The sequence below is a fragment of the Diceros bicornis genome, chromosome 8, assembly GCF_020826845.1.
Source record: "Diceros bicornis minor isolate mBicDic1 chromosome 8, mDicBic1.mat.cur, whole genome shotgun sequence".
NCBI lineage: Eukaryota > Metazoa > Chordata > Mammalia > Perissodactyla > Rhinocerotidae > Diceros > Diceros bicornis.
Genome location: NC_080747.1, coordinates 50,555,902 through 50,844,259, shown reverse-complemented (window position 1 = coordinate 50,844,259; position 288,358 = coordinate 50,555,902). Strand labels below are relative to the sequence as shown.

General features: G+C 33.8%; 1 protein-coding gene across 1 annotated transcript; it reads left to right on the top strand.

The window, feature by feature from the left end:
* Window positions 1–152,615: 152,615 nt before the first annotated feature.
* Window positions 152,616–260,851, top strand: TECRL (trans-2,3-enoyl-CoA reductase like). Its single transcript, XM_058546388.1, has 12 exons — window positions 152,616–152,846; window positions 187,711–187,762; window positions 212,302–212,346; window positions 217,371–217,474; window positions 224,946–225,061; window positions 229,460–229,565; window positions 230,856–230,928; window positions 236,466–236,509; window positions 249,045–249,102; window positions 259,210–259,295; window positions 259,835–259,880; window positions 260,724–260,851. Exons 1-12 carry the CDS (start codon window positions 152,616–152,618, stop codon window positions 260,849–260,851), a joined length of 1,089 nt encoding a protein of 362 aa, XP_058402371.1.
* The last annotated feature ends 27,507 nt before the right edge of the window (window positions 260,852–288,358 follow it).

The window sequence follows — 288,358 nt, the reverse complement described above, 5'->3', positions numbered from 1 at the left end:
GGGTGGGTCCTAAATGCCATGTAAATATCCTTATAAAAAACAGAACAAGCACACAGAAATACAGAGAAGAAGGCAATGTGGAGCTAGAGGCGGAGATTGCAGTGATGCATCTATAAGTCAATGGAATCCAAGGACGACCAACAACCACCAGAAGTTAGGAGAGAAGCAGAGACAGGTCCTCTCAGAGCATCCAGAAGGAACCAATCCTGAGGACACTTTGATTTCAGACTTCTGGCCTCCCGAATTGTCATAGAATTAATTTCTTTTGCTTTCAGATGTCCTGCTTGTGGCAATTTGTTATGGAAGCTCTAGGAAGCTAATACGGATGCCTATTGAGGTTTGTGGACACAAATCAGCATAAAAGAAAACAGTATCACTGAGGCTTCTCTTTAATAACAGCAAGTAGTGTTAAGGATGGAGAAAATGCAACAACTGCAGTAACAATAACAGTAATAATAACAAATATTTATTAATTGCCCAGTGAAGGAATTTATTTTTCCTCTAAAACCTCACATACTCAGAGCGTGGAGATAGAGTAGATATTGCTCCCCATTGCTTTTTCCAAAGTGTTTTCCCCTCCACCTTCTTTACCACTTGCGATGTCTCATTGTTGCTCTCATCTACAGGTATCTTAGTCATGTACCTCATTCCTGGATAATTCTAGCAATTTTTCCCTGTCTTTCCACAATCTTCACATTCACATCCTTCACCACTTTTGGTGGCTTTAGCATCTACATTGAATGGTCAGGCATTTAGTTCTAATCGTATTTTCTTAATCTCATCACATCTCATCCTCTTCCATGGTTATATTCTTGGCGGTCATGTCACTGCCAACACTATACCACTATAAAACTCTCACTTCCAGGTGTCTTAATCTCATAATCTCTTAACCTTGCAGCTCAAATATACTAGTACTATCATTCTAGTATTTCTTTGACTTTATTAAACCTTGGACACCCAGACTTATCACTTTTTCTATCATGACGCGTCCACTCCTATGCCTTCATTTCCCTCCTTGATAGATTAAGCTACAATTAATTTCATGGCAAATCATCATTTTCATTCTCTTTATTCTTCCTGCTGCACAGCTTATCATATTTCATTTCCTCTGTTAGACATACACTTTTTGCACTTATCCAACACACCTCCAATATATCATCCAATCACAGCAACAGGCTCAAGCTATAGAATCTCAAGATAATCCCCATAGCAGGCCCACATGAGACTTCGTGATTCAAACAGCTATTAATTAGAAAGACACCTTATCTTTTCCCTCTTTACCAATTACATGATTGTAGAAGAGGAATAGGGTGACCACAATAAATATCGCCATTTATAAGATGAAGAACAGGTGGCGCAGAGCAGTTAGTAATCCACAGCTTATACGAAATTCTGCTCAGCCTCATTTCCCTGGTTCTGCTTCCAAGATATTACCATCTCATTCATTGTCTCCCTAGCTCCTGGTTTTGCTATCTGGGGGCAGAGGACGGGGTGTCTTTTCTTTTCCACTGTTCTACTTAGTCACTTCTAAATAGGAAATTGGAAAATAGCCCCTCCTCCCCACATTTTTGCAGCATAGTGGCTTTTTCAGGTAGTTCCCTGTCCATAGAAATTTGGAGATCCAGAAATCTTTTTATATCTCAAATAATCCCAGTTTCTTATATTCCAAGCTAGAGGTGATTTGCCAATACCAATGTCTCAAACAAATTGTGGATATTCCATGTATTTGATTGTAATTGATTTTATGTACAAATAGTCCCATCCACAATCCATATGAAACACAACTCTCTCTCTAGACCTAACTAAGGTACTGTGAGTGAATCAGGCTTCTGTGGGACCATGATCTTAAGCTTTCTAGGAGCCCTTTATTTCCAATTGAAAAGATTTAATAGACATCGTTTGTATCCTTTCAGAATTCTCTAAAAGTTTAGCTAGGTCTTTACTGGGAGGCCGTGTTTTACTGCAGCACCTTGCATTCAGCCTCTTTCCTAAGTCTGTGTTGTAATGGCTACCCCTTTGATTTGGTGAAAATCAGCTTCTTTTCAATCATGCAAGTTCTGAACTCTATATTCCCCCTAAATTCTGCTGACACAATGGTGCCATGTCTTTCTTGTAGTATTTTATCAAATACAGTCAGTTAGCAACCAATTCAACTTTTAACATTCTGCCACACATTTTTCCCTCCAGCACTAACAGTTTTTAGAGAGATTTTCTCTTCTTCCAGGTTAAGATAGATGACAGTCTTACCAAATATTTTGCCACTACTTAACAGGGAGCATGATTTTCCAAATTTCTATAACAGATGTCTTGCTGCCTTCCGCTGGTTCTTAATGCCACTATCACACATTTTTAATATTTGTTACATTTATGACAACTTCTGTGTAATCAGATATATTCACAATAATGCTGTGTAATAAACCACTCAGAAACCTAGTGGTATGCAACTATAAGCACAGATTTCTTTCTAATGTCTTTCTTATTCAGCTACTTAACACAACGATTTGTTATTTCTCACGAATCTGTGGATTGCCTGGGGTGTTTCTCAGCTGGTTTTGTTTGGGCTCAATTGTATGATTGGATAGACTAGGTGCTGGACTCAGCAGGAGCGGCTAGGACAGCTAGGTCTCTCATTTATCCTGGAGTTCTTCACAACGCGACATATTAGGGTGAGGTTCCATAAGGGAAAAGTGGAAGCTTCAAGATTCCTTATATTCTTTATATTTTCCACCTTGTGTTATTGCTCAAAGGAAGAAATAATGGCTAAATTTAAGAGAAAGGAAAATAGACCCACATATTGAACAACAAAGGGGCAAAGTCACATATCAAGCAAAGATGGAAGGAGCCGATCTGCTTATCTTCGAAAACAATTTACTAGAGTTATCCTTGTCCTGTTGTATTTCCGTGATCTTGTCTATTTCAACACATACACACACCATGTATATGCTCACACTGAGGCTGATGTATTTGTTGGCATTACATTGAATCAATCAATTGGGGGATAATTAAGGATTAGTTGTTCAACTTATGAACATGATATATCTTCTCATATATTTAGGTCATTTTTAAACTTCCTGCGATAATGTTTGAAATGTTCAATACAGAGGTCTAGTAAATACTTTTTTAACGTATTCTTTTTTGGCAAGATTTTCAATGAATAATTAAATTAATTTAATTGCTAGTAGATTTTACTAATTTTTACACTATTTTTTTTGTAAAGTTTGGTAATTTGATTTATTTAAAGTATTTGTCCATATCATCAACATTCCAAAAACATTAGGAGATCATGCAGAATATCCTCTTGTTATAATTTAGATGCTTGTAAATGCCTGTCCCATTTTCACCCTGACAGTTTCTTGTCTCTCTGTCTCTATCTCTGTCTCTCCCCCTTCCTCTCATCCTTCGCTCTTTCTTCAAATCAGATTTGCTAGGTATTTACCTATTGTATCAAACTTCTCAGGAAACCAACTTTGGCCTTGTCAATTTTCTCTATTGCATGATTATTTTCTATTTTATTGATCTCTCCCCATGTCTTTAATATTATTTTCCTCGTCATCTTGTTTTGACCTTTTTTCTCTGTTTTTCAGCTTGTTGAGATAAAAACTTTATAGCCTCTCATCTCTTCTAATAGATGCACTTAATGCTATAAGTATTCTTTTATGGACGACTTTATCTTCATTTCCAAAGTTTTGCTTTAGCATATACTCATTACCTTTCACTTAAAATATTTTCAAACTTTTAATTTTATTTCTTTTTTGACCTATACATTACTTAAAAATGTATTCTATTAGTAGGGATTTGGAGATTGCCCAGTTATAAATTAAAAATTGAGATAAATTTTTAGCTTAATTTCAATCTGTTGAGCACACCCTGAAATATTTCAATCTTCTGAAATTTCTTGAGAAATTTTTATACCGCAGTATGTGGTTTCCTGTGGTAAATGGTCCCATGTTCATTTGAAAACAATGTAAATTCTGTCATTCTTTAGTTTGACATATATCAATTAGGCCAATTGTTTAGTTGTATTCATGAGATTTATTTTACTGTTAGTAATGCTGTGCCTGCTTCTTCAGTCAGCAATTGAGAGTCTTGAAGTCTTCCACTATGATTGTGAATTTGTTTGTTTCTCTTTATAGTTCTTTCAATGGTTTCTTTTCATTACGTGTTAAAGCTAAGTTATTGGTTCCATGAAGAGACATGTAAATCTGTACTCAAAATGAATTTATGGTGTATAAATAATGCTGTGCATTTTCAAAACCCATAGAACTTCACAGCATTAAGAGTGAACCTTAAGATACATAAATTTAAAAAATCAACCAGGAGATCAGGAGGTCCCAGGATGGAACGCTAACTGTGAAAAAAAGAGTCTAACACTGTTAAAACATATATCATCACCTCATTAAAAGGAGTGGGAAAGAAAGTGCTGACCTAAATCACTATGGAAAACTGTGTTTTGACTGGAAACTATGAGTCAAAAAATAAAAGGAACTATAAATAAACACTGTGGTTGGTAAAGTTTTGTATCACAAGAATAGAGGTTAATAACTCTAAAACTGCCGTGTATACTTTGGAATCAAACATATGAGTAAATGGATGGCAAATAGTGGGAACCAGGTTTCTCATTTTCAGAGAAGGAAGTTACAGATAAACAAGAGGGGAATGCAGAGCAAACATGTGGAATTGGATTATGATTAGGGTTAGAATTAGAATGGAATTAGAATTGGATTAGAATCATTGTGAGCTTGTGTACAGCTTAATATAGATATTTAGATACAGATTAATAGATACACAAATAATTCTCTGTGTGTGTGTGTGTGTGGGTGTGTGTATATTTTAGTATACTCCATCCACTGAGGGCCTAGACGCAATAACACTCTAGTTCTAAAAAGCATACCCAGCACCCAGATCTTGGATTCTAATACCATTTTGCTTCCCTGTCCCCCCAAAAAAAGAAGAACCAAAGTTCCTTAGAGAAATAGCTGATTCTAGAGCAGGGGCAGGGAATATACAAGATGAGCCTGGGATATCTTGTACTGACATAAAGTAAGGAAGGGCTCAAAAAAAAAAAAAAAGAATAGGGACGTGTCAAAGGAAAACAAGAGCCCAACTAAAATAGCTCTCAATGACAAAAGTTGGAGCATTTTGAGAAACAAATAAATAAATAGTGTAGAATTGCATTATAACTCAAAGCATAAAATAGATATCCACGAGTTCATACTGATATAAATAAATAATTTATGAAATAAAACATGGAGGATAAGAGACAATTTTTCTGTTCAGAAGAATTTCAAATTTATATATATATTCTCTGCTCAGCGAAGTGGAGCTTAACTCTTTGTTCCTTAAATGTAGGCTGTGTATGGTGACTTGTTTTCAAATAGTAAAGTATGAGGTTTCAGTTCCCTTTAGCAATCAAGATAGCATCCAACTGGTTGAAGATTTATGAGTGATTTTCTACCTTACTTAGTTTTGACTATAGAAATCTGCCTATGAATCATTGCTTTCCACAGGTATGCAATGTTCTTCTCCTCGCCCTAATCCACAAGTCTCTTAGTTTCCCAAGTATTTAGCTACTTCACTCCCACTTCCTCTTCTATACAACTTTCGACTCTGTTCTCAGTTGTTTCTCTCCTTTCCTGCTTTCACGTAGCAGATGCCCTGGTGAACTACCCTGATTTCCCTTTAGAATGGAAGCTACCACTCAGAAGTAGCTGACCTAATGTGATGGTGGAATGGACTATAAAACAGTGGAATGGATGACAGTCACACCACCGGTTCAGAAGAAATCCCACGAAAGTACAGAGTTTTACCTTGAAAGGTAAAGTAGATAACTTTTAATCAGCAACCAATATATGGCACTATCTATTCCATAGCCAGAATACGTGAATCTGAGAGTCAAGGGGTAAAAGGAAGAGTAGATCCTTTCAACCATTACACCACCCATAGAATTATTGCTTCCTGTCCTCAGCACTTTGAGTTCTCATTGGGACATCTTGGTTGCCAAGGGAAGAATGTTTCCATCAAGGACCACAAATAAAATTCCACTGAACTGGTAGTTGAAACTGCCGCTGTGCCATTTTGTTGCTTTTGTTATATTGATCCAACAAACAAAGAGGGAGGCTACTATACTCATTGGAATATTTGATTCTGATTAGCCGGGGGAAGTCTGGTTGCTACTATTAATACAGTCAGGAAGGACCATACGCTTGAATTTCAAAGGATTGTTTGGGCCTCCATTCGTAATTCCATTTTCAATAATAAGTTAAGGGAAAATTACAGCAAAAAGAATAGACAGGACGTGGAGGATTCAGAGACTTCAATCTGGGGTCTGGTGTCTCTCTGACAGGGAAAGCTGACCAAGTGAGTTCCTGCCTGAGAACAAAGGAAACAGAATGGATTGTCATAAAAGGGAGTTAAACTACAGCCTTATTAACTTACAGCAATAAATTCTACAGCAGTGATTTGTACTTTTATAATAGACTACTTTTTGTAAGAGATTTTTATATCAGTGGCCTCCAATGACCCACACCTCCAGTATTCACACCTTTGAGTATTTTCCTTCATATTGTCTCTGAGTTTGGCTCTGTGATTGCCTTTGGCCAAATGAGACACAGCCAGTGGGATGCAAGCAGAGCCTTGATAAAAGCTCTGCTGGGTGGGACTCCTTTTCCTGAAAAGCTTTCTTTTCTTGGTTGCTACAAACACCCTGGATGATCTTATTTAATTTCTCTGTTTTCATTTCCATCTATATGCAGGGTACCACCAAATTAGTTACTCTAACTGGGATCTCTTTCTTGAGTGCTAGGTATGTAATTTTGACTCTGTTGGAAACAATTCTGACATACCAAAACTGAATTCTTTCTTTTATCTTTTTGATAATAGCTATTCTAACAGGTGTGAGGTAATAGTCCATTGTGGTTTTGATTTGCATTTCCCTGATTATTAGAAATGTCGAGCACCTTTTCATATACCTGTTGGTTATTTGTGTGTCTTCTTTGAAAAAAATGTCTATTCATTTCCTTTGCCTATTTTTTAATTGGGTTGTTTATTTTTTTGCTATTGAGTTGCATGAGTTTCTTTAATATTTTGGATAAAACTCTTTATCACATACATGGTATGCAAATATTTTCTCCCAATCTGTAGATTGCTTTTTCATTGGTGGTTATTTTCTTTGCTGTGCAGAAGCTTTTTAGTTTGATGTAGTCCCACTTGTTTATTTTTGCTTTTGTGGCCTCAGCTTTTGGTGTCATATCCAAAAAATCATTGCCAGGGGCATTATGCTAAGTGAAATAAACCAGACACAAAAAGAAAACAAAAACCTGCATGATCTCACTTATCCGTGGAACTTAAAATGTTAAATACATAGAAGCAGAGAGTAGAATCTGTTACCAGGGGCAGGCAGGTGGGGGAAACGGGGAGATGTTGGTCAAAGGGTGCAAAGTTTCAGTTATGTAGGATGAATAAATCTAGAGATCCAATGTACAGCATGATGACTATAGTTAATAATACTGTAGAGAATACTGGAAATTTGCTAAGAGAGTAGATTTCAGGTGCTCTTATCATATACTAAAAAAATGGCAACTGTATGAGGAGATGATATGTTAATTAGCTTGACTACATATATATCAAGTAATCATTCCACTATGTATTTGTATACTAAATCATGTTGTACATCTTAAATATGTATAATTTTTATTTAAAAATTAAATTTAGAAAAACTTCTTTCTCTACCTCTAAAACCTTCTTTTCCTATGTTTCTATCTTCAAATATCCAGTTACTAAAGACAGAAATAAAGTATCTTTTCTTACTTTTACCTCAACAAATTACCTTCAAATATTTTCAATCCCTTTCTTCCTGAGAAAAGAATAATCACAACAAGGTTATTGCAACAGTCTCATAGCTGGTCTTTTCACCTGGTTTTCAACGTTGGTCCCCATCCAATATACTCTCTAATATAGTCAAATAAAATCTTCTGTTGTGTAAATCTGCTATCCTAGTAAAGAATGGGAAACAAATAGCACTGCCAGAATTTTCAAGAAAAGTGTGGACAAGAAAAAAAGTGACTAATGAAACAACCAGGAAATAACAGTTGAGATTTCTAATCACACTAAGCATGCTAAAAATCTGAAGAATTAGCTAGTATTTTTGTTTTGTTTGTTGTGTGTATAACTTAAGCATTTAATGAAAATATGTTTCTCATATATAGAACATTTTAAATAATTGTTACACTTGAAATTTAGATAATATTGCTTTAGGATTATTTACTTTTTCTCAAATCAATGCATTTCTCATTTTTAATAAAAATGACTGTAAGAGTTATTTTCCACAGGTTATCTTTAGTTACTATTATTATTTTTTTTTTTTACAAATTTAGCTGTACCTATACAGCTTATATATAAAGCTATATTTTTTATATATTGTTGAGAATGATATTTATCCTATTTGAATGATGTGTACACAGTATATTCTCATGTGTTAGACTAAATTGTGCAGTTTCTTAAAAGTTATTGGTTTTGACTTGAAAGATTTTAAAACATAAAACTTAGCTATTCTCTACTAGCCAAAGATGTAGTCATAGAACTATTTAATTAAGCAGAATATTATGGAGTCCACAAATCTCAGCAAGAGTTGGATTGTCAGTAAAGAAGCATTTTATCCCAATGAGAATGTGGTTACATGTTTACAATATTCATAAATGGATCCAAAATAGAATGAACTCTATCATAGTAATTAAACCATGTGCAATTCTTCATCTTATTAAAAATCAAAATAAGTATTAAAACAAATATATACGAATAAACTTGTTATTTTGTAAAATCTGACTATGCATAAAATAGCAAGAAAAATATACCATTGAAATATGTTTTATACTTTTGAAATGTATTTATTTCAGTATTTTTGAAGATATTAACAAAGTAGGATATTCTCATGGTTTAAAGAAATAATTTGTGTTGTTGAATCATACACGTAGATTGTGTGTGTTTTTAGTTTTTAGTATGTGTAACAATTGTTCTGATAAAAAGTGTCTATATTGTTAAAATACTTCATGTGCTCATTCTGTTTCATTTAAAAATTCAATGCAAGAATAATTGATGACACAGAGCTGATAAACTGGCTTACAAGTGGGCCGGAAGCCAAATCTGCTGTAGATGCAGCATAGTGAGAACTTCCTAGCTCTATTACTTAATATCACTTAATATCTATTTGGCTTTTTACTTAAACTTTCTCTGCTTTAGTTTCCTCGTTTGAAAAATGGATTAATGCTATCTACTTCAAAGCTCGGTAATGAGAATGAACGTATTCATATACAATACACTTCTTAGAACACTGCCTTGAGCTAGTAGTATTTATTGTGTCAACTATTATTATTGGATTGGGTCAATATATGATGAGGGTTGATTTACAGATATTTCCACAGGAAAAAGTAAATCCTGTGTAAGTATTTTCACTTTAAACCGAGCTTGGAAATAGGTTTAATCTTTTTAGATATGGCCTAAGAAATATACCTTAATCTAGCTCCTGCTATCCTGACATGCTCAAATCATCACAGACTAATGAACACTGATTGAAAAGTTTTGAGTTATTTGTGGTTAAACTGCTTTTTAAACCAGTGTTATTGTTATTATTATTTTAGAGAAACTTTTTCCCTGAAAAGTTTTCAGTTTTTGAAAAGCACCATGATATTAATTGTCCTTATATCTCTATGGAGAAAAGAGGGGAAAGGCACTACCTTGATTTTGAAAATAATAATCATTTTTAAAAATGTCATTTAATTTGTCCACAGTCATTCTATCTGGAAAAGTCATTAAAATTATTTCTCAGATTTTATTAAATATAATAGCAAAAGAAACAATAATAACTCTAATCTATACAACTTTAAAATAAACTTCAATATACACTGTTTATTTAGATAGACTTTTTTTTCAAATTCTGGTATATTACTTGTTATGGTCTGAATGTTTTTGTCCCCCCAAAATGCAGATATTGAAATCCTGACCCATAAAGATCATGGTAACAGAAGGGGGGTCTTTGGAAGGTGCTTACGTCACGCAGATGGAACTCTCATCAATGGGTTAGTGCGTCACAACAGAGACCACATGGAGTTCCCTAGCCACTTAAACTACGTGAAAACACGGTGAAAAGAGCCATCTGTGAACCAGGAAGCCATCTCCAAGCACTGAATCTGCTGATGCCATGACCTTGGACTTCCTAGTCTCCAGAACTGTGAGAAATAAATTTCTGTTTATAAGCTACCCAGTATTTTGGTATTTTTGGTATTTTGTTATAACAGCCCAAAAGGATGAAGACATTACTGAACATCATACTAACTTTGAATCTACAAGAGTGATTACGGTAGATACCTTCTTCCTAAGGCATTAAGAGTGACCCTCATTTCTCAGACTTATGAATTATAATTCAAGGTTTTTGTGTGGCCACATAAAGTGACCTAATATGATTTATTTTGGGAGCAATCTCAATTTTGTACAAGGAGAAGAAGAGGATTGTATCAGCACTGAACTAAATGGTTTGTATGTTTTATGTCATTTAATCCTCATAACAACTCTATAAGATAAATATTATCAACAATATCATAAATGAAAAAAACCAGAAGTTCAATGGTCAAGTAACTTGTCCAAGGACATTTAGTTAGAAAGTAGCAAAATGTGTCTTTACTACCCTAAGTCTCCTATTTCTATATGTTTCATAAATGATTTTCTTCAAAGACATTCCACTTCATACACATGTATTTAATTTATATATATATATATATTTTTTTTTTTTGTTGTTCGTGAGGAATATTGTCCCTGAGCTAACATCTGTGCCAATCTTCCTCTTTCGTATATGGGACGCCACCACAGCATGGTTTGCTGAGCAGTGTGCAGGTCTGTGCTGGGATCTGAACCCGCAAACCCTGGGCCGCCAAAGCAGAGCATACGAACTTAACCACTACACCTCTGGGCCAGTCCCTAAATTACATATTTAAGTCCTGTTGCCTTCTGTTTAAATTGTCAAACTTTGAGGCTTGATTTTTTTTTTAAAACTCACTTAAGGCATATTTATTAAAATGGAAATGTCTCCTTGGTGAAGCAACACACATCAAATCCATTAAAAAATGATTTAGTTATTACCCTCATATCAAATAGCAGTTATGAAAATATGAGATGCAGGTAAATCAATGTTGCTTCATGAAGAGAACTACTATTGATAGTATGTTCCTAACAGAGTAAGCAGAAGTGATTCATAACACGAGGCTTTTGGCAGGTAGAATGGCAAATATGTGGAATACGAGTAAAACTGAGAGAGCAGGTACAACAGAAAAGTGTAAAAATAGATTAAAACTCTCAGATGATCTTTTATTACCTTTATATAAATTACTTTATTCTGTGAAGTAAACATTTATATATGTATGTACATATATGTACTGTTTTAGATATAAAATTAAATAAAAGGAAAAATATTTTATATTTTGTAGAAGTCAAAGAGATTCAACCAAAAACCACATCTTAACTTGAATAGAAAATTACTTTTTCAACTATGAGTAGACAGAAGAAAAAAACCTCTTTATGTCCACCAGAGGGCGGTATTATAACACTGTAGCATTTGAAATGACCCTGCCATCAGAAAAATTCTCAACAGATAGCTGTCTCAACTAATTTTATTTTTCTCTCTGAATATTGGAGAAGAAAATAATCTTAATTTTATATAATTTATACATTTCTCCTCATATTTCATAACTTTTGTAAATGTCTTCCATGATATTACTGATCGAATTGAAAAAAATAAAAATCAGCAAACAAACATAGATATACATGCAAAAAAGATTTACTGTATTATGGAAACTTGCTTCTAGATGTCCTGAATCTCTCTCTCAGGAAAAAAAATTGAAATGCCAAACAGAATGTAAAAAATCTTAAACGTATTGCAAGGCTAATGTCATAGTAAATATTTAACTTTGGCCAAAAATTAAAAGGCAGAATTTGAAAGATATGTAAGTGCAAAACTTCCTTTACCTCTAAAGATTCATTATAAGCTCTGGAAGCCCTAATTTTCACTTTCTTGTCTTGTGGGATTGGGTGACAAGAGATAATGCCTATGGCTCTCCAGAGATAAAGACAACTATGAAACATTCCTTCTTCCCACTGTATAAAGCTATGAGGCCTTACTTCTATATACGCATGGACAAAAATTAATCTGCCCTGCATAAGGGACAACAAAAATACATGATTTAGGACAATATCTATCCTAAAAGTTTGCAATTACAATCCAGCCATGAGATCAGTTTTTGGTATGAATTGATGATACCTGTATATTCCAGAAATCTCATGAAGACAGTTTAGTGTAAAGTGGTTCTGGGATTCAGAAGTCAATTCAAATTCTTTCTGTAGAAACTCAACTTAATCCAGGCCTGAAAGTCTTTTCATATTAAAATTGTGAAAAAGTGAGCTTTCAATTAAAACAAAATAAATACAAAATCCCAAAAGAAAATAGAACACAGAGAGTGAAAGCTTGAAGAAACAGCAGAAAGCAGAACCAGAGCAACTTGCCTTCAAATAATGAAATTATCAGCCATCAGAATATAAGGTATTCATATTTAGTATGTTTATATCCCAGCTCTGCTACGTATCAGATGTGTGATCCTGGTGAAGGCGCACTCAGAACCTCAGCTTTATCATCTATAAGTCACAGACTTGACCCTATCTCCTGAGTGTGCTGTGAGGTTAAATGTTTATTAATATAACACACCTACCACAATACCTGCAGGTGGTAAAGGATGTGTAAGTGTTGCTATTGTTATGTTCACTGAAATAAAAAAAAAAGATTGGCAATATGAGGAAGGCATAGAAACTAGAAAGAACAACAAAGGCAAATTTGAAAAAACAAAGGGAACTTTTTACAAATAAGGAAAATAAAATATCAGTGGATGGATCAAATCACTCAGGAGATCAAATTACTAATTAGAAAAAACTGAATGGAGAATTAATAAATGTGAAGATAGATTTAAAACTTGAAAACGGATTTAAAGAATTTATACAGAATTAAGTACAATGAGGCAGAGCAGTATAAACATAAAGAAACACAAGTCCATGTTCTTAAGGGGATTTTAATCCACTTGGGAAACATACAATAAACAAAATGAATAAATTACGTGGTATATTAGAACACGAAAAATTCTCTAAAGGAAATGAAGCAAAGGAGGATGTGAGGGAAAAATGGACAGGGATGGGTACTGATTTTAAAAATGTGATTAGGAAAGATTTCACTGAAAACGAGACATGTGAGAAAAGATAAGAAACAAAACAAGAATGAGCCATGTGGATATGGGAGTGGGGGGAGGTAGACCATTCCAGGCAGAGGGAAGAGTGGTGCAGACTTTACGTGGCTATGTACAAGGGTCTGGCATGTACGAGGAACCCCGACTAGGTAAGTTGGCCTGGAGCGGAGGGAACAGTGATGAGAGAAGTAAGAGAAGATGTCAGTGACATACGGGGACAATTTAGAAAGGGCCTTGTAAGCCATTGTAAGGACTTCAGTTTTTATTCTGAAGGATATGGGACTGCATTGAAGAGCTTTGAATATGTTGCATATTCAAAATTGCATTTGAAGGGACTATTCTGGCTATTATGTCGAGGCTACCCTGGAGGTAACAAAGATAGAAGTCTGTGACTTGTCTTTTCATTTTCATAATGGTGTCTTTTGAAGCATAGGTTTCTAATTTTGATGAAGTCCAATTTACCAATTTTTACTTTATTGTTCATGCACTGTTGCTATATCTCAGAAATTGTTGCCTACCTCATGATCAGTAAGATTTTATGTATAGATTCTTCCAGTTTTATAGTTTTAATTCTTCCATTTAGATCTATGGCACATTTTGAATTTTTTTTTTATGAATGGTGTGAAGTATGGGTTTAAGTTCATCTTTTTGTATGTGGATATCCAATGTTACAGCACAATTTTTGGAAAACACTATCCTTTCCCCCATTGGTTGCCTTGGTAGCTTTGTAAAAAGTTACTTGCACTAAAGTGTAAAGGTTTATATCTGGATTCTCAATTCAGTTCCATTGATCTATGTATCTATCCTATCTTGACTACTCTAGCTTTAGAATAAGCTTTAAAATCAAGAAGTGAAAGTCCTTCAATTATATTCTCCTTTTTCAAGATCATTTAGGCTGTGCTGAGGCCTTTACACTTCCATATAAATTTCAGGACTGTCTTGCCAAGATATGCGGGAAAAAAAAAAAAAGCCTAATAGGATGTTGATAGAAATTGCTTGCATTGGATCTATAGAATAATTAGGGGAGAATTGCTATCTTTATAATATTGAATCTTCTAATTCATAAACATGGAATATCTCTCCATTTACTTAGAGTATTTTTACTTTCTCTCAGCAGTTTACTTCAGAACAGAAGTTCCCAGTCACAGTTCTTGAACCTATTTTGTGCAATATTTTTTATACCTTAGTATTTTATACATTTGGGGGCTATTGTGAATAAAATTATTTTCTTTTTGTTTTTTTTTGTGAGGAAGATCAGCCCTGAGCTAACAGCGATGCCAATCCTCCTCTTTTTTTGCTGAGGAAGACTGGCCCTGGGCCAACATCTGTGCCCATCTTCCTCCACTTTATATGTGACACCGCCACAGCATGGCCTGACAAGCAGTGCGTCGGTGTGCACCCGGGATCCGAACAGGTGAACCCCAGGCCACCGCAGCGGAGCACGCACATTTAATCGCTATGCCACAGGGCCGGCCCCTGAAGTTATTTTCTGAATTTGATTTTTTTTTTATTGCTGGCATATAGAAATGCCACAGATTTTTGTTTATTAACCTTGTATTCCATGACTTTGCTTAACTTGCTTATTAGTTATTATAGGTGTGTGTGTATGTTCCTAAGGTTTTCTACAATGACATCATAGTGTTTGCACATAAAGGCAATTTTATTTTTTCCTGTTTAATTTTTATATTTATAATTTCTTTTACTTGCCAGTATTGGCTATAAGTTCCATACAATTTTGAATAGAAATTATGAAGCAGATATCTTTGTTTGGTTAGCCATCTTAGAGGGGAGAATTCAGTCTTTCACCATTCAATATGATGTTAATTGTAGGTTTTCCTCACATGTTTTTTACCAAGCTGAGGAAGTTCCTTTCTATTCCTAGTTTGTCGAGAGTTTTTATCATGAATAGATGGTGGATTTTGTCAAATATTTTCTCTGCATCACTGTGTCTATTGGATGATCAAATACCTTTTGTTCTACTAATATGGTGTTTTGTGTTAATGTATTTTCAAAAACCAAACCAACTTTGCGTTACTGGAAAAAATCCCTGTTGGTCATGATGTATAATAATTTTTATGTATTTCTAAATTCAGTTTGCTATTATTTTGTGAACATTTTTTTTGTCTATATTCACAAGGGCTTTTATTCTAGCTTCCTTTCTGTATGATGTTTACCTCTGGTTTTAGTATGAGTGTAATACTGGTCTCATAGAGTAGGTTGGGAAGTATTCTCTACTTTCAGAAAGAGATTTTAAATAATTAACATTTTTTTCTTCTTTAAATGTTTGGTAGGATTCACCAGTGAAGTCATGTGGGCCTGGGAGATCTTTATAAAATAATATTAATTACTAATTCTTTTCTGTATTTGTTAGAAATCTATTCAGATTTTCTATTTCTCTATGAATCAGCTTTGATATTTTGTGACTTTCAATGAATCTGTTCTATCATTTAAGCTGACTAATTTGTTGGAATAAGGTTGTCATGGAATTCTCTTATAATCAGTTTTTTTAGAGTTGTAAGAAACTTCTCTCTTTTCTTTCCTGAATTTATTAATTTATGTTTGTCTCTTTTTTCTTGGTCAACTAGCTAAGGTATTTTTTATCATCATGGTATGTATATGTGTGAACCGGTATTCTGATGGGTCTGAGATTTTATCCTAATTGCAAGCTAAGAAGTTAGCCTGCCAGAATATCCTAGATGTGTTATCAAGGTAGTGCAAAAGACTACCGGGTCAGTGATGAAAATTTTATTATCCATGGCATAAGAGACATTACTTGGTTTATGCTTGCATTAGTTCCTATTACCCTCTAAGTCCTATGGAGACAAAAAAGAGCCAGGTTCAAATGGACCTGCCACGCGCATGGTGGGCTTATGTCACAGCTGAGGTACCCCATGTTTAGGAAATCCCACATCTTATAAGAGATTGTTAGCGAAACTGCCCAATCTCTTCTCAGAGGCAGGTATCATCTTTATTATCCAGAACAGCACAAAATCTTCATTTTGTGCCAGAGACTGAAACTATCTCTGCCTCCCAAGGCTGTCTGCCATGAAAATATTCATGGCAAGATTGTGTAGAACAAAAGCTGATACAAGACATGCAGAAAATCCATGAAGAATAGTCTCCACTTTGCAAAAATAAACAAATGGGGCTACATCAAACTAAAAGGCTTCTGCACGTTGGCTGTCTCATTTCCTATATCTCCTCGTTTAACTTCTGGCTGATCTGATCTATGGCTTGCCCAACCAGTATCAAGACGTCGGACAAGCAGTGATGTTGGCCTTCTCTCACTGTTTACCACTGAAATTGCTATTGTTTTCGACAATGCCTCTGCCTGTAGATCTTTCAGCATAATGTTCCAAATTAAGATAGCTCCCTCCCACCATGTTTAAACTTGGGCGTTTAGACCATTCACATTTAATTGTATTGCTGAGATGGTTAATGTGGTAGGAAGAATTCTAAGATGTCCCCAATATTTCTGTACCTGTTGTACGTGTTCTGTATAAGATCTTCTCCTTGAATGCGAGAGTACTTGTTAATACGGTGGTATATCCTATGATTAGATAATGTTTATGGCACAGTTTACTTTAAAAAAGAGATCTTCCTGGATGATCCTGATCTAATCACTTGTGCCCTTAAAATAAACTGATTACTGAAGAGAAGAATTGAACATGAGGGAGATTCCCCATTGCTGGCTTTGAAGGTGGAGGGAGTTATAAGGCAAAGATCTCTGGGAGCTGACACTGACACCAAGCCAATAACTGTCAAGGAACTGAATTCTGCCACCAACCATATGAGCTTACAATAGGAATCCAACTATGATGACGACATAGCCTTGGCCAATGACATGATTTCAGCATTGTGAGACCCTGAATAGATAACCCAGTCAATCCTTGACTGGAATTCTGACCTAAAGATATTGTGACATAATAAATTGCTATTGGCATAAACCATTAAGTTTATGCTAATTTATTTTACAGGAATAGAAAATATGCACATTTAATTTAAATCTATCATCTGTTCTTTATTTTTCTATTTTCCTCATATGTTGTTTCCTTTTTCCATTTTTCTGTCTTCTTTTGAGTTAGTTAACATCTTATGATTACATTTTCTCTCCCATTTTGGCTCTTTTTCTATAATTATTTGTTTAAGAGAATATAGCATATATCTATGACATCATATTCTGCTTTCAATATACCACCTCATTATTATATAGGACATCTACAGTAACATACTTCTATTTATCACTTCTTTGCCTTTGTACTATTTGTCACGTATTTTATTTTTACTACCTTAGTTGAGCTTCCCATCATTTCTCAGATAGACTATCATGAGAGCGCCTTAGCTTGTCTTTTCATCTTTAGCCTCAAACCATTCTTGCTTATTCTCTGCAAAGTCAACATAGTCAACTTTCTAAGATCTTTCATTCCTGCTTATGTCTCTAATAATTTAAAAATGCTTCAGTTGAATAACATGCAAGCGACTTAGTAAGTTAGACAAAAGTCTTTATGGTCTAGACAACACTTCTTCTCCAGTTTCATCTTCATTCACTTCCAAGATTTATTTTGTATCTATTCCTTTTTCCATGCTATTCTCTTTCTAGACTACTCTCCCCCAATACATATCTTCCTAAATTTCAGTTCCTTAAGCTTTGATTTTTGTTTGCAGAGAGAAAACAACATATGATCCACACTAAACCAAATGAGGAAAACCACATAACAATGAATAAGCTTAGAAAAATTCTAGCTTTGAACTTAGTCTTTCAGTACATTAGCTATAGCCATCATATAATCCATCAAATCTAGACATTCCATCACATCATCTATAAGAAAATCTAATCAAAGAGAAAAATAGAAGTAACATATAAAGGCCAATTCTCAAGACCTATAACCTACTGCACCTGAAAACAACACTGCAAGTCAGGAGAATTCAAGTGAGAATAAAATTGGATAAGAATGGAAAACAAGAGTCTGAAATGGATAGGAAATTTTTAGGAAAAAATATTTGAAAAGAATTGAAACAGGGTGAAACAGGGTTGCTAAGAGGAAACTGAAGACATAGAGGTTAAAAATCATGTAAATTTTGAAATTATGCATTGTCGTAAAAGAAAATAAAACATTTCTAAAATTAGAGTCCTTAATTTGATTGTTTTTATAGAATGCAGAATAATTTTTCTGAACTTTTCTATTGCATCTCTTAGTTTTACTAACCAGCCTCATTTCTTTGACATGAAGCTGCTATTTACGAAAGTCTAGAAGTGATTCAGTTTGTAACAATACAGTAATATCATTGCTGTTAGGTTTGTTTTTCTATGTTTAATATCATTGTTTTAAGAGTTGAAGAATGAATGAAAGAAGTTCTTTATTTTCAGGGAGCTTATAACCTGTCCTAGATCAATGATTTTTACTTTAACAGAAAGCCTGTGAAATGTGTGCAGGCTATGTTCACATATGTCTTGTAGGATCTTATCAAAACAGAATTTGTTTCTGTCTTCCACTTTCCCTTAAATATTTACTGAAAGATTCTTTACATATGTCGCTGTCGTTTTTACTTATATTTAAGTAATGGTTCTAAGGTCACACAAATTACAAACATAGTATCAGGTTTGTAATTACTGAACCCAGTTCTACATAATACTCAATACCCTAAACATGATTTAGAGCAAAATCTTCTTCCTTTCCCAGATTAAGGCTGGTTCCATTGGAGCTATTTGACATTTGGCTCATCCTCCTCAATCTTGAAATTAATGGCTCCTCAAGCCTGGAAAGAAAAAGGAAAGATAAAAGGAACATAGGTACAGAAATTTTTTATTTGATATGTGTTAATCTAACATGGTTTCACATTCTCTCTAGACTTGCCAATTGTTTTATAAAAAAGCTACCATGATTTTGTGGATCAGTGCATTCTGTTCTTTCTTGCTGGGCCCACCTGATGGTGAATCTTGTCACAAGGAGACTGTCTCTCCTTCAACTAGTGTTTTGATTTTCCAGCAGTTCACCCCACACAGTCTCTCTGTTTTGGGGTTCCTACCCACTGTGGCAAGAGCCTTCTTGAGTGAAATCCTTTTAGATGAATTCAGGTTGACTTTTCTAACCCATGCTCTACCTCTGCCCTTTAAATTTTCACTACTTTGATCTGTTGTCTTGGGTCAATACCATAGCTCTCATTTTCAGGTTGCTCAGGCTTATGTATATCCATCAGCACAGCAAACACATATAAATGCTCTCTGAGAGACTCACAGTAAGTTTTCTTCGTTAAATTTTTTTAAGTCTCTTAAATGTCTCCTCAACACTCTTAAACTCTCAAAGTGAATAACACTTATATACTTATTTACTTTTCATTTTAAACTTTCTTCCATAATAATCTCATAAATATGATAAATATGTTATAATCATAATAGGAAATAAAAGATATGTAAGATATGTACATACCTAGCATCATTATTACTTCCAGACCTGTATTAAGATATTCTTAAATTCTCATAGAATGGGTCAGATTTACCTTTGGGTTCCCAATAGTGCCTAGTAATGTGACTTTCATGTTTCTAACATTCAACAAAATTATTGAAGAATAAATTAAATGCTTAGTTATATTTTAAATAATTTATATCATGAAACAATCATGTCCATAAAATTACTTAATTTCTACTACATAGTAAAGAAATTATGCCATTTATTTTCTAACTAAAGTATTCAAATAGTAACTGATGGGGAATTTGAAAATTAACAAAGCAAAATTAAGGGTACTAAATATCCTTAATATCCAAACAGATATGTAGCAATGGTTAAGAACAACATGTTTGTGCCAAATATTTCTAAATATTAGTACAAGTACAGCTGTTTACTCACTATGGACTTGCCAAGTTACTTACGTTTCTAAGCGTTAATTTCTTCATTTGTAATGTATGAATAATATTAACGCCTCCATCATAGTATTTTTTGCCAGAATTCAGTGAAATGCACACAGAGAATAGTTATTATAATGTTTATTGCATTGTAAGAGCTCAGAACATATTAACTAGTGTTATTAATATTATTTGCTTTTTAACAAGATATTTGAAAAAGTGAAGATGATTGCCATAGCAATCTTACCTTCTCCATTTCTTTATTATGAATATAATATTGATTAGGCTACTTTCTGGTGCTGGAATGAAAAATGCAACTCAAATTGGTTTAAGCAAAGAAAAGAGAATCTATTGTCTCACACAACTTAATAGTATAGGGATCTGTTTAGCTTCAAGTACAATATAGGTCTCAAATCATATCACCAGGAATAAAATGATCTGTCTTCACTTCTTTGCTCCACTTCTTCAGCGTTTGGTCAATTCTTGATCCAAATATGGACGTGATAACTTTGAGTCAAATCCCCACATTATCTCTCAATTTAGATCTGGAGGGAAGAAACCAAGGGTATCCTTTCCAGCTTTCACACACAAAATGTATTGCATGGCTCTCACTAGGTCAATTATTTATTTTTATTTATTTATAAATAAATTATTATAAATTATTATTTTACCAATTTGTAAGGTCAGGGGACATTTCATAAACCAATTGGCTCAGAGCAGGACCAAGTAATTTTTTTCCCTGAAGTCAAAGTTCAGGGCCTTACTTAAACTTTCAGTTGCAAGAATAGATACAATGAATGTCCAAATAAGTAAATTTTAACAAAAGTACTGGTAATGCATTCTGAGTACCTCGTCACCTAAAGCATATATACTGAGTATTTAATATTTCAAATTGTTAAGAATACCCAATGTTTAAAATTAAGGAATAATAAGGTTCTCATAGCATTATTCTTTTAATTTTTTTCTTATAACATTAACCAAAACATCAAGCTATGCTTAAATCTGAGTTAAATTTTATTGTTTCATACCTATTTATATCTTACTTTTTCTTTTCTAAATTGAAACATAAAAAAAGATATTACAATTTTTGCATCTTATTGGGATTTAGTCAGAATAAAAACATTGATCTGGAAGAAAAACTTAAATAGAAACATATATCTAAATATAGTATTATTGATGAAAAAGATTCTAAATTTCAGTTCAAATAAATACTCCTTGGCATTAGAGATTGGGTGGACAAAAAGGCAGACAAGTTTTCTACTCTAAATAATCTAACCTACAAATGGGTAGGAGTGTGAGAGAAAATGAAAATGTACACAAAAAAGAGAGGTAATTTAAGAGAAAGTTAAGGTAATAGAGTGTAATAAGAGTATCATTGTAATGAACAATCAAGAAAGTTCAAGGACAATTTTAGGACTTCAATGACCTGATAGAGCTACAGATAAAATTTGGAGGTTGGTGGTGGGTAGTTATGTTGTCCTAAACAGAAGGCACTGTGGATACAAAGCCTTTCTGGTATTATGTTTGCAAAAAAGAAAGCCAAGACATACATTGACTAGAGAATGCCATCTATGATGAAGAGTGGACCATGATTAGTCAATGAGGTGGGGAGGAACCTAATTATAAAAGCACACATTATAAACAAAGTAAAAAGTTTTGATTTTATTTTGGCAATAGGAAACATTTAAACAGAAAATTTAAAACAGAGACTGCTTTGGTACATAAATCACATATGTTTTTCATATTCAACTATCTCCATTGAAAGAGAGTGAAGCAAATTATGTGGGTGGTGATTCTGTCAACTGTTCTACTCCTTGGGCATATAAACCCACATTAGAAGCAATCAAGCTTGAAACTGCCAAGGCTCATTGATTAAAACATATGGAAAGAATGTTTTTAAAGATTTGCAAATTACTGAAAAAATAAATTAAGAGATGTGCTTAGGTAGTCAAGATTGCCGGATGAAGATAGCTTCATTGACATTCTTAAAGAAAAAATTGAAAAATTAATTGAGGTCCATAAAGAAACTTTGATTATAGAAAAATTAGTGTAGCTGATACGGAAGATACTTTGTGGATGATATAACAGTTTTTTAAGTGTAATTTTTACCCTAACGAATTTTCACTCTTTGTGCTGACTTAAGCACCTAATACCCTGTAAAATGCAACCCCAAGGTAATCATTTTATAACACAATATTGAAATGCAACTCTTTATATTTTAATTATGGCTGATTTCCTAATGGCCTGCATAAAACAATACACTCAAGCACCACCATATTCAAAAGTATGAATTACCAAACAGAGTGTGCCAACAGTGGCTGAAGTCCATCTTTAAGCATTAAAATAGTGTAGTTTAAAGAGGTGAGGAAAGAGAATTTCTTTGGAGTTAGTTTATAAGATTCTGTGCTTCTCTTAACATGTCTTGTTTCATGATGAGGTCGTATCTCCTTCAAATCAAACCAAGTGAGAGAATATTAACCTAAGGTGTCTATTGGAAAGCTTTGTATCTGCCCCCATATTTTAAGGGAGCTTAGAGGCTAGTATTAAGAAAGAATCTAAAATGATTAAAAGTGAAAGGCTGAGGCTTAGCTGCCTAGCCTGGCACTCTGAGAGCTATATCTCCACCAAAAATAGGGTGAGAAGGCAGCTCTCTTGAGTTCCTTTCCTTTTTAGAAAAGCAACCTGTCTTGAAAGGCTTCCCATGAGGAGGTCACTGGCACCCAACTATTGGATGTAAAAGCTGAGAGGGATGTTTAAAGAAACCAGCTCAGGGGCAGAATTACCCACATCAAAAAAGCTACCTCTAGAGGACCCAGAGGGGGTTGTTCAGCAGAGCCCATGAAATCACTCTAAAGGGAAGGGAATTCGCCTTCAGACTCTGCCTTACCTGGAAGGCAACGATGCTAGGCAACGTACAAATTGCTAGGCTGCATAGCAATTAAGTTCTTTCCTAGAGATTAGCTTTTCTTCTCCCTACCCCAGAGGAGCCAGAAACAGACTCTGATCTTACAGTAAAGAAGTAGGTACCTGACATGAAAATAAAAATCTGTCCACATCCACATTGACCACTGCTGGTTTTCTGGCCTAAAGCAGGCCACAGCAGGGGGACAAAGAAAGCTTTACACTGGATCAGGGCATGGAATTACGCTACTAGGATGCTTCACTGGACATTTTAATTATTGAAATGAGACTGTTCTTAGCAATCAAAACGATCCTAGGACTTTTATTATCTGAGACGCCAAAGAATTGTGGATCCTGCAAGTGGCAGGGAAAAAATTGGCCCTCAGAGTGCATTTCAAGCAACAATGTATCAAGATTTGAGTTGATTTTTCTAATTTCCTATTTGTGTCTCATTCATTACAATGAAAAAAATATATCTATGTTTGTTTTCTCATTGACTAGTATGTTACATTTTCACAGCCCATGCCAAAATTTGCCTCAGTGCTATGCCTAATGAATTAAGTTTAAGTGAATTGGCATGAGTTAAAAAGTGCATAGAAACATAGTATATGGGTTAGGCAGAGTGATTTAGGCATGATCTTGACAATACCAGGGTGTTATTCCCAGTGATGACAAGTTTAAAGTGGTCTTGACAGTGTGCAGGATAAATTAAATGCAGAGAACCAGCAGGAAAAACAATGTTTAAGAATTTTCTATAGTTTGTGGTAAGTAGTTTAAAATGAGAATGTAGAGAAATATTTTTTTTGTTTGTTTTTGTTTTTTGTGAGGAAGATCAGCACTGAGCTAACATCTGATGCCAATCCTCCTCTTTTTGCTAGGAAGATTGGCCCTGAAATAACATCTGTGTCCATCTTCCTCAGAGAAATATTTTTGAATAATGATGCTGGCCCTGATATCAGTTCCTTTATGTTAAACCCAACACATATGGGGTTAAAACCAAAAGGACTCATCTCCTTTCCCTGCTTCTCTGAGTTACATTCATACCTAAATACCATTTTTTTTAGCCTTTGTATCCCTGAATTTCACAAGGCAAATGAAAGTTACAAACTGTTAAAGCCCAGGTGGCCTCATGCTGGGGCTCACACTGAAGCTTGGCTAGGTATGCATCCTTTGAAGTTTTGTTACAGGGAAACTGATATCCAGAGAATATCAAGAAGACGAGGCTTCCCAGACCCCAACTGCTTGGCTTCCTGGCACCAAAATCCACCATTCATCACAGAGACAGACAACCAAGGACACCCACCTGTGGTTTCCCCTATCTCACCATCCTCCTCCTTGCAAGCAGCCTCACAAAGCCAAATGCAGGCTGATGGAAAGGTGCTGATCTACAAAGCCTATCTAAAACCTTGTACAACATATTCTTTCCCTGGATTTCCTTTTAAAACCTAGCTATTAGCACTTCAGGAGGACAGTGGGTCTTGAGGCACTGGCCTCTCACATCCTCATTTTGCTAGAAAAATTAAAAATTACTTTCTTTTCCTCAATGACACCCTTGTCATTGTGTTTATTGATTTGGCTGTGGTAACAAGGTCTCAGTTTTTTGGCAACAACAATAGCAACATTTCATGAGATGAAATATAGAATGTACAAGAAATAGAAATCAAAAGATGACCCACAACTTTGAGCCCAAGAAATTTGGGAAAAGTTTGGTTCTAATGACAAGAGAAGAACTGGTAAAAGGAGTTGAGATGATGAGATGAATATTAAATAAAAATTGCAATTTAAAATTAAAACCCTGGTTGTTCTGTCATAAGCATTTACTCTTTTTCATTCTGCCCAATGGCTGTACTATGTTAGGTACATAGAGAAACACATGTCTTGAAAGTGATAGAGAAAGACCAGTAGGCTCTTTGTTACTTTTTTATGTAATTTCCCTGTCTTTGTTGTACTCTGCTGGATATTTGCTTTGGCCCATGTAGCGAATGAATTTTCTGCCTATAACATCTGAAATCAAGTTGCATTATCAAATTTTAGCCTGATCTCTGGCCATCAGAGCTGATATTTTAAAATATATTTTATTTTAAAATATATTTAAAACTTCTTTATGATAAATTTCATTCATTTGAAAATTTAGAATCTGATGAGTTTTGACCTAAAGTGTCAAAATCAGAAAATCACATATACAGTCAAGATATAGAATGTCTCCCCCTCTTCCCACAGTTCCCTCATGCCTCTTTATAGTCTGTTCTCTCCCTCCCTCTGTTGGTTCCACTCAATTACTGATCTGCTTTTCATTATTATATATTAGTTTGCATTTTCTTGAATTTTACAGAAATGGAATCATACATTATATAGTCTTTTGTTTCTGGCATCTTTTACTCCACATAGTAATTTAGAGATCAATCCACGTTGTTGCGTGGATCAGTAGTTGTTCCTGCATTATTGTTTCGTTCTTTTTAAATTACCGAGTAGTATTTCATTGCATGGATATAGTACATTTTTTGAATCTTTTCATCATTGTTGGATAATTCAATCATCTTCAGTTTTTGCTGTCATAAAAAAGATATGTTGAACATTTATGTTCAAATTTTTGTAAGGAAATATGCTTTCACTTATTTTGGCTAAATGCACAAGGGTAGAATAATTGGGTTGTATTTTAGGTAAATTTTTAATTTTATAAGAACGTGCCAAATATTTTTCTAAAATAGTGGTATCATTTTACATACTCAACAGGAGTGTATGACGGTCCATTTTTCTACATCTTTGCTGGTGCTTATTATTATGAAACTGTTTTTAATTTTAGCTATTTTAATAGTTCTTTGTTGGTATTTAATAGTCATTTTAATTTTCATTTCTTTGATAGCTAATGATGTTGAGCATATTTTAATGGCTTATAGGCCATTTTTATATATATATTCTCTTGTAAAGTATCTGTTCATTATAGTGTCAACGTTAAAGTTTATTTGTATTATTATTGAGTTTTAAGAGTCCCTTTTGTACTGTAGACAATTTCCTATCAGATATATGATTTGAAAATAATTTTTTCCATGTTGTGGCTTATATTTTTATTCTCTCAACATGTCTTTTAAAGTAAAAATGTTTTTTTCCATTTTGTGGCTTATATTTTTATTTTCTCAACATGTCTTTTGAAGAGAAAATGGTTTTTAAATTTTACAAATGCAATTGATCAGATTTTTACTTTTATTTTTTTTATAATTTTTGCTTCCTATATAACAAAATTTCACCTATGGTGATATCAAGAGATTGCATACTATGCTATCTTCTATGAGTTTATAGTTTTAGCTTTTACATTTATATCTAGGATTCATTTGGGTTAATTTTGTGATTGTTGTAAAGTAAGGGTAAATGTTATGTTTCTAAATATGGAGGAAAAATATTTATTGAAAAACTCCTAAATTGGAATATATCCAGATTTTGAGGCTCTTATTTTTACTCAAGTCTTCCTTCACTGCAAGGAAAACAACATGCAATTCAGTCCACTGAGCTGATTTTTCTTACCTTTTTCAACCAGAGATTTTCCACCAGTTGGTCATAGTGTGGTGGCTTTCCAAACAGCATGCTGCCTGTCTACCTTGGAACTTCCATAGGTAAACCAAGAAAATTTTGGTGTTCAATAGACAGCAGTTCATAGGGTACCACCCATTTGGCAATAAGATCCATGAGCTCCTTGGGTGGTTCCAAAGTCAGTCCTAGAGGAAAACAAGCTACTGCTCTTGAATACGAGTACCTCCTTGCATTCCTCCAGTAGCATGTTTCCATATAAACCATTTCTATTTTATTTTGAAGATTTTCTGGACACTGCCTTCCTTGTTAGAGTGTTTCTTCTTCATTACCCAAGACATTATGGATATTTCAGGTTTCAAGATTGTTTTATGTCCTTCATCATAGCAACAGTTTTAAATAATGCTCAGTAGCAAGCCAGTAATTGTTTTTCATACAGTGTGTACTATAATTCTACATCTGGAAATTTTCCGGTCCAGTATTCCAGAGGTCACATTAGGCTTTTACCTTAAGTCCAGTCTGCATAAGTGCGAGTTGTAGATACTTCCAAAATGATATTTGAGTGAGGATCTTACCAGACTGAAAGGCATTGAATGAGTCACTGCTTTTTCCAACTCAGACGTAGTCTGCTGTTGTTCAGGCCCCATTCAAATATGTCTTTTGGGGAGTTAGTCTTATGAGTAGGAGCTAGCAATTTTCTCAGATGTGGAATATAAATCCTCCAAAATACAAATAACGTGACCGGGGTCTGTACTTTTTGCTCATTCCCAGGGGTTGGCAATGATAGCAATTTACTTGTAGTTGCCTGTGAAAATCATGAGTGGCTTCTGTCTTGGTTATTTTTTAAAATTTTACCATTTAGGCAAGCCCGTGGACTTTTGCTGGATTTATTAACCAGCCTCTGTTAGTCACGTATGTCACCACTGAGTTTAAGTCAGTCTTAGCTTGCTCGTCACTTTTTGATATTATCCTGATATCATCATGGTAGTGCATTATTACACTCAGGATCTGCCCAAGTCCAAAGCCCTCCCAACCAAGTTTTAACAGTAAGCTGATGAAATCAAATAACCCTGTGGCAATGCAATAAGTGTGAATTGGAAAGTTTCCATATGAAAGTACACCAACTGACTCTTTTCCTAGATTAATATTGAGGAAAAGAGCATTTATAAGATCCCTGAAGACTGGTCTCTTTTAGCTTGTTGTATTTTTTGCACTGTTGAAACCATATCAAGGACTGATGATACTATAGGGGGTATGTGCTCAAGAGCTCAGCAGGGCTGGGAGAGAGTCGAGCTGTCATGTGTCTATCACAGTAGCCAATTAAAGCAACAAGCCAAAAGTGAAAGAATTAAACCTTTAATCACTTACTGTGACTGTACAGGTAAGAGTCTAAAACCCAAGGAGGTGCCAACTCCCCGTATTCCATTTTCTCTCATCAATTTGTGCACCATTCAAGGGTCAGGTAGATTGGCACAGATATGGAGGTCATCTCACTATTGAGGGAGCCCTGAATAAAAGGTTCTGACAGTTTTATGGGCTCTGGAGTAGGGGAAGCGAAGGGAAGGGAGAGGAGTGGAAAAGCATTCGGTACTGAGTCAGAGTGGGGAAAATTGTCTTCAAGCACCCCACATCCTTCATAAGGGGCTCTTAGCAGGGGCACCTGAAGAGCCCTCTGCCCAAGACCTCAGATAAAGACACCTAGGAATGAAGTTGCTGTCAGTGCTAGGAATGTAAATATGTGAGGAGCATGTCTGGCCAAGGGGGCCTGAGTCCTTGACTGCTGCTCCCTTCAGAATCTCGGATGCACGGGCTGTGCGTTGTCTGCTGTGGACATGGCAGCTTTCCCCTGTGAGACCTGCAGGTACAGCCTTTGTAATTGCCTATGGGCAGACCTGAAAAATCATATATAGGTTTTTATCTAGGAGCTGGACTGCCTTAGAATGCTTTACTAGTATCTCAATAGTGTACTGTTAGATATCTATGAGCCATTTACCTTTTTTATGTGCCACTTGGGGCTACTGTACAGAGAATTTGTTGTTACTATTACCCCAGCTTCTAATGTCATTAATTAAAATGGCAAACTCCTTTTGTCCAGCAGGTATTCTCTACTATTTCAATTTAACAACCTGTGTGGGTTTGGGCATTTCTATAGGTTCCCATTTAGCATGTCCAATTAATAAAATGCTTGCTGAAGGGCAAACTTACATGCCTTCTTGTTACATTACATTACTTGTTAGGGATGTGTTTCTCAGTCAGGCATAATATCCATCCCACTATTACATTCAGGTAAAGAAGATGCAATCACTTCACATAAAATCTTTTCAAACTTTCCAATTTCCATGGAGACTTTCTCCCTAGTCTCATCAACTGTTACATCCCATATCCTCCCAATCTAATTGTAGCCCCTGTTAGGCCTTCACCAACAGGTTTTAGAATCACAGTGCATTGGGCTCCCATGTCAAGGAGCCCCAAAACAATTTCTTCTCCACCTCCTGGCCATTTTATCCACACACATCCGAATTGCTGGGGTCCAGTCAAGGGACCCTGTCCCCTTCCTCAAGCCTTATCCTGATTGATTTACTGGTCTATTGTCCCCAGCAATTCGAGGTTAAGGTTCTCATTGTCGTCTTTGCCATCAAGCTTTCTAAATTCTTCTAATGTAGGGTAAATACAGTGGACTCTGTTGAGCCATTTCATACTGAGGGACCAACAGAGGATCCCATTCATTCAGAAAACACCTAGCAGGTGTTGCATTAGACCTTTGTTTCAACCCCATCAATATCCTTGTTATTCATATCATTTCTTAACAAGCATTTAAGATTTTCACCCTGATGGGACAAAATCCGTGACTATCCACTTTGTCTTTCCTCATTCACTTGTAAATCACTCTGCTTTTCTTAGCATCTATAATAACCAAAAGGGGAAGTAGAGACAACAAATTTAACGTGGCTTCTCAGATCTTGGCTTAATTTTGAAGTAGTGAGTTTACACGGTGTTATGGATTGAATTGTGTCTCCCCCAAAACTCCTATGCTTAAATCCTAATCTCCAGTAACTCAGAATGTGATCTCATTTGGAGACAGGGTCTTTACAGAGGTAATCAAGTTCAGATATAGAGACACATATAGAGGGAAGAAGATATGAAGACACATAGGTAAATGACAGCCATCTACAAGCCAAGGAGAGAGGCCTGGAACAGAACGTTGCCTCACAGCACTCAGAAGGAACCAACCCTGTCCACACCTTGATTTTAGATTTTAGCCTCTAGAACTGTGAGATAAATTTCTGTTGTTTAAGCCATGTAGTCTGTGGTTCTTTGTTATGGCTTCTCTTGCAAATTAGTACACATAGAGTGCCCATGCAAAAGAGACTCCCCTAATCACAGCATTTACTGTGATCTAGGTAAAGGTCATAATGATTAGTTGAACATCTTGACCATTATAAAGTCATCCCATCATGGCTAGCATATACAGCATGTCAGCTACTTTATCTGAGAATGTCCCCTTGGCTTTTAAACAAGGGAAAGGCTAATTTCTCTTCTCAGGGTAAAAGCCTTTATATAAGCTTTTATCCAGTCTACTAGGCTACTATCCCCTGGGGAACAACCTGCTGTGTGTTTGGATCATGTATAAATATCTGCAATTGTTCAATAGTAATCTGTGGGTTATGCATCAACCCAAACATGTGCCTCCATTTTGCAGCATTCAAAACCAAGGAGACTGCCCTAGGTTAGTCACTTTTATCTTGTTTCAGTGAGGCAGTGATGCTCTTTATTTTTTCTTCAGTCTTTTTCCTTTGTTCTGCATTTGATAATTTGTAATACTATGTCCTCAACATCACTAATCTTTTTTCTAAAAGGTCTAATCTGCAATTAATCTCATTCAGTGTATTTTTCTTCTCAGACTTTAGAGATTTTATCTCTAGAATTTCAATTTGGGTCTTTTTATAGCTTCTCTTTACTAAACACATTCAAAGTTTCATCCAACTTCTTGAGTATTTTGAATAGAATTGTAATAACTGCTTTAGGGTTCTTTTCTAATAATTCTAATGTGTCAGTCATTTCTGGATCTACTTCATTTGATTGATTTTTCTACACATTATGGGTCATATTTTCCTGCTTTATTATGCCTAATACTTTCTTATTTGATGTAAGCAATTGTGGATATTTCTTTGTTGATTGCTAGATATTTTTTGTGTTCACATAAATATTCTTGAACTTTGTACTGGTATGCACTTAAGTCACTTGGAAAATGTCAAGAAAGAATAATGGCTCTTGCCCTCAAATGTCCATGTCCTAATCCCCTAACTTATGAATATGTTACCTTATACGGCAGAAGGGACTTTGCAGGTGTGATTAAGTTAAGGATCTTGAGATGGTGAGGCTATCCTGGTTGATCCTGATGCCTCAATGTAATCCTCAGAGTTTTTACAAAAAGGAAGCAAGAAGATCAAAGTAGAAGAAGAGGATGTATCTAAGGATGCAGAACCACATGTACGTGTATCTTGGCAAAATTTCAAAACCCTTTGTATAAAGACACATTTTAAAATTGCCCTAAACCTAAGCCCTGCTATGCCTCAAAGTTAGTAAAACTTCAATGTTCCAGCAATTGGAATCAGAATGCAGCCTCCCTAAGCTACTTTCACTGGAAAGGTGGTTGCCCCATGAATTTCAAGCCTCCTCTGTCATATAGAGTACATGGAACCCAGGGAAGACTTTTTTTTTTTCTTCTTCTTAGAACAACTAGGCAATCTCTGCTCATAGTTTCTCTCGGTCTTTCCCAGCTCTATACCTTACTACCGATCTTACAGGGTACAGATTTCTGAACTACTGATGTGGTACTGCACCTGATGACTCTAACCTTCTCTACTCCAGCTCATGACAGTAAATCCCCATATCACTCCCAACAACGACCATCTTTCTTGTATACATTAATTGCCAGGAATTTTATTGGAGTTTGCTAATATTTCCGAAACTCGATTATTGGGAATCACTACATTAGACTATTTTTCTGTTTCTTCTTTCTTTTCCACAATTTGATTCTTTATTTTCAGATATTTTGCTGCCTATACTAGAGCACAGTTCAAAAAAATAGCTGACCCTGTTTTTGAGATGGGAAACCAACAGAGTCGTAACGTTATTTTGAGTGGGCTTTCTTTCTAGTGTCACTATTACCATTTTCCCAGTTATTATGTCATCTTGTGGCAGCCATGAACAAGCACTGCTCAGATTGCCTGCCGTGGAGCATCGATGACTGGCAGCTCCAGCTGCTGTCCCTCTAAATCCACAGTGGCATTCACCCTAAGCCTGCTTATTCCCTGGGCTGTTCCCAGCCAATAATTTAGCACAGCCACAGTGCTAGCATCAACTCATTCTGATGGGCCATGAGACTCAAATAATGGGTAACTGATGCTCTAGTCTGCACATTAACCTAACTGAAATTTTCAGAATTGTGCTAAAGTCTGAGGCTCTTTGTATCCAGTTCTCACTTTTTCCTTCTCTCCTGTTACAGATGTCAGAACTGCATTACAGTCTGAAGGCTATCCCTACCTACTCCTTCTCTCTACTCTTTATTCTTCACAGGAGTTTCCTGCAATGAATCTCTTTCAATCCAGTCTCATCTTGGCATCTGTTTCTTAGAGGACCCAAACCAAAGCTCTGACGTGGAAGAAAAGTGTGTGTGTTACCCACCTCTATGTGTGTGTGTGTTAGTGGAAGTTCTATTAAAATTCATACCATACATGGAAAAAACACTCTTCCTCTGACAGGTCTGCCATACAAAATGGCTGCCAAATAAAAATAAGCTTAAACTAACGTAGTTCAATCATTTATAACATTTCAACCTTTTTAAAATTAAAAATAAGGAAGCAGAGAACTTAACAGGGAAGATAAAAATAAATGTCAAAAGAAAATGAAGCCAAAACTCTAATTTAACATTTCATTTCTTTCCAACATTTTACCATGTCCTAAATAAGAGTTATAAAATTGTCATTAATTGGCTGACTCCTGACATTATCTGCACGCTTTTCAAATCTTTAAGTTGGATAAAGATGGTCAACAAATGATCCAAATATCTCCTACATGTGTTGACTACCTGAGGAATGTGTGCAGCTACAATCATACCATGTATTCTAGAGACATACGCCCTTTTTATATGAACTTAAGAAGGCCAATATCATTTCTGCTTCCTTTCCAAGGCCAATTATACTTCCCCAAATTTTCAAATGTTCCACTTTGTTAGCCATTTTGTGTCCTATACTACAGTAAATCCCTACTGTAATTGGATTACTCTATTCTTTACTAAATAGAGATGTTTTATGTTCTCTAATTTTTCCCTTGGGGTTTTCATCAAAATGACATTTTCCTTTTAATAAAATTACATTGTAAAATAAGATAAATTTCATTAAGGATATATTTACTGCTAAAGGAGGTGAGGTTATCACAAAATAGTAATTTATTTTATGAGATTTGCCCATTTTCCTTTATGCTTACATTTGATGTATGGAGTGTTATTAGAAACAATACTGGTACAAAAAATGATTGAAAACATTGAAAAAATATTTGTTGATAAATCCAGTTTCTCCAATACTCCTCTATTCTATGCCTTTGTCCATGCTGATCTATTTGTTTGAAATTTCTTCCCTATCTTCTCTTTCCGAAAAAAACAGCTAACTCTCTGTGACAGATCTTATTTTCAGGATTACTGCAAACCAATTCTCTCATTCCACAGGCTATTCTGAGAATGACATATTATGCTCCTCCTACAGAGAGGTGGGTCTATTGCATTCCATTTGCATCTGAGCAGGCCTGTGCCTACAGCTGAAGTATGTTATGTAACTTCCAAGGTCACATCTTAAAAGGCAACACCATCCACCTGGCTATCTTTGAATGCTCACTCTTGGATCCCAGCCGCCATGCTGAAAGTAGGCAAGAACAACTTGCAAACCATTTAAGAGAATCATCTTCAAGGTGATTTTTCTAGTTCTCAGTTAAGCCAACCCCACTCAGGCCACATACAGCCGAGATGAACCTTCTCTGCTGAGTACTTCCCAAATTGCAGGTTCAAAATCTTAATTGTTGATGATTGTTAATCGTTGTTTTTAGACACTAAGTTTTTTTTTTTTTTTTTTTTTTTTTTTGAGGGAGATCAGCCCTGAGCTAACATCCGTGCTAATCCTCCTCTTTTTGTGGAGGAAGACCAGCTCTGAGCTAACATCTATTGCCAATCCTCCTCCTTTTTTTCCCTTCCCCAAAGCCCCAGTGGATAGTTGTATGTCATAGTTGCACATCCTTCTAGTTGCTGTATGTGGGACGCAGCCTCAGCATGGCCGGAGAAGTGGTGCGTTGGTGCGCGCCCGGATCCGAACCCGGGCCGCCAGTAGCGGAGCATGCGCACTTAACCGCTAAGCCACCGGGCCGGCCCCTAGACACTAAGTTTTGAGGTGGCTTGTTATGCAGCATATTACACGGAACATCACTGTTGTAGTCTGTTCAGGCTACTATAACAAAATACCACAGACTGGATGACATAAACAATTAAAATTTATTTCTCACAGTTCTGGGGGCTGGATGTTTAAGATCAGGGTGCCAGTATGGTGGGGTTCTGGTGAAGGTCCTCTTTTGGGTTGCAGACTACTGGCTTCTTGCTGTGTCCACACGTGGTGGAAGGGCCAGAGATCTCTCTGGGACCTCTTTTATAAAGACACTAATCCCATTCACGAGAGGTCTGTCCTCATAAATTCATCACTATCCAAAGGCCCTACCTCCTAATATAATCACACTGGGCACTACATTTTCAACATACAAATTTAGGGGTGGGCACAAACATTCAGATTCTAGAAATCATTCTTCAATGTCCAATTCAAATTCTTCCTTCTCTGTGAACATTTTTGTCAAATCCTCCAGACCCCAGTAAGTCATTGCTTCTTTGTGTATTAAAAGATTATTTTCACATCTGTATTGAGTATTACAGTATTACACATGAGTATTATAATACTCATTTATTTGCCTAGCTTTCTTACTATACTAGCATGACTTCCAAAGCATATATGATGACTCATAGTTTTCCACTCTGGTGCATATCAGTGCTTGGTGGGTGGGGATTTGTAAGAATGCATGTTAAATGAGTATATCTAAGAGCATATGTCAATGAAGGCATAAATGATTGAAACAATGAATGATTGAATAAATACAGTCATGTGCCACACTATGATGTTTCAGTCAAAGATGGACTGTATATATTTATGGTGGTCCTGTTAGATTAGTACCACATAGCCTAGGTGTGTAGTAGATTATACAACCCAGGTTTGTGTAAGTACACTCTGTGATGTTCACACAACTGTGAAATTCCCTAAGACCCATTTATTAGAACACATCCCCCCCATTAAGTGATGCATGACTGTCTGACTTTGAATATCTTAATATATCTGAACTTTAAGATAATAAAAATATTTTAATTTGTTTGGCTTTCATATTTTTATATTTACCTCTGCTTTACCATGTGGCCTTGGCCACTTTTATGCCTTCATTTCCTGACTTAATATTAGAGTTTTAGAATTTGGAAATAAATTCTAAATGGCCTTAGTCCTTATCAAATTGTTTTCTAATTAAGAAAAAACATACAGAGATAATAATAATTTACCCAGGACTACATGGCTAGTAAGTAGGAAAACTGGACCCATGACTATGCTTCCTTACTCTAGGCCAACATACTTTCTTTTGTAACATTTAATTTCAATTCATATTTTATTGATGAGGAAACCATAACCCAGAGAAGTTTTATAATTTGCCTTAGATCACAAAGATAATTAGTGGCAAAGCAAAACTAACTAGTGTTAGAAATCAGAATCTGGTCTCTAAATCACAAACCAAAATCTTTAATCCACTTTAATCTTTAATGCATTGTATCTGGTTGTGGTTAATAATTTGTTTCAAAACCCAATTGAGAAAGTTTATCAAAACTTGTTAACTCAATATAATCATAAATCTAATTTATTTAGAAAACTACAGTACTGTTCTATTTCCCTAACACCTTTTATTTTACTGGTCATTGAAGCACTAAGTCATATAATTTTTCTTGAGAATGTGGTGCTTCTTTGATTTATGAGACTAAATACGTACATTCTCCTCAGAGTATAAGTAAAAGAAGCCATAAGTTTATCCCCAAAGTTAAATGTAAAATTTCACCTACATAAACTCCTAAGGACTCATTACCACTGTGGTATAAATATTATTCACAGTAATAAATAATAAGGCTTGTTGGCATCAGCAATGTGTTTTAAATATCTTTGTCTCTCTATTTACGTAGCTAACGATATTTGATGAATTTTACAGATCTAGAATTCTTCCCTAAATATTTTTGATAAACTTAACTATCCTTGTATATGTTCTGAATCATCTATTTCCCTGCTATATATTTCACTTTATTGTTCAGCATATGATATATAGAGCAAAATTTGCTCTCCTATTTGGCTTTTATGTTACAAATTACGTCTCGTGACATATAAAATGTCGTGTAACCTTTGCAAGCTTTGCTTGTGTTGAAAATTTATCATTATTCTCCCGAAAGGTATTTTATGCTTACTCTATCAGATTCTTTTAACTGTAGCTCTGTGCACTTTCTATCCTGTTAAATGGGAGTCATGGCCTTCTCTACATGGCGATGATAAAGTAATTTTAAGCTCATACATAACAAACCATGTTTTCCCCATCATCTTGATCTTAAATGAATTTTAAAAGTTTGACAAGCTACTTTTGTGAAAATATTTGTGCAGGCAACCTTTTAACAATATGAAAAAAAATTTATAAAACAAAAAAACTAGCTATATTCTTATTACTCTAACAGGAAAAATGGTTTTAATTTAGAGTCTGCTTTTTTCTAGTTCTTTTCCATATCCAATTGGATTTTATATATTGATCAAACTGTACTCTTTTGAAGAAAGTAAAATACAATATTAAATACTTTAAAATTATATTTTTATGTGATTGTTATACAAAATCTTTTCCATATATTAATTCAGTAGATTTTAATGTGAAATGAAAAGATCTCTGATGAGCTCCGATCTGTGGAATGCCTATAAGAAGCAAAATGAAATTGAAAATAACATTAAATAACACAAGAAAGTCAATATACTTTCCTGAGATACCTATGGTCATGACCATTCTTGAACAAATAACAGACTATTATACATTATCACTGAAAATGAATACATATAATAACCAAAAACCATCCATGCCTATTTAAAGTTATTTTTAAATGAAATAAAATTTAAAATTCAGTTTTTAGTCACACAGACTATGCTTCAAATGCTCAATAGCTTAATATGGCTTGTGACTATCATAATGGGGTTCCACAGATTACATAACACTTCCATCAATGCAAAAAGTTCTATTGGACAGAGCTGCTGTTTAATATAAGATTTGTGCAGGTGCTTACATCTAATAATTAAATAATTAAAGCAATTTCCTAGACTATCAAGATTCTGTATACAGCTCTTTTTAACCTTCTAATTCTTCAGTTGAGCCCACGAGAAAAACTGAGTTGAGTACGATAATCTCCCTACTAATTTAAGAATGGGTCTCTTCAACACCATTGAATACATATCTTTTGCTCAGTGTTTGACTGGTACAGAATAACTTTTAAGTTAACTAGAAAAATAAATTATCCCAGGGGCCGACCCAGTGGCGCAAGTGGTTAAGTGCCCGCGCTCCACTGCGGCGACCCGGGGTTCGCACAGACGCACCGCTTGGCAAGCCATGCTGTGGCGGCGTCCCATATAAGATAGAGGAAGATGGGAACGGATGTTAGCCCAGGGCCAGTCTTCCTCAGCAAAAAAGGAGGAGGATTGGCAGATGTTAGCACAAGGCTGATCTCCTCACAAAAAAAAAAAAAAAAAGAAAAAGAAAAAGAAATTATCCAAATCAAAAATAACAATGACAAAAAAATTGCCATGAGGCAAAACCACTAGGAGATTTTTGAATTACTGAGAGACAGAAAATTCTTTTTCATATCTCTTGGTTTCCAAAAGGAAAGACTTTTTCCCTTAATTCACATTCTTCCGCTCGTTTTACCCCTTTATTCCCTACATCTCTGTAGAAGAGAGCGATTTATATCTTGGTACATTTGGGAAGGTAAGCATGACTCTTTCCTGCCTTAATTCTTCATGGGAATGGGATCTGGAGAGGAGCAGGAGAACCAGTCTTTTCCATTTCCCCTTAACGCCATCTTTCTTTTGGTTTATACAAATCTTTTCTCATCAGTCAATCCCAAGCAATGTAACAGAGTTAGCCAATGACTTACTGCCTTCTGAATATTCTCTCTTCTTGGCCTGCTCCTAAGAGCAACATTTCACTAGCTTTTTGTAAAAGCACTCTGTAAAAAATGACAAGCACATTCTAATATCTATGCAGAAATTCAACAGGCCTAGAATAGCTAAATGATTCTGGAAAAAAAATAAAGTTTGAAGACTTAAACTCCATGCTTTCAAATTATAGTCTAGTATTGACACAAGTATAAAAATACAGATCAATGGAACAGAAGAGAGAGAGACCAGAAATAGACCCATATATATGCATTTAATTTTTTTTTGAAAAAGGTACCAAGTTTATTCAATGATGAAAGGATAGTCTTTTCAATAAATGGTGCAGGAAAAAATGGATATCCACATGGAAAAACAAAAAACCTAGACCAGTGTTTCTCAAACGTTTTTTAATTATTATCTTCCTCCCAAGTAGTCTTTTCAGTTAATTTTTTAAATCATTCTTCTAACTGTGAGAAACAAAGTATTATCTTTTCCCAACCCTGCAACTAAACAGGAAGCTCAGAGATTGGTAAGACCGTACAGGTTTTGATGAACTCTATTCCCACAGAGGAATACTACTGGATTCTATTCAAAAGTCTCCCCAAAAGAAATCTGAATTTAATAGAGTCCTGAACAGAAACTGTAAATGATTTCCAGAAGATTGTGGCTTGGGCTGATTCACTCAGCGTTACAACCTGTTTGCTAAAATAATTTTAAAAGTGTTTAAATCTAGAAGACAAGCCTTTGGTCTAAGACAATCAAATTCTGTTATTTAATGAAGACTGCTGGGGTTTTAGACTCAAAGCTGCCCAATGCAGCTGTTTGACATATACATACCTACTGAAAGAAAATTACTAGCTTGTTATTGAGTGTGGGAAGAGACTGCTATCAAGGAAGGGCATAAAATAATTCTGGGTAATGTCAAAAAAAAAGTTGAGTAAAGACAGAGTAGCTCAGCAGAGCTTATTGACAAATTGGAAATGGCATATTCAAGGGTAATTGATGAGGAATTTCAGGAGAAGCTCATTGCATGTATGCACAGGCTGCCTCACTGCCTGTGTAGTCAATGATAGAGTGTTTCAACGGTCAGCCTACCTCTTTTGCTGTATGGTCTGAACCGCATAATTTTTTTTCAGTCAGGCCAAAGCATGCTACTTGATTCACTGATAGTAGTTCCTAAAATAAAAGTTGGGAATTGTGATGAACCTGCAGATGATAGAACTCTGGTGGAAAAAAATGAGAGTAAATCTATACAATGGGCAGAGCTAAAAGTCGTGATTGTTCTTAGGAGTTAGGTCCTGCCCAAGGGAACATATTTGGTTATTGACATACTATTGGACAGAATCTAATGACCTTATGGGATGTTCAGGCAAATGGGTCCTAGATGACTGGATGATTAAAAAAAAAATCTTCATGTAGGTTACTCACTTAAGGAAGTCCGTGTGGAAATTTAGAGGAAGAGTCAAGGTGGGTCCAGTATATGCTCACCATAAAGACTCACTGGCTGTCTCAGAAGGGCATTGAAATGCTAATGAAAGTGTTTTATTCGGATCTCTAAAATTAACGAATTTAGTTCATGAAATGACAAACATGGGCATGCTCAATCCATGTACAGAGAGAACAAATAGCAACTCATTCTTTTTCTACTTGGTGAAACCACTAGTGTAGTAAGGAACTGTACTCAGTATTCACAGAGGGGAAAATACTTGAAAATGATTTTAGCATAATTCTTTTAGATAACAGTTAACAAGCAGATGACCTAGGAATTCCTTAGCTAAGAATATTTTAGCAGATCTCTTTAAATTGTTCTTTTTAAATTGCTTATGGTAAATTAACTTGTATTTATGGGATGCAGCTAGCTGAAGAGTGTAGTTATAGACATAGATTCTCTACCTGCATACCTAATGGAGTATAAAAACTAAGAAGCTCCAAACTAAACGACTTCCTCTTAGCTAATGTGAGGCACACTTAGTACTCTTCCATTACTCTGAAAACAAAACATGTGCTAGTGCAGGAAAAGATGATACATTTCTTTTTCTTTTCTTCTTTTTTTGGAAGCTACATCTTATTTCTTGAGTGTCTTCCAGAGATGGATGTTGTTATACTTGCACTTGCTTTTTGCTTAGGTCCTTTAATAATTTGTAAAGTTTGGTGTTGGGTAAAATATATGATTGTGTGAGTTGCTTTTTCAGTCAATTCTCAGTGGTACTATTGTGTACTTCTTATTTAAATCATCTGAAATTTACTTAAAAACTAAGATATTTCAGATTTTCTCCCACATTATTCAAAATGCACATGGTTTTAAGTCTACAACCCATTTTGAGTTAGTTTTTGTGAAAGGTATAAAGTCTGTGAGATGTGTGTGTTTAGATTCTTTTTTTTTTCCTTTTGTATGTGGATGTCTAGTTGTTCAAAAACCATTTGTCGAGAAGAACATCCTTTCTCCATTAAACTGCCTATGTGCCTTGGTCAAGATCAAGTGACTAATACATTTATTTTGTTAAATGTCTGATAGACTTCATTTGTGAAATCAACTAGGTTTGCAATTTTCTTCATGGAAAGATTTTTGAGAAAAAATTCTCTTCTTTTTTGAATATATAACTACTTTCATTTTTTTCAAGTGAGTTTTTGCAATTTGTTCTTCTCAAGGAATTTGACATTTTTATAAAATTACTCACAATATATAGCATGAAGCTATAAATAATAGCCTTCTTTTATTATTTTAATATCTGTACTGTCTGTATAGTTTTTCATTGTTTTATATTTGGTTTTTCCCTTTTTTTGTGATCAGTCTAGCTAGGAGTTTATCAAAAATTGATATTTGGCTTTCCTGTTTTTCTCTATTTGTGTTTTTCTTCATTGATATCTTCTCCTACCTTCATTATATCTTTTGTTCTGGTTAAATGAACAGAAAAACTTAATTTGTTTATTATCTAGCTTCTTATTTAGAAGATTGCATCACTGACATACCATTCTCTTGTTAAGTTTATAAAACTATATATTTTATTCTAAGGACTGTTTTAATTGCTTACCATAAATTTTAATGCATTTTATTTTTATTTTCATTCAGCTCTCTGCCCTACCACTGCTACACCGCCATCATAGACACAAGCCATGTGCAGCTCATCAGGCTGGCCAGAGTCATTGAGGCACCAGGCAGGGCTGGCTCACAGGAACAGTGCATGTAGGTGCCTGTGGGATTCATGGATGACAAAAGCTTCTCCATCCTCTGCAACACGAAAGGCCCTGTGCACAAGGGAAGCCCAAATATTTGGGCATTTTCTAGCTGTCTTAAAGTTATTGGGTTCCAATTTGATACAGTTATACTTATTGAAAGGAAAATCTCCATGGCGTTTTTACATGTCTTATGACAGCTTTTCTTCTAGACTATCTTTTCAGAGATGTTTGCACAGAAAATACTCTTGGAAGCTAGAGATAGTGTCTCCCTCCAGGTCAAAGGGTAGATTTGTTTCCTGACCAGAATAATAAAAATAATGCCACTTTCTTGAGGGAGGATGGGTAAGTTTGCTAACAGTCCTTTTATGGGATTAAGACTTATAAGCTCAAAGGTCCTTAGTTATGACACATACCTTGTTTGCTCAGTGTTTACCTAGACCTACTCTGCATTGCCCCCACAAGATTGGGGGCAAAGAATACAAATGCAGGTATGATTCTCATGCTGCCTCCTGTGCAGTGAGGGTCTATTGGGGTCCATATGTCTCCTTACCAAATTTATGGAAGTATGGCAAGCCAAATTAGTAGCTGCTGTAGTCACTGCTTCTTAGGGACTTCTTAACCACTTGACAGTGAGAGGACTAATTCTATATGATTACAATCCTTTGAAACTTATCTTGGTGAACATACTACATGGACTTGAAAATAATGCATATTTTGCCATTGTTGTGTAGAATGTTCTATAAATATCATTTAGGTAAAGTTGGCCGATGTTGTTACTCAAATATACATAAATTTTTTGTTCTACTTTTTCTATTAATTCCTGGGAAAGACTTGTTAAAAATTCAAATATGATTCTGGATTTATCTGTTTCTCTTAATTCTTTCAATTTTTGCTCCATTTATTTTGAAGGCATATTATTATTTGGAAGCATTTTTATGATTGTTATATTTTTTGATCCATTGGCCCTTATAACTAAGACATATACCTCTCTATCTCTGGCAGTTACTCCTGGTCTTGAAATCTACTTTGCACATTTTAATAAAGCCATATTAGCTATCTTATGGTCATTGTCTGCATGGTGTATTTGTTTTTCATCCTTTTACTTTCCATATGTGTCTTTATGTTTAAAGAGCATATTTTATGAGCAGTATCCAAGGGTGTCTTTTTTTAAAAATCAAATTTAATGATATTTGTCATTTATTTGTTTTCAATTTGTCCCATCTTTTCTTTTTTTCCAGTGTTGCTCCTTTCCTGATTTCCTATGGGTTAAATTAACATTTTGGATTTTGTAGCTATATGACTCTGCATGCTTTATTGTGGTTTCTCCAGATCCTACAATTTCATCTTTAAAATATTCCTGTATATGCTCAAATAATATTATGTTACTTGCATAAAACCCCATCTGAACATTTTAGCATTAAGTACATTTATTCTCTCTTGGTACATGTGCTCTTGGTGGCATATATTTTACTTATGCATATATCACAGACCTCACAATATATATTATTATTATTTTAGCATTTTTAGAGCTTTTAGAACTTTAAAGAAGCAACCTCATTTTAGAAAAGCTAAATATTTTAAAAAATCCTTTATGTTTAACAATGTCTGTAGTCTTTTTGGTGCTCTTCACTTCGTTCTATAGATTCAGACTTCTTTTTTGGTATCAATATCCATTAATCTGAAGCACTTCCTATAGTTTCTTTTTTCTGACCACAATTTCTCTCAGATTTTGTTTATCTAAACATGTCTTTATACCAGAATTTTAAAACATATTTCACTGGATAGAGAATTCTAGTTTGTCATTTTTAAATTAAATTTAGCACTTTAGAGATATGTTTCATTGTCTTCTGGCTTTATTTTCCTAGGAGAAATCAACTGATAGGCTTCTTATTGTTCCCCACTCTAAAATGTATATTTTTTCTCACATTGCTTGTAGTTTTTGTCTTTATATGTTTTTTACCAGCTTTATGTTAACTAAAGAAATGAAAAGAAATGGAACAATCTGGGGATTTTTTAGGAGATAATATCAGCATAATTTGGTCACTTTGAGAATATGTGTGTGTGTGTGTGTGTGTGTGTGTGTGTGTGTGTGAGAGAGAGAGAGAGAGAGAGAGAGAGAGGAGAGGTGGTAAAGTAAAAGGAGAAATCAGGAATGCATTGAGGCTTATTTTTTTCTTGTGTATAGAGGACTATAGTGACAATTACTATAATAGGGAATATGGAACATATTTGTGCTATGGGGAGTAGTTGCTGAAAAGGAGAAATAACAATGATCTTCTTGAAGATGGAGGCATGACTGATTCATACAGGAATTAACACAATACCAAAACTAAATATTCAATCTACTTTATGAGCTTGGCTTGTGTATTTCCACCTTGTACAACTTTATTTCAGTAGATTTAGCCATTACATTTAAATTTCTTTCCTTAATAGCAAATTTGCTGAGCTGAATTTAAAGTCAACAAATTACTGAAATTGTTTCTTATGATGAATGAGTGTTGGAGAAAGCAAATGTAAAAGGTTTTTGTGTCAATTACATCAGGTAATTTGATGCCAAATTCACCGTGCAAAACTATTTTTATACATTACTCAAAAATCCCACAATGAAAAAAATAAACAAATGTTAAGTTTTACTTTACATCATTCCTACTATTTCATTTAGGCCTAATTTTAGAAAACCCATTTCTTCCCAAGAATAGAAGTTGTTTTGTTTAAATATGTGTGTGAGTTTTGCAGTTGTAATGAAATAAAGTTTCAACACAAGTACCCTAAAACATGATTAATGATACCTATTATTGTTGCAGGTCTTTATGCCAATTAAGAATAAATAGTAAAATAGGTCATATAAAAACATTGTGCTATATTCTTAAAATCAAAACTACATTTGCTATCTCCCTTATGTGTTTATTTATTTAAAAGCCTTATAATTTAGAAAATGAGTTTAAAAATTTTTACTAGATTATCATAATTACCATAATTAACATTAAAGGTAACAGATTTCTATGGTATAATACATCAGTACTATTTATTTATCATTATCCTCAAGCACGCTCTATCTTGAATCTACATGCTTAAATTCAAAAGTATAACATTTTGCCTTTAAAATACTGAAAATATTTCTTCATTCTATTTTCTTCTAATCCACTTAAATTTAAAATTTTCTTAGTTATGTATGTGTACCTACTTGTTCCTGTTTTTTTGTGTGTAGAAGATTAGCCCTGAGCTAACACCCAATGCCAAGCCTCCTCTTTTTTTTTTAACTGAGGAAGATCAGCCCTGGGATAACATCTTCCTCTGCTTTATATGGGACGCCACCACAGCATGGCTTGACAAGCTGTGCGTGGGTCTGCACCTGGGATCCTGGCCTATGAAACCCGGGCCACCAAAGTGGAGGATATGAACTTAACCGCTACACCAGCAGGCCGGCCCCCTTTGTTCCTATATTTGATGGAAGCTTTAAGTCAACAGAAAATTCTTTTCATGATATTGTTGAAATTCCTTCCTGATTTGGGAAAGTGGAGGTGGATTGTGGCTATTAGGTCAATGTTGTAACGTCATTTATCAGAGCATTTAGCAGATAAATATTGGACACCTACTATGACACACACTTAGGAGTTGTCATTTAAAAAGCTATTTGTCTTTGCTACCATGTTCATTCATTCATTCAACAAATAGTTATCAAGAATGTCTATGTGCAGGAACTGTTCTAGGAACTGGGTTTATAAGAATAGGAGTGAATAAATTAGACAAAACTTCTGTCCTCATGGAGCATAAATTCTAGTGGAATAGAGATAGAGAGATAGAGAGATAGAAATAGAGAGAGAGAGAGAGACATAGATAGATAGATAGATAGATAGATAGATAGATAGATAGATAGATAGATAAATGACTGGATAGATAACTAGATACATAGATAATGATGATAAGATCTATGAAGAAAAACTAAGCAGGGCAAGGGATTGGAAAGTGACTGTATTTATTTAGATGATGTCATCAGGAAAGGCTTTTCAAAGGAGGTTCAGACATTTGAGGAAGAGTGTGGAAATAGATATAACAAAAAGTATAGAGGTCTGAGATAGGTACAAGGAGGCTAGAGTGGCTAGGAGCTTGTGAATGAGGTAGAAAGTGGTATCTAACATCATGTAATCTCATTCTTTGTCCTCTACTCAAACTCCTCCAAAAATTCCACCACAATTTTTCTCCAAAGTTAAAGCTGCTATAGTCCTAGAATTCTGTTCCCAGGGACCATTTTCTTTATTTAAGGGAGACTTTTTTCAGTGTGTGAGAAGAAATACTAACGAGAGCAGCTGAGAGTATTGGCTACATGGTTTAGATAGCCAGACTGTGCTCCATCTGGTCAAACATCAGCTATATTCCTGTGTAACCTCCTTTACGTTAGAAGAATGTAAACATTCTATAGCTTCTGCTTGATTATCTTTTATTTTCCTCCTAATATCTTGTTGATTTTGTTGAAGTTTCCTGATTATATTGACTTAACTTATTCTATTGATAATAACACAGAATATCTCCGAGTATATGTAGTCACATAATTTTACCCTTTCTGGAATAGTGACATAACCCACGTGTTGATGTAAGCCAGTCTTGTAGAAGAGATTCGTTCAAGGTTCAAGCTGATCAAAAAGAAAGAATACTGAATCTTGACTTGGGAAACTGAGAATAGTATTTATATAATTATGCAATAATTGAGACTACCCAATAAAAACTAATACAAATATTATTTATATTACTAGAAAAAAGCCCATTCTTTCCATGGCTTTGAATTAAGCAGCCTTCCTGAAGGACAAACAAAAGTCATCAGCTCATCTTGCCAAGTAAGACAGAATTTCACATACTCTAGCATTGAAGCAGAGACACAGGGCCTCATGGGAGCCTTTCTGGCTGTATCACTTTTATCTCATTCTTTTCAACATATATTTATTGATCTCCCATTCTGTGACGAACAACTCTAGTCAATCAACTTATTCAGGTTTTAGGTAACTAAGTGTTAAGTCTTATCAATTCTCTATGAAGCCAGTATTTCTATTAGCCAACTTGGGTATATTTTTAAAAAATTTCTCAGATCACATTCTGTAGAGAATGATAGAAAATTAGCTACAGCTATTTCATCCCTTTCCCCCGGGTATCTAAATTCCAAAAGTTTACAAGTTATTTTTAAATTAAAAATTTTTAAGTGTACAACTAAATTTTCATCATCAAGTTTAAATAGTCACAAAATTTATCATGAACTTATTGTTAATATTGACACAAAAATTCTGTACATAATTATTTTAAATATGTTAATGAAATCTAAAGGCCACAATAATTTGATACTCATCATAGTCCCTTTAAAAAAAATGTTTGAACAATCCCTTCTCTAACAGTTGTAAAATTTCTCTTTTATTTTCTCCTTAGTTTAGTTTATATTTATTACACTTTTCCCAAATACTAATAAAAAATATTTTTGGTTGAAATTTTAATATTTGAATTATTTTTTTAAATTCTAGTGATTTAATTGTTTGTTAACAATCTCTTAGATTGTTGCCCTACAAGATATTATTAATACATAGCTGACAAACACATCATATAATACAAGTCACGAGAAAATTTATTATACCTAAAATGGCAACGAAATGATAATTATAACTCTTTTTCTTTCTCTTAGAGTCACCTTTTCTTGAAAGCCTCAAATTAGATAGCTAAAAATTGGTATTTAGGAAAATAAAATTAGTTTAAAAAATGATTATATAAAGTTGAAAAATATATTTTAGCATTTTATTGCAGACTTTAAAAAATATACATTTGTGTACAATTTAAAATGCTCTAGATCTTAAGAAAATCTGTCTTATAAAGGCACAACACAGATAGGGACATCTAAGGATTGTTATATACAAAAGAGTGATTTTATTTCATTTTTGAAAACTAAGTTCTGAGTTATACATTTGACAAAATTTTATATCATATAAATACATAAAAGGAATCAGTTAATGCTAATTAAATGAAGCTGCTTCCCTAAAGCTCAAGGTATTATGTCTGGAGTTGAATTTGGTAACACTTGTACTACCCCGATACTAAAAAGATATTCTGTTGTTAAAAGTGCAATTTAAATGACATTATAAAAATTACCACCAAAAAGAAAGAGAGATATCGGGGCACTGGTAAATATGGGAATTGCAAATTTTGAATTCACAGTATTTTAAAGTGCATTATTTATAGAAGAGTCACTAAACTATTTCATTTGTTAAACTAAACCAATAAGCACATGGTAAGAATGAATAAATGTTGCTAGAAGCAGTTGATGAATGACAGGGAATAAGATGCTTATCGCGAAGTTACAGAATGTATTTGGAATATTCAATAAAGTTAAGCAGACATTCATAAAAACTTTATTTTATGAGTCTGAATAAAAGAAATATAAAGCACTGTTAGGATCTAAGTAAGTTATTTTAACCTGAAGATGTAATGCTGCTTTGACTTAGTTAAATATGGAATTTCTCTTTCTTCTCTTTTAAATCAAGCATGTATGCAAATGAGAAAGACTGGGGCACAGGTGTATGAGAGAACTTATCAAGTTTTCGTGTTATCGAGAATGGTGAAGATGAAGAAGAAATATTCTTAATAGCGAATTGTTACTTTCCAGCATTCTCTTTTACATATCTGGAATGTTATGATTTTAAGATGGATAAATAGGTAGATAGATGATAGCTAGATTAATAAATAGATGTCAGATTTCTTGGTTGGGTGAAATAGGGCATGATTACCTTTAATATTTCTTAATGATACTTCAGGAGTAATGCATTCAAGACAATAATTGGGATGGAAAAGGTGAGCTGCTTAAGTAAAAAACTCATTTTTCTTTCTTTCTAGTGAAAGTAGCAATGTATTAAAATTATATTTGTTGTATTATTTTTTGGAATCAAATTATATTTTAGTGGGCTGGACCTTTAGAGTAGCTGATATGACATATTGTTGGAAGTATATGTCCAAAGCACAATTTTCATCTCATGTAATTCCACTCTGCTATGTTATATAGCAAATTTTATCTTTGTTCTGCATTTGAGCACAGTCATAGAACCTCAGAAATTTAGTCAGTTTCACACACTAGAATATAGACCAGTAAATCTTAGACTTTGGATTGTCAGTTTGCTGCTGTGTCTTTTTCACAAGAGATAATTAATATCAGTATATTATGATCATACAAATGTTTAAAAAGCCCCAGCAAAACCAAAAAGTTGCCTAGCTATCTTAATGTAAGTAAGCATGGTTGGGAAAATAAGTACAAAGTTGAGACATTCCTCAGTTGTTTTGATAACAAAATATATTGATGTCAAATGGGATTTTAAAAATAACCTTATAATTTTGAGGATGTTAATATAAACCCTCATGTATAAAACTATCAAAAGTCAACATTATTTTCCCCCATGCATTACCAAGATGTTCTTCCTCAGCTAGTCTGCCATTCTCTTTATCCACAAGCTGAATGTTGAGCAAGCATAGATATTTGAGTTGTCAATGTCCACCACAGATAAAATTTTGCCGACTCCTAAATTTTACCAATAATGTCCTCAACAATGAGTCAATTTATTTTTTATTTCATTAGATGTGGGAATCAACTGCTTCTATAGTTCTAGTAAACAGATTCGCCCAGCCTATTGTTTTGAAAAGTACTTTTGAAATTCTCAATTTGGTTCCTTTCTTTTCACATCAAAGACCTAGGATAATTGTTTCCAGAGTAATGCTCAATCTAAGTCATTTGTTACAGATATCAAACCTATTTTCATGATTTTTTACACTGCTTTGAAAATCATGTACTCACAAGAACTCTAATACTAATGTGGTTTTCTGAGAATTACCAAATACAATAAGTAGTGTGATACAATCTTGTGAAGTTTAATTCAATTGCCCAGTGAAATAGTGTAGGTTGAGTTGTCCATCCTTGGCCTGTTTTAAATGCGGTTACTTTTAGAGAGTTGATTAAATTTTAATACATGTAATGTAAGATAGTTATCATTCCTTTTTCTGCTGATAAGAATATTGGTGATGATATGTACAGCTTTTATCCATTAGAACTAGAAACTGATAAAACAATGTGGTGAAAGATAAAATTTTCATAACTTCTTTTTGGTAGCTATTGTTAAAGGAAGAATATTTGTTTTGCCACAGAGCAGGGCCAGACGATTTAGTTGCTACTTCAGGGCACTGGTGGTAACTATGGCTGAGACTGGGCCACAGTCTTGGCTTATGCATCTCTCTATTTCCTCTGTCTACTTCTGCCTTCTTTTTCTTTCTTCCTTTCATTCTGATGACGATTTAGTCTTGTAGATGACACCTCTAGATATGGTGGCACTCAGAACTAAAGAATTTGCTGATCCTATCAGAGATCATTATGTGATAAACTAGCAAGGTCAGGGGACCGAATAAATAATTACTGCCGGGACTCAGCACTTTAACTAAGGATGGAAATTATTAGAATATCATGTTGTGTCAAAGAAACAGATAATTGTTTATAAATTGTTGTGTGTTTTTGGTGTGAATTTACTTTTAGTCCTTCTATTAGTAAATGTATATCTTCTGTTCTCCTTAAGAAGGATGAGTATCAACAACATGCATTAGTCCCTTATGCTACATAGCCCTATTTTGAAAAATCTGTTCCAAAATGGGAAAAGTGGATTTATTTCATATAACAGGTTAACAGACATTTGGTCCTGTCCAAAATGTCCATAAAGATATTTGGTCCGTGACAAAAGGTCCTTGACACTTGGTCCTGTCCAAAATCCATCAGACATTTGGTCCACACGAAAAAGTCCTCAGTATCTGGTCATATTTGGTTCTGTCCAAAATGTACATGGAGATATTGAGTCTATGCCAAAGGTCCTTGATATCTTCAGGACCGTTTGATCCTGTCCAAAACGTCAATCAGACATTTGGTCCACGCCAAAATGTCCTTGATAGAAGGTCATATTTGGTCCTGTCCAAAACGTCCATGGAAACATTGTATCCACACCAAAAGGTTTTTGATATTTGGTCCTGTCCAAAATCATTTGGCAGAGACCAAATATGCTCATGGACATTGTGGACAGGATGAAATGTCAAGGACCTTTTGGCATGAACCAAATGTCTGATGGACCAACTATCTTACGGACCAAATGTCTTGTGGACGTTTTGGATAGGACCCAATGTCCTGCAAGGCTTTGGACATTTTTGAGGGGGCCAAATGTCCTGCAAGGCACATGGACAGGACCAAATATCAAGGACATTTTGGCATGGACCAAGTGTCTTATGGATGTTTTGGACAGGATCAAATGTCCTGCAAGTGGCATAACTCAACAAAACTTCCCCAATGTGTCTCGTAGGCAAGACTATTCCACACCTTTTCTTTATTTTTTTCTCTGATAATGTTAAACATGCTTTAATTCTTAGAATAACCTTCAATGGGTTTTATTGTTATACAGTACACTCATTTTAAACCTAACTCTTCCTAGATTCTTTTCCTTTTCTTGTTATATTGCCATAAGAGATGATGAGTCTTATGTTGTTATCTCCACTCCTATACTTTAACTCCAGTTCTAGACCAACTACTTTCAGGACAATTCTCTTTTATTATAAAAGCATCATATAAAACTCAGCATATCTCAAATTACCAATTTTATTTCTAAAATTTCAAAATCTCATAGGCCAAAACTTCGGTACCACCTTGAATGTGAGGACAACCTGGCTACATCCTCTCTTATCCCTTGTGGATCAAGTCTTGACTCATGGATCTTCCATATTATCCAGTCACATTCCACTGCAGTCCCAGATACAGAAGTATTTCCTTCCAAATTCTTCCTCAGGCCTGTCATTGCCACCATCCTAGCCCTGACCTTCATCATTCAATATGTAACGTCACAATAATTGCTTTCTGGGAGGCCCACATGACCCCAGGTCTTCTTTTTTTCCTCAAACTTTATACTTTATATTTTACCCAACTTTCTATTACACTGAATTCCATATTTGAATCTTACTTGTTTATTCTTCTTTACTCCCGAGTTTTTATTTTGGAAATGAGCAGACCATGCCTAGTGGCTCTATAGCAATCAAGAGACAAGGTTAAATGGAAAATGGATGCCTATTATCTTCATTTGTATATTCTATGGGTAAAAAATAAAGGAAACAAAAAGAGAAATTTTTATTTGTTACAGCATGTAGTATGTGTTGAGAAATTTGCCAAATGTTTGGTGACTATATCTTTTCTTCAAATTTATAGTGGCCAGGAAAAATATTTGCTTATGTAGGTAACTTATTTAACAGTACCTCCAAGAGATGAAGTGAAATTGAGGGTTCACCTGGAGATAAGGCTATTTAGATGATTTTATATTGTGTAGTTTTATTTATGCTACCTAGTTTAAGTGTTTGGCCCTAGTGCAATTTGTGGTTAGAATCTAGAGAAGGAATAATATGGATCTCCTTGTTTTATGGAAGCATATAATGTATATAATCTATAATTAGTTCATACATTAAAACAAAATGGAAGTAATATCACAAGAATAACAATAATAGTAATAGTAAAATCTCATATGGTCCTTATTATGCAGCAGGTACTATTCTAAGTTGTTGTTCATATATTAACAGATTTAATTTTTACAATTCTCTGAAGTAAGGAACGTTATCAACATTTTTCGGATGAGAAAACTGAGTCACAAGAAGTTTAAATAACTTGTCCAAGGTCATAACCAAGTAGGTGGTAGAACCGTGATTCTAGCACAGGCAGACCAACAGCAAAACCTCTGTTCTCAACTTCCACACTTTACAACCACAGAGAGGGGTGTGGAGAATAAAAGGATAATAGCCATTCAATCTTTCACTTGAGATAATGCAGGATTACGGCACTTCATACCCATGATGTGCTTTATGGACCCACCAGGCAATTGCCTGAGGATACCCTTCTATCAGTTTTTCAAATTCAGAATAAGAAAATTCAGACTAGTGAGCCAAGTTTCTAGAAGAAAAACTGACCAATACAGAAGATGTTCAAGTTCTACAAAAGGAATACTCACTGTCAGGTTTCAAGTATTACCTGCTGCGTATCATGTGGTCTTCATGGGATTTGCCATGGATAAGCTGGGAGCTAAAAAGGAGTAATTGCCTAGCTTTGTAGTAGGTATAAAAGAGAGGAGGATTTTGCTGTATTGACAGCAATGTCAAATCACTGAGCAATAATTATTTATTATATTTCTCCATTTGAGACCTTGAAGAAATATTCAAAATAAGAATAATTAAAGTACCAGAAAGATAAATATAGGCCAACAAGTCATACTTGGGACACTATCATCTTTTCTGTTGTTGCTGCATCTAAGGTCAAGATAGCAAATGTGAATAATGAGACAATAATAAGAATTGATTTTTTTCTATGTTGTTTTCTATTCATTTATTCATTCATTGAATATATTTAAATGTAAAGCATTTTGTGGAAAATTGTTACTAAATTGCATCATCCTATGGATGGAATGTTTATGTTCATCTGAAATTCTTACGTTGACGCTCTAATCTCCAATGTGATGGCTTCTGATGGTGAGGCATTTGGGATGTAATTAGATCATGAAGGTGGAGCCCTCACGAATGGGATTTGTACCTTATAAAAAAAGACACTAGAGAGATGACCTCTTTCCCTAGGCCACAGGAGGATACAGCAAGAAGAAGGCTCTTGGCAAACCAGGAAGAGGGCTCTCACCAGACACTAAATCTGATGACGGCTTGATCTTGGACCTCCCAGCCTCCAGAACTGTGAGAAATAAATATTTGTTGTTTAAGCCACCCACTATAGTATTTTTGTTATAGCAGCTTGAGCAGGCTAAGATACATCCCTTGTCATTGTGGAAATTGTAATTTTTAGACATTACCATTAATATTTGAACATGTTGTTTAATAATACTTCCCAAACCCAGCCAACTGGTATGTATTCTTCTTGAAAAAGGTAAGGAGCTTAGCTCATTTTGGAAATCACATGTATTGTAAAATAATTTTTGCTAATGTCTATTGCTTAAAAGTCCAGTATTCCTATCTCTCTTCCTGTATCTTGCTGATTGTGACAGAGAGAACAACCACGCTGTAGATAGGAAATGAATAAGAAATAGCTGAAGCACTTTTGGGATAAATATTATATCTACCATCCTTGGCTTGCTTGTTTTAAGTAAAGATTTCTTTACTACTTTATTTTAAATTGATAATTTCTAAGATGCTTGAAAGAGCTAATAATTAAAGTTGTACTTCAGCACAGGGTTCATTAACTCAAACAGAAGAGATAAAGGCAAATGTGCTTCCCATAGTTGTTTCATTTTTACCATTAAAATAGTTCAATCTGATTCTTAATTTTTGGAGCTAATGTTTAATGCAATACATTATTTCTGATAAAAGTTCATTGATTTTTATGATGAAATCACAACAATTAGACAGATATAGGATGAGGATCTGCAAAGGCTGAATAAGAGGAAGGCAAATTAAGAAAAGGACACAGAGAGAAAGAGGAACAATTCTAAGAAAGACAAAACAAATTTAAAGCACTGTAGAAAATTACAAAACAAGAACAAAGAAACAGAAGTAAATGTGAATAAGGGGGAAAAACGAGGAAGATGAATAGAAACGAAGACAAAAGAGACAAGGAAATTAGCTTGTGGAATTTTTTTCCTCTCAACTCTCAAGATTCAGGTGTCTAAAAAGCAGCTCTAATTGCCTGTCTTTGACTGTCTCAAAGCCTTCACTCTTCCTTTTACTTAGAATTAAACACACAGACACACAGCAGAGCAGAGTACTATATTTTTTAGAGGTTTTGGTCATGATTTCTTTTTTGTGGTATGGGGAGAAACACTTAAGAAACATGATTCAAGCAGTAAGATTAATTTTTAGAGAGAATAATGAAAAAGAAATCTGATTATATTTACATTTTGACCTTGAATACTCCATTAATGTTGGATTTATATATCAAAGATTTCAAATTCCTTCTCTTATCTCCAATTTTAATAATCAAAAGAATTTCTTCTAAATATGAAATAATTTGATAGGAAACGAATTATAATTATTTACTCCTTTCATCAACCTTTACATATATGAATTTTTTATACATAAACCAAGAATTTCTTTCACTGCAAGAAAAAGGTAAAGAGTGGTATGCATAAGTAAAACACTAAAATCTGCACAATACAATTATTATTTAGCATAAATATGCATTCTTTTTTAAAGTAGCATATTTGACATTTCTAAAGGAGTAGAGACAAAAATATCTACAGCTCAACAGGCCAAAAATAGTTCCTTTTGCCATCAGCTAGAGTGAAAAACCTCACAATTCATAATTCATGGGACATTAGGTAGAGTTCTCAGAAGTATTTTGCCTTTGTATTGGGGAAATTTTAGTCCCAGATTAAGCACTGCTTTGTACCCTAATAACAAAGCTTAAAGAAAAGATCCAAAAAGATCTTAATGGGGTCCAAAAATGAAGCTTAATAATATCTTTGGGAATACAAAAATATCCAGTGTCCATCAGGGTGCAATTCAAAATATGTGTCATCCCATTAAAAATTACCAGGTGTACAAAGAAGCAGGAAAATTTGACCCATTCTCAACTGATTTAAACCAACCCAGAAATAATAGGGATTATATAAGTTGTAGACAGACATTAAAACAATTATTATAAATGTATTTCCTATGCTTAGAAAGCTAAGGACATGTTACTCAAAGATGTGAAAGATATAAAAAATACCCAAATAGAACTACTGCAAATGAAAACTACAATTTCTGAGAATACACTGGATGCAGGTAATAGCAGATTAGAAATTGCTAAAGAATAGATTAGTAAATTTGTGAATTAGTAATCTAAAGACATAAATAGTAAGAAAAACTATGCAAAATAAAACATAGAAAAAAGACTGAAAAAAACAAACAGGGCATTAGTGAGCTCTGGGGGTTTCAAGTGGCTAATATATTTGCAATTGGAGAATTCAGAAGCTGGAGAAGAGACAATAGAAAGAATACTTGAGGAAATAATGACAGAATATTTTCCCAAATTAAGTAAATGATAAAACAGCAGATCCAAGAAGGAAAATATATGTTAACAGTTCCAGGACCAAGAGAGGAAAAGTGAAAGAATATTGTTGTAAGGTTCTTATACTGTTAGTGAAATGCTAAAATATACCCTGGAAGTAGACTGGGATACATTAAAGATATATATGATAAACTATAAAGCAACTACTATTAACAAAAATAATTATAGCTAAAACGCCTAAAAAGTACATTAAAAAAGAGTCATAAAAACCTCAATCTAAAGATGATAGAAAAAGAAGAAAAAAGAAAGGAAGGACAGTCAAGACAAATAGAAATTATATAGCAAGATGGTGTATGAACATCTAAACATATCAATAAAAACAGTGAAAGCAAAGATCACTCCAATTAAAGAGCAGAGATTATTCAACGCATAAAATTTGCAAGAACCAATTATATGCTGCCTACTAGTAACCAACTTTAAATGTAAAATACAAACAGGTTAAAGTAAAGTTAAAAGGATGGAAAAAATAGCCCATAGTTACACTAATAAAAAGAAGATTGACTATATTAATATAGAAAAACTGTTTTCAGAGTAAAAAATATTACAAGGGCAGAGAGGATCATTTTATAATGATAAATTAGTCAACTTATCAAGAAGATATAACAATCCTAAATATTATGCACCTAGTAACAAATCTTCCAAACCTATAAAGCAAAAACTTACAGAACTACAAGAAGAAATAAACAAATTCGCAAATATAGTTGGTGTGTTCAATATCCATCTCTAAATAATTGTTAGAATGAGTAGCAGAAATAAGTATGATTATAAAATAGTTGAACAATACCATCAATCCACTTGACCTAATTAACATTTATAGAATATTCCACTCAATAACAAAACAATAACATTATTTTTAAGAGCTCATGAAAGATTTACCAAGGTAGAAAACTTTCTAAGCCACAAAACAGGTTTCAAGCCTATATAAAAGTCATCAAATCATACAAAGACTGTCCTCTGACAAGACTAAATTGAATTAGAAATTAATAATAGAAAGATACTTTGAAAATATCCAAATATTTGGAAACTAGATAACACAATACAAAATATTCCATCGGTTAAAGATATAATTAAAAGAGAAATTAGAAAATGAAAACATGACGTCAATATTAGTGAGATGATTAGTAAGGGAATATTATAAACAAATTCATGCCAATAAATTCAACAACAATTAAATAAACCAATTTCAAGAAAGACACATGCCACTACAGCCCATTCAAGAAGAAATAGATAATATGATATCTTTATTTCTATTTAAAATGAAATGAGTTTGTAGTTAAAAATATTTTCATGAAGGAAACTTCAAGTCCGGGTGTCTTTATTGGCAAATTTTACCAAGTATTTAAAGAAAAATTAAGACCAAATAACTTGACACCAATAACAAAAGCAAAGACTTTGCAAGAAAAAGAAAGCACTGGCTAATATCTCTCATGAACATAAACACAATAATCCCTTAAAAAAAATCCAGCAACTTATAAAAAGGATAATACATGCATCGCTAAGTAGGGTATATCTGAGGACTGCTAGGTCAGTTTAATGTTTGAGAATCAATGTAACATACCATATTGATAGACTGAGGAGACCACAAAATATGATCACTTCAATAGATAAAGCATGTACATCATCAGGTGAATTGATGATGCAAATTGTGTTGTATCCAACACTGAAATACTCCTCAGCAATACAATAGAATGAACGATTTATACATGAGTGCTTCTCAAAATAATTATGCTGAATTAAAATCAGACAAAATATGTATATGCATTATAATTCCATTCACATGACATTCTAGAAAGTGCAAAGAAATCTTTAGTGACAGAAAGCAGATCAGATGTCTCCTGGGGGTAGATGTGTGTGGCAGGGAGGTGTGAAGCGGGAAGGAGAGGAAGTAGTTGTTTCAAAGGGGCATGAGGAAACCTTGGGGGGGACAATAGGTTCATCATCTTGATTGTGGTCATGGTTCACTAGTATATTCACATGTCAAAACTTACCAATTTTTACACTTTAAATATTTTCAGTATATTTATACCTATCTTATATCAATGATGCTATTTAAGAAAGGTCATATTATTTTGTGACCAGTGTCCAGTTAAAAAAACCATCAGTAGAGCACAGATGAAATAGTTTTTAATTTAGGGTTGTGATACTTGAAAGAACGAGTTCCTCAAATAACTCGAAATAATCATTCTTTTTCAGCTAACAGCAGCAATTGTAAGTGCCAGTATTGAAAGATTTATAAAAATACAAATGGAATGGACATATAAACTACTTTAATTCTTTTTATTCACTCCATCAGTTATTGCTATGTACCAATTATATGTCCTTTGCTCCTGTGAATATAGCAGGGAAGAGCAACAAAAAATGTACTATTTCATAAAGATTGTATTCCAATAAATGAGACAGAGAATAGAAAGAAAATAGATGATGATGATGATGATGATGGATAGATAGATAAATACATAGCAATAGATATGTGTGTGAGAGAGAGAAAGCAAGTGAGATGGATAAGAGAGAGACTGATGTTTTAGACAGTGCTCAGCAAAGGGCTCCCTGAGAACGTGAACTATTGGAAAATCATGGAACAGTTCACCAGGAAATTTCTTCCTCTTATTCAGAATATTCACACTATACTATGGATTTTTATCTAAAATCTTGGGACTACATGTGTCCTTGAATTCCAAATATTTTTTTTTTTTTTTGGATTTTGTAGATAGATTCAGTGGTGTTATAAGCAGCACTCTAATCAAACATACGTAGTTACACAGTAAAACAAAATAAACATTACACATTTGTGAGATAAATAAAATCTCTAGATAGCTTTATGTCAGCTCTCGTCAGATTTCGATGCCATGTTATTTCAGATTAGGCCAGGTTTTTCACAGAGAACTTATGGAAAAACTTGTATCTGTATGATCTTACTGCACACAGCTTGGAACCCCTAGACTAATTTCTGTCTTTCTCAACTAGTTGCTGGTGAGGGTGTAATATAGGATAAACTGGAAAGAAAAGGATGCATGCAAGGGATAGCGGAAAATAAAATGCACAGGCAGTTAATTCTACCTTGCTTATAAAATAAGTGTGATAGGTAAGAGTTAAAGTTTCTGAAGCAAGAAAACCTAAGTTATAAACTTGGCTTCAACATTAATCAAGTACGCGATCTTGAACAATTGACCCAAACTATCTAAAATTCAGTTTATCTACTTGAAATATAGGTGTAATAATACTCTTAAGAAAGGCTATCAAAACTTGCAAATCAGGCTAAGTGGTGAGCGGTTATACAAGAGCACAGGCCCACCTGAGGACTACTTAATTATTTAGGAAATGTGTTTTGTTCATTCCCTGCTTACTGTTTATTAAAGGTCCCAGACTTAGTGAACTTACACACTAACTTGTAGACTTTTGTCCGGTAGAGATGTAAATTATTTCTGTCTAGTAGAAAATAAAACCTCAAAGTTTATGGTTTATTATCTTGTAGGCTATTAACCACATTAATCAGTTTTGTATCTAACCTATCAATCTTATACTCACATTATTTTATTAAAATGTCTATAAATGTGCAGAAACTCGAATTAGGAACCAGCCTCACCATATTATTGATTCCACTAGGAATGAGTTGACTAAAATATTTTATATATATGAAATTTATATTTGTATAAGGGTCATATTTTTAACATTTTGAAAATTACACTTTAGCAATACTAACATTGTAGGGCTGGTTGAGGAATTAAATGAGATGATCTAGGAAAATGCTAAGTACTCAGTAACTTGGTGTGTGTCTGTTTTATTGTTATTATTATTATTTTATTTTATTTTATTTAGAAATTCCTTTGTATATTTGGTATATAAGAATGTAATTGTTCCCCAGATGCTTCTGTGAAGCATGGTACTAAAGTTAGATATAACTATTCTTAAAGCCTCTCAGATCTCAGCAGTAATGCTATAAGTGCTATATAGCCTTTGGGGGGAAAAAGCGGTGATCTTCCTTTCAGAGAAGAAAGGAACTCAGGAACTGTATTTAATTTTGTCCATTTAGAAATTTCGTAGAGCTTCAACCATGAAGATTGCTGTCAAGTTTCATCAATTTCTAGGAAGCATTTTGCAATCCTTTTTATATCCAGACAAATCCACTCTTAGGACAGGAAGCAGGAAAAAAATACTGATTTTTTACTTTGTAGACCCTTTTTACAACATTTTATAACTTTTATTTTTATTTAATCTATAAAACAACCCTCTGTGGAAGTTAACATCATCTCCATTTTAAGGATGAAGACACTGAGGCTCAAGGAGTTTTCACTGTTTTCTCAATATCACAAAACCCAGTTGTTACAGAGCCTGTATTTGAATTATTTGCCAGTGTCCAAAGCTTTTTTTCTTTCATCGATATTTTACAACCTTTTAAAATGCACAAAAGTACCCAAGTCTTCTTTATTTTCTGGTTGCAATTTCTGTGTTTGAAAATTAGGAATTATGTTTTACTTGAACTAGTTTAAAAATTCTTTTGCATCAAGACTGAAATTTTTTCTCCTTTGATATACGTATCTTTTTTGCTTCCATCAGATCAGCATTTCACACCTCATGCAGATAGGCTCTAACTACAACATGCATGATGTGTTTCATCTGCATGCGGAATATATTCTTTCCTTTTCTTTTTACTGATTTTGACTGCATTTAACTTAAAAATCCAGATGAATGCTTGTAGATTACATGGATAGATTCATAGCTTTCCCGGTTATCCTATTTAGTGTTACGCATCCAGGAAACAATAAAAATGGAAAATAGATTTCTAGATAACTTTGAAGTCTGTTTTTTTTTTTAAGAGAAATGTTCAAAATAGGAAACACATGTACACAGTTTTCTTTTCCATTCTTTCTGTCATATGCGTATATATATTCCCATGGAAACTAATATTTGTTCCCAATTTGTTCCTCCAGGAATTCTGATTGTTATCTACTTGACCTTAGAATGTTTTCGTTGATTGACTAAACAAAACACCATAAACATTTAGGAATGCAAAATAACTAACAATTAAATTAAAAACAATGATTTCAAGCTCTTAATGAACTTGTATTCAAGTAAAATATAAACTCTCAAGCCCTCAAGGCCAATATACCACTTACACTGTCCTTGTTTCAGTGACTTTTGTTCGTGTTTTAGATGTCCTTGTTGGGGCAGATCAGAGCTGCTGGGGGATTGAAAAGTACATGGTCTTAAAAAAGAAGGTGGCCCTCCAAGCAGGAGACAGACTCGGGTCTTATGTTTTTACTTACCAGCGGTTTGACCTTCGATTTGTTGTTGTTTGTGTGTTAAGTTTTATTATTTTCCAAGTCAGAATTTCTCTTACCAGAAAACAGACATAATAATCCAGTGAGTAGTTATCACCATGAAGTAAATTCTGCATATAAGGCACTTAAGAACTCTGGAAACTGTGAACTAAAATTAATATGATTAATAGTCGTATTTTATACACATTTAGTAACCGTCTTTGTTTTTTCTGCTTCCTGTCAGTAATCATGGATAATATGAGTTGAGGCTGCTGTCAGATTAAAGCATATTTTCATTCCTATCAGGTTTGTACTCTGAGAACTCTTCTGTGAATTGCATAATTCAAACCCCAAATGGTAAATCATTTGATTTATAGAATGGCCTTGGTTCATACAGCAGCATTTCTATCTTTTCTTTTCTAGATAACAACACATGCAAGACACCTCCAGAGCATTCACTCTGTTCTTTGTTTTCTAATCTGCTGTGTGACTGAAGACCTGAGTAGTGGCTTTGTTATCACAAGATAACTCTGCAGTTCTATTTGAATTACTGTGCACTATTTTATTTAGTAATTGCCGCTGTGTAAATGAGGATAATACTTAGCTACTTTTAAAGATAGCCTTGTATTTAAGCATATCACAGCTCTGTAAATTGGCAATTCTCAAATGGAGGCCATAATCATAAACTCATAGTTTGCACATGCAATTTAAGAGAGCTTATTTTAAATTATCACTGCTTTGTTTTTATTGTAGACTGCCAGATGATTCAATGTTTTCATTTTAGACCTATAATTTAATTTTTAAATTCAAATAACGCTAGCATGGGAAATAAATTTTCATGGGTTTATAATAAGCCGTGGAGCATAATACTTGAAAGTTTGAGGTCTACAGTAGGACTATTTGGCTCAAATCTCATATTTTCTTTACATTAGCTTTATGACCTTGGGCAAACGACTTGACTTAGAGTCTCAACCAATTAAATGGGAATAATAGTTACTTCATAAGTTAGGTTTTGTGAGAATAAATGAGTTAATATACTGAAATTATATAGAACAGTGCTTGAAAGAATATGTGCTTGACAAACGTTATCTTATTCGTCAAAAGAGGTCACACACTAAAAAAAAATTGAGATATCCTGTAAGAACATTACTATGCTACAGAAAATTTAGGTTCTAGTTGTAACCTGTAATTTTATATAAGATATGTAGGTTTTTTTGAACCTCTCTTTTCTCATTGATTTTAAAAAAGCATATTAATAAGTATCCTGCTTAACTCATGAATTGGTTAAGATGGAGTAAACAATAAACATGAAATCTGTTAACTTTTTGAAAATGTTACTGTCTTCTGTAATATTAAAGTGAAATAATGAAAATAATCTTCAACAGTTTTTTAAAATTTTAACATATTTTCTAATATAAAAAAGAAGCAAGATCAAACTCAGGGAAATTTAAACAATAACCCTATAAACTTCAGTTGTGTGTACACTGTCTGCAGACATGGTACTGTACATTTTACATGAATTTTTCTCATTTAATCTGTAACATCAAGAAATAAAATAGATGTTACAACCTCAACAACATAGAGTTTTTGTAATTTAATCCATAACATTATCAATTAAGAGTCTGCTGGCATTTGTGTTTTACCAATGAGGAAACTGAGGCCTAGAGAAGTTAAATACTTTGTCCAAAGCCACAAAGCTTGTAATAGACAAAAGCTGGAATTTCAATTCAGTTGTATCTTATGCGAGAGCTCAAGCTCTCACCACAATGATGTGCTGTTTCTTCACTCTAACTTTTCCCTCCCTGTAAGGTTCTTCATTAAACAAGAGAAATATTAACGAAAACCACAACAAAAGGTCTATTGTTGTTTTTCGCACCAGCCCCTGAAGACAAGAACTGCTGCAAAGCATACTTGACCACGGATCAGAATGAAAATCTTTAGCCTCAAAAGGAACACACACACTAAAAGTGTATTGGAATGAGGAAAAGTAGTTGAGTAATTATATGTTCTGAATTTCTTAACTGGGAGTTAAATGACAGGTGGCAGAAAGCAGATGTAAATACCTGATTGAAAGCTATAAAAACACAATCATACAAAGAAATACTGGTCCAGGCCTTGGAAAGTGAAAGATGCCTGACTTAAAATGGGAACAATAGAAAAATAAGTGACTAGAGTCTGAGATGATTGCTCTGTATAAACAAGAGAGTGTTTATTATTCTACATTAAGAATTGGAAGCTCTGTGGATCATGAGTATATTGGGCTGGTTTCCAAGTTCAAATCAACTAATTTTGTGATTTTACCTATTTTAAGCTTCATGAGAGGCAAAGTAAAGCCTTTAGTCCTTTTTACAGTTCTAGTCCATATTAACATTTTCTTATATTATTGTCATAATTCATTTTGCTAAGTACAATTCATTACTGATTTTAATACTCCAAAAATGTGTTTCTAAGTACCTATTATCATATGGAAGCACTGTGCCTGTGAAGGAATAGAGGAGAGGACAGTTAATCTTTTTAAGTACCTAATATGTGCAAACCACTGGAAATAGGGTAATGAATTGAACTTTCAAGGCCCTTCCCCTAAGGAGGTTATATTTTAAGAGTGGGAACATAAAAGTACTTAGTCATAAATGAAATAGATTCAGGTATTGATAAGATGATGTAGTAGGCAATGATTGGTCGTTTCCATTTGAGCGGAGAAGTGAGGAAATAAGCTTTGTAAGTATTTGTGCAAAAATGTTTCAGTCAGAAGGAATAACATATTCAAAGGCCAGGGTGGGAACGAGATTGGCTACTGCTATAGACTGAATGTTGTGTCCCCCCAAAATTTGTATGTTAAATCCTAATCCCCAATTAGATGATATTAGGAGATGGGCCCTTTGGGAGGTGATTAGGTCATGAGGATGGAGCTCTCAGGCATGGGATGAATGCCCTTATAAAAGACACTCCAGAGAGCTCCCTTGCTCCCTTTGCCATGTGGGGACACAGTGAAAAAAAAAAGACAGTCATCTATGAACCAGGAAGAGGGATCTCACCAAACAAAGAATCTGCTGGTGCCTTGATCTTGGACTTCCCAGCCTCCAGAACTGTGAGAAATAAATTGTTGTTTAAACCACCCAGTCAGTGTTATAGCAGTCCGAATGGACTAAGACACACACCCAAAGGACATTAAGAAGCCTGTTTGGGCTGGATTGTGATAAATGAGGGAGGGTCTGGCAAGGTACAAGTTCAGAAAGGGAGGCAGAACAGATCATGTTGACCTTGTCTCCTAGAATAAGAAATTTGTATATTATTCTAGTGAATGGTGAAATATTGTATGAGTCCTATGATTTATGCGTTAGCATATCCATGAGCATTTGGGTGCGTTATTTGGACTAAAGGTAGAAAACATGTAGGTAAGGAGAATAGTTAGAAGTTTGGTATAGAATTCTATTCAAGAGCTGATGATGACTTGGAGTAAGTTTATGAAGGTGAGTTTAGAGATAGAGATAGAGATAAAACAGAAAGGATTTGGTGATGGAATGCTTGTTGAGCCCAAGGGAAAAATAAAATTTTGACCTATGAAACAGAATGAATGATGAACTCATTTATTTGATAGATAAAATTTGAGGCAAGCATATTTTGAAGGGGAGATGTGAATAATTGTGTTTTGGAAATTTTAAGTTTGATGTACCTATTAGATGTTTCAGAAATGTTGAGTAGGTGGTTGGAGATACAATCCTAGAACTCAGATTAGGCTAGAAAAAATTTTGAGAATATAAAGTGATAAGCATCAATAGATGTGTGGCCAAATTATTTAACCTGCCTGGCTAGTTAGGAACACTTTTACAAAGAAAGTTACTTTGAAAACAAGCTTTTCAAGGGAAAAAAAATATTTGGTATTTATTGAGCACTTATTTTTTTGCCAAGCTATTTACATGTACTATTTCTGGCTCAACAATTGGAACATTATGAGGAAATTGAGACACAGTGATGACACATTACTTATTAGAAACCATGCAATCATAAGAACTAAAGTTGGAACCTACTTTTGTTTTGAGTTGACACCAGTGTTCCTTTCCTTTCTACCACATGAATCCTGGGTTTTGCCCAACAGAGTAGAGAGAAATGTCAAGCAGAGAGAGAGAGCAGTAGGACAAATGTACAGTAGGAGATGGAGCAGAGTTTGACTGAAGAACAGAGCTCTCTGTGAGCTGAATTGTCGTATGTGTAGGGTTGGGACATCTGAGGAGGTTGGGGCGTGGGTATGGGTCAGATGATGAAAGCCCTTGCATGGTTTGCCAAAGATTTTGGCTTTGATCCTATATGAAATGAAGGGGCCATTGAAGACTCGAAGATGGGGGATGGAACTATCCAGCTGGGCCTTCAGGAAGATTGACTGTGGTGGCAGCATGAGATATAGCAAGCTACATTTCTTTTTAGTTATCATTTAATTAAAATAACTATATTTGATAACAAAACAGATGAATTAGAAGAGTCAAAAATTCACAATTAATTGCTGATACCAAATAATATTAAAAATTCCCAGGCAGTCTACCCTGAAAATTGCTTAGAATGTGGTTTCTTCAGTTTTTAGGTATAATCATTCTTAACAAAACAAGTAAAATTCCAAAGACTAAGGTTTATTATATACAATGAGAACTGTGATCTTTGATCATTTTGTCATTATAACATATAATCATATAGCATTTATGATGTTCTGCAGTTAAAATCAGACAAATTTCCAGAAATCTGATATTTGTGAAACAGTGAAAATACACTGTCTTTTGTCTATCCTCTATACGTATCACACTAATATAGATAACTTCATATAATTTATGTATGCTTAAAGTGTACAGATATTGTGATATTTTATAATATCGATATATAACAAAGACTCTTAGAGAAGTGATCTCAAACAATGTATATATCAACATGTGTACCAACAATTTGCAGAGCACCTTAATGATTTCCAAATTCTATGTATGAGAATATAAATGAATAAACCATTTTTCACACTTGAGGAGCTGGCATCACACTTGCATACTTACTTTCAGGCTCTGGAAGAAACACCTTTATTCTTTAACAAAACTGCCTTTAGGAGGTAGATAGGGAAGTCTAATGCTTAAGATGAGGAGGGGGTTCTTCAATATTGGCCTTAATTGTTTTTGAGCGTCTTAAAATAATTTCACTCTCTGACAAAGATAGAAAACACCAACAGTAAAAATAAAGATATTATATTCTTATATATATTTATTACTTGACAAATTGCTTATTGCCTGACAAATTTATTTGAATCTCTATGGTCTCAATGAATAATCATAATTCTCACATCCCCACTTGTTTTGCTTACGAATACACACAAACACACACACATCTCAAAGAAGACGGATCATCTAGTATGTCAAGGTACATCAGTGATAATACTTTTTAGTTATCATTATAATTATTTTCTCATGGATTATAGCAGTTGAGGATCTGAAAGAAATTGAACAGCTATTATCCTTAATCAGGTCTTTTATTTTACCAGTGTTGCTGTTCGTCCACTAGGGGTCAGCATTACTCTAGCATTTTAGGATAGTCACACAAAGCAACATGCCATCCCCGTCTGTTCTACTTAATGTGTTTTCCAATAGAAATTTACCTGGTTAATTGATAATAATAATAATAATAAAAAGGTATAATTCTCTAAAGACAATAGAAAAACCGTAAACTGGAATGAGAAGGGTATTCAAAATAAAACGTTACAAAGTGATTTACAAATACAGCATCTCCAAACAAGATTCCAATTTTCAATCTTTTCTCTTTTGGTACAGTTAATGTATTGTATAGAATATCATGTATTTTCTGGATTTGATGACCCAGGGCCTGAAAAATATCATCATTTTAATAAAAAACAATGAAACTCCATCTTTCCATGAGGAGGTGATAGCCCAGTTAGGTATCCTCCATTTACATGCTCAACAAAATACTAAGGTAAAGCCAAGCAGTGCAATTTAAGATATCGTCCCTGGCCGGCCTTTGGCTTAGCGGTTAAGTGCGCGCGCTCTGCTGCTGGCGGCCCGGGTTGGGATCCCGAGCGCGCACTGTTGCACCGCTTCTCCGGCCATGCTGAGGCCGTGTCCCACATACAGCAACTAGAAGGATGTGTAGCTATGACATACAACTATCTACTGGGGCTTTGCAGCAGGGGAAAAAAAAAACCTTTAAAAAAAAAAAAAGATATTGTCCCTTTGCAGCCCTGCCCATCACTGATTTGAAAGTATTCGGAATAGTTATAAACTCCTTTCAAACAGAAGTCACTGGAAGCTCTGGAGACACATCACAAAGACTTAGAAGCTTTCAGGGTTTATTTACCATTTGTCTTTAATTACTCATCTGGCTTTGTGAAAAGACCGAAATGTCTGAAGTAACATTTCAATAAGGGCGATTTTTCTGCCAGGTTAGAGAGGAGAATAATGGGTAACCAAAGAAGTCTGGAGTATTCCAGAAAGTGCTGCAGATCTTCAAGTTTGTTTTGCAACTGAAAAGGAAGTACTACTCAAGGAGATAAAAGGAAGAGACAGAGGAGGAGCAGTATGGCAGGGCAGGATGACAAGGACTTAGGACGTGCTTTAGACCAATTTTGGCCTAAAAAGTAATTTTTCCACTTAGGTTTTTCCCTTCTTCTAAATTTGGTATAGTCATGGAAACAAGGATAATATTAGTAACAGCACAACATTAAAAAGTTAATGGCCTGATTCTGTGAAATTCTACTTAATTACTTATATGAATTATAGATCATCAGTGCCATTGAGGGATGAGTGGATATGGAGATCCTTGAAGAAAGTGCCTTATGCGTGCTTATAGACACACATGCATTCAAACTCCCATATTTACAAACTCACGAACTTCAATCTCTATCATAGCGCCACTTAATACAGAAACTCTGCAGCCTAAACACTCTCGCAGACATTGAGTATAAACTTGCCTTCATCCTTCTTAATGGATTCTGCTTTTCTTCTCCTACAAAACAAATTCCTCATCTTAACTGAGAAATGTATGGCAATTTTACCAATAGCTGATTGTGTATCCACAAAGACCAAGCTAGAATGATATCATTCATTCATTCATTCTCTCATTCATCTATTCATTCAGTAGGTATTAAGAACACCAACGATGTCAAAAAGAGTTTCAGGCATTCGGGATCCAGCCAGACACAGAGAGACCTGTTTCTTGTTCTTTACATTTTAATGGCAGGAGGCAGACAATATGCAAGTTAACAAATTAGTAAGCATGGTAAACATAAAATAAGATAGAAACTTTGTTAAATTTTCTGTAGTACTAAATCATGAGTAACTTTATTATACTATAAACTCCACATAAGCAGAAACTTTGTTCTACTCCTCCCCAGAGCCTAAGAGGTTTTATTTTTGGAAGGGGTTGAATATATAAAGAGCAAAGAGATAATTAAAAAGTAAATGCAAATAGTTGGTGGTACATTGGAGTGATTGCATGGAAATAAATATTAAACGAAGGATTTATTATATTTCTATATAAATTCTCAAAATAATTAAATCAAATGTCATATTTGACCAGATTAAAAGATTTGGTATAGCAACTTTCAGAAGGAAATTAAAAACAAACAAACAAATGTATTTTTCCTCTACCTGTTTAATTACACTCTATTTCTCTATCTCTTACCAAACATGACTATACAATCTTTTGGTCTTAGAAAGGGCATAATTTCCTCAGGGATGTCTGCCCTGATCTTTAGATAAGATTTACTTTCCTAAAGTAGGTAAAGTCCTACTTTGCCATAGTGTTCCTATCATCATACTTTTAAGTTATTCCTTGATTGTTTTTCTTCCCCATGGTTTACAAACTCTCTAAGAGCAGAGGCTTTGTCATCTTGTTTACAACGGTATGCCCAGTGTTTAGAAGAATTACCATGATATGATAGGTGTTTAATGAGTATTTCTTGAATGAGTGACTGAATATTAGTTGCAAATAGACAACCTTGATTAAATACAATTCTTCAACATTGACATCTTTGCAGCCTAAGGTAGCTGAAGAAACACAGAAAACTGAGAACTTTTCTCAATTTAAATTCGTTAATACTGACACACTGTATTCCTCTAGTCCTTTCACTCTTCCCTGTAGAGGAACATTTTTTATCGTCTTACCTCTTCAAATCTCCAACACTTCCTCTCCAGTCTCCACTCTCCACTATTTGTCCTGCTTCCTATTTCAGAGAAAATTGACTAAATCAGAAGAGAATTTCTATAAAGTCTCACAGGCCTGCATCTTTGCCCACATTCTCTGCCACTTTTCCCGTTATTACTGTCTGTGCTCCTGCTAAGTTGAGTCCTCTTCTTGAGCACATTTTTCTTACTCCCATTTTCTACACAAGGATCAAGTTCCAACAGTTCTCACCTCCTTCTCCCAAATCAGTGGTTTTTGTTCTGAATTTGATCTTTCTCTAAATTTTATCTTTCCTATTTATGCCACTAAAATTCTCTTTAGAAAAAAACAATCTTGAGCCAGCCCTGGTGGCCTAGTTGTTAAAGTTTGGCGTGTTCCGCTTTGCCAGCCTGGTCTCAGTTCCTAGGCATTGAACCATGCCACTCATTTGTCAGTAGCCATGCTGTGGTGGTGACTCACATAGAAGAATTAGAAAGACTTACAACTAAAGTTTGTACAACTATGTACTGGGGCTCTAGGGAGGAAAAAAACGAGAGGAAGAATTGCAACACATGTTAGCTCAGGGTGAATCTTTCCCAGCAAAAAAAAAAAAAAATCTTGCCTGGAGGTTTCATCCTCCATTTATTACTCAATTCCTCTCTATAGCAGGGATTCTCAATATAGAGTTCACGCAAGAGGAGTGTGGACGGAGTTTAGGAGGTCGATCTAAGTGGATAAAAAAAGAAAACACTTGATCTTATTTCAACTGACGGAAGCATAATATCCTTTAATCATGCATGTTGACAATCTGCCACAAACAGTATTTTAACTAAATACTTTTTATCATGTTATATTACTGTAATATCACAAAATATCATTTATACTCACCATCCTTTTGAAATTAGCATGTTAGACTTTTCCTATCTATTACTGTTTAAAAGTTAAGAACTTTTGCTTTAGAGTAAGACTGTTTGAACAGTTTGTTGATGTTCACTGTTTTAAATTGCTTTTTCTCGTCCCTTCAAATCTTTTCCAGTCAGGCTTTTATCCATAGTGCACCACAAAATAGCTTTCTCACAATCACTGATAACACCCATTTGCTGAATCCAATAATCAAGTCTGAGTCTTCTTTTTACTTGAGAAAGCATTTGTCACACTTCACTATCTTATCTGTGAAAGGCGGCCTTCACTTCCAAGGTCACACTCTCCTGTTTTCCTCCTATATCAATGGTCACTTATTTTTGAGTTTCCTTTGCAGGTTTATGTTCATAGACAGAACTCCTTAATGTTGGAGTACTCCAGTTCTTAATCGTTAGACCTCTTTTTTTTTATTTTTTCCAATTAATCCTCTCTGTGTGATCTCAAGCAGTTCCATGACTTTAAGTAGACTAAAGAGTGATGATTCCCAAGTGTATTCCTCTTCTGGACCCCTTACCTGAACAACACATTGCTATTTCAAACTACCTCCTCAACATCTATCTTGAATATCTCATAGATATCTCAAAATGAACCTGTCCAAAATTGAATCCGGATCTCTCTGCTCACCCCCACCTCCAACTTCCCACCTCCTCCCACAGTCATATTCATCTCAGTTACCACAACTCTGTCTTTTTGGCTGCTTGGTCAAAAATCTCAGAGTCATTCTTCATTCCTCTCTCTCATATTTCACAACTAATTTACCAGCAAATCTTGACAGTTCTACACTGAAAATATATTCTGTATCTGACCACTTCTCATTTCTTGAACAGCTATCATGCTGGTCCAAGCCACAATTTTTGTAGCCTAAATTATTTTAAGAGCCCACTAACAATCTCTCTGTTTTTATCCATGCTTCCTTCCAATATATTCTAGAGAAGGAGTCTAAGTATTTTATTAAACAGAAAGTCAAATCATGTCGCTTCTCTGCTCTGAGCTCTCCAATAGTTTTTCATCTCACTTGGGATAAAAGCAGAAGGCCAGTATATATTTTGGTTACTCATTTACATCTTTGACATCTTCTATTACTTTCCTCTTTGCTCACTTTGCAAAAGCCACTCTTACCTTCTTGTTCTCCTCTGAACACGCATTTATATCCCTTTCTCAGGACGTTTGCACTTTCTTTCTCTTCTCTCTGGAATAATATGATCCTATGTCCGACTTGTTCACTCATCTTCAGTCTTTATGAAATACCCGCTTAGTAAAGACTTCCCTTGCCATTTTATTTATATTTTGACAAGTGCCACCCTCCTCATGTCTATTTTCCTTTATCTATTTATCTCTGTGAAAATTATTGCCATCTAACACATATTTTACTTATCGTGTTTGTAGCCTGCGCCTCCTCCTGCTTCTTGATGGAAATGACTCTGTCTATATCCCTGGGACTTTGAATATTATCTGATAGTAATAGTTACTCAATATTCTTTTAATGAATGAAGGAATAAATGAATGAATGAAAAAATGAAATTTTGCTATGTATCTCTTCATTTGTCTGTTTTTTTTTAACAATTTTATTTATTTATTTTCCCCCCCAAAGCCCCAGCAGATAGTTGTATGTCATAGCTGCACGTCCTTCTAGTTGCTGTATGTGGGACGCGGCCTCAGCATGGCCGGAGAAGCAGTGCATCGCTGGGATCCCAGGATCAAACCCGGGCCGCCAGCAGTGGAGCATGCACACTTAACCGCTAAGCCACGGGGCCAGCCCTCTTCATTTGTCTGTTTTAATCATCAGCATTTGGATGGTATAATGGCAAATTATAATAGCCCAATAAATTATATAATGAGTGAGTGAAACAATGCTATGTATTGTTTGTCTCAAAATTATAGTCTTACTTCTTAAGAGACTACATATACGTTTGGAATGTCTCAGTCCTTATTCAGTGTAGGCATGGCTAAGTCATACCACTATTTACCTAAAGTTTCAAAACAATTAAAAACATACCTTTTAATCAAAAAGTGTGAAAATTAAACAAAATATTTTCTAAATATCAATCATACCATAGTTTCACATATTGAGTCTTATTTTGAAGTCATCCTCTCATCACTCTTATGAGATGTACCTCATTTATATTGTTTGGTTAGTTGAAGGAACAATTTAAAATATTGATTTCTCATTAATTTTCATTTTACTAGAGACAGAGATATTATTAATCCTACTTGGCTAACTTTCTTAGAGGTTATAGACATTCTATCTACTTCTAAAGAAAGATACCTGTACAAACTAACTGAGAAATGTTCTTAGAAATGCAGATAGTAATGATGGAATTAGTCTAGGCAACATTATACTCTGTGGTCTATTAACAAATAACATGCATAAATTAGTAACTTTGTCCAAACTGGCATTTATCTAAGTAGGTTTGAAAAATATAATTTCACTTTAGATGATTTTTTTTTAATTTTCTTTGCTGAGGAAGATTAGCCCTGAGCTAATATCCATTGCCGATCTTCCTCTTTTTCCTTGAAGAAGATTTGCCTGGAGCTAACATCTGTGCCAATATTCTTCTATTTTGTACGTGGGCAGCTGCCAAAGCATGGCTGCTAATGAGTAGGGTAGGTCTACGCCCAGGAACCAAACTCGGGCCGCCAAAGCAGAGTGCACCAAACTTAACCACTAGGCCATGGGGCCAGCCCCCACTTTAGATGATTTTTAAACTACTTTCAGAGACTATACAAATATTTTGTCATTTATTGGCTGTTGTTTTTCCTAAATAACCTCTTTTTGAAAACAAATGGTTTCCTGTAAATCATTACAACACTGATGAAAAGAACATATTTACCACAGACTGATTTTGACTTTTTATAACATTTTGTAGTACAATTCTTTAGAAAAATATTAAATGACATCTAGCAAATTGTTTTGTTTATTTAATTGAACAGATAGAGAATGTCATCACTTATTTCCAGCATTCAACATGAAATATAATAATTCTATTTGAGATTTGTCTCATTATCAAATTTGAGCAAAATTAGATATCTTATTTATACTAGACACAAATATTTGAAAAAATACTAAAAGCTTTACTTTTATAAGTTTATTATATAACATTGCCCTATCTAATTGTACTGATTTGGAAATATCTCAAGATTATAATTTATAAATAGACCAAAAACAGGTTTTCACATGGACAGATTAGGTCTGTGCGGGGAAATATGGATTATGGCATCAAACCTAAATTTAAAAATTCTCCAGTTCCATTAAATCAGATCTTTAATCACTTTCCTTCTCACATTAAGTTTCTTTTAAATATAAATGTTACTGAAATATTAATACAATTGGTCACAGACACTTTATTGTAAATCACATGTTAATAATTTACTATCTACCAAGAGAAGAGTCAAGAAGTGAGACTATGTTAGTATAAGAAGGAGACGAAGAGGGAGGTGACAAAGAGGCTATAAAAAGCAGGCATGGCCTCTAGAATGTTGCTCAAACTTTTGCTTTTGTCTTGGTAAAGCTTGAAAGTGAGTTTCATTCCCGGACATTAGTGGAAACTGGGAAGAATATCTTAGAAGTCCACACGTGGTAAGGGTTCTCATCACCATCCTTTGATTGCATTTATATATATATTTCACATTATAAAATGTGTATAAATTCTCAAATCACTTTAGGTTGATAAAATTTTCTGATTAAATATGACTATGACTTCTACCATCAGAGAAGTTTTACAATAATGGATTTCTATTAGAAATAAACAAATATGTATTTTGAATATACGTGACTATACTCTTATTTAAAGATTATATATTTCTCACTTAAAATAAGCTTTTTATCATCTATTAAATTTTTATTATAAAATCAATGTCAAGATCATTCCCTCCAGAATTCTTTTCTTCCCCCAGTTTTATTGAAATATAATTGAATTAAACATTGTTTAAGGTGTACAACATGATGATTGATACACATATATATTGCAAAATGATTACCACAATAAGGTTAGTTAACACATCTATCACCTTACATAATTACCATTTTTGTGTGTGGTGATAACACTTAAGATCTACTCTCTTAGCAACTTTCGAGTATATAACATAGCATTGTTAACTATAGTCATTGTGTTGTACATCAGAGCCTAAGAACTTATTCATCTCTTAACTGGAATTTTGTACTCTTTGATCAACATCTCTTCATTTCCCCCGCCCCTGAGCTCAGCCCCTGGTAACCACTGTTCTACTCTCTGCTTCAATGAGTTCAGAGTTTTTAGATTCCCCATGTAAGTGAGATCATACAGTATTCCTCTTCCTGTGTTTGACTTATCTCACTTAGCATAATGTCCTCAAGGTAATGAGTAAAAGTAATGACTATTTTTTGAAAATTTACTATAGGCCAGATACTGTATTAATGCCTTCCATTTATTATTTCACTTAATCTTTGCAATAAACATATGAGCTAGATATGATTAATACCATCATTCTGGAAATGAGAAATCTGGCTCACAAAAAAATTTAAATATTTTTAAAACCAGACCGCTGGTAAGCAACAAGTTTGAGATCTAAACCCAGACATTTTGTGTCCAGACCGCATGCTCTTTCCTATGCTATACCACTCCAAGATTCACTTCTTAAAGTTAGGCATTTAAGAAAATAATAGCTACTACGTGCTAACAAGAATCCTAGAACGTTATTAGTATCATTACCCCATTTTGTACCTATACCTAAACTTTTTTAGAAACTTTCCATATGCCTAAACTTTTCACGTGCTAGAAACTGCTCTGATCTCTTTATGGACAATATTATTATCCTCATTATAAAGGTGATATGCAGATAAACTGAAAAGCATTAAATGGAAGCCGTTTCATCAGGAGGGGACAGTTGTAGAATTCAAATACATGCTATTAAGTCCAAGCCAAAACAATTCTATCTTAGAACTTCTTCTGGTGAGAAAATACGTCTTCTGGAGTCCCTTTATTTTCCTTCCTTTGAGATTAAGATGAGACAAAGACACCTATGTGTTTCTGTTTTTAATAAAAAAGTGATACTGGATATATTGAAGTATTATTTTATAACAGACTATATGAGTAACTACACAATATTTTAGGGAATTTATTGAGGTGGTACTGTATATTTTTTCCTGGGTATGAGAAAATCCAATTAAAAGCAGTTGTGAAGACTAAAATTAGGAGTGATGAATGCTTACTATATGCAATGCATTATGGTAGCTATTTACATATATTTTCTTACTCAATTTTCACAAAATTTCATAAGACATATTTTTATCGTGTTACATAAGAGAAAATTTTGGCTCAGAGATGTTCACTATCGCCCAAGATGACATAGCTAGTAATTGGCAGAGTGTAAATTTGAACACAGGTGTTTTTTGTTTTAATTTCAGTATCAATACTTTTTGCAACTCAATGACATAAAAATAGTGTTTATGTTAAATCAAAATCAAATTCTATTTTAACTCTCTAATTATACTTTCATATATAATCGCTACTGTCGTATGTAGAGTTGAAGACATTAAAATGTAAACTCATGTTTAGCATTTATAACCAGTATATGTTAATAGGCATCTCAATAAACATAAATTTTATGGATTATTGGTAACTCTTAGTTGAAAACGAACAAAAATGTTCTTCATGATCAGAAAACAGGAAATAAAATGAAATACTGAACTTCTTTTCTCTTATTTTACAAAAGAGGAATTTATTTAAATTTTTGGAGTTAAGAATCAATTTCAAATCAAAGATTTTAGAATCTTACATATATTTCCAATGCCTCATCTATAAATTTTCTCTAAAATTTCCAGTTCATGTGGCTGCCATTCTACTATATCCCACAATTTCTACATGAGTCTGTAAACTGAATCTTAGGCTTACAGTACTGACACATTCATTTGTTGCACTTGTTTAATGCTGACCTGATTTCCAAGTCTGCTCTTCTAGTTGCAGTTTTATAGGGAGTTCATTTAAGGTTTACCTTTGTATAAATACCTTTAACGCACTTTTTATATTTCAAACATTTTTCCTTCCGAGGAGGTTTTTCTTAGAAACACATTTTACTTTATGGGTGAAAACAATTTCAGGTCATTCGTGCATTTTCTAAGTGCAAATTGTCTTTCATTTATTATCTGGACTTTATTTCTCTTAATGACATAGATTTATCTCAAATACAACACAGAAGTTTCTTATACTTGATTCAGATTTTTGTAAAACATCTCAAATATGGGCTTTTTAAAATAAATTCAGGAGGAAATTGGTCTCAGAGTTCAATCTGATTCCAGGTAATTAAATGACAAGGAATAGAGAGCATGGATCACTAGCTTTTCTACTTAAGGAGTGGCAGTGAGCCGGATGGCTAAAGAAACAGGCAAGTGTCCATCCTTACCGTCAATGCTGCTTCCATACATGAATGACTATGTGTTTTTTTACAACGTCACTTAAGCTCTCTGCCCCTGGGTCATCCATCTGTAAAAGAGAAATACAGTTATCTTCCACTTTCCAAAAAAGCTGGGGAGAGTGTAGTTAATTAGTATATGCAAACAAGTTTAGAAACTCCAAATTAAATGTAAGTATGAAAAATATTTCGGCTTTCACATAATTTCTTTAGGTATCTCAAACACAACAGAAGCAAAATATTTTTTTCCAAGCAAATTAAATCACTTCATATTTTAAGAAGTACATGAAATGTTGGTAATATCTACTATCTAATAACATAAATGATGAGTAATTATGAGTAAGAGATCTAGTTTAGGCCAATTTTTTCCTCCCTCCCTTCCTTCCTTCTTTCTTTCTTGGTTTGCACTATATGTTCCTGAAGTGCTCAACTTCTATAAGTTCATCAGCATTTTTTCTCCATTGTTTACAGCCAGCCATTTGTGTACTAGACATTTATTATTCTAATTGCTCATTAACCTGTGCTCCAGGAACAGTACAACTGTTCCTGTAACAACAACCCATGTTCCAGAAAACTCCAGTTTCTCTTCTTTGGAGAAACTATCTTTTCCCCATTCTTTTATTATGTTTGTCGGATGGGAGCTGACATCTTCCTACATGACTTCATTTCCTCTTCATCCTGTGATGGGGTATAATTTACAGGAACCTCATCCAAGCAAAGCCAATCTTGACAGTTTATTCATTTGCCACCAAGATTTGTGCAAAGGCTGCAAACAAGCTGGGTGAATGAGAATCCTGTATCAGGATTATTTTGAAGTAGAGCTTGGAGAAATAACTATTTCAGTTTTATTAATTAAATAGTGGGATTGTAAGAGTTAAGTTTCCACTCGCCATATGTTTCCTATCACCACCATTGCTTATTTCCCTAACAATACAGATAACACTACAATAGAAGAGAACAGAGCCAATACATAGAAAGAAGCAAGATCCAGAGACTGCATCCTGATAGTAGTCAAGTCTCTGATTCTAGGCACCACTGCCATTCCTAAAGTTTAATTACGAGTCAATAAGTCTCAGCCACACAGACCAGTATGTATGTATACATGCATTTTGGTTTAAGCTATCTAGTATTTAGCTTCTGTGGCTTATGATTAAAAAAAGTACTGGCAAATACACTATGCTTCTGAGCAAGAAACTAGTAAAATAGGCTGAACATGAAGACTTTTATGAGGAAAAATGGAACCATCCATCCTATTTTCCCTTCTGTTTTTTTTTAAATACTTGAATATCTGTATCTGAACATATGGCCTGATATGTGCTAAGCTCAACACAACTCAACCCAGAAGCAAGGTCTAGGATGTCTATAGTATTCACAATGGGTAAAGAATCTGAGGAAGAATAAAGAACAATCATGGAAACATCAAGCAATATGTATAATGGTGATTTGGGTAAACTCAGTCATTAAATCCATCCACATGGGCAAGGTAGGATTAGAACACAGTGATAGAATACTTTGAACTAGGTTTAACACATTTTTCCCCTTTTATTTTGAATATTCTATAATCTATTTACCACCCAGCTGTTACAGGATTAGATCTAAATCTTATATTTGATCAATTCCCTCCTTTCACACTATGTAGGTTTACTCTAGTTCTTATGGGTTTGATAGAAAAGATAATAAACAATCCTGAAGAGACTAATTAATTTTAACAAAATGATGCTTCGTAAAATGAGCACACTTTCTACACATCAGCAAATGCATGTTCCAGTTTACGGCAGCTTTAGCCGACTCTCAGTACAAATGTTGCACAACCCTCTTCTTGTCATTAAATGATGTTTTAAGCATTTGTCACCAGGAATGTATCCAAGAAAAAGGGTTCAGTGGCTGGTGTGATGATAAAGTGACCAAGGTTCCGGAGCTCTTTTCCGGTGACTGCAACAATCATTGTTGAATATTTCTGACACTTTGGCATGATAAAATTTCTCTTCTCATCACTAGCAAGTAAGGATAAGGGTGAAAATAAAGTAAATGTAGCTACTTCTGATGTCAGCTACACTCTGACATCTGGGAAAATCTGAACTTGGTTGCTGATATTTGTTATATTAGCTGGGGTCTTTACCATTCACACCATCCTCTCATCAGCTAGTCCATCAGCAATGTCATTTGTTCTATTAGCTCATTGGTGGAGATTGAAGACAAGTGCTTAAGATTACCAAAGAAAAGAAAGGTTTAAGGAAATCAATGTATCCTTGCCATTAATCTTTTGCCATGCTTTCTCCAATAGCATCTTGGATAGAAAGCCAGTCCAAGATGCTTTTATACCTAATAATTACAGAAATAGAGTCTGCATGTCAATCTGACTGCTGCCTAACTCTTAAGTATTATTTACATAAGCATTTACACAGGTCTTGTTGAATATCACATGCTCTAAGGTAAAATCATCTTTATGTTCTTGGGCGAGTTATTGTTAGTTGGAGGCATAAAAGAACTATAAACTCAAAATTTATAGAAGAAGATTCCAGCCCAGAATATTTTTGCTTAGGCCATATATCAGTAGGCTTCCAACTGGGATTCCTATTGGGCTTTTGATTGAAAGATTGTTTCATAAAAGAAAATTACTTTCCTTACTAATTATCAACATGAATTATCTTCCTTTCCCTGATTAAGTAAATGGCACCAGTAGTCATTCACCCCAATAAAAGATATTTTTTTAAAAAGATAAAGTTATAAGCCATATAAATTGGAATCAAATAGAATTCTTCCATTTTCTCTACTACTCAAATGGAATGTAGTCCCCTCATCAGCCAGTCTCTCAGCATCTCCATTAGCTCTATTTCCAAAACAGCTTCCAAATCTGTCCACACTGTTAACACTACCATCACCACCACAGTTCAAGGCAATATCTTTTTCGCTGATTATCATTTAACCTCCTACGTGACCTCTATGCTTCCACTTTTGTCTTCCTCTAACCATTTACCAAATAGGTGATCTTTTCACAAAGAAAATTAGATCTTGTATTCCCCTCTTTAAAATCTCTTAACAGTTCCTCATGCCATTTAGAAGAAAATCTAAATTCTTAACCATAACACACAAGATACTATGCGATCTTCTGCTGTCCTTTTGTTCCCCTCTATTCCTCACTAAGCTCCAGCCACGCTGACTTTCTTGTTCTTGTTCCTAAACTTGCCAATCATTTTGTTGCCCTGGTGCCTTTTCTTGCTATTGCCAATGCCTAAAATTGTCTCTACTGGCTCTTTAAAAGGCTGATATCGTAAGGTCTCAGGCCTGTGCCATCTCATCAGAGAGGTTTCCCTGCCCACTCAAATACCCTTTCTCATGACTTCTTTTTTGTTTGTTTGCTTCTAGGTGATTATCAGTAACAGAATAGATACTGTTAATTTATTTCCTTATTTGTCTACAATGTAAGACCTATCATGCAAATTACCACTGTTAGCCCAATGCCTACGTCAGTGTCTTGGAAATAGAAGGCACTCCATAAACATTTTTTGAATAAATTAATTAATGTCAACATTTTATTTGCCAGAATGTGTTTAGTTATTTTACTTTTTCCTTATAAGTGATTTCCTACCTCAACTTTTATTGTTACTACCAAACTTGTTTCTACCAACACCAATTAAAATTGATTGTAAAGAATACTACAAATCAACAATTAAAAGACAGATAACACAATTTAAAAATGGCAGAGTTTTTAAATAGATATGTTCTCCAAAGAAGATGTACAAATAATCAATCAATAAACACATGAAAAGATATTCAATCGCACTACTTATTGGGGAAATGCAAATCAAAAACACAATAAGATATTATTTCACACACACTAGGATGACTATAATCAAAAAGACATGTAATACAAATGTTGACAAGGATGTTGAGAAATTGGAACCCTCAGAAATTGCTGTTGGTCACGTTAAATGCTATAACCTCTATGGAGAATACTTTTTCCTCACAATGCTAAACATAGAGTTACCATATGACTCAGCAATTCCACTCTTAGGTATATGTTAAAGAGAAATCTAAATATATATTCACACAAAAACTAGTACACGAATATTTAAAGCAGCGTTATTGATAGTAACCCGAAATGAAACAAGACAAATGACAGTGAAATGATGAATAGATAAACAAAAAATGCTATATCCATGCAATGGAATTCTCAATGGATGAACTTTGAAACCATTTTGCTAAGTGAAAGAAGCCAGTCGTAAAAGACCACATGTTGCGTGATTTCACTTATATGACGTGTCCAAAAGATGCAAACCTATAAAGACAGAAAGTAGACTAGTGGTTTCCAGGGGCTAGGGAGAGGAGAAAATGGGCAGTGACTGCTAATGAGTATGGAGTTTCTTTTTGTGGTGATAAAAATCTAAAATTAGATAACAGTAATGTTTGCACAACACTGTGAATGGACTAGAAAACAATGAATTATACTTCGAAAGGGTGAATTTTATGCTATGTAAATTATATGTCAACCTTGCTGTAAATAATAAAAATTTAAAAAATAAAAAGTAAAATTAAGGGATGTAAGATTCATTTTGTTGTTTCTTTTCAGCATAGCTAAGACAATCTCATAATTTAAACAAAACCAAAAATTAAACCAACAGACAAAATAAGCTAAGATCCTCACTAAATCGTATAGTGAGACAAAGGTTCAAAGAAGGAAACTATGAAAATTTTGCAAGCATTACATTTATAAAGCAAAAGTTTCGGTACTATCATAGCTAACTCCAAGGTCTGTGCTATTATCTTTCTATCTTGTAAATTAGCTGTATGGTAACTCCAAAAGCCTGCTACTTTATTTGGATTCCTTGGTTCGTTGGATCCAGATGAACTTTTTCTCATTCCCCAGAAACGCTTAACTTCTTAACACATTGGCCCTCTAGTCCAATCAAAAACAAAACAATACAAAAAAAAATCAAAAACCAGTTCTAATTCTACCAAGGATCCTCCTACAAATTTCTCTTTACTGACTAAGATAATTAAAGCAATTTTTGTGACTTTTAAAACAATAGTGTTTGAACAAATGAAGCTCTCACCATTAAGGCAACATTCTGCTCTGTAATCATAATGATAAAAAATTAAATTATATAATAGTATTTGCTGCATGTTTATTTTGAGCTTTGAAATACTCTAAACGGTCTACTTATATTATTTCACTTAATCTTCGAAAGACCTCAGTGAGTTAGGTACTGTTATAATTTCTATTTTAAAAACTGAGTAGCAGGAACAAAGAGGATAAATAAATTATCCAAGGCCACACAATTAGTAAATGACAGAACTGATAGAACTGAACTCATGGCATCTAGCTCATAGCCTTATGCTATAATACTTCCCATGTGCATATAACCAATAATTTTCCATATGATAAATATAACATTCATTCAGTGAGAATTACACACAGATACACATTGATTAGACCTGGGATATGGTGTTCATTGTCCTCACTAGGCTGGATGCTTCACTTCTGTTTGCCAAAATGTTCTTTTGCTTTACTGACTCCAATGTCTCTACAGGACTGAAGAAGCTAAGATCAAACATTAAGTTTGGAGAAATTATTCAAAACTAGGATGATTCTTTGTAAGTCACTCTCCACATAGAATCACCCAGACTCTTGCTACAAGGTTACCAAAAGCAGGTCAGCATGACTATAAAGGGGCATGGAGTAGTCTATGCTTAAAGATAATGACAAAAGTGTTTTCTCACATGTAACTCTTTGTATAACTACTATAAATGATATTGGTGGTAAATAAAAAACCTGGGTGTGTCCCTTATGTATTTTTGAGGAAGTGTTTTCAATCGGTGAAAGTAGATTTTTGTGCAGAATTGGTATTTTTTTAATATATTTTTCAGTTTCCATTTCCTAAAGGACACTAATTTTCACACTTATTGGGATCCAATTTGTTTGTTTAAAGTATTATTGTTGTATGGACTCCAATAACTGTAGCTTCTTCACTCTGACAGCCTTCTCTTTCTGGTATCTGGCAGAGAATAGAAATCTCATTTTCACTTTGTAGAAACATGTACCTTTGCAGTTCAAAAATATAAAAATATTTAAAAGTTAAATTACATGTATAAGTAAGCAATTTGTAAAATTTTTCATGGGAATACAATAGCCCTTGTAGAGATTAAGTGTTAGTTTGTTTCTTGGCATGGATTAATGCCTGGGATTAGGAATGCATGTAAATTAACCTATAAATCATACTCTGGAATTGGGAAGACCTTAGAAATCATGCTGTCAATATAATCCAATAAACTAAAGCACAAATTTAATTTTTAATAAACTACTTTTGAGTGTTTCATAACAAGTTGTATTTATCATATTAAATCATAAATTATATAGTTCCTCTTTTATATCAGGTAAAAAACTCAATTTGTTACTTATGATAAAATTAAAATGGACTAAAATTAACTGCTATTGTAAGAAAGATTTTCTAGAAAGTTGGAAACCTATGTGGAAGATTTACCTATGAACATACAGAATACAAACAAAGCTGGTATCTTTTTTTAAAGGTGAATATCTCAAGTCTGAGATATTTTACTTTCTTATGGCTAAATTTTCTAATTGATTATACTTTATATTAAATTAAATTTGTTTTTCAATGGACTGGAAAAAAGTTTAACCTTATGCTTTTAAACAGTAAACTAGATATCCTTATAAACATTCCTGAAAGATAATTATAATTCAGGATGGTTTATGATAGGAATCGGAAAAAAAAATTTAAAAATTAGGTGATTTAATTTAAAGACATTTGCGGCATTATGGAATTCTATCTGGTATAATAAATAATTTGAAAATAAAATTGTTTTGTCCTTCTTTATCAAAGAAATCCATTCCAATGACAAATCCAGACTCACTGCAATTCACTTTCTGACTCTTTGTAGAACATGTCCGATTATTTTCAAGCATTTAATTCCTTCTCAGTACTAAAGGAAAATAATTTTTATGAAACACTAACACATTGACTGAGTACTTTCTCTTCTTTCATTCTTGCGTATTGGTCTTTCACTAACACTTTGTGACAGGTTCCGATCTGCTAAATCAACTCCCAGAGTGGGAGAGAAAACATAAGGAATCCGTTGAGAGACACCTTGTCTCAATGTCAGTGTAGTGCACACCATTAATTTGATAGGGAAGGTGTCTTGCCCTTTTTTACTCTGATAAGTTTCAGAGTGTCCGTGACATACATCATAGTTTTCCATTTGAGAGACCCAAAGAAGGAAAGGCTGAAGATTAGGAATTTAAATTTTATCCCATGGATTGTTGAAAATTCTTGAGTGTCCTTAAAATATATAAATTATTTGTCTTGCCTTTAAACCTAGAAATTTTTAAGGTTTTATTAATGAAATTAACAGTAAGGCCATTAAATAAAAACCAATACAATTTTCACTTGAATAGGTTCATAGATTTCCCAATTACCAATTTTATTGGACCAGATATGTTCAATCAGTTTGAATTCCTTCCGAAAAAACTGAACATTATCGACAACTCTCCGAAAAGAAGGTCTGCAATGAATGCTTTCATTTCGGAGAAGCTGAAGTAGAATTAATACAGGAATTTATGTACTTAGTTTTATAACCTGAGAAATTAGCAGCAAAATCAACAATCACAACAATAAGAATTTAGGACTGCCTTAATGAAAACAGTGACTACTTCACAATGACTAATGCTGTTTCACAAAAATGTAGCTCTTATATAATTTTTAATAACAGAATGTTATATCAGAAAAATTATAGGTAGGCAACGCATTACCTATGTCATCACCTGTTTCAGGTGTTCATTGGAATAAAAATAATCACATGTACATTTAATTTATTCATATCCTTTCTTCAGCTTCTAGTTTCTTTGCCTACTTTCTCATTATTGGCAAATTAGATAATCTACATGGACTGCAACTGTTTCTCATTTTCGGTTTAATTCTCAACCCATTATTATTAGTCCAAGTAGCACTATAGTGAAGTTCTTTTAAAAATCAATCAGTGTTATCTAACTGTTGGATACTTTTGCAGATTCCACCTTCTTTATCTTTTTTGTCTACTCATAAATCCCGGAATTTCCCATGGTCCTTGCTTCAGACCTCTCAATGCTTTACTCCTTGACTTATCTTTGAAAAAAATCTCTTTGCTCTAGTTCCTATTGAATGAAAAAGAAAACAAACAAACAAAAAGACAAAATCAAAAACTAAACAACTACTCAAAAGCACTCAATAAACAATCAACTCTGATAAGACTTCATTGGATAGCTTTATCTTATTACACATTTCATTGTTGCTAATTTAGAAGACACACACTAAAAAAAAAAAATTAAACCAGTGTATAAATCCATCCCTCAGTGAGAACCAATGTTAATAATAATCTGTTGTATAATCTTCCAATGTTAATGCAATAATAATGGCTTTCTATGTAGTATTTATCATACTGTATTTTAATTTTTAAACAATCTTTATTGTAACAATAGAGATGAGATTCTCCATGTTGGGGATTCCTTTCGTGCATTTTTTAATCTCCTGTATCTATTACCATATCTGAACACAATGTTAAGTATATATTGATAAATAAATGAATAAGTAACTTTTGTTCATTTATCAAGCTTTAACTAATATTTATAGGCCTATGACTCACAAATTTAATGTTTTTTAGCTTCATTTTATCACCATAGTTTCAAAATCATACTCCCATTGCCAGTTCATTATGAAGAGAGTTTGCAGGAAATTCAAATTCAATAGGTCTAAATCCAAGTTTATCTATTTAAAAGATAAGATATATTTTATATATTGTCATTGTAAACAATTGACCTTGTCTTCTAAGTGAGAAATCTGAAAATGTATCTCTGATTCCACCATTTTCCATTCAGTCTTCTAAGACAATAATTATTCTTCAATGATGCCTCTGCAATCTGGTACTTACTCTCCATGACCACTATTACGTCATTAGTTTCAACTCTATATCTCTTTTGTCTAGATAGATATAATGACACAAACAAATTTCTTTCTTTTTTAACACTTTTTTTTTTTTGTGAGGAAGACCAGCCCTGAGCTAACATCCATTGCCAATCCTCCTCTTTCTTTTCCCTTTTCTTCCCAAAGCCCCAGTAGATAGATAGCTGTACGTCATAGTTGCACATCCTTCTAGTTGCTGTATGTGGGACGACGCCTCAGCATGGCTGGACAAGCGGTGCGTCGGTGCGTCCCCGGGATCCTAACCGGGCTGCCAGTAGCGGAGCGCCCGCACTTAACAGCTAAGCCACGGGGCCTGCCCACAAATTTCTTCCTTTCTATTCTCTTCCATCTTAAATCTCTCCCCTACAGTGTTCCATTGTTGCTTTCATAGCATACAGATTTTAAAGTATATTTTCCCTTACTTTATGTGACAGTGATAACTGTTTACCAAATAGGTTTTTTTTTCTGTTGGGCATAACAAAACAGTATATTTCCCCACACTCTTGCTGCATGAAAAGTTCTATGTCAGTGGTTCTTTTCAATAAAATGTGAAAGGAAATGGTGAACACTAATCCTTGAACTGGACTCTAAAAGGTCACACATGATCTTCCATTTCTTCTTTCTCTGTCTTATTCATAATACTGGAAGGGAGGGAATGCCAAGATCTTAGAGAGACGATATTGAGGTACTCAGATCCCCAGTCACCAATTTCAGAAGGGATATCTGGAGAGGGGGTGGGAGGAATCTAATCCTCATTTGGACAGTGCCATGAGCGAGCAACAAACTTTATTGAATTAAGCCATTGAGAACTGTGGGTTTATTTAGCATGGCAACACAGCTTAGAGTATCCTGACTAATACCGAAATTGGTGTCAGAATGAGGGTGCTATTTTGACCAAAAACTAAAGTACTTAACGTTAGCTTAGCATTTAGACAGCAAGTACCTAGGAAACGAATACCAGAGGCTAGAAACTTTGTGATCCATGTTACACAGTAGCAAACCATTCGTTAAAACTGTCATCTACAATAATTTTGAAGGCAGAAAAATGTACTTGCTTGCCTGACAGCTCTGAGAGAAGAGTTAGAAAATAGAACTTTTAAGTATTGTGTGCTGGCTACTAATGACTAATGCTGGCAACATGTTGCAAAAGATGAATAGGCTCAGGAATGTACTGAATAGTTTGAAAGAGTTCAGAAGTTTAATACTTTACAGGACTGGAAAAGTTTCTATTCTCTGCAGTGGGAAACAGAATTGAGAGGAGTTTTCCAGTAAAAAAGGCCCAGTAAAAGTTAACAGTTGCATAAATGACTTGGAGTAAGATTTGAATTCAACTTGGCTTTCCAATGTACCCTGTCACCTAAAACTACAGACACACTGAAACATTTGCCCTTCTGAAAGCTATTTTATGATTTCATGCCTTCATGTATTTTTTTATTATAAAACCTCTTTAGTGTGCAAGGACTTTCTCCTCTTTTCTCAACCAGATAAAATTTTAATCATTTAAATTTAAATCACGTATTTAAGTGTCATCTCAAATATAATACTTTTTATTCTGTGATTATCAAGTACTTGATGTAAGGGCCACATATTTCTTATTTTTCATTGTTCCCAACTTTCCCTCCTGACCAAAAGTTGTGTTAGACACTTCATATCTATTCTGTAGAGTGATTTCCTCCTTGAAGCTTGCATACCAGACCAGTCAGAACATTGTGCCTCGGGGCCGGCCCCGTGGCTTGGCGGTTGGGTGTGCGCGCTCCTCTGCTGGTGGCCCTGGGTTCGGATCCCGGGTGCACACTGACGCACCGCTTCTCCGGCCATGCTGAGGCCGCGTCCCACATGCAGCAACTAGAAGGATGTGCAGCTGTGACATACAGCTATGTACTGGGGCTTTGGGGGAATAAATAAATAAATAAAATCTTTAAAAAAAAAAAAAGAACACTGTGACTCAGCATCTATTCCAAATTGGATTTATCATAGCATCTCCTCAGCAAAGGTGGAAATCTTCCTAACAGGAATTAAACATTGGCCAAATTTTTCTATCATTTTCCTTCATCCTTCTCTCTCATTCTATCCTTTCTTACCTTTCTTACTTTTGTTCCCTGTTTCTTTATTAAATGTGAATGAATATATACAATATTTTAGGTACTAAACTAGGTGATGCAGACTTGAGTTTGAATGTAACATGATACTCCTAGACAAGAAGAGGCTATGGACTATCTGAGACTGAAGTTTCTGGAATCCTCTTGGTGAAATTTGAACAAGGCCTATTTAAATAATATCTTTATTTTTATTCTTAACTCTAAACAGTACCTTTGTGACAAATCTACTTGGAAAATTAGGATCCATCTTCCATTGTGGCATTGCTAGTCAATACATTTGCAAATTAATTGTTATTTTTTAATGATGTAACCATGTATAGTTCTCTAAATTTCATTGTGCTAGGAAAAGGACTAGTTTTTCTTCTGGTTTTTAAAAAAATAAATATTGGATGTTTTATATTTCTAAAGGTTAAGTGATTTGTGTGTGTGTGTTGGTAAACACATGCAATATCATGTCACAAAAATTTTAAAAAGTGTATAAAGCTGGAGCTTTTCAAATAGTTTTTAAATTAGACTACCTGAACTAATTTTAGTTTCTAAATACCATTCTCCAACAAATAGAATCATGGTTTCTTAGAGAAATTGATGGTTCCAAGGCTAGGGCAGAAAAAGTGAAAAGGAGTTAAAAAGTCACAATAAGGTTCTATGCAGTAGCAGGAGTGGAATTCAGTGAGATATAGAAGGATGTGTCTCTGAAGACTTCCAGACCTCCTTTCCAATGTACAGCTTACCTAGAGGAAATCAAATCACGCTAAAATTTGCTAGAATGTCATTAATGAGAGCTGTGCACATTTCAGCCCAAATTAACTTTGACGTTTAGTCTACACACCCCGAAACTCGTTCTCTGGCCCTGTCATCAGAGGGCAGCACTGTCCCCAAGCACATGAAAATGAGTCAAGCTAATTGTAAATCTTGAGACAGTAGGAAAAAAAGAAATATAAAGACTGTTACAAGTAAATAATAATTTTCAATATTATTTCAAAATACCCCAGATTCATAGGCAAAAATAGATTTGATTAATTTTTTAACAGACTCTCACAGTAACTATAAATCATACACTAATACCCATGTTTTTAATGTGCACTAGTAATTACTAGAAATTACTAATTATAACATATTAATTTCTCTATTATAGTTGCATACCTTTTTTAATTAATCACCTAATCGACACATTAAAGTGGATATTCTCTTCAGATTAGTAAACAATAATATTTACATACTAAGTAAAATATAGATTATTGATTGAAAGTGCTTTTATATAATGAATAAGATATAGAATTCATCTCAGGTGGTTGCATTAAACATTGATTAAATGTGAGTAAAGATCCGCTATAAAATCAATGTTTTCCTTATTGAAATGTTATACATCAGTTTTTTTCCGTATGTGATTAAAATTATATCTCCATATCTGGCATAAAATAGTTTCTATTTGTTCTAAATTTTGACAATGTATCACAATATATGGCAGCTTGCTTATCTATCTATTTATTTGAAAACTCAAATTACAAAAATGTTTATTGTTTCTCCCATTGTTTATGTTTGAAAACCACATTTAGGATAACCTACAGAAGGAAATAACTCATAATAAACCATGTTTGTTGTTTTAAATCTGCTTTATAAACAACATTTTATCCTTTATAGACTATGGTTTTATTCTATTCTAGGTACAAGTATCAAACAAACCTTAAAATATTTTTTCCCTAAAATCTTATATACATTCTGGCCTATGTCAGAAAAAAAGAAAAAAATTAAGAAAATAAATTAACTAATGAATATAATACACTAACTCTCTCAAGCAAAATGTAAAAGATAAAAATGATTATCAATTTTAGTAAAAAATGGTACTACATGCCAAACTCTCTTTCTTTTAATATATGTGTTTTCATCTTCATGATTCAGAAATTAGTGTTCACTGAGCTATAATTGCTCACATAAAGTAATAAACTAAGGTGGAAAATTGACAATCATTATGCTAATTAAATCAATTATATTGGATACCTCAATATTCTCTCCTCATTCATATTACATAGTATCTGAATTATTCAATTGATTGTCAGCATTAGTCAAGTCATTGAGAGAGACTTAATTCTGACAACCTAACCCAAAATATCCCATATGTAACATGGACATACTATATTTCACTCCATGAAAACACCCTGGTCTATTTTCTGATACAATGTTGGATACAGAACCTGATCAACATGTGCTCGAGCATTGCAAAGTTAAGCTCACAATATTTTTTGTCATATGAGTGATAGGTAATGTCTAACACCGGCTGTCTTTTCAGCTATGACCTGTCATCTAGCCTGTCAAATGGCTCAATCAAAAAATCAATATGATGTGCTGTTCCCTTCACTGAGAGAAATGCCTTAAGTCACAAAGTTTTGAAATCCTCTCTGGTGATTTACATAAAGCTGTTTTCATGCCATATTTTCTTCTTCTCTTATTCATCTTAGGTAATGGCAGATTTATATAAAGCTCATTTTGATATTCATTAGACACTTTTCACATTCTTTAAATTTGTTTATTAGCAGACCCATTATATTATCTTGCAGATGGTACTATATCATCAAAATTAACTGTTTATTATTGAGCCCAAATTGTTTGGTATGTCTGTTTAGTTATAGTATTCAGGTCTAAAAGATATGCAAAACCAAAGAAAACAAAACACTCTGGTTTCTTGTTAATTTCATGTCCTGAGACAACATAAATGTAAAAGTCTCAAAATGGGGAGAATGAGATTCTCAACTTACTACAATAGTTTAGATGATCATCCCACAGATACCATGCTGTGCAAATAGCTTACCTCTTCAGGAACTTTATAAACAAGAATGCATTTCCTCTGCCACTTACCTTTTTACTCCATCTTTTTAGACAGTCTATCAACAGAGGGAAAAATTAAAGAGTACCATGCTTTATTGATGTTATATGCTAAACATTAGGAACTAGGAAAGGGTTTTAACTTCTGTTCTTATATTTATTGATAAGGATATTGAAAATTAGGAGTCTATTATATCCATGTAACAAATGGAAACAGAACCGAGCATCTTGAATTAAATTATTGAATTAAATGAATAAAGAGATCAGGTTCAAGCCAAATTTCTCTAACATCTTAACAGTAGAAGTGGATTCAGAGCAGTGGTTATCAAATTTTCTCGAGCTTATGGGACTTGGCAGAAAAAATGTAAAAGAAAAATTTTTTGGCTCCCGTACCCAGAGATTTGGATTCTGTAGGTACAGTATTCGCCAATGTTTCTTTTTCCTCTATTCCAGGTACATGGAGATTTATACTTTTTGCCTCCCTTAAAGTTATGTGATACCATTGTTACCAGACATGAACCCTAACCTGCTTCTCTTGCTCTGCTTAAAAATCACTTCTTTTGCCCTGCTTAAAAATCTAACTTTTTGTTTGACCTAATTCTCTTGTCTTCTTCCAAGGTGGAAGTGTTCCTTTATCTAACACCCTGGGGTCTTGAGCTTATTCAGTTTTCAGCTATGTTCCAGGAAGAAGCTTGAAGCGACAACTGCCATGGACCCAGCTGCACTGAACTAGACCAGGCTGGCTCAGATCTCAAACACAAGACTGGCACCTGCACAAGCAGGCTGAGAGTTGTACCAAAGTAACCTGCCTTCGTTAACATCATACATTCCCCTCCTCTGGGAGGGGCAAAGCAGCCACTTTCAAATCATGTGATGTATGTAAAAGCAAGATTTCAAACTATGCATGTGCAAGCTTATGTCCACCTCATCATGTGATGATGAAACTTCCCCTTTGAATATTCATTCCCTACCCCAAATAAAGGTACTCACCTCCCTGTGCTCAAGGAGCCATAGCTTTGTGAAATTATTCCCTATGGCCTCCATTTTCTTTGCTGCATGCTGCAAATAAAATTTCTGCTTTGTAAGACAATTACTTCTGGTGCAGTTTGATTTAACTCCCAAGAAGAGACCCACATTCAGTCCAGTAACACCATGACCAGTTCTAACCAACCAGAGGGGACAACTGTGACACTCTGGGCTGAAGCACTGAATTGAAAATGCTCTGTTCTCTCCTTGTATTAGGTTGGGCAGAGGTCTCTCCTTCTGTGATGACCATATTAAACATGTAAGATGAATAAAATAATCTTTCTGTTTTCAAGCAAGTGTGATTTGGGCGTTGTGTGTTACTACAGAATAACTTCATCCATCCTGATAGCAGGCTAGAAGTAGTGTTGCACTAAAAGTCAGCATTTTAAAATTCTCTCCAGTTATACGTTATGTGTATGGTCCATGGGTCACATTTTAAGAAATATTACTGATTTAGACTGCCCCTTCACAACTTTTAAATTTTTTCCACTATGACACATGATCATAGTGGAAATGTGAGAACTTGAAATGTGATAGTCACTGTTCTTAATCAGGTTCTGCTATAAAAGTATTAAAGAAATCTCACTTTAAATATCAGATCAGACCTTTTTATTCATTTAATTCAAGAAAATTCAAATCGCTCAATTCTGTTTTAATTTTTCACTTGAATACAGTAGTCCCTTAATTTTTTAAAAAAGGTTACATCTTATTTTATTTTTTAAAGACTACTTTTTAGAGCATTTTCAGGGTTACAATAAAACTGAGAGGGAGGTACAGAGATTTCCCATATATTCCCTGCCCCCACACATGCATGGCCTCCCCTATTATCAACATTACTCACCAGAATGGTAAATATTTTACCAAGGTTGAACCTACATTGACAGATTATAGTCACCCAAGGTCTATAGTTTACCTTAGGGTTCACTCTTGGTGGTGTATATTCTATGGGTTTGGACAAATGTGTAATGATATATATCCATTATTATAACATCATGTAGAGCATGTTCACTGCCTTAAAAATCCTCAGTGCTCTGCCTATTCATCTCTCCCCACTACTCCACCCCCGGCAACCAGTGATCTTTTTATTGTTTCCATAGTTTTGCCTTTTCCAGAATGTCATATCGTTGGAATCATACAGTGTGTAGCCTTTTCAGACTGGCTTCTTTCACTTAATCATATGCATTAAAGGTTCCTCTGTGTCTTTTCATGGCTAGATAGCTCATTTCTTTTCAGTGCTGAAAAATATTCCATTGTCTGGATGTAACACAAATATTCATTCACCTACTGAAGAACATCTTGGTTGCTTCCAAGTTTGGACAATTATGAATAATACTGCTACAACATCAATGTACAGGGTTTTGTGTGTACATAACTTTTCAATTCCTTTGGGTAAATACCAAGGAGTTCTACTGCTGGATCGTATGGAAAGAATATATTTAGTTTGTAAGAAATTGCCAAACTATGGCTGTAATATTTTGCATTTCCACCAGCAATGAATAAGAGTTTCTGTTGCTCCACATTCTGGTCATTATTTGATGTTTTCAGTGTTCTGGATTTTGGCCATTCTATAGGTGTGTAGTGGTACCTCATTACTGTTTTAATTAACGTCTCCCTGATGACATATGATCTTTTCATACACTTGTTTGCCTTCTGTATGTCTTCTTTGCTGTAGTGTCTGTTAAGATCTTTGGCCAAATTTTCAATTTGGTTGTTTGTTTTCTTATTGTTGATTTTAAGAGTTCTTTGTATATTTTGTATAACAGTCCTTTATGAGACGTGTCTTTTTAAAATATTTTTTCCCAGTCTGCGGTTCATCTTTTCATTCTCTTGATATTGCCTTTCGCAGAGCAGAAGTTATTAATTTTAATGAAATTCAGCTTATCAATTATTTCTTTCATGGATTGTGTCTTTGGTGTTGTATCTAAAAAGGCATCACCAGTCTCTTAGCGTTTTAATGTTCCTGTCAATATAAGTAGAACAAAAGTTAAAATATATCCTGTTCCTAGTGAGCCCATTCATTAATTCAAGCATTGACTTTGCTCATTCAATCACCATTCAACATGATTTTTAAAGCAGTATCTGTGTGATAAACCCTGTTATCATCTATGCAGAAGGTAACAGAAAAGTTCATACGTCAAATGTTTGCTTGGTTTAGGCTTCATATGCAGAGGTGAATTAAAGCCCTTTCATAAATTTGTTCTAAAATACCTTACCATTTAAGACGTAATGGTCTGGGACAATTAGATACTTCTGCACTTTATTTGATATATGGAGCCAATTATTTAGTGACATGGCCTGGAACAAAGTGTCTCTTCTCTTTTTAGAGAGTCTCATTTTATTCTCATTGAATGACACGTAAGTGGCCTGAAGGAGAAAATCTAATTCTCTAAGAGTCTTCTGTATTTCTAAAAGCAAATTTCCCCTTCTATGGTTGGGAAAATATTAAGACTAGATTTATTATTATTCTGGAAAAAAAATAACAATTTTTAAGAACCTTAAAGAAAAGTGGCAAAAGTAGCCTGAAATTAGATATTTGATATTTGTCTGGTTAGTCTGTAGAGTTTTTAAAACAGACTGGGATGAGCCAGATATGATTGCTCTTTGAATATGTGTAGAGGGAATTCCACTTGCAATAGCATTTTCAGCCTCAAATCATTGGCTTTTCAATTCCTGATAAAAGTTCACCAGGGAGACAGGATACCTTTGATAAACAGTTTTTCTATATTACCCATCTGATTCTCTTATTTTCTATCTTTGGATCACATCATATCACCATAAAGCTATATGCCCGAATCATATTATATGTTTTCCAATGTATGAGACTTAACCAAACTTCTTTATAGTACATAGTCATCATTTTAATAAGTAATGAGTACATGCTTATTATTTCTCGGTTTCTTTTTTCTGTACCTCACTAACACAAGGATAAAAATAACCCTGTGTGATGCTTTGCTGCTCTCCCAGAGTAACTGACTACATCGATGATTACCGTCGAGGTGGCTATGAGCTGATGCTACTCTGTATTTATCTTAGGGCTCTACTAAATGCTTCATTCTATCCACCAAGGAACATCCTATTTCATAACACAAAAATGAAATTTTATTTTATACTAAAAATTCTAGGGCCGGCCCCGTGGCTTGATGGTTAAGTGCACGCGTTCCGATGCTGGTGGCCCGGGTTCGGATCCCGGGCGCGCACCGAGGCACCACTTCTCCGTCCATCCTACAGCCGAGTCCCACATACAGCAACTAGAAGGATGTGCAGCTATGACATACAACTATCTACTGGGGTTTTGGGGGGAAAAAATAAATAAATAAAATCTTAAAAAAAAAAAATTCTATAGCAATGTAAGGAGATACATTCATTCATTCAGCAAATATTTATTGAATCTCTTTCAGGTGCTAGGATATAAGAGTGAACAAAACAGGCTCTGTGCTTTCATGAAGATGAAAGACATTTTTACAAGGAAGACAAACAATAACAATAAACAATAAATAAATAAATATTATATTGCAAAAAAGTGGTAATAGCTGTGAAATAAGTAAAGCAAAGCGAGAGAGATCACAGAGAGTGGTGAAATTTGATACAGGACTGTCAAGGAAGTGCTCCTTGATATTTGAGCAGAGAGCTGAAGGAAGTGACAAGTCAGTCATGTGGATAACTAGGATACAGGATACAGATGCTACAATGAGCTTGAGTTGTGAGTATACTTGGAATATTTATGGAATTGCAGTGATACAGTGTGGCTAGAGCAGAATAAACCATTGTGGAGAATGGTTGTCAGATCAGAAAGGTAGTCAGTGGTAAAAGTCATTCACTACATTTTAGGGCATATTAAGTATCTTGAATTCCACTCAGTGCAAGAGGGAAATCCATTTGAAGTTTTAGTTTGAAGAGTGAAGTAAGAATGCAAAATAAAAACAATAGTAAAATTTGCCATAAGATAGCTCTGAGCTTTTCATGAGATTTTTTTTTTTTTTTTAATTCTCGATATGCTCCATTTGTTTCTCAGATCTTGTTCCATGGAGCTTCTACAAATCCCCTCTACTGTCTGAAAAAATTCTGTGTTGTTTTAGCTTATATTTCCCACCAGCACAATAAAAGCTTAGAACTGTGGTCATAAAAATTATTTTGTTCTTCAAGATTAACTTTTGGTAGTTTCCCTAAACCTCCCTCCTTCTAAGCATTTTATCATGTTATTTATTGTCCATAAACAAAATACAAAGCAAAACAAACAAATCAGTTAAAACTCGTGTTTTCCTATGAGGGGGGAGTATGTTGTGGTTCAGAGAATAAGATTCTTTCTGCATTCTTATGTTCCTTCCTGCCCTATTTTCTTAGGAATCTTTTCTTAACTTTCTGGCAGTTAAATGGTTCTATAGGGCTTACGTGTTTTTATCCTTAGCCATTTAATACCTTTGAGAAAGTAAATGAAATGAAACGATTACTGAACTGCTAGCAGTTCTTAGCTCAACACTTTAGTTTTGTGACTGAAAAAATTATTAAATGTTCAAAGTCTTAATTAAGCTTTATTGATTCCATTGATCTGAAACTACATCAGACAGATAGAATTGACCTGTGAATACATTCCGCCACTTCTTTGCCTTATTTTCTAGGTCTAAATTACATAGTGGAAGTAGATGGCTATATATTTCTGTTTATCTTCTAAAATATCATCACCTGTCAAAATATTTGCTCAATGATAAAATGTTAGAATAACATTCTCTGAAATTTTGCAAGACAGAATTTCATGAATAAATAGCAGCTAGTGTATTTACCCTGTCTGGGAGAGAAGTAACAGAAGCTCTTTGTGTCAATCAATATGAAAATGTAATTTAATCCAATGAGACAAAAATCAATTTTCCTTTTTCAAAGTTTCTAAGTAGTTAAATATCACCTGTTCTGCTTAATTAGTTTTTGATATTTGTACAAACTCACCTTTAAACTTCATAACAATATAGCTTTTGTTTGAACTTCAGGCATCTTTTCTCTGTCCTAATTGCATTCTGTTTTAGCTGGCTAGAGAAGGGAAGGAAAAGCTTTTTCTGCAGAGAAACCGTGTTGTTTTAATGGTGGTGCATAGGATTTTCAGGCTCCAATGAACAGAACAGCCTTCTGTTGCATTCTCAACTGCTGTAGTCAGTAAATGAAGCTTTGTCTGCAAACCACAAATTTACCACAAACCCAGTATGCATTTTGAAAAAGGTTAAGAATATATTTGAAAGTTACAGTGTTGTTGGTGTTTGTGAAAACAGAAAGAAAAGAGGAACTTTTGCAATCGGCAATTGATGTATTTGAGTAATTTAAGAATTCAAAACCTGATTTGAAATGGCCTGACCAAATGGCATATATATAATGAATTAGGTAAAGTTTCAAAAGGAGACAGGTTGAATGGACATAGCCAAATGTGGAGACACATCATATGATCTGGCACTTCTAGGGAAAAACCAATTCAAGTCTAGAAAGTATGAAAACTAAGGCACATAATTATTGCCATAGTTAGTGTGCATATCTCAGGAGAGAAATACATCTGTGGATGTGGAGAGGTTCAACCCAGACACCCCTTCCAGGAAGAATGTATTGCCCTAGCTGCTGACAGCCTTCAGTTATCAAAGCTTTCAGAATGGTCTTAGCCACAGAGAGTGCTCTTGCTCAAGGTCATGCCCTTTCTGGGGTGACCCATAACTAATGATTGATGGAAGTTGGGCGGGGACAGGAGGGGCGATATAAGATCTTCATCATTCCTGTTCAACACAGGACAGATTCGACAGACCATTGTAATTCCAGAGCTTCCGAGGATCGGGCTGAGGTCGTTGGCCTGCTCTATCTTGCCTTGCTCCCTTTCCTTTTTCTGTAGGTGTTGATAGCAAGTGTTTTTTCCTAATAAACATCCTGACACTAAACTCTAACTCACATTTGTCTTCCCTCAGATTATGGCCTACGACAGTGCTGTTGTCCAGCCCACAGAAAATAACCTGTTCTTGAGATATATGTGCCTCCATTATAGTGATTCTTTGTGTTGTCTGTCAAATGTTTTTTTGTTTTTTGTTTTTTTTGTGAGGAAGATCAACCCTGAGCTAACATCCGATGCCAATCCTCCTCTTTTTGCTGAGGAAGATTGGCCCTGGGCTAATATCCGTGCCCATCTTCCTCTACTTTATATGGGATGCCACCACAGCATGGATCGACAAGCCGTGCGTCGGTGCGTGCCTGGGATCCAAACCTGTGAACCCGGGCTGCTGAAGCAGAGCGCATGCACTTAACTGCTGCGCCACCAGGCCGGCCCCTCAAATGTTTTATATTTGGCCACAGGTTATGGTAAAAACAAGTGACAATAATAGTTAGATTTCATGAAGTTTTATTCACTGGCAGGTACTGTCATCTCTCTGGGACTATAATACTTTTCACCTTAAATGAATAAAACTTATCTTTGATACCTGTGATTAGGATTACAAAATTAAGTAATACTGTCTGGACACTAACTAGATAAATGGATGCTTTTAGAGAGGAAAATAAACATAGTTGTTAAGAAAATGAGCTTTTGTGTTAGTCTGATTTTGTTCAAGAAATCGCTTGGCCCCTTGAAGATAATGGGTCTTTGGCCAATTTACTAGCCTCAGTTTCCTCTTCCACAAAATGAGGATAAGAGGAAACCAGAAATATTAATGTGTTGTGGAGATGATTAAATTAAATAATATATATAAAGTTTTTACATGATATCTGGCTTGTGGTAAGCCCTCAAGACATATTAGCTATATTTTTTTTAATTAAAAAGGAGGAAAGTAAAATATAAGCCTTAGTATTAATCCTACATGACTACATGCTCCAAAATGTGAAGTTTGTGACCTATAAAAATGTTGATTAGTTATTGAGTAGTAACGTTAGCCCTGTTGCAAAAAAGAGATAAAGAAAAAAGTACACTGATAAACGTTCCATCCAACCGAAGTTTAAGGAATTATGAATAAGGGCATTTTTTTCATGACTAAAAATGTGTGTTTGGGAAGGGGATTCATCTCATTCTACATGCTGAATTAAGCTACTGTTGTTACAGATGTCCTTTCTAAATTACCATTAAAGTGACTAAATTAAAAATACAAAATTTGGGAGAGAAAGCTATAGATGCACTGGAAACCAGCAAGGTGCTCTCCTGGTTATTCTCCATCTGCCACATACTCCCATTCTCTAATTTCTTCGCCTTACTCTGCACCTAGGAGGCTACATCTCAAGGATAGCCTAAGGATTTCTGACCAGTTGGCGTCCTGGAAGTCCAGGCAGTGGGAGGTACATGCAGGCTATGGGGGGGCACAGAGAAGAGAGAGAAATTTTTTTTTTAATTTTTTTTGTTTGTTTTTTATTTTTTGATTCGTTTCTCCCTTTTAGTTTCCACACAGAATTTCTAGTAACGGCTGCATCACTCCTAGACCTCAGTATAGTAATTAGACTAATATGGGTTTTATCTTCCATTCTTTGAATCTATAATGACACTTATATATGACACTAAATAAATAATTGTATATTAGAGATACACTTTCTCTTATATCTTTTTTATATAGGAATAAGATCTGAGGAGATATATTATGGGTATTTAGCTCTCTGCTACCTGTCTATGTTCTTTGGTTCTCTCAAACTGATGCTCATTTCTAAGAAAACTACTTTTTTAAAGCTTCACTTAAGTTAAAAAACTTTATACAACAACAAATCTATTTCCCAAAATAATAATTAAATATGCCACCAACTCAAAAATAACAGAATTTATATCTGCTTTCAAAATGTTCTTTTATTTGCCTGAGAAATCTTGAGTCACAGTACTTTTAATTTTCTGTATACGAACAGAGTTGACTAGTTACTATAATCCGCATTTTTTCCTTAAAAAACTCTAATCTGCTTTGCATGTTCAAATCTGGACAAATTGTAAAATTGGCTCTCTACACTTGTAAGGTGGTAATAGAGTGGTAGACTACCTGCTCATCATTCTCTTGGAAAATTTTTATAACTTAATACTAGGTATAGATTCAAGAGAAAAATCACTATCGTGGCTCATACTGGAAAAATAAAGACACAAGATACCAAAAAAATTTCTTACATCATTTAAAATTAAAATTCTGCCTAAAAAAACCATTTGTGGATTCTCACATTTGCAGTGGATTCAATATTGTTATCCAGCATAAGTTCATTGTGGGAGAAGACTTAGAATTCAACTCAATGAAAGATAGTCACCAAATTAGATATTTAATGAATAGAAACCATATAGCACCTCATTGATAATAAACAGGAATCCAAGGTAATTTATTTGTTTATCATACTTTCTATTTAAATAATAACATTTTAAACAATAGAAAAATTCAGACATGAAGGAGTACAATCTCTAGACAGTTATCATGAGCTGAGAATCAGTAAAATCTAGTTTTGGGGGAAATCAAGTACGGGTAATTTTTAAAAGAGATGAGAATCTTATTCACGGAGGAGAGTAGTACATATGATGTATTAGTCAGGCTCCCTGCAGAAAACACAATCCAATTCACATAATTCAAAAAAATTTAATAAAGGCACCATTTGAGGGGGTATATAATTTTTCCCTCAAGGGGACAATTGTTAATGACTAAATATGTTTTGGTTGTCATGAGAGGGTACAAGGGGCTACTGACATCTAGTGGGAGACCAGGCATGTGGTTACACACCTTACAATGCGTGGAACAACTCACCAAAAAAAAAAAAAAAATCATCTGGGACAAAAAGCTAACAGTGCTGATGTTGATATACCCTGGGTTAAGGTAACCAACCAAGGGATGCTGAGGCACCCAGAGAAAAGCAACAGTGGAATGTTGTAACCGCTCCCAGACTTCACCATGCAATGGAAAGAGTTAGTGGCACTAGAGCCCTGGGGCTGCAGTCCAGGAGGGAATAACCAGGGCCAGGAAATGTTCCCCTATCCAGGGAGGCAACCTCTCCTTCATTCTGCCTCCCAGTCTTCTCCCATTGTATTCCATTGTCAAATCCAAATAGAAGCCAGCTGGCAAAGGAGAATGCAGTCCTGAAGAGTCAGTGTCCCAGGGCACAGAGGAGAACAAACAGAGGAGACTAGGTTATGGATGGGGTAAGGAGCAAACAAAAAATAACCAGAACAATTTGGAAAAAATTATTTTATAAAATGGGTAATGTTGTTTTCAGTAGCTGAATTTTAAGGAAATAGCAGTTGATGGATAAAAGTGGAAACAGAAACAATAGAAGGCTATTTCCAATTGAAGGCTCCATTAATAAACATAGTCTTTATTATCACATAATATTATTTTTTGTATTATGTGATATATGTTTGTATTAGTGGTATACTCTGATATACTGTGCCCTGTTGCCCCATGTGATTTTATGTCCTTTAATTTTATCTTTTCTAAGCTGTAGGTTGAGCCCCGTTTGGAATATAGCAGTTCCTAGCACACTGAATTTACTATATCAACATTATTATATCATTATTATTATCATCATTGCTGTTTATTATTGTTCAGCTTGTCTAGTATCTCTTCCATCCAGTTTTTTGAATTGGAGGCTAGTTTTCATTTTAAAGATCACATATTTCAATAGAAAAATAATATGTTACAATTTTATAATATTTACTACAAAAATAATGCCAAATTGTTCTTGTAAATAATCAATACTCATGTAAGTAATCAATTATATTTAGTTGGGTCTCTGTGAGAAATATAGCCAGGTCTGGTGGTCTAGTCGTTAAGGTTTGGCACTCTCACTGCCACAGCCTGGGTTCAGTCTCCCGGCCAGAGAACCACACCACTCATCTGTCAATTGTCATACTGTGGCGGCTGCGTGTTGCTGTGATGCCGAAAGCTATGCCACTGGTATCTCAAATACCAGCTTAGCAAGGTGTCCCACGGTGGACAGGTTTCAGTGGAGCTCCCAGACTAGACAGACTGAGAAGGACCTGGCCACTTACATCCAAAAAAAGTGGCCCATATCCGAAACCCTGGGAATAGCAGTGAAACATTGCCTGATACAGCCCCAGAAGATGAGAGGATAGTGCGAAAAGACCTGGGCAGTTTCCTCTCAGCTCTACACAGAGTTGCTAGGAGTCAGAATTGACTCCGTGGCAGAAATAACAAACGAGAAATATGTATTCATTCAATTAAAATGTATAACATTAAGTATATTTCACCTAAATATAAAAGTAATTTCATTGAAATACAATTAGGAATATCATATCAGGTGTCAAATCTGATGAACACGGAACCACAAATTTCATGTTGTGTAAACTTCTGCTTAGTGGAATAACTAACTTGGAATCATGGAATTTTTAATATGGTTGATTCCTTATTAACTTTTTCCTTCATATAATAAAAATACATTAAAAAAATCTCTGTTATATTACAAGCATTTGCTCAGTAATTTACCTGTATAATTTCATGAGTTCTATGGAAAACCTCATGGGAATGTCTGTAACTGATTATGACTCTTTATAAGAGATTTCCTGGCTTTTCAGTTTCACGAAGATTAGAGGCAATAGTCTGAGTTTGTCTTTAGTTGAGGTCAGCAGAGGACATCTTTACCTTCATGGAGCCAGCAGAGCAATGAGCTGATAGTGAGTGTTGACAGGAAACCTTGGGATAACAGAGGCCAGAGAAGAGGTGAAATAGCAAAAATAGAAGCAATCAAAGTCAGCGATAACCCAGCCAGAAGCCAAGTTCGCTGTCCGAGGTCATATTAGACTCTATTTGGGGATTCCCAGTTGTGTACTGGAGAATTCTCACAGGGGGTTAATATTGGAGCTCAGATGTTATTTGATTTTAGTTTTATCCACACACTGGTGAGAACTTTGGATATTTTCAAGATTGATATGTTTAATTAAGTATCATTCTGATCTGGTTGCCCAAAATATAAGAATTACAATATGGGTTTTGGTATTTTTTTTTTTGTTAAACTCAAAATTTTTCTCCCAGTATAAAGAATTTAGGAACATCAACCTTGATGGAATTTTTTAAATGGCGTAGAGACACAAAAAATGGGCTCCTATTTCACTAGTAACTTTCTATGATGTGCATGAAATATTTTGCATAGAGTAAGTACTTAGTTATAATAGATATTTCCTTCACGGAATAGAAGCACTCCTCTCACTTTTAAACCAAGTAACCTATGATATTCACTTCATCATCTGGAAATGAAAATTACTACAAAAAACACAGCAAATGCTATGTTCTATTTTTGAAAACAAAGATAGGTGATTAACTATGACATATATGACTAAGAGAGAATTATGAAATTAAGAATTAGCACAATTTTAGAATTTATTTTACTGATCATTTAAGGTATGCATAATAAAGTTTCTGCTACATTATGCTTAGCTTCTCAGATTCTTTTTTATTTAATTTGTTCTCTATAACAAGAAGGAGATATTTTTCTTTACCTCTCCATCTAATCAATGAAAACCATGATCACTTTTCTTATGCTTATCTGAACATTGTATAAATCATCTTTACCTAGTAAATATTAGTGAAGTTCTATTCCATGATAATTTCAGAGTTAAAAAAAAGATGATCTTTACATACCATATAGAATAACTACAAGAAAACGTGTTACTGCAAACATTTCTGATTGGAAACACAATAGAAAATCATTAACACTAATAAAATAGATGATTTGGGGATTAAAATTCATGGACCAAGAAGTAGAATCAGAGATTTTATTGGCTGTGGTGGTTCTCTGATGTGTCAGTTTGGCAATGTGATTTATATTTACCAGATTTCTTCTCTTTGAATGTTTCCATTTAAGATGGGCCACAGAAGAGGTTCTTGTGTAGGATTTGGGGGATTGAAATGAAGCAACTGCTATGTTGTAGTTCACACGTGCTGTCTCTTATCTGCTGACTCATCTCCTTAGCATGAGGCTGCAGCCAGGACTGCAAATGCTCCACTGTCTCCTGGATCCTCCTTCAGCTTTTTCTACATCTGGGCCGGGCATTTAGCTCCATAGGGAAGGACACGCACGTCTCCTGCAGGACACTCATACCATCAATATCAGGGGCCGCAAAAGCTGACATGGGTTTCAGTCCATCCTTACAGGGTTCTACTTGTCTTTGTTCTCCTCCATTTTATATATATCCTCTCTTCCTCACTACCTGCCCTGCAGACTCCAGGCTCCAGCATCAGACATGGGCACAATAACCTTACAAAGCAGCTCCCATAACTCCAGAAAGTCAAACCTCTGTGACAAATTCCATATTATATCTATAAATACCTCCTAGCAGTTTAACTCCTCTAATTGAACCCTGATAGACTGGCTCTTAACATAAACCCCAGAATGCTTATGTACTTTAAAGATTCAGTGATAAAACATTTATTGTCTGTGAATAATTTCAAGTTATTTGAAATAATTTAATTTTAATTAAATATATTGGGATATGTTTATTTGACAATGTATTAGAATTTATAGATGAATGAATTATAAAATCTACCATAAATCAGAAGTCACAATAAAACTGCATGGAAATAGGTTTCCCTTCAGATTACCTTGCTTGCAGGTCTATTCCCAATACGATTATCTAAGAATCCAATTTCAATATTAAATATGTAATTTGCTTTTGCATTATGTGAAGATAAGCTCTAAAATTATATTTTCTTGATTATAAAGAGTCTTTAAAGTCCTTTAAATTACAAGTACATTTCCTTCACTGAGAACTTTGAGCACATCATTGGTGGACTGAGCCAAAGCACAGAGTGACATACATTTGTTTTAAGGGAATATATATCAGATAAACTATGTCAAAAAGTACAGTCACTCAAAGAAATAACTCTGATAAAGTTTTATTTTGATTTCTTCATCAAATATTAAATCTACAGAAATATTAAGCTGTTGTCAAAGATATATGTGAGAAATCTAACGAGAATCAGATATCTCTTTTTCACCCATTTTAAAGATGCAGCTTATCTATAATCAATAGGTGGGGCTACATGTGTGGATTTGAAAATCCATCAACCTAGTAGTGAAATTTTAGAGAACAAAATAGTTATAGAAACAAGTTTCATGAACTAAAAAAAAATCATTTATCTTTTTATTCTAGTTGAAAACTTCAGGTTTCAAATGATAATTTGAAAATGTAGGAGGAAATATTCTTGCTAGCTTGTGATAGTGGTGATTTCTGAGAGAAGCAAAATAATTTTCCCTGTATTCAGCATTTATATTAGAATCATGGAGTAGCAATGTAGTTGTACTATAAAATTAAAAAAGAATTGGGACTAAGTTCAGTAATGTTAATACAAACACATCTGTTTCCCAAATGTCTCTCTATGATGCCTATGAGCAGAGCTATCTTCAATTTTCCTTCAGTGTAGTCAGCTTCTAACTCTACCATGTACCTGGCCTTCAGACAACTTGTTATATCATTCATCTCTTATTTAAAAATATGAAGAATATTCTATTCATCACATTCATTCATTCATTATTTCAACTCTCTTCTTTCCCTTGCTAAGACTGACTACACAGAGTCAAGTTTTCTTTGATGAATTAAACAAGACTAAAGTCTTCAAAATTAAAAAAAAAAACACATTACCAACGATGATTTTGTTAACAAACTCTTGTCTTTAGATAATTGTCTGTGAGTAGAGACTTCATCTTGTCAAAAGATTTCAGATACTGAAGATGTCATGCCTAGAGCCCCTGAAGTCCTAACTCATAGAGAAACTCTACGCACAAAGCCAACACTACATAATGGAATTTCAAGGAAAGAATATGCATATGAGTAACAGTTTTGAAAAATAAATTAAATAAAAAGAGATAAAGGGAAGGAATGTGATTATTACAAAGATACAGTTTCGACATAAAATATAGACTCAAATACATTTTTTTAAATGCAATATGTCGTTAGAAGAGGCTACCAAATATTTCAGTATCATAGAGAAGCAATCTATTTTAAGAAACTTGTTCATCTTTAGTTTTGGGCAATTTTCACTGCTTCAAAATGATAAGAAGTCCTAACACACTACCAATGCCTACTCTAGTATCAAATAGTTCCATTTTATGTTATTTTTCATCACTAGATGGCAACTGTGTCCTGGTAGGGCAACTCTGAAATTTCTCTCCTGGAGCTTAGAACAAAGCGTACTATTAATGCTTAAATATTTTTATTATTTTCTCAACTTTGTTGTGCTCTGGATTATAATTTATTTCTATTTCACTCTATGTCCAGTGACAAAATTGCTGTGAGAAAATATATATATTCTCAAGAATTATTAATATATTTAATCAAATATTATTGAATAAAAAGGGCGAGTGCTGGTAGGATTTAATGGGACTGAAGAGTTTTGGCAGATTTGTTTTAGTACGTACATGTAACAGCGCGAGTTACATTTCCATATGGATGTAGATTTGCTTCAGTGAATCATAACAATCACCTCTGTAGTCCATATATGCCGTTTAAGATTAATTATAACAAATACTCGGCTCCCTCTACAAAGATCTCATCCACAGACGCCTCTGCAGCCATGTCTGCACTTGGTGCAGTGTTATTTATTTTTTTGTTTTTATGTGTCTTCCTAAATAAAGTCTTTGAGAACATAGATATGAATCTCGAGGCCATCCCCATTGCTGTCTTAAGAGACAGGATAAATTGCCTTTCACGTTTCCCTTCTATCACCTCTTATTTTAGCACTTAATCCTTCACTCATTAAAATAACTGCTTGAAGATGGCATTTCTTGCTGGAAAGTTACAGATATGCTAAGGGGAGTGTGACAAATGAATTCTATAATTTGAAAACCTACTAGCTATCAGGTAGTAAGCAATGACTCTTGCTGGTTTTATTGACTATTAAAGAGACATTTTATAGCACATGCTTCTGCGGATACTCTGTTTCCAAATTATAGCTTGATGTGCTAAACTCCATGTTGGGTCCTTTGATATTATCATTCTAGAGCCAAGTCTTACATAGGGGGATAAAATAGAAGTTTTTTCCCCTGGAAAGAACACATTTCCTATTGTTAAATTATATATATCAGTACCAAATCTGGGTATTTTAGAGATGTCAATCTTGTTGGAATTTTTTTTTTAAATTGGAGAATATAAACATAAATATGTGTTCAAGTTTATTTTCATAACTTGGTAAGCTTTTAATTTGTTCTGTAAGCAATGATGTATGCTCCTTCCAAGTTTGCTGGCGAATTTCTTTTTAAAGGAGTTCCCATATTGCAATACAATACAGAGTTATGTGGAGCTAGTGGCAAGTATTAATAAGTTTGATAATTTGAAGGTACGTTGTATGTCGTACAAAGATCTTGAAGTTGGAATTTAAGACTTCGTTATTTACGATTTTGTGTCCATCCTCTCAAAGTCTCAAGTTTCTTACTAGTAAGTTGTATGGTTGTGGTGAAGGTTGTATTGGATAAAACACAGCATATTTTTTGAATGGTGGCCCTTAATAAGTATAAATCACTCTCTACAGGCTCTTTTATATCCAGATCTCTCAGCCATGCTTTTAAATGTCATCAAAGATATAAGTACCTAATTTTAATCCAAATCCTTTCCTCTTATAATCTTTCCAAGAGGTGTGCTTGCTCACAACATTTTAAAAAAAATTGTAAGATGGCTGATTTAAATGTAATAAACTCTAAAATTATTTTTAAAGATTTATTGGTGAATGTTTGATTCTTTTATAGAAAGTGATACTAGCATTAGTGTGAAATTTAATTATGTACCTCCTCCTTCAAAATTACAAAAACAAACTACTTGGCTTTCTCTTTTTCAGTTAAAGTTGAGACTTATTTTCAAGTTATTAGCCTCTTGTTGCGATTAAGTTGAATAGTAGGTCTAATTACATGACATTCTTTTTGATGCATAAATAACCAATATTTTAAAAATCATATTTGCAGTTTCTGGTGAAAATTATAGTCACTTTCACTATAATAATGTCAAGTGGATTCATCTAGTTATGTTTAAAATGAAAATGTGCCAAGAACATTAATGCACATTCATTTTATAAAGTTTTCCCAGAACAATCTATTGGTATAACAGTCATTTCATTAGAGACTCTTGCCATGTAGGATGTTTTAAGAAAAGGGATTATGTAAAAGTTTATTGTCACCAAATGGAATTTTCCCTAAAACCCATGATACTCCTATAAGCACCATCAGCATACAGTATATGACTGTTAAAATGTGGTAAACAGAGTGTGTGGGAGGGCGATAGGGAGAGTGATGTTTATATACAACTAAAAAGACTATTATTATCACTACTAATAACTATTGTTGCAAAAGGAAATAACATTTTAAATAAAAGTACTTCTTTTAATAAAATTTTTCATAACACTGGAAACACCATGCAGAATTACATAATTTCAAAGAGATCTTATTTAAATTTATGTTTATTATTTAAAAATTAACACAATTTTATTTCAAACATTAAAAATTCATTAATAATCTATGGGCAAAGGCTTATTTCTAAATTTCAAAAAAACATTTATAAAATGATGTCAAAGTATTTTACAGATATTTTTATCTTTCACTTCATAGCATATACACCATCATTTCAAAGAATATATATTTATGCATTTATTATTCTCCAATAAATATTATTTAATCTAGGAGCTCAAAAATTAAATTTGACTGCTTTAAAATAAACAATACTTAATTTGCTAAATATATACATAAATACGTTAAATTACAATTTTGGAATCTATAAGTATTTTGTTTTACCCACATAGATACATCTTTAAAATATAAAATTTTTTACCAAACTCTTTGGTTTTGAAAAAGAAATATACTTCCAATGTGCCTTTGCTTGTTGAGTGAGAGAAATAGAAAGAGCTCATGATGACTTATCAACTACAATTAATATAATTACTTAAAAGTAATTTTGTCATTTTGACAGTTACTTCCAGCTGAATTCCTAAGACACTTACTTTTCCCTTGTAGGTGTGGAATTAATTCTTTTAAATGAATTCAAGGAAAATAATGCAAAACAAGAACTTCTAAAAGAGTCCATTTATGAAATGTAACGTGGATAAAATACTCTTTAGGCACTCTGAGAGAGTTCCAGCCCTAGACTTGGAAATTATCTTTAGATTTCAGTAATAACGCTGTTGAAGCATTACCAAATTTCTATGGCCTTTACGTGTACCAGGTGGCATATACACTCAAACTGCTTTCTGGAAATATAACAGTTAATGATAAACCATAACAAAAATATTCCATACAGTCAGTGAATTGTGAAACATTGTACACAGATACAACCTAGAATAACACATGTTTCAAATAAATCATCTCAGAAAGGATAAGTAACCACATATTTACTACCAACCCATGTTATTTCAACTCCATTGGTATAGGTAACTTAAATCTTTTCTTGTGTTCAAGAACTTGTTACACTAACTTGAAATACTGAGATTAAAGTAAAAGTAAAAATAATTAAGTTCACAACCACAAACAACATTGGGAATTGACTGCATAAGGAGCATCCCTAACTTTTGATTTAAAAATTTTTTTTTTTTTGGTGAGGACGATTAGCCCTGAGCTAACATCTGTTGTCAATCCTCCTCTTCTTTTGCTAAGGCAGATTGGCCCTAGGCTAACATCCGTGCCCATCTTCCTCTACTTTATATGGGACCCTGCCACAGCATGGCTTGACAAGTGATGTGTCAGTGCACGCCCGGGATCTGAACCTGCGAACCCCAGGCTGCTGAAGCAGAGCCCACACATTTAACTGCTACACTATGGGCCAGCCCCCCCAACTTTCAATTTTAAAGGGGCATTTATAAAATGTGGGAACAATATCTTTTGTCTCCTTTCCATATTTTAATTTTTTCCATATTTGTATTAAATTTTTCAAACAATATTTTTATCCTTATTTTTCTTATTTGTTCAACTCACATTATTAATACTAGAGACCAAGATTTATAATTATATTTATATTTACAATCCAATATTGGTAATAATAATGACAATAATTTATATTTATGGAGCAAATACTATGGCCTGGGGACTGTGCTCAACAGTTTACATGAATTTATACTTTGATCCCCACATCCTTACTTAGTAAATTCTATTATTATCTCCAGTTTACAGAATTAGAAACTAAGATTTGGAGAAGTTAAGTAATTCGACCAGGTCAGACATTTACTGATGCTAACCATTTGACTCCAAAGTCCAGGATCTTAAAGTCTTTATTTGATGTATTTTATTAAATAAATTTATTTATTCTCTATGATTAGGTAAGATTGTATGACTTCAGCATTTTATAAACTATTTTAGGTATAGAAAAGTATGGAATTAAATAATGAACACCCTCATACATATCAGTAGGCATAAGGACTAAAACCTTGTAGTAAAAATAAAACCCATTGTCTATATTACTCATCATATCACCTCTTTCCTCAGACACCAGCCAAAAAGTAACCACTTATGACTCACTGGTATTTCTTTCTTTCTTTTTTTTTTTTTTGTGAGGAAGATCTGCCCTGAGCTAACATCTGCCAATCTTCCTCTTTTTGCTGAGGAAGACTGGACTGGGCTAACATCTGTGCCCATCTTCCTCCACTTTATATGGGATGCCACCACAGCATGGCCTGACAAGCGGTGCGTTGGTGCACGCGCTGGGTTCCCAACCAGCGAACCCAGGGCCACTGCAGCGGAGCGCACGCACTTAACTGCTTGCACGACCAGGCGGGCCCCTACTCACTGGTATTTCTTAATACTTTTACTGCAAATATCTGTGCCCTTAAGAAATATATACAATTTTCCTTTGGATATTAAAACAACACGACCACCAAACCTCATAAGAATGAAATTATACTATATGTTTTATTTTTTTCTTTTGCTACTTGTTTTGTTGTTGCTTGGCTTGATACATTTATACTGACATTCATTTTTGTCAATTTGCGTGGCTCTGGTTCATTTACTCCCATGGTTCAATAGCATCCCATTATATGAACATACATCATTTATCTGTTCTTTCTCTCATTAGGAAACACCTTTTACTATAACATATAATGAGGATCTGAATATTTGTGTCCTTCTCAAGTCAATATGTAAGATCTTCTCTAATTATACACCTGAGAGTGGAGTTAGGTCATACTTTGAGGGTATCTTCTACTCTATTAGATGATGCCAAATTAGTTATCAATTGCTTTAGGGAAATTTACGTTCTCAAAATGGTATGTTCTATTTCTCATTTCTCGACATTCCTACCAGCACTTGAGATTAGAAATATTAATTTTTTGTAAGCTGCTAGGCCTTGATTGGTATATAATTGTGTCTGTAATTTGTACATCCTTGATAAGTAGTCATATTGAACATCTTTTCACATACATGGATATTGTACATGTCTCTTCCTCTTTGAATTTTCTTTCTATATGGATATTCATTCATTTTTATTGACGTGATATAGTTTTTCTTATTTAAGAGTGGCAAATATCTTGCTGTTATATTTTTTCACATTTGATGGTGTCCTTTGATAAAATTTTAAAGTTTTACGTGATATATACATCTTCTAATTATGTTTCGTGATTTTTTTTTGTTTCCTTGGCATGAACCGTGGTTATGTGCTATATTAACTTTTTTCAAGATAACACATATATAACATATGTTCTCTGCAGTTATTTGAGAATTTTTTTCTATTTGAAATAATAATGATAGTTTATCATATAATCTATAAGCTTTAGTAAGAATGCTTTTACATTTAGGTCTTTAAATGATATAAAATAATTTTTGTGAATGTTGTTCAGTAGCTATCAATTTTCTTTTTCCCACAGAGGTAACCAATTATCTTAGTACCATTTATTATATAGTTATGCTCTGCTCACTGCCCTGCAGTGCCTTTGTGTCATATCCCTGTGTGTGTGACTCTGCTTCTTGACTCTATATACTCTTTTACTAATTTGTTCATACAATCTGGTGCTAATGGCATAGAGTTAATTACTGAAAACTTGACATATTCTAATATATGCTATCGCAATTTTCCAGTCCTCTTTTTGTTTATCAGGAGATTCTTTGCTACTCTTAGACCTTTCTTTTCTATGTAAATTTTAAAATCAGCTTTTTAATTTATATTAAATTTCTGTTGGAATTTTTTTAAGTTGGAGTTGCATGGTTTTTATCAACCAGTTTTGGGAAAATCTACATATTTATTCTATGGAATCTTCTCATTTTTACTGAGATATAATTGACATATAACATTATATTAGTTTCAGATGTACAACATAGTGATTTGATATTTGTATATACTGCAAAATGACCACAACAATAAGTCTAGTTAACATTCTTCACCACACATGGTTACCAAGTTTTTTAATAAAAATTTTTTTTCTTAATAATGCTTTTTCATTGAAGTCTATGTTATTAGTATGAACATAGTGTCATGTATTTTCTTAATTTTTAGTATTTCCCTTTCGTATTGTTTTATCATCTTTATACATTCAAACAATCCATATCCTTATTTTTTAGGATTTGGCTTATTCTTATTGGCTTTTTCTTAACTAGTACATACTTAGATTTGTTTATCCAATGCATAATCTACATTTAAATTTCTTGTGATTATTGCTTGATTTAAATCTACACTTTAGTTCTTAATTCTCTTGTTAAACGTAACTACTCTATTCTTTCAGACACTCATCGAGTTTACTAACTAAGAAATACGTTAAGTATAATACCTAGAAATTCTACTTTGTTCTTTGCAGAGTAACCTATTAATTTTTAAAGTTTCATTGCTCATGTTTTAAAGACTATCCTTTATTTTTATTTTTATCTCTTTTCAACTTGTTTTATCTGTTCAATGTGGCAATTGAATATCTGAGTCTTCTGTCATCTATTTCTGCTCTTTGCTATTTCTACCAACTCATATTCATGGTGCTTACTAACCCACGTATTTTCTTTTTTAATCCAAATACTTTGAGCTCATACTTGTTTGCTGTTAATCTGTAGAAATCAGTTTGATCAAGAATGGAGACTGTATTCCATTAGAAAGAATTCGTTTTTCTTCTATTACTTATCTGAGATCTTAACTAGTAAAGATGCTGCCCTCACATATTCTCCCTTTGTTATTACCTAATGTTCTAAATTACCCTGCAAAATTCCAGTAGTCATATATTATAACTTCCCAGCCTAGGAAGTTAATTAGGAGTAACTAGATAAGGCAAGGACTGTGATTATATGTTATGTTACCTTTTTTCAAGATAGTACATGTGTAGTATATGTTCTCAATAGTTATTTGAGGAAAAAGACAGTAACTTTTCTTTGCCTTTAATTTGACATTGTATAAAAGCAACTTGGTCAAATTTTGGTATCACATTTTTCTCGTTCATAACTGGTAGACGTTTGTTCATTTACTTTTATAACAATGTTTTCAGGAAAAATAGAAGGCTAGCTTGAACCTAGCTAAATAATTTCCTTATTGATAGTCTCTCTTAACAACAATCATCATTTAGTATTTTTTGTAATATAAAAAAATTACAAAAGTTATATAAAATGACCAATATAAACATTTTTATTCTCTTATTACCAAAATGTCTATAATAATCCATTAACAGAAACTATATTAATCATGGATATGATAGTTCAAATCAAAGCAGGAATTTTAAAAATCACAAAAATGGTGAAAGATCATTGTTTGATGGTGTTAATTCTGATACATGAGAAACAATATATCATAAATTAAAAATTAATATCTAATGGTTGAAAAATATAAAAGAAATTGAGTAAATTATTCTTTGTTAAGTTGTTTATGATCCTAGAATGGATGGCATAAAAAGATAATTTAAATAAATAAGGAACATTGGGCTTTTGTGGGACTTATTTCCCACTCCATTAGACATTTTATGCCTGTCCTCTAAATATTTTCCAAATTCTTCATATGATATAGTCTAACCAATCTGTCACTACCACATGCTTGTTTTAAGTAACATCTGAGCAGCTATAAGATCCATTAGATTTACCTCCCCTTTTAACATTCTTTCAGTGATGCATTTGAGTTTCTTTCTTTCTTTCCCAATTTTTGCCATAGCCTGATGCTTTTATTTTGACTACATTTCTAATAGTAGACTGATTTTTACATCTATTTCTTAATAATTCCTCATAATACAGACATATCTTCATCCTTAAAAATGTTTTCCTTCTCGGAAATAACAACTAATAATGATCACTGTGGTGGTCATTTGTTAATGACCACAATTTAAACTGGTGGTTTTTCTTCTTTCAAAATCTGATTCATTGAAGCATAAGCCTTGAGTAGCATGAAAGCCTATAATAGAGGAAAACGATGTGTGGAAGTGTCTTTTTTATTGAGTCTTCAAAGGTAAATTGCCGAAATGGAATTGTTAGGTAGGATCACATATCTAAAGGTCTCAAGTCAAGAAGAGCCACATATGGTCACCAGAGTGACTTTGGAAGCCTCCTTTTGAAGATGGCATCTTTTAGAAGAGGCCAGTGTGGCTGGCCATAGATATCGAGGTAAGTACAGCACAAGATCAGGCTATTGAGGAGGCAAAGATCAGATTATCTCGGGACTTGAAGGCTATTGAAGGATTTTTGCCACTAATTTTAGAAAAGGTTTTTAAGCAAGAAAATAATCTAATGTAATATAACTGCATATTGAACATAGGCAAAGTTTATTGGCTGTAATTTTAAATATATTTTTCTTTCTTTATCTTATTAAATTTATTCATTGAACAAGATTCCTTTCCTGATTCTGTATGAAAATTCATACAGTATTATGAGATTTCTGACTGCGGTTTGGTTAATAAAAAAGACTACTGCCAATGAATATCACCAAATATAGTCTAAATTCAGATATTCTGTCTTGTTAAATAATAATACTTAAATCTTCATGTGTAAGTAAATTTTTCTACCTTCCTCAATAAAGGAGGTAAAGCAGATAAAAGCAGAGCTCCTTTGACTAAAGCAGATGGCTGGAGTGTCCAGAGTTCTGCTCAGTTGACCCTGGCCTTACTCCCAGAGGTGACCTAGAGACACCACACAGAAAGTCATATCAGAAAGAGTTTGGAAACCACTAATATGGAGGAAGAAAATTTCAAGATAAGAGAGTGCAGATTATCTCACGGTGTCCCTACTTTATGAGTAATGAAATATAGGATAAATCATGTTTGCTACCGTAGCTAAACTTAGAAAATAAACTGGGAAGGAATATTCAAAAACCTAGATTGACTCTGACATCCTTACACTGTCCATTATATCTCTGAAATTCTGCATGGCATATTTTTTAAATGATTCATCCTCTTCTCACTGAAGGTTGATGGTATGTTTCTTGTGTATCTATCCACTAGTTTTTATTTTATGACCATTGATTTTATTCTATTTTACCTTCCATTGGTTATTCTTATTCCAATAGTGCCTTCTTATAATCATTATATCTTTTGTATGTATTTTGATATCCAGTAGGACAAACCTGCTTTAATTGTTGTTCTATATAAGAATTCATTTATTACGTGAGTCATCCTTTCAGAAGAATTTCCCTAATGTCAAAAAAAATACCTGGAGTTTAATTGGAATCACATGTCAACAAATATATTCATACATATAAAATGTGAAAGCAGTTGATCTAATTATATTGATGTTACTCCATCCTAGAAAATTGTATATTTCTTCATTGACTGTGTTAAACTAACTCTAAGACATTTTCGTAAGTATCATTTTGATGCAGGGATGCATTTAAAATTGATGGTGTCACAGTTGCATTAGGTTTCGGGTTCTATGATATTGATAGGAGAATAATGGTGCCTATCACAAAAGAAGAACTTTAGATGAAAAAATGAAACATTATTTAATTTTTCTCTTAATTTCAGAAAGCTTTGCAATTTTTTTTCTATCTTCTACATATTGTTTACTTATTTTCTGTGCATTTATGATATTATTGCTATGATGAATAGGATCTGGATATGTATGTTTGTGTGTGTGTGTGCACGCAACTGTGAATTCTTTTTGCTTATAGTTGCTTTGAATCGTTCTAACAATATAAATTAGACATTTTTAAGTGTTTTATGTCAAAATGGCATAGTTTTCTCAATTCTTTTTATTATTATTATTAATTAATTTATTTATTTTTTGTGTGAGGAAGATCAGCCCTGAGCTAACATCCATGCCAATCCTCCTCTTTTTGCTGAGGAAGACCGGCTCTGAGCTAACATCTATTGCCAATCCTCCTCCTTTTTTTTTTCTTTTTTTCCCCAAAGCCCCAGTAGATAGTTGTATGTCATAGTTGCACATCTTTCTAGTTTCTCTGTGTGGGACGCCGCCACAGCATGGCCGGAGAAGCGGTGCGTTGGTGCGCTCCCAGGATCCGAACCTGGGCCGCCAGTAGTGGAGCGTGCGCACTTAACTGCTAAGCCACGGGGCTGGCCCCTTCTCAATTCTTTATGTGGTTTTTAATGATAGTATTTTAAAATATCTGTTGATTATTTTCTTGGCAGAAATTTCGGAGGAGAAAGGAGAAGATATGCACGTGTTCAAATTGTCATCTTGACCAGAATTTTCAACAAGAGAAAGAAAATACACATCACCATTTTTTTTTTTCTTTGTTTTCCAACTTAGAGTTAAGGATTTCTGTTGCCACTCTGCAGTTGGATGAAATTGATCTAAGGTCTTATTAGAAGGTCTCATATTTAGAATCCCAGGACAGGGGTACTGACTGATGTGCTGCTATTCTAGCATGGCGAGTGTCAAGCGCTTCCTTTTGGCAGTGTCTGCTTACGTATTGGTCTCGTCCAGGTCTTTTTTAAGCATGCTGTGGCAACTGTCTGTTACTACTTTTGTCTCCCAGTGCCAGCATTCTTCTCACAGTGCTATCACACAGAGATTAATGCAAGAATGCAATCACTCCTCTCCATTATGTCAGTAGGAAAGGAAAAAAGATAGAGATCCAGCCCCCATGAGGATAAGTTTATATTTTCTTGCTGAGTAAATTGTGCAGAGTAAGGCCCTTGAAACATTTCCTGTTTGTGTTCTATAAATTTGAAAGCAGACCTGATAAAATAAAACATAAATAAGCTGTAATTATGTGGTAATTAAGAGAAACTCTAAGATATGTTTCCTTTTTAGATGGAAAGTTACCCCTTTAGAATGGATTTTCACATGACCTGTGCTGATTCTGTTATTAGTGATGTTATTGCTCATTCAGGTAATGTTGGTCCATCCTTTATTAATCACAAATTCAAAAAGTTATATCAAAAATTACTTCAAGATATTTGTAAATTATTGAAGAGAGAAAATAATTAACTAAACTCAAAACTAGTATGGATCACCCAGATATGAGCTAGGAACTCCCAATGCTGATCTACTCTGAACTAAATAAACTAAACTATTTACCTTATGGAATACCAGTTTGACTTATGGAAAACAGGAAAATTTTCGCCCAATTCAACCATTCTAAGTTCCTTAAGCAGTTCTAATCAAACAAGGAGTATGCTGGGATCTCTCTCTCTCTGGTTTTGTTATGTGATTTTGATTTTTACGTGGCATTACCTCTCTGTAATAGACCTGGTTTCCCATGTGCCTGTGGTGACCACAGAGAAGTTGTAGGCCTGGAACCTGCTATACGGTCCTCAGCCATACTGTCACAAATCCAGAAGTAGCGAAATCAAAACCACCGGATCAATAAAATAGCATTCAGTAAGAATTTATTGTGCACATTCGAATATTTTGTGAACTGGGAACTCTCAAACCATGAGGGAAATGAGGCTCAGAAGTACATTGTTACAGGACAGCCTATACAGTGAATATGCAGAGGCTGTTTATTCTTTGCAATGACTGGCTATAGCATTAGAGTTTTCCTAGGGATAGGGGATGGGTTAAAAGTGGTTGCCTCATGCCAATTTGGGGGAACAGCTTAAATTTCGTTTATGATGTTCAGAGGCATTTGCAAGAAATAACCTAAGTTTCACTTATGTTCATGAAATAAGCTAGATTTAATTTTGCTTACATGGCTTAAACAGTTTCGTGTGCTCAGGGAATTTTCAAGTTTGGTCTCCATTTTGCATTTAATTTTAACAATACAATGATGTTTCTCTCACTTTTCTGATTTATGTTTTAGTTTTCCTTAATAGCAGAGTCTTGCCCTGAACCTGGGTCTTTTTATTTGGTCCTGGAAGCATACTTGGCTCCTGCTGTCTCGTTCTCTTTGCCCTATTGTCCCAAACTACTTTAATTTTAGGCTGGAGCCTTATCTTACAGTTATTTTTTTGATCACCATAATTAATTGTACTGCCACCCATCTTGCTTCTAGTATTGCCTGCTAGCCGTAACATCCGTTATTCCCCACTACATTAAACCTATTGGAAATATATATCAAGCACAAAAAAATCAATCAAGAGTACAAAATCAAAAGGTGACAAAATGGAATTCAGATTTTACAGCTTAAAGGCCAGCCCAAAAGCTGGTTCAGTTCCTAAAACTTCAATTCTTTCTATTTCTGAATTTTTCCTCTTCTTTGATTATCCAAATGAGAAGTCCCAGAATGTAGTTTTTTTTTTTTTCTTTTGTGAAGAAGATCAGCTCTGAGCTAACATCCATGCCAATCCGCCTCTTTTTGCTGAGGAAGACCGGCCCTGAGCTAAGATCTGTTGCCAATCCTCCTCCTTTTTATCCCTAAAGCCCCAGTAGATAGTTGTATGTCGTAGTTGCACATCCTTCTAGTTGCTGTATGTGGGACGCCGCCTCAGCATGGCCCAATAAGCTGTGCGTCGGTGAGCGCCCAGGATCTGAACCCGGGCCGCCAGTAGCGGAGAGCACGCACTTAACTGCTAAGCCACAGGGCCAGCCCCAGAATGTGTGTTATTTACACAGTGGTGTAAGTAGTCAAGTAGTAGTTAGATCTACTTTTTGTTATATTTATATTTGAGAATATTAGTTCCAGAGCCCCTATTCGCGATCCTAATATTACCTTCAGAGACTGTCTAATATGTGACACAAAATTTTCTTATTACTTCTTTTTATATTTTTACATAGGCCACCTGGGAATTGGTGGAACTGAATTGGAATACAACACAATTCTTATGGTAAATCTGCTGCGTATATCAACTTCCATGTGTTAACATGAGGGTTTTTTTGTCTTTTCTGTTTTTTCTTTTTACAAACAATAGAAATAGTTTGTGGATAAAATCTAACTTCCAACATTTACAGATGTAGTCTATTGGTCTCACAACTATTAACAGAAAAAAATAGTAAGTAAAAGACGCAATGATTTGGGAATTTTATTTTACATTAATAGATGAAAAAGTAAATCTTGAAGCTTTCATTCATTCACTTATGCATGCTTTTGAAATACATTTGTTTAGGGTCTATTATTTGGTCAGATGGATCAGGACCAAAATAAATCCAGAGCCCAGTGTTCCAATTTTTAATCTAGAGCTCTGACCACAGAACATCCTCTACTGTATTTGTAGTCATAATTGGTTGTGATCTTTTGGCCAAAGGTTCTCTTATGATTAGTTTTGGTTTTAAATAAATATCCTTCCTTTGGCACCTTCATCTTTCTAACTATAGTCCAAAGTTGTTATATAATTTCTACACATATCACTGTGCAGATAACACACAATCTGGAAAATATTAAAAATAAAAAAGTATGTTTGATTTGTTCTCAAGTACAAGCACCATCCATTTTTGGTTTTGTCTGTTGGGGATATTTAGTTAACAAAAATATTTATTATAAACTATTTTTACTGTTAATTCAAAAAGATAAAATTTTTTAAAAGTTTCCATTTGAAGACTAACCTTAATTTTGACAGGTGATTTTCAACTGTGTCTAGCTAAGTAACCCTAGGATACTGATAATTATAATGTGGAATATATATATATTTATATATTTCATGTATGTATATTTAATATGAGAAACTGATGAAAGTATTTACAATAAAACATATACGTACACAGGCCCCAAATATATTTTAATGGAAAAGGGTTAACTCTTAGAAATGACTATACCTATGCCTAATCACTTCTTTCTAGCTAATTAATTTTCTATGAAACCTCCTCAACAAGTATGTTTATAAAGTGTCCTTTTGAAATTAAATCAGCTAATATTTATTATATATTTTAATAGCCATTTTCTAACAACACTTCATCAATAAAGTTTTCAAGAAAATATTTTAGATTAAAATGTTGTGTATCAGTCTATTAAATGAAAGAGAATATTTCTGTAACATTTCTAAAAGAATCTAACATAAACCAGTTTTATTGATCTACTCTTAGATCTTTGTATGAAAATGGGGAATATATAATATCACCTCTATTTTCCCTAAGTTGTTAAAATTACAACGTTTCTCACGCACACCAGAAATGTGCTAAATCCCTTTCTCTTTTGTTACAAAATCTGTTTTGTTGAGCTAGAGAAGCGACTTTCATTTACATGTTAATAGAAAAGAAAATAGTGGAAAAATGTTAGCAATTGATAAAAAGAAGCCTATTTATCCCACCTAAATGTAGGTGTCACTTGTTCATTCCTCTTAGATAGGAAAATAACAAGACAATCCAATTAATTACTCACATAGATTGCAATTTCATAGCTATCTCCTGGCAAAAATGAGAAATCTATTAATCAATGAAAATGAAATGAATCATAAGCTCTCCTACCCCCTACACATAATTTTAATTTTTGTCTGATGTGAGCTGGGATTTTTGCATAGATTTGAAGATGAAGAAGCTCATTTATTTAGTCAGATTTCATTCATTAAATTGTTCGATCCTTCTCTACTGTTATGAAATCAAACTACTCTCGAAAAAATCTTGTTCAATTTTCAAGACGACAGGCTTATTATCCCTAAAAAATGGCTAGAAGGTTGAAAACCAATATGTGATATGTTTATAACTCCCTTGTTTTCAGTATAACTGAGAAAATAATATTTATAAAGCAGAGGGAGCAATATTACTTCATATATTTAATCATGTTGAAAAATATCTGGCAAAAAATTATAGTAATATTTCCTATCCAATAAACTTTGTTTGTGTGAGTAAAATAGTCTAGCTATCTGCTTTGCTAAATAAAACTATCTATCAATTTCCTTTTGGTAGAAAAATTATAATATTTGTAAGGACATACTTATTTCAGGTTGATTGTCTTCTAAACTCCTGCATACTTTTTTTCTTTATCTTTGGGATAAATGAGATCAAATGTCTCCCATTCAAATCCCATTCAGAGGGTCTGTGCCTGGTTGTAATCATAATTCCAATATTCTATCAAAATAATTAAATAGCATACATATATGACTTATTTTAAGGTCATTACAGAAATCATTGTTACTTAGAAAAGGGACAAACAAGAAAACACCAGATCCTTCCATAGTATTAAAGGTAATATTATTAACTTAAGCAAACTGTATTAAGAACCAAGTTGATAGGATAATGGATAAATATTAGTTGTCAGGAGAGAAAACAAATTGTAGTATTAAATTTCTATCTTTATAATTTCATAAAATCTATTAACATCGACAAAGTCTATAAATAGTTTTTAGAGGTTTCCATCAAGCCACAAATATTCCCACAAACAAGTCCTCTGAACTCTGAACAGAGTTTTGAAATTTAACAGTAGAAAAGAAAAAAAATTAAAGCCAGTCACCATTTTATCCTATATCTGGAAAAATTATTTTATTGAGCCACAGCTCAAAGGCCAAGTGTCTCAGCTCTACTTAATACTATTAACACCTGAAGAAATTCTCTGAGAAATCCATCACTTCATATCCCACACTCCCCACTCCTTCACCTCCATCTTCTATCCATGCAGATCTCAGTGGTGTTACCGCACAAAATGGAGTTCTCCTCCCTGATGCGCGTAAACAAGCCAAGTAATCATGGCATCAGCTTTTGGGAAAAGAAATCAGCTTTATTGTGCAAGATTGATCTGCAGGGAGACAGGGGGCATTTGCCCTCAGATCTGTCTCCCCAATTCAGGATTTGGGGTGAAATTTAAGAGGTTAGAGAGAACAGGCTGGCACGTGGAAATGCTGGTGGGACGGGTTTTGATTGGTGGGCTTCAAGCATTTATGGTAAGGTTCTGAATGTTTATGATAAGGTTCTAAACATTTATGATGAGATTTTAAACTTTTATGGTAAAGTGGGGAAGGAATTTTAACACTGGATCTTCCTGAATGACAAGAGTCTGACTTTTAAGTTCCGGTCATATCCCATTCCTTTGGTTCTGTGGGGAGGAGAATCTTTGTGCGTTCTTTTCAGGTCAAGACTTCTTTTTCAGTGCATGCTCTGGCTACATGACTTTGCAAATTTTCTGAAAGATAATTTCTTAATCACTCTGTTGATAAGAGATGCGGTCTGCTCACACTGACTCTAAATGGGCCATGGTTACAGTGGGATTCCCCTTATTGTAAACCCCTGACCACTTCAGGTCCATCAGCTCTCTTTGCTATTTCCATGCTACCCTTAGGCTGAAAATGATCTTTCTCCTGGCCCAGCAATGGTAAGCCTGTGAGGCTAAGATCTGTATTCATAAATGCATAGTAAACCTACTTTTATCTGGGATTTTGTTTTATCCTTGGAGTTTTACCCTATAATTGGGATAATATCCTCCATTTCAAATCATACAAATGTTTCTAGAAGTTTTGCTTACTCCTTGTGTTTGGTCTGTGAAATAGTATAAAAGTTTCTATCTTTGATACCACAATATAACTCTCATCTGTCCATCTACTCCTCTATCCATCCATTCAACCATCCATCTACCTCTTCATTATTTTAACAATATTTATTGAACATCTACTGAGTGTTAGGTAAGGTTCATGGTGCAGGGACTATATCATTACACAAAATAGATAAAGTTCTTGCCATTGTGGGTCTCACATTCAGGTGGGGTAAGGGATAAACAAATAAATCATGTGTGCTATATAGTTATGAGATGCCTGGTAGCAGGGATAGGGCATCCTGCATGTGTCTGACTATTTTATAGGAGGTAACCAGGCACAGCCTTTAGGATAAATTCACATTAGAGCCAATTAACAGAAAGAAGTGCTGGAGTGAGTATCTCCCACTCCCTTCCTCAAGAAGAGGAAAGAGCAAGTGCAGAGGTCTTGAAATAGGAAGCTGCTTGATGTGTTCAGTGCCCAGAAAGGAGGCAAATATTTCTGGAAGAGAATAAGCAACAGGAAGAAAGGGTGAAAATGAAGTCAGAGAACCATGTATGTGGTGGGATACTATCACATGCGGCTTTGCAGACCATTGTGAAGACTGATTGACACTCGGAATAAGATCCGAAGCCGTTGCGATGCTTTGTGAAGACTGATGGTATGATCTCACTTTGTTTTAAAAAAGTCTCTGACTGTTTTCTGGAGACTGCATGTTGGAAGCAGGAAGAACAGTTAAAAAAATATTGAAATAATCCAGGTGACAGATTACCTTTGATTGTACCAGAGTGGAGAGAGTGTTTTGATTATGTGTGTGCATGTGTAAATTTTAAAGGAAGAATTTATTCGATACTAAGATGATTTGGATGTGGTATGAGAAAAAGAGAAAGGAGGAGTCAAAGATAGCTCCAATTTGTGTGAGTGTGTTTATGTGTGTGTGAACATGTGTGCCACAGTAACTGGTTAATGCAGTTTCCATCAACTGAAGTGGCAGATTGCAAGATAATAGTTGTATAGAAAAAATATCTTCTATTTTAGATTTATTAAGTCTGAGGTAACTTCTAAATGGAGATATTATGCTTTACAGTTTGACATATAAGCCTGGGTTTAAAGGGAGGGTCTAGGTTGAAGAATCAAAAGTTGAAATTTTCAGCATGTTAATGGTATTTACAACTATGAGACTGTGTTGAGTTTAAATAAAACAAGAGAAGGGCCTCTTCCTTAGCCCTGGACATCTCTAACATTTAGAGGCATAGATCCTAAAAAGTTGGAAAAGAATCTGTAGAAGAAACTGGGTAGAAGTGACCCATGAGATAAGAAGACAACCAAAAGAGACAGGCATTCCAGAAATCACATGAAGAAAGTTTTTCAAGAAGAAAGGAGTGATGAACTCTGTCAAATGCTTCTGACAGTTCCCCTGAGATAAGCACTAAAGGTTTTGCACTGTGTTTGGCAATATAGTCGCCACTTGTGAGCTTGACAATAAGTTTATTTGAACTGGTAGGCATGAAAGTCTGATTTGAGTGAATTCAGGAAATAACTGGAGGTGAAAAAATTGAGTCAGTGAGTGAGACAATGTTGACTTAGGAGTTTTGGTTTCAAGAATGAAGGAAAAATCAGATAGCTGCCAAAGGTGAATGTGAAGTCCAGAAAAGATTTCTTTTCCTAAAGAGATGTTATAGTATCCTTTGCTACTATATCTATAGCATTTGTTTGTTCAATCAGAATGATATTCTGATATTCACAAGATGTGAATAAGAGGAAGGACATACTTCCTGAGAGATGAGATCTGGTTTACAAAGGAGGTTGGCCTTTCAGTTTACCCATCCCAACAGTAGTTAAAACAAGTTACATGTAAACAAATATATTTATTTATGGGTAGAAGGAGTATCTTTGTCAATTGTTTCTATTTTCCCTGAGAAATGGTAGCATGATTATCAATAGAGTTTGGGAACGGAAGAAGAGATTCTGGAGGCTTGAAAAGATGAGAGAGTTTGTGAAAAAGGCATCCAGGAAAATAAGAAAGTATTGTAGGAAAATGTGATAGGCAAGTTGGGAAACACTTAGAACTTATTAGATATCAGTACTTCTGAATTTACAGTGAGTACAATCAGCAAGGTTTCATGAGTTTTACGTATATACACCCCTAAAATTCTGATCACCAATTACAGTATGTGGAGGGGTTTTTCCCTATATCCCAAGCAATTCTTCTACACCAGCTGAATATCCTACAATTCAACTCAATCTGACACTACCTACCTGAAGATAGCATCAGATTCCACAGGTTAAGGGCTAGGTCCCACAAGACTGCCCTCCACTTCAGATGCCAATCGCAAGTCCACGCTGTTACCTGTACTTCTTACCTACCAGCTATAGATGGGCGCTTCCCATGACCCCTTCCTTGGGTTTGATTAATTTGCTAGACCAGCTCACAGAACTCAGAGAAACAGTTTACTTACCAGATTACTATACTATAAAATAATATAACTCAGGAACAACCAGAGGGAACAGATGCATAGGACAAGGCATGGGGAAAGGGCATGGAGTTTCCGTGCTTCACCCAAGAGCATTTCTTTCCTCAAATGTCTCAAATTCTAATTCTAATGATATAATATGTAATTATGAATATAAATATTTATCTAATCCTTTCTATTCCAAATAAAAATACTGATTATAAGGTATTGTTGTTTGGGTTGTTTTGGTTTTTTGTGTTTATTTCCATTTTTAAATTTGCTCATTTCTCGTATAGGGTTATTTTCCTTTAATCCTTTAGGATTCGATTATGTTGGAACAAAGTACGTAAATATAATGAATAAACTTACATAATTCAACGATTGTGTAAGGACCTGTCAGTTTATGCTGCTGACCTGAAGCATGGATGAACTCAGATGAGGGACTTTGTGGCCGCTCAAACTGAGAGAACGAAATTGGGACTTGGGTGGGAGGAAGTCTGCATACAGAGTGAATTTTTACCCACTATCAAGAAATACAGGATGAATTTCTGTTGAAATCTGACATGTGCATTTCTCTTTTTGAGTCCAAGAATATATTTTTCTTTTTTTCAGAAGCTTTCATAAAAAATTTGACAGGACCTTGTAAGAGGGGCTTACAGTCTTTATTTCTGTGCTGAGAGTTTGATGGAAAAAAGAAACTTCTTAGGCAGAAAAAAATCACTAATATATACATTATGAATGTGATCATTTTTAAAAAATGCAGTTAGTTCCTCTCACAATCTGTGCTTTTATGAGAAAGTAGCCAGATGACTTACCTTGTGAATTTCCCCAGAAGATGGCCTGTTTGTCAAGACTTAGAGGATGAACAAGAAATTAGACTTTTATTAGTACAATTGTACAAGCTTACATGAAAAACCTATGTAAAATACATGTGTATTGATTTACTTTGCCTAATGTAAAGCAAAATGTAAAATTTTAATATATAAAATTTTAGTTATATTTCCTTATAACTTTGAATTTTTAATTTTATGTTACAGAACCAGATATTTACAAATAAAGGAAATGATGGCATTTTGTTCCATTAATGATATTTGGTCAAAATGGGAGTTTTGATAGAAGATATATTAAAATTTGAGATATATTTTGATAGTTAAAAGCTTTAGCTAAGCTTATGACTAACTTCAAGCTAATTTATTTGAAGGACTCTTTATACAAGTACTTATTCATGATAATGATTTAGCACGCACATTCCGTAGTTATCAACTCTATTATACATATATCACTGAAGTTGTAAAATAGATAAAATGATTCAATTTGGAGGAAATATAGACAACAATATATTCTTAGTTAAATTGTTAAATACATGATGTTTTTCTGGATAATTTCCTCTGACTCCATTATTTTTCTTGGTGTACATCTCAATTCCCCATTTTCTATTTTGTTTTCTCTGCTCCATCAACTTTATTCACTACTGCTGCTTCCAATGGAATATGTTCGGTCTATATGCTAGCTTTACTGAGAATGAGAGAAAAGAAGTTTAATTCTAGGCAAAACATAAGGGAAAAGCAAAACTTTGTGGGAGATAAACCTTTCTAGTGATGCTCATATCAAGCAGACGTGTAATCAGCTGAACTTTGAATAAACTCTAGCTAGTTTATATGCAGTATTACTAAAGTTAAATCTTAGCTGGATTATGGATTTTGAGTGAAACATATTCAGAATTTTATACATTTTTGTTGAGAATTTTTTCTGTGCTAGACACTGCATTAAGCATTTATAAGATTCAAAAGAATAAAATGTACGTTATTTCATAAAATTGTATTTGTGACTACTCTATTGGAGAATCCACACTGAGGTACTGCCTAGGATACACAGCATGTGTGATACACTATGGTGCTGGAGACACTATAAGTTAACAGTGATTGCAATATAATTGTTACTGGATTTACTAAGTTATAGATAATTTCTGAATTCAAAAGACATTTTATATGCAGATGGTCTTTTTTAACCAAAAGTAGAATGTGTCCCTTTTTTAGGATTTTTGAACTTGAGGACCAAGGGATAGTTGGTTTTATGTGTACCTCAAAGTGGCTAAAGATCTAAATATCGCCAGCTATTGGTAGCCCAATTTTCCATCACATGTAGGAAGCTAGTGCGTAGAAAGAAAGGGGAGAATGAAACAGATCTGCAGCAAGGAATAGAGATTACAAGTGGATAGAAAAACCCCAAAACCAAACAAATGCTCTCTAGCCCTAATTCTGGTTATCAAATTCCCCACTGCAAGGCTGCTCATCCAGAGGCTTTTTGCTCAACTTCCCCTTACATGTCATGAAACACCCCAGTGTCCCAACCATAAATCTCCCTCCCTCCCCCACTTTATTTTTCACACTTAAGTCACAGTAAAAGTTGGTTTCAGTCACTTACAATTGAAGTAGTACTTATCAATAGAGGATAGAACATTTTTATACTGGGAAGAAATATTTTATAAAAACAGAATGGCATACTCAGATCCACAGGAACCATATTACCTAATTCTAATTTCTACCCCAAATTTCCGTATACATATGCCGTATATCTCAAAAGAAGAATTCAGAATGAGTAAACAGTAATTGAAAAGAGAGAGGAATGCACTCAAATAATCTAAACAAAGGAAACTTCCAGAAGGAAAAACTTGATTCTGATATGTCTTAGTTATTTTTGTAATAGTAAAGAGTGTAAGTGACAAGACAAAAATCTTGAAAAGTAGTCTTTAAATGTAATACATTATGGGTTCTTAGTTTCTTTTAGGGTTACTTGTGTATTTATTAATCATATGCATATAACATTACCTCTGAATAATCATCTTGAGTCATTATATATTCACTTATTGCTATGATAGACACCACTCCCACTTGTCCCATATTTCCAATTTTGATAGTAATATTAATATTTTAATTCTTTTTTTGTTTTGTTTTTAATAAGGAAAAGTCAAATTGTCCAGCCCATAGCCTTATGCCATCTCACTGGCTACATTCTGTCTCATATATTTTTCTCAGGAGGAGACCAATTCTCTTTTTGTCTTATGATTAATCATCTAGTTAGGATTACATTCTCAGTTCCAAGTGGCTTAACGAAATATTTTTTCCCAGTATATACAACGTTTCCACCAAGAGGAATTCTAAAGTACTAAGCAACAACAATGTGCAAGACCCATTTTGAGCCTAGTAGGATATTGCAGTCAGTCAGGATTCTTACTTATAAGCATTAGAATTCAATTCCGGCCAATGTAGGCAAAAAGTGGAATTATTTTAGAGTTATGAAGGATGAGACAGGGTCACTAAAAGCTAGAGAAGTACGTTTTAGATAGGGCCACAGCGAGCAGAATGCGGAAGTTAGTAATTAAGAACAGTCCGTCAAGGCACTTCACCCGTTCCTGTACATTAGCACTGCCAGTGGATGCAGCTACCCCTGCAGGACACTTCTAAAAATTACAATTTACTCTCTCTTTCCAATTGAGTCACTCAACGAAGAACCTAAGTTGTTGACAGGAGAGTCTTTTTGCATAAGCCTAGGCTACCTACCAATATCCTGTCTTGCAAAAAATGGAAATAAGGCGAATATTCCCCCTTTCAGATCCCCATGTCCAAGAGGCATAATAGAGAATTCCCAAAACTGTAAGAGGATTCAAATATCCTACAGGAAAGAAATGACAAATGTCCATACCCCTATTTATTACATAAATTAAAAATGTAGACAGTAAGTAATAATAAAGAATAAAATAGGAAGCAGGGAGAAGTTAAATCTTGTGGTGTTTTTACTTCAGTATTTTTAATTAAGTTTGCTTAAAACCCATCTGATTTATTGTACTTAAAGAGTACATTAAATCAATATTGAGATCCACTTATGCATAAAATTTACAGCAATCAAAAAATAATAATATTAGTATTCAGGAATGTGAAGGAAAATACTTACATACACTGCCCAGGAATGCATAAATTAGTAAAAACCACACTAGAAAGTTATTTAACAATAGATAGAACAATATTTAAAATGTACATATCTTTTGATGCAGGATTTCATGTTCAGGGACTTATAATTCAATGAGTAGAAATATGCACAATATTTACCTACAAATATGACCTCCTGATAGTCCCTGTCCCACTCCTAACATTCCCCTTCTGCAGCCTTTGTTGTTCATAACTAGTCTGCTAGCAATTCCCGCTCTTGCTCCAGAATTTCAACACATCACGTGATCCTCACTGCTGCCGCCCCAGTGTAAGTCCCATCTTTGGCCTAGAATATTGAAGCAACCTCCTAACTCATCTCACTGCTTCCGTGTTTGTCCACTCTTCAGTCAACCCTCAACAAAGTGGTCACAATGATACTATTAATTCAGATCATGCAACTTCTTCCCTCAGAATCCCCCCAAGTCTTCTCGTTTCTTTCCCAGTAAATGGTAAACCCTCACTATGACCTCTAAAATCCAGCATGACCTGACCCTCTGCTACCATCTGATATCATCCACGACTACTCTCCCAGGCCTACTTCAATCCAGCACTTTGGCTTCCTCCCCATAGCACGCTGCCATTTCGCAACTTTGTACTTGCTGTTCTCTCTTTCTGGCATGTTCTTCCTCCAGATATCCACATGACTGGTTTCTGATTTATGCCTTTATCAAAATACTTTCTCAGAGAAACCTTTACTGGACATTCTAATATTTCACACAGAAAACTCTGATAATCGTATTTGCCTTTCCCACTCTATGTTTTTTCCCCTCAGCATTTATGACATTACTGTATAATGTCATAAATTTATGACATAAATGTATGACATAAATGTATGCAGAATACTGTATATTTACCATTCTATGTTATTTAGTGTTGATTTTCACCAAGTAGACTGCAAAATTCTCTGAGGGCAAAGATTTTTATTGTTTCTATCACTATCATATCCTAATGACAAAGCATAAGAGTGGAGAGTTGGAAACAAATATTTAAAAGACAGATGATAAGTTTTAATATATAATATTTAAATTGGTTTTGATATATAATACCATGGAGTCACTAAAATTTTGTTGTAGAAGAATATTTATAGACTTGGGAAATAGTCTATGAAATACTTTTGTATTAAATTGTCTATAATATATTTTTTATGTCATAATAAATCATAAACAAAATAGTTGCCTACACTGAAATGTAGGCAGTGATCATTTTTTGGAGTTGTCTTTGAAAGTCTTATCTGAACTTTTCATATACTACAAAATTCTAAGATGAACCTGAACTATAATTGTAAATAAAAAATACACATTATTTTCAAAGAAAGTCAATCCTAAGGTGAATATTTGAAAAGAAAATGGCCAAAACTGATACGTAATTGAAAGATACCAATTCTCACAGTCTAGTAACCCAGGGACTCCCAAAAATAATAAATTAAAAAAAAAATCCACAGCCAGCTATATCTTAGTGAAAGTCAGAACCAAAGATACAGAGAGGATCTTTAGAGCATCTGGAAAGGAAAAGAGAGGAGTGGGGGAGGATAGATGTATTCCTTAGAGAAAAATGAAAATAGACTGTCAGCTGATATCTTAACAGTAGTAACAATGGTAGCATAAACAACAAAACAATATCTTCAAACAACTGAATATTGATTGCATACCTAATAAAACTCTCCTGAGAAGCAAAGGGGGAAAATATTTCCAGGTATACAGTAACATACAAGGTTAGTTCCAGTGGAGCATCTGTAGAAAACTGAAAGATGAATACAATGAAAAAGAAAAATCATCAAAGAAATCTGAGAAAAAAATGGTGATTAAAGGAAATACTAAATGCTTGGAAAACTAGACAATTATTGATTATTTATAGCAATACTGCATAATTATACCAAATATATAGGATAAATAAATCAATATAAAATAAACATACTGGATAACAAGAGCATAAATGTTAAGAAATTAATCAGATAAAATAATCTAAAGTTCATTATATTGCTTCAAAACTGAGAAAATCTATCAAATAGCATTCCCATTTTTAAATTGAATATGTGTGCTAAAATTTTAAGATAAACCACTAATGAATATAAGTAAGTGTAAAATCCCCAAAGAAAAAAAATAAGGAAAAAGAAAACGGGTCTAACAAAAAACAAAGTAAAGAATGCCGTATAAAACCATTCAAGAAAGTGGTTAAAGACAGAATAGGCAAGAAAAGTATAAAAATAATAGAAATGAATCTGTATTCATCATATTGGTATATAAGAAATATGCGATAAATGTAAGTGATCTAAATTCTCCAGTTAAAGAAAATTATAATCAGAGTTGATTTAAAAAATCAGATTTGATATTTCTGCTTCAAAGTACAGTAGAACAGACTATGACAGACTAATTCTTACAGTAAAGACAATCAGAAAAACAGTTTAAAATATAAAAATCATTTGTTTAAAGGCATTACATATTTGTAAAAGAAATGAAGAGGAATAGAAGACATGTATTTTCAATGATTGTAGAAACTCTCAGAGTTGAACTGATGACTTTTACCTTCTTGATCTATTGGAGTTTTTTCTAATTCTTGGCTTGGCCAAGAATGTGAAAAGTTGAGCTCGGTTCAGGCAGAGGGTTACTGCTGGTGGGAAAAGAAACTAACAGAATTTTGGTGGTCACATGGTGCTGCAGTGACAAATTTGGACACTTGAGAGTATTCAGACTCCAAATCCTGAACAACCAATGAGTCAAAGAAGATATCAAAAAAGAAATCAAAAAACATATTAGGACAAACAAAAATGGAAACACAACACACTAAACTTGTGGGATGCAGCAAAAGCAGTTCTGAGTGAGGTTTATGCCTACACTAAGAATAAAGAAAGACCTCCAATAAACAACTTAACTTTGTACCTCAAGGAACTAGAAAACAAAGAACAAACTAAGCCCAAAGCTAGTAGTAGGAAAGAAATAATGAAGATCAGAGCAGAAATAAATGAAATAGAGACAAGAAAGGCAACAGAAAAGATCAATGAAACTAAAAGTTGGTCTTTTGAAAAGATAAACAAAATTGATGTGTTTAGCTAAGCTAAGAAAAAAAAAAAAGAGAGAAGACTCCAATAAATAAAACCAGAAATGAAAAAGAAGACATTACAACTGATACTACAGAAAACCAAAGGTTTATAAGAGACTACTATGAATAATTATACACCAACAAATTGGATAACCTAAAAGAAAGGGATAAATTCCTAGAAACATACAACCTATCAAGACTAAATCATGAAGAAATAGAAAATCTGAACACACCAATAATAAGTAAGGAGATTGAAAAAGTGCTAAAAAATTTCCCAATAAAGAAAAGTCCAAGACCATATAGCTTCACTGGTGAATTCTACTAAACTTTTCAAGAATTAATGCCAATGTTTCTCAAACTCTGAAAGAATTGAGTAGGAAGTAACATTTCCAAACTTATTTTACAAGCCAACATTACCCTGATACCAAAGCCAGGTAAGGACATTACATGAAAATAAAACTATAGGCCAATATCCCTGATGAGTACACGTGCAAAAATCCTCAGCTTGTTATGAGATTCTGCTGCCTTTAAAGCCTTTGTGCTTTTCCAAAGGCCTGCCTTTGCTCTTAGTGGCCTCCAGGAGATTAGGGTGTGCCAAGTTCAGTCAGTGTCCCAAAGGTGGGGAAATGCCCACATGCCAATTCAGGCTCCCGGAGAACTAATTTGCCTGCCTTGTCAGCTCTCAGATACGGGCTATTGGAAGACTTTCAGGCAGCAGCTGTGAAAGTCAGGATGTTAGATATGCAGTCCAGCTCCTCTTAGGGAGAAACCGGGAGCTGGGTGGTTTTTGCCTACTGGCTCTGTGCTTAGCCAGGGGGAATAGCCACTGGGAGTGCTTTTGCCTCCGTATAAAACTGCCTTTTTGTGCTCGGTGTCCTGGGGGATTGGAAAATGCAAAGCTCTTTCTGCTCCCAGAGCTAGGTGACTTAGGAGCCAGTCCCTTGGGTGGCAGCCTTAAAAGTCGGGGCGCTAGATGAGTGCACATACTACTTTCCTAGAGAAGCTGGAGACATTGTTTTACTGCTGGAATGAGCTGGGAGGAGAAGCTAGGGGGAGAAAGTGTCCACAAGCCCTTTCAGGCTCCCAGTGGATCCCAGTCAGCTCCCAGGTGCAGGCTAATTAGAAGCTTGACACTCCGGCAGCAGCTGGGAGAGTAGGCAGTCCAACCCCATTCAGGGAGAAACTGGGAGCCTTGCCTTTTTCCTGTTCCTTCTGCACTGGTGGTGTTGGGGGGTTGGGGGTTGGGGTGGAGGGTTCTGTTTAAAACTGCCTCTTTGTTTAATGGTGGTCCCTGGGGGACTTGCAAATGCAGAGCCTCCTCAGGTCTCAGAGCTAGGTGATTCCGGAGCCAGTCTCTTGGGTGGCAGCCGTAAAAGTTGGGGCGCTAAATGTCCAGTCAAAACCCTTTGCTCCTCAGGAAGAAGCTAGGAGTTGGGGGTTCCCTCCTGATTGCGAGGCTCTGCACTAGGAGTGGGGTTTATGGTACGGTGTATCTCAGCTTTTCCTACCCATGGGCATTTTCCCGGTTGCCCAATGTGTAGGAGTACACTCAATTAGTGTTTAGATTTCTCTCAGAGGGAATTGGTTCATGTGTAACTGTGTATCCAGTGTGTCCATGAAAGGAGGAAAAGTCAGGACCCTCCTATTCCACCTGCTTGCTGACGTCTCTCTCACCATTTCTTTTAAAAATGAGTTACAAGTTCTAACCAGCAAAATAAGAATAAAGAAAAGCAATGTGAGGACTCAAAATATTATTATTTGTGGATAATTCAGAGAACAAAATACAAATCATAGAAAAATTATTAAAATTAATAATGTTATTTTCTCCAAGTTTTAATCACAAAGTCTACACAGTTTTTCATGGAACTTGATAGCTAATTCAAAAATTAATATAAAGGAGAAAAGAACCAAACATATACAAGATACACCTACAGAAGAACCAAATGGTAGGATTTGTCCTACTTTAATCATGGCTACTTAAAAGGCTATAGTAATAAAAATACTGTGGTAGTGGTGTAGGAATGGGCACTTCACCAATTCACAGATTCAGGTCTTCATTTATGTATATGGAAACTTCACATATGCGGAGTTGGTATTGTAGATTAGCAGGGCAATAGTGGACAATTAAATAAACGTTACTGGGTCCATTTGTTATCGATGTTGAAAAAAAATATGAACCCTCATTTTAACATAAAAAAACAATTTCTAATGAATTATGGAGATATATTTGGAAGGCAAAATTGGAAAACCTTTAGAAGAAAATACAAAAGAAAATCTTTATCAGTTCAGCAAGCAGAAAGTTTTAAGAGATCCAAAAGTAGTTAAGCCAAAGAAAAAAAACTGATAAATTAGACTACCTTGAAATACAGAATTTATGTTTTACTAAACACACTATAAAGAGTGAGATATGACAAGTCAAAAGTTTGAGGAACATATTAATGATATATCTAATCAATAAAGGCTTTAAACACAGAAACTGTAAAGAATCTCTACAAATTATTTGAAGGAGCAAACGATTCAACAGAAAATAGAAACAAAAACCTAGAGCTGATTTTACAAAAAAGGAAAAGCATATCATCAAAAAAAACCTATGAAAATATGTTCAACTTCATGAGTAATCTTGGAAATGAAAATTCAGATCACAGTGAAAAACCATTTTACAGACTATGTTGGAAAAAATAAAGTACAGTATATGACAATATCAAGTGCAGAAAGCTTGTGGAGCAATGGAAATTTTAGACATTTCTGCTGAATGTTTAAATTTATGCAACAATTTTGGAAAAGTTTTCATTTCTTAGCACAATTGAACATGCCTGCACCTATGGCACAACCATTGTACTTCTGGGTGTTTAATAGAGTGAAATAGTTTCATGTGTGTATCAAGAGTCATATACATATATTTCTGTTGCAGAATTGTTCCTAAAAGGAAAAAAAAATTGAAAACAAAAAACAAAACCCTAACAAATGTATAATAAAAAATACTGTGTCTAATCACAATTAAATATATTTTACTATATACAAAAAATTGGAATGATATAATCTGACAATGTTAGTCTAACAATTGGTGACCATTTTCGTCTGTTGGAACCACTCTTGACAATATGAATGAATATATCTAAATCTCAAAAGTAGAATGTTTGGGAGAACATGCAAATCACAGAATAAGCACTGCTTATATAAATATTGAAAAATGGCCACTCAACCCCCACACAATACATTGTTTAGGGATAAATCAAAATTCAGAGAAAGGGTAACTGAAGGAGAGGGCAAGATGCTCTTGTGGAGGGGCACAAGGAGAACTTGAAATGCTCTTTTTTTAATGCTATAGCATGATACTTGAGTTTTTGTTTTATTAATACACTTTAAACTTTAAGGCTATGTTCTATGCAGTATTTTGTATTCATGATTTATTTCAAAAATAAAATGATCAAAACTTACATGTACAATCATATGTTTAAATATGCATATTCCTTTTATAGCTACATAATACCGACTGTATCTATATAAACATGCACAAACACAAAGATTAGAGCCCATTACGGTTAAAACCTCAACATACATCTTCCATCATACGGGGAAACTGTCTCCATTCTGTTTATAAATATTTTCATTTCTCTTCTTCTACTGAACAAAGTTTTGGGTTGATATAATTTTTATCAGGTGGTCACTAAATTTCCCTCTGAAGACTTGGGGTTGAACTGGTGTGCATCTTTATAACTTTGTCAAATTGCTTAACCAATCTATTTTTTGGTATCCAGTTCTATTTAATGAAGATAAAACCTATTACATGTGATTTTTTTGAGGAACACCTAAGATTATTTGAAAGTAAATGAAATGACATTACAAAAATGTGGGATTTTATTTGCTGTTTGTTTTCCAACACTGGGATACCTCAGCAACGTGTATACAGACCTATGTGCTTTTCTGAAGTACATTTTAAAATTGTTTTCACATAATTTGAAACAAGAACACAGCTATTCTTCTTCCTTCTATATTAAAAACAAGCTTTATCTCATAGCATAGGACTTAGTCATTTGCTAAACTAATAATGACACAATCAAAATAACACAATGTGCTAGGAGCTTTTCCACACAATGGAGCTTTCAAAGTGCAACTTGACCTGCCACAGACAGTTTAAGATTATGACTGGTGATAGTGCCAGAGAACTTATTAAAAATGTCAGTTTATTTGTTCCCTGTTGGCATTGGATCTTCAATTAAAGTATGTAATTAGTAAGTAGAAAATCAGAAAAATATGTATTTTAGTTTTGCAAAAGTATATTCAGTGAACTAGAATGTACAATCAAATATGATGGTTAAACAATATTTTTTAAATGAGCTTAGTTTTTTCTTAATTAAATTTGAATCAGAAGATCAAGATCCTGTGACATTGAAGGGTCTTTGCTGAAATCTCTTCAGCCACAGAATTTATGAATTTATGAAAAACAATACAAATGAATATTAATTGCTCTAGCAATCTAAAGAGAATACCTTAAAAATTAGCCAGACTTTATAAAGTCTAAATGAAAAGTACTGTAGAAAGAATGTGTGATTCTGAGCAACATGCATCTGTGATGAATATGTTGTTTACCAACGGAAAACTTGAGCACTTTATGTAACATACCAGTATATACCATAAAATCAGTAAAGTGAGCACGTAAGGTAGAGCAATTTTAAAGAGAAAATTCCAAATCTCAGTTTACTGAAGGAGCCATCAGTACTAGTTTTTACCCCAAAAACATAATTGTCACTCCGCAAAATATAAGCAATCTTTTCTTAGTGCTGGGGAATAGTTTCATGTCCCCATGTGTTTCTTTTTTGTTTTTTCTTTTATTATTTTTTTTTTTGTGAGGAAGATCAGCCCTGAGCTAACATCCATGCTAATCCTACTCTTTTTGCTGAGGAAGACTGGCTCTGAGCTAATATCTATTACCAATCCTCCTCCTTTTTTTTCCCCAAAGCCCCAGTAGATAGTTGTACGTCATAGTTGCACATCCTTCTAGTTGCTGTATGTGGGACGTGGCCTCAGCATGGTCGGAGAAGCAGTGCATCGGTGCACGCCCGGGATCCGAACCCGGGCCACCAGTAGCGGAGTGCACACACTTAACCGCTAATCCATGGGGCCGGCCCTCCCCATGTGTTTCTTATTGTATCAGGTAGCATATTTCTTTTCCATTGTATAGTGGATCTATATTTTTCATGTCAACATTTTATTCAATATTATTCTTTATCAGAGTAACTGGGTTAGTAGATCACCTAGTTTTGCCAATCCAATAAGCATCAACGTGGAGGATACCAAATACTAAAGACTGACAGAGGTTGATTTTTATGAGAGAAAAATGAATATTTAGAAATTTGATGAAAATACTGCTATGTAATTATGATGTGGATTAGGGAAAAATGAGAAGCTGCCAGAGATAGGGTACTAAATACAATATTCCTAATTTAGTCGAAAGGACAATTTTATAACCACTAAAAATCTTTTTTAAAGAATTATGACATAAGCATTTTTTTTTAATTTAAACTGTTGCTGAATGCATTAACTAGTCAGTGTTTATTTTCATAACCAGGATGGTCTATATCTGTGCTTTTTCTCAGTTATATTTATGGAATATTAAGATATACATTTAGATTGACAGACAAGAAATATTACTTCTTCTATACTATTCTCTTGCATAATATAGTCTGCCTGAGGAAATTAAGTAAAATATCCTAGGAACTCTTGTAAAAAAAGTCAGAGGTTTTAAAGGAATAGCTTCTGGTCTAAAAGTTTTTCTTCATGTAAAGAAGAATATACATACACACACACACACACACACACACACACACACACATTAAAGTGTCCCTTGTTCATTTTGATTCTGGTAGCTACAAAACAACTAAATCTTAAGACTATTTTCAGCTACAATAATCTACAGCACACTTAAACTGTCTCTTTGCTTCATATTTAATTCATTTAAGATACATTCAATAAATGTTTCTTATGCACCTACTGTATGCCTGACAATTATTCCTGGTGTTGAAGATACAATGGTAAACAAAACAGACTAATTCCTATTCTGTGGAGCTTATATTCTAGTAGAGGTGGGAGGAGGATAAAAACAAAAAGAAACACATATTTAATGTGTCAAATTGTGATATGTACTAAAAAGAAATGAAAGAGGATAGGATGCATACTTGTGGCCAATAGAGATGAAATGGTTAGAGACATCCTCTTTGAAACAGTGATATTTAAAGAGAATTGAAAAAAAAATTTCTTTAAGTAGTCTTGCAAGTATCTGAATAACTGCACTCCAAGAAGGGTGAAGACAAATTGCAAACCTGAGAAGATTGAGATGCATGGTGTTTTCTAGAAACATCTAGGCCAGAGTGATGGAACAGAATTAGCAAGGATAACAGTGGGGAAAACAACAGGAGATTGGGGCTCCCGCAATACAAGACTCTGTAGTGAATGATATTATCTTTGTGCTTACTTCATAGGGAGATGATAAGAGCAATTTGGTTTATGCAGGGCTTGGCTTTTGAGAAACAAGATTAGAACAAAAAATAGCAGTTTGGAGGCTATTGACATATTCTAAATAAGAGAAGTGATGTCTTCAAGGAATTTTCTATGAAGGTTGTGAAAATGCTCAGACTTCGGATATTTTTAAACTGTAAAACCAATAGCATTTGCATATGGATGGCTATGGGGTATGGGAAAAGAGAGAGGTAAGGTCGATATGTCTATTTTTGCCAGAAAAATGAGAAGAATTGACATTTGCTGTAATGTAAATGATTACAGAGACTAAACACAATCCATCGCCACACACACGTGCCTAATCATCCCTTTCATGCTCCTCCCTCCCTCATTCCCCTCTGGTAACCAATCTCTGTCTCTATGTGTTTGTTGATTGTTGTTGTTTTCTTCTACTTATGAGTGAGATCATACAGTATTTGACTTTCTCCTTCTGACTTATTTTGCTTAGGATAATACCCTAAATGTCCATCCATGTTATCACAAATGGCAGATTTCATCGTTTCTTATGGCTGAGTAGTATTCCATTGTATATATTGATGGTGCTCAGGGCAGACCATCCCAAGAAGCACCACTCTGGTATGCGGATGATTTTGAGCTGAAGACAATAAAGACTCAGAAAACTCAGGAAGAACATTTGTGTTTCCCCCCAAACTGCCTAAAGAATTTAAAACAAAAGATCTGTTTCAGGAAGGAGTTATTATCATGATGGCTATAATATAATGTAAAATAGATGTTCCAATAGGAAAGGCACCAAGCCCCTCTTATCAAAAATTCTGTCTCTCCCTGGCCACATTCTCTATAGGTGGCCCTGAAAAGAGTTGTCAAACAAACATTTGCATTTCTATCTCCTTGTGAATTGTCTTCTTTCCCTCTGAAATCCCAAACCACTACCCACCCCCAACACCTTTCTCGCCTTTAGCTACAATACTTAAGCAAGCAGCTTAGACAGAAGGACCAGCTGCTCATTTCTGAGTTTCTCCCATGTATACATGTTATTAAACTTGGTATTATTTTCTCCTGCTAACCTGTCTTGTTAATTATTTGGCCAGCCAGAAGAATCTTAAGGGAAAGGGCAGAGGGGGATTCTCCCTCTTCCCCTACAATATATACCACTTTTTCTTCATCCATTCATCCCTTGACAGCCACTTAGGCTGCGTCCAAGTCTTGGCTGTTGTGAGTAATGCTGCAGTGAACACAAGGGTGCATGTATCTTTATGAATTCACGTTTTCATGTTCTTTGGATAAACACCCAGCAGTGGAATAGCTAGATTGTAGGGTAGTCCTATCCTTAATTTTTTGAGGAATCTCCATACTGTTTTCCATAGTGGCTGCACAGGTTACCGCTCCCACCAGCAGTGTATGAGAGTTCCCTTCTCTCCACATCCTCTCCAACACTTGTTATTTCCTGTCTTGTTAATTGTAGCCATTCTGATGGGAGTGAGGTGATATCTCATTGTAGTTTTGATTTGAATTTCCCTGCACTTGATGATGTGGAACATCTTTTCACGTCCTGTTGGCCATCTGTATATCTTCTTTGGAGAAATGTCTGTTCAGGTCTTTTGACCATTTTTTAATTAGGTTGTTAGTTTATTTATTGTTGAGATGTATGAGTTCTTTATACATTTTGGAGATTAACCCCTTATCAGATATATGGTTTGCAAATATCTTCTCCCAATTATTAGGTTGTCTTTTCGTTTTGTTGATGGTTTCCTTTGCTGTGCAGAAGCTTTTTAGTTTGATGTCGTTCCATTTGTCTATTTTTTCTATTGTTTCTCTTGCCCAGTCAGACATGGTGCTTGAAAATATGTTGCTAAGACCGATGTCAAAGAGCAGTCTATGCAGAAATAGAAGTATAATGGTGTACAGCTGAAATTGATATAACATTATAAACCAATGTCACTGCAATAAAATTTAAAAAAATGAAGTAGAAAAAAATGATTACAGAGAGAATGTTGCTGGAGAAAATTAGGATTTTTAAAATATGTTTTGTTTTTAGACATGTTATATTTGAGATGCCTCTAAGGTTATTTATCCACATGAGATGTAAGTAGGTAATTGGATATAAGAATGTGGTGTTCATGGTACAGGCCAGAGCTGGAGCCATAAATCTGAGATTTTTTTTCATGCATAGGCCATATTTAAAATTATATGACTTCTTGAGAATCTATTGCTTACTATTCTACTCTGTTCCTGCCTTTGCTCAGATACCACCCTCCCCTCAAGGTCTTCCATGTCAACCCTATTTTAGATTGCAGAACTTTTCTTAGCATTGGTTTACTTTTCTCCATAATATTTACTCCTTTCTAATACACTGTATAATTCACTACGTATTACAGGCCTCTCTACTCAATAGAGTGTGCACCCCAGAGGGCAGGATCTTTGTTTATTTTGTTCATTGATATTTCTCTATGACCCAGTACAGTGCTTGGTACATAACACGTAACAGGTGCTAAATAAATATTTGTTGAATAAAGGAAAGCCATAAAACAGGATAAGGATATTTAGACTGTGATTTTACAAAAGAAAACAAGAGTTTTTGGACTAACCCAAGAGAAGAGCAGGAGTATTTAGGGGTTCAGGAAGAATTCTAGAAAGCAATCCTTGGGAGACTAGGCAAGTGATAAGAGAGAACCAGGATAGCTGGGGGCCCAGAGGCCAACTGATGACGATGTTTTAGAGGGTGTGACTTATTAGGTTCAATGCTGCAGACAGGTTTGAAAAGTAAAGAGTAAGAATTGAAAATCTGATTTGCAAGAATGGAATTCACTGATGATCTTGTTAAGAACAAGTGGATATGAGCAAGAGACATGTTAAAATGAGGCCAAAAGGAAATAGGAGTTAAGAAAAAGGGATAAGAATTCCAGATAAAATTTGTAAGAGTTTCTGTACTGAAAGGAACATAGAAATAAGGAGTAGCTAGCTAGAGGAAGATAGGGGGTAAAGAGAAGGTGTTGTTTTTTTTAATATAGTGATTTTATGACATTTAAAAGTTGATATTAATGGTACAGTGAAAGGAATTAAAAAATGATGATACAGAATGGAGTGGGGTAATTGCAGGAAAAATGTTCTTAACCAGGCAAAAGGAAATGGGAGTCAGTGTACAATTGGAGGCTTGACCTTAGGCGGGAGAATGGTCAGTCTTATATGATGACCCCAAAGAAGTGGGAATACATAGGCACAGAGGAAAGTTTATAGACAAATGTGAAATTTCTCTTATCACTGCTTATATTTTCTCACTGATATGTGAAGAAAATTCAACAGTTGAGAGAGAGAGGAGCAGGGTAAAAGCGTTGGAAGAACAAGGAAAAAGAGAAAGTCTCAGACACTCAGATATGTTCAACTAAATACAGATGTGCAGGGAGTAGATGGTGAAGTCTAAAGATTAGCCCTTTCCAAACAAATGCTCTTCTTATACATTTTGGATAGAAAAGAAATGATTTTATAACACACAAAAATTTTCTGTTAGCTTTTATTACTAAGAAATCATTTTTTTATCTATAGATTAATATATGTAAAAATATTCACTTTTTTAAATTAACACTTAACCTTCAAAAGTTTTGATTTAACTTTCAATGACTTATTTCAGCTTAAGTGCTTTTAAGGTTAACAGGCATAATAATAAGATTTATTAACAAAAGAGTTAATAAACATAATACTTCTTTGGTATACAAGCTTGAATAGAGTTAAAATAATAATAGACATACATATTTGTAAAAATACATTAAATTGTATTATATCAATCAGGAGTTAAATAATAAGCATATTAATATCCATCACTTAACAGCTGACCTATGTAATATTTAGAACCAAATTTCAGGGTGTTTATAAAACCATCCTGCAGATTTACTAATATTTATAGACAAAAGAAAAGAATCCTGGGGGCTGGATCCATGGCCTACTGGTTAAGTTTGGTGTGATCTGCTCTGGCTGCCAGAGTTCGGTTCCTGCGCACGGACCTACACCACTTGTCAGTGGCCATGTTGTGGTGGCAACCCACGTACAAAATAGAGGAAGGTTGGCACAGATGTTAGCTCAGGGAGAATATTCCTCAGGAAGAAAAAAAAAGAGTCATGAGAAATAGGAGAAAAACAACAATTATTTTTATGGCATTTTTTTCATAGTTCTTGGTATAAGGTAGTTGGTTAAATGTGAATTTCATAGTAATTATAAGGCAATTATTAGTTTCTATAAATTATTGAGTGCCCTTTATGTGTAGATTGCACTGAAGTATAAATGATGTAATGATCAAAGTTTTGTAGCCTTATATATTTATCCTTCATCTCTTTTGAATGTTAATTTTCATAATCTTTTCATTTATAACAAAAATACTTCTTATTTTTAAACAATTACAAGCTTTAAAAAGAGTAACAATTATAATACAAAGAATACACTTAACCCAGATTTACCATTTTTGACTTGTGTGAATATGTCATATTTGCCTAAACTATTTGAGAATTAGTCCCAGACATCATTGTCCTTTCTCCTTAAGTAATTCAACATTTATTTTCTAGGTACACTTGCTTATATAACAATGATAAAATTATCCAACTTAGTACATTAAATATTTTTATAATATCATTATTTAATATACAGTTGTTTCTTCAATTATCTCAAATTCATCCTTTATAGCATTACAGAAATTTCTACCTGATCCTGCATCAAATTGAGAATTAAATATTAATTATTGCTTTTGTTTCTTTAGTCTTTCTTCATCTAGAACAGTTATTTAATGATTCTTTTACATTGTAACTTTTGAAGAATTTAGTCCAGATGTCTTGTTTATTTTTATCTATTTCATTATGATTAGAGTGAACAATTATTTTTGGAAGGAATACTACAGAATTAATATTATGTCCTTCTCAGTACATCATACCAGAAGACACAAGATATCAGTTTATCATTTTTTTGTTGATGTTAACATAGATCACTAATGGTGATGGCTCCCAGCTTTCTTCAATGAAATATTACCATTTTCCCTCCGTAATTAGTAATTATTTTATGGGAATACACTTTGAAACTATGCAAATATCCTGTTTTATCGTCCACTGAAGATGCTTGCCTGAAAAAATTTTAATGTGATGGTAGCAAAATGATGTCTTTGTGATTCTGTTATTTCTTATTAGTTAGTATTCTACTGTAAAGAATTGCCATGCTTCACTATTTATGTGACTGCATAGACCAATAAAACAGGAAATACAAAAAAATACCTGAATTTTATATCTTTCTGATATATGATCCTTCTTAGTTCATCTATCATCAGTCCATTGCACCAGGAGACAGACGTGGCAGAGTTTGAGTATGACTGTTCTTGACTGGATCTTTCTTTCTTAATATAATCAAAGGAATCTTCCAGTCCCACATACACTTTAGCCCAATAATGACGTTCGCTGTACTTGTTAACATAAAACTACATTTTATCATCTTTTTATTATACTGTCTTGAGCATAATTTTTATATTGCCATTTATTCACTTATTCATTAAACTTTATTGAATGTGTGCCATACTACAAACTAGTATTATGCTGTATTCTTTCAAAAATAGATTAACAAGATAAATTATGAAATTTAGAGAAAATATAATTCTTCTAGAAAAACTGCATAATATCCCAAATCAAATGACCAGGTAAATTGTCTTTTCAGCACAGCGCAGTTTAATTTCCTTTAGAGTAAACATAATGATCCTCTGGTGGCCTACTTCAGTTCTTAAAAAAATTGTGTAACTCGAGGTATCACTACGACCCAAGTAAATCCCAGAGTGGCTGGGATGCGGGAATGGAAGGAAAAGTGACTCATGGGGCAAATTTAGAGTGAATGAAGGCTAGAGAAGCATGATCTTGTGTATCTGTCAAGGAACGTTATGTTTGCTGTTTCATTAAGAACAAGATCCCCGGGGCCAGCCCAGTGGCTTAGCGCTTAAGTGCGTGCGCTCCGCTACTGGCGGTCCGGGTTCGGATCCCGGGCGCGCACAGATGCACCGCTTCTCCGGCCATGCTGAGGCCGCATCCCACATACAGCAACTAGAAGGATGTGCAACTATGACGTGCAACTATCTACTGGGGCTTTGGGGGAAAAAAAAAAGGAGGATTGGCAATAGATGTTAGCTCAGAGCCGGTCTTCCTCAGCAAAAAGAGGAGGATTAGCATGGATGTTAGCTCAGGACTGATCTTCCTCACAAAAAAAAAAAAAAAAAAAGAACAAGCTCCCCAAAGAGCAACACTAATTGCTCTGAATTATTGCACTTGCATGCACACACACACATTTATGAGCACAAACATACTCACACATGGATGAAATTGTGTGTGAAGGATCCCTAGGTTTTGAAAGTTCACCAATGAAAGATGTGTATCTACCATTTTGGAGTCACAATTATATTTTAATAGAATATACATATATCTACATTGAATAATTTTAACTATGTAATGATAAGTAATAGATATCTACATGTATATTTCACTCTCTTTGTGTATGTGCGTAGCCATTAAATGTGATACTTGGATTAAGAACTTAAACTGGTTTGTGACCAGTTATGCTACTGCTTGACTGTATCACATGTTCAAGTTACTTAATCTCTCTGTGCCTCAGTTTCCACATCTGTAATAAAAACCATCTTACAGAGTTGCTATGCGGCTAAGCACTGAGTAGGTTGACTGGACCATAACAAGCTTCATATGAGTATTGCTAATATTTTGTGAATACCAAGTACTTCAGTGTAGACATAAATTGTATTTTTTTCTAAGTAGATTAAAACATGTAAATCTTATGGCATAAAATATATATCAAAATGAAAACAACATGACTATCCCAGAGACTCATAGGACAAGATGACATTTCAAATACCGATAGCCAATCCCTCTGCTTCCAGACAACAACGTACCTCCACCATCTCAGGTTGTCACTTAAATTCTTTGAAATGTGCATAAAAAATCTGAATAAAAGTAAAATTACTGATTTTTAAATTATGAGGATGAAGAGTTAACACCCTCACTCTGTTTGTACACTCTCATTCTTGTCTCTCCAATGTGTTTTAAGTGTTCTGGAAGATCTATGAAACAGAAGAAATGCACTGGCATCAACCCCGATGAAAAAAGCAGCAACATATAATAAAAAAGAAACAAACTGAGTTCTTGATTTTCAAACTGAACCTTCACTTTTAGTTTGACGATGATTTCCCCACAACTTACCAAACTAGGGACAAAACCTCATCGGAAGTGTTTAATTTTGTTTCTAAATATATAGATCCCTAACAATAAACAGTGAGATTTATTTTCCAAATTCTTCCTTCAACATTGATAAAGGAGCTCTACACGCCACACTGTTCATGGCAAGAAATCCCACAAAGGAGGAGGAGAAATAGGCACGGCCTCAGCTCCAAAAATAAAGGGCAGCGTGTGCCAACACACATCGGAGAACAACTGGAATCCCAAGACAGACTCCGGGGAAGGGCAGCCTGAGTGATCTGGAAGCTCTCCAGGGATGATTCACAGAGCACAAGAGAGCTCCTAGCCAACTGCCCTAATAAAAGCATAGCATGCAATTAAGGAAAACGAAGCCAGAGGAGCTGAGTTAAAGACTGAGACTAAATGGTTTGTGGTGAGTTTGTAAATTGCATAAATGGTTCAAAGAAAAGATCTTAGTAAATGTTTAAATCAAAATTAAAAAAATAAAGTCTATCAAGATAAACAGAAATACATAGTCTGGTTCAAACTGAATATGAAGTGTGCTCTGCTCCCTCCTTTTTGTTTTTCCTCCTCCGTGGATATTTTAATTTTACAGGAAACCTGAAACTTATACACACAAGATGAGACTATGTTTTGCTCGATTTTCTTAAAAAAAGATTAAATCTCAGTCCAACTGATGTGCTTTTCAGGAAACCATTTAATTTCTCCATAGTCTTGGTGAAGTACAGAGACTTCTACCCTAGTCTGATTTATTAATTAATAATAATGTCATAGGATTTCATAGTACACTTTCACATGTTACTTAAGTTGTACAAACTTTGTGAGGGAAGGCATATTAGGCAGGTTATATTTATACTGCTTTTTTGTTATGACTGATTTAAACAGGAAACAAACTTTTAAACATGTGGATATCATAGTTAGCAGGGTCATTAGATATCGTGTTGAGAATGCACTCATTTCATGAACAATGTAACAGATGTTAAGAGAGGTTACCCAGTTTATCGAATATCACACAGCATACATTGGCAGAGCTAGAACAAGAATCTACGTCTTTGGCTTTAACTCCAGAGCTCTTTCCCCTACTTTGCAGCTGCACTGTCTTTTTTAACAGAGCAATTCTCGTTTATCTATAATCCGAACTAATAGATTCATCATTGTTTCTTATTGATGATTGATGTTAGATCAGCAATCCTAATTTGTTTGTCAAAAATGCAAAACCGAAACTTTGTCGTGGTGACAACACCTCTTTTTCCTTCCTATGGCTTTCTTGCTATTACAAAGGATATACTTTATGTAACCAAAATAATTTTTCAATTATTATGTATAATTTTTCAATTATTATGTGTTAGTTGAAATGCTAACATTAGTGGTTGTAACCACTTAGTAGTTTCTGGACTTGCAGAAGCTTGTGTGACAGATCAGGAAATAAAATATTCTTTTGAGAAAACGCATATCCTCTTGAGACTCAGAAAATAATTTATTTTTATATTACTTAGGTCCTTTCTATTTGCTTTTAGCCTGCTGATTTAGAGCCCATTTCATAGTTCATTGGTATCACTAAAAATGGGAAAATTAGAGAAAAAAATAAGACTATCTAATCTTTATAGGGGAAGAGGATAATATACTTGCAGATATTTTGGGGAGTCAACTGAACTAGGTTAGAACTCTGTCTTCCTTTTAGCGTGGCTATTATGAGTAAATTTCGTCTTCCTGTGAGCTAGTATTATAATCATTTAGGTTTAGAAAACTAGAGAACAGGACTAATCTGAATGCTTGAGTAGGGTGATGGGGTGAAGAAAGTCATAGATGTGATCTTGGGAGAAGTAGATCTGATGTTGGAGTCCAACACTGAGAAAGTAAATTGTATGTATATATTGAATGTTCTCTACTTTTCAGAAACTTCTCTATTTACTTTATATGCATTGTTCTATGAGATTTCATAAAAGTCTTGTGAAATTCATAATATTATCAAAATGTGACAGATAATGGAAGACATGAGATCATGTAACTATTTAATTACAAGGAACTTCCTGAATCCATACTATTTCCACTAAACAATGCTATTTCCTAGACACAAATTACTTATTTATGTATTTGCCTAGGTCTAAGAATAGTGTACTTTGATGTATATTTAATATACAGCTCATGCCTTAACTTCCTAAATTCCAATTCTTTGTACCTAATATGTAAGATTTTCTCTGAGCATTGACAAGATAATCTCCAGGACAAGTGGTTTGTCTTGGGCTTTTTTATTCTCTCTCTCACCCACCCATTCCCAAGTTCGGTGTCTTCCACGATTTAGCACAAATTAAAAGCAAAGCTTTGGGGCCGGCCGGGGCTTAGCAGTTAAGTGCACGCGCTCCGCTGCTGGTGGCCGGGGTTCGGATCCCGGGTGCGCACCGAGGCACCGCTTGTCTGGCCATGCTGAGGCTGCTTCCCACATACAGCAACTAGAAGGATGTGCAACTATGACACACAACTATCTACTGGGGCCTTGGGGAGAAAAAGGGAAAAAAAAGGAGGAGGATTGGCAATAAATGTTAGCTCAGGGCTGGTCTCCCTCAGCAAGAAGAGGAGGATTGGCATGGATGTTAGCTCAGGGCTGATCTTTCTCAAAAAAAAAGTTTTTAAACTCCAGTGACTACTGTATTGTGATATTATTGATGAATATCCCAGCTTAGAGAGGAAAATTCATTCATGTGGTGATTTATTCATTCAACAAACAATATCAAGTACTTACTATAGGCCAGGAATTATGCTGTGACTTGAAGATACAGTGATGGACAAAATTATATCTGAACTCTGCCTTATGGACCTTATGGTCTGGTGTGTGAGACAGGCATTGGTTAAACGTTACAAACATGTACAGATGATTACAATTTCCATTACTTGACTAGACTATTGATGAAAAAATGAAAGTATAGAGAATTAAACTACTCTCTAGGGGAAGGGCCAATAATCGTGTATCTAATGATGGACATAATGTCCTTTATTTTCTGCATTTTTGCCATTGATTCAGAAGGGATCAATCAAAAATCAGAAAATTCCCAATACTATAATCTTATGAGAATAGTTGTTGTTAACATGCAAGTATTCAAATTTGAGAAACTATGATTTGGAAAATCCACAATGCAATTACTTATTTACATATTTGCCTAGGTCCAAGAATAATGTACCTTGGTGTATATTTAACATTCTGCTCATGACTTAGCTTCCTAAATTCCAATTCTTTGTACCTAATATATAAGATTTTCTCTGAGCATTGACAAGATAATGTCCAGGACAAGTGGTTTGTCTTTGTTTTTGTTTTTTTTTCTCTCTTTCACTCACCCATTCCCAGGTTGTTTGGAAACAAATGGAGTATCTATAATAAAAACTGAAGTAAGAGGCAGAAGACCCAGAATAGCCCTCACAATATTGAAGAACAAAGTTAGATGACTGAAGCTACCGGACATCAAGACTTACTACAAAGCTACAGTAATAAAGACAACGTGGGTTGGCAGACGAATAGACAAATAGACCAGTGGAACACAATAGAGAGCCCAGAAATAGACACAAATATAATCAACTGATTATAGGCAGTTCAGGGGAGAGGGGATAGTCTTTTTAACAAATAGCACTGGAACAACTGGACATCACATGCAAAAAAAAAAAGGAATCTAGACACAGACTTTACATCTTTCACAAAAATTAACTCAAAATAGATTGTAGACTTAAATGTAAAATGTAAAACTACACAACTTCTAGAAGATACCGTAGGAGAAAATCTAGGTGATCTTGGATTTGGTGACGATTTTTTAGATACAACACCAAAAGCACAATCCATGAGTGAAAAAGATGATTAGTTGGATTTTGTTAAACTTAAGGCATTTTGCTCTGCAAAAGACTCTGTAAGAGAACAAAAAGACAAGCCATAAACTGGAAGAAGATATTTTGAAAACACATATTTGATAAAGCACTTCTTTCCAAAACATGCAAAGAAATCTTATAATTCAACATAAGAAAACAAACAACCCATTACAAAATGGACAGAAGATCTGAACAGACACTGCACCAAAGAAGATACGCAGGTGGCAAATAAGGATAAGAGAAGTTGCTCCACATCATTTGTCATTAGCGAATTGCATATTAAAACAATGAAATATCATGTCACATCTATTAGAATGGCAAAATCCAGAACACTGACAACACCAAATACTGGTGAGGTTGTGAAGCAACAGGAGCTCTCATTCATTGCTGGTGGGAATGCAAAATGGTACAGGTACTTTGGAAGGCAGTCTGACAGTTTCTTACACAGCTAAACATAGGCCTACCATTCAATTCAGTGTTTACACTCCTAGTTATTTACCCAAGCAAATTGGAAACTGTATTTACACAAAAACCTGAACATGAATGTTTAGAGCAGTAACCAAGATGTCCTTCAATAGATAAATGAGTAAATAAACTGTAGTACATCCATACAATGGGGTATTATTCAGTGATTTAAAAAAAAAGAGCTTTCAAGCTATGAAAAAACATAGAAGAAACTTAAATGCATATCGCTAAATGAAAGAAGCCAGTCTGAAAACATTGCATACTATATGATTCCAACTAGTGACGTTCTGAAAAAGGCAACACTGTGAAGACAGTAAAAAAATCAGTGGCTGCCGGGGGTTCAGGAGGAGCGAGGAGGGGTGGACACGCGGAACACGACATTTTCAGGTCAGTGAAACTGTTCTTTATGATACTGCCATAGCGGATATACGACCTTATGTACTTGACAAAGCTCAAAGAACTGTAAATTACAAAGACTAAACCCTAAAATAAACTACAGACTTTGGTTAATAAATATCTATCATCAGTTGTAACAAATGTTCCACAGTAATATAAGATGTTAATAGTAGGAGATATTGTGTGTTGGGGGTGGGGGAAGGGAGTATATGAGAACTCAGTACTCTCTGCTCAATTTTTCTGCAAATAAAAACTACCCAAAAAAATCAGTCCACTAATTTGTTTAAATGATCTAAGAAGACGTAGTAGTACTACTTTGAAAGTAGAACTGTCAAATGGAAAATAAATTGAAATGGAATGCTTTCTGTCAAAACATTACAAACATGTGAGGGTAAGAGCACATATTCTAACCCCCCTTCATATTTTACTAAAAATAAGTGCAATTAGAATAAAGATTCCTACTTGGGACTGCATTTTTTTATAATATTTTTCTATTTTAAATATATTTTAAATTGAAGTCTAGTTTACAAAGTGCCATCCTTAGTCTAGTATTAAGCAAATATTAAGGGTGTTATTTTCATTATGATATATTTAACAATAAACTTATAAAAACACATTAACAAATAGAAAATATTTTATTTTAAAAACTACCTCAAAAGTACATAATAAAATAATAAATAGCATAATATCTGAAATATTTTTTATTCTCTTCCAAAATTTTTAACTTGGGTGATTGGCACAGATGACAATCTACAATTTTCCCCTTTTAAATGCCTTTCCTTTTACTCCTATTTTTTTCTCTTTCTCCGTTTTTTTTTTTTTTTTTTTTTTTTTTTGGTGGCAGTGTGTTTATTCTATACTTTTATTTTGGAATATTTTTCCAAAAACATTGAAAAGAAATACAAAGTTTTTCTGTGTGCTTTTTATGTAGCTTCCCCTAATTTAATATCTTGCATAACCATGGTATATTTATCAAAACTCAGAAATTAACATTGATACAATACTATTACTAAAACTACAGATGTTATTCTTATTTCACTGGTTTGTCCACTAATTTCTTTTTCTGTTCCAGGAAATAATCAGGATATCACACTGCATTTTCTAGTCATGTCTCCATACAGTATCTTTTGATCTGTTCCAGTCTCTCAATTTTTTAAAATTTTTCAAGGTCTTGACAGTTTGAAGAATATTACGTATTTTGTAGAATGTGCCTCAATTTGTGTTTGTCTGATGTTTTCTCATGGTTAGACTGAGGTAATGAACTTTTGGAAGAATACCACAGGGGTGAATTGTCCTCATCTCATGATATCACTTGGTACCTGATATCAACATGACTTCTCATGGTGATATTTACACTTGACCTCTTGGTTAGAATGCTGTCTGCCTTCCAGTTTTTTTCACTGTAAAGTTTCTATTTTTCCCTTTCCATTAATTTTTTTTTTTCGCAAATGTGTCTCTAAGTGAAACCCACACTCAAGGGGAGAGCATCTACATATATTCTTTGGAATTCTTGTGTAAATCTGTCAAGGAAAATCCATCCCTTGTCCCTGTTGATTTATTTAACATGTATTCAGTCATTTATTTATAACAGTATGGGCACATGGATATTTATATCGTTCTTTGAGTTGGAATCTATTATCATCAGTATTGGTTTTCTTACTTGAATTGTTCCAACTTTGGCAATGGGAGCTCTTTCAGTTTGGCTCTTGTGTCCTTTTGATTATTTCTTTTTTTAGATATAAACTATCTCTGAAGAGACATTATGTGGGTTGTAGTTATGTCATTTTAATATAATACAATAGCAGTTTACTCAGCATGCAATTAGCATCACATCGTTCTACTTACACCTTCAAGATGCATTTAGTGATTTTTCATTTATTTATTTAATACGTGTTTATTCAGCACCTACTGTGTGCCAGTCACTGTTCTAGGTACTGTAGACAGATTAGGAGATAAGATCAGAGGTATAACAAGGTGCTGGATGGTGCAGAGCCTTGTAGACCCTTGCAGAGAACTTTGGCTTTTTCTCTACCTAAAATAGAGAGCCCCTGCAGTGTGTTGAGCAGATTATTGCATTATCTGCTTTAGTATAGAGCCTGATCACTCTAGCTGCTGCATTAAAAATAAACTATAGATTGGCCATTGTTGAAGCAGGGAGACCAGTCTGGGAAAGCAATACAGGTGAGACTGATGCTTTAAAGGTAGCTGTGGGGATGGTGAGAAGATTGTGTTCTGGATTTCTGATGGATTAGATCTGAGGTGCGACAGAAAGAGAGAAGTTAGGGATGATTTCAAGTTTAACGTCCTGAACAATTGGGGTGATAAAATTGTACAACACATGTATGTGTGTGTTTGTGTATGATTTGCACTCAGGTACACAAACACATATATACACACATATATTCCTGTCTTCTATGTTTTTTTTAAATATTAAACAATGAGTGTAATAGCGGCCTGGAGTATGAAAACGATAACTGAACAATGTGCAAATGAATCTCCAGTGCATAATGTGTAGTCAAAATTAAAAATAAATAACATTATTTTATTTAATTATAAAAGGAAAGATTAACCTCATATAGATACATAGACATCCCCCTCTATAAGTTTAGCCATTTTCCTTTTCATTGAAAATAACATCCTAGAATATTTTTCTGTACTATCTCTTTGAATCAGTGGCAATATATTTTGGATTTTTTTTTACTTGTTTCTTCACCAGATTTATAGTACTCAGAGCATTTGGAGTCTTTTTCATAAACCCTTCTTTTCAGGTTGTTTATCATTTTGCATTACTCATTCTGAGATTATTTGAATTTACCATAATTCAGTGTTGTGGTAAATGTGATGTGTAGTACTGCTTTTCTATTTAATTTCAATGATTTCCCAATGATATAAAACGTGTCAAAATGTTAAGATAAGATTTACTTCCTTTTCCTTATGATATAAAATTGCTCTCTACATTTTCCAATCTTATAGAGGACTTGCCATCTTTCTATTTCCTGTATGCATTGAAGAATACATATATAAGGATATATACACATATATAAAATATGTTACAAATATTTATCTTAGGTAGGACATATAAAAAATTTTGTTATGTAATAGCTAATTTTAAATACATCTCCTGTATAGTAATATATGTGTTTGAAGATTAGTGCATCCAGAATTCAGAGATAATGAAAACCCTATCAATTCTTTTCTTGCCGTGGAATTTCAGATAGTAGTGGTCATATTAAGAGGCAGAGAAAAAAGAAGAAAGCAAGAAATAATCCGAGCGCTGGTAAAGAAATCTTCCACACTGCAGCAATTCACAATAGCATGTTATATATAGAAATAAGATCAGTCATTGTTTTCAAGCCTGCTAAATAAAACCGAACTCTTGGAATGGCATGCCACTTGACCTTTCTGGCTTTCACCAGCAGTATTTAACTGGTGCAAAGGGAACACATTTGCAAGGGTCTCCCGTTGACATGAGAGATTCTCCTGGTAGTTCACACAATGTTCAAAAGGCACAAGACCCATGCCTCAGAACGCAAGAGAGAATTATCTTCGCAAGGAGCACGGTCCACACTGAAGAATGATATGAGAAATTTTCAATTTTTGTCTCAACTTATCCTCTCAGCAGGGCCTCTAAAATCACTTCCAGCAGTTAAACACTCAAAACCCGCTCACTTTGAGGTTGAAATACTTGATGCTCAAACAAGAAAGCAGATATGTATTGTGGATAAGGTGAGTTTTATTAATTTATTTAAATTTCTCTTATCTGACCCAAAGATCATTGATCATGTGATTAAATGTTGGCTTTACTAAAAGATATTCCTGGCTTTTAATGTTAATTTTATGATGAGTAGATAGATACTTTATACATTGTTTCAGTAGTAGATATTCACTGCATCTTTCATACACAATTTAAATGGTAGCTAACAATTACTAGGTTCTGGATTTCCTGCTAACGTTGACCATTGTCAGGAGCTAAAATTTCCAGGGCTCAGCTTCTCAGCCTACATGACAAAACGTCTCTAGGTTTTTCTCTTCGTGAACTTTATTGCATATTTAAATTATCATAGAGTTTTAATAGTGTAGAAAATGGGAAGGAAAAGCCACTGAAGTTAGTAAAAATGATACTTAATGTATATGATCAAAGCTAGCCATTTTAAAAGTATTTAGAATTGATTTAATTATTTATCTTGAAAAATGCACATCTCACTTTTTATGAAAAGTTTACTTATTTCAAAACCACAGTGTTCAAAGTCCTAAAAAGAGTGTCTTGCTTAATATGTTACCTATCTATATTCATATCACAGATGCTTCACTAAGAAAAGGTAAAATATATACTTCAAAGGCTGGAAAATTAACACACAAATGTATGAGTACATTGTAGATATACATATGTATGTACAATATTCCAAACATTTTCAGTTTCTCAAAAGTTTAAAAATACACCTGTAGTTTAATTTATTATCAGAAAGATGGATATGTTTAACAAAAATACATCTTCATTTATTTTGCTTTACAAACTTGTTAAATAAGGTTTTTACTGTTGTTCTAAAAATAAAATTTAATCACTGATTCCATTTAACCATACTTTTGCTGTGTTTCTAAATAAGAAGGAAAGAGAAGAAATTGTTTATTGCTTTCAATTACCAAGATCATATACACTTTCTTATTCAGTAATTATAACACTATGACCAGCCTATCGGTTGGGTAATATAACTTTTACTTACATATGAAAAATTAAAGATAAAAAAACTTGAACAAGTTTATACAGGTCATAGTGAAATAGAGATTCAAAACCATTTCTATGCGACTTTAAATCATTTTCTTTTTCTATAGTATCACTGGGGCCATATATAAATGAAGAATATTATGCATAATAAAATTTCAACATGAATTTCATGCATGTTATAACTTACTTCTACTTTAGTATGTCAATGAAGTTTTTAGATTTTTTATATCATACAGGAATAAGACAAATCTAAAAAAAAAGTTATTATTCAGAAGTTGCTGATGTTTGCAATATCTCAATATCAAAAATTCAAAACTTATAGGAAAAATATAATTAAATCAAGGGGAACAAGGCAGTGAATGGAATGGATATTAAATTGGTCAATGATTTCCAAAGACCAAGATACTAAAATGAGACTGGTTATTGTGTTCTTTTTTATATGTGTCTAAACCTTGACACAAAATCCAACTAAAACTAATGGGGAACTGATGGGCTCCTAATTATTTTCCTCAAACATTTAAATTTTCTGTTATTAAGATTTTATCTGAAGCTAAGACATGGAGCTTTACATTTCCAGAGTTACATTTCTAATTAAATTGCTAAAAATTTAAGCATGCGGAAAGCCAGCATTCTTGAGAGATAAAAATTTTGCTTAGGAATCTCATATTTGAACTATAAGAGTCCTGGTATTTGCATCTCCCGTGGCAAACCTTTAGGAAAACTCAGCAGGATAAATAGGGGATTAAGTCTGGATTCCTCACCAGCTTTTATTGCACAATCAACACCATATGATGTGCAACTTACCACATCCAAATATTTGACTTGTCAGTAAAACTGAATTTTGTTTTGTCTTGTTTTAATTTTGTAATTGAATAAATTGTCTCACAGTGATGGCAAGACATTTAAAATTAAAAAAAAAATCCAGATTAATTTACATTTTTTTTGCTTCATGATTCCTAACAGTGCAAATCTGTAAACATGAAAAAGATTGATTTTGTTTGTTGTTCAAGGTATTGTTTTTCTTAGACAAATTAACAGCTATATTAACAGTAAGGTCATGTTAAGTGCCTTTCATTACACTTGGCTCTATCCAGTATACAAAAGAAGTGTTGCTTATGACTTAGGCCCTGTCTTTCAGTAAGGGACTAAGCGTGTTATTAAGTAGTAAAAGGTAAAGGTCATGTACTTTGGAACTAAGCATTTATGGACCAAGTCCCCACCACATCAATCACATCTATCAAGGCTCAGGAAAGTCACTGAATTGTTGATGCCGAAGGACCCTTATTTAGAATATAGTTTACTAAAATCTATTCTGTAAGCTTATAATGAAGAGTAAAAATAATATATGTAACATGCTTAGCATAGTGCCTTAAAGCCTAGAGGGACAAAATAATTTTTTTTAGTTTTAATAATCATTTGGAGAGATAAATCTAATGTGTCTAAACAGCCAAGAAAAAATAAGTGATGAGCCTTGTGACACTGGCACAGAATTTAAATTTGACTTCTTATTACCCATTGACATGATTTGTTATAATGCTTAGGTTAGATATAAATTTTCAAATACCTCGAGTGGGATGTATGTACTTTAGCAATGTATGCTGAGCTCTAGTAGAAATTTAGTTTGCATCTAGATATTGTATCTAGATATATTTAATTTAATTTATATTTATGTTAAGTTAAAATTTATGTATTAAATTAAAAAATAATTTAAATTTCAGAATGGACAAAAGTATATACTCAAGAGATTCATCAGACAAAAACATTGAGAGAATTCCTGAGATTACAGAAAATACATTGAATCGTGTTCTTTTACTTAATCACACACACACGCACACACACACCCCAAACAAACAAAAGCCTTCTCTTGCCTTCACTGTCTTCTCCAGCTTCTGCCCCATTTCTCTCATTACATTCTTCGTGTTCATATCATCTGCCCACATTTCCCTTTTCTCTTTCTGTCCTAAATCCACTCCATCCAGACCTTTGCCTCCACACTTCTCAGAATGTGAACTTGCCGTGGCCGCCAGCGAGGCAGTGGTAAATACCTTGCTAAATTCAAAGGTCAGTTCTCATGCTTTATCTTACTCAGTGTATCAGCAACATTTGCCACTGTTAAGCACATCCTCCTCCTCGAAACACTTTTGCTATTTGAGTTCTGGGATAACACACACTGTTTTTTTTTAAACCTACTTTCTTGGCTTCCTCCTTTTCTCTTATCCTTCTTTATCACCTGACTTGTTAGATGTGGACTGTCAACAACTCTGTCATCAGAACTTCTCTTCCTCTTTATTCATTTACCTTATTGAGTACGGAAGCTTTAAATATCTCTGCCTATTGATGACTCGTAAACATGTAATCATAGCTTATCCTTTTCCTCTGAACTGCAAATCCATTTATCTATGTATCTATCTATATATCTATGTGTGTGTGTAGGTATGGATATATGTATGTGTGTATGTAGGTATGCATGTATCTCTCTTTCTCTCTAGCTATCTATCTATCTATATATATATATCAATCCATCTATCTATTTGGATATTTAATAGGCATCTCAAACTTAGTATATCTAAAACTAAGCACTTGATCTTCCCCCTAAATTTTTCCACAGAGTTTTCCAAGTCCGTAAGTGGCAACCACATCCTTCCAATAGCTCAAGCCAAACACTTGGAGGCATCATGACTCATCTCTTAATCTCACACCCCACATACAATCCATCTTCACAGTGATACCTTCAAATATATCCAGACTTGGACAATTTTTCAACACCTCTACTACCAGTACTCCTCAATCTTTCCTGCTTTTGTCCTTAGCACCTTCAATATATGCCCTACACAGCAACCAGAACTAGCCTGTTAAATCATGTCAGATAATATCATTCCCTACTCACAACTAGTCAGTGTTTTCCTTTAGGTCTTTACTTAACTATCACTTTTTCCTTGGGGCCTTTCCTGATTACCTATTTAAAATTGCAAAATCTGCCAGTATTCTCTATTTCTCTTCCCTGTTCTATTTCTTTACTAGCACTTATTACCTTTTTCATTTTGTTTATTATTTGGCCTACCCCTAGTTTGCCGGCTTCATAAAATCAGAAATTTGGGGATTTTTTCGGTCCTGTATTTTCAACATTTAGGATAATGCTTTTGGCCCAAGGAAAGTGTTTAACCAATATGTATTGAACAAATCTATGCCTGTTTAAAAGATATGTGGATTTGACAATGCACTTATGTTTAGCAGTGATAGTTTTGGGGTGGAGGATTATGATATTTTAAAATACTTTACTATTTTCTAAACCAAATCATCATTGGAATAAATGTAAATATATTTACAGAAAAACACATATAATCAAACCACACCACTGAATGCCCAAACTCCTCCTCGCTTGCTCCCAGCAAGCATGTATAGAATTTTACTTTGTATTTATGATTTACTAACAAATAGTCAAGTTTTGATTACAAAAGCTAACAAGCTTTTAATAAAGAATACAATGCAGATAGGAATATTTATTTAACTAATTCGATTATTTCACATAAATGATTAAAATAATATGACATTGAGGATTATAAGTTGGAGAGCAGATTTAAAATATATTGCTAAATGTCACTTAAGTATTTATTGGAACATCAAAAAATGTATAGGAAAAATAAATTTAAAAATTTACAAGGAACTATTTCTAGTTGCTAACTATCCCTGTCTTGCTTCTATTTTGTAAAATGTCAGAAGCTTATCTTGTGATAAGTAGCTGATTCAAGAGCACGGCCAGAACTGTTAAAGCTAGAGTTGATAAATGTTTCCAATACCATCCCCTTCTTTTTTCTTTAATCTCTTCTCCAAAGAACTTGACCTCAAGAGCTGTCTTTCTCCTATTGTTTTGTTTGCTCTATGTCAAAACTCTCAAAAGCTTTTTAAAAGACTTCCTACTAATAAAACAAAGCACTCAATAATCCCCCAATCCTTCTAATGGTAAAAATACCAATTTTCACCAGAAAACAGAAGAGAGAACTATAGGGGATTGTACAAATGCATAAAAATTGTACTTTTAATACTTCAGTTAGAAATTTTAAGAATTCTTATTTTCTGACATTGCTACTTTTAATATCTTATCTGGAGCATACTACTTAGCATACTTATGCCTCAATATGTTCACCTGTAAAATGAGAAGGGCGCCTGCCTTAAAATGGCCTCATGACGGTTTTCAGAATTTCATGCGTATGCAAATGGCAATATCTTCTTTTTCTTCCATTCCTCTTTTTCTTCCTCCTCTTTCTCTTCTTTTTTTTTTTATTTCCTCTTTTCCTCCTATATCCTTCACCTCTTTCTTCCATCCCTGTCCTTTTTTTCCTCCCTCATCCTCAGCCCTCTTCTCACTTCTTGTTATGTAACATGATATAAGTGAAAGCTTATGAGCTTTGGATTCAGATAGATCAGAATTTTAATATAAATCTGACTGATTTTCTTTTTCCTTGGACACGGTCCAATATCTCTACTCCTTACTACCTTTTCCTGTAAAAGGATTTAAAAAGTATTATTCTTCTCCTTTACAGAGGAAGAAACGGTGACACAGAGTTGAAACAAAGAACTTAGTGTGTGTTTTGAATCCAGCCAATAAATGTTCTGTGTCTTGCTCTTAACTATTATACACTACCACTTGACAGATATTCATGACTTTTACTAGCCAAAATTCTCATGTTCTGTTTAATTTCATGATTGGCATGTCTGACTTCCCATACACCCAATGTGTTTCAGGACAGAGGTGCTGTTTTTGAAGAATATCTACATGCCCTTCCATTTGAGACAAAGGAAAGCTCTTAAACATTCTTTCCATTTTGTATATTTAGATATAAAATAGCATAGTTAACATTCAAACCTAGAAATTAAAAATATTTTTAAAGTCCCTTTAATAATAAATTAAGAACAAAATGTGTTCAAAATGTTTACATAATTAAAAATTATGAAATTGAGATGAGTGGTTCCTTCCAATAGAGGTAATTAACATAATCATTTTCTATGAACCCAGAGGAGTCTCAACACTCACTCTTCTTCTTGGATGTACTTGGGAATTCCATAATACAGCATGCAGTTCTAATTTCAAAAACTTCAGTGTACTTTGTTTACTATTATCTTCCCTGACTTAGAGTCTCTCAGAAAAGGTAGACTTGTTATATTAAACAAATATACATGTCATGAGAGGCAATGTGGTGCAATGGTTTATGCTCTGAAGTCAGATGTATTTGTGTCTGCATTTGAGCTTTGCAAATTATTAATGTTTTATCATCTTAACATGTTACTTAACTACTGTGATTCTTGGTTTTCCAAGTAGGATAAATATGAAATCAAAGTAGGGTAAATATCTATCTTTCAGGAGTATCTAAAGATTGTATATTTCTATGTAGAATGTAGCACCACATTTGCGATGTGGTTAGTTTTCTGTAAATGAATGTTATATTTTTGATAGTGGCAATATATTAGAAATATCATTATTACACTGAAGTAGGAACATAATTGAATTAATATTTTTCTATTACAATTGCAAAAATTTGGGTATTTTTTTATGATAGTCATTATTATCCCTTTCTAAAATGATTAGGAAGCATTAGAAGTAGAAAGCTTAGTCACAGGAACCATCTTTGCAGCATGAGTTTCTAGCATTCTATATCCAACTCATACTCCAAATAATATACATCGGTTACTTATACCATGATATACCATGAAAGATGCCAGTGGATATATGAGCATTGCACATCAGTGTAATAGTAGAGAATAGTAGTGTAATAGTAGAGAAAAAAAATACTCTAAAAAACTATTCATGAATAACATTTACAAAACAAATATAGATTATTATGTCTATTATTACAGATTATATTTTTCCATTTTCCAACTATATCACCACATAAGAAAACTGTTTTTGTTTATGGTTAAGCTATACAGAAGCTATTCTATCTCCTAGTGTATGAGATGCAATGATACTCCATTTAGAAGGTCAACATAGATGAATAAGTTTTAGATGATGCACTAGAAAGAGACGAGTTGAAATTTACCAGGTTCAGTGGTTCTCCAACTCTTTTTATTTTGCCATTTTATAGTGTCACAATCAAGCATTTATTAATTCAATAGAGATTTGTTGAGATACACGTCCATTGCCCTATTAGGTGTTTGAGATAATGCATTAACTCAAAGAGATGCAATTTCTATCTTCATAGATTTTATCCTCTCCTGTGGAAGACAGTGTAGAAGTAATATTAGATGCAAATATATCTACACAGTGAGAGGAAAAACAAGGTAATTTGGGGTGGTTAAACAAAGGGAGCTAATCTGTGGAAAAGGAAAATCTCCCTAGAGAAGTGATGTTTATTTGTGGCCTGGATAGTGAGTAGGTTGAAGAGAAATAGAGGGATGTGATAGACACTTAAGAGATAGAAACAACTGGGCATGTTTCGTTGTCAAAGGTGAGGGAAGGGGAGGATGCAAGTATGATGTCAAATTGTTCCAACAACCGCGGATCTTGGGGATGATATAATTTACTGAGTCCTTTTTGTGAGGTTTTTGTTTGCTTTCTTATTTTTGGTGCAGACAAGTAGAGAGGCAGGAAGGAAGCAAGCACTCAGTTTTCTTCATTTTATGTTGGAGATCTTTGTGAGATATCCAAATAGAGATCACCAGTAGGCATCTGGGTGTGAAGGTCTAGAACTGAGGGGAGTAACCATGGTTGAATATGTTGACTTGGGAATTAAAAACACATAGGAAGTCCTTGCAGCTATTGGAGTAGGGAAGATAAAATTTGAAAAGAACAGTGTGATGCATAAGAAGAGAAAAAACCAACTACAGAAATCTGAGGAATCCAAACATGTAAAGGTCTTAAATAAACGGTCGATAAAAAAGGAAAATAAGGAGAAAGTTCCAGAGACATAGAAGAAATATGGGAAACGTTACATCACAGAAGCCTAAGAAAGAATATTGAGTGAGCAGGAAGAGATCAGTAGTGTCAAATGCAGCTAAGAAGCACGGAGAAATACTATAAGTATTCCTTGTACTAAATTTTGTAGTGTTGATTGCTGAATTTAATTAGAACACTTTAGGTACAGTGATTTGGGGGGAAATCCAGTCTAGAATGGGGGATGACAACCAATGGCACATAAGAAATTTGAGTTTCCTGGAAGGCCTTTCTTTTGTAGGTAGTAAAAGTCTTGAAAAATGTACTTGTCCCAAGCTCTTCATCCTTCCATTGTATACCGATGCTTATGTAGTCTGATTCACATACTTGAGATTATTGTCTATTCCTTCTCTAATACTCCATGTTTCAACATTTTACACTACTTACCAGTCCCAAAACACATCTTGTAATTTCCATTCTTTGAGTCTTGGTCAAATTTGATTCCTCTGCTTGGAGTGTTCTGTCACAATTTGTCCAAATCACATTCATTGCTCATGGTCCGACTGAGGTAACAACCCTTTGTGTGCCATTTATGATCTCCTATAAGCAGATGTGTTCTTTGTCCCAGTAAGAGTTGGTTCAAATCTCCATTATATACGTTACATAATCTAGTAGTTGGGCATGAGCATTTGTAAACTATCATAACAATATGAAAGAGTAACTTTATGTTTGTTCAAAGAATTTTTTAAAAATGAGACTTGTATTTGGTATATCAGTATTTCATTTTTTCTAGTAATTTATTTTCATTGTATTTTACCAATATATCAGTATGTGACAGAATAGAAAGTTTTAAAAAATGATACCTTGTTCTACTTAGTGTGAGAAGCACTGAACTAGATGACATGGAAAGGACCTTACCAATATTGCCACGATTCAAACAGATCAAATGACCTAAATATGACTTGGATGCAAATTTAGAATGTGTCTTATCCAGGCTCCTCTTGGATTTCATTCTGAGGTTGCACTTTCCTGTCAGGCAAGCCAAAATAATAACTGTCTCAGGTTTGTGTTGCAAATACAGAACAAAACTTATATTTGTTCATTTTTAAATTAAATTGTTAGACCAATGAAAGTGAATAAAGCTTGTTTTCCTTATAAATTTAAAGATGGGGCAAAAACAGAAATGCTAATCATTATAGGAAGAAAATTAAAAGGGGCATATAAAGCAATTAAAAGTGAACCTGCTTCCTACTAAAATTAAATGAAGAAAGTTAATAGTTAGAAATGCATGCTTAAAAAAGTACATAAGAGATATCATTTTCTGTGTAAGGACCTAGGAATGAGATGTCCACAAGAGACATGTGAAGATGAGAGGGCTATGCCTACTGTTATTCAAATTAGACAAACAGTCACTTTATGAGTGCCTATGATACTTTAGATTACATGGGGTTGAAAATCAAACATGCTTACTTATGTTGGTATGCATGAGTCAAATTGGAAAGACAGATTACATATTTTGAAACAAATTAGAATATAGTAAATAGCATATGTGAGTTAAACAACACAAACTATAGTAAGAAAGCTGGGGAAAGAGTACTTGCATCTGATAGTGGTTTAGACTCAAGGATGAGAAATAAAGCTGAATTCAGCAGAAAGAGGCACCTCAAAAGGGTCTTTAAAAAGATATAGTACAATACATTGGTCTGGATGAGGTAGAGAGAGCATCCCAGGAAAAAATAGCATATCAAAGGCAAAGAGGCAGAAAAGTAACAAGCAAGGTTTCTGGCCTTATATCCTTAGGTTCACAATGTGATGTTGCAGAATGGAGTAAAATTGAGAATAGATGGTATGGTTGGATGTGCTGCTGGGTCCTGAATGCAGTAGTTGGACTTCTGGACTCAAGAACAGATAATTCTACACTTCATTGCTTGGTCCAAGTGGGGAGACAGGAAGGGGCTGACAGGCGTGGATGCTCCGTTTGTTGTTCCCCAACCATTACCCTGATATTTACCTCACGGGTCCCTCCAGCTCTCCAATAGACCTCCTCAAGGTACATTTAAATCCACTTCCACTGCAGTGCTCTCTTACTTGTGTTTCAGACTGTGATCCTGGCTAAGGAATTTGGACTTTTTCTGTTCTTTCAAATTAGGGGGATAATAGCTCCAGATCTGCCATTCAGAAAATTAAATTTGGCATCCATGTGAAAGATAGAATGGATAGGAGAAAGACTGAAGACAGAGAATTCAGTAAAACGCAGAAGCAAATCTTTTGTGAACCTGTTCTGGACCGCCATATTTGGGAGGCCACATGATATCACGGATCTGCTTAGACTTTGAACATACTTAGCCACCTCTCACTCTTAACCAGCTTATGACTCTGGGCAATGTCCTTATTTTCTTTTCCCTTATATTTTATTGATACAAGTTATTTCATTGTAGGCACTTGAACAAATGCCACTTTCCATAAGGAATTTCTGTAAGGAAATGACTATGGTCCAGAACCTTGAATAAAGTATGACATAGCTAACAAATTAAAATTTAAAAATTTATTAATAATATGAAAATTCTCACATCAATTAAATATATTAAAGAACTATAAAATGAAGAAAATTTTAATGAAGTTTCCACATTGTAATAAAAATATTGAAGCTAAATTATTTTTTCCTTTTATGTATGTGTGTATAATCCATGTTTGAGGAGTAATTATAAAAAATTCAAATTAAATATAAATCAGTGGTACATCTTTAGAACACACATGAAATTTTAAGTAACATTTATATTTATTTCTAATTTAATCTTTACTGAACAACCATGTATGTAACAAAACAGAATAAATACACAATAAATATACCATAGCTTCTGTCAAATGTAGTTACAGCCCACATAGGTTAGATAAATGCATATATCCAGATGAAATAGAATAGACTGTGGTATTATAGGTGAAAGGCATATGATATTCCATTACCATTTTATTTCAATTAAATTTTAGTTTAACTGGAAATTTACTGTTTGTATTTGCAATGAATTAAGGCAATCTCTCTATATGGAAATCTGTTATGAATTTGTCAAATTAACTCTTGGTAAGTGGAGCACAGGGTGCTGGATGGTGAGCCATAGTTCAACAACAGACCACAAGAGAAATTGAAGTAGAGAAGCTTATTACTCACAGGTCCTGGGGTGGCCTTGAGGGGCCACATAGGGAGGTCAAAGCATGGACAGAGGTAGGACCTAGGGCACATGTCTTTGTCAGGGCCCATGGATAGAGTGCTTTGGGGTTCCCAGTCTAAGGCCAGATTAGTCAATTTAAACCATAAGAGAGGGGTTTTGGTAAGCCCGAGTGGGATCTTATTGAAGGGGCACACAAGGAGAAGGCAATGGGAGGCAGGGGAGACTATTGATCACAGGGGCTGTTGGGGATGTCATATCAGGAATGTGCACTTACTTGTGACTCTGCTAACGCTATTTAGGGCATGTGCTTGCCTGAGGGGCGAGTGCCAATTTAAGGTCACCGTAGGCCATCTGGTCAAACAAAACTGATGTTCGATTGCAAGCAAAAAGCAATACCATGGTGTTGCTTAGCTAAAATCTTGACAAAAGCTTAACATGCGCATGCCGTACTTCAGGATGAAGGAATTCTTAGTTCTTCCATGGTCTAACAGTTCAAACAAAAGAGATAAAACTGTACTTACATGATATATTTCTGGGAAATAGTTTTTGTCTGCCCTTTTCATGCTTTAGTTTGATTCTTTTTTCTAGAAATTAAGGGAAAATTGTATGTATTTTGTCCAGATTGACATTTTACTGGTAATTTTGGTAATCTGACAAAGAAATATCAAAATCATTACCCGACTTGCTGCTGGGTTCTTAGTGTATTCTTAAATATAACACAAGTTTTTTTTATCATAGTTTCTTTTACTGACCTTAGTGCTCAGTTATCTAGTGACAACTTTCTTTCCTGAACTTATTCCTCATAAAATTAGGATTTAACAAATGAGTAGTAATTTAAGGCAATGTTAAGAAATAAACGTTCTGTTACTTTATATTTTAAATTATCTAAAGGCTTCAGGGAAAGAGGTCTGAAGGAGCAATACTGCAGCAAGTAAAAACTGATATTTATATCTACATTAAGACTCTTAATATCCTCATGCCACATGTTTCTGGGTACAAATTTGTGCTCCCTGGGGTCTTAAGTTTGCATTATTAGAAGTATAGTAGTGATAAAATTTATATTTTTGCTAGAATTTGTGTAATGACGGCATCTAAGCTCCACACAGTCCTAAATTATACATAGATTTACATATATTTATATTGCATCTTACTTTCTGCTGTGAAAACTGTGCTATTTCCAGGGCTACATGATAAGAGCTCAATGGTTTAGAGGCAATCATTGTCTGAAGGTGATATTACCCTTAAAATGCTTTCAAGTGATTATTATCAAGTACCTACAAGAATATCTTGCAGGGGTATAATCCTAAAATAGCAGCTGTCTTCCTTTTCCCTCCCTTCTTCCTTCCTTCCTTCTTTCTTTCTGGTTTGTTTCTTCATTGAAGAATACCAATCTTCCAGTTGGTAGGCACTCTTATAGACCCTGGGAACACCAGCATGAAAACCAAGCCAAACCAAACAAAATATGCTCCCTCCTTTTCAGACGTTCATGGTATTTTGACGGATAATCACATGTAGATAGTCCAACACGAGATAATATAATACAGGCTTGAAATGAGGCATGAACAAGGTGCTAACTGAGCCCAAATGGATGATTTTCTTTTCTGCTGAAGAAATTGAGAGCAGCTTTAGAAATTTCTTCCAGTTACAAACAGTCCCAGCACACGGAAGGATCATCAAGGGGATGTCTCTAACAGGAACAGGCAATCTCCTAAAGTAGAAATTGTCTCCTCTAAATGCCTTACGTCCTCGGCCTTTCAGGCTTTGACCGAAGGCATTTTGCTATAGAGATACCTCTGGAGAATTTACGAAGGAAGGCAAAGATGAATTCCCTACTCACTTAAGAGTTTCAAAAGTGCAAACTCTTCAGGCTCTGAACCATTAGTATATTATATTTTATTAGTGGATTTTTAAACTGACAAGTCATCAAATAATTTTGAATCCCTGTTGATCTGCTGGGATTCCACTGAGAAACCTGAGCCCACCAGTCTGTCGCCACATAAAGCCTATGAGTGTCACACTCATTTATTTTCCTATGAGAAGTTAGTTCTCTTTTAGACAGATTTATTTTGAACTACTCACCGCATCTAGATAAGAGATATTTTGAGAATTGATCTTACTCTTAAATCAAGGAATGCTGTACCTCTGCCTTCTTATAAACTCATCATTCTTACATCATTTTGTGAGAAGAGAGAATTAATTATTACCTGTCTTTTTTTCTTATTGCAGTTTGTTTTCTCATTACACATTTTTACTGTCTCCAAAATACACATTTAATATTGCTGCAAGTTTGGGTGTTTCTGACTTTGCAATTATTGGTTATTTGATTTTTTAAAAATCAAAATATAATTAGTAATTTCATTTAACAAACATTTGATGAATTACTGGCTGTCAAATTGAGCCCTTTATTTGTCAATACTCTTCTGTGTGCCATTGAATATTGATTTATTATCTGCTTCTCATAAATTTCATTTAATAAAATCCTGTTGTAATCTGAATGTACTTTAATCAGGACTTTAACACAGAATCCTGAGGCAATCATTCAAATGATAGGTTACTCCATTTTTAAAAATGGGAAAATTTCAAAAATCTGTCATTCTAAAATTCCTGAGAAACTTTTATCTTAAGGGCTTCTTTATGAAGAATTCTTTTAATTCTTGATACGAGAAGAAAAACATAAACAGTAAAAACAGCCACAAACCTTGAGCTGCTGATTGCTAAAATAAAATTTGCTTCCTTTCAAAGTAGGGAGAAAAAATCAAATAGGTTTTTTCATAATTATATAAAATAGATCCGTAAATTTACTTATTCACGTTTACTTTTCAATCAGTATTTCCGGCATTATATAGACACAATTTCTTCTTAGGGCTTTGTTGGTAACTGAATCCCTATAATTTAAAGTTATGGTCCATCTATGTCATAGTTTAAGTAGCTGAGTACAATTTGGCTAAAATACCTAATTTTCAAACTAACTGTTCTTGAGATTATACTGTGCTATAGTGGAGAAAAATCTGGACTCAAAGTTTAGGTTTGCTTCTGCAACCAAGACGCACATTTCCCCCCTGCCTGATGATGTGTCTTCTAATTTCTCATACCATTCACCATCTCATCAGTCCTAAAAGGAGGGGCTGATGCTTGGAGTTCTATAACCCATAGCGTATATGTGATAGAGTGTGCAATTTTTTTCAGATATGCCCATGCTGTTGCCTCACAGTTATTCATTTGGGAAGTTGAATGTCTTCCTTTTCCCTCCCTTCCAAGACTCAGCAAGTGTTTGTGAGGCATCAATGTCCCCATCAGTAGAGAGTTCACCTTTGGAGTTAACTCTTTAATGAGCTAATGGAGAAAGTCTCATCTTAGTTTATGAAGCTGTTGACTTTCTAGAATCTCTTTCTATTTGTACTACATCCAATCAATCAGTAAATCATTTTATTCTATACTCAATATATCTCTTCACTGAACTGTTACCATCCTAGTTTAAATCATCGTCACCTCTAACATATTGACTGATCTATGAGTCTTCACGGAACACCCACAGTATATGAAGCAAAACAGAATAAATATACTATAGTTTCTATCAGATGCGGTTACAGCCCATGTAAGTTCCACAGTATCACCACGTGAAATAGAATTTGAAATTTGTTATTACAGGTGAAATGGTTTTGTTATTGCATTATCGTTTTAATTGTCACCTAGAGTCTCTTCAATTTACAGAAGACAGATTGATTCTTTTACAACCTAAGTTATGTCACATCACTCCTTTGATCAAAACCCTCCAAAAGGTACACACCTTACTGAGAAGAAAGCCCTAGCTTCTCCCCCATATTCTATTTATTTATTTTTTTGTGTGTGAGGAAGATCAGCCCTGAGCTAACATCCGTGCTAATCCTCCTCTTTTTGCTGAGGAAGACCAGCTCTGAGCTAACATCTATTGCCAATCCTCCTCCTTTTTTTTCCCAAAGCCCCAGTAGATAGTTGTATGTCATAGTTGCACATCCTTCTAGTTGCTGTATGTGGGACGCGACCTCAGCATGGCCGGAGAAGCGGTGCGTTGGTGCACGCCCTGGATCCGAACGAGGCCACTAGTAGCAGAGCGCGCGCACTTAACCACTAAGGCACACGGCCGCCCCCTCCTCCATATTCTAAAAGGTTGTGCATTATCTCTACACTCTCATCTCTCTGATCATATATCGAACCACTCTGTCTCCAACTCACTCTGCTCCAAGCACACTGGCCTGCTTGCTGTTTCTCAAACACTGTTGATGTGGTGATCCCTCAGGGTCTCCATCCTTGATGTTACCTCTGTCTAGAAGAATCTTCTTCAAGATATCTGCATAGTTTGCTCCCTAGGGGAGGCCTTTTCTCATATATCTTTACCTTCCTATCAGAATCATACTTCTTTCCATCATTCTGATCTCTTACTTCCTTTATATTTTCTTCTTAGAACTTACTCTCAGATATGTAATATATGTATTTCTTTATTGTCTGTCTCATTTATTCTAGAATATTAATTCAGTGTATACTATTGTGCCATAGTATTTTAGAAAGTGAGATTCAGGTAGAAGACTGCTTGTATTGGCCGTGTGACAGCAGCTGTCTGACAGCTGCTGCTTTTGGCTGTGTGACACAGCACAGATCTCTTAACATCTAAGTGCATCAGTTTCCACACTGTCAACTGGGGGTAATAACAGTACCTAACTCTTTGGGTTGTTAGAAGTATTGTTTAGAAGAGCACCTGGTATGTAGAAGACACTATTAAGTGTTGGCGATTATTTTAAAACAGAGTAAAACTTTGTGCGTGCGCGTGTGTGTGTACCGCTCCTATATGCGTGGTACATAGAAAAGTTACTGGTGCATAGTTGGAGCTCAATTAAAATTTTTGAATGAAACAATAAACTCTCATACATATTTACCATATTATATTTGTTTAGCTTGGAGCCTTTGGATAATGATTGATTTGTATTTTATTACAATAATCATGTTTATGTTAAGATCTAAGATATAATGCTTGAAACAGATATTAGCAGCAGCAAGACACATCTGGATAGTGAACACTTTCTAAAAGTTTTTTATCCATTTAGTTAACTTATCAATTATGTAACTTTAGATAGATGTTTACATTTCATGACCACAATTTCTTCATTTTTTAAAGAGTCTCAATAACATGTACATAAGACTGTTTATAATGGCCAAGTGACTCTCTATATTGATCCTAAAGTATTGTCTGCTTCATTGTAAATACTCGACAGATTCTCCTCTACCTCCCACCTCCCCTTGTTCCTCCCCCTCCACTGTAAGATGTAGCATGACTATTAAGTATAAGATTCGAACCACCTATTTGCTTTCAAAGTCCATCCTTGTAGTTTGTTACCTGTGTGATTTGGATAAATTACTTAACCAACCTAAGTCACAGTTTTCTTGTCTGTAAAATCAAGATAATAATATATCTTCAGCCATAAGGATGGTGTGTGAATTAAATTATTTAGTAAGGGTAAAGGTCTTGGAATAGTGCTGGATTCTTAAGCATTCAATAACATTAGTTATGACCACTAGCATTTTTCTTAATGGTCTCCAATGTTATTTCTCCATCACATGTTAACTTAAAACAAAAATGAGATGAATAATTTAATTACAAGGTGAAACTAGCCACGAAACTCATTTTAGTGATGAAAAATTCTAATCTATATCAAAGTAGTAGAAGATAGTATATAGCATATATCAAGCATTGAAATTGATCAGACTTACAGGATTCAACAACATTTAGTCTCTTTATGAGTCCATAGTAGTTGTATTAGGACACTTTACATTCAGAAGAGCAGAAGAGGACCTCCCTATCTGTATCATATTTTTATCTCTGTTTCCTGGTGTATTTATTGATAACAACTTTTTACATTTAAAATTATCTTAACTGGGACTATAAATTCTATGGTTACCTTTTCTACATTTAAGCCTGTGAGATGAATGCACTCTGGAAGCTTACGTTCTGCACAACTACTGAAGATTAATTTTTCTACTTTTGAAAGAGACTGATAAAAGTTATTTGAAAAGTGTTAGCTGAATAACAATGAGGAGAATGATGCTGTTATCATGCCTGATGGTTACTACTTCTGGACCATGAGGAGCAGAGACTAAGCTGCCTGCCACATGCAGTGGGGAAGGAAGTTTGATCATTATTTGCATTCATGATTTTACGGATACTATACACAGCAAGTCATGTTGGTGATGGAGGTAACTTTATAATTCATGTAATAAAATAGTTGACCTTATATTTATTTAACATCTGATAAGCTGACCATTTTTATTTCTCTCATGTGCCCAGGAAACTAATGTCCTTGTCAAGGACGGAAAGCATACATCTTGTGTGAAGCAGGGAAAGCGAATTATATTTTATATCCTATCCCCTCATTCTGAAGGAACCTAAATTTCCAACTACAGTATATATGTATAATAATGTTTGAAATATATGTGTAACATTATATTTATATATCTATATCTATATCTATCAAAATAACATGCACGGTGTATTCTTGCTTAAGACGCAGAGAAAAGATAGGAATAGTACCTGGTTTTATGGTCTTCTAGAATATTCTAGATAATGAAATAAAATTTTAAATGTTTTGGAGACTCTGACTGTAATGAGCCTTAAAATCATTGTTAGTTCCCAAAACATGAGATTGATACCATAACTGGAAGGAATTTTTCACTGCTTCCATGAAGAAATGAAGTGTGTATTTTGAATATGTAAGGGAAGGAGGACCAAATATTTGATGATCAGAAAGGTAGACTCTGGTAAATATCAGTGTTGTTTATTGTTTTTCTTTTTTTTTTTTTTGCTGGTTTTTACACAGGAGCATGGTAGAAATAAACTTACCTACTTGTCTGAAGTAGGTTGTTTTGTGCTGTGAAATATGGGTGAAAGGCATGAATTTATTTCCTGAGGGAAGCTTTGGGAACTTAATCTAATTTCACCACCTCTTTTTTTTTTTTAACTTCTGCCTTGGAAACAGAAATGTTCCATATGATGTCTGCTTTATCGATATGAATCCTAGAGTGAGGAAAATGCAAAGTAGATCATCTACCCAATCTGTGATTTACATGTAGTGTGTGTGAAAAATAAGCATGTGTTGTTTTAAACCACCGAGTTTTGCAGCAAAACCTAGACTAATCTGACAGGTGCCTTCAAGGAAACTTGAATTAAAGATGAGTTTCATGAGGGGCCTGCCTGGTGCCATAGTGGTTAAGTGCGTGCGCTCCGCTGCGGCAGCCCGGGGTTCACAGGTTTGGATCCGGGCGCGCTGACGCACCGCTTGTCAAGCCATGCTGTGGCGGAGTCCCATATAAAGTAGAGGAAGATGGGCACGAATGTTAGCTCAGGGCCAATCTTCCTCAGCAAAAAGAGAAGGATTGGCATCGGATGTTAGCTCAGGGCTGATCTTCCTCACAAAAAGAAAAAAAAGATGAGTTTCATGATTTTGTCAATTCATTATTAAAGATCCTTTCATTATTAGAAAAATTTATAGCAAAGAGACAGAGAGGGAAAGTAGTTTTCTATATTATTGCTAATTTTTCCTCTTGAATTTCTACGTATATATCAATGTCATATGTCTTTCATTTAAAACTGTAAGTCAGGACTAGATCAAACTAAAAAGCTTCTGCACAGCAAAGGAACCCATCAACACAAAGGAAAGACAATCTGTGGAAGGGGAGAAAATATTTGCAAACCACATATCCAATAAGGGGTTAATATCCAAAATGTACAAGGAACTCATACAACTGAATAGCAAAAAAAAACTGCATTAAAAATGGGCAAAGGGGGGCCGGCCCAGTGGCGCAAGTGGTTAAGTGCATGCGCTCCGCTGCGGTGGCCCAGGGTTTTGCAGGTTCGGATCCCGGGCGTGCACTGACGCACCACCTGTTAAGCTATGCTGTGGCGGTGTCCCATATAAAGTAGAGGAAGATGGCCACTAATGTTAGCTCAGGGCCAATCTTCCTCAAGAAAAAAGGGGAGGATTGGCATCAGATGTTAGCTCAGGGCTAGTCCTCCTCACAAAAAAAAAAAAAAAAAATGGGCAAAGGACCTAAACAGACATTTTTCCAAGGACACACAAATGGCCTAGAGATATACGAAAGCATGCTCAGCATCACTAATTATCAGGGAAATGCAAATCAAAACCACAATCAGATACCACCTCACACCTGTTAGGATAGTTATTACCAAAAAGACAAGAAATGACAAATGATGGCATGGATGTGGGGAAAAGCGAACTCTTATACACTGTTGGTGGGAATGTAAATTGGTACTGCCGCTATGGATAACAGCATAGAGGTTCTTCAAGAAATTAAAAATAGACCTGCCATTTGATCCAGCAATCCCACTTCTGGTATACATCCAAATTAAACAAAATCATTGTCTCAAACAGATATCTGTACTCCCATGTTCATAGCAGTATATTCGCAATAAACGAGGTATGGAAACAACCTAAATGTCTGTTGAATGGATAAATAAAATGTGGTATATATACAATGGAATATTATTCAAGCTTGAAAAAGAAAGAAATCTTGTTATTTGCAATAACATGGATGAACCTGGAGGGTATTATGCTAAGTGAAATAAGTCAGACAGAGAAAAACAAATATGGCATGTTATCACTTATACATGAAATCAAAAAAAACTTGAACGCTTAGAAACAGAGAGTAGAAAAGTGGTTCCCAGGGGCTGGGGTTTAAGAGAAGTGAGAGGTTGGTAAAATGATACAAACTTTCAGTTATAAGATGAATAGGGTCAGAAGACCTGTTGTATAACATGGTGATAACATGTTGATAACACCATATTATATAATTGAAATTTGCTAAAAGAGCAGAACTGAAATGTTCTCACCAAACACTAAAAAAGGTAAATATGTTAGATGATGACTGTGTTAATTGACTCCATAGGGAAATTCTTTCACAATGTATATGTATATCAAATCATCACATTGTACACTTTAAATGTCATCATTTTATTTGACAATTATACTTCAGTAAAGCTAAAAAAATAAAAATAATTTAAAAATAATTTAACAAACAAAAAACTGTAAGATTTATAAAATATTTCATTATTCATAAAAAGTAATTCAATAAATGGACTATATTAGGCACTCAATCTATCCACTGGGTATTAATCCCTTCAATGAATGTTTGAGTACCTAGTATATACTAAGATTTCTAGCAGTGATATTTAATAAAATAAGCAGCAGAGGTGGGCTGATTCTAAATATCTGAGGTTGAATTAATAGAACTCTGCGATTTCTCACATAACGAAGTTGGGTTATCACGGTTGATATAAAGATTCTGGTTTGAAAAACTGTTTGAATATTGGTGTCATTAATGGACAGCATTCAGTTCTGGCCATTTAAATTTGTGATCATTGTGAGACAGCTATATAGACACGTTAAATATTTGGTTGTATGTGTAAGTTTACAGCTATGAAACCAAGTTGCTGCTGGAGATATACATTCGAGAGTATGAAAATATATGGCATTCAAATTCCTGGGAATGAATGAGATTAGCTCTCTAGCTAAAAGAGGACTTATTTTTACACAAGATCACCAAAGTGTTGTAATGAAGGTGTTGATGCTTCATGGCTCATTTAATCATCAAATATTTTTCAGAGTTTCAGACACATTAAATAATAAAATTTTCATTGTTCTCAGATGAAAAATACTCAGAATTTGTTTAATTGTTGAGGATGAATTCTTCCGTGAACATGCAATACGCGTAGTGACATTTGAAAAGTAACACAACCACTTTTGGTAGCTGGCACTCTGCAGTAGCATTTACAGGGCAGTGAGCCAAAGGGGCAGAAATAATTGTAGCATCTATTTCTATGGTTTGTTGTCAAACAATTCATTAATAATATAAACTTTCTAAAGGTAATCTTCCTCTCTAACTCTTTTTGCTTGAAACTCATTTCATATTCTACATATTTTAAAAACTGTAACATAAATCTTGAAGTAGGTAAAAAGAAATGTATGAACATGACTTCAAAATTTGAAGTGATTGCTGATGTTTTGGAAGTCGTTTTAAATCTGTATCTATCAAGAGATTAGAATATGCAGTCCCTTCACATCAATAGATTTAATTTAGTTATCTGAAAAATACAATCCTACCACTTTTTTAATATAGACAATATACAATCAATAACAGTACCTTTCAGACTAGACTAAGTAATGGCACCAAATAATCAATGATGTACAGTAAAAAAGGTTTAATTCTCACTCATATGACATGCCCAACGTGGACGAGCTGTGGCTTTGCTCTGAGCTCTCCTTATTCTGGAACCGGGCTGATGAGGCAGCTCTTGTCATTGTCAGTTTCCAAGAAGAGTGAACAGAGATGTGGTATCTTAGTTTGGGTCGCTGTGACAAAGTACCATAGAATGGGTGGCTTATAAACAGTAGAAATTTATTTCTCACAGTTCTGGAGGCTGGAAGTCCAAGATCAGAGTGCCGGCATGGTCAGATTCTGGTTAGGATCCACTTCTGGATTGCAGACTGACATTTTCTCCTTGTATCTAGAGGGCTAAAGAGCTCTCTAGAGTCTCTTTCATAAGGACACGAATTCCATCATGAGAGCTTCACTCTCACGACTTAATACCTCCTGAAGGCTCCTACCTCCTAATACCATCACATTGAGGGTTCGGATTTCAACATATGAATTTTGAGAGTGAAAAACATTCAGTCCATAATAGTTGGTGAACTATACCCTGGCTGTTAAAGTTTCCTCTTGGACTTTAAACACGTTGCTTCCTCTCACATTTCACTGGTCAATCAAACAGTGCCTTGCTTGAATCCAACATAGTAGATATATTCCCTCTAGAAGGCCTGCCCAGGGAGGGACAACAAATATTTTCAACAATTACGAGTCTACCAGAGTAAGCAAAGACTCTTTGCAACAAAGTTATTTACTCCAAAATTTATGTGCTAAGGTTCATTCACTTTAATTATATACAGAGCCCCAATTTCCCATTTAAATTCTATTAACTGATTTGCTTAGTTGGAACAATCTTAGCTGTCTGGTTTCTGAGCCAGAAAAACAAGCGAGACTTGTAGCAAGCAAGTGGAGGGACAAGTCCAAGAAATAAGATCCAGCAGCTTCCAGAACATATGCTTATCATGGTAGAAGTCAGTATCTCCCAGATGGATGTGTGAAAACTCACAACGTGTTTTAAGACCTAAGACTTGAAATGGACACACTGTTGCTTCTGTCCACATTCCATTGTCCAAAGTAAGCCAAAGATCCAAGTTCAACATAACCAGCATCACCTCCTAGAGAAGTGGAGATGAGGAATAAAACAAATATTTGCTAAAACAATCTAATTTGCTAGAAATCTTCAATTTCTAAGGACCATTTAATTTATTCATCTCTTAGTAGGACAATAAATATATGTTAGGGAGAAGAGGATTCAAATTGGGTGGATTAAAATATTTGATGCTTAAAGAGATCGGTAAAATCCTACCTCTTTTTAAAAGAGGTCTATATTTTTAAAAAATCCTTTTTTAGGAAACCGGCTATCCATAGTAACTCATTTTCCAAGAGATGCTGTGTATCTTAGAATGGGGATTTCCTGAGTCACCAGGGGAATAAACGTCAATTTTTAAGTTTTAATGCATAATAAGTCTATGTGGGTTTTTTTTTTGAAATTCACCTTAACTATATTGTGCATCTTTCAAAAGCAAATATTTAGTATCTTGACTGTTAAGGTTAAATGTCTATGTGAGTAATGAATCTTCTCAGATTTATTATAAAACTAAATACATGAAATATTTTACATGGTACCATGTTAGTTTCATTTTTAAATATAGATTTTGAAATTTGAATGTGTTTTTTCAGGTTAAAGGTAATCAACATATCCTTTTGATATCATCAGTAGGAAAAAAGGTAAACAAATTAATTATACAACAGAGTTAACACCTCAGGTGATTTCCAATCTTGATGTAAAATTTTAAAAAGTAAACATCACCCTTCTGAATTTCTTTGTAATCTATACAATGAAATGACTGAGCTATATATTTCTTTTCCTCTCTAAATGATCAATATTTTTAATACTTCTTTACTACTTGACAACAAACTACCCAAATACTTAGTTTAAAACAAAGGCCATTTATTTATCTCATTATTCTGTTATTGGTGATTTAGCTTACTGCTGCTCAGCAGATCTGCTGTCTTCTGCGGGGCTTACTCAAGTACTTGCAACCAGCTGCCAGGTAGCTGGATGACTCTGATCCAAGAGCGAGCTGGATGAAAGGGAACAATGGGGCCATGTGTCTGTCATCACTTGGGAAGCTACCTCTGGCTTCTTTACTTGGGGCCATCAAGGGTATTATCAGAAAGAATGGAAATGCACAGCCTCCTGAGTCTTAGATTTGCAACTTGTACAACCTCACTTTTAACACATACTTTTGATTAAAGCAAATCACCAGGCTAGCCTAAATTTAAGGTCTGGGGAAATAAACTCTACCTCTTGACAGGAGGATCTGCAAAATATTGTGGCTATTTTTGCAATCACCACAACAGCATAGAATAAGTACACTTTTATTACTGATAAATATTCCCTTTTACAACTGAAGACAAAGTGACTTTGGTAAATGTCCCTCTCATTGTCATTGCAAATCAACAAGTGGAAACCAATTATTTTTTAATCAGTAATTTTTCAACAGACTGTAAATCCTTACTTATTCTGAGAAAGTCTTTCTATTCTGGTCATCATTAGGCAATTATGTCACTTAATATGGACCCTGACATATTTTACACATTGTAATTAAGAAAATTCAATCTAGATTTAAAATATACTATATGGACTTTTTCTCCCTCCATTTTTATCTGCATTTACGTTTTAATGAACTGTATTATTGATGAAGAATTGTATTATGGAAAAATGACCTTTTTCAAAGAAATGATTATAAATTAATATGGATTATGCATACACACTTAAGTCTTTTTCTTATGATCATGAAGCTCAATGATTAATCAAATGGTAATAGAATATCATTCATTTGTTAACTACTTTCTTCACATAGCAGTCGATTTTCACGTAATAATACTTGCGGCTATTTGGAAAGGAAAATGGCTGCCTTTGATCACTAGCATTTTTAACAGATTTCTTTAAATGATTACTTCTTAGTTTGCTCATACATGATATTATTTTATTTAAAATGGTCCTTCAGGATCGATACAGAAACCATTTCATTTAAACATGGCTTGGGCTTCGTTATTTCATTAATATCATATTAAATGTAAACCTTCTTGAGTGCAAGGATTATTTTCTAGGCTTCACAAACTTGCAATAGGAAAGCAAGTAATCATAAATATTAAGAAGTCTAAGAGGTAATCATAAAGATTAATTTCACTAGGCTCTATTTTATTCTTAAAAATATACTTTTAACTCTGTGCTCTTTATCATCCCCTTCAGTCCTAAAATATTCTACAACCTAGATTGGCTGTAAAACATATATTCTAAAAGTATTCTAGAAAGAGTATTCATCATGGAAAGTTTTGCGTTCTTAAAATATAATTTATTTTTTAATTTTAAAACATTTCTTTTTTTTTGTATTTTGTTAGTATATCAAACTCTCATTTCAGTTTTAAATTTTCATTCATATTTTCAATATGTTTTGATTTCAAGCTATAAGATAGAAAACAAGCATATAGGAATAGCCATTTCAATAAATAACATATAAAGACTTACTACTTTCATATTAAATAAAGATGAAATGGCTTGGTAGTAAATACTATAAATAAATATGCTAGTCAATAAAGGACTGTTAATTTTATTGAAGGATTACAAAAATCAAATATTAGAGTAGCTATTAAAATTGTCTTTATTTATGTCTGCAATGTTAAAATAATATAAAAACTATGCAAAAATTAAATTTGATAAACTTAGGTACCCAAAAATCATACAGATTTTTGGTGAAGTCTTTAGGGTTTTCTACATATAGTATCATGTCATCTGCAAATAGTGACAGTTTTACTTCTTCCTTTCCAATTTTTTTGCCTTTTATTTCTTTTTCTTGCCTAATTGCTGTGCCTAAGACTTCCAATACTATGTTGAATAAAAGTGGGGAGAGGGAGCATCCTTGTCTTGTTCCTGATCTGAAAGGAAACACTTACAGTTTTTCACCATTGAGTATGATATTAGCTGTGGGTTTGTCATATATGGGCTTTATTATGTTGAGATATTTTTCTTCTGTACCCATTTTATTGAGAGTTTTTCTCATAAATGGATGTTGAATTTTGTCAAATGCTTTTTCTGCATCTATCTAGATGATCATATGATTTTTAGCTTCCATTTTGTTAATGTAGTGCATCATTAATTGATTTGGGGATGTTGAATCATCCTTGCATCCCTGGAATAAATCTCACTTGATTGTGATGTATAATCCTTTGTTGAATTTGGTTTGCTAATATTTGTTGAGGAATTTTTCATCTATGTTCATCAGGGATATTAGCTTGTAGTTTTCTTTTTCTCTGGTGTCCTTGTCTGGTTTTGGCATTAGAACAATCTTGGCCTCACAAAATGAGTTTGGAAGCTTTTTCTCTTCTTCAATTTTTTGGAAGAGTTTGAGAAAGATAGGTGTTAAATCTTCTTTGAATCTTTCGTAGAATTTACCAGTGAAGCCGTCTGGTCCTGGATTTTTGTTTGTTGGGAGGTTTTTGATTACTAATTCATTCTCTTTACTAGTAATTGGTCTATTCAGATTTCTAGTTCTTCATGATTCAATCTTGGCAATTTATCCATTTCTTCTAGTTTGTCCAATTTGTTGTTGTATAACTGTTCACAGCAACCTCTTACGATCTTTTGTATTTCTGTGGTAGCAGTTGTAATTTCTCCTCTTTCATTTCTCATTTTATTTATTTGAGCCTTCTTTTTTTTTTCTTGGTGAGTCTAGATAAAGGTTTGTCAATTTTATTTACCTTTTCAAATAACCAGCTCTTAGTTTCATTGATCTTTTCTATTGTTCTTCTAGTTTCTATTTTATTTATTTCCACTTTGATCTTTATTATTTCCTTCCATCTACTAACTTTGGGCTTCATTTGTTCTTCTTTCACTAATTCCTTTAAGTGCAAATTTAAACTGTTTGTTTGAGATTTTTCTTGTTTATTGAGGTAGGAGTGTATTGCTGTGAATTTCCCTCGTAGAACTGCTTTTGCTACATTCCATAGATTTTGTTATGTCATATTTTTTTTTTTGTTTGTCTCTAGGTGTTTTTTAAATTTCTCCTTTAATTTCTTCCATGAGCCAGTATTTGTTCAGTAACATGTTTTTTAATCTCCATGTGTTTGTAATGTTTCTACTTCTCTTCTTGCAATTGTTTTCTAGTTTCACACCATTATGGTCAGAAAAGATGCTTGATATGATTTCAGTGTTCTTTAATTTATTGAGATTTGTTTTGTGGCCTAATATGTGTTTTATCTTGGAGAATGTTCCATGTGCACTTGAGAAAGATGTGTATTCTGCTATTTTGGGATGGAATGTTCTATATATATTTATTCGATTCATCTGTTGAATGTGTTGTTTAAGACTGATGTTTTCTTACTGATTTCCTGTCTGGATGATCTATCCATTGATGTCAGTGGGGTACTAAAGTCCCCTGCTATTATTATGTTGCTGTCAATTTCTCCCTTTAGGTCTGATAATATTTGCTTTATATATTTTGGTGCTCCTGTACTGGGTGCATATATATTTATAAATATATATATTATATATATAATTTTTTAATGTATTATATATATATATATTAGTGTCCTTCTTTGTCCTTTTATACAGTCATTTTAAAGTCAATTTTGTCTGTTATGAGTATAGCTACACCAGCTTTCTTTTTGTTTCCCTTTGCATGGAGTATCTTTTTCTATTCCTTCACTTTCTGTCTATGTACACCCTTACTTCTGAATTGAGTGTCTTGTAGGCAGTATGTGGATGGGTCTTATTTTTTTATTCATTCAACCACTCTATGTCTTTTGATTGGATAATTTAGTCCATTTACATTTAAAGTAATTATTGATAGGTATGTACTTATTGTCATTTCATTAATTGTTTTCTGACTGTTTTTTGTAGTTCTCTGGTTCTTTCATCTTCTCTTTCTCTTTTCTCTAGTGGTTTGATGACTTTCTTTAGTGTTATGTTTTTATTCCTTTCTCATTTTCTTTTTTATAGTTACTATCAGTTTTTGTTTTGCGGTTGTGAGGTTCACATATATCATCCTATGTATATAACCATCATATTTGCATATATATGTATATAACATATATAAGTTGATAACAATTTAATTTGAACACATTCCAAAACTCTACATTTTTACTCCCCTCCCACCATTTTATGTTTCTGATGTCATCTTTTATATCTTTTTATTTTATGTATCCCTAAACTAGTTATTTAGTTTTATAAGTGATTAATCCACTACCTTTACTATATACTTACATTCTCTAGTGAGATTTTTACTTTCACATGTTTTCTTGTTATTAATTAATGCCATTTCTTTTTATCTTAAAGGGGTCCCTTTAATATTTCTTATAAAGCCAGTTTAGTGGTGATAAACTCCTTTAGCTTTTGCTTGTCAGGAAAACTCCTTATCTCTCCTTCAAATCTGAATGATAACCTTGCTGGGTAGAATATTCTTGGTGGAAAGTTTTTTTCTTTCAGTAGTTTGAATCTGTCATGCCTTTCCCTTCTGGCCTGCAAAGTTTCTGCTGAGAAATCTGCTGATAGCCTTATGGGTTTGTTACTGCCTAAGGGGGGGTCTTCTGCCCACCGCAACACATGGCAATGGTCTAGAGGCAAGGTGGTAGGAGAGAGAGAGAGCTTTATTATAGCTTGCTAGCAAGAGGGAAGGTGGTTGACTCATGTCCGAAAGAACCATCTTACAGAACAAAGACTACAGGCGAGTTTTATAGGGGGCTGGTCTCTGACTGGGGGAGGCATCTGGTCTCAGGATGGAGACAGACATCTGTTCTTAGTTCCTGATAGTGTTTTCTTTTTTTTTTTTTTTTACTGGATATGCATCAGAGACCAGAGCAACATCCTCTACCCTGATCTTTTAGTTGTCCTTGATGATGGCTATCAGCATAGACTCTCTGCCCGGGGCTCATCACATTCCTAAGGAACTCAAAAGAACAAAGTTATCAACTCATTGCAGCTGGGAGGGACCATAAAATTCACAGAGCATGTCAGTTAATCAGAGGTCATTCATAGTTACAGCATGGTTTCTTTTTTACAATATGCCTTCCCTTATGTCAACCTTGTTTTGAGCCAGTATCAGGGTTTCCCTTATCTGTAACAATTTTTTTCTCTCTTGCTGCTTCAAGATTCTCTCTACATGTTTAACTTTTGATATTTTAATTATATGCCTTGGTGTAGAGCTCTTTGGGTTCATCTTATTTGGAACAATCTGGGCTTCTTGTACTTGGATGATGTTTCCTTCCCCAGATTAGGGAAGTTTTCAGCCATTATTTCTTCAAGTAAGTTTTCTGTTCCTTCCTCTCTTCTCTTTCTGGGACCCCTATGATGCAAATGTTACTCCACATGATGTTGTTCCATGGGTCCCCTAAGTTATCTTCATTTTTTAAAGTTCTTTTTTCTTTTTGCTAATCTGTTTGGGTGTGTTCTACTGCTTTGTCTTCCAGCTTACTGATCTTTCCTTCTACTTCACCCAGTCTGCTGTTGAACCCCTCTAGTGTATTTTTCAGTTAAGTTTTTGTATTCTTCAGATCTGTTACTTCTGTTTGAAACTTCCTTATACTTTCAATCTCTTTGTTGAAGTTCTCACTGTATTCATCCATTCTTCTCCTTAGTTTGGTGAACATTTTTATGACCATTGCTTTGAATTCTTTATCAGGTATATTACCTATCTCTGTATCCTTTATGTCTTCTTTTGCGGATTTGTCTCATTTGGAACATATTCCTCTGTCTCCTCATTTTGCTTGACTTTCTGTGTTTGTTTCTATGTATTAGAAATGGCTAACTTTCTCAGTCTTGAAGGAGTGGCTTTGTGTATGTAGGTGATGATCCTTCTTGTTCAACCTTGCCCTAGGTCTTGGTTGTCCCTTGAACCCATGTGATTGTCCAGACTGTATGATTTATTCTTGGTATGCCCCCATTGTTGAGGGTATACCAAGATCTGTCAGTGTTCCAAGAGGAGGAATCTCACTTAGCATCTAGTTGCAGGCTGACTGGGAGCCAGATCTTCAAGCAGCAGCTTTTAAGGTATGCTAACAAATACAGTCCTGTGGGGCTACAACTGTTATCCCTGCTGGCTTCCTGACCGGGAAATCCGAAGGTGTCTCCTGGGCAACCATTGCAAAACGCAGAGCTCCAGATAAGTGTATAATCTCCTTTCGGCGAAATCTCATCAATCAGTAGTGAGAGCAAGAGGAGTGTGCAAAAATGGTGTCTCCCTGCTTATGTTCCCTGGGAGCTCCTCCTTAGCCTCTAGGTATGTGAGAAACTTGAAACCTTTCTGTCAGGTTGAGGTTCCATGGTAAGTAAATAGGCCTTTTTCACAGGAAGACTGGGTTTGTGTTTTAGTCCCCTGTCTTTGTAGTGTCCTGGCAGTGGTGGTCTGCCAAGAACTGTCTTCCCTATTGTTACAGTCCTGTGGAGCTCATGTACAGCCAACCAACCTTAACCACCAGGGTCAGGCAATCAAGAGGTGTCCTTTGTGTGGAAGGTTTGAACCTACGAGCTTCAGCAAGGCATCTGGGGAGTGTAGGGTGTGGGATACACTTGCTGACTTCAGGAAGGCAGCAAGAAAATGTCTTGACTGCGCCCACCTGTAGCATTGAGAAATGCAGTGCCTTTTTGTGCACTGGCTTTAGCCTAGGAGTAGGAGAACACCCTGACGGCTTCACAATCTACAGGCTTGTAGTCTTTAGCTAGGGAGCTCAAAAATGCCCCCAACCATTTACGCTTTCCTGCTCTGGCCAGGGAATGGGGGAGTGTTGTAACCACCGGCACTCTGGTTTGAGTAAGACAGTGGGATAGCATTGTGACTGCTCACCCCCAGTCGCAACAGTCTTAGCTAGGCGGCAAGAGGGAGCCGTGTCTGAGCCCATGCACCTGAGCCAGCAGCCTAGGCAGAGAGCGCAACACTAGCATCCCCCAGTTCCTTGGTTTCTGGGGAACACCTCAACTGTCTCTTGCCCCTCCAGCTGAGGCACCTAGTTCAGCAAATGAATCTCCTTCACATACAGTCTAGGCTCTTCTCAAACTGCTGTTTTTTCTCTGGGTCTTGGGTGAGCAAGACAACATATGAACTCTTTAAGTGGGTTACCTCGGTTTCCTATAGCACCTGGAGTCCCTTGGACGTCAGCCCTGTTGTTTTTTCAAGCCAGATGTTTTGAGGGCTCTTCTCTCTGGTGTAGATCCCAGAAGTCAGGGTGCCTGATGTGGGGCACCAACTCCTTGCTCCTCTGAGAGAAGCACCTGTCTGTGCGATCCCTCCTTATTGCATGTCGCCACGCTGGGGGTGGGTTTTTTATGCGAGGCTCTGTCTCTGCCTCTCCTACCCATCTTGATGTGGTCCTTTTATCCTTTGTTGTGGAGAGCAGTTCACCTAGTTTTCAGATCTTTTTCAAAGGGAAATGATCAATATGTAGGGAGGAGGTGAACTGGGGATCTTCCTACCCACAATCTTGGAGCCTCTCCCACTTATTTTTATATATATATATATATATTTTTTTTTTTTTTTGAGGAAGATTAGCCCTAAGCTAACATCTGTTGCCAATCTTCCTCTATTTCTTTGCTGAGGAAGACTGGCCCTGGGCTAACATCCTTGCCCATCTCCCTCTACTTTATATAGGACGCGGCCACAAAAAGGCTTGATAAGTGGTGCATGGGTTGTGCCCGAGTCTGACCCTGTGAACCCCAGGCCACCAGAACGGAGTGCAGGAACTTAACTGCTATGCCACTGGGCTGGGCCCCCCTTATTGATATTTTAGTTACAATCTGAAGATCACTTACTAATAAAATAATATTTGTTTACTCAGAAAACTCACTGTCCATTCTGAGTAAAATATATGCAACTACATATTCTATTTGTAACCATAAAACCTTCTAAGGGAAATTTTTAGAGCTATTTTTTGAACTTTCCTGAAGTAGTCAATTTTAAAATATGATTCTCTAGGCTAGTACTCTCCGTTGCATCTCAAAAAAAGCAGGAAGAAAAAGCCCGTGGCAGTTAGGAACCCTGCACTGAATATTTTGTATTTGTTTGTGTGTGTGTGAGTGTGTATTTTTACAGCTCTATATCTAATAATTTCTATCCGACTTATCTTTTATTCCGTTTCTTTCCGTATCTTTACTGGTAGACAAAGTTTACTGACAATTTTTGGTTTGCACATTGTAATTACTCTGTCAATGAAATTTCAAGTGGTTGTTGTTTTGCCTTACCACTTAATTTTTATTTCTCTATGCAGGACAAACAGTATTCTGGAAACATCTATTCATTGCGAAGAATTCCTGAGAAAGTGGCTATAGTATAGTATAAAATAGTAGCAACAGGACAAAAAAGTTTTTTTGTGAAATACTCAAGAGTCTTTGTATGGGGCAAATACAGGCAAATCCTAGATTTCACTTGAATGTAAAAAGGTTTTTCTAAATCCATCAACTTAAAAGTTGGATAAAATAATAATATCCCAAAACTTAACTATTATCAGTTGAAATTTAGAAGTAAATTTTTGGTTCAAGAAACAAAAATCATTTACCTTGTCTACTTAGCATTTTAAAATTAATTTTCTCTGGTGAGAAAGAGACATTAATGAAGAGAATTTCAGGAATTCAGATGTAGGAACACTTATCTCTCCCATCTGCACAATTAATTGTGATCCATAAAAATGAATACATTATTGTGATGATAGCTTGTCCTTTTTAAGAGATTGTAAAACTGGCTAAAAAGTAGAAGTTATTATGAATAAAATTCTTGATGAAACTACAGAGACATCAACTTAGTAATCAGAAAGTCTTATATGCTCTGTTAATTATCATCTTTTCTTCTTTTTGTGCTCTGAGTACAACTAAAGGACTGGAAGAGTTGATCAAGCACAGTCTTGTGGCTAATTGAGCAATGCTGGCTGAATCATTTAATGGTTAATTATTTTTTTTCTGTTGTATTTGACTAAAATTGCTCCAGAAAGGGCAGTTCTCAAAGATCTATTCAAAATCAGCACTTTTCTAACATGCGAAAGTCAAATGTAATTTTAAAAAGTAAAAATAAATTAAAAACCTTGTTAAAAGCTTGTAATAACATGAGGCCGGCCTGAGGCACAAGCAGTTAAATGCACGCGCTCTGCAGCGGCGGCCCGGCGTTCACCAGTTCGGATCCCAGACGCGCACTGACACACCACTTGTCAAGCAATGTTGTGGCGGCATCCCATATAAAGTAGAGGAAGATGGGCATGGATGTTAGCCAACGGCCAGTCTTCCTCAGCAAAAAGAGGAGGATTGGCAGATGTTAGCTCAGGGCAGATCTTCCTCACAAAAAAAAAAAAAAAAAAGCTTGTAATAACAGCCCACTTCCACATGCAGGTTTCTTTCAGGGGAATATAATCTTAGTCTTGAAAGTGGAAATTCAGAGAAGAACATGCATATGTCAAATTAGAAGATTGTCATTTAAATTATTCTAGATTGAAGAAAAGCATACAGCTTTTCCAGAGAAATCTGCTTGTGAAAAAATTTTCATATCAGATTAAGGAACTTCATTTGTTTTCATGTCTTTGCACTCATAACTTTATTTTTGACTTCAACAAAAGTGACTTAACACTTTATTATATGCTAGGGCTGGCCCGGTGGCGTAGCGATTAAGTTTGCGCACTCCACTTTGGTGGCCCAGGGTTTGCAGGTTCACATCCCTGGCGCAGACCTACTCACTGTTCATCAAGCCATGCTGTGGTGGCATCCCGTATAAAGTAGAGGAAGATGGGCACAGATGTTAGCCCAGGGCCAATCTTCCTCAGAAAAAAAACAAGGAGGATTGGCAACAGATGTTAGCTCAGGGCTAATCTACCTCACACACACACACACACAAAAACTTTATTATATGCTATATTGCGTACATGTAGAAATAGAAACTACAGTAATACTAGGTGTTTGCCCTCAAGGACCTCAAAGATTGTTTGAAGATAATACGACTTCATAAAGTGAAGCACACAGCAAACCCTAACTGAGGAGTTATTGATCATGAATATTACTTGTTTTTCCAAATTAGATGGTCCTTGAAATGACTAATGGACAAATATTTGCTACTCTAGAGAATAGCGTGTGGATTTTAGGCATCCCTATCAGAGGAAGCAACATATAAATGTGTTTTGTGATTAAGTAACAGTGAGGTAAAACAAGGAACAGTGTTAAAACAGACCATTGCATTTTAAAAATATAATTCAAATATCAAACTTCAATAATGAAAATTAAAATGCATATATGTTCAAGTGTATATATATTACTCTCTCTAAAAGCTGTTTTTCAAATATTTCCTAACATCTTCCAGAGAAGAGCAATGCCATGAAATATTTGAAAATGTTATACCAACAGAACACTTTAGGTTCCTTTTGTTATTTAGAGTATAACACAAATGGGAATTAATATCATTCTTCAGTGCTTAAATCTTAGAACTTTCTTATTTGGTAAATCATATGTCTGTAGAAGAAATCAAAAAAACACTTTTTCTAAATGGTATAGCCCACTGTTGGTTATAGTTCTGTTAAACAGGGAGGGGAATATGGTAAAAAAAAAATGTATTCATTGTTATACTTTTAAGATACAATAAAATGTTAAACATAATATAATAATGTTAATAAGAACTGCCTGGGGTATTATTATGTGTCATCCCTTTATGCATTTTTTTTCATTTCAACCTCCCAAAATAGCTATAAGAAGATTTTAGTGTAGCAATATAATAAAATAAATCATGGGCACAATATTCTATACATGTTTAACGAAAGGTAATATATTTTTCTTGCATGATTATAAAAATGATTTTTGTTGTAGACTTTGAAGGATTATTGGGTTTTTCATAAGCCAACGACAGCGATCAGAATTGGAAGGGAATTTCAGTTTGTGAGTTTGACATGAACAAAGTTAGAAAGTCAAAAAGTATTGTGATGGCTTGAGGTATTTGGATAGAACTCGTAACCTCATGAATTTTCCAGTTTCGATGAAGAAACATTTCTTTTATTCATTTAGCCAATGTTATAAAGAGTTAATTTTAGTAGATTAGGAACAAATAATTGGTCAAACCATTATACACTTTAAAAATGCAAATAATATATCTAAGGTGGATTTTGATAGACCTATAGCATTCTTGGATGGGAATTTTAATAACATAACTAACTAGAGGGCTTAGATGGAATATTTTTTTCTCATGATGCTCTGAAGTAACATTTTCCTCTTTGTCCATATAAATCAATCTCATATACTCAGGCTCCTCTGCTAGACACTGTTTTACCTTCTATCTATCTTGTGCAATTACTCAAACTTTTAGTTGATAGTCTCACCAGTTTGGCAACCAGAAATTGAATATTATGGCCAGAGAAAATTCAAAAATATATTTTAGAGATAAAACTTTGGGTGAACCCCCATAATAACACCATCAGTGCTACATATAAATATAACATTTTAGAAAAAGGTATATTGATGCAATGTTTCAAGGTTGTCAAAGCAGTAGTGACTGAAAAGCTAAACAAAGCAAACTGGCTGTAATTTTACACTTTAAACATATTAAATTATATTTTCTTCTTAAACAAATATATAGCAAACAAATAAACACTTTTTCCTTATAATTCTCTCTATTTTCTTTTCTGTTTCAGGTGATGCAAACATCTACTATTCATGATGTTAAACAAAAATTTCACAAAGCATGTAAGTTTTGTATATAATTTAGAATTTATATTACAGTCTTTTTTTTCTTAAATTGGTTCAAATTTATCTGTAAGAATAAGTTCAATATTATGATGAAAAGAGTATACAGAAACCATATTTTTACATGGAACTAAGAAATAATACTATGATAAATACTTCTTGACCATGAACATTCTCATATCTTTCTAATTGATTCTTTAATCTACAACATTCTTTTAGTTTTTCATGAAATTCCTTTCTAGTTCATATCTGAACATTTTTCATTCTAATAGGAAACGTCTAATATATGAAAGACATCAATTGATACAAAGTATTTCTTCATATTTAAGCAAAAGTTTTACTCCCTGTATTTATACTGGTCAAATCTCTTCCACATAGGAATTCTTTATACAATACATTGAAATTACACTGATTAATTTTATTAATAGCTAAATTTACCTTATTAAGTGATCTCCTATTATTATTTTCTTGGAAATATTTATATGAAGTTTGTTTAGATTTTTCTTTTTAAAACTTTTCAATAAAGCTTATCCACAACAAACATAGTGAAAATGTCTATAATTACTAGGGAGCAGTTTTTTGTAGATTTTAATTTTAGAGCAGTTTTAGATTCATAGCAAAATTGAGCAGAAAATACACAGAGTACCTATTCACCCCCTGCCTTCACACATGCATATGGTCTCTGAACATTCTCTGTCAGAGTGGTACCTTTGTTACAATTCATTAACCTACATTGACACATTATTATTTCCCAAAGTTCATAGTTTACATAGAGTTCATTCTTGGTATTGTACATTCTATGGGTTTTGCTAGGGAGAATTTTCAATCTTTTGGATTCAGTTGAACAATATTTCTTTTTTGAAAATATTTTTAAAATTCACAATTTAATACGTTAAACTGTTTAATAATATCTGAGAGTAAGCTAGGTAGAACTATTTCATTATTTTTTTTAGAAAAAAATAGAATATTTACTGACTACTTTCTGTAAATATGACATTAAACTAGGCACAATGACTAAATGAGGGTAGAAGATGTCAGTCTTCAAAAATTAGTATCATGAGGAAGACATGAATATAAAAATAAAACCCAAGCAGTCAATGTACCTAAAATTTATAAACATTTATGAGAAAAATCTTTTTAGAATTTTTAATAGGAACAGATAGCATATACAAGATGGAATAGAATAATTTGAAATATGATTCACTAGTTAAAAATTCTTGAGGAAGGTGAGTTCAAATATTTTATCATAAAGACAGGTAGGATTTAGGTATGCAGAATAGAATCAGAAAGGCATTGTAGTAAGGAAAAAAGAACAAAAAAGAGAAGTGCTGAGATCTGTCATGGATTAATTCTCTAATTTTAGCATGATAAGCAAATTGTCTGTATATTTATGCCAATATTTTCTAAGTTATTGAAAGTTTTTGAACTCCAAATTTGTATCTTATTACAAAGTCTATGTGAACCATTTTACCCTAGTTATTTACACAAATATTTCTGTAACCAAATCAAGTGGCTTGCCTCCTGGTGAGTTAAATAAGACTCTACACCAGTGGAAGTTGTCTCACAAAGTAAAGTGTATTTGCAGCAAATAGGAGGCCATGAGGAATCATTTCCAAAGTCATGGTGTCCCAGAACAAAGGGGAGCAGGAACTTTTATTTGGTTGGGGAATGAATATTCAAGAGGGAGAGGCGGATATTCGCTTGTACAGGCTCAGCTAGAGAAGATGCTTCCAAATGATGAGGCCTAAGCTCCTCCTGGAGAAATCTTTGCATTAAAAACAAGGCAAAGGTCATAGGCATAGCTCTTGTGGTAAGGCTTGGTCAGTTTCAGGATGGTTGGTGGTTACATCTCCTTAACACACAAAAGGAAAAGAAACAACTTGGAAAAATAGTTAATTGCTTCCAAACCCACCTTTGAGTTTCTCCAGACACCTACTTGGCGACATTTCCAGTTTATTTTCATTCTGAATGCATTTGTTTTGAGTTATTCCTACCTTCATATGACATAGGGATCTCGTTAAACTAGTAATTGAGTTGCCACCTTAGGAAAGACAGATCAATTTTATCTAATAAAGTGGTTTCAGAAAGTTTAGATTGTAGTAGTTAAGTGAGAAGACATTTGAAAATGACTTTTTTTACTATAAAGTAGAAAGATGAAAGAAAATGATTGCATTTAAATTAATAATGACAGTATAATAAATATATTATTTCTATTATTGTCTGGAAATGAGGAAATGAATCAAAGGCTAATGTATGTGTGGAAAGAATGTGCAGTCACCTTGATGTGCAGACTATGACTGCTTTTATGATAGTTTGTATTACATGTAGACATACATAACAATTACATGGAATCTTAAAATTTTAGAGCCCAAGGTTCTGTATTTATGTGTTCCAGATCCTATATCTAGTAATTAGGAAAGTGAAGTTAAGCAGCTTGTGGAAAATCTCAGAAATATCCAGTTTCGGAACGGGACAATTGAAAATATGACAATAATATGGTTAGTTGTAATAGCTATATCAAGACAAAGATTTCTTGACATCTATTATTTTATTCAATTTCCTAAGTACAGTTATAATCTTTAACAACTTAACATAAATTTTAACCTTTTCCATTTTTTCAAAATTACCCTTACTTTGAAAGTATATCCATCACTTAAAAATAATATTCAGGCAATTTTGCATTTATTATACCATATTTCAAAAACTTACTGGACTTCAAATTTTACAGAGTACAGAAACACAAAAACATTTTTTCTTATATTAAATTACAGAAAAGTATCTAGAAGTCAATTAAATTGGACATTATGTTTAATATATTTGCCAAATAGTAAAAGGCAGCAAAGAAAATGTTGCTAACAATCACAACATGTGACTATATGTACAATGGCAAAAAAACGAGTTATGTGCTGAATGCCTTAATGTTTTATCTGTCTAGCATACTTTAAAAGCAGGTAACATTGAATACTTTAATCAATTTCATAAATATATTCAAAGAACAATAATCATTTACATATAACTATAATTGTTAGATTTTTACAAACTTACTTCTTTACCTTCTGACACAATATCATGTATTTATTATGACATTTCTAATGCTGTTTATTTTCAAGCCCTAGAGTTATAATAGGAATTGTTAATCTTGTAAAGAAAAAAAAAACTCTTATCAGAAGACCAGTTTTCCTGAGTGGAGAATTCTCCTTGCAGGTCTCTTATCTGTATCCTTTGTTCTCTTAGATATTAGGAGTGATCTTGATTTCTTGTCTTGCTACTATTTCTCTGACGTGTCAGCTTTACATTTTTCTTAGTTCTATTTTAGAATTTTCTTTACTGTGAGTTTCCTTGTCCTGTAAAATGACTATCTTATGCTCTTCTAAGGTTCATAATTTTTCTGTTTTTCTTTGTTATAAGAGTCATCTTATAGATTACCCTGATGACGCCACAGCAATCAGACTGGTGAAGAAATAGAAAGGGGAGGAAACTACGATTACATGGTTAGCTGTTAAGGTGAAAGAGCACGGGTTTTCATGAAAAAGAGATATCTACAAAACTATACATTGTATGTATGCACGCATATACACACACATACACTTTCACCTATTTCTCCTCTTCTTTTTTAATGTACCAAAAACGCATGAAATGCCCTCAGCTGCAATACTCCACTGATCTTTCTTTATCTCCGTCCATTTATTCAGTAGCATTTGTCATTATTGCTCTTGCTTGTATCTCGAAGTCTTTCCTGGAGAGCTTCTGCTGTCTTCACACTTATGTCTCTATATATCATGCTCTATTCACTCTCACCTTCTCACAAAGGTTGCACAGAGGAATTAAAACTTCTTGTAAAAACCAAGCTGAAACGTTAAGAATTATACAAGTCCGGGTAACACTCTGACTGAAACTATGTGAATATTTTCTAAGATTTCAAGAGACTTTTTAAAAAAAACTCCATGTATGTATACTACTACTTATTCTAGCTGAGAAGCATTATCCTATTTCATGTTATTCAATTCAACAACTATTCTTTATTTTAAAGGTAATTTATTCCTCTCTTGGGATACAATGTAACTTTATTAGAATAATAATCGTTAATATTTTTGGAAAACAATAGAACTTACACAAAGCCACAATCAACTGTGTATATATGAATTTAAATCTATAATGATATATTCTATTTTGTGGATTTGATTAATCAGTAATCAAAATGTTTACCAGAATAACAAATAAATTCCAGTGAAAAAATTCTGCCTGAATGTTAAAGGTTCGTTATGTTTTATTATATTCAAAATTATTTAAATTCCTATAGTCTGGACCTCTATGGAAGAAGGATGGATGCAATAGTTCACTCCGATGAAATAGAAGATATATTAATAACAACAATTTAAAGAATTCTCAAAGCAAAAGTCTAGTGAATATCCTCTTAAAAAACTGTATTATTACTTGTCGTAAGCCAAGGGATCTCTAATCAAAATTGGAAAATATCGTTGTTGTACGGAGTTGTATAAAGGTAGTATTTCTTCTAAATAGTTAAAAAAACAAAACCTTTTTTCTAATTTTTTATAACTTCTATTGGTCTTGTGCCTAAAGGTGGTTTGTGATCACAAGGTAAGGTGCCCTGAATGGCATTCTAATATCACACATAATCTCTACAAAGAAACTGGCCACCAGCCAGTAATTATAAATGACCACTTTTATGAATATCTAATGGAGGAAAATATTATAATTATAATTAAAATCACAGTTTTAAAATTAGGTTAGATATAAAATCCAATGAATGTTTGAAGAATATTGAATGAGATTCAGTCTTGATGTTGTAACAAATCATGTAACATTTACTAAATATTTTCAATGTTATATCAAAACATATTTTCAAAGCTCATATCAAAGCCTGTACATAACTGATAAGATTAATCATGTGACATTTTGATTCAGGTAAACATATACACCAAACATTTGATGAATAGTTTCTTTCTAGATAATTCATCGTAAATAGTTTAGATCCTTATTTGAGATTAAAGTTTTAATACTTTTTTTTTTAGAAATGTTTAAGCAGTAAATGCTTTTTAGTGTTTTTAGATTTTGTTTCTTTTTAAATTATCAAAATAAATTACAATACTGCCATATTGTGATTTATAATAAGAAATATATATTTTGTCTTTGTCCCCTTTTCTGGCACAGAGCTCCTAAAACTCTTGGAATTTCCTAAATGATAAGAATTATGAAGGTGCCTTTTGTAATGTTAATGAGGTGACTTTTCCAACCGTACCTGAGGATGGGGGCTGGTTGCCAGGAGAACCAACCATACAATTAGAGGATTGGAATTTTCAGTTCCATCACCAGCCTCTGGCCTCAGGGGAGGAGAGAGAGGTTAGAGGTGGAATCAATTGCCAATGGCTAATGATTTAATCAATCATGTCTATGTAATGAAGCCTCCATAAAAACTCAAAAGGACTGGGTTGAGACAACTTCTGAGTTGGTTAACAGGTGGAGATTCAGGGAGAGTGGCACGCTCAGAGAGAGTGTGGAAGCTCTGCAACCTTTCCCCATACCTTGCCCTATGCATCGGTTCCATCAGGTGTTCCTGAGTTATACCCTTTCATAATAAACTGGTGATCTAGTAAGTAAAATGTTTACCTGACTTCTGTGAGCAACTCTAGCAAATTAATCAAACCCAAGGAGAGGGGGTCATGGAAACCTCTGATTTATAGCCAGTTGGTCACAAGCACAAGTGACAACCTGGACTTGCAACGGGCATCTGAAGGAGGAGGGGGCAGCAGTCTTGTAGGACTGAACACTTAATCTGAGGAATCTGATGCTATCATCAGGTAAATAGTGTAAGAACTGAACTCAGAGACTGTAGGATACTGTTGATGCACTCAGCCAATAACCATTCTACAGAGAAAAGAGAGAAGGTGAGATTGACCTGAGCCAAGCTGAGGACTAGCCCGGGACGGCAGTCTCCACAAAGGAAGACGGCGTTCCAGAGAAGCATGGCTCTCTGTACAGTTTCACACCTTTTTAGAACAAAGAAGAAACATTAACTATGCCCAAGATATATTTTGTCAAAGTTTCAAAGAGTATTCAGTTGCGGCTTAGCAGGTCAACATGACCCTGATGTCTGGGAAAGGAAACACCTTCAGGAGTACTGATATTGGGGTTAAGGATACTGGCATCATAGGAAAGGAAGTATGCATCCTTGTCTTCAAAGAGTACATTCTTTCACTTTGTGATAATGTTTAATACATGCTTTAATGGTTAAAGCACATGTAAAATGTATGTTTGACAGGCCATAAGTCAGGTTTCTTTAGTTCAGGCCAAACCAGGTTTAAAGCAGAATAGCTACCCCATAGACCTCAAAATGTGAAAATTTCTTATCAATACCCAGCTAGTGTTTTAATCATTTCTGGTTGGTGTGGAGGGAAACCCTCCATATACACACACACACATTGGAATTGGGTGCAGAACCCATAATAAACGCTTAAATTTTTTAAAAAATCAGAAATAATACCACCATGAAATTAGAATGGTATTCTATGGAATTTTTCTACTCACAGTTTTGTATGAACTAGTAACATATTTGTCAAAATTGGTAAACATTTGTGTTTGAGAAATTAGAGGAAACCATGAAGAGGAAAGAAAACTAAAAGCTCTTTCTTTGTGACGTTTGTCTTGTTATTTTTCTCCCTTCTTTCCTCAAATCTAGGTGCCTCTAATTATTAGTATCTTTGTGCTCCTCAAACATTATCCCTCAGAAACATAACTCTCCTAACCTTATTTAGCATCCCTGGGCTGGAGAAATTTACTTTTATTGTAGAATCTATTTCCAAAACCTACAAGATTTATCTCTACATAATTGTCCCTTGATCCTTAAAATCTATATTCTTCCTTCAAGTAAGTCTTTCTTTGTTAAATTCCATCTTTTCTTCCAATGATTATAGCATCACTTTTTTTCCTTTTTCATCGACATTTGAATCACTTCTTTAAAATTGCTCATTAAGTTTAAATGTCTTTTTTAGGCAGAGTATTCCTATTCCTTCCTCTGTGTTTGCTCACACCTTTTTACACTAGTTAAAATAATCCTTCTATCTTTAAAAAATTTCAGTAAATTATCAAGACATAAATGCCTTTTTGTTCTCTGTGAGATTTTCTCTGATTTCTCCTATCTGTACTCCCATTTTTTTAAATTAAAAAATTATAGCCAATGTCAAAGTTGAGCACTTGCTATCAAATATTGTGCCTTTTAAAATCTTTGCATGTCCTACTCTAGCTACCTTGCATTAACATTTGTAATGATAAAAATATAGTCAACTTTTATCAAGTACTCACTCTGTGTCATGAATCTCCTAAGATATTTCCATGTAGCAAACTTTTTAAAATACTCACAGTAACTCTATAATCATCTAGTAGTAGGATAATTTTCATGTTACAGATGAAAGTCTTTAAAAAAAAGATTAGATAACTTACCCAAGGTCACTTAGCTAAGTGGCAGTGCTGGAATTTAAACTCAGGGAATATGATTCTGTACCCTGTACTCTAACCACTGGTCTCCATTGCCTCTAATTTACTGAGTCATATTTTTCATTAATTTCTTCAGGCAGAAATCCAAATAATACCTGTTTATTTTACTTGGGAAAGGCTATCATTAGTCCCCATTTGCAAACAGGGAACTAAGTTGAAAGTTAGTTTTGGAAATTATGTAACGAATAATAGTGCTCTCAATCTAAGCATAGTTCACAATTGGTTATAATAACTAAAATCCCTGTCTAATGTCATATGGCACTATAAGATCAACTATTAAATTCAAAACAACATTTAATATGAGTAGAAGTAAAGAATGCAAATATGGCTTGAAAGTGCTAATGGAATTTTCTCCTGTGAAATTGATCTAAGAATTAGTAGTATATGAACTGAAGTAAAAAATGAATAACAATCAGCTGAAGTGTAATTTGTGCACAGACTCTGTGTTATAAAAGAGGTTTCTGAAAGAAAAGGAAAATCATTTTGCCCCTGACCTGCACACTACTAGTTGACAACACCATAAAAAGTTTCAATGATGTTTATAATCTATTGGACTAGTTATCTCTGCAGTTCCCAGAAAAAGCCCTGGGAAAAATGCAAGAGAAGGAACAATGGAATTAGCAGACCAATTGTAGTTTCAGCCACATGAAGGGATATATAATTTATTGTGACAGTTGAAATGCATATAAATCTTTGCCAGAAGGCCAGGGGGATATAAACAATGCTAAACTTTGAAAGGTTCAAGGAGAGTAACTCAAAACAAAGATAGCACAGCGGAAGGATTTATCACATATAGTATAGAATGATGAGTATTCTCTAGGCAATCTGAAAGGAACCTCCCGGACAAAGCTGTAGAATTCCCTGATCTCTCAACAAAAAGAAGCTAAAAAATGATAAATGCAACCAAGGAAAGAAGTGGCAGAATGCTTTTCTTAAAAAAGCCCTCCACTGCTAACTCAAAAAGTAGCTAACATTCTTTCTCTAATGGTTTCCTTGGCGAAAAGAATTATGAGCCTGGTCAATAATTTAGGTGGAGAAATGGACTAATTTGGCAGGTTATTTATTCTTTGTCAACAGTCAAGGTTACATTTTGTGAAAGCTGTGGGAGTTAAGTGCCTATTCACCTTCTAGGAATTTAATCACTGAGGTTCAATAAGGCCCTTTTACTAGTGGGCAGCAATATCATAAATTTTTTTTTTTTTCCTGTGAGGAGGACCAGCCCTGAGCTAACATCTGCCAATCCCCCTCTTTTTGCTGAGGAAGACTGGCCCTGGGCTAACATCCGTGCCCGTCTTCCTCCACTTTATATGGGACGCCGCCACAGCATGGCTCAACCAGCAGTGTGTCGGTGCGTGCCCAGGATCTGAACCGGCAAACCCCAGGCCATGGCAGCGGAGCGTGCGCACTTAACCGCTTGCGCCACCAGGCCGGCCCCTCATAAATTTTTTCATATTACCTGTAGATTTCAAGATTGAGATCATAAAACCTGTTAGTGTTAGTGTTCTAGTTATTGAAGAAATTTTAATGAATATGCCCACTGGACACAAAGAAACTGGATTATGTGAATGCATCTCAGCTGGAAACAACAAAAGAGATCCATCAGTTAGCTGCATCCTTGATGGACTTCAGACAAAATATTTTATGAAAAAGAGTGAAATTTCATGAATCATATTTCACCCATTTAAAATTAAATAGAATTTTCAAAATATCTCTTCTTAACTCAGCATCCTATATACATCATTTAACAATTTTATGCCACATATTGTTAATTTTTCTTCAGTTTTAGAGAAAGGATTATTATAATTTTGAAAGCCCAATAATATTCAGTAAATTACAAAATTTTATTTTACAGAAAATATTTTATAGATTTCCACATGATTATCTCACAATATAATAATTTAAATTCTTCGTATTTTCATTTTTTTCTTTAAAAAATCTTTTTTTTGCTACTTGAGTATGAGTAGCAAAAATTAATTATTTAATTCAACTTAATTCAACAAATAATCAAGTAAAATCATCAGGTACTGTGCTGTACTACTAAAAGAAGAATATTTAGAATATTCATGGTATAGCCATTAAGATTTTCTGGCATACAGAAAAATGAAAGTACACACAGACACACACACACACACACACACATTGAATGACATTCTAGAATTGATTACTGTTGAATCTATTAGTTAAAAATCATGAAATTTTATTTTACATTAATGTTAATCAATATTTCTCTGTATAGTCACAGATGTTCTCTTGGTTGTTAAAACTAGTTGACAGGATATTTCCAACTTTCTTTTTCCTAAGCATAGTTCGAAATAGTTCAACAACTTACATATATTAATGGAGAGAAATATCAAATCTTAAAAAAGAAGTAATGTGGGAGGAAGATGGCTTCCCTAAACTTGAAATTTCAGGGAAATTGATGATTCATTTGCTCTTAAAGTAAACAAAACAAAGAATATATCATTCCCCAACATGATATTAAAAGCTGCAAACATATTGAGATAACATTTTGAGAAAAAATTACAATTCAAATCTATCTCATTATGCTATATATGTACTATAAATCACAAATTGTAATAGTGTATTGTTCAAAACATGATTTCTTGCTATAAGTACATCTCTCAAATTTCTTACTTAAGCCAGTGTTTTCTTTGTGGTTTGAATCTAAACCGCAATATAACCCACTGGCACATATTGATGTTCCAGGTATTGAAAATGGACCTCTTCTCACTGGGACCACTTTAAAATATTGGTAAAATTTACTTTGCTGTGTATACTTAACGGCACTGGACACTCACATGTGTTGAGAATTCTATTTACCTATGTGATATATGATTGTTCGCACAGTCTTAGGAGATCAAACTGTTAGGAAGGGATGGCTGTTTTGCCAGTCAAGGCTCATGTAATAAAACTGTCATAACTAATGACAATTCCTAAAGTGCATGAGGTGTGATCCTGTCTGTAAATTGTTTTGCCTCTCCTTATGGTACATTTAAACCTGTGTATTGCTGTGCAATGTCAGGGTTATTTTGATTCATCTTTCATGACTTTCCGAAGTTTCCCAAGTCTGATATGATAAAATAATTTTGTTTTACAATCCCCAAGCATCATAATGTTTGGGTTGGCAATATTTGGACTGGAGGATGTACCTACGTTATAGATGCACCAAATATTAGAAGAGATAGTTTATCTATAGCAAATGATCAATTTCCTATTTACGTTTGAATATGACACTGTGTGAGAACATTTAAATTTCCAAGGGAGGCAGATATCTGGACAGTGAGAAACTGGTTACGCTCTAAAAAGAAATGCTTTCAATAATACGAATCCAGAAAGCACACAGAGCACTAAATCCACTGGTACAAGGTCAAGGATCACCTCTTAAATTTTAATGAACGTGCAATTTTCTTTTCCTTTTTTCTTCTACTTTCTTTTTCTTTCTTTTACTTTTTTTGCTTTTTGGCAGCTACTGCTCCTCATTAAATTGCATTTGTTAACAGGGTTATGAAATACTGTATGATGAGTAATATAATAAAGCAAGACAGCCTATTAAGACATAGCTTGAAGCAGCACTAGTCTTCTCTCTTCCCTGGGATTGTCTTCCTTAAGGAACTTTTCAGAAAAACGTGAAATGCATCCCAGTGGAATTCTATGTTAACAATCTAAAAACAAGCGCGTGAGCATTTTAAATGCTTTATTAATGATACTGCATTATTGCAAGAAAATGTCATAAAGTGGGTTATTTGTTCATATACATTTTCTCATCTAGTTGGTTAAAAATATCTTTCATTTTTCAGATTTCATAAAACAGGTCATATTCAAATAGTTACTCAAATCCTGTTATAAATCTCTTGAAAACATAAATAATCTCATTGCTAAATCCAGATGTGCAAAATTGTATCATAGTATTTTCTATAATCCCATGAGATAATAGCGTGCCAATGCATTGTTTTCATGTACAACATTTTTGTTTGGTTTGTATATACTTTGTTGGCAAAATGTCAGATTCGATAAATGAAATTATTTTTGCAGATAATAATAGCTTCATTTTTTTACTATAATAAAATGATGAGTATAGAAGATTAATTTCTAAAAATACAAAAACTTACAAAGAATAAAGCATTATCCACCTATTATTAACATTTTCACTAAAGGCGAGAGATACCTCTCTATGCCTATAAACACAATTTTACATATTTTACACATTATTCTCTATTAGCTTTTCTTAACATATTTTTTAGATATATTTTTGTGTAAATACATATTGATTTATGTGATCACTATTACTGGAGATATATTACACTTTTGATTGGATGTGTAAAATACATTTTCTGGATACACATTCTAATTGCTTTTATAATAAAGCAATATTATGCTTATTTATTCAACAATATTTGCTGAAGGTTGACAAATATTTATTGAACATTTACCATGTACCATGCATTGGCGTACTCATCGGGATAATTCATGTTTCTGAACTTTAGTCATATTTGTAAGAATAATAGCAATAAAAATAAAAGGTGTTATAAGGAATAAGCTCATTTGAAAACCTAACATGTATTGCCAAATTTTTTCTCCTAATTTACAGACTCAAAACAGTACAGTACTTAAGAATGTCATTTTTCCCTTTCCACAATAACATTGGATATTAACAACTTATTAATTTTTGATAATTAAAGAGTGGAAAAAATTTATTTAGCATTAGATTCCGTTTATTGGATCACAAGTGAATTAATATTTTTATATTTCTATTTGTGATTTATATATACTTTTCTGAAAATTGCCAGTTCATGGTCTTTACCCACATCTTTGTCTGTTTGGATATTTTCATTGTATTAATAATATATAAGGTCTTTATGAATTAGTGTGCAAGTCACAGATGCTTTTTTCCATTTTTGCTGGAAAAAATAAATTTTGTAGATCCAAATTAATCAATTATTTATTTTATATTTTCTGTTTTGTGTGGCCTATTTAATCTTTAAAAATGTTGACATGTTTCATTCTCACACTTGTAAGTTATAGTTTTATTTTTTACATAAGAATTTTTTAATATCTGGAATTTATCCTGGCACAAGGGCTGCAGTTCAGGAGTCTCACCATTTAAGTATCATTTTCATTTTTATCATTTTACATTCTAATCATATATGATTATTAATAAATTTATACAGCTATTTTTTCTTTTTTAGATATATTTATTATTTTCTTTGCTTTTTTAAACAATATCTAAATCTTAGAGAATTAATTCTACTTTCAAAATGTTTTATTGGTCATTTATTTTGTTTCATGATTTCTCTATTCTTTTGTTGATCATTTTGATAACTTCTTGACATCTTTTTCATTTATTTTTTAGGCTTCCATAAATTTGAATTCCAAATTTCAGGGACATGATATTTTTCAAATATTATAATCCAAATATTTTTATAATACCATTATATTTCATTTTCCAATAGTTACCAAATATGATCCTGTACAGCATTATCTTTCCACCATTTATTTTAATAAGCACTAGTTCTCTCTTGAAATAGGTTAAAGTATTCATAGGACAACTCCACATTGACAAAGCTTTTAGTCATAGTATCATCTAAAAGATAATAGAGTAGTATTGTGTGGTATTATATAGGTAATTGCGTCCTTTTTAATAACCAGACCTCAGACATGTGTACGTGTATGTGTGTGTGTATATGCGTGTGTGTGTGTGATTATATGGTAGGGCATTGTCATAAAATGAATGTATAGTTACGTAGTAAAATATTTACCTTTTCTACTATAGAGCTGAGAAAATATAGAGATGATCTAAAGTTTGTTTTCAGAAAATTATCAAATGCATCTATATGAATTAAGAAATTTTTCCTGGCTAACTTTCTTTAGTGTACAGAAAACATTTTCAGAAACTCCAAACAATGTATATATTACAAATATTTTATGATTAACATGTTGAAACTTGTTACAGCTGTATATTATTAACAATAGAATATCTTAATTCCATTTTACAGTATCTTTTGAGTCTAAAAGCTTATGTCAGTCATTTCCAAGGTATAGCTAAATAATGTAAAAGAGTAGAAGATTTAATCTAGGCAGAATATTTTAGATAGGCATTTCTATAGTATTTTGAGGTTGATTGAATGTTTATCAAGTGAAATCGATATATTTTTGTCACAATCCACAGTACATCATTCATCTAGTTTACGTTTAAAATTTAAGTCATTCAGTTTTATCTTACATAACAACTCCACCTACTATAAGATTCATGTCATTCTAGTATATTATCTTTCATTCTTATTTTTTTGTACTTACCTACCCAACTTTTCTCTATTTTCTTTGAGGGCTCTAGAATCTGGATTATAGGTTTCTCCTTCGTTCTAAGCCCAATTTCAATTACATTGAAAATTACATCTAAAATGATAAACATCCAATATGGTAACATCAAAATTACTTGCTTTTCTGGAATTGTCACTTCCACTCCACTTTAGCTCTTTACTCACTTATCCACACCATGAGAATTGCCATGAGTTATAATTGAATTTTAATATTTGAAACTCTCAACAAAGCCACTTGAACATCTATCATTCTTAATGTCTTACTCTTCTGCTCCAGGACTCCTAGTTTCTGGAACATCACAGAGGTATATAGTCTCTAGAACATCACCTTTTTTGCTGATTTGTTATCTAGTTTAAAACTTTATTTTGTACTTTATCTAAACTGCTCTCTTATTGATTGATCCATATCAGACTCTTAGCTCCACTATGCAATCCTGTCTCCAGACTCTTAGAAGATTTACTCCTTTAAGTTTCATTTTTTTCTATATCTTCTAATGCTTCCTCTTTTTCTTTTATAAAGAATTTCCCAACTTACAAACCACTTATAGCAATATCGTCATTCCTTCCTCTATCCATCACTTGGATAGCAGCATGCCAAACCCAAGGTCACTGGCAGTTTCTTTTTTGCTAAAGCAGTGGATCAGTTTTAGTCATGTGTAATTTGAACTCTCCATTGCATCTGACATGGTACACCACTCTTGTCTTTGACTCCTTTTATTTGTTTGCTTGATTTTAACTCTTTGCCTACGTGATTCTAAGATGTTATTTATACTTTCTCTGTCTTCTGTGACCTCTCATTCTCAGACTCCTTTGGGGACTTATCATCATTCTTTGGCTTCTTAAACGTTAGTACGTCTCAGGTTCTATCTTCAGCATTCTTCCCTTTTAATTCTACGTTTTCTCTTTTTGTGTGCTCTCAAAATTACCACAGTTTAGAAAATACCACTAATGAAGGAATGAAATCAAAACTGTGTATTTCTCAGAACTTTTGACTATATATTAAACAGTCCATATTTTGTATGTTTTGCAGCTTCCAACATGTTCAAAATTAAACATATCATTATGCTTTCTCAAACTTGTTCTTCTTATTTTTCCTAATTCAGTGAATGATAATTCAGTTCAGTTACTCAATTTTGAAATCTGCAGGTCATTATAAACACCACTGTCTCCTTCATATCCAATTATCCTCTTGGTTTACTAACTCTATGCCATTGGTATATCTGAAATCTGCACATTACCTTAATTCTCACAACCACAGTTCAAGTCTTTGTAATTTTTCATCTAGATACCCATAACAGTCTCCTGTTGGAACATTTTCTCGTATATCGACCTGCTCTAGTATTTTATCCTCTCGCTACTACCTCCAGCATCAAGTTCAAGCTCCTTATGGCATAGGGGGCCCTCAAATGTGTGTGTGTGTGTGTATCTTGGTGGCAGCAAATAAAAATCTATTTAATAGATAATTTGAAGTGTGGGGTGTGGACTGGTTCCTTGGTTTTGTTCCTGTTGAACAGCAACTGTATTTTGATTGTGAGATTATTCCTACTTGACTATTTATTTGCTCTATTTGTTTCTATAACACTAATTAGTTCATATATGATTGATAAATAGGGGAACAATGTTAGCATAATGTGGAATTTGCAACTGTTCATACATATTTTTTTTCTGAGCATGGTATCATTTTGCACTGTCAAGGAACGGCAGCTGAATGCAAAATACGTAACATGAACACATGAAGGCATAGATGAATAGACACTATACCATGATATCTATTTCTTACCTGGCTCAATTTGCCCATGTGATTTGCCTTGGACATGTTTATTGTCTATTTCCCCCTCATCTTTGTTAATATCAGCAGTCACAATTCTTTCTTACACACAATCCCATCAACGTTTCTTTTACTTTTTGTAAAGAAGAGAAAGCCCTATGTTTTCTGTGGTATTTATTTATTAAAAGCACCTTTTTAACCGTACTAGTATTTTATTATGATTATTACTGTTTTTCTTTGTGATCACAATACAGGGTTGTACAAATTTTAGATAATCTGCCCCTAACTTTGTTTTTTCTCAATCCCTTTTATTTTCAAAGTGTTATTTTGCAGAAATTCTTGTAGCTATACAAATGAATAAAATGTTTTGTATTGTTTTGTTTTAAAACTAAAGTTAATACATTTTTAATGTGTTCTTAATAGCTTTTAGTAATTTGCACTCATTATCTCCTTTAAGTCTCACAACATCCCTAATGGTTAGATATCTTTGTTATACATCCTCTTTTTTAAAAAACATTTTTTTGCTTATCAGATGAAAATAAAATAAGATTCAAACAGGTAATTTGCACAAAATAAATAAGACAACTAGTAGATTATAGTCCCAGGATTTAGGCCTAGACAGTCAATGTCCACAGACTTTGCAGCTAGCTAGCAATAAAACAGATTCTTTGTAAAGGGAAAGAATTTATTATAACTAACTAATCTCACCTTTGATTAAAAGCATAGCGTATATATAACTTCTATCAATTCTTATTCAATAAGAAGCTGTATATTTATTCAAATCTCATAAAAACACACATTCCTCTGTGTCATTCTAATCACTGCCTATATGGTGGTAATAAATACGATCATGGCTACCTGTTCTCATGGAGGTTGCACAACAGTAAAGAGAAAAGTAAGTTGTACCATCTTAATAGGTACATAAAATAATTTCAGATAGGAAGATCAAAAACAAGGTAATGGGGAAAAAATACCTGGGAAGTAATACGGGGATCTGCTCCATCTGAGAGTATCAGGGTAATTCTCCCTGTATGGGAGTCATTCAGAAACTCAGGTTCAGACACGGAGAATGAAATATTTGAGTATAACAACGTTTAATGTTTGCCAAGTAGTGAGACAGAGGGAAAGCTGTACAAAGCAGTTAAGATCATTGTTTGGCGTGTGATTACTGCTATGAATCCTAGAATTGAGCCTAGACAAGAAAGAAAATGTGGGAGAAATAAGGAACTTATCATAGTGAAAACAGTAAGATAATTGTTGGAAAATCCTTAAAGAGTCAAAGATTATTTGGAACAAGAAATACTAGCTTAAGTAAGTAGGAAGGAAACGTGGCGGTGATGAGAAAATAGGATGCTTGAAATTTGTACGTTGGTAGTGGCACATTTATTGATGAACATAAGACTCTGGAAAAGAGTGAGAGAGTAGATAAAGATATTTGGATTTGAGTAGATCATGGAACCAAAGGACAGAAAATTAAAGTGATATTAAAATCACCAACAACGATAAGTGAGTAATAGTGGAGAGAATGTTTGAGCTGTGATTCCACCTAAATCATCAGTGGTTTAGGTGGAAAGACCAGTCCAACATAGATGGCAACAAGACGAAATAACATTAGATAGTAAACTCTGAGGATATGCATTCCACAATGAGAGTGGATAAAAAATATTTTGGAAGAGCATTTATCAGCAAGGAGGATTCCTAATATATTTTCATGCCCCCAATTTGATGGGCTTGCTGTGAAGAATAAATACCAGTTGAAACAATATGCAGAGAAGTTTCATGTTAAAGCAAGAAGATGGAGGGATTTTTTTGAGTGGAAGTTGATTATCTAGAAGTTTTTCTGATGACAGACCATGAGTGCCCTAAAGTACTCTAAGAGGGCATGGAGAGGTGAATGATCAGGTCTGCTTAGTGGTTGTGCAAAGCAAAATTGGGAGAAGTGACATTGTGTTCCTGGATGCTCTGGGAGACTTGAATAGCTAGTGGTATCTAATGTAAGTGGGAATGTAGGCATGATGATGAATCCTGGTAGTTCCTTAGAAGTATGGTGGGTAATTAGGTGAACAAACTGATTAACACTGGTTATAAACGTAAGCCAGTGAGGATAAAGTAGTTTGGTTGTACTCTGTGTGCTCTTCATCCTGTTCCACATTATTCTTACATTGTGCCTTGCATTTCACTGTGGAATTGGCTTGTTGCTTCATGCCTCTTGCTTTCATACTTTTTTATTTTATAATTCTGAATATTTGTTTAGGCAGCTTTTAAATTTTCCATTTTTAGAACCATGTCTGTTTTCCTACAGAAGCCTTGCTTTGCGATTGCAGATGATACAGTGTTATAGCACTCTGTCTTTCTTACTTGAGCACTTTGTAACAGCAAACTTTCTAACAGATGCATTTTCTTTTCAAGGTCAGCAAAATGATACACATTAGTTGTTGCTGGTTTGAGTGTTAAAACTTTTTGTTGTTGTTGAGGATGAGATAGGAAACGGTTCTCTTATTTTTCAGATACAGAAGCACTATCACACATATCATTTCTTACTGGCTCCCTTGATTCCATTTTAGCTTGATCACTTAATTATGTAGGCGGCATTTATAAGTCTGCAAAGAAATGGTTTACAGGGAATAAAACGGCTCATTTAGTTCTAGTGAGGTACTGTACTGAATGAATCATTTAGTAGTAAGTCAGTAGCCAGTATTTTAGTCCATCAAGGAAGAGTTTTGGATAATAATACTTGATGTTTATTTCTTATGAAAAGGAAACAAAATTCATGTGCCTAGTTTTTTTGTTCAGACTTGTAGTCTTCTACCGTTTGGAAAGGTTATAACAGTACTAAGTAATAAAGCAATATAACCAATGTGATAATGCCATGAACACAGGATATTCTGTCATGCCATCACGTTTCCTATGTAGCATTCCATTCCCTGGTTGACATTTCCTGCCCCCTAATATTGTTTTGTACACATGAGAACTTCCCAGTGGAGCAGGGCTTTTGCCTGGCAAGAAACGAGAAAGTTGTGCACATCTTTAGATGCCAGAACAAGGAAAATAGGTGGAAGTTATTAAGGAAAAATATGACTCCATAGAAGTATGAAGTTTTACTAATAAAACACTGTTTAAGAATTTTTTAAAAAAATCCTTTAATCAACATCTGAGATTAATCAATATTTCTATATTTTTCCTAAATTATACAAGTTATTCAGAATGCTTTAAATCCAAAGAATACATTCCATTTTGTATATTACTATTGTCCAGTATTTTATCTTTTTGTATATGTATATAAATTATTATCACATATGCACATAAATTGTTGTTATTATCTTTATCATTATTATTATAATCAAATTATATACATAGTCTGCTATTTTATATAAAATTATCCACATATATGCTAGTTTCTTTGCTCAATATTGTTTATTTCATCTGTTAGTCCTGGAATCAATTTCTTTTTCTCCAAGTTGATCCTTTAGATGTTCATCTACTAATACAAAGTTTCTGTTGAGTGTAAGAGTTGTCAGTCTAATAACGTCCTTGTATTACATTTTCTTTAAAAGATACTCCATTTAGAAGCTATTTGGCCAATACCATTTATTGTTGTTATTTAGAAATCTGCTAACAGTCTAATTGCCATTCATGAAAACCTGAAAACATGAAAATGTAGATGCAATTAAAGACTCTGGATGAAGTTTTTTCTCTTCAGAGAAGATTTACTTTTGCTTCCTTGAGCAGTAGGGCTGGACTTTGGAGATTACAGATCACTGTAATACAAGTGGGTGTTGAGATAATTCAAAATTTGGCTTCACTCCTTATAAGAACTGGTCTATTACTGGTTTGTCCTTCTTTTGTGATACAAATTGAAACATTAGGCTTTTCCCAGTGCTTCTCCTTGATTGGGCATAAAGTGTGCTTTTTGTGTTCCCTTAGGCTTGTGAGTCTGTGGAAAGCCTTGCTCAGCTGTCTCTTCCAATATCAGCAGGTATCCCTAGGGGAGTGTGGCTCTAGTTGCTGGGCTCTGCTTTCTGGGCTTCCCCTCCTCCCAGATCTTGGCTTCATAATTCTTCATTTTCTTAATCACTCTATGGCGATTTTGATAAAATATTTGGCCGTACTTTTTTCGTTGTCTTCAATAGGAGGTATGGGGTGGAATACATAGTTTACCATGCAGTTAATGGAATTATTTGCTTGTACTTTTGGATGCCTAATATATGTTATATCATTCAATTTTAGCCCCTATTTCTTTTAATCTGTTTTTTATATTTTCTTTATCCTCTTGTTTCTAGTTTCTGAGTAATTTCCTCTGGTCCATCTTCCAATTGCATAATTCTCTCTTCTGACTGGTCTAATTGGCTATAGCATCACTATGTTTATTTTAACATTTATATTATTAGTGACATTTCGTTTGGTAAGAAAAAAGCCTACTGAAGTTGAGATGCACTGTCTTTGCTTCACAATTTACTATCAAAACTTCTTCATCAACTATTGGTGATAGCCTTCTTTTATTCATTTTCATACAGTGAATGCAATTAAGAGATTTTGCATTATATTAACTTTTTGTACACATTCAGTTTATGTTAGACTTTATTATTCTTAACGCAATTCTAAGATATAAATGATTCTTTTGTATAATATCTGATTATGCATTCATCTATATATGTTCTTTTTCCAGTTTTTACCTTTTAACATTAAGATGAAGCTACAATCTTATATATACATGTATATCCTCATATATATATATATATATACACACACACACATATATTTGAAAAGAAAAAGTGACTATGTATACTATATATAAACATGTATTATATATATATAATATATATACAAATTGTTCACTTTTTCTTTTCAAATTGGTTATTGGAAATAATAATTGATATACCTTAAATTTATTTCAATTTATTTTTTGAGGCTTTACTACCTAAAGGTTTTGTTGACAAGTACCATATTTATCTTTCTGATCATTTAGAATCTATTTCCTAATATCTTGTATATATCAATTATTTAGAAAACGTGGGCCTTCTTTGCTTCTTCATCTCTGGAACTGTTATCTCCCAGATTAGCCTTGAGTGCCACACTTGTTTCTAGTGGCAGTTCTCAGTGAACAAATATATTTATGTTCTCCTACATGAAGTTCTGGAATCTTGAGGAACTGAACTGAGCCATGTAGAAACTTGTAGAACATTGTTTTACCTTTTTTTCCACTAAACGCTTGAACAGAGCCAGCTCTGCATAGCATACTTCTATTCTGTTTCTATTTACTCTTCATCCCATCTTACCACACCAGCCACAGAGAACCAGGATGTAAACAACAAAACTTCATCACCATTTTCTTTCTCACTGAAATCTCCATGGTCCATTATGAAGATTCCATGACATTAATTAAGTTTCTTTAATTTAATCCTTAACTGCTCTCAGAACTTCTCCTTCCTGGTAGGATTGGTGACATCAAGAAAAGGCAGGGGTTAGGAGACAAGTTTTACCTAGAATTTTAAATGAGGAAGTCAAAGTTCTAGATCATAAATGATACTAATTATTTCTGAAAAAATTTCTCCAGTATTTTTTCTTCTAAAGTTCTCTTCTTTTAGTAATAACATGGCACATAGGTTTCAGTTAAGTATTTAATATCATTTGCAATCAAGAACTATCAATAATAATTTTTAATGTCTTACAAACTAAACCATTCTAAATAACTTAATCTATATATGCTTTAGTCTGTATGTCCTGACTACCGATTGGCTCTATATTTTCATATACGCAAAGATAGAATGTATGCCACCAGTAGGTCAAGAATAAAACATTTCACTTGTCTATTGCTGACTTTTATCATTACTAAAATTGAATCTCTGGAAACACAAGTGGTGCATTTTAGTTAAAATTTATACTGTTGACCAATATCCTATAGGAGAAATTCTAATCATAATAAAAATGATGGCAATTAACATGTTCTCAGGTTAAAAGAAAGCAAGGGCCGGCATTTGGCATATGTACTTGAGTGAATATGGTTTATAACATATTTTAGATGATTTATAAACAATGTAATTTATATTATTGCCCTCTTCCTTAATCATTCAAAATTAGAAAAAAAAATCTTTTTGAAGAAGTAAAATATTTAAACCCTTCCATCTGTTTTATCTTAATAGGATTTAATTCAATAGCTAATGCCAATTTTTTTTTTTTTTTGGTGAGGAAGACCAGCCCTGAGCTAACATCTGATGCCAATCCTCCTCTCCGCCCCCACCCCCCCCGCCCGAGGAAGACTGGCCCTGAGCCAACATCCGTGCCCATCTTCCTCCACTTTATATGGGACGCCGCCACAGCATGGCTAGACAAGCAGTGCATCAATGCATGTCCGGGATCCGAACCAGTGAACCCTGGGCCGCTGCAGTGGAAGGCGTGCACTTAACCACTTGCGCCACTGGGCTGGACCTGCTAAAACCAATTTTTATGTGAAAGCTCTATAATGCATAGTTTTAGGAAATTAAATATATATATATTTTTAGACCCAGGGATTTCAAGCTTTTTTGACTATGATTCAGAATAAGAAATGCATATTAGTCTTATAAAAACACAAACGTATTTATACAATTTAAACTATTGAAACTAAAATTCAAAAAACAATACTTAACTTGTCTATCTATAATTTATTCCTATATATTGTATCTAGTACCATGACAATCCATTTCTCCTCTATTCAATTCAGTTTATTTCTATTCTCTTCTATTCCTCTCTACAATTCTGAGAATAACACAGTAATTCCATTTTTCAACTTACTGATGGGTTACAACCAGCAGTTTGGAAAACACTACCTTATTAAAATAAATATATTTGAATTACATGCAGACATTACTTATTTAGAATGTTATTACATAATGATACGAACTCTTCCAATTATCAAGCAAAGAATTGCAAGGCATGGTTAGAATATGATAGGAGCTATACAAATTTGAACATCTTAGATAATTTAAGATACTGGCAGATGCCTTAGATTTATTACATAGTCATAATTCAGCTGTGAGCCAGTTGTCCAAGTTCAGTGTACTCTGCATTATAAATAATCTTCTAGACTGTTGCTACATGTTAAAAATCCTTATGCAACATATGTCCTTTATCCTTTATAAACTGTCTTTTTTCTGTCACTCTTCTAGCCTAATCTACCTCACCCCTACAAGCACAGAGCATTTCAGCAAACGTGTGTTTTATTCTTTGAAAAGATGACTGAAACTCATGTAAAGGCTTATATAGGCAGTTAATAACTCTCTTTCACTAGGACAGTGTTCAAAGGTCACAACTTATAGATGCCAAGTTTATTTCATAAGTAGATTAATAGTTTATCCACAATGGGAGAGTTGGAAGGACATGGATTTCCCTGAAGGTGTTCAGAGCTTCTAACTTCTCTGATTCATCATTGTGACTTCAGCCAGTATTCACTCCTCAAATTCATAGACAGATCTATTCGCTTAGAATGATAGAGTTAGTTTTGTATTGACATTTCTACTGTCAGAGGCATCATAAAGTGCTATTGGAAGTGATGTCTTACATGAATATTATTAAAATTGACAGAATTTGACAGCTTATGCACACTCATTATAGGTGCTCAATGACTATTTGTCAAATACAGATGGATTCTCGTAAGGTTTGTATTTTCTCCAATACCCATAACTGGAAACTCAATTAAAACTGTAGAAGTCTCTGTTGCATTCATTTGCATCATGTCTTCTTTGGCAGCAGATTTTCACTTTGGGTAATAAGGACAGCTATTTCTGAATATTTTTCAACAAATAATGTTAGCATATATTCCAGACCAACAAATGGCTATATAAATAATCATAATTGTATTAGTAAATACCAAAACAAAAGAAAAATAGTCTTTACCTGCATATTTTCTAGTTAAAAGTATCAAATGTCAGAATTAAATACTTGTGCCTTCCTCGTTTGCCATGCTATTACTAAATTTTGTTTAGATATAGTCTTAAATAGCTTTTAACTTGTGATTACACTTTTTGACTTATGAGTTATTTCTCCATGAAAACTTGCATGTATAAGTTGTCTTTTTGAAGTAAATTTAGAGATAAATGATTGCAGTAGTCTAGTTATGTCACACTATCATCACTCAGTGACACTTTAAAAAGCAAGGTTTTGAAAACAAAATATTTGAAAACAAAATTGTGGAATATTCCTTTGACAATGCTCTTCTTTTAATTTATTATTTATTAAGTTAATATGCTTAAAATTGGACCTCAAAGTTAAGAATTAAATTTTCAATAGAGACTTTAAAATAATAACATACAATGAATTTTATTAAGAAAAGAATTATATTCAGGAAATTGTGAACCAAATTTTTTGTTTTGGCAATATATAATAAAGATGTTTTGATTTGCCTATCCAGATAGAATTCTTTAGTAACTTTTTATTGCTAATGGTAGTATAAGTAGAAGATATTAATGATGTTTCTGCTATGATCAATACACCCATAATATTAAAAGTCAATAATACATATTACTCTGATAGAGTGCCTTACTCCTGATACAGAATAACCCACTTTCACATGCCAATATTATAAATTTTAGATGAGATCAAAGTTCTCTAGTTTTAAATGAAGATGTTTAAACTTTTTATTGAAGAATAACTTACATAACGTGCACAAGTCATAGGTCACATAGCATGGCACGTATCCACAAATCAAACCCATCTACGTAACCAGTCCCCAGATCAAAAAGCAGAAAATCACAACTCCTAAAGCTCCTGTTATGCTTTCTTTCAGAACTATCTACCATTGCTCCTGGGCACCCTGCTGAGGGTAACCGCTATCTCCTTTTCTGACATTGAATAACCATTTCATTCGCTTCTTAGGATCTAATCTGTCTTCCAATGGAAACTACTAGACTTTAAAGTGTGTTTACACTTGTGCTGACAATTAAATGTTATTATTTTTCGTTGAATAGGTCCAAAGTGGTACCCTTCCCGAGTTGGCCTGCAGCTAGAACGTGGTAAGAACCAATATTCACTGGTCTATTTATTTAATTTGGAATCCCTTTTCTGTCGTCAATTGCTAATATTCATTTATCTCTTACTAAAATGGCAGGCACTGTAATAAGTGGCTCTAAATATATCATCTCATTTGATCATCCCAGCAAGCTAGTGCTCCACTTTTATGGATGAGGAATTTTAGCCTTAAAGAGATAATTTTCACACATTCACTGTCAGTAAGTATTGGAGGCAGGATCTGAACTAACATTTTTCTGTCTCTAAAGCTTTTACTGCTGTATTTCCTCATTCTACTGACTCCTAATTTATTCTCAGGGATACAACTTAGTTCTTTCTTCCTTTTTTTTGCAGTTGTAGAGCAAAATGAGTGAGGTAAGGAGGAGCAGAAATGAATGAATTTTAGGGAGAAGCATTATATCCACTATTAAGCCTCAAGTTTCTCAAAATTTCAAATTATTCTCCATTCAGAAAATTTATAAATAGATACACTTAAAAATGTGTCCTGCTAAGAATCATTGTTATTGACATTACATCAACTTAACCTTAAATTTGGACTTGTTAAGCAAAAGCTGGGGGTAGAATGTAAATTTTGGAGGAATACTTAGTCAAAGTCCATAACAGTAAATCTATGAGAGGAATCTTTTAAGGAATTTCAATCTCTACATTTTTCATACAATGGTGAACTGCATTTTTTTCTGGTGCTTTGGCTAATATTCAGGCTGTCATTTCTCAGATATCACATTCACTTAAGGACAAATGATGATTTCCTTGGATCTGTATAGATGTTGTGTTTGTTCTCAAATTTCTATCTTAAACACTCCGTCTTTCTCTGAGACTTCTGTGTTGAAACCATAGGAATCCATGGCATTCATAGAAGTCACACTTTCTTGATGGTCTCAAATTCTTTCAAGCTCAGATGTTCAAGAAAAAATTCCCATCTGGCTAAAGTTTAAAAGAGAAGAATCATTATCTTGTTTATTTTAGCCTCCACAGGGCTTAGTATGTACCAGGTACATAAATGCCTTTTCAACACATGGATGCTGAAATAACATAAAATGAAATAGTGGTGTTGTTTTTTTGCACTTGACTCATATAAAGAAGACTCTGAGAATGCCACAGGCATCAATGCCAAATGTAATTGCAATTTGAAGCACATGATAAATGACTAGGGAATTTCTGTTAGTTCAACCTTTCTGGTGAATGTAACTTTTTACTTTCCTCTCACATTTATTTACCTGGTTGAGTGTACCAAGGTGTGGTCTGAATAAAGTATAGCCCTGTTGGTGTCCTTGGATAGGCATGTAATGATGTATTTGGAAAAAAGTCAATTAATTTAGCGAGGTCAGCAGGGTATGGTGCAAAGAAAGGGTTATTTGGAGTAGCTCAGAATTTTAGACCTGATCCTTTTACTTATCTATCTATAGAGTCTTCTTCTGTAAAGTGGAGCCAATAAAGAATCTAATTCATGGTTTGTTTTTGTGTTTGTTTTTTTTATTTTTTTGTAAGTGTTGAATAAGATTATGTTTATAAAGCACTATAATGATTGGCACAGGGTAGATGCTTCATCAATCATAGTTATAACTATGAATAGTAAGGAAAAAAGACTCAAGACCAAAAGAAAAGCAAAGCCCGAATATTTACATATATTTGCTGCCAGAATATATTTGCTAGAATGATTGTACTATGAGTAATGACATCGTGTGAATTTGGAGTTTTTAACAGTTTCCTCACACAAAAAGACAGCATTAAAACATAAAATAGCAAACATTGATTTTTATGGGTAAAAAACATTCATTTAGCTCAGTGGTTCTGCTGAGCTGGGCTGGGCTTGGCCTTCCTTGGCTGGGCTCACTCATGCAGCTGCACTCGGGTGGTGGATTGTTGGATGGCCATAACTGCAGCCACTCCTCTCTGTTCCATGTGGTCTCCCATGCTTCAGCAGAATATCCTGGGCTTGTTCTTATGGTGGAATCAGGGGTAGAGCAAATAAGCATAAGGACTCAAGAATTCTTGTGGCCCAGGTTTGGAACTGGCATATAATCCCTTGTCCCCACATTCTGTTGGCCAAAGCAAGTCACTAAGCTAGCCCATATTCAAGGGGTGGGGAAATATACACCAATTCTTAATGGGAGGAATTAAAAGTCATATTGTAAATGGTGTGATATGAGAATGGTGAAGAATTTCAGAGCCATTATTGCAATAAATCCGTCATACAAACTGGTAACTAAAATCTGTTCTTACATTCTACCATGATTAATATACTTCATAACGTCCTGGAAGTACAGGGTTGAAGTTCTAATTCTTAAAATCATTGGATTTCTATAATAGAAAGGCAAAGAATAGGTAGAGGTGGGCCTTCTCTTCCCATCACTGGTTCCAACCATCCACACCTTTTATGCAACAGTCTTGACAAACCCCTAGGTTTAGAGGTATGCATCCTAGTGTCTGGCTCATTGTTGGAAGGAAATACCCAAGTAAGATGTTTTGCTTAAGTTAGTTTGGGCAGGAAATTCAGGGGCCTTAAATGGCTGGAGCAAGATATAGAAAGAGATGGCATGGGCTCCTGTTAGGCATGTTCTCTTGGCCCTACATATTTCTCTCCATTTGAAAAAGGACAGAGGCACGGAAGACCAATGACGGGGTCCCTGAACCGAGTCTAAGAGTGGTATGATTAGTGATATGTCTGGGTTCTGTCAGGTTGTTTTATCCAGTGTCATATTGATGGGATCACATTTTAAAAACACAATGCCAATGCTCTCTTCCTTGAAGTTAGCAAGGGTGATATAGGAGTAGAAACGAATTCCCTCCCCAAATGTGTCAATAGCTGTACGTTGGAACATTTTCAGCACACATTTAAGTGGTACAAAGCTATCAGAAATTTTGTCCTTATTAACATTTCTCATTGTTATACATGTTGTCACGATGACATTACTGACCATCCAGATGTCAAAGTCTTTAGCTCGGTCCATGTTGCATTAGCTTCCATGTTATATTTGCATTTGCTGTGTAACACATTACCACAAACTAGCAGCTTAAAACAATGCTTGTTTATAAGCTTGAAGACACAGTATGGCTGGATTCTCTGCTCAGAGCATCACAAGGCTGGAATCAAGATATTGGCTGAGCTCAATTCGTTGTCTGAAGATTCTTGAGACGATCGCACTTCCATCTTCATTCTTGTTGTTAGCACAATTCACCTTGCTGTGGTTGTATGACAGAAGTCCCTGTTTCCTCACTGGCTCTCAGTTCCTAAAGGCCTTTCTCAGTTTCTAGGGGCCACTTGCATTACTACTTGCCATGGGGCCCTTTCCATCTTCAAGCCAGCAATGATACAGTGAATCTTTCTAATACATTGAATCTCTGAATTCGTCTTTCTGACCTCTTCATGCAGATTTAAAGAACTCGTTATTAGGCCCACTTGGATATTCTCTCTTTTGAAGCCATATAACTTAATCAAGGAAGTAGTAGCCTATGATATTCATATTGGATTTATCAAATTACTATCTTCAGTATTAATAGATAACAATTATATATTTTTATATTACTTTAAATTAATTTAAATTTAATTTATCTATAATTATAAAATGATGTCTTGGATTCTGAAAATCATCTAATAATCATCATAAATTAACACTTTACTATTTCTTTCAAAAATAGAGAATGGAATGACAAATTTCATGATTGGGGATAATATAAATCACAAATAGATTAGCATAAAGTGTAATATAAATAAAACAAGAACAACGACAAGCAACAGTAATAGCATTATGCTTGTGAGATTCATCCGTGTTGGTACATGTAGCTCTAGTCCACTCATTTTTCTGTCTGTATGGTATACTTTTGTTTGAATGAAACAAAATTTATTTATTCATTATCTCATTTATGAACATTTAAGATTTTTACAAATTTTTTTTGCTGTTACTAATAATGCTAAAAAGGACATCTTTGTACGTATCTTCCAGTGCACTCATGCCAGACTTATCTAGTGTTTATTTTTAAGAATGGAACATTTCCTGTATGTGTCTTCTAAGACATCAATTCTGTTTATTTTCCTCCTATTTCCTGAGAAACTCCTTCTCAGTATTTGTTGTTTCTCTTATTACTTGGAAACCTTGAAGTGCTAGAAAGCTCAGTCTCAGTTTCCATTCTCCTCTTTTCAATCTCAATACGTATAAGAATCTCATCAAGCCCCATGGCTTTAAACATTAATGACTTTCAAATACTTACAGACACATCTACCAAACCGCTTACTTGACAGCGCCTACCTGAATGGCTAATAGATATCACACGCATACTCAACACACTCTAACCGAAATCTTAATTTTTACCCCCAACTCCTGCTCTTTCCTCAGTCTTCTTTATGTCAGTTAAGGAGATTATAATGCCTTTATCTCACTGAATCCTCTCCTTTCAAGTTGAACCTGCTCTATGTTCAAAATATATCCAGAATCGATGCATTTTTAACATTTCCACCAGTGCTGCCTTAATCAAAACATCAGACCTTGTTTGACAAATTTTGAGTTTCTCCTAAGTAATCTCCTTGCTTTCCGTTTTCCACACAGCATCCATAGTGATCTTTTAAAAAGGTAGGTCATGCCATTCCCCTGGTGCTCTGCAGTGACCATTGAAATTCATCTACTCCAGCCAATTTACCCTATAATAAAATCATTTAGAGAACAGTTGAGATCTATGTCTATGACACTCAAAATTATACTTTAAAAATACCTTGTAGCATATTTGATTATGATATTATGTAATATTACATTTTTTCAGAACATAATAGGATGGTAGCTAGTGGTAATTTGTACTTTTAGATAGCATTGGGAAACCATTGTGCGTTTGAAAATTTTAGATAGATATATTTTATAAAATATGTTTATTCATATTTTATTTTACCTTAAAGATTTATTGTACATTGAAATTTCTATGTAAAATACTTCCTTAGCTTTCACTGGTTTCACATTAAAAAATTATTTCTCATTATGCTTTGAAATTGTATTAAAATAATATTTCTTTATTATTTAAGGTGGGCCTTTTTTGAAGGACTACATAACCATTCAAAGTGTTGCGGCCTCCTCCATTGTCACACTCTATTTTACAGATCTAGGTCAACAGGTCAGCTGGACTACAGTAAGTAACAATTTGAAATGCAATATACATGTTACATATTTTGATGAGAATAATTTGTTGACAGAAGGACAATTTCTATCAAATAAATTCATAGTGAAACAAAATATTGTACTGAATGATATTTTAAGTTTTCCATTCTTGCTATGATTAGTGGCCAAAATTCCACTCAAGAATTGGAGCAATGTAAATACACAGTTGAAAGAAGGAAGATAAATTCCTTTTTATATATCAACCTGTCCTATGACTGATGGCCCCATTTCTGCTTCTCCTATGCCTTGTCAGTAATACAATATTTCTTCAGCTTTTCCTTCTAGGATCCTGGGGATAATGAAGACCCTTTTGACATTGGAAAGAGGGGAAATAGAATATTCAATAAAAACTGTTCCAAGGCTGAGGGAGGACATTTTGGAAACTGAGAATGAAGTAGTGAGACTTCTTTGAGTTTGGGGAGAGGGGTGTTCTTTTGGATTGCCTTGGACGAGGAGCTTTCAAAGTGTTGGCAACTGAATCCAATGGCATTAGAAGAATGAAGACTACATTAAAAGACATGGGGGACTAAAACACAGAGATAATGCTTGACACTATTTCACAAGTACTGAACTATTCATGAGTAAAGAAACAGATAGATGGGATAGCTTCAGTAGCAAGAGGAAATACTGTGTGATATTTAGTGACAGGCAGTGAAAGAGTTAATTTGGTAAATAATTTTGATACTGATATACAAATAGTGCAATTATTCTATTTTCCAATTAAACTTATTTTATTTATCTTGTTTAGTTTTTCAAAGGTTTTTTTTCTGATTACATTCCATTGCATATTTGTGATATGATTACTCTTTTAACATTTTCTGTTCAAAATGGCTTTCCTTTTTGCCAGCATTAACAATCATTATCATCCATAGTGCTTTGAGTTTTCCCTTTATACTTAATGAATTTTCAAAATTATTACAAACAGAGGATAATTTATACGTTATTATTTAATTCTCAAAAAGAGAAATTGAAGCTTATATTCATTAATTAAAATATTGTCACATCCTTTATTTTTCTAGCAATCTCTTCTTTAACATATATTATCTTCCCATATTTAGATAATTATTTATATTTTAGTGTTTTTGGTTAAATAGTTGCTTTAGTTTCCAAAGTTGGCTGAGCTTTTGAGTACTAATTTGTTGCACTAAAATCTGAGGTTAGAATATTCTGAATCCTTGTGAAGTGTATTATAATGTTTATAAAAAAAACCTGTTAATGTGGGCATTGTGTAAGTACAGGGTTTAATACTTAAATGTGATATCTACAGACCTTTGCTAAAAGAGATTTTTAGACAAGCAGATTTTGATCTTCAAAGGTTAAAATATTCAGTCTTTGTCCACATTTATGGCGAAAAGGGAAGTCGTCTACAGAAGTTGTGTCAGGGTGAGCGGCATTAACTGTACGTTCATTAGAAATTCCAGCTGCATCATTTGGATAAGCACTGAGGAGAAAAAGTGCTAAGGTGGAATTCTATGACAATTGTACTAGAAAATTTTAGCTTGTTTGAGAGGAAAGTCACTTAGGTGACAAAGAGAGCTCTGGAAATAGGCTGGATATTTTTAAATCAATTCTATGGTTCAAACGCCCTTTTGCTCCGAATGAGTCACTTCTATTAAATGCTAAAAATATACAGATTATATTCCAATCACACTCACTTTATATCAACTAAATTATACAATAAAAGCAATATTTTACCACACATAACATTCTTGTACATTTATAAAATATTAAAATGTGCTCTTATAATAAAAGTTTTATCATAGGTTTTAAAGAAAAATAATAATCTCTTTAATTTAGCAAGGTCATAATTAAGGTTTTAATAATATTTTTCATGAAGTAAGACTATATTGTCACAGAATATTGAGAAAATTCTTGTCTCATTGAACTTATTGTAAGACTTAGGAGAAAGGGTTAATATAGTAACATAATAATCCTCATTATATAAATCCTATTAATTAGACTGAAGATCGTATTCCATTTTCACGGTTTTTACATTCATCTGTATGTGCCTGTAGTTCTGTGCAGTTTATCTCTTGCATAGATTCATGTATCTACTACCAAAATTAGATAAAGAAACGGTCCATTCCCACAAAGGAACTGCCTCCTGTTACTCCTCTATATCCACATACTCTCTCACCTATTCTGGGACCACCACCAATCTGTTCATCTCTATATTTTTGAAATGTGGCAAATGGTATATAAACAGAATCAAATAGTTTTTTGAGATTGTTATATACTTTTCTCTAAACATAGTAGCTTTGGGATCCATCCTGGTTGTTGCATGCATCAATACTCAGTTCCCTTTTTATTGGTTAGTAGTATTCCTTTGTATGGATGTAATAGAGTTTGTTTACCCATTCACCCATTGTCAGACATTTGGGTGGTTTTCAGAATTTTGCTATTACAAATAAAGCTGTTATCTATCTGTGCTTTTATGTGAACATAAGTTTTTACCTAGTACACAAGGTTGAGTTTTAAGAGTACCTTTTATATTCCAGATAAGTGCTTTCTCTGATATGTAGTTTGCAAATATTTTCTCTCTGTTTTTAACTTGCGTTTTCATCTTCTTAACAGGATTTTTTTTTTTTTTTGCTGTGCAAAAAGTTTTCAGTTTTAACGTAGCCTAATTTATCAATGTTTTCTTTTAAGGATCTCGCCTTCGCTGTCATATGTCATATGTAAGAACTCTCTGTCAAGCTCTAAGTCCAGGAGTATTTTTCCTATGATTTCTTTTAATAGTTCAATAGTTTACATTTTACATTTTAATCATAGTCTATTTTTATCATAGAGAATTATCTATTTTTTATTAGCAAGGAATATTTTGTTTCATTTTGCTTCATGTGTTCTATAATTCATTGTCTGTGTTTTTTTCTTGCTCCCTTTGCATTAATCGGCATACTTTCTTTTCTATTAGCCTCTCTATTATTTTGGTAGTTATATCTTCTTCTTTTTTTTTTTTTTGTGAGAAGATCAGCCCTGTGCTAACATCCGCCAATCCTCCTCTTTTTTTGCTGAGGAAGACGGCCCTGGGCTAACATCTGTGCCCATCTTCCTCCACTTTATATGGGACGCCGCCACAGCATGGCTTGCCAAGCAGTGCGTGGGTGCGCGCCCGGGATCCGAACCAGCGAACCCCGGGCCGCCGCAGAGGAGTGCGCGTACTTAACCGCTTGCGCCACCGGGCCGGCCCCTATATATCTTCTTTTTAACTAACTCTAGTGGTCACTCAAGAGATTACAATGTACGTCTTTAAAATATTAAACACTGATATAAATTGTTTAAGTCTACCAGTGTGAAGATACTTCATAGATGGTTAAATGACTTTAAGATATTTGAGTTCCTTCTGACTTATCTGCTATTGTTGTGGTACATTTTAATTGTCTATAAATTTTAAAGCCAAAATCCACTCCTATAATTTTATACAGCCAATATTTATTTAGATTTATCCTTTCTACTGCAATTTAGTTCTTCTTTCTAATGCTGAGCTAATCTGGTATCATTATTCTTCTTCCTGAAGAACACCTTTAGTGCTCTATTCTAGTTGTATCATTAATGAATTCTCTCAATTCTTATTCATGTTAAAGTGTATTTATTTAATTTTTATTCTTGAAGAATATTTTTGCTGAAAGAAATAATATCATCTTGGCAGTTATTTTTGTGTTCACTTCACAAAATTTCATTATTTTGATTTCTGGCTCCCACTGTTTCTGTTGAAAAGTCGTCTATACTGCTTTGAAATTAATGTCTTTTCTCTGGCTTATTTTAAATTTTTCTTTTGTTTGATTATCAGCAGTTTGACTTGGGTGCTCACAGTTATGATTATGTTTCTATTTATCCTGCTTTGAGTTTATAGTGTTATCTGAGTCTATGATTTGATATATATATTAAATTTGAAAAATTAGCATACTCTCTTCATCCTTTGATTCTCCATTATTCTCTTTCTAGTCTCCTTCTGGGATTCATATTGCATTTCCATATTTTTCTTTTCAGAGTTTTCAAATATCTGCTGAAATTCTCAACCTTGTCTTTTATTTCTTTGAACATTAAAAGATAGTTTTTTAAAAGCATATATCTGATAATTCTGTTATGTGAATCTTCAGTTTATCTGTAGTCAATGTCTACTGTTTCTTCCTGGTTTTGGTCACAATATCTTCACTCCTTGTATACATGCATATTTATAACTTAATTCAGAAAAACTTAACATGAAAAAATTTTTATGATAACTTGAGGCCTAGGATGATGTTATCTTCTTTCAAAGATAATTTATTTTTCTGCAGAGGACTAGCAGCACTAATGGGTCCAGGTCACTTTAATCCAATCAATGATTGAAATGAGTTCAGGCTGAGCCTCAGTACCTGTGTGGACAGATCTATTTCTGCCTCATCTACACTCATAGGGTGTAACTCTGTCACTAACCCAAATCCTGGAAGTTTTCTAAAGTCTTCATTCTTGAAAGACACCAAGCAACAATTTTGTCATTCTATTCTCAGGCACCCTCAAAAGATTTGGTCTTCTTATCAGGCTTCATATGCCAGATTTGATCACTACTCTGGAGCCCCTTTTAAAAAAATCTTGACCTTCTAATTCTTCAATGACTCAGTACCTCTTTGAAGCCTGAAAAACATTTTAATCAATTTTTCTCGCTGATCTCATTAGGATTGTTTGTTTGAATAACCTGGAATAGAATTCTCCATTATATGTTATTCATATAATAGTTAAATTCAAAAATCAAAAAACAGCTTCTTCTAGTATCATATTAGCTTCAGTAGTACTCATTGAGTACAAAGTGATATTACTACTGGGAAAGACTCTCGAAATTTTAAATAGTAGCTCTCCTATCTTTAGAAGATTAAAGTTGGCACTGCTTTATTTTTGTCAGTAATTTTCAACAACTGTGAAATGTGCAATTTGTTTTGTTTTCAACTGTCAATTGCAATTTTAAAAAACAAGTAAAGCCACCACGGTAATAACGACAGGACTAAAAAGTTTTGTTTTTTCTTTTTGAGAGAGGGTGAAATGTATTACGCACAGTCTAAGCACAAGGGTCCTAATCAGTTCACAACAATTGCAGCCACGTGTTTCACTTATATTTTCTAAAACAGCTTATTGCCTTCTTCCCTTTTCCATTTAGACATATACTAAGTTGACTACTCCACAGAAGTTCCAAAAAATCCCAACTACCTAGCTTGCCTAGTAGAAGTAGTGTGTTTTACATTTAAAGCAACACATTAGTTTAATACAGAGAACTTTTATAAAAGAAAAGCAAGAAAATAATTTGATATTGGAATTTAAAGGTAGTATATAACTTCAAAGTAAAAAGAAAATATATCTACCTATTTTGAATATAGAATACTAAACTTTTGGATTACAGTGGAGTTCCTAGGCTTTGTAAATTCATCTGATTTGCTTAGGCTGTATACCTGTGCATATTTGTTTGTTTATTTTGGTTTTAGTTTTGTCTTTACTCTTTCCCTTTTAGAACAAGAGCAATTCCTGTTTCAGAAGGCAGTCTTATTAGTATTTATCGATCTGGCTCTAGTTTTTATTTATTCTGAAACTATTTTCTGATTACTTTCTAAGTTTAATAAAACATCTCTCCTCCTTTCTTCTATTTGCACACAAAAAGACTTTTTTTTTGAAAGATGCATTGTACAAAGGTTATTTCTTATCATTCTCCACTGCTGTCAGTTCAGGATCTATCTTTCATATGTTGGTATTGTTTTAACTCCCATGTTTCAGCATGAACGATATTTGTGATAAAATATTGGGCCACCTAGAACATATTACCATAAGCTAACAGGTTCTCCTAATTTATTTTTAGGAGATGATGGAGATAAGATTGTGGTTTAATTTCCTCTGATCCAAAGAAACTTCATATTTGTGATAGATTTTTTATTGACTTAATAAAGAGTGACATTTGGTCCAGGTTAACTATTATTCACAACAGTTTTCATTTCTGATATATTACTAGAGAATTTACTCAAATTTGACCTCACTAGATCAGATGGCATTAAAATAAATAATTTAAACTTTTTGTTGTAATAAGACAATCACTCTCCTCATTGTTCTAGAGTATTAACTAGACTCTATTATCAGACATTCAAAAGTGGTAAATATTTTTTCTTTATATCTGAGTAATCAGGCATGTTGTATGCCATAAATTAATATAGTCTCTCAGTAGAAATCTTGCTTTTATATTGAATTTATCAGATGTTGCATTGTTTTTACTTTCACATAAAAGTCTTTCTTGGCTCATGAGATGATAATAATTGTTAAAAAGAAAAATTATAACTGAAGAAAACTACATATATGAATAGTTATTTATATGTGTATTATATGCATGTATATATATGTGTATGTATACATATTTATATGTATATGTATTTATTATATGTGCATATACACATAAAAACATGCATATCATATATTCTAACCCATGTAGCTATACAAAATTCTCACCAGAGATAAGAACACAATTTCTAATCAATGTCCCCACCTGCATCTTGGAGTAAAACATGTGCAGCTTTAAGTTTTCATCCTTAGAAAATGATGAAAATTGGCAAAGACAAAGCAAAGTAGTAATGGCAGTTGAATTTATCATTGTCATGTCTGTATCCTTTCTCTTCTCTTTGAACACTTAGAGGAAAATTATTATCCCTTTCTGTCTGAAAATTCCAGTGTGACTTTTAACCTGGTTTTAGTATCAAAACAAAGTCAAATAATGGACAGTCACCAGGTTCAGAAAACCAATCAGCCAATTAATCTTTCTGCAATCACAAGGTCTGTTTCCAATTATCTTTCCAATCTTAAATTGTCTTTCTATAGATTGGATCTCTCTCTCCACATATGTGGTTGTCCCTCAGCTCTGGAATTCAGAAGGCAATCCTTTTAAATACCCACTCAGACTCATTAGAATTAAAGTCTAAAATTTCCAAAACAGAGAACTATGTTATTTCAATTTGAATCAGGGTCAAATCAATTGAGTTCAAGATGACGTGGCCATGAAAAAATACGAAAGAAAAACAAAAACAGATAGGCACTATAGCCCATTCCATTCAGTGACAAGAACAGTTCACATAGAAGATGGAATGTATATGGGGCTAGGGAGACATAAAAAAATATTTGGTTATTTGGAAAGTTTGGTTAGTTAAATAAAAATTCCTTTGAACTATTTATGAAAAAATCATTGTATTAGGTTCAATTTTCATTTTTATTTTAAATCAAGTATTTATAATTTTCATTTTCCTTAACTCTCGAATAGTTCTTCCAAGTAAGACTTGTTATTTGCACCTAATGTAATTCTTTTTGGAGAATAGATGCTCACTTGTCCATTTCACCAGTTCTTCCAGTAGGCTAAGTCTGGGGACATGCTTATAGTTATAAGTAAACCTTAGTAACATCTATAAAAATTTCCTTAATCTAAATCACCTTCTTATTTTCAGGTATTTTTGGCTGAATACACAGGACCTCTGCTAATATATCTCCTCTTTTATTTGAGGATCCCATATATATATGACGTGAAAGAGAGCTCTAGAAGATTACGCCACCCAGTGGTACAGTAAGTAATACACACAGTACCTATAGATTAAGGAAGAGATGAACTAGTACATAGATATTATCTTAATAAAGCTTGCTTATAAACCTAATTAAAGTGGATTCAATTTTAGGGAAATATATTTTAGGTTACCATAAACAATGTACACATGCCAACTTGCAAATTTATAAACAATAACTGTTAAATATACTTTAGAGTAGAGGTAATTTAATAATGATCATAATTAATAAGAGAAATCTGGAAATTTAAAAATATCAAAAGAATCTTAAAATTATCAAGTTGAGCACCATATACAGGGCTCAAAATACAAACACTTCTTTAAAAACATGGGTAACATTGCAAGGGAAAGAAATAATGACCTAACTAATAAAAAAGTTTTTACAAGTTGTCTTTGGTAAGTCAAAATCCAAAATTAAATTTTCCTTTGAAGACAGGAAAAAAAAAATACCAGGACAGTTATCGCAGCAGAATATATAACTATGGTATTTAGCATATTGTGGAAATAATGTCTCTCTCTCTCTCTCTCTCTCTCTCTCTGTCTCTCTCTGTCTCTCTCTCTCTCTCTCTCTGTCTCTCTCTCTCTCTCTCTCTCTCTCTCTCTCTCTCTCTCTCTCTCTCTCTCTCGGCATAACAAATTAAGGAGAAAGAAAATAATTATTCAAGATGCTACGTTGAGATGTAGGGTTAGCACTTTGTTTTTTTAAAAAAGAACCTGATTATATGACTAAACTCTAAGTGAATTAAGAAGCAAAATTTAGGTCATATGGATACTAGAAGATAGAGAATGATTTGACTCCTGGTTTTCTCATCTCAAATTAATCTTTCCCTTCTCCTTAATGTCTGTACTCGAGCACACTGGCCTCCTTTCTTGTCCTGATACCTACACGTTCCCTTTCACATGGGGCATTTACACATGCCATCTCTCTTCCTCCATCTTCGTCACCTTTCTCTTAGAAGCTCAATATTTCTTACTGAGGTAGTCATTCCTATTCCTTCCATGATAAATATGGTACTAAAATATTTTTCCCTTACACAACTTATTATTTTAAAATTATATATTCACATAATCATTTGTTTGTGTCTTTCCCTCTGTAGAGTTCAAGTTCTATAATGGACGTACTTTGATGTTCAGTCCATCTTCACTGTGTAACACATTACCTGATTTACAGGACATACTCAATAAAAAAGTTTTGAATGAATTAATAGATGAACCAATTGCACATTTATTATACATTGGGCACTTTTAGAGTATAAAAGAAAGGAACCTGACCTGGATAGGAGTTGCAAGATGGCTTCTCTAAGATTAAAGTTGCATTTGAACTTTTTTCTTTGTTTTCTATAGAGATGAGTCAGATCTTAACTAGTAAATTTAAGGAATCTTCATATGGAAATTGTTTCCGGTACAAAGCAGTTTGGTGCTCTGTAGGGGCAGAAAGAAAGTTAGTGGAGCAGAGACACAGAGAGGAAGCAGAGATTGGCTCTCAGGGACGATGGTCAGGTCAGTATAGGGCAAGTTGTTCAGGGTCTTTTGGAACATTAACATCCGTCCTTTTTCTTAAGAGAAGGGAATGCCCATTTTATTTAGAAAGCGTCTGGGGTGGAGAGTTTATAAGGGAAGTAAGTGCACTTGTTTTTTAGAACAAACATAAAACATGTACCAGATATATAGCACAGCATGAAAAAAGAACACTTTTTTTCCTAATGACATTCTCAAAGGAATTGACTGACAGATGGTTACTATTCTTAAACTCAAACATGTTTTATAACATCTCACTGATAAAGGTATTTGTGCCACATTATTCCAAAATAGCAAATATGTTAAGTTCATATGAAGTCATTTCAGAGCAGATACACACAAGCGACTTATGAAATTTAAGTGTCATAGTAGAGATCTATAAAATAATCACAAGGCTTCTAAGGCAACTCAATTTCAGGATGGATGGTGTTATTGTTCAAGTTAAGAAGATCAACTTTCAAATGTCGTATCCATTTACCACATACTACAATGTTAATTGCCCAAAACTGCTTTGAATCACATCACAGAGTCGAAAGTATTTTTCTGCGAGGTTCAGATCTATATGTGACTGACCTGCCAGAAAATTCTTTAAATCTCTTAGAAACCTCTGCACACTAGGACTAAGGCCGAATCTCCTGCAGGATCTCTATGCCCATCAAGTAGCGAAAAGGCAGTCCACAGCTTGGTGTAATGCAGATGTTCTTCATTCAATCAACAGTATTTAAGATAGAGCATACATACTCAAAAGTATCCCAGGCTCTCCCACCAGAGGGATCCAGTGAACCAGCTGCACTGTGGCTAAGGCCACATCTCCTTGGGGCTTCTAACTGCATCATGAGGGATGGAAAAGTAGCCAGAGAAACCTTTCCTGCACTCAACATTCACAGTTAGACTATCTGCCTTAAATGAAGAGACTACTTTAGATATTTGGGCACTATATCCCTATTTAGATCATTACCCCCACACTTTCAGGTCATCCCTCATTTCACACACTCCATCTTAATAAACTCTACAATCCTCCAATATTGCCTTCCCTGAGTCCTCTCCAACTCCTGGAATCCTTCAACTGTGTCCTCTGCAATTAGCAAAACCGCTTAAATCTCCAACCTGTCATCTGAACATTGCCTTCAAATTCCTCCTCAACAGAATCCTGATACACAGCCTCCCTTGCAGTTCTATAACGTTGAGACTGTGTCTTCTTCCACAGCCCTCATACCTTGAAACTTACTTGATAAAAGATATTTTCAAATATCATGATTAGAAAAAGAATTGGGCACAAGCTTGTTTATGGATGTTCAGTTAGTTTAGCACAGGATAGAGCAAGAGTTGGTATTTGAAGAGAAGTCAATCAAAATTAAATAAAATAGGAATATCTTGAAATGAAATAAAACTTGGTAAGTGACAACAAAAATGGGCAAAGTGGCATATATCCAAATATTAAGGCATAGCAGTAAATGCTATGCTGGTCTCTATGCCCTCTTATGTATGGTATAAAATAAATAAGTGAACTAATTTGGAAGTATCATAGCTTGAACTAAAATTTCTCATTTAGGGCTCTGCTGCGTTGCTGGACACAACCTAATTTTTCTGATTTCTTACAAAATGGAAAATTTCATTAATCAGATATTTATATAAACACTTCTACAAAAGAACTAATAAGTTAGGAGAGACACCAATCACCATCTCTTTGACCCCCAAGGCAACCTCCTATATCAGGATCTTTACTTTTGCTTGTCTTATTGTCTAGAAAGCTCTGTCCCCAGATATCCACACTCTTTGTTTTTTCACATCTTTCAGAAATTGTCTATTGTTCACAGATATATACATCACACAGAACATGTCTCTCTCATAATAGGTGCACAATTACATATTTATGAATTAATGAATAATGTTAAATTCCCTGATGATTTAGCCAGGTTGCCTTGTGTTTGTTTGATTATTTGTTTGTCTCCCCTAAAGTCACTATTATTAAAACCAGAAATCATTAATTCAGTTTTATTAAAACAAACTCCCAGTGGAAACTCAATGTTTTATTTTACGTAGAGTAAATCGCATGCTGATTTTTATGCTCAATCTTCATTGGTTTAATTATGCAATCTTTGATTCATATTGATTTTCTTGAATAGTAGCCAAAGTTTTTGAAATTTTACATTTTTATTTGTAACAAAATAGGTACAGATCTTAATGGAAAATATTTTTTCTTGAGTATAAAAGGAAAACATACTTCTGTAAATCACATTTGACATTGAGCTTGAGATAGTAGTTGTATAAATGACAAGAAGAGGTGGTAACTTAGAACAATAGCAATAAAAACAAATACACAAAGAGACAAACAAAATATTGCAATATGCTAGGTAGGCAAAAATCAAACATAAGACTAAACAAAACAAAAGCTGTATTGATTCCATAGAAAATGAAATTCAAACTTTTTCAGTCTATGGTACTTGCTAAAGGACAAGTAGACAATGAAAAAGTTATTCTGAATATTATAAAATGTCAAATGCATTCTAAGTAGGTTTTGGATATTTTTAAATTGTCTGCTTCAATCTGGAGACATTTTGATATGAGCACATTTGCAATTATTATATTTATATATATTCTTGAAGCAGGTGTGAGCATATAATTTATGAAATATTTCTAGTGTCATCAGAAGTAAATTTACAGAGACTGTTGTAACAGTACTTTTGTTATTAAATAAATTTAGAAAATTTCTAGAATAAAAATATTAAAACAAACACTTGTGTTTTGTTTACTGAAAACAATATTTCTTAATAAATAGAATCTTGCAGTAAACTAAAAAGAAATTAAATAAAACATCTTATGCATAAGGCAAGCCAGGTTTTTAGGAGGGAGTGTAATGTGTTCCATATTTTATTTTCTTCTAGCTTGGCCTGCTTCTGTCACTGCATACACTACATCCGATATCTTCTGGAAACCTTCTTTGTACACAAAGTTTCTGCAGGACATACACCTTTGAAAAATTTGATAAAGGTGGGAATTGATATGTTTTGTATTTTAATTATTACCGAGAAATTTTGTTTATTGGATCATCTGTAAAATAATTCAATTATGTTTATTTCTCTCAAGCCTAGATTTTTCTGTTCAACTGTATCAGTCTGTCTTAAACATTCTGTTCCTGAAATGTCATTTCCTGGATGACCTATTTCACTGGAGCTGCCCTCAACCTATAACTCTACATAGAAAAATTTTCTAAGCTCTTATGTTACAAGCTAGATAAGCTCAGGCACCTTTTAATTTTGAAAATGCTTAGCATGAAAATACTTAGAATTCAGATTCTTTAAGTGCCAATTGAAGAGGAGGAATCTCGTATATGAACCCTCCTATAAATAAATATCTGTGTGATTAAAAAGATGATACTATACCCCACATTTATGACAATTGACAGTGTGATGACAGTGTCTTTGCTCTTCATAAAAATGGTGAATGCAACAGTTATTCACCATCAAATAACTACTAAGAAAATGAGGAATTTTCTGAAACATGGAAGTGGAAATGTATGTGAGGTAACATGCTGCAATTCAATTTTGCAATTCCAATTAAAATTTATTTAAATTTACTTTTCAATTTAAAATTTATTTTCAATAGGAACTATCTTCTTACTAAAATTTTCCTGATTTTTTGGCAAATATTTGTTTTCTGAAAATTTCAACAAGGCAGCCATTCTATCGCCATTGTAATGAAACAGTAAACTCTAGATCTCGGAGAAAACTCAGAAATCATTTTGCTAGCTTCTCTTTTGACAGAAGGTATTAAAATTTTTCAGATCAGTACAAGATCAGCGTTATAGAGTAGGACTTCTAAAACTAGGCCATTGCTGTTTATAATCAACTAAGACACATTACTACTGATGAGCAAATAATTCATCATCTTATTCATTTACTGTTGGAAAATGATTATTAGTACATTTAATGCAATAGAAAATTTATTATTTGTTGTTTCATTCATATTTATTACCTGATTTTCAAAAACCATTCTTGAAAAGTCTTTCTAAAACAGTGTTACATTTGCTCTATATCTTGAATACCCATTAAATTAGTGAGGGTCGAGTAAAGGAATGCATTTCTTTAGTGATATCAAAAACTTCACCCAGTAAATGCTACTTTATTGGCTGAAGAAGCATTCCATTTATCCAGTTTAGAAAATTTATATCATTTTTTATACAAAACTACTGCAGTGTGGCATATAAATCTATGGGGTGGTTTAAAATGATGTGATATATATTATATATATTACTTAACTTTTATTTTGTGTTATTTGTAGGGCTGTGCCTTTTACTGGGGATTCACTTCTTGGATGGCCTACTATATTAATCACCCACGGTATACACCACCATGTATGTAAGATTTCTTCTTAACTAACTCCATACTAATTTGCCAACATCAAAACTCTTTCTAAACTACATAGAAATGATGAACAACATGGCACACTTAAAGGAATAAGCAAGTAATGAAAAAATGTCCATTTTAAATTGTTTCCATATCATATTCCATTAAATTTTTTGTAGGCTTAAAAAACCAGATCTGACTGACATATTTTGATTTATTTTCTCTCTATAAGAGCCCCAGCAAAAATATGAGTTGTTTGTAAACCTTCAAAATGACAGATAGTAAAATGAAACAGTGAAACAAAAAGAAAAATTATATATCATCACATAATCACATACAATCAGCTACCAGATATTTTAAAAATAAACAATAAATAATTGTTCTTTTAAATATGATTCCATGAGAAAAAATAGAGGCATTTTTTTTCTGTGACATACTGTTTCTTATTTATAACTTTATTAAGTGCCCTTGGCCCGTGACTCAAATGAAGCAATTTGGCGGAAAGCTCACGGGACCAAACCTAAATCCTCTCTTCCTAATCTTGGGGAAAAAATACCTGTCCTGATTAAAGAATTCCATTTCTTGTATTCATTGTGGACTGTTCTCTCCAGCTTTTGCTGCAGCCCACAAGGCACTCACAGCAGAGCCCTAGTGCTGCAAAGGTTGAGGCTTCACATTTAATTGACAATTATTTTTTGTGGTCTATTTCTGGTGTTTATAAAGTTTGAAATAAATGGAAATGAATGATATATTCAAGCTTTATCTTAGATTTTATAAAATAATTTAAACTGACAATTTTTTTCGCCTGAAGTACCAATACAGAGAATTACATTGTTCAAGGTCTTTGCTAAGATCAGCGAATCTAGTTAAGCATGCTAGGTTAAGAGTAACTAACTGCACTGTTCGAAGCTTTAACTCTTCTAAATACTAAGAATTAATTAAGAATATTGAAAGAAAAAAAGTTTTTATCTCATATAACTCTAACTGATTTTTTAAATATTTTATCAGAAGATGTACTTTTTAACTTCAGAACATAAACAAATGAATAGATATTTTCCTCCATGGTATGTTTAAGAAGAAGAGCCTCTGAAAAATGCTACATTCACATATCTGATACAAAATAATAAAGGTTGATTGTGTTAATATATGCAAAACATTTATTGAAAACAATATTTGTCAAGAACTGTAAAATTGCTATTTCTTTTATAATTATAAACATCATTATGTAGGTGTCAATATTCTCCACTATAGATTAGGAAAATGAGGCCTTAAAAATTAATTTCACTGTGCTCAAGACTTTTAAATGCATAAGATATAAGTACGACTCAATTTCTGTGAAAATATATATAGCATTTCAAAGCTGATACCAAGTGGAAAGTAAATATCTTGTATAGGCAGTCTGCCCTTTACATGGTCTGATATGCATGGATTTCAATTTTCACGGTTTAGTTAAATAGTACCAGCCCCAAAACCAAGCTTCAAATCTCAGTAATCACATATGTTAATTGCAATTGCATAAAGTACAAACTTTGCAGCTAGCTGTTCCGTCCACATAGCACTCTATAAATAACAGGTGTACGTCGTGATCAGTGACATCTGATGGTGATTGGTAACTGCACACCCGTTATTCAATTCGCTCACAGCCAACAAATACCGAACAGAATCTGCAGTTTGGACACAGAAAGCCGTAATCTGAGCAAAAGGCTAGCCATCTCCCAGTTGGCCAAACAAATAAATTCTGGATAGACATTATCATGGAGCCAAAAAAAAAAGAGCACATCAACTTGGTCTTGCATTTTGATCTAAGCAGGAGAAACTTCTATTTCTTAAATTGATAGCTGTCTAAGTCAGCTTTGGGTGCTATAACAAAATACCACAGAATGGGTGGCTTAAACAAGAGGAATTTATCTCTCACAGTTGTGGAGGTAGGGAAGTCCAAGATCAAGATGCTGGCAGATTCTGTTCCCTGGTGAGGACTCTCCTCCTGACTTGCACATGGCTGCCTCCTCACTGTGTCCTCACATGGTGGAGAGAGAGAGAGGAAGCAAGATCTTTGGTGTCGCTTCTTATAAAGGCACTAATCCCATCATGAGATCCCTATTCTCATGACCTCATCTAAACCTAATTACTTCCTAAAGGCCCCATCTCCCAATACCATCATGTCGATGGTTAGGTCTTCAACGTATAAATTTTGTGGGACACCTTTCAGTACACAGCAATAGTAATGTGGGCCTAGGACAATTATCCCATATTATAGGCAAATAATAGGATTCAACAGATCTAATGTCATATGCTTATGACATTTCTTAGGTTTTATTTTTTCTAAGAATTTCACTTTTCTTTTTGGTAGCTATGCTACCAAAAGATCTTCGCTTGCATTTTTTATCTCTTCCTAAGATTTTTAAAAATTGTTCCTTCCCCTTTATAACTCTTTGATTAAAATTCATAGATTTAATGTTTTTATTTTTAAAAATGGATCATATATTAGATCATAAATATTCAATGCTATCCCTCCGAAGTAGAAATAGTACAAACTACATTATCTTTAGATGAGATGAAACAAACTTTAAGCATAGTTAAGTACAAAAAAATTATTTTTAATCTAAAATTTTTAAACTAGATACTTAAAAACACATTCCTAAATAAGTATTGAATCTAAAAGTAAAAATAATATTACAGAAGACCATGATAAAGTGACAAAAGAGGAAACAGTCCATATTAAAACTGTTTTCAGTGAGATAGTGATAATCTCATTAGATAATCATATTTAAGGAAAATGAAACAAACATACTAATTAAACAGTTTAGAAATTCCTTTGTTTTAAAACGTTTTACTCCAATAGTGTGCTGTATTAAATTCACGTGCTTAGAGTTGCAGAATAGACAATTGAGCCACTTTTTCCATTGTTTCCTTTGAAAATTTTCTTTAAAATCTGCATGCTTACAACATAATTTTCCTTCATTTTACCCTCAAAATTGGAAAAAGGAAACTAACAGTGGTTGGATTTTATGTATGTTTGATTTTTCCATCACATTTTTTTGTGCTGTCACTTTATATGTGGTCCTTCAACTTACATACTCAAGTCTTTAATTCAGGATATTTTTTCTTACATTGTAGCTCTGATTATTATTTTTCTGTTCTTTTTATATTGTCATAGTTTACACTGTTGTTCTTTGTCCTTTGCATCAACTGTTTTTTTTTCACCTCTTTCTGTATTCTCCATGCTAACAGTTTCATCTTTTTCATAGTCCTCTTCGAAACAGATTTGAATGCACAAAATTAATACCATATGTACATTTACACAAATGAAAAATAATACATTGGTGTATATTTCCAACACTTATACCATTAAGGAGGTCATTTTCCATACTTCTTGAACAACACTTAAAAGTAAATAAACAAAACACTCTATCATAATTGAAAACTTCCCTATGGCAGGAATATTCCATTAACCACAAACCAGGGTAAGTATGTTCAGAAAACTTAATACATAATGTTTAGTATCAAAAATAGTCAAGGAAAAGTGACCTATTCTTTTAACACATCAAAATGTGAAATATTATACAAATTATAAAAATATTATAGCAAGTTTTAAGGATGGCTAATTTTTTTTCTAGAAAGTTTTTTTTAAATTATATTATCTGTAACTTTGATTTTTAGAAATAAATATTAAAAACATTTCAAAAGTATACTCTTTGGCCCAGTACCTATTTTATCCCATCATTATTTATTCTCATTAAAAAAATGAAAACAAGGCATATCTTCACCATCCCGCTGCAAGAAAAGTTCTGAACCTCTCTGTTCTCTGTGTTAATACTTATTCATTTTTTAGATCAAAACTCAATCATGTACTCAGAGAGCCCTCCCTGATCTTCCTGATTACAACAAATCCTTCTTTTTCGCTCTTACATTAAATACTACATAGATCCTTCTTAGTACCACTTATCAAAGTTGCAAACTTCCATATGTTAACATGTGATTAGTAGTTGTTTCATTGTCAGAAAGTAAATTCTATTAAGATAAGGGTTGCATTTGGCTTTGTTCGTAATTAATTAATCAAAAGAACACCGTGTAGTGCTGTCATGTAAATTCCTAATAACTATCATTGAATGAGTAAAGTTTTGTCCAGATGTAGGCACCAATAAAAAAATTATGGTTGATAGGGATAAATACCACCTAATTATTATGATTTAGCTAGAGAAGAATGTTTAATTATATGGCAAAATGTGTATAACATAGTGTTAAGGGAAAAGATGATTATAAAATTGTTCTATCAAATATTATAAAAAGTATATAGCAAATAAAGTATATTTCCAAAGGCAAAATCTGAATTTTAACTGGTTTTCCATGGATGATGGGATTTTTAAGGCATTTTATTTTCCCTTTATACTTTCATACATATCTCAAATTTTCTCCATTAATGTATTTTATTTTATAATTAGATAAATGCACTTTATAAAAGAAAAACTTCCAATACAAGCACGTGTTTTATACATGTACTTTATACATATATATAAGCATAAATACTTATGTAACTGTTAACTAAATTATACTTTTAAATTTCTAGCCCATAGAAATAGAACTTCAGTAAAAGATTTAAAGATGTTTGAGGCAGTATTATCTGTCATACATAAAATTAAAGTGATCCTAATTGCAGCAACTGGATAATATTTAATGTTTCAAGTACCAACCACATCATACATTATGATGCAGATTCTATTATAGTTTTAACAGTGAATGCTTAACAATATTGGAAAAGTCTTTAAATATATTCTTAAATAAAAATGCAATATTCAAACTGAGACATTATATTAATTTTTATTTGTAGATGTGTTTATATAAATACAGGTACATACACATATAACTAGAAGAAAAGAAAGGAACTATTCATACTGATGATGAACTTACCAGATAATTCTAGTTTTGAATACTTTTGTGTATTCCAGCTTCTCCAACAGGAACAAGATGACTTTGGGACACTGTTTTTAATTCTACCTTGTCTATTACTCTTGATAAGATTTGGGAAATTATATAACCTATATTTTTCTTTATTTTAAGATGAGAACAATAATACTTGCCTCATGTATTTTTTTATGATGAAAAAATATAAAACACTTAAAATATTACCTGTTACAAAACATCAATGCAGAAATAAAAATTATTAGTATTTTTCTTTTTATTCTTAAATATTAAAAAACAAGATATTATTGGGTACCATTATATGCTACACCATATTAATGTGCTTTTAAAGTGAAAAACAAAATAGATTAAATCTGCTTTCAAAGAGTTTAATAATACAAACTAAAAATGGATTTCATTTGTATTCTGAATATCATTAGGTTACTAAAAGAAAAGTATATAGGGAAAGCAAAAATATTTTCATTTCTTTAAATCGCAAAAGTATCTTCCCAAAAGATCAATTACATACCACATAGAACTTTTGATTAGAGGCTAGTGATATCCAATAAACCTTGCCCAAATTATTTCTACAGTGACAATCTAAAATATGAGTGTTTGCATAACATCTTCTTTTCCTACTTTCTAGCGTTTGGAAACAGGCAAGTCATAGTGTCTGCTATCAATTTTCTGGTATGTATTATTTATGTTATTCATGCTCTGTGGTATTACTAAGAATGCAAGACAGATTGCATTTGAGGATTTGCCATGTAGAAAATATGATCTATTTTTATATCATATACATAATGGTATTTAATGAAATAAATCAAATAACTTCCCATAATCAAGCCATTAGTTTTCTAAATCTTTTAATCAAAATGCTGTTCTCCTCTATAAAGGATGATTCGAGTTATGTGAAATACAGTAAAATTTGAAAAAATTATACTCTAATTCTTCCTATTGTGTTCATATTTACCAACTTACAAACCTCTAACAGCAAGAAGTTTTACAAGTCTAACAGATGGACATCCAAAAAGCACTTCTGCATAATTGTTAATTTAACTAATTCTGGGTGAAAACAAAGTCTGATTTTTTTAATGAAACCTGGCTCTTTCCTAATTGTTCTCCATCCAGCTCTTTAGATGATTCTATTTAACTTCACATATGCAGTATTTGAATTGGGTCCAAATCAAACTATGTACAACAGATTCTTTATTATTTCTGAAATACATGAATTATTTCATTAAACACGTTTAGCCTCATACACCACACAATTTCATGCTCTCATTCTTTATGTTCTTCTCTCATTTCTGTCCCATGATTCCTGCCCCTGATACACTGATTCATGAACAAGTCCACATACTTTGTGAAGTTTGTATTGAACAATTTCATACAAGGCAAAATTACACACCACACTTCTTTGAAAAAGCTCTCATATGAACCTCTCTTGCGTGTGTGCGTGTGTGTATATATATATTTTATATAAATATATATTATTAATATTATATTACTAAATATATTATATTAATATATTTATATATTAATATATAAATATATTATACTATACAATATATAATTATTATATATAATATATAATTATTATATATATAAATGTATAATATATTTATATAAATATATATATTTAATTAATAGTTTACTTAATAATATCGTCTATGTGTTGGCTGTGATGGGGGCAGGTCATCCTTTAGTTTTTTTAGCACCTAGTTTTGTGCATAGTAGGAGCTCACTATTCACTTGAATGAATAACAAAAATCATTTCCTTATTTAGAATATTTTAAGCGAATATGTTGTAAATATATCACCACATTTTAGTTTTCCATATGGATATATTGTTCATAGACAGCAAGCCTGCAGTTATTTCTTTTGGTGTCTTTATTGCTAACTTATGTTGTACCAAGTCTAATGTTCTCTGTATATTAACTACTCAGTTAATTTGAGCACATGGAAAAATGAATTTATGGATTAACAAAATAGTAACCACATATTTGATCTTTATTTAGATACATTTTTAGATTAATATCTGATTGTTTCTCTCATTTTTCTCTTACTTATTAACCACTACTTTTTTGGCAACTTGTTTACTGTTATTTATTTCTGTGTAAATATTTACACAGCTCCTGTTTTATATAATATTCTTGATTTCTTTCATTTTGTCAAATGTCGTATGGCTATGAATCCATGACTCTAGAATAAAATAAAAATTTTAAGAAAAGTTGTACCTTTTTAAAACATTATGTGTCATAATAGCTATAATATTTTTCTTAAAAAGTGAAAAGAAGCATAATTGAAAACAAGCAAAATTCTAATAGTTTGCAATACATATTTTTCCCCCAAAGACTTTTAAAAACTCTGCCTTCTTATTCAGCTACTAATGCGTCCTCTTCACACATGCCTTCATTAATTAATGCTATTTTATACATTCCCCAGGGGAAAAATTAATAATAATAATAATAAGAAGAATTAAGTGACTAGTAAAATTTTATCACAGTTGCTGTCTTGTAAGAGCCAAGATGCCAAACTATGCAAATACTGATAAATAGCAGCATAGACTATGTCCAATATAGACATGGTAGGGAAATGTGATAACTTTAATTCCACATCTCTAAGCATATAAAAAACATTGTCTGTTTCAGTCATAGACTTAAATTAAGATAAAAAGAATAACCTGTGCTTTTAATTATAAATTGTATTGAATATATGGAAAAAGCTTATTTAAAAGTCAAAATTTTGAATGTAATTATATTCCATTGCAAATAGAAATTTAGAAATTAGACAGAAGGGCCACTGTGACTCTTAAAATTGTAAATTGTGATGACAAATTAAAAAGGCCTGCTAGCCCTGGAATTCCTTAATAATAATCGATGTAGGCAGATCACACAATTTTTACAAATAATAATGATATTAAGATATAAGTTTTAGGGAATTGATCCTAATACAGAGTTTAAGAGCTAATGAGTTGATCGAGTTTGTGTATAATCACCTAAATTGAAGATGCGTACCATACCATTGTGAGCGTAACATCCTATATTTCAAGGTTAATTTTTTTTCATTCATAATAGCTGAATTCATAAGTGTTTACCTTTGAGGTTTATCACAAATAATACATGTGCAAATGATTTGGAAAGAATAAGCAACCTGCTTTTAAATCCAATGCATTTTCAATTATTTTATATCAAAATTACCAGTGTATAGTAGAATCAATTATTATATAGAGGGAACAAAGGGGAAATTCATGAGTCAATCATATAAAATTCAACCAGAAAGTGTCTATTTTAATTGCAACTGCTAATTTTTCTGCTATTAAAATGCTATGTTTGCAAAGCTTCTTACTCTTCATTTATTGATCTATGTACCCAGCATAAGAAGAAAAAGCACAATTCATTTAAAGTTGGTTTAGCTCAGTAATTACTGACCAACAAAAGAAAAAAAAAGAAAGAAAGACCAGAAGTTTAAGAGGATGACAAAGATAGTGAGATGCCAAGAGCTATAAAGGAGGCGGGGCTCCCATTCCAGTCTGAGGGTAGAATGGAGAGTCAATCAAAGAAAGTTTCCTGGAGAATGTACATATAAAGTAGGCCTCAAAGGATGCACTGGATTGTTTTCCCATAATGAAATAGCTTTATTTAATTTTTAATTTTCTTTATTTTTTTTTTTGGTTAGGAAGATTAGCCCTGAGCTAACATCTGTTTCCAATCCTCCTCTTTTTTTTTAGCTGAGTAAGATTAACCCTAGGCCGACATCCATGTCCATCTTCCTCTACTTTATATGTGGGACATCTGCCACCGCATGGCTTGCTAAGCGGTGCATAGTCTGTGCCCGGGATCTGAACCCGTGAAACCTGGGCCACCAAAGCAGAGCCCGCAAACCCAACCACTATACCACTAGGCTAGCCCATTTACTTTTTTAATCATAGAAATAATAGCTAGAAATTCCAAGCAACATAAAATGGTATACAAATTTTAAATAATGCAAAATTCCATCCGTAGAGGCAATCATAATTAACAATTCAATCAGCATCCTTCTCATATAAATTTAATTTTATTTAAATGTGGACCATAAAATAAAATCAAAGTAAAAATTTTAGAGTTGCTTGTTAAATGAAAAAATGTAGAGAATTAAATAGCACAATTATCCCTGTGTTTTCTCATCACTTCTAAGGGATAGCCAGTCTCACTAAAAGCCCTTTGAGGAAGCAGACACATTTGGGGTGATCTGCGCACATCTGTTGTACAAGGACATCTCATTTACTTCAAGCAGAAGAAATGAGCTCCAGAGAGACCCCTCTCAACATTGTAGAGGAGCAAACTCTTTTGTTGTATGTGGCATTTAATCCAACCGTCAAAACCAATGGGCATGAGTTTCTCTAAATTGAGCAAAGCAATTGCTAAACATTTCAACCTCAGACTTGAGTGTTTTGGTGTAACATAAAATGCATTCAGCTGGGACCCTAGTCTACAGCACTCTGGTTTTTTTACCCCTTTGATTTATGTTGAGTACTTTGTTAGAAGGTTCTCTTTTCATTGAAAAAATAAAAAACTACACAGAAAACCACACTTCCTGAAGCACCTCTGCCTTTCATTAAGGGACACAGAGTTGGAAGGAACATCATTCTCATCCTTACCATTGAAAAGAACTGACCTACTTCAAAAAAAAAGTTGTTATGTAGAGAGAGATTATCACCTGGTAAGAAGATTATATATTAGAACCATGTTAAATGTGATTATAGTTAACTCTTAATTTTTTATGAATCATCTACTTTCTGGACTAACCGTTAACAATTATAATTTTCTCTTCTGCTCCCTGTGTTTTCTTTCTCCTGCTATTCTGAGTTTCCTACTACTCTAAACAAAATATCCTGTAGGCAAAACAATACACTTTACAATGCATACCTAATGTATTCCAAAGTTAGGTAATAATTCCTTGTGGAACATCTTTTCTTTTGGTGAGTTTTGCCATGTTTATACTATATTCTGAAAAGTATTGTATCACCTCTCCCTTTCTGTAAATTCTTTCTGATTTCAAACACAACTCTATTCTCTCAAATATGTTCTGGTATCACAAAATCTACAAGGAAAAAAATCAAACAAGTAGAATTAAATATAGTAGGCAAATTTATAAAGACATCAGAATATCTTTCCCTACAACTTTTACATACAACTTTGTTTTTCTGCTGTAAATATTGTGGAGACACACTAGAATCCAGCCTCTTCATATTTCTATGACCCCTCTTCATCCTCTGAACTCAACTCCATCCACAAAGCAACAAATAAAAACACCATCACAATTGCAAAACAAATATATAATTTTTAATAATTTGTTATTTTATTAATAACAATCCTGTTTTCTTTATCTACTCTTCCTCTCAACCTTATTTTTACTCTCCAGAAGCAATTATGGTTTGTCATTTCTCTGTATAATGAGCATTTCACCCAAAAAGAATTTTTTCCTTGCCTTTCTTACTGTCCACAATAATGTAGGAAATGGGAGGAATAGATAATAACTTGTAAGACATGATTTGCAAAGTACTGAAAATAACTCTTCTCCCTGGTTTTGCCTCTGTGTCTTCAGTCTCACCATTAGTTATCCACTCATTTAGGTTAAATTTTTTTACTAAAATGCAGATATTCTTGGAAAGTAATAAATTATGTTCTTATCAAGTGGTCACACCTTCTCTTGTAACATTTAGCTGAGAAGGATCTTGGGCATAGAACAGTTGTTTTTGATTAAGGGAGAGGATGCTGGGGACAATATGCTATAACATTTAATAAAGGTAGAGGAGAGTGGGGCTCTGCTGTGGAAACCACAGAAAGGCTAGGGAAATGCTTGTGAATATTTGGTATTTGTGGATGAGATGAACGAAGGAAGAGAAGTGTGCCAAATTTAAGTGTTTCCATTCCCAGCAGTCTGCTCAGGTTTGGCTGTGACAATTTTTTTCTGATCCTTCGCCTACTACTGATAGACACCAATAAAAAGATTTACATTTACTTTTCATTGAAAACTTAAAATCTAGGACTCGATGTTTTCTCATCATTTGCCATTTTAGTTTCCTCTCAAATCCCCTGAAGTATCTGCTTATAAATAATAATATACATAAGAATTAACTTTTATACCTAAATTTGGTTGGAGTCACTGCTTCTTAATTTATTTGGAAAACTAGTTTTAAAAAATCAATGATGTAAAGTTAATGCAGATATTATATTTTATTATTTTATTATAATTTGTTATAATTATCATTGGTTTTTCAGCTAAAACTGAGTTACTACTAATGTAGTGATGCTTTCAATTAAAATCAGCAGCTATTATAACCAAAGAAATTATCATTGTTAAAATATATAATATCAAAGCTTATATAAAAATAATTGCTGGAAAGACAATCACTACAAATGTGTTTTTTAATAATAACTGCAGAATTAGTATATGTAAAGTATTTTTCTTTATTTTTTAATTATATTGTTTGGTGCCATTCTTATACTGTATTTTTGCACTGTAAATGCACATTCTTGTATTATATAATAGTTCATGAAAGATCTATGGATTAAAAAAATAATTCAGGTATTTCCAAAATTGTGGTAATGAGGTAGACCACAGATATAAAGATAAACTATTTTAATTTTATTTATTTATTTATTTTTCCCCCAAAGCCCCAGTAGATAGTTGTATGGCATAGCTGCACATCCTTCTAGTTGCTGTATGTGGGACGTGGCCTCAGCATGGCCGGAGAAGCGGTGTGTCTGTAAGCGCCCGGGATCCGAACCCAGGCCGCCAGCAGTGGAGCGCACGCACTTAACCACAAAGCCACGGGGCCGGCCCTTTTTTTTAAATTTTATTTATTTATTTATTTTTTAAGATAAACTATTTTAAACATTAAATCAATTCCAAAAGCAAATAGTTTGAGTTACAATTTATTGAGTGAAAATATCATCTCCTATAGCAAAGTTTATACAATAAAATATTAGTTTTATGCAACAAATAAATTCATAAAAGAACTATTAAAAATTTATTTTTCATGTCATGCGATAATGTAAATGCAATATTTGAACTTTTACTTAAAATCCTACAATTACTCATTTTCAAAAGTAAAAAGTATTGGTTAAAGCAAAGACAATAAAATAGAGCAAAGAACGTCATAATAAATGGTGCTGGAATGACTAGACATCCACATTCAAAAAAAGGAATCTAGACACAGACCTTACATCCTTCACAAAAATTAACACAAAATGGATCACAGGCCTAAATGTAAAACTCAACACTGTAAAGCTGTTAGAAGATAACACAGGAGAAATCCTAATGACTTCAGTTATGGCAATGACTTTTTACATACAACACCAAAGACACTATCCATGAAAGCAATAATTGATAAGCTACTTCATTAAAATTAAAAATCGCCCTATGGAAGACAATGTCAAGAGAATGAGAAGACAAGGGAAAAAAATATTTGCAAAAGACACAGTTAATAAAGGAGTGTTATCCAAAATATATAAAGAACTCTTAAAACTCAAAAATAAGAAGACAAACAATTCGATTAAAAAATAGACCAAGACTTTATCAGCTATTTTACCAAAGAAGATATGCAGATGGAAAATAAACATATGGAAAGACGCTCTGCATCGTGAGTCATCGGGTAAATGAAAATTAAAACAACAATGAGATACCTCTACACACCAATTAGAATGGACAAAATCCAGAACACTGACAACACCAAATGCTGGAGAGGATGTGGAGCAACAGGAACTCTCATTCATTGCTGGTGGGAGTGCAAAAGGTTATGGTCAGTTTGAAAGGAGTTTGGTGGTTTCTTGCAGAACTAAACATACTCTTACCATATGATCCAGCAATCACACTCCTTGGTATTTACCCAACGGAATTAAAAACTTATGTCTACAGAAAATCCTGCACGTGGATATTTATAGCAGCTTTATTCATAATGGCCAAAACTGGAAGCAACCAAGATGTCCTTTAGTAGGTGAATGGATAAATAAACTGTGGCACATCCAGACAATGGGATATGACTCAGTGCTAAAGAAAAATGAGCTATTGAGCCATGAGTAGATATGGAGGAACTTTAAATGTATATTAATAAGTCAAATAAGCCAATCTGACAAGGCTACATACTGTATGATTCCAACTATATCACATTCTGGAAAACACAAAACTGTGGAGACTGTAAAAAATATCAGTGAGGGCCAGCCAGATGGTGTAGTGGTTAAGTTTGTGTGCTCTGCCTCAGCGGCCTGGGGTTCACAGGTTTGGATCCCAGGAGCGGAACTACACACCACTCATCAAGCCATGCTGTGGCAGCGTCCCACATGCAAAGTAGAGGAAGATTGGCACAGCTGTTAGTTCAAACAAAAAATCAATGATTGCTATGGGTTGAGGGAAGAGGGATGAACAGGAGGAACACAGAGGATTTTTAGGGCAATGAAAATACTATGCTACCATAATGATAGATGCACATTATATATTTGTCCAAACCCATAGAATGTACTATACTAAGAGTGAACCATAATGCAAACTAGGACTTTGGGTGATTATGATGTGTCAATGTAGGTTTCTCAAATGTAACAAATCGACCACTCTGGTGGAGATCTTGATAATGGGAGAGGCTAAGCGTGTATGGTGGCAAAGGATATACAGGAAATCTCTGTACCTTCCTCTCAATTTTGCTGTGAACTATATAAAAATAAAGTCCTAATGAAAAAAATGTACGGTTTAGTGTATATATTTTCTCTTAAACCTTTATTAACATATTGAATATATTTATTCTGAAACAGAATGCATGTTATCCTTATTATTTTTTAATAGAAACGTATATAAGTGGGTTTCATAATAAATAAGTAGAGATTACGAATAGAATAAAGTTCTATAATTTTATGAGCATGGTAATATAAATTATGTTAGAATTATGAATATTAATACAATGTAATATTGGCTTATATTATCAAATATTATATCAGTCTAGGTGAATACGCCTTATCCTTTAAAGTAGAAACTGACTTCCCAAGATCAGCATAGTTGATGCATTTCACTGGTGAACCTTTCTGTATTCAGGTGGTTAGCCACGATTTTCATTATTCTTGAAATATTGATTAAGGCAAAGTAAATAAAACAAAAGTTATAATTGTTGTTATTATTATTATAAATAGAGAAAATAAAAGTAGCGGAAACTCAAAACAAACCAGATTATGAGTGTTAGAAACATTATAGCAGATTCTATATTTCAAAGAAATTAATAAAATGATTACCACATTGCTCAAATGATAAAATTATAAGATATTGGGTCTGCCAATAATTAATAATAATAATAATGCATATAAAACTCAGGGGGAACAGATATATACAGAAATTAGATAGATCATTTTCACTCCTGTAAAAATATTATGAGATCATATAGTAAAGCTTACTTGTTTTTCCTGTGGAAACCAAAAGGATTTCACTAAGACAAAATGATAGAGCCTTGATGGCTACAAATTCCATATTAGGGTGTTTGAATGTTGTTCTATGGAAACATCACTTTCACTTATTTAAAGGAGAGAAAGCTTAACTTGATAAATTTTGTAAGGAAAAATAATACAGTAATTATGTAAAAGTGGATGTCTTCAGGTTGGCTTCCCTCCATCTCTTGTTTTGGTCATTAGTCATTGGCATCTTTGCCACATGACAACGTGCTACTGACCAAGGCACAGTACCTAGCAGTTAACAATAAGCATCTTTACTACTGAAATTCCATATATTCTGATCCAATCGTATCTTTCAATCTGGGTACAGTGGGCTTTAATGGGGGATATTTTCAGTAAAAATTGTAGAGCACAATGTGATGTATGATAAATCACTTCTAATATATTAACTAAAGTCCTTTGCAGGCTATTAATTTGACACTTTCTACACTGTACATTTTTAAATATTTAGTCGTACTGATTAAAAATAAAATTGAAATGTCAGAGAACTGAGAGTAAAAAGGGTGCTGAAAAAACTGAGTAGTTCCATTTACTTTCTAAATCAAAGCATTTAAGAAAAGATGATATTTGCATGTAAACACTGTGATTCTTTCAATTATATTAGCTGACAATTTCATATTTCTTATTTATTCATATAAAGATTACAATGAGGAATCCAGAATGGACTACTGAATCATTAACATCCTGATATTATTCAAATGAATGCCAGTGTGAGGCAACAAGTAGTCAAATTATTCGATAAAGATTGTCTAAAAGAAGCACAAATGAATATTTTTTTAAATTTAGTTTAAGCCACACCTATGCATTCAAATGTGAAGTCGATTTGAATTTTCATTATTTACCATTCTAAAGCTCACTTTCATTTAAAACACTTATACCCAGTGATTTTTTTATTTTTAATTGTAAAACAACATAAAATTTAGCATTTTATGTTATTATGATGTGTCTTTATGTTATTCTTGTATGTTATTATATGTCTTAACCACTTTTAGTGTATAGGTCAGTAATGTTAAGTTTATTCACACTGTAATGCAACAGACACCTAGCGACTTTTTAAATTTAAGCCATCTTGTTCTTTACAATTAAGGCTGTTCTTTACAACTAAGGCTGTTCTGGCAATGTCTCAGAGTTGCTTATCTCTCTGTGAGTGTGTTTGGAAGTATAGTCTCCTTTTTGTTAGGTTAAACTTTTTGGGAAAAAAGTGAAATTGTTGGAAACTATCAATTTGTATATGAGCAAACCAAATGAAATAACTTCAAATTCATTTGTTCCACCACAGTAATGCAGAAAAATGGTTCTTACATATAATATTTCAGTATTATTTCTTTTTTAAGATATCTGGACAACGTTTTCTTAGTATTTTTTTTACATTTCTGTATACTTATTGTCTACAATGTCTGTACCATCTGTGTTACATAGAGACTATACATAGTTAGTAGTAGATAGCATCCACATGTTTTATCAAAAATAATTTAAAATTTAAATAATGTAAAATTAAATCTAATGATAGTAACTGCCCCAAATTTTATGTATTAAATTGTTTTTTAACATATAATATGCCAAATGAAGACAAATAATTTGGATAAGAATCAACCCAGAAGAAATGTATAAATCATACTGAGAAATGTTCCAGAGTTTCGCATTTAATGTGCTGCTGAAATTTTAATCAATGATAGAACCGTATATTGAGTTTTATAGCACTGACTGAATTTTCTAATCTTACTCAGCCCTGACCCAAAAGGAGATTGTATCAAAGACTTTTATCTAGGTCAATTACTACTGCAAACTGTATTGGATTCACTTATTCCCTGGAGTTTTAAAGCCAAAGCTTAAGCTGATAATTACAGATAGTCACAATTGCTCTTCAAAATCCATTAGGGGGTTGCTTAGTTGACGATAAACTAAGCATCTCTAAGCACATAGATATAGTTGGTGATTTTTTTCTCCCCACTCCCAGAATGTATATAGATGAACATTTCATCAGTGTATTGGGTTGGGGAAGGGGCACCTAATGATAAATTATGGCATTAGTATAAGGTTACTCTTCTGGTATAACTGAAACCAAAATGCCATTTGATTCATAGTCCATACTATGGGTAGATGATCAATGTTTTAATATTTAGTTTTGTTGTGATAAGTAGGAAAAAGAAAATATTTTGATGGTTGAATAAGTATAAAAATACTGATAATCACAAAGTAAATATGTTTCACCAGAAGAAAAACTATAATTTCTAAAATATGATTTATTCACAAAGATTTGGTAAGTTAATTTGCTTATTGATAAATATTTTTATCATATATCCCATTTTGTGTTTGGCACTGTAAGTGATGAAATAAGTAGGACACAAGTGTCTGGACTGAAAGATGAGCAGAAGATATGAAGACCAAATAGACATATAATAAATCATTAATTTGGTAATTAAGTGTTTTATAGTGTTGACATGTGTGAGATAGAAAGTTAGAGGAATGAGATCAATGTAGGATAATTCTTTGGAGAAGTTTTTATTGATGACATTGGTAACTAAAATTATCATAATAACATTATTGAGCAGTTCATGTCAGACACTTGATTTCATTTAATCATCATAAAATACTTATGAGGTAGGAATTAATATTTGCATTTAGGTGAAGAAATGAAATTCCAAGTATCTAAATCACTTAATCTGTAACAAGGAGTAAGTGAAAGATGCAGAATTTGAACACAAGTCCATCCAACCAAAAACCGACACTCTTAACCACATTCACGTGTAAATCATTTCAACTGTAAAATTATTATCTGAAAATGCAAAATTCAGCTTTGCATTCCTAATGATAACTTGAGAAACTAGGACCCTCTTGTACAATTATAGGAATATTGTTATATGCATACCAAATTTGTTGAAAAGAAAAAAATAAAATATATTTTAAGAGATTAATAGCATTAAAGGCACCACATTAAAAGGGTGTTCAGCTTATGGGAATATATTATAGTGAAAAATGGAATGACTCTCAACAGTAAAGATTTTGGATAACCTAATCTTATAATTATAAGCATTAATAGCATAGTATTTATATGTTGAAAACATACTTTGTGTTAAACCAGACAAGGTATATATGGCAGACGAAGGTTAAAAGGTCTTACCTTCTGAGGACACATGTCGCAGATTGGGAGCATTAACAGCCCCAGGAAATGCTGGTAAAGCTTGAGCTTCTTAGAAGTTCATAGCGGCCTGCTAACAGGCACAACCAGTGGAGTGTACATGATCAAGGGGTCAGATGACGGACAAGCAGCAATTGTCTATGTGGGACAGTATTACTTACAATAGGTTTTCTAAACTGAGCAGAAACCAGCTGGAAACCAAACTACCAACCTTGCAGTAGAAGGGTTGCTACTCTGTTAATACACTTAGAATATGTAAACCTATGCCAAGTCTATCTACAGCAACATGACTTTTCTCTTCATGGCATGAAAATTGACCCACTATAACAAGTACAAAACAGATAATCAGCACAACCTGATTAACCAGGCAATTTGAACCCAGTTGTCAAATGGGGTCAGGAGTATCTTCAGAATTTCTAACTCAATATGACTCATTATTTTGATTCTATATATGCCCACAAATGGCTTCTTTCATTGTTACATACAAAATTTCCTCTCCTTACAATTTGAGTTATAATCTTTGGAATTGATATATTACATGGATATTTATATACAGAATACATTTTTAACAGGCATAGGTATATCACACTGAAAAGGTTAAAATGTTTTGCAGATTTGTGAAGCTGGAAATCATTTCATCAATGTCGTATTGGCTCATCCCAATCACACAGGTTAGTCTTTTCCTTTTAATCTTCTCTAGAGTGAATTATGTTAATTATTATTTTAAAAAGCCTTAAGTCAAAAATTTTTTAAAGGGGAAATAGCATAGTTGAGAACATTTAAGAAACTATGCCCCAATCCTTACCCTTTTATCCTTAAACTTTCCAGATATTTAAACCAAATCATAAGTCCTAATAATAGTTTTTATAAAATGAGGTATGCATGTGCACACCCACACTCACCTCCAACACACCCCAAACAACAATCTCACTTAAATATGTGAAAAAATAAACATATGGTTAGGAAGTAAAGCAGTATGAAATCCGTCAATGAGTATCCAAATTACTTAGGTTAGAGTTCAATTTTGATCTAATTTGCACAATAATTAATACAAGCAATGCCTGGGAAAGCATTTGAAATTTGGTCATTAGTTAAAAGTATTTGAAAAAAATTAGTGTCCAAATCTTTTAAAGATATTTAGGTAAATCAATCTTCTCATTCAGGCTCAATTATAGGTAGGGATTCATAGCTGATTATTATAAATGCTACATATTTTAATCATACATTTCAAAAGGCAATGTTCAACATTTGGACTTCATGTTGTTATCAATCCAGTTGAAAATATAAAGGTGCATTTGTCTCTTCAAGTGTGTTTTAATGTCTACCTGAATTTCTTAACATTTTCTTGCCTTGTACATTTCTGACAGGCTGCTGAAGCATATGAAACACTTTCCAGAATAATTTTTTCTTATAATAAAATACATAGAATTACAAAGGAAATTTATTATGTTAGAATATTTTTGAACATATGAAAAATGTTGTAATATAATAATATATTTCTTATTAAATAACACTGTGATAACTAAAGCTTTTGAGTACTGATGACCATAAACTATATATATCAATATCTGAAATAACTGGAATATAATTTGAAAATATCTGTAATTTCTCTTGCTGAAAAAAGTTAACAGATTAATCAAATGCTTTTGTGGTTTGTTGTCTGCATTTGTATTGAAGTAAAACATGCATTTCATTAAGAGATTGGAGGCCATTTTTATCTGATCCAAATTCACAGATCCACTGAATTCTCTTTGGAGGTATGTGAAACCCGGATGAAAAACTTCCGACAGTCTGATTTATTTTTAGTGCAGAAGCAAAACACAATACAATCCTATAAAAATGCTAACATTGCCAAAGTTATGAATGTCACAAATTTTAGTCTTGACTCTTACCCTCTAACAATATGACCTTGCTCAAGTTTATTTATTTATCTGGAAGGTGTCATTTTTTGAAAATGAAAATTTTAAGTTAAACATGACTTTGAAATTATTCATGTGAGAAATACTGTGTGTGTGTGTGTTTACTCCAGTGTTTATCTTGCTTTGTATGGTGCTCTTGAGAAATCAGATGACAATCTACTCCTCTCCTTTGTTAATTGGCTTTTTTTTTCTTTTTGCCTGGAGACTCAGAAGACTTTTTCATCATTAAAGTCTGTTCATTTTGTAGCATATGTCTTAGAGTTGATAATCTCAGATCAATTTTCCCAGGGACATGATGTAATCTTCAAGTAGGTGGATTCATGTCTTTTTTAGTTCCAGAAAGTTTTATTACAGTTTTAAAATTCATTTCATTACATTGCGGAGTGATAGGGGGTTAAATTATACATATGTTACATGTGCCTCTATCTTATATATCTATCACTTTCTCTCTACTTTTAGCTCTGTTTGTTCTTTCTTCTTTTTTTTTTTTCTTTTTTTGTTCATTGACTTAAAATCCTCTATTCTATTGAACATTCCACCCTTAGGCAAATTGAAGTATGTTCCATGTTACTGAGATAATTTTTTCCTTTTCTACAATTTCTTTCTTGAGTACAACCAACACTCAGTTTCTTTCTTCCGTTTTGTCCATATCTATTTTGAGTTTGGGCATTTCCTAATGGTTATGTTCTTTGACATCTTATATTAAATTTTTTCTCTTGTTTTTCTGCTTCCTTTTTGGGTGGTTAATTATATTAGTAGCAAAAAAAGATTTTCACTTTCTATTTTATTCACATAGAAACCTTATATGAATGCTGATCAACTTATTTTCATTTTTAAGTACGTAGATTGTCCTTGAAGAAAAATAACCAATGTTTTTACAGATGGGGTGATTGAAGTGACAGTGATGTCTCTAAAAAATTGAGTGTGCTCTGGAAGGAATGGGGGTTTCATTGTGTTTTTTGACTCTCTAAACACTCTTTTGTTTTTCTAAATGGCTTAATTCCCAGAACCATTTCCTTCTTTCTCTTCCCCTGTAAGCCTCCAAGCAATGTCTTCCCCATCTGAGCTGCCTTCCTATACTACTGTTTTCTCTCTCAGAAGCAGTGCCTTCTAGAACAAAAACCTCTGACCTCACTATTTTCAAATTGTTTTATTTCAGTTCTCCACATCCAGTGTTCTGACATATCAGGCCTCAGACCTTTTCTCAAGGTCGACTCTCTTCTTTTGATCATGAATTCTAGATACCTACACACTCGATACATTCTCTTTCCTTATGTAAAATCCTTGTCCAACTATCAGTTTCTGTGTCAGCTCTAAATGAGTCTCTGCTACTCTTGGATTTTTATCTCCCCACTTACATATTAATTGACGTCTGTAGGAATATCTGTCTCTTAGTTGTGCTTTAGGCATGAGTTATGTATAGGGAGACCATTTAATAGATTGTTTAAACAAGGTGTCACAAAATGTGTTCCCCAGGAGACATAATTTGATATAGAATAAGTTTAAAAGAAGCTTATTACAGAGTATGGAGAAGAAAGAAGGCAGGAGAATTGTGCTGAGTGGGAGATTGAGTTTATGATGTTGTCTCAAGAGTGGCCTCAGTCAATTCTACAGGGGTATCTGAAGGTAGGATAACTCTTTAGAGTTGCCCTAAGTTGGAATGACTAGAGAAACGGTAATTTGGATTTGAGTCTCCCTGAAAAATGTGAATGGCCTGGGATAAGAGAGCTCTCTTCAGTCAAGGCCATCCTCTCAGAAGGTCTGGCAGTTGAAAGCTTTCTGCTACCAGCACTCCCAGCGGTTATGGAAGAAATCCATCATTCTTGATGGTGATCTAGGCAGCATATTGCAGCATCTATCACAGTCCACTCTTTTAGTTCACAGATCCATTTTTTTGTGTACTTTCTGGGAGCAACTCCACCAGGATGCTACTGGGCCTTTCTTTCTGGGGGAAATTTGAAAGAGACATGTTAGTGGGAAATTACACAGTTTTCACCACTGCACGTGGTCTTGGTATAACAACTGATTTGCACTGTTTTCCTCCTCCACAATTTCTAGATTTCTTTCACCCTCAACTGGCACACTTAACATCTCAGGGATTGTCTGTTGGTATGACATAGACCTTCATCTTGAAAGTCTGAGATTCTGTCTCCATGTCCTTATAAGGACATGGAAGTGGCCCTTGTCCATGGGTCAAAGGAGTACCAAGGGGTATCCAAGTACTAGAGGCAAAATATATTCTCCTTACCCCATTGCATAACAGCAGGCGTGCCTCTCTTCGTGATCAGGGTCAATTACCCTGTCAACAGTAGTTCTTCCATCCTTACAACTCTAAGGTCTTCAGGTTTTCAGATCCTTGTCCCTAAATGGGGAATGTTCTGTCATGGGATGCAGGAAGATCCCCATCCAACTATGGGCTACAGTTTATCGTTGATTTAAAGATGTACATTGCCCCTAAGTCAGCACTGTAGCTATGCTTTTGTCGGGAGAGAGGGAGAATCTCCCTCTGCCCTTTTCCTTAAGGTTCTTATGGCTGGCCAAATAATTAACAAGACAGGTTAGCAGGAGAAAATAATACCAAGTTTAATAACATGTATACATGAGAGAAACGAGCAACTCGTCCCTCTGTCTAAGCTGCTTGCTTAAGTATTGCAGCTAAAGGCGAGGAACGTGTTGGAGGTGGGTAGTGTCTGGGACTTCAGAGGGCAGGAAGACAATTCTTTTCAGGGTCGTCTATAGATAATGTGGTCAGGGAGAGACAGAGTTTTTTTTTGATAAAAGGGGCTTGGTGCCTTTCCTATTGTAACATTTATCCTACATTATCTTTACAGCCATCATGATAATAACTCCTTCCTGAAACAGATCTTTTGTTTTAAATTCTTTAGGCAGTTTGGGAGGGGAAACTCAAATATTATTCCTGAGTTCTCTGAGTCCTTATTGTCTTCAGCTTGAAATAATCCACATACCAGAGTGGTGCCTCCTGGGGTAGCTTGCCCTGAGCACCATCACTTTCAACAGATCAGTCCATCAATCTGTCAGGTTGGCAACTTCTTGATGACGTTGGATTTGATATGAGAAGTTCCCATGGTTATGGACCCACTCCTGTACCTCCTTTTTGAAAAGTGGATTCCTTAAACTAGCAGTATGTAATGGAGGATATGTTAATTGATCATGTATTATGTAAGCCCTTGGATAATAGGACTGACTTAGGACCCCAAGGAAAGAACAGAAAAACTATTCACAATGTGTCTTTTCCTGCAAATATGAATTGCTGCCCCCTTTCAGATCAGATGGAGTCCAATAAATCACCTTGCCATCAGGTTACTGGTTAGTCTCCATGAGCAATGGTGCCTTGTTATGGTCTCCTTGTTGTTCTTTATTGCTAGCAGTTTGAACATTTGGCAGCAGCAGTAGTAGATCTGCCCTGGTAAGTGCGAGTTCATGCTATGGAGTCAAGCATAGCTTCCATTCCTGCCACCATACTCCCCTCAATCACCCATTTTCCAGCAATGGAATAGTCCATTACAGAGGCTGGCTGACATTGAGTCATCTTTTCTACCTGTTGTTTATTGTCTCTTCCATCGTAGACGATCCCTGTTGGGCATTAATGTGATACAAAGATCTTCACACTTCATGTCCACTCTTATATTCATGGACATTCCTGACTTGTATGTCCATTTGACACTGCCTGTGATTCTGTGTACACTGTAGACTTCAATACATCTCTTTCAACTCCAAAAACTCTGCCCATTGGGAGAATCACTGCCCCCCCCCCAACTATTGTCTTTTAAGGAGACCCCTGAATGTGACTATAATGCAGCTGCCATTGGCTTATACCAACATACTAGCCAACTCATCTCTAAACCATCCTCAGGCTCTTCCTCATTTTTCAGCTGGCCTTAATGGATCTCTGAAGTGGCCATATGGGTGAGTCAAAGGAGACACAGTGGTTCAACAATGGCGGATAACATGGTTTTCTAGACTACCTGCTAATGCAGCTTCTTGTACCTTATTTCCTACTTATGTTTCATTCTGAATATACCACTTCCATCTTACAATGGACTATTGCTGGTCTCACTCGACCTATGACTTGCTATGTCTAACAGAACTCAGCTTATGATGCACATGGTCATTGGTGTCCCTAGAATAGGGTCTTAATCTTTATCAGGATTCAATAGCATGCCAGGACTATTTTCTCAAAGAACTATATAATTCTCCACTACAAATGGTCTGGCCTTGCTCCAGAATTCCAGGGTTCAGCATTGTGATTATCCCCCTGGGGCTTGCCATAAATTCTACACATTTTTTCCCACCACTGATAGGTTTAATATAGAGTGTCTACCTAATTTTAAGGCCCAAATGCAGGAGTGCTTGCACTAAAACTTGAGCCTGCTGCAAGTTTCTGCCTCAAGCCCTACTAAACTATTGTAGCTTTTTGTGCTACGTGGTGTATGGTTCAAAGCAGATTTCTCTGCTGTGTAAAATGATACCTTTCTAATGGAAAGAGTCCTACAAGGCATTTTGCTTTCTTCTTAATGGTAGGAGGTACAAATTGCAATACATTTCCCCTGTTTTGAAGGTGATGCCCACAATCATTTGGCCTCAAAACATTTTACTGATGCCTCTAAAACTTTGTAGTGTTTATTAGCCCCACCACGTCCTGTGTCTTAATATTAGCCCTACCACGCGTGTCTTAATAAAGCTGCCAACATGCTAGTCACTCCTTACTCATCCAATATGAATAGCATAATGTTGTTGATGTGGTGCAAAAGTGTGATTTTCAGCGAGACGTCCAACCAGTCTGGGTCTCCTTGAGTTATTTTATGAGAGAGGCTCAGTATTAAAATAGTCCTAGAAAAATATTGAAAATGTATACCATTGTCTATTTTAAGGAAAAGTAAACTATTCTTTTCCAATAGAGATGAAAATAACACATTTGTCATTCAGTGGCTATATCCATATACCTCAGCCTGGGTTAATCTGCTTTAGCAAAGATACCATATCTGGTAATCAATTGCAATGGTGGATAATGTTTGATCAAATTTGCAGGTCTCACTGTCATCTTCCAAAATACATCTTGCTTTTGCAGGGCCTAGATTAAGTGGTGATATAATGGAGAACATCACCCAAGCATACTTTAGATCTTAAGTGTGGCACTAATCTCTCCCTAGGATATAGTATTGTCTTATATATACAGAAGAACGTGTGAAATTTCAGAGACTTCCACTTGCCTGTCCCACCTGCAATAGCTCTTTCTCCAAAGGCCAAGAAATCAATATGGAGGTTGCGCAGACTACAAAGTATGTGTAGTCCAATTATTCATTCAGTGTCTGCGGAGATGACCACTTTGGACCTGGTGGACGCACTGTGTCTAACAGTCCTTGCAATGTAGGGATGTTCTACTTCCACTAGTATACAATTCTCCAAACAAATGACCTTATATCATTTAGTGAAGTTCTTTAGCAAAGGAATGTGAGAATCATTATCATGTTACTTATTTTGGTGTTTCAGGGTATTTCTTCCTGGGGTTCCAGACTGTTCTTCTGTCAGTGAGTTTAGTGTCTTACAACTGGTTCAAGTCCAAAAACTGGGAAAGGAATAGTGAATTTTATATTGAGCTAGCTGCCCAAAGTCTCTGCACTATTCATTTCTAATTTATTTTGTTTGCCTAAATTCAGAAATAGCATTGCGGAATATGTATCAATCTAGCCTCCAGAAACATTGTGTTCTTTTGATCGGCTTTTCTGTGGATGAAACCCTTATGAATTTACCACTCATTCTGGCTTATGACAATTAAGTGCAACTAGAATTGGCTTTGATTTGGGAGAGAGGGAGGGATCCTTTAATCCTAATCACTGCTAGTCAGCCCAGTTCTAAGATGACATCACTTAACAGTCAGCCTGGAACTGCAGACAGCCAACACTAATCTTAGTGATGGTGGTGCCCTTTCATTAACACATTCCTTAAAGCTTTGGAAAATGGTGTATCCTCTAGATGCTTCCATGTAACATGGGAAAGAACATGGAAATATGGAGCATGGAAAAAATTGCCTCTCGTGGAAAGGGGGCTTCCCTTTTCAGCCTCATATAGACTGTCTACTCTAGGATCCCCACTTATCTGAGCCATTTAATACCTTCTTTCTCTGCCTGCTGTAGGGATTCTAACATTTCTTCCTCACTCACTGTGGGCCATTGCCTTGTTCGTGCTTCCAGATGCATGTTAGTATGTTTGTACTATCTTAGCAGGGCATTAAATTCTATATCCAGGACAGTGCTCCAACAACATAAACCTACTGTTATCCAATTTTATATTTTGCCCCTCTTATCAAACACCCTCAGAACCCAATCATCACATAGGTATTCTCCTATAATTTTCTTGTGCATGTTGGCTGGGTCCTACAGCTTCATTGGGGCATAATTCCTTTTTTCCTTATCAGGACCAGAACAACCTCAGGTAGTTTATATCGTGATATAATCTTAACTATAGCATAGGGGTTAAGAGGGGACATTGGGAAGATCCTAGAGGGGATTTTCTTAGAACACAAAGGCCTCTGTATTACCTTTAAGCGAGGAAGTGTGCTAAGCTTTAAATAAGGAGGAGTAGGCCTCTTCTGTACGCTAAGGGAGTTCGTGAAAATCTATATATTCCAAGATTTTGTAGACAATGACCTCGGCTTAGCAGATCTGCTTTAGACTGAAGTTGTATATTCTTTGGAGCTTGGCTACTCTTGCAATTAAGTCCTGGGCCTGGTCTTCAGCTTTCTCTGCCTTTCTCTCATTGCAGGAGGAACTTCTTTGAATGCTACCAAAGAGATCCTCTAGTTTTCACACTTGGCCTTTAATTGTCAATTATTAGTTTCAGTTTTAGCTGTCTTTGTCAAGAACATTGATAGTAATTACCACTTAATTCCACTGAACCTGATAAGGCATTCTCTTCCACCAGTAAAACATACCAGTACACCACTGGTAAAAGCTTTTACATTTGCACTGCTACCTTGTACCAGCAACTATCTGTTGTGCACCTACCATCAATGATGGGTACTCATGGCAGGCTCTTCAGGAGCTCATTCAACTCTAAAATATCACTCCAGCATCTGCTTCTTGGGCCATTCTTGGTGTCAACTACTGTAGGTTCAGTTTTCTAGGATGCAGATGCTGAGATAGAGATTAGCATTTAGGAAGTTTGTTTGGGAGTGACTTTTTAGATGGGAAAAAAGAAAGCTGGGATGAACAATCACTGTTGTTCTGAGTTGAGTCTCATCAATTTGCCATATTAATCAAATATTAGATTAAGACTAAACCAAAAAGTGAGTGTGACCTTGGAAACGGTTGCTCCCTTCAGCCAGGTAATCTTCATAGGGGGGTGCTGAGGGTCGAAGGTTCTCTGCCAGCAATACTCCTTGAAGCTGTGGAACAAACACTTTATGCATGAAGTAGAATTTGGATGGTACAATATTGTAATGTAAAAAGCCTTCAGACTTTTTTTTAATAGAAGCTCTATTATAAATAGTAACTATAGGTTGAGAAAACATATCATGGGAATGTAAGTCTTAAATTAGTAACACCAAAACTTACATATTATTACAATTAACAGCAACTATGTACAGTTGAGACAATATTTATCTGCAGATGTTTTTCTGTGTCACAGACATATTGGCTATTTAATCTACGAACTGAATCTGGAAGAAATGTGTATTTGCGGGCCCTGATCATTCCACTTCCTCCAGGGGCTGAACAGTTATAAACCAGAGGCTTTAACCCAGATTATCTTGTGTACATCTTCCACCTCTGTTACTATAACGTGGGTTGGTTCCTCAATTATCCTTCTTTTGAGGAATATATGAAGATTACACAGAGGTGTTTGCATAAATGTTACCAAGAGAATTGGTAATATTAAATGGCTTACATATTTATCCTTATCTTGAAAGGAGCAGTGCATGAAATCTGCACAACACCTAGTATATTTTTTACTTTGATATTTCAACAATAGTTACAATGTTGAAAACAACATATTGACATTTCATTATGACTTTAGAATTATAACTAAAAGAGATTAGTTGATGTGTTATCTGATTAAATCTTGCTGAAGAGAATAGACAGTAATTTTATAATTCATATTTACTTTTACAAATGTCACAGCTCAGAGTGCAACTTGAAATCAGTGTAAATTTATCTAAATGTTTCTTGAAAAAATTTGAAAGTTGGAAAATTAACAACAATCAAGTGACAATATGCTAAGTATAACGAGAGCTGTAAAGAACTATCCTGATTGCTGAGCAGAAATAATTTATGTGGTATTTCTAAATATTAACTATACTGATATTCATTGTAATCCTTTTATGAGAGATTTTCACACTTTTTTGATATAAATGACATTGTTATAAAATTTCCTTTGGATTTTCACTAGTTTAATAGAAAGAGACGTGTGAGGTATTTAATAATCTCCACCAAAAATATCTTTTTTGACACTAAAGGAGAATAGGAAGAGGCATGCAATTGTTAAAATGCATTTATTAATCTCAGTATGCAATATTGCTGCAAATATTATGATATGCAAAATAACACATATTTTGTGTTATTTAAAATCTTAAGGAAATGATTATCATGATGTATTCTGTAATCTTACAGCAACATAGCTGTAGACATGGTCAGAAAATGGCAGATATTCTATTTGAGTCAAAAGGTCATAACGTTTGAAACTGGGTCTCTTCTGAGAAATTTGTGAAATAGGTTTCTATAAATATATGATGACATTTCATATAGTATATAATTGCTCTAGGGAATTTAGAATTATATAAAAAGTATATGATCAAATTTGCAATATGTAGCATCATTGACATTCCGCTCTCCTTTCTAAAAGGAAATAATGCCTGTTTTCCAAGTCCAAATTATAATCCCTTCACATGGATGTTTTTCCTGGTTTCATGTCCTAACTACACCTATGAGGTACACTATTTATGCTTGTAAATAATTGAACTTTATTTGATGATGTATTACATGCATGTGTTTATGTTTTTATATGTATTATAGATTTATATATATATATAGGTTTTATCTGTAGATAAAGGTATAGATAGAGATATAGATTATGATATAGATTTCAATTCAAGTTATAGGCATAGGAAATTGGAACATGTTAACCACAATTTTCCCTGCAGAAAAGGAAATATTTGCAAATATATGTATCTATATTTAAAGACATTTTTATAATCTTCGTATAAAATGTCTTGAGATATTTCGGGATTTTAATTTTTATCAAAGTTTTTGGAACATTGTTCTCCATTTTCCTATGACTATGATACTGTTTTATGGGATTTTTATACCTTTATCATATTTAACAGTAAAATTGTTATTTTGGGGAAATTTATTTCTACTTATAATTTTCCATTGTGTTGTAAGCTTTCAAATTACCTATTTAACGCCACCAATGAACAAATTACTAGATTAACCATAGATATTTGTTAATTTATGTTTTAATCTAACAGATTGGGTCATGGATTAGTTTCACAGTCATGACACAAACACTGCCAGGTAAGATCTGGGTTTGTTGATAATTAATTGAAGTCAATGCACCTTTAGGAGAAGTAGTTTCTGGGAGCAAGTTGCAATAGTAGTAAGTTTTGCATGTTTGCAAAAGGATTTTATGCTTTCATTTTTATTTTTATTTTGGATATTTTAATTGCAACTTAATTCCAGCTAGGAAATGTCATCCGAATATATTTATTAAGCGACAAGATTTTACAGAAGTAGTAGTAGTAATAATGCTAATAAATAATGGTAATAAAACTATCTCTTGTGCACGTATATAGACATGTGTGTGTGCTGTGTCTTCAAGTGTCCGTGAGTGTCTGTGAAAGGGAGTCTGGGAGCGTGAGTGTACTGTCTTGACTGCTGGGCATTTTAACACACACAAGGAAGTTGAATTGCAATGAACTCAATGTATTAGAAGGGATGTGCATAATATCCATTTCATCCAATTTTTGTTTCACTGTACAAAAATTTTGAATAATAATTAATAAGGTTTGTCATGTATGTACAGGTATATTATATGCATATGGAAAACTATTATTGAAAAATTCAAAGAGATTAAAAAATTCCTTATTTGGGAATATTTTGTGGCAGTGAGATATAAAAAATGTGGATTTATTTTGATCTCTGCTATGTGTTTTCCGTGTTTATTCATCCGTGTGGCAAATATTGATTAAACATATATTATGCTAGGCAATGAATATGAGTAAAGAAAATTGATAGAGAAATATGCAACGTTTGAAAAATATTTTAAGAGCTATATATGATAGTTTTTTTTCTGACATAAGTTACTATAACCATCATAGAAATAAGAAAGAAAGGATAATTATTTCTTTTTTCTTCTAGTTGGGATTTTTACACTTCTGATGACTATCCAGATGTCTTTGTGGGCACAAAAGAAACATAAGGTTTATCTGAAGAAATTCAATTCTTATATGCGTAGGAAATCAGCAATGATACCATTTATTCTGTAAGAAAAAATAAGTGATCTTATTTCATATATAGAAAAACAGTATATCAACTCACTAAATTAGACTTAATCAAGGATGATTGACTATTATGTTCCAGGAATTGATAAAGAAAAGTATTTCTACTGAGTAAAAATATAAAATGTTAGAATCTAGCTAAACTTAGAGTAATAAATTGAGGCAAATGAAAAGTAGAAATTAAAGATATGACTAATGAAAAATAGCATTCATTATATTTGCAAGGGATTGTAAATTTTGGTCCTTAAACAAGATTTTCTTACTTCATTAAATATTTCGTAACATTATTTGTCTAAGACAATGAAAATATCTGAATTCTAAAGTAAATATTTTTAAAAGTTTTGACATTTAAATCACTTGAATTTTACACATTTTGATAGTAATTTAATTTTTTTCTTTATTGTTCAATGTGTTATTGAGAAGTATCAAATCTCTTATGTTATTAGTTTAATTTCTTGTGAAATCCTGCTTATATTAAAAGTGAAATACTTGTAATTAGCTATGTATCTTATTTATTCATGATATATACATTGTATGCTATCATTCTGAAATTATAACAATTAAAATATTTTCTAGATGTTATTTGTTAAATCTTTCAAATTATATATTATAGATTGAAATATATTGTTTATTCATATTTATATATAATTATGTTTATATACAAATATATATATTTTGGAATATATTTCAAATAGATTATATTTGATGACGAAGAGAGAGTATATTGGAGATTTTTGAGATTTAAAGTGGGAAGATTTTTTGCTTTAGTTTTACGCTTTTAAATTTCTATGTCCTCTCAAAGACTATGTGCATGTGTATGTGAATATGCATATATATTTTGACAAGGAGGTGACAGATATTACAAAAATCAAAGTACACATTGGTTAAAATATTTAAAAGAAATTCTCAGTTTCTTCATTTTTATATTGGGATTCTTAAGATTGGCTGATTTCTAGAGCCTTTCTAATTCATGTGTGAGTATATATAAAAACATCCTCATTCATGAAAGCTCTTAGATTATATACATATGCACAAAATATTTTTGGTAACAGTAGGTCTATATGCATGCTGTCAGTGTTTATTATTAGTATATGTGGTCGATCATTCAAGAAACAACAAAAGCATCGGCTTTAAAAGTTTTGTTGGGGCCGCCCTGTGGCTTAGTGGCTAAGTGCTCTTGCTCCGCGACTGGCGGCCTGGGGTTCGGATCCCAGGCGCGCACCGATGCACCGCTTGTCCAGCCATGCTGAGGCCGCGTCCCACATACAGCAACTAGAAGGATGTGCAACTATGACATACAACTATCTACTGGGGCCTTGGGTAGAAAAAGGGAAACAAAAGGAGGGGGATGGGCAATAGATGTTAGCTCAGAGCCGGTCTTCCTCAGCAAAAACATAAGGATTAGCATGGATGTTAGCTCAAGGCTGATCTTCCTCACAAAAAAATAAATAAATAAACGTTTTGTTATCATTCTCAAACGTATAGTATTAAAATATCTCAAGGAAAGACAACGACAAACTTTAACTTCCTAATACCACTTCAGTAAAATAGCATTGAATCATGCAATGTTCTTAAAAGAAAGTGCTAATGCATTAAACCATACACACCTAATCCAATTATGTAATCAACAACTTGTGATAAATATCCTTTTTGTGAAAGACAAAGAGTAGTTTCTATTTTCTTAACTGGATCCTGACTGATATCAACCCAAGAAGTTTGCACATTATTGCAGGACTAGAAGGAGATCTTCGATGCAGCAAGGAAGGATGGGATACATAGGACAGGCATTTCTCTTCCCATTGTGCTACATTCCCTTATCCCTGTTGCTCCCACCATATCTGTCACATATCAATCATTCCCTTACAGTTAGTAGAAATACCATAGTTAATAGGTACCTCAATTATGAACTGTTTATTACCATTATTATTTCTTATTTTTATTTGGTGAGGGTCTCATTGTTAACCCATCAAAAGAGAGAATCTGACCAACATCATCTTGTTATCAAAATTAATATTGCAAGTATGATCTGCAGCAGCCATATATTCATTTCAGCCTAATCCTTATTTATAGATTTTAAGAGTCACTATGTCTAAGTACATATATGTGAAAACATACACACGTACAATTTCTGTGATTTCTTATATATTTCCTCTTCCTCCTATTCATCTGTGTAGCCAAGGCTGCTGTCCCCAATTTATTTACTCCAGTTGTCTTCAAATTCTCGACTCTGATACACATCCAAGGTCACTCTTTAAAAACTATAATGGAACTCTCTAACTGAATACATGATATAAAAATTACATAAATAATGAGTTTGTGTTGCTATTTAAGAAATTGTATATCTCTTTTAGTGCAAAGCAAATCTAAATGAGAATCTCAGTCACTTGCGTGTTCCTTTGGCACATACCCAGGTAATTTAATGTCAGGCAACAATTTCAGCTTATAGGGTCTTTTTCAGAAATAACATTCAACATTGCATAGATCAGTTATAGGTGTCTTGATTTTGTTTAAAAGTCTGTGTGTTTAAAAGGGGGCGTTGCTGGAGATGGTTCAGAAAATTGAGAATTACATATAAAGTTAAAGCCAAAAACAAAATGTGACACATTTTGTCTAAGGTAGATGTCACAATTTGATCATATTCACAGAAAACAGAAGAAAAGTGTTAGTGAAAAATTTAAGTTCAGGAAAAAAAAAATATATATACATACATTAGATAGATTGACTATAAAATTGCTCAAAGAAGTGTCTCTTAATAAAAAAGTTTACGAAAAAAATATAATTTACGTTTTTCTGAAAACATATCCCTGATTTTATTTTGAGGCCCTTCCAGTATTGGCAAATGCCAAACACATAAAAGTAACAAGCCCATGAACTCTTCTTCTACATCAGCTTTTCTGATACTCTTAGTTCTTTTGACCAAATTCTGTGAGTGAAGATGCTTAAAATAGCTGCTGGGCTTTCAACAGGGTGAGATTTTTCCACTTACCATCATCATAGCATCAAGGACATAATCCCTTTGTACTATTATAAGAATAGAGCTGCGAGCATGCAGCGTGGACTTCAGGCATCTAATACTTGGGCTTCCCTTCCTGGGTAGCCTAGGATTTCCAAGCAGGCTATAGGATTTGTCCTTAAAGGACAAGAATAATATTTATTCTACGTGAGTCAGTAGCTTAGCAGTCACATTTTTGTTGCTCAAGTCTACTCAATGGTGAGTGGGTATGATGACGCAACAAATGGGTGCTGTACAAATGGGATGTTCCGGTAGCTAAAAGTTTACTCAAAGAAGAACTGAAAAGAAAAGAACCTCCTGTACGGGCACAAAGTCTGTGTTTTTTAATTCTATATCTGAAAAATCAAAACTTGTAAAATCAATATTTGCTCTCTATTGACATAGCAATAAAAATTATCTATTAGCTCTTCATGATTAATAAAAACAACATAAAAATGGCATCCTAAGTGATATTTTCATGAAAATTCCAAAGTGATGTATAATTTTGCCAAATAAATGTAGTCCATTTTCTGGTTTAAGGCATCTAAAGCAAAATTATGGACATCCTTAAATAAAATCATAATTGTTTGTTGACATAATTTGCTGTCCTAAATATGCTTCATTATACTATATTCCCCCAAAGTGTCAATACTTTCATCTTACGGATAAGATACACTTACATCATCAAATTCTAAAATTCTTGTGTGTGTATTGTCAACAACTGTGATTTTTATGTTAAGGTAAAGAGTATGATGATATTAACTCATAAATTCCATGCTTTCAAGAAAGAAAGACAAATAGACCTCATTTCTAATTTGAGTGAAATATGTATATATATGATAAGTGATATGGGATTGGTAAAGAAGAGGTTTTATAGTTTGGGGAAGGAACAAGTTTATCTATCATGAGCCATATCAACTAGGAAATTGTCCTAAAATGCTGCCACTTCACATCCAAGTTTTCATACTTCATTTATTGATGGATTTGTTAAAGGAACTGAATGTCGGCTGTGGGCAAGAGGAGAAAAGGGAATAATGCAGGTTCTGCTTTCTAGATTGTTTAATTATTTAGGAAACAACATAATTCATAAAAATAAGAGTCTTCAGAATTAACTGAAATTAATTAAAATACATGTATTAAAAGCAATATTAAGTTTTCTTTATGTTTTCATTCTTTTATTCCTTGGGCTACATGGGATATAAGGGAATGGACATTATCTCATCCTGTAAATGCCTGTTAAAAATTATGAAATTATGGGGCCGGCCCGGTGGCGCAAGCGGTTAAGTGCGCGCGCTCCGCTGCGGCGGCCCGGGGTTCGCTGGTTCGGATCCCGGGCGCGCACCAACGCACTGCTTGGTAAGCCATGCTGTGGTGGCGTCCCATATAAAGTGGAGGAAGATAGGCACCGATGTTAGCCCAGGGCCGTCTTCCTCAGCGAAAAAAGAGGAGGATTGGCGGATGTTAGCTCAGGGCTGATCTCCTCACAAAAAAAAAAAAAAAATTATGAAATTATGAATCTGATTCACATGATCAGTCTTCTCTCAAGCCATTTCTTTATTGTAATATCTTATAATAAAGAATAAAGAACTCATTTGCTCTCCATTTCTTTCAAGTTTGCAGAACATACCCTTTGTAAAATATGCCATTTATAAAAACTCTAAAGACTAAAAGTATATCATTACAGGTTACAAATCTTTCTTCTGAGAAATGCATAGATCTGTGAATTCATGTTCAATGATCTTTTCATAGATTGGGTTATCCATTGGTTTACTTGGCGTTTAGTAACTCTCTTCTTCATATCTAGAAATGAATCTGTTTTAGGAGGATGGAATTAATCAAAGTAGACTGGACCAGGTTGGGGAATGAGTCCCACATGAACCTGTCTCCCATGAAAATAGAACTTACTATGCCTTCACTAATAAAGGCTCCATTCTAAAGAAAGGCTGGAAATAATCCTAAGCAGAGTGGAAAAACATAATCGCAGATCTCAGCTTCTATCTCTAAATCCTTTAATGCAACTAAACTAATTATTATTATTCTCACCGAGCTATAACTTTGCAGTTTGAAGTTTGTTAAAAACCACAGCCAATAATGTAAATATTTAAATTTTATGAACATAATTAAGCATATGAAATTCCATAAATTAACATCAGAATTTTCTGACTGATACTAGATTTATGATTACATATAGTATTAAAAACAAACATCATAGTTCGTTTAATCTAATCATTAATGGCTACTTTTTGAATAATTGTCTGGAATAATACGTTTTCTATCCCAAAATAAAAACTGTTTTTGAAATACCGCATCTTCATCTCCCACATGTTTCTTATAGAAAGTAGCTGGAGAGGGAAAAAATCAAAAGAAAAACAAAAAAACCAAAGTTGAAGCAGCTGCTACCACCCCTCCGCATTATCACAGTGTACGCCTCTCTTCCCCGCCCCTTCACCATTTCTACCTCAAGCTGCTATTTTATAGGCGTTTTTGGTTTGTTTGCATGAGTTTTTGAAACATTTTTTGTTTCAAATTTTTATTTTATTTTTGAATAAAAATAGACCTGTGGTTCATTTTGTCTTTTGGTAACAATTTGTGGAAACAAAAGTTATTCTCTGACTCATATGCAGACACACACACACATAGCAATTTTAAGCAATATCATTTCTTAAGAGACAGTAAAAATAAGGAAGCTTCAAATGCAACACATTCTTATTTTTAAAATGTGAATATTCAATCTTAATTCTCTTTTAAAATGTTATGCCCAATATCCAAGCCTAATCAAGTCACAAAATTCAACATTATGGTTGAATATCTTGTTTATTGACCTTTAAACTTCTTTCAGTAATTAAACACATTTTCAAGATGTTTTAAGTTCACTTTGAGTAACTAGCATTCAGTACATGTTAAATTTTAGCAGTTGATGTATTTCAATAACATTTGTGCTCATAAAATAAAATGACCTGTGAATCAATAATGAGGATTCTTTCTATTTTTAATAAAAAAAGAAAAGAAAAGAAAACGCTTGTGGTTGCTCCTGGATATTAGAGGTGATTATAGCAAATGTTACTTTATAAGTACAATTAAAGGCATTTATGCAGCTTTTGCATAATGATAATAATTAAAAAACGCTTATTTTAAAGGCTGCTTAAAAGTTAATTTTCACCCAGGTGCATATTGAAGCCTATAATTACACTCCCTTCAGAGGTTGGTCATGGAAATATACGAAAGCATTTCCAGAGGCAGAAGTTCCCTGCTAAAATGGGATTGTGATTTTTAACTGTAGTTTGATAATAGTGCTTAAAACGTGAGAAAAAAATATGCTCAGAAATATTTCAAAAAATGAATCTATAATCATCCCGAATTTATTTTCTTGAGAATATGGAAGGCGTATTTTCATACTATTTGGCTGTTTGAGAAATGAAATCCTGTTAAGACTGGTGCCTGGAAAATTTTATTATTTACATCAAATATAAGAAATATTCACAACAATCACAAAGCTTAATTTCCTGTCTATCCTGTTGTTCTACTGGCCTGGAAATCAATGTTATTTCTTCAATAAATTCTTACTTATAATTCATTCTTCTTCTATTAATGATCTCCTACTTGCTGTCCATTCACCAGACGGTTTATTTTCCAAATCTCTCTCATATTTCCCGGCAGAATCTCCGAAGAAAGAGAATTAATCACCTATTGACTAATTCAACAAAGAATGCAATAGGGTACATAATCCCAGTAAGGACTTTTTAAAAAAATCCAAGTATTGTAACTTTAAGAAGACTTTATAAAATTTAAAAATAAGTCATTTAGGAATTATTATTTTAAAATATCCGACACTGGCTAAGTTTGTTTACCTGTTAAGTTTGTTTACCTGTTTAGATACAAGTTTTCTTATCTATAAAATGAGATGTTTGAGGTAAGTAACCTATAATATTTTTCCATATATATTCTATAAAAAACTGGTTTTGATTCAAATAATTGTCAATTCTCATTGCTTCTAAAATTAAAATTATAAAATCCATGTTTGAGTTATATGACCAGTATTTAGTTTTTAAATAACATAATTTCTACTAATTTACTAAAATATTTATTAGTGTTTGGTATCTGAAAAACAGGTCTGAGCATTCCTGAATAAAGTAAACAGGGTTTCTTTTCTCTTGGAGCTTTCCATTTGAGGTAGATAATGAAAATATAACAATTAAATAAATGAGTGGCAAAGTAGTTTTAGACTGATCAATGCTATAAGGAAATAATTTTGTGCTATGACAGAGTAACTAGCAATATGAGGGATAGGATGAGGCAGACAGTGTGATCATGAATTTCCTCTCCAAAGGAATAAGCTTTCAGTTGACACTTGTAAAGTATTTAGTAGGTGAAGAGTTGCAGGAAGGACATGATAGACAAATGAAATTGATGTATATAAGGCATTGAGACATGAACCCTTGGTAAGCCACCCAGGATAGTTGGAATGTACTGAGTAAGAGAAAGAGTCATGAGTGCTAAGTTTGGAGATGTTAAGAGGACATGTCATGCACGGCTCTTAGCCCAGTCTAGATCTAACGTTACTTTGATGAATTATTTTAGAATATTCAATTCTGCTACAGAATACAAGAAAACAAGTACTTGGAGGAGACCATAAGAAATTGTGTCAAGATAATTTCCAAGAGAATAGTAGAGAATTTAGATTTGAATTTAGATTTTATTCTAACTGAAAGAAAAATATTATGCAGGGTAATAAATGATATAATGTGATCTGATGTACTTTTATAATTTTAGTTTTATTTTTTTAATTGAGATATAATTGACATACATTATATTAGTTTCAGGTGTACAACATAATGATCTGATATTTGTATATACTGCAAAATGATCACCACAATAAGTCTACTTAACATCTGTCACCTTATATAGTTACAAAAATTATTTTTTTCTTGTGATGAGAACTTTTAAGATCTATTCTTAGTAACTTTCAAATACACAACACAGTGTTATTAACTACAGTCACCATGCTGTACATTATATCCCCATGACTTATTTATTTTGTAACTGGAAGTTTGTACCTTTTGAACACCTTCCCCCATTTCTCCCACTCCCAACCCCCTGCCTCTGGCAACCATCATTCTGTTCTCTGTATCTATGAGCTTGGTTTTTATATGATTTGAACTAAGTGGACTAAGCGGGTAACGGATCTAATAAATCAATTCATGCTATAACTAAGTCACAGAGTACTAGTTAGCCTTTAAAATATATATTTTATGAATTTTAATTGGCATAACTCAATCCTCATATGAAAGATTAAATAAATAAAATAGAATGTAAAAATGGATAAACACTTTATCCAAGCCTGTAGGTATGTCACATCACTAAAGTTAAAAAAAAAAAAAAAACCTACCAAAGAAGACAAAGGCAAACTTATTTATAGATTAAATCATAATGTAAAAGCAAAAATACCACAAATGATGGCATCAAAATATTCACAATTGTTTTGGGCTAGGATGATTAAAAATGACTGTTTTTCTTTCTACTGTTCTATGCTTTCTAAATTGTTTTCCATGTACAAGTATATTCTATTTCATTATAAATTTTTTAAAAAATTTATTAAACACAGCAGACCCTTTATGGACTGGATCCTGAATTTTTTCTCTAGTGTCATCCCTAGCCATATTTTATCATATTCCCTATTTTCAAAAAATAACTGATCAACTTAAAATGTATTGAAATTTTCATATGATTGTATATGGCTAAGTTTCTGCATACGTTCATTTTACAATATGAACTTACTTAAAGGTGGGTTTGTTTTTTTACTTTATATTGAAATTCACCTTTACATATAAAATATGTACCAAAAAGTATACATTATTCTATGTACAAGTGAATTTTTTAAACTAGGTATACTCAGATTATTTCAGAAAGAGTATTATCAGCATCCCAGACGCCCCTTCCCTGCCACCCATCTCATGCTATCTTGCAGTTATTAACCTCCCCAAAAGTAAAACTAGTGTGACTTCTAATAGCATAGATTAATTCTGCAATTTTTGTGATTTATTCCTGTGTCTGTTTTCTTCTTTTTTATCAAGCATACAAGATGAATAAATATTATTACATGTAGTTTTGCATATTATTTTTATAATTGTGTATGAGATACCTTCATCTCCTTTGATATTTTCATCAGTTCTAATTTTGATGGGCATTTCAGTAGATTCCAACTTTGGGTTATTACAAATAGTGCAGCTCTGAACATATTAGTACATTTTTTTGATGACCATATATACACTTGTCTATTGAGTATGTACTTAGTTGAATAGCTGTGTCATGGGTATGATTATTTTTTGGCTTTAGTAGGTACTACCACACAGTTACTCCAAAACACAGTATTTTTCATTGTGTATCTGGTTGGATAGGTACTGATATATCACTATGCATTTAATTTGCATTTTCCTAATGGTTAATGAAATTGAGCATCTTTTCATGTGCTTAATAGTTCTGCAGGTATCCTCTTTTGTAAATTGCTGTTTGCTTTTATCAAAAAAGCTATTGATTTTTTCTTCCTCATTGAAATGTAGGAAATCTTTATGTATTCAAGTTATGAGTTCCTTTTATATCTATAGATTTTCTCTCTCTCGAGTCTCTTTCATCTATTTGTCTACGGATCTATCAATCTAAAAAATATACTTTTTTATTCTGAGTTACTTTTCTAGTTCCTCTTGGCATATTTTGATTAATAGTAATTATTAACATTAATATAGTTTAATCATTTTTCTTTTATAATTATTGTTTTATTTATTTTTTATTATTTTTATTTTATTGTGGTCACATTGGTTTATAACACTGTGTAAATTTCAGGGGTACATCATTATACTTATATTTCTGCATAGATGACATCTTGTTCACCACCCAAATACTAATTACAATCCATCACCACACACATGTTCCTAATCATCTCTTTGAAGAGAGTCACCCCTCTGGTAACTATGGTGTTTTGTGTCTTTCTAAAATGTTCTTTGTCTACTCTAAGCTCACAAATATGGTCACCTATGTTTTCAGCTAAAAACTTTAATATTTTATACATTTAGATTGGCAATCTGTCTGGAACTGATGTTTTTGTGTTCAGAGTAAGATAGAGGCCGAGATAACATTTTTGTTGTATAGATAGCCAATGCCTTAGAACTACGTATAAAGACAAAAAATTGCCCATTGCACTGTAGCACCATAAATCAGGGGACTGTATATGTGAGAGTCTGCTTTAGGAATTCACAATTCTATTCCATCAGTTAGGCTTTTGTTGTTTTCATGGTTTTTTTTGCTTTGTTTTGGGTTTAACCTTGCACCAAGCCCACTATGTCCTAATTTAGTCTTGTTTCCTGGTAGCACACGTCTTCTCACTTCATTTTTCTTCATCTTCGTTAAGATTGCTTTGGTTAAATTTGGCCATTGTATTTTTATTTGAATTTTAGAATTGCTTTGTTAATTAAAAAAAAAAATCTCTTGTGATTTACATGGGAATTATATCGAATCTATAGATTAATTCAAGGAGAACCGATCTTTGCAATATTGGGTCTTATAATCCACAAGTTCTCTATTTATTTAGATGGTCTTTACTTTCTATCAATAAAATTGTTTAGATTTCCATGTAGAGGTCTTCATATATTTTATTAGATTTTTTTAACATAATTTGATTTTCATCACTATTTTAAATTGTATCTTTTAATTTGTTTCATTTAATTTCTACTTGTCAAAAATTTGAAAAAATTCTTATTAACTTTAAAAATATATTGTATTTATTTTTTATTTCTAACAGTTTTCTGGGAATTATTTTGGATTTTCTAGGCACGTAATCATGTACAAATATTTGTAATATTTGCCACTTTCAATGATTAGATATATGTGCATATGTGTATATATCTGTGTGTATATATATATCTCACTAGAATATTATATAAAATAATGAGAGAGCATTCTTTGTCATTCTTACTTAAGAGAAACATTTTCAGTGCTGGCCCTGTGGCTTAGCGGTTAAGTGTATCCGCTCCGCTACTGGCGACCCGGGTTCGGATTGCGGGCGTGCACCGATGCACCGCTTCTCCGGGCATGCTGAGGCCGCATCCCACATACAGCAACTAGAAGGATGTGCAACTATGACATACAACTATGTACTGGGGCTTTGAGGAGAAAAAAAAGGAGGAGGATTGGCAATATATATATATGTTAGCTCAGAGCCGGTCTTCCTCAGCAAAAAGAGGAGGATTAGCATGGATGTTAGCTCAGGGCTGATCTTCCTCAGAAAAAAAAAAAAAAGAGAGAGAGAAACATGTTCAATATTATATCATGATTATAAGGTTTCCCTTAGGTTTTTGTAGATATTCCTCATCAGATTATGGAATATTCCTTCTATACCCAGCTTGCTAAGTTTTTATGACAAAAGAGCATTGAATTTTCTCAAATGATTTCTCCATCTATTGTAATAATCCCATTTTTTTTTCTCTTCCTTTATTTTTGTTAGGTTTTATTTGCTCTTCTTTTTTCTAGCTTCCTCAGAATGGAGCTCAAATAATTGATTTTCAGCATTTTAAATTTTATAATAAATGTTCCAATAAACATGGCTTTTGATGTATCCCAGAAGTTTTGATACATCATGCATTCATTATTATTTTACATTTTAGTAAAAATATATTCCAATTTTTGTTTTTATTTCTTGTTTAGCCCATGGATTATTTAAAAGTGAGCTTTTAGCTTCTAAGAATTTGGCCTTGTTTTTTAGATATGTTTTTATGTGATTTCTTTTTCCTTATTTTATTTTACTTTTGAAATGTGTTGAGACTTTATGACATAGCATACAGTCTAATTTGGTAAATTCTTGTCCACTTGAAAAGATATCAATTTTTTAATGTGTGCACATTTTATATTAGCTCACTAGACTTTCATGAATTTTAGTTCTATCTATATTTTAAAATGCACAATACATTATTGATATATATCATCATAAGCAATTAACATTGGCTTATTTGCACATAGTAGTGAAAATTTATATTATGGAAAAAAATTCAAATTTCAGTAGGAAATGCTATTGCTCTTATGATGCACTCAAATATCTGCAACAGCATCTCCTACAAATTCCACAATTGAGTATTTCGAAACATGGATTTATTTTGGTAATATCTATAAGGCTCATTTTCCTTATGTATATAATAGCACAGTAATTTACGCTTTACACAATCATGGAGATGAACTAAGATAAAGTTTTAATTTTCTGGTGTATAACTAAAATTATAATGCTAATCTCTTTTGGTTTTCCCAATAGAAATGAAAAGAAACACGAAGGTCATTTGAAATGAGGCCTTTGTTTGGGATATGAAGGAAAGTTACAGAATGAGCAGGACAATTTGGTTAGCAAAAAATGATGAAGTGGAGGAATTTTTGAAGTATGCATAGAATAAAAAATGATTTTTAGACGGAAATTTATTAAGGATTTGTATTGGCTATTCAAAGTGATATCACTGTAGAGGAGATACTTTTTTCCTAAATAACAATATGAACTTCCAAGTACAGGATAAAATCAACAAGAGTCAAGGGAAAATTGAACCAAATAAAACTGATGGGATTGTTTTTCTCTTCATTGACAATATAGCAGGTTTTATTTTTGGAGTTTGTCCTTTAAATGTGTGAAGTACTTGATCTTGAGTTTAGTTTTTACTTTTAATGGGAGAGTGGATAAATTTGTAATTCGTACAGGCAAGAGGATTAACAATCCTAATCCATTCTTAAAGTCTCAGAAAGACTTGGCACCCTAGAACTACAAAGGAGCATTAGCTTATGAATATTAATTCATATGTAAGAATTTGATTACCAAAATTTAGAGAAATATATTCATAATATTTATTTTGTGTTATTCTTTTTTTCCAATGAGTCTAGGACTTAAGTTACAAACAGCGCTAAAATCTACAACATATTTTGCAACTGAAAATTAAACATCAGCTTTTTGATATCATTTGTCAGCTTTATGGGGAATTCAGGCATTCAGTAATCTCTAGGCCACACAGCGTATATGCAAAGGCCATTACAGCAACAACATCTCTCCTGAGCCAGGGACTTCTTAAAACATTCTCCATATGCTGAAAAGAGCAGTTTGCCTCCCATGCAGAGGCTCACTGATTAAAACCAAGAATTAACCAAGATTTTGGCATATAAAAATAAAAGTTTCTGTGTGTGTGTGTGTGTGTGTGTGTGTGCGTACTTGTGTGTGCAATGAGTATACATCCTTTTCATGTTTATAACTGTTTTAGAACTCCATACTCAGAAAGTATTAGTATTTTATGATGCAAAACTATGAATTTCTTCTTTATCTCTGTGGTTTCTGGATAGAAATCATTTTTATTTTTTTAATTTTGGAATTAGCATCTTTGAAAAATATAACTATATACACACATATATAATACTTAGAATTTTTATAAATTATATAAAATAAGATATAATCATCTATGAATTTTATTAATAAAGACCATTCATGTTACAGGTAAATCTTTATAAAGTTAAGAATAGCTAACATATCAAGTATATACTGTAGAGGAGGAAAATATGTCCTCTACCCACTCTGAGTCCTTCTGGCTGGGGTACAAATTAAATTGACGTGAGACAGAATAAGAGGAGAAAATCAAACAAAGCTTTATAACATGTATACATGGGAGAGATCCAGGAAACTGGGTAACTTGCCAAAATGGCAGAAATTCTCATCTTAAATAGCATCTTCAGGTAAAGACAAAGGAGGATGCTGGGGGTCGGGGAGTCAGCTATGAGAGATTACCAGAAAAGCACAGTAAACAAGAGTAAGGTTAATATGCAGATTTAAGTCCTTGTCTTCTACACTGATAAGAGCTTCTAGAGATAAGGTCATCCCCTCTCCTTCTTGGTAGAAAAAGGGTGATGCCTTTACAGATGGAGATTTCCCTTACAAATGTAAATGTCTCTTGCAAAAGGTAAATTCTACTTTTATGAGCTTCTCCCATGGCTACAGTTTTTAAAAATAATAATCCTCATTACCACAAAATAATCCTCATGTGAAAAAGACACATTTTGGGGTGGCCTATTCTGATCCCCCACAATACTAAATATATAAAACAGGAAATTTTCAAAACATCACTTAATTTTAATAATTTTGACCAAGGCTGAATGTGATGCACTGAATGTTTGTGTCCCTCACCAAATTCACATATTGAAATCCTAACCCACAAAGTGATGGTATTAGGATGTGGGACTTTGGGAGGTGATTAGATCATGAAGGTGGAGCCCTCATGAATAGGATTAGTGCCCTTATAAAAGAGACCCCGGAGAGCTGTCTGACCTCTTTCTACCACATGAGAATACATCAAGAAGTTGAGAGTCTGCAGGAGGACCAGAACCCAACTGTGCTGGCACCCTGATCCTGGACTTCCAGCCTCCAAAATTGTGAGAAAAAAATTTTTGTTTTTTTTCTAAGGCACCCAATCTATGGTGTTTTGTTATAGCAGCCTGAACTAACTAACACACCGAAATTCTACCAGAGGGATTATTTCCCAGCCATCATACATATAGTTATCCTTTCCAACAACAAGGGAGTATAGACATAAGAAGAGTTTCTTTTAGTGTATCACCATTTGTGGCTCCATTTCTTTGACAGTAGGTCATTATCAGCTACAGTCTAGCGGAGACGCAAAATGACAATGTGGAGGGTCGCTTATGTTAGAGAACTACAGCACCTTTCTCTTCCTGGCATGTCTTTTCCTGCTCCAACAGCTACCCTCTTACTTCCTTGATTATCTATTCAATTATGATTATAAGTACCCCTACATTTATGACTTATTTGCATTCATCTAATTACCATCCCTTTATTTAATAGGATCATTCAGAGGCTTCAAATTTCACCAGAAAAACTATACACACAATATAGTCACACACAATAAGAAATTATCCATTTAAAAATATTAGTAGTCCCAATACTGAGAATTGCTGGATGGATAACTTGTCCACAATCACACTGTCAGTAATTAGTAGCACTAGAATCAACTTTTTCATAGGAGATGTATATTATTGGTTCAAAATCTATCTCAAAATGAATTCTTAAAAGTATGTCATAAATTGCTCTTTTCTCTATATTCTTTTGTGGTTATTAATTTTCACATTCTGTGACATTATTAAAACCACTCCTAGTTGCCGTAGACATTTTTGCAACAAAATGGATAGAGTGACACATTTCAAAGGGTAATCTGGACATATGTCTCCCCTATTTAAAGTCATTAAGTGGTTCTCCATCAATATTGGAATTAGGACCAAGTTGGTTACTTTGTTGGGTTTTTATTTCTTTGTTTTTTTGTGTTTTTTTTCAAGCTTTATTGAGATAAAATTGACATATAAAATTGTGTAAGTTTAAGGTGTACAACAGTGATTTGATACACATATATTTTGTGAAGTGCTTACCACAATAAGGTTAGTTAATACACCTATCATTTCACATAATAACTTTTTTTTTCACACTGAGAATATTTAAGATCTGCTGTCTTAGCAACTTTTAAATATATAAGCAAGCTGGGTACTTTGGTATGCAGGTCTGTCCATAATCAGATTATAACTATCTCAATTTCCTGCCCAGCCAGAACAATCACTTATATTTCCTTGATCATAATATACTATTTCTAATATGTCTTCTTTCGTTCATACATTGTCCTTGTTGTAACACTCTTTATCTCATCCCAACTTTTTCTGACTTAATATTCAAGACCTAGCTCAATGTCTATCATCTACAGAAATTCTTTTTCAAATCACAGTAAGCTAATGAGTTTAGCCCAATTCCTGGTCTGCAATAAACAGATGATAGCTTTACTAGTTTTATTACTATTGGAAAATATATTATTAATCTCATTAAAGTATTCTTTCAGGTACTAGTTTGCATATATTTTAGAACAGGGATGATGTGATTTTCAGCTACCTATCTCTAAACTCTAGCACAATATATGGAATGGTTACTCAACAAATGTTTAAATAATCAATGAGTTTTTCTCTCTGTAATGTTCTCACATGTGAATTTTAACCTTCTCCTTCTTTGTTTGCAAATATTAGAGGCAAATAGCCTCTGTAAAAAATAATTACAGTACAGTTTGGTTGTAGTTATTTACAAATATTGACTCTTTAGGTAATTCTGTAAGAAGGGAAAAAAGTTACAGGCTTGAAAAGAAAGTGATGTAAGGACTACATATTTAAGGACAAAAATAAATTAACTAAGTAAAGGTGTATTTCTCATATGTAATGAAGGAATAATAATACTTACTCGACTGGATTAATGTGATAAATAAGAATGTACATTTTAGTTACTTTTCCAGTACACTTGCTTCATGGGTCTTTCTTATATATTACAATTCACTTGTTAAAGGTTGTCATTAACAATTCAATTTTAACTCAGGATGACTTTTAAACTCCCACTGATATTTTTATTTAGTAACATTATGTGACTAATACCATTTTTGAATTATTATATTGTTAAATAGTCTTTGGAATTAGGTGGGTTAAAAATAATTAAACAAATACATAAGTAATTACACAAATAAACAAATGTGGGTCTATATAATATATACTTTTGCATGTGAGGAAGATTGTCACTGAGCTAACACCTGTGCCCATCTTCCTTTACTGTATGTGTGGGATACCGCCACAGCATGGCTTGATAAGCAGTGTGTAGGTCTACACCCAGGATCTGATCCCGTGAACCCTGGACTGCCACAGCGGAGTGTGTGAACCCAACCACTATGTCACTGGGTTGGCCCCTGTAATTTTTTTTAATATTATTCTCTTACTGCCCAAGGACTAAAACCAATTGTAGGCTTTAGTTCTCTCTGTATACATGTCAGTGGTAATTGCCATAGAAGGAGAAACAAATAACAACAGGCTAAATAACTGTGGCAAAGACATACTTAAGTATAGTCCAAATAAGAACTAAATAGAGAACAGAAGTCAGTGATATAAACAATTTTGGGGAACCAAAATAATAGCTTACTTGTTCTCATTCAATAACTGTCTAAATGTAGGTTAATTTGCTTATGTATAACTTAGTTTCTTCTTCTGCAAGACACAGACATGCTAATTTACTCCAATAAACTTATCTTATAACTATCTTGTAGAGCTTGTAAGGGTGTGGTTTTGATATTAAGCTACTGTAAAATATTAGGTACTATAGGAATTATGATTTGGAAATTTAGATATAAATACTAAATCTAATATATACTAAATTAGTGTTTAAGTTAGTATTAAACACTAAATTAGTTTTTAAAACTATATTTAGCATTGACCAAATTTAGACTTTAAATACTATAAAGATAACAATTTGAAAATTATAAACCAGTAAACTGGTTCCAACTGTCCTGAAATTAATCACAGGGCATATAAGAAAAAAAAGCATGCAATCGTTATAGACTTAAAAATATTTTTCTATCAGTATTTAATAGTCATGCAAAACTATGTCAAAAATTGTGTTTAGAATTTCAAGGAGGAAAAAGATATAAGTCTACATGAATTTTTCATTTGTAAAAACTCCTCTAACTGTATAATTCATAAGTTCTATCAATAGGCATATCACGAGGATTCAGTGAAAAGGACATTCTGTGTTGGTACCACTGTACAATTTCACTTTGGTTTTTTACTCCATGAACAAAAAGTTCTTTTACATACCTATAACTTACGCCATTCTCAGGCTACTTTCCAGATTTTTATAGACTATCCTGCTAAACTAATTTTTATTTCTGTGCTGGAGAATGAGAGCCCAGTATCTAAAGTCATCCCACAGCAGCAGCAGATCTTGATTAGAATCTACCCTGTTGTTCTTGCACTCTAGGCTCTTGTATCTACTAGAGCATTTCCATATGTCTCGCCAGTGTATCCCCTGTTGTTTCAGAAAATCTTGTTTATTGATTCGTTTGTGCATTTTTAGCATTTGAATACATATACTCTCTCTAAATAAAGTAACTTGATTACTACCCAACAAAGTTTCACAAAAGAAAAAAAAAGAATAAAAGCAAACTATTCTTTGAGCTATTTTACTATTATACATATTTTGTTTTAAATAGTTGTTTCTTCCTGCCAACTGATTCTTCACACCTGTGATTAATTAGAGGTGAATAGGTACATATATACTTTTAAATGTTAAGACTCTGATTATAACTACTTGTCACTATTTATTACACACCTACAACTCAATTAACATGTGGATTTAAGGTTATTTAAATGTAAGCGAAAATAAGGCTCTGCTTTCTGGTAGTACCAGCCTCTGAGCCAACTGAACAGAACAATATGCAGCCCGATTTTAATATTCAAAATGTCACTTGAAGGTGTTTGTCTAATACAACTTTCACCAGCCTTCATCTTCATTACAATTAACTCTGTGTATGTGTGTCTTTGTGTGTACACATACATATATACATGTGTGTTTATCCCAAAAGGGGCAAAACCATAAAGTTATGAAATCATATTTAAAGATAAACTGAACTGACAACTTCTCTGTGAAACTTTCCACAACCTGCCCTTTCTTTTTCTCTTCTCTACTGGCAGGTTCTGGTTGTTATTTCTCATGAGCTCCCAAATATTCTGATTATACTTTATTATACTCAAATATACTCTATTATAGCAGTTTATATACCATATATCATGTTATATGTACTACTTACCTTCCTACCTTAATAGATATTATATTCTATGCATTTCTTGAAGGTAGGAATCAAGCCTTCATCATCCTTATATCTGCAATGATAAGCAATGATTCAAGAAGTCTATAGCATGGCTTCAATCTATAGAAGACACAGTTGTAAGAGTTCCATTTTAAGGCTCTTTCTTTTTTTCTTTCTCTCTTTCTTTCAGTTGGGAATGTTCTAGAGTTGCTAATGTGAAGTCAGTTTCTGTTCTACAATAGTATAATTCAGATGAATTATTTTTTCTGGCAACTGCTACATGGGGAAAAGTCCAGTTTTAAAACACTGACAACTGGACTGTCAAGTATTTGGGGAAAATTGTCACTTCCATTTAATTGAACTCAGTGCACATAAGAACAGTAAATCTGGACACGTTCAACAAGCTACTGGGAAATGCTGAGCAAAGCAAGAAATTTTATGTTTTGATGACTATAAAAATGTATCATGTGAGGAAAAAAATCTTAATATTTTGCATTGCTAGAGTGAGTATAGTGGATGATCACATTGCTTCCACACTATTATCTGTGAATAATGCATTATAAAACATGATGACAAGAAGTTTGCCCCTGAGAAGCACTGAGATTATTTTTTAGAAATATTTTGAAAATGGAAATACAATTTTATTTCTCAGAGCATTCAAATATCTTGTTGACATATACAATCTACAGACAATTTATAACAGGAAAAAATTACAGCATCAAGAGAAAATAAAGAAGAAAAAGGAGAACAGTCTTTTATGGGGTTCTTTGATTTCTTTGATTGATTATATACATGAATGGGCTGGGACTATACTAGGCAGGTGGCTACAATTTGCAAAAATAGTAATAAATGTTTGTGGTATTTAATGAAAAGGCTAGGTAGCATTAAATAAAAATTAAACTTCAATTCAGTTGCCAATTCAACATTCAGCTTCAGAAACCAGTGATATGGAATTGAAAGGTTAAATGAATCTATGGATATTTCTAATCTACCACTGACTAAAATAACATGTTCCATTTTTGGAGTATTACTTGCATTGTGTATTTTTCTGAGTCTTTTTGAGTTTCTATTTCATGGAAGTGTTAGTTGATTATTTTTTTCTCCCAAAGGATGACGGTGGAAATAAAGGTAGAATTCATGCATGGCTTTATTGGCAAAACATGTGCATTAGAAACTATATACTTAAGATTGATTAGTTCTCCCTTTAGTTCTGTGAATCACATGGATTCTCTGAAGTACAGGAAGACTATCTTAAAAATCAAGAGAATATTTATAAGAGATAAATGAAAATGTATTTAGTCTTATGAATCATGAAAGAATTGCAATTAAAAAAGGAGCATCTTCTAATATGAATTTAATTAAAAAATATGATGAAAGACTTGGATATGAACATCCAAGAAGCTCAACAAACTCCACGTAGATGACCTTAAAAAGACTCACACCAAGATGCATTATAATCAAATATAATCAATATATTGCAGAAAGACCAAGACAAAGAGAGAATCTTGAAAGCAGCAAGAGAAAAGTAACTCATCACATACCAAAGACCTTCAATAATATCATCAGTACATTTTTCATCAAGAACTTTGGAAGCCAGAAGGCAGTGGGTTGATACATTCAAAGTGCTATAAGAAAAAAATCTTCCAACCAAGAATGTTATATCTGGTAAAACTGTCCTTCAAAAATGAGAGAGAAATTAAGACTTTCTTAGATGACCAAAAGCTGAGAGAGTTTGATACCACTAGGTCTGTCATGAAAGAAATTTTAAAGGGATTCCCGCAGGCTGTAATGAAAAAACACTAGATGATAACTCAAAGCCATATGAAGAAATAAAAATCTCATTAAAGGTAAATACATGGGCAATTATAAAAGCTAGCATTATTGTAACAATGCTTTATAACTCCATTTTTTGTTTTTTTCATGACTTGAGAGATCAATACATTACAAAAACTATTAGTCTAAAAGTTAGTATTATTATAACTTTGATTTGTAACTCCTTGTTTTGTTTTCTAAATAATTTAAGAGACTTATGCATTAAAAATTATTACTTTATGATTTTGGACACACAACGTGCAAAGACGTAATTTTGTGACATCAATAACTGAAAAGAGTGGGAATAGAGCTGTAAATGAGCAGAGTTTTTGTATGTTATTGAAATTAAGCTGGTATAAATTCAAAGTAGAGTGTTACAGTGTTAGGATATTAAACGTGATCCCCGGGGTAATCAGAAAGAAAATAGTTATGGAATATACACTAAGGGAAATGAGAAGGGAATGAAAACATTTCACTATAAAAAATCAGCTGAACACAAAAGAGAGTAATGAAGGAAATGTGGGACAAAAAAAGCTATGAGGCATATAGAAAACAAACAGCAAAATGACAAAAGTAAGCCCCTCCTTATCAATAATTAATTTAAATACACATGGATTAAATTTTCAAATCAAAAGACAGAGATTGGCAGGATGGATAAAAAACCATCATCCAACCATATGCTATCTACAAGAAACTCACTTTAGAGCCAAAGACACAAATAGGTTGAAAGTGAAAGGTTGGAAAAGATATTCCCTGCAAAAAGAGACCAGAGGTGGGTACACTAATATAAGACAAAATAGATGTTAAATCAAAAAAGTTTACAAGAGACATAAAAAGACATTATATATTAATAAAAGGTTCAATATATGAAGATACAGCAATTATAAACATTTATGTCCCTAATAACAAACCATCAAAATATATGAAGCAAACATATACAGAATTGAAGGGAGAAATAGATATTTCTACAATAATAGAGATTTCAATATCCTATTTTTAACAATGAATAGAGCAACCAGACACAAGAGAAGTAAGAAAATACAGGACTTGAACAACACAACAAGCCAACTGGATCTAACAGACATATGACAGGACACTCTATCTACTGAGGAGGAAGATCCAGCTACCAATCCCAAGAGAAGATTCCCATTGCGTGGCATATGGCAAAAATTATAACGATGCCAACCCCTAGAAGTAGGAGCCCACAGACATCGGTCTACTGCATATTCTACAGGTTCAGAGTCTCCAAGGAAGACTCAACACACAAGTCACTGGTAGAACAATGATTTACTCACAGAGACAAGAAGAGATACAACAATGTCAGCGTCTGTAGTGTGCGCAGGTCTCCCGTAGCCAGCAGGTCCTGCCTGATAGCTGACTCAGGGTGATGGGCTACATACACTCCTCTTGTGATGCGGGTGAAGAGCCTGTTTCCTTCCTGCAGGGGGCGGGTAGACCTGTATGACTGGCCAAGGGCCACGTAATGCACACTCTTAAGCAATACAAAGAAGTTCACAGTATACCCAGAACAGGGGAAAGGTTTCTCCTAATAAAGAAGAAGAATCTGTGGCCAAGCAGCAGATCCACACCCAGCTTTCATATAGAGGAATGTTCCAGGGTTTTTTTTGTTTGTTTTTACGTATACTGTAAGGATTACAATATGTGCAACTAAATTTCGACAATCTATTTAGAGTTGTGTTATTGTTTCAAGTAAAATATAAAATCCTTTCAAGCTCTGTAAGTCCCTTCAATACCCTCTTTATGTTATTGGTGTCATGTATACTGCATCTATATACAGTCAAAACTCTACCAGATAGTATTCTAATTTTGTGTTAAAGTGACATATATTTTTAAAAACAATCAAAAGAACATTAGTCTTTTATATGTACTCAGATATTCACTATTTATTTTGTTTTCTTTTCATTTTGGGGTATAGAATGTCATATGTATGTATGTATGTGTATATATATATAATTTTTTAAAGTATTTTAAAGTGCTTTTTTCCTGCCTTCCATGTTTCTAATGATATCTACAGTCATTTGAATTGTTGTTTACCATATGCAATATTTTATTTTTCTTTGCCTGATTTCAAGATTTTTCTTATTTTTGGTTTTCAGCAGCTTTGTATAATATGTCTTTGTATGATTTTTTTTTTTTTATTTGTCCATTTGTAGTTTATTGAGGTTGTTGAATCTGTACATTTGTCTTTTACCAAATTTGGGACTTGGTTGCTGTCAAATGTCTTTCTTTTCTGAGAAATCTCTTCTGAGGCCTACAGTGACATGAATGTGAGACCATTTGACATTGTCTCACAGGTCCTTGAGTCTTGGTTCATTTTTAAAATATCTTTACTTTCCATTTTTAAGATTGGATAATGTTTATTGAGCTATCTTTCCAATTACTTTCTTTCTCATCAGTTCTCCATTTTGCTCTTTAACCCCTCCTGTAAATTATTTATTAAGCTTGAAGTATTTGTTTTTCAAATCTTAAAATTTCCATATAGTTTTTTTTATAGTTTCTTTTTCTCTGCTGAGAATTTAATGTCTTTTCATCATTTCAAGGCTGTATACATTTTACTACTATTGCAGCCAAAATCTCATTTAAATTAAAATAACCAAAAAAGACACTTGTTACAGAAATATATACATATTTATTTTGCCAGCCATCAATTTTATTAATATAAAATTTGGGCCCAATGAGTCTTCTAAATAGAGCTACACAGAAAAGTAAACACATCTATGTTTTCATAACTAATGATTTCACACACACACATAAATCTTTGAAAATGAGATTCTGTATGCTCAAAGTTTACATTTATGAGTAGTTGCTAGTCTTCTTTAATTTTGAAATAATTTTACTAGAATATTTTTGCATATTTCCAGTTCCAAGTGAAACTTCTGAAACCTCTCAAGATATCTTAATATACTTGAGGTTTTCAAGTTTTTTCAACATTACATGGAAACTGAATCTTTAATTTACACAGATTTTGTGCTTCAGAGTTGATTTTTATTTGAAGAAGAAAGGGTGTGCCTGCCAAGAAGATAAGGTCTATGATTTAAAGAAAACTCATTTTAAAACTTTTCTTAAGTTGGAATATGGTAGTCATTTTTGTTTTCCCCAAACATGCTCAGTTGCAGAAGAAGTTAGATTTACATCTTCTACCAAAGTTGATCCATGAATGAGATTTTAAGTGTCCTCATCCTTATCAGCATATAGAATCTTTAAATTAATATTTTTAATTTTTTATTTATAAAAATGAGAATTAAGATATCAAATTTATGGTAAAATTATTAGATTAAATGAAACACTACATGCATGATGCACCTGCCACATAGTAAGCATTCATTAATACTAGTTACTTTTTTAATTCATCCCCACTTCAGTCTGACAATTGATAAATTCCCAGGGCTTTAGTCTAGTAAGTTTCACTCTTTCCCCTTAACTTTCACATCCTGTCCCTAAATCACTTGATGAACATCACCTTTATTCACGCTTTGTATTCATTTTCTTTTGGTCTTGAAGTCCTGCCTGAATGTGCAGCCTATTTGGTGTTAAGAAAAGTATTTATTAGAGTCATATTGCTGGGGACCTTCAATTCCGTGTCCAAATGCTGATAGATTATTAAGGTAACCAAATAGAATATCTAGAATCTACAGTGCAATGCAGCACTTAATAAGTATCTCTATAGACCCAAACCTTCGACTTCCGTGTTCTTCCATTCCTCTGCCAAGAGAACCTAGTAAGCTACACAACTAAGTCCACCTGGTCTGAATGAATTGATTTGCTGTCTCCAAAAGAAAACCTTGAAAATAAATCTTTTTTATGTCAAAAATATTTGTATTTCAAGGTGATTCTGTCTTATAAGAAAAGAATCAAGGTAATTTAGCTTGGATTTGAAGGATGTCGTACTTTAGACTATGACACTTTCTATTTCCTGTCTAATCATCAGATTCTCAATCAAAGGGCACTCTGATATTAGAGAAAAGCACTGAAATGGAAGGCAGAGTGTTTTTGGTGTTGGTGTTAGGAAGAGGAGCCCTGAGCCAACATATGTTGCCAATCCTCCTCTTTTTGCTGACGAAGACTGGCCCTGCGCTAACATTCGTGCCCATCTTCCTCACTTTATATGGGATGCCACCACAGCATGGCCTGACAAGCGGTGCATCGGTGCGCGCCTGGGATCCAAACCTGAGAACCCTGGGCCCTGAAGTGGAGTGCGCACTGAACTGCTACACCACAGGCCGGCCCCCAGAAGGCAGAATTTTTATTTCAGTAAAATAGTATTGCCCTTCAATAAGACATTTAATTATCGCATCTGTTTTCTAATAAATAAAGTGAGACTTTTGAACTAAATCAGTTATTTTTAAAAATTGAATTTTTTTTCCAAACAAAATCTTATGCTACTCTTAGTAATTTGAACAAAACTATGTAGTTATAGGGACAGTTTTTCTTGGTTTTCTATTTAAAAAAACACTTTGATATCTAAAAAGTATTGTAAAATATTTAAAATATTCTCTATTCCCCTGAAAAGACACAAAAGGGAGAATTGCATTTCACAACGGAAAGCAAAAGCACCCTTATATCCTTTTCATGCATTTTTTTTCCAAAGGCTTATTTATAATGTTAGCTGATGTCACAAAAATATCAATTTTACCTTCACTTTTTCCCATATTCTAGATCTGCCATTTTCTTCAATAGATATGTGATTTTAAAATGTAAATCAGGGCCGGCCCTGTGGCTTAGCGGTTAGGTGCGTGCACTCTGCTGCTAGCGGCCCAGGTTCGGATCCTGGGTGCGCACCGACGCACCGTTTCTCCAGCCATGCTGAGGCCACGTCCCACATACAGCAAGTAGAAGGATGTGCATCTATGACATACAACTATCTACTGGGGCTTTGGGGGAAAAAAATAAATACATAAATAAAATAATAAAAATGTAAATCAGCTTAGATGTTAAATTTATATATTCATTTATCTGATCAATGCTCCTACCTTCTACCTCACAAAATAAAACCATGATGTTCAAAGGTCTTAAATAAAAGACTAGTATTAAGACAAAAAAAAATCTTAGATATAGTTATTTCAGTAAAGGTGATCTAAAAGTACATTCTAACCGACCATAAATAATGGTAAAGAGAAGGTATGTTGTAGTTATTTCTCTTACATTTGTCATTGTTTCCCCCCAGGTGCTTTGTATTATGTTTGTATTTCTTAATCTCAATTGCTCATGTTTATTTTTAAATATATTTTGATGGAGGAAACTTCTCATTAGCTTCCTTGAACTTGCTTTAAAAATGTTGACAGTTGTAGTTGAATATTATGTTTCTAAATATGAGCAATAATTTGTGCCATTTCACTGAAATAGGAGGGGTCAGTTCTTCTGGTATAATCCTGTAAATAAAAGGAAAGTGAACTTCCATAACCAAACTTTCTACACATTTCTCTATTGAATACACAGCCAAGTGTTTCAATATGGTTAAAAAATATGAGATATTTTGTTATTCTTTTTCAGCAGACTGTCTCAGTTTGGAAGCACTCACATATTTATTTCACTTCAGAAGATTCACGTCTCTGATCTGCCTCTATTGGAGTCTATTTCTTCTTTTGCTCTATGGCTTTGAAGAGTAGATCATCCCGCCAACTGTAATATTTAACAAGTGTTGTTCTTAGGTCAATCCAAGAAACCTAGAGGACAAGATGGGTTGTCTGCCTCATTAGCATGAGACACTGTACCTAAGTGTGTTCGTCGTACAACCTTATTGATTCAAGTACACAGGCCTAGATTCTACTCAAGTAAATTTACCTGGTAGCTGAAGTGAAAATATCTGAGTAGCTGATGGCTGAAATTGACCTTAGGTGTTTAATAGCTTGATTCCTCTTAGAGAGAATCACCTACTCATTATATTCTATTCAATCCATTATCCTAACCAATGCAGTATTGTTTTTATGGTTCATTTGCTAGACTTTTCTTAAAACTGAAATCACAGCATTTTTAAGCTAGAAGAGATTTTACAAATGATAAAACTAAAGACACAGGAAAGTTACATATCTTTTATTTTTTCACTCTTCTGAAACTGGATTCTATTTTAACTTGAATGTTATATAAGGATAATCAGAAATATACCCTATTAGCTCTCTTCTAGCCTAGCCCAGACCTATTTGCTAGATGAACATGCTCCAAAGGCTTGATTTTTTGGTTTAAAAATACTTTGAAGGAGAAGGCCATCTAAACAAAAAATCAATCAAGCAACCAACAAAAACTTGTTTGGGCTTTTACGAATGTCATATAGTAAAGAACAGTTGGTGCCCTGGCACAGACCTTTGAAAAGCTTGATTACATGGTAACCCTGAAAAGTTCTTGTAGCTGTCTTATATCACAGGGTCACATGGAATTATTAGAAGCATAATGAAAAATTCTGGTTTACAACATATTAATTTGTCATATAATGCTATTTATTGATTGATTTCATGCAAAAGGCATGATTCTGCTGTTATTTCTTTTAAATCTTATTAAATACCTTTCTTCATGTGATATGAAAATTGTCTGTCTTGAAATGTGAAAGGCTTTCAATCCAGAAAGAGAGTAATTTTTAGAGTCTGTTACCAAAATCAAGCTAAAACAAATGTTCTTGCTTTGTTATTATTGTATGAAGTAAGAAAAATGGAAAAAAGGTATATTTTCAATCTTAATGTCATAGCAATCATTTTTCTATTAATGATCATTTTGGCTCATGGTTTCATTTTATAATCTACTGATATCTATAGACCTTTTTTTCCACAAGAAAAAAAATCAAATGCACAATTGTGCATATAACATCAGAGGATTTAAGCATGCTAAAATATATCCATGTATCTCAGTGAACCTCAGATTAAAAATACTTCCTGAATTAAATTCATAGATGAAAATATCATTATTTACTTAGGAAGAAGGATGACATTCACTTTAAATGCCTAAAATTTAAGCTCAGTGTAATTGAACAACCAACAGCTGTAGTTGACTGATAGTGCTATAAAATTT

What these genes read in the sequence shown, in the direction of transcription:
- TECRL (XM_058546388.1), top strand. Translation starts at nt 152,616, where the DNA reads ATGTTCAAAAGGCACAAGACCCATGCCTCAGAACGCAAGAGAGAATTA. An exon ending in CCCACGGTATACACCACCAT is followed by an intron (nt 230,929 to 236,465) that starts GTATGTAAGATT and finishes CCTACTTTCTAG; the next exon opens with CGTTTGGAAACAGGCAAGTC. An exon ending in GGCTCATCCCAATCACACAG is followed by an intron (nt 249,103 to 259,209) that starts GTTAGTCTTTTC and finishes CCTTTCTAAAAG; the next exon opens with GAAATAATGCCTGTTTTCCA.